Here is a 288358-nt window from a genome sequence, read left to right on the forward strand (position 1 = left end):
TTGGGGCAGAGTGTTCCAGAAAGAGGGAATAACAAGTGCAAGGATACTAAAATGGTAATATGTTGAATTGTGCCTGACTTGTAGAAGAGCCACAGGGAGGTTCATGTGGCTGGAGGAGAGTGAGGGAAAGAATAATTTTGTTCATCTTAGTGTTCTTAGGAGTTAGCACTGTGTCTGAATCATATCAGGAATTAATGTATTTTAATGGATCAATCAGTATTTTGGCGCTAATGTAAAAAAAATTGTCAAATACCAACATCATTTTTCACAGAATTAGAAAAAAACAATTCTAAAATTCATATGGAACAAAAAAAGAGCCCCAATGGCCAAAGCAATCCTAAGCAAAAAGAACAAGCCTTGTCATGCGTGTCCATGTGAAGAGACCACCAAACAGGCTTTGTGTGAGCAATACACTTTTTTAATCACCTGGGTGCAGGCGGGCTGAGTCCGAAAAGAGAGTCAGCGAAGGGAGATAAGGGTGGGGCCGTTTTATAGGATTTGGGTAGGTAAAGGAAAATTCCAGTCAAAGGGGGGTTGTTCTCTGGTGGACAGGAGTGGGGGTTACAAGGTGCTCAGTGGGGGAGATTTTTGAGCCAGGATGAGCCAGGAAAAGGAATTTCACAAGATAATGTCATCGCTTAAGGCAAAGACTGGCCATTTTCACTTCTTTTGTGGTGGAATGTCATCAGTTAAGGCGGGGCCGGGCCTTTTTCACTTCTTTTGTGATTCTTTAGTTACTTCAGGCCATCTGGGCATATACCTGCAAGTCACAGGGGATGTGGACATGCAAGTCACAGGGGATGCAATGGCTTCGCTTGGGCTCAGAGGCCTGACAAATTTGGAGGCATCACATTACCAAGCTTCAAATTATGCTATGAAGCTGCAGTTACCAAAACAGCATGGTACTGGTATAAAAGTAGGCACACAGACCAATACAACGGAATAGAGAACCCAGAATAAACCCAAATACATGCAGCCAACTGATCTTTGACAAAGCATAGAAGAACATCAATTGGGAAATGGACATCCTATTTAATAAACGATGCTGGGGAAACTGACAAGCCACATGTAGAAGAATGAAACTGGATCCCTATCTCATCTTATACAAATATCAACTCAAGATGAATCAAAGACTTAAATATAAGACCTGAAACCATAAAAATTCTAGAAGACAACATTGTAAAAACTCTTTTAGACATCAGCCTTGGCAAAGTATTCATGACTAACACCTCAAAAGCAAATTCAACAAAAACAAAAATAAATAAATGCGACCTAATTGTTTTAATTTAATTTAATGTAACTTAATTTAGGAGAGCTAAGTAATTAAACATGAGGCCAAAGTACGTAAGAAAGTGGCAGTCTTTTATTGCAAATATGCACACACTCTCCGGGGAGGTTCTCTGGTCCTCAGGTGTGGGGGGCCAGGGAAGTCGCGGGGGGCTCTCAGGTGATGTTCTCCGGTCCACAAATGTGGGGGCCGAAGAAGTCAAGGGGGCTCCTGCCAGCAGCGGACTTTTATGCATTGGTACTGGAAGGGGGAGGGCAGTGGGCGGGATAAGGGCGTGATAGGGGCATCTCCATAGGCGTGGCCGGGTAAGTTTCGATCTCTTCGGATTTACGTCACCTGGCGCATGCTCCGTTGATCTGCATCTTCCCGGGCGCGGGCTGCATTTTCCCGTGCGCAGGAAAGTTGGTGAGGAAGAACCCAGAAGCAACATGGATTGTGCCTTCTTGTTCACCTTCCTCCATCTTGTCCCTTCTCCCTCACCCAAACACAAATTAAACTAAAAATCTTCTTCATAGCAAAAGAAATAATAATCAGAGTAAACAGACAACCCACAGAGTGGAATAAAATATTTGTAAACTATGCATCCCACAAAGGGCTAGTGTCGAGAATCTACAAGGAACCCAAACAAATTAGCAAGAAAAGAACAATCCCATCCAAAAATGGGCAAAGGACATGCACAGACATTTCTCAAAAGAAGATATACAGGCCGGGCGCGGTGGCTTACGCCTGTAATCCCAGCACTTTGGGAGGCCAAGACGGGCGGATCACGAGGTCAGGAGATCGAGACCATTCCGACTAACACGGTGAAACCCCGTCTCTACTAAAAATACAAAAATTAGGCAGGCGTGGTGGTGGGCGTCTGTAGTCTCAGCTACATTGGAGGCTGAGGCAGGAGAATAGCGTGAACCCGGGAGGCGGAGCTTGCAGTGAGTGGAGATCGTGCCACTGCACTCCAGCCTGGGCGACAGAGCGAGACTCCGTCTCAAAAAAAAAAAAAAAAAAAAAAAAAAAGGAAGATATACAAATGGCCAACAAACATATGGAAAATGCTCAACATTATTAATCATCAGGGAAATGCAAATTAAAACCACAGTGAGTTACTACCTTACCCCTGTAAGAATGGTCATTATTAAAAAGTCAAAAGGCCGGGCGCGGTGGCTCAAGCCTGTAATCCCAGCACTTTGGGAGGCCGAGACGGGCGGATCACGAGGTCAGGAGATCGAGACCATCCTGGCTAACCCGGTGAAACCCCGTCTCTACTAAAAAATACAAAAATCTAGCCGGGCGAGGTGGCGGGCGCCTGTAGTCCCAGCTACTCGGGAGGCTGAGGCAGGAGAATGGCGTGAACCCGGGAGGCGGAGCTTGCAGTGAGCTGAGATCCGGCCACTGCACTCCAGCCTGGGCGACAGAGCGAAACTCCGCCTCAAAAAAAAAAAAAAAAAAAAAGTCAAAAAACAATAGATGTTGGCATGGATGTGGGGAAAAGGGAATGCTTATTCACTGCTGGTGGGAATGTAAATTAATACAACCTCTATAGAAAACAGTACGGAGATTCCTTCAAGAACTAAAAGTAGATTGACCATTTGATCCAGCAATCCCAATACTGGATGTACCCAAAGGAAAATAAGTCATTATATGAAAAAGACACTTGCACACGTGTTTGTAGCAGCACAGTTCACAATTGCAAAGATGTGAAACCAACCTAAGTGCCCATCAACCAATGAGTAGATAAAGAAAATATGGCATACATACACCACAGAATACCACTCAGCCATTAAAAGGAATAAAACAATGTCTTTGGCAGCAACTTGGATGGAACTGGAGGCCATTATTCTGAGTGAAGTAACTCAGGAGTGGGAAACCAAAAGCTGTATGTTCTCGCTTATAAGTGGGAGCTAAGCTTTGAGTACACGAAGACATACAGAGTGGTATAATGGAGTTTAGAGACTCAGAACGGGGAGGGTGGGAATGGGGTTAGAGATAAATAACTACATATTAGGTACAATGTACACTACTTGGGTGACAGGTGCACTAAAATCTCAGAAGTCACCACTACATTATTCATCCATGCAACAAAAAAAATTTATACCTCAAAAGCTATTGATATAAAATTTTTAAAAATGTTGTCAATATTTCACAAAAACCTAAATTGTACTAAATCCAGTCCAGTTACTTTTGTAACAATGAAAATATTTTGTCTGGTTGCCCTGACTTTGGTTACGCTATTGAAACAGGTATGACTTTTGTTAACTCAGATTTTTAGGTCAGTTCAGATGTTATGTTGGAAGTATTTTACAACAATCACATATTTTTCTCTTTGTATTTCTTTTGTTGAAATACTTAGAACTGTAGCTAATAATGAATATAAACACTGGAAAATGCCACAACATTGTTGGGTAGTATTCTAATAACGTAACGTTCAGATCTCCTAGCAAGGTTAACAGCACTACTCAGCATCACTTGAACAAATTGCCAGTTTGAGGACTTATTTTGCTTCTAAGACTAATTTCTTAGAACATCACTCAAGAATTTTATTTATTATGCATATCATGTAATCAATATTTATTTTACTTGCAAGAATGACTCATCGTTACCAGTAGATGGGACTGTGAACACCATGTGCAACATGGCCGCCATCACCAGCCGGACTGATTAGATCTTCACTGCTTCTCTCCTGCCTACTCCTTTTTCTGCTCATTTTAGACGCCATTTGTCAGTGTTTCCTGCCATTGCTTTTCACTTGTTAACGGGTTTGAATCAGTGTATGTTGACTGCTAAACTTTAATTCCTGCAGAATTGTAATACTTTCTTTTGACTTCCTGATTTCTTGGCTGATTTTTCTTGGGATTCAGAAAAACAAACAGTTAAGCTTTGAACGACTCAGAAGTAAGGGGATCAACCCCTGAGCAGTCAACTACTGTTAACTGCAAGCCATGCCAATAACAGAAACAGTTGAATAACACATATTTTGTATGTTATATGTATTATGTACTGTCTTCTTGAATTAAAGTAAGCTAGAGAGAAGAAAATGTCATTAAGAAAACCATAAGGAAGAGAAAATACATTCATAGTATTGTTCTTATTTATCAATACTGTAAGTTTCTTTCTTTTACTTACAAGATGAATCCCTGCCTGAAGTGGCAGCAAACGCAGCTGCAGACCTCAATCTACAGTACTTATTAAGCAATTCAACTTTTCCTTGTAATGTCATGACTTTTCTCTGCTTTTTGGGAGCACTTATAGCATCACTAGCAGCACTTTGGGTACCACGGTGTTATTCAAGGTTTACGGTAGTGCACTAAACACGATGAAAAATACACAGGAACCGTGAGTGATCACTTTTTACTATGATACACAATTTACTGGAGAGACAACTGCTCTTGCGGAGATGATTAACATCACAAAGTGTTTTAAGTGGATACATTCAAAACGCTTGAGCTCACTGCAGTAGCATCGAGAGGTGCCAGATTAGTACAGCACTACAGTATGTATGAGTTATATGCAGTTATGATTTAATGCTGTATTGTTATGTTTATTTCAATTTCTCTTAACTGTTAGTGGTGCCATGGTCTGTGTTTGTGTGTGTATGTTTTGATAAATTTTAACTTTTTATAATACGTTTGTGGGCAGGGAGCACGGTGGCGGGCACTTGTAATCCCAGCTATTCGGGAGGCTGAGGCAGGAGAATCACTTGAACCCTGGAGGCGGAGGTTGCAGTGAGCCAAGACCGCTCACACCTCTAATCCAGCACGAGGCGGGTGGATCACCTGAGGTCAGAAGTTCAAGACCAGCCTGGCCAACACGGTGAAACCCCATCTCTACTAAAAACACAAAAATTAGCCGGGCACGGTGGCGGGCACTTGTAATCCCAGTTATTCGGGAGGCTGAGGCAGGAGAATCACTTGAACCCTGGAGGCGGAGGTTGCAGTGAGCCAAGACCGCTTAATTGCACTCCAGCCTGGGCAACAAGAGCGAGGCTCCATCTCAAAAAATATATATATATATATTTGTGTGTATTTCATGGTATTAAGTAATGAAATAGATGAGTATCTACATATTTTATGCATTCATGACGTACTTTTTTCTTAATTTTTCAGTGTTTCTAGGCTGTACAGTTTATCTGTGTTTTTTAAATTGTCACAAATCTCCAAAACATTTTCCAATATATATAGAAAAAAACCCATGTATAAATGTATGCACAGAGTTCAAACTTGTGTTATTCCAGGGTCAACTGTACTATCTTTCCCGAGAAATGCCTGAAGGGAAATGCTAATGGTAAAAGATCTATCTCCTCAGTGTCACCAGATCCTGACAGTTTTGGGATTTTAATAGACTGCTCAAGAAATGAAAGCTTCTCAAGCGTCAATGTCCTTCGGGCAGAGACCTCCAGGAACACATCTGTAGTTAACCAAGTTAGAATTATTTCTGGTTGCAGTGAGGAAGAACATACACCTCGAGGAAGAATGGGCTGCCTCAGTAAGAGGGTGTTAAGAAAGAACCTATTATAGAATCTGGGCTTTGTGGTGATTTGGGGGAGTGTCTAAGGAAGCAGGAATATGCTCTCAGTTGGATGCAGTCAGAAAGCTGGGGGAAGTCTATGATTGTGTCAGCAGGGAAATGTATCCGAGTCACACGACTTCAAAATAGTAATACCGGTGGTGAATCCCTAGGGGTCTGCAGCAACCTCAATTCTGGCCTCCTCAGAATAAAGTATTCAACTGAGGGGCAGAAGGCAGAAGGAGAGACCCAGGAAAGTTTTAGAGCAGGAGTGAAAGTTTATTAAAAAGCGTTAGAGCAGGAATGAAACGAAGGAAAGTATGCTTGGAAGACAGTCAAACAGGCAACTTGAAAACAAGTACGCAGCTTGATATTTTGACTTGCGGTTTGTTTTTGTTTGTTTTGAGACAGACTCTTGCTCTGTTGCCTAGGCTGGAGTGTAGTAGCGCCATCTTGGCTTGCAACCTCCACCTCCCAGGTTCAAGTGATTCTCATGCTTCAGCCTCCTGATTTTTTTTTTTTTTTTTTTGTATTTTTAGTAGAGACAGGATTTCACCATGTTGGCCAGTCTGGTCTCAAACTCCTGACCTCGGATGATCCACCCATCTCGGCCTCCCAAAGTGCTGGGATTACAGGCATGAGCTACTGTGTGCCTGGCCTTGGGGTTTTATACATTGGCTTACTTCTGGTGTCTTGCATTACTTCTCCCCTTATTGTTCCCTTGGGGTTGGCTGTCCGTGTGGGGAAAAGAAAGAGATATCAGACTGTTACTGTGTCTATATAGAAGGAAGTAGACATACGAGACTCCATTTTGTTCTGTATTTGAGATGCTGTTAATCTGTGACCCTACCCCTAACCCTGTCCTTGCAAGAGACATGTGCTGTGGTGACTCAAAGTTTAATGGATTTGGGGCTGTGCAGGGTGTGCTTTGTTAAACAAGTGCCTGAAGGCAGCATGCTTGTGAAAAGTCATCACCATTCTCTTAATCTCAAGTAACCAGGGACACGTACAGTGCCAAAGGTTGCAGGGACCTCTGCCTAGGAAAACTAGGTATTGTCCAAGGTTTCTCCCCATGGGATAGTCTGAAATACGGCCTCGTGGGAAGGGAAAGACCTGATCGTCCCCGAGCCTGACACCCATGAAGGGTCTGTGCTGAGGAGGATTAGTATAAGAGGAAAGAAGGCCTCTGGGCAGTTGAGATAGAGAAAAGCATCTGTCTCCTGCCCATCCCTGGGCAATGGAATGTCTGGGTATAAAACTCGATTGTATGTTCTATTTACTGAGATAGGAGAAAACCGCCTTAGGGCTGAAGGTGGGACTTGCTAGTGGCAATGCTGCTCTTTATGCACTAAAAAGGTTTATGGAGATGTTTGCATATGCATATCAAGGCACAGCACTTTTCCTTAAACTTATTCATGTCACAGAGATCTTTATTCATTCTTTATTCAGTCTTTCTGCTGACCTACTCTGTACTATGATCCTACTATCCTGCCACTTCTGGTTTTCTGAGATGGTAAAGATAATGATCAATAAATACTGAGGGAACTCGGAGACCGGTGCCCGCGCGGGTCCTCTGTGTGCTGAGCGCCCGTCCCCTGGGCCCACTTTTTCTTTCTCCATACTTTGTCTCTGTGTCTCATTTCTTTTCTCAAGTCTCTCGCTCCACCTAAGGAGAAAGGCCCACAGGTGTGGAGGGGCAGGCCACTCCTTCAGTCCGCATGCGCATGCTTGAGCCTACTCACCCCACTCCTGAGATCTTATCGGGAAGCTGCTGATCACTCGTTTCAGGTGTTTTCTATCAGGAGATGGCTGGTCCCTGGTGCCAGCTGTGATCAATTATTATTTTAGTGAGACAGTTAACAACCGCTTGACCATCACCTGAAGGTTGCCTGACATTCCTGATATGTGCGTGTGGTGGGGAGCCCTCTCCTGCCCTGCTCATTCCTGACTACCTACCCACTATAACAAGATTGAGATCTTGGGCATCTCAGTCTTACCTATAGAGAAGAGACTAGCATGAGAATAAAGCTATAATTTGTAAAGTAGTAGTAGTTATTTGTTTGGGCCAAGAAAAAGATGTTGTGTTTTGCAGTCAGTAAAGTGAGCTTTTGGTCTGTGCTTAGAAAAGCTTAATGAAGTGGTTTGCTTTGTATCATTGTATCATGATTTCAGAGTGACCTTGCCTGCGGTTGCTATTTTGTGAGATTATTTCTATCCAATAGGAGAATAACAAGGCCTAGCTGTGAGTGACGGTCAGCTTCTGAATGTTAAGGACCCTTTCCTTTTTCTTTCTTACACGTTATTTTTATAATAAATTTTTCATTCAAATGTATACATAAAGTACATAAATTATAAATGAATTTTCTTTTTTTTTTTTTTGAGACGGAGTCTCACTCTGTCGCCCAGGCTGGAGTGCAGTGGCTCAATCTCGGCTCACTGCAAGCTCCGCCTCCTGGGTTCCCGCCATTCTCCTGCCTCAGCCTCCCGAGTAGCTGGGACTACAGGCACCGCCACCTCGCCAGGCTAGTTTTTTTGTATTTTTTTAGTAGAGACGGGGTTTCACCGTGTTAGCCAGGATGGTCTCCATCTCCTGACCTCGTGATCCACCCGTCTTGGCCTCCCAAAGTGCTGGGATTACAGGCTTGAGCCCGGCCAAATGAATTTTCATAAAGTGAACAAACACATCAGTGTACTAATGTCTGGCGCAAGAAACAACATATCCAAATACCAGAAGTCTCCTTCATGTGCCCTTCAGATCACTAACCCTGAGGTTACCCACTATCCTGAGTCTAACACCACAGATTAGTTTTGCCTGATTTTGAATTTTTTATGACTAGAAACCTATAATATGTACTGTTTTGAGTATAGGCCTCCTGAATTCAACATTTATGTTTGAGATTCATTCATGTTGTTCTGTGTCATTGTAATTAGTTCATTCTCACTGATGAATAGTGTTCCAATCATGTAAACACACCACAGTTTATCCATTCTAGTGTTGATGGACATTCGGGAGCTTCCAGTTTGGAGCAATTAGGAATTAGTTCATAGTGCTGCTATGAATGTTCTCCTACATGTCTTTGGTGAATGCCATGTATATACTCCCACTGGGGAGGAGTCGAATTGCTATGTTTATGCTCAGCTTTAGTAGATAGTGCCAAACATTTTTCCACAATGATTGTATCAATTTATGCTCACACCAGCAGTGTAAAACAATTCTGGTTGCTCTCTTTCCCAAGTTATGTAAACTCTTCCAGAATACAGAAAAAGATGAAAACTTCTAAATGCATTCTACAAGGATTCTATTACCTTGACACAAAATTGAGAAAGTATAGAAAAGGAAAACTATAGGTTAATCACATCTTTAAATGGAGATGTAAAGATAATGAAAATATTAGCAAACTGAACCTACAAATAACTTTTTAAAAAAGTTCCAGGAACAGAAGTAATGCTCAAAACTAGGAGGTTTTGAATTAATGCATATTAATATATCAATGTTAGCTATTATATAATTCATTAAATCCCAAATTTATTTTTGTTAATGTAATTCATTAAAATAGAAATTGTTAATATAATTCCTTTCGAAGACTAGAGAAAAGCAGATAATCTCCAAAGATGCCAAAAAAGCAGTTAATATTCAATTCTTACTTTAATAAAAATTAGAGAAACAGAAAGATATAAAAGTCCATGTTATCTCTCCTTCAGTCTACTCTTCGGGTTCATCATCCATTATTACCCCATATGCAGGCTAACTTCTTTTTCCTTGCTCCTCCATTTGCTAGCTGTGCATCCTTTGACAAGTTAACCACTCTATGCTGATTTTCTATGTCTAAAATAAGAGTACCTACCTTACGTTGTAAGGATCAAGTCCTCAATACATTATATACATTATTCTTAATCACTTTTTAATCGCAAGAATTTGGTCATTAAACATCCCTTTGACTGGATTGTGGGCACCTTGACAGCAGGGACTAAATGTCATGCACGTCTGTGTGAAGAGACCACCAAACAGGCTTTGTATGAGCAACATGGCTGTTTATTTCACCTGGGTGCAGGTGAGCTGAGTCCGAAAAGAGAGTCAGCGAAGGGAGATAAGTGTGGGGCCGTTTTATAGGATTTGGGTAAGTAAAGGAAAATTCCAGTCAAAGGGGGGTTGTTCTCTGGCGGGCAGGAGTGGGGGTCACAAGGTGCTCAGTGGGGGAACTTTTTGAGCCAGGGTGAGCCAGGCACAAGATAATGTCATCGCTTAAGGCAAGGACTGGCCATTTTCACTTCTTTTGTGGTGGAATGTCATCAGCTAAGGCGGGGCAGGGCATTTTCACTTTTGTGATTCTTCAGTTACTTCAGGCCATCTGGGCGTATACGTGCAAGTCACAGGGGATGCGGACACGCAAGTCACAGGGGATGCGATGGCTTGGCTTGGGCTCAGAGGCCTGACACTAACAGCGGAATTTTCTGCAGACTTAAGTAATGTTTGTGAAATCCTGATGCAAGCTTTCTCACCTTCCTGCCTTCTCTCATAGATTCCTCATCCTGTCCAGCCATCTGTCCACCTATCACAAGCCTAATCCCAGTCAATAACCACTATTTGTAACACTTCCTTTGTACCTTTATAGTGCTTATTACAGTGTTTTGAGTACTAAATGAATATATAGTGCGTTGTGTTTAACATTTAGGACATAACCACTCATAATGTTATAGTTAAAAAAAAAATGGGCCGGGCGCGGTGGCTCAAGCCTGTAATCCCAGCACTTTGGGAGGCCGAGACGGGCGGATCACGAGGTCAGGAGATCGAGGCCATCCTGGCTAACACGGTGAAACCCCGTCTCTACTAAAAAGTACAAAAAACTAGCCGGGCGAGGTGGCAGCGCCTGTAGTCCCAGCTACTTGGGAGGCTGAGGCAGGAGAATGGCGTAAACCCGGGAGGCGGAGCTTGCGGTGAGCAGAGATCTGGCCACTGCACTCCAGCCTGGGTGACAGAGCCAGACTCCGTCTCAAAAAAAAAAAAAAAAAAAATAGTTCTGTACGTTCCTCTGGGCGTACTTCCGGTTTCACTTCATAGTGTCTACAAACCACAGTGTCAAATGCACAGCTCGGCATGAGAACTGGGCTAAGGCGCGCCCCGCACCCCCCAAACACTATTATCAGGGCCCGGAGAGGTGCGGAATCCGAAAGTGTGGAGAGCGAAACACGCAGAGGAGTGATTTCACTCATCAGTCACACGGTAGGGCGCGACAGCCCCATCTTGCAGTTTTCCATTATTCAACACAGAGCCCAACGCGCAGGCAACAGATTCGCGCGCAGGGCTGTTTGGGGGCGCTTGAGGCGCACAATCCGGGGCAGGCGGAACCTTAGTCCTCAGTCCCGCGTTTCCCGCGACTCCGCTCTCACCGCTACACTACCACATAGACGGCCTCCTTCCCCCCACCCCCGGGGGCCCATGCCAGTGCCGGGCTCCGGAGTTCGGGACTGCTAATTTCAGCGAAACGATTAAGAGACTCCCGAACAGCGGACGACACTCCCTCTCCTCCGGCAGGGAAAGGTGTCCAGCGTAGCGTCTCCCACGCTTCCCCGCCAGCCCAGAGCAGGCCCCACAAAAGCTCACGCCGCCGGCGCGCGTGCCGCCCCGCCCCCACGGCCAGTAGCCAGCCGCGCCCCGCGCTCGCCCGCCCCCGCCTCCCTGGCCCTCGACCCTCGTTCCGTTGGAGGGGCCTCAGGCGAGCACTAGCGAGCCGTTGGCCGGAGGGAAGCCGGAGGAGACAAGGTCGACTGGGCAGAGCGGCAGAGGGTCGGGGAGCCTGCTCTGCACGCCCAGGGAGTAGAAGCGGGCAGGGAGCAGGGTTACGTGAGGGAGCGCGCCGCGACTGAGCTTGGGTCCGACTGGAGCTCAGGCTCAGGACCCAGACTGGTGGGCCAGGCCTTCAAGCCGGCCTTACACCCGATCCAAGGAGGACACACCGGACGCAGAGGGACGGAGCGAGCAAGAAGACATGGCTTCATCATTCCTGCCCGCGGGGGCCACCACCGGCGACAGCGGTGGAGAGCTGAGCTCAGGGGACGACTCCGGGGAGGTGGAGTTCCCCCATAGCCCTGAAATCGAGGAGTCCAGTTGCCTGGCCGAGCTGTTTGAGAAGGCTGCCGCGCACCTGCAAGGCCTAATTCAGGTGGCCAGCAGGGAGCAGCTTTTGTACCTGTATGCCAGGTACAAACAGGTAAAGTAGCAGGGAAAGGGTGGATGGGGGAGAAAGATATGGAGCATCATCCTGAACGTGGAAAAGATGTTTGCTTTCCTAGGAGTGATATTTATTTAGCTGGGCACTGGACACTGTTTTTCTGTTTTTTTTCTCTGACTTATTCAGTGATCTTGCGTTTTACCAGCTTAAGAACCTTTACAAAATGAGGATAAAATAAGATTTATCATTCATTTACTCTTTCCAAAGGGCCACATTTCCAAATATGGTAAAGTTAATTAAACTATATTGAGATCCAAGAATATAATAGGATTGTAATAATGTGATTCAGGGCTGGGCGCAGTGGCTCACGGCTGTAATCCCAGCACTTCGGGAGGCCGAGGCGGGCGGATCACCTGAGGTGAGGAGTTCGAGACCAGCCTGACCAACATGGAGAAACCCCGTCTCTACTAAATTACCCAGGCGTGGTGGCGCATGCCTCTAATCTCAGCTACTCAGGAGGCTGAGGCAGGAGAATCTCTTGAACCGGGGAGGCGGAGGTTGCGGTGAGCGGAGATCGCGCGCCATTGCACTCTAGCCTGGGCAACCAGAGCGAAACTCCGCCTCAAAAAAAAAAAAAAAATAATAATAATAATGTGATGCAATGCAAAATACAGTATTGCAACTTTTGTGATTTTTATAAAATCCTAAATATCTTTGACTTATGTTTTCGTTGAATATGTCTTCTTTTCCATTTGATACAATCTAAAAATTTGAGAGCTATGAACACCAGATGAAATAATGCCCTTCTTTTACAGAAAAGGAAACTGAAGGCCACAGAGTAGGCAACTTGCCTAGGGTCATACAGATATATCAGTCAGAACTGGATTGTAGCTCCTGACTCAGTCTAAGGCTGTGAACTTTACCTGGAAATAGGGAGATGTATAGACATGTTAATTTATAATTCAGGTTGACATTAGTTCGGTACCAGAAGGGAAATAATTGCTTTGTCATAAGCAACATATATTTGTTCAGCAGCTTTTATGTGCAAGACACTTGGATATAATGCCTACAGAGAATGCAGAGAAGGAAAAACATGACACTCACAATTTTTTTTTTTTTTTTTTCCACAGAGAGTTTGGGTTTTGCCACATTTCCCAGGCTGGTCTTGAACTCCTGAGCTCAGGCGATCCACCTGCCCAAAGTGCTGGGATTACAGGCATGAGCCACTTTGCTGGCTGACACTTGTTTTTGCTTTTTTTTTGAGATGGAGTTTCGTTTCTGTTGCCCAGGCTGGAGTGCAGTGGCTAGATCTTGGCTCACTTGGCCTCCCCGATTCAAGCAATTCTCCTGTCCCAGCTTCCCAAGTAGCTGGGATTACAGGTGCCCGCCACCATGCCCGGCTAATTTTTTGTATATTTAGAAGAGACAGGGTTTCATTATGTTCACCAGGCTGGTCTTGAACTCCTGACCTCAGGTGATCTGCCTGCCTTGGCTTCCTAAAGTACTGGGATTACAGGCGTGAGCCACCGTGCCCGGCCGACATTTGCTTTTAAGAGACTTACAAAGTACTTGAGGAATCTAGGTTTGAACACACCTGAAAAATTGCTGACAAGAGTTAAATAACAGTTCAGGAAAATTACAGCTCTTTGGAACACTGGAGGAAATGAAAATTCTGGATAATAGCCTATTTTGTTTTATTAAAAATGTGTAACCTTTTTTTCTTTTTGCCTCTTGACATAGTTACATATTTTCCCCTGTATTTGTTAAAGGAAAAATAAGTTGGGGGAAGAGGCCTGCTGTATTCCTTTTTTTTTTTTAACTAAAAAATTTTTTTTAGAGATGGGATCTTGTTCCGTTGCTCAAGCTGGAGGGCAGTTACACACTCATAGCTCACTGCAGCCTTGAGCTTCTGGCTTCAAGCGATCCTCCTGCTTAAGCCTCCCGAAGTACTGTTATTACAGACATGATCCCCCATGCCCAGCCCCACTGTGTTCTTAAACTGGATATACTAAGTAGAGATGAACCTTGTTTTAAAGGTTGATGTTCATTATTATGAATGTCAGTTAAACATTGACCTGAGAGATAAAGCCGTAGGAACAAATGGTATAAATTATAGTGCTGAATGAAAATTACCTCCAAGTTGGACTTGGAATTAACTTTCTGGGAAAAGTTCTTGATATCTGTTTTCTCTTTGGTCGTTTATTATACTTTGTCCTAATAACATTAGAGTGAAACTTTTGATTATTTAACAAATACTTACCGAGAATCGTATTAGGACCTGTAATATGTCTGATGATTCTCTGGGCAGTATGAGACTAACTTTCCCCAAATTCCCTAGAAAATATTCTTTTTTCTTCTAGGACATATCTTTATTTATTGATGTCGGTGTCGTCATTATTCAATATTCTATTTCTAAGTCATGAGTGAACTGTAGTCACCTGTCAACTTGGGAACCATTCTGTCTCAGGTATACTAACTTCATTCAGATAATATGAAGGAGGAATGTGCCTCATCCTTTCAAGAACTTGACTTTAGGGTGTGTAGAGATATTCTGTATCTGCAAATAAAATTCTGCATTATTAGGAAATAATATGCTTGCTTAGATACGACACTGGGCCACAGTTTTCATCAGTCTCCTAAATATTTTATTTTTGACAAAATTCTGAGATAACATTAAGAATAGCATCTTTGATAGAATAATAAAGTTGAAAGCCCAATATCATTTCTGCATATTGTGTCAAAATTTATCATAAAATAACATTTTGTATTCAGAATAGCAGCATATTTTGTAGGCTGGATGAGGTTGTTGGCAGGAAGATAATAAATAAGCTAAGATATGAACCTTATTTTCTCAGGGAGAACTCTAAATTTACTTAGCGTCATAGCTTTATTAGTCTCAGATAAGCCTATGGCTTCAAAATAATCTTTCAATAAAGTTTCAACAAAATCAAATGAATGAACAGTTTTTTGGTCGCTCTCTACATCAGCCTACGCTCTCCCTCCTAAAGATAGCTAATTGACAGTTGTGAAAACTGGAGAGTAATGAAAATTTGTGAATTCCTGTTGACTTCATGAGATACTATTTAATAATACTTTTTTTTTTTTTGAGATGGAGTTTTTGTCTGTCATCCAGGCTGGAATGCAGTGGCGTGATCTGGGCTCACTGCAACTTCCGCATCCTAGGTTCAAATGATTCTCTTGCCTCAGCTTCCTGGGTAGCTGTGATTACAGGTGTCTCTCACCGCGCCCGACTAATTTTTGTATTTTTAGTGGAGATGGGGTTTCACCATGTTGGCCATGGTTGACCAGGCTGGTCTCCTGATCTCAGGTGATCCGCCCACCTAGGCCTTCGAAAGTGCTAATATTACAGACATGAACCGCCCAGCCTTAATACTACTTTATTAAATATTAACCCTTGAGTCAAGTCTTAAATTTTGTGTGATGAGATGGGAAGTACACACAAAGTACTTCTGCTGCATACTGAATTATGTTAACTATTTTGAGGAAAAGCACTTGTGTAATTTCTGAGTTGCAAAATGAACTATATACTTTTTTCCATTTTTACTTAACAGAACAACTCACAGATAATTATACCTACTCAAATTTGGGTATTTGGCAGGTAGTTTCTTGAAAATGAATGAAGTAAGCCTGTCACTTCAAGGAAAACAACTCAAAGTATTTGTTGCCAGTAATAACATTTGAGCTTTCAAGTGAAAATGAGAAGTTTGAAAAATCTGTATCTGCCACCATGAGCTTGACAGCTTCCCAGTACTTAAAAACTTTTTTTGATGAGATAAGTGGTGACAGTCATGAATGTGAACGTTTGCTATTATATCATGAAATGTGTCAACATTTGAAAAGTCTGTGTAACTCAGTAAACCATATTTTCTAAATATTTCATGGAATGATGTTACAAATCATGTGTTGATAAAAGATGCCTTTCAAAGTGCAAGTCAGACCAATGGATTTCAGTGTTAACAGTATGAAAAATTCATTGATATGAGTTCAGATTCCTCATTGCAACTGACCTGAAACCACCATCTGTTAGGTTTTGGCATAGTATCAAAGAAGAATATCTACAACTATCTCAAAATGCTGCTAAAATACTTCTCTCTTTTCTAACAACATATCTGCGTGAAGCTGAATTTTCTTCATATACTTCAACCAAAACAACATATTGCAGTAGATTGGATGCAGCAGTAGATATGCAAATGCAACTGGCTTCTAAGCGAGACATTAAAAAATTTAAGAAATGTAAAATAGTGCTACTTTTCTCACTAATTTTTTTAGAATATGTAGTTATTTTGCATAAAATATTATTTATGTTAACATCTAATGGATTTATTATTTTTAAATGAGCTAACACACATTTTTTAAATGTCCCAGTTTTAATTTCTAATATGGTAAATATTGATAGAGATAACTCATATAAATGATGGCTCTTTAGGATCTTGAGAATATAAAGGGATTATAAGACTAAAAAATTTGAAAACTGCTGCCCTAAGTTCCTTTTTCATGGTCAGAGGTGGCTTACCATCACCACATGTATCTCATATCCAGGGCAAAGGGAAAGGGGAAGACAAACTCCTTTTCTTTTTAAGGAAGGTATTTGTATCACTTTTCCACACATCCAGTTCCCAGAACCTAGGCAGAAGTTGGATGGCCATGTGTAATGTTTAGCTGGACGATCATGTGTCCAGCTGAGACTTCTGTTACTACAGGAGAAGTGGAGGAGAACTGTTGGCATTTGTTTCTGCCACTGGAGGGTGTCTGGATAAAAAAACAAAAATAGTTATAACTGCTATTTTTATGACGTCTTGAAGTTTGTATAATTTATCTCATGTAATATTTCTAACCGTCTGGTAGTTCATGTGATTTTAGAGAGTCCAGAATTGAATCCCAGACTCTATTTATCATTTAAGACAGAATAATGTAGTAAAGGGGTATTGAACTTTGGAGTCAAACACTCTTGGATTTAAATCCAGACTATGAATTCAAGAATATACTAATGTGTGAACTGAGACAACCCTCCTGAGCTTCTCTATCTTCATTTATAAAATGAGTTTGTAATGGCATACCTAGCAGGATTATTTTTTGACCCATTCGAGATAAAATATGTGAAGTGTTTGGTCTATGGTGATTGTTCAAGAAATGTGGCTCCTTCTTACCCTTTCTTCTTTCTGTTCCATCATAACAGGGCTGCTTCTATGTAAGTATACATTTTAATAACAGCAGAGGGCCATGTGATTAATTGCTAAGCAAATGATAGGGGTGGTAATTGTTATGAATTCAGAGGTAGATGAGATCATTGTAGACTGAAAGAGTTCTTAGAATCTGAAATTTGAGTAGAACTGGAAGGTCGTGCAGCATCTTAAAAGTTGAGGAAAGAAGAAAAGGCGTTTCAGGTGAGTGGAGTGACAAGCAAAACCCTGAACTAGGAATCCCTAAGGCAGTCAATAGATCATTCTGGTTAGATGAAGGCATCAGTTAGATTTTACCAGAATTCAAGTGTGGAAGAGTAATGGGAGATAGTGGGAAAATCCCTGAGAAGTAGATAGGTGCTGTGGATGAGTTAAGAACAGTTACAGGCTCTATTCTAATAGAAAGATGAGACTTTACACAAAACTTTCTAATACATGGTAGAAAAAGTGAAAAGTACCATAAAAGATACATAGAATAAATGCTCTAAGAGTTCATAAGGAAGGAAGATGACTTCTGGCAGTGGGAATCAGGGCCTGTATAGTGAATTCTGCACTTGTGTGAATTTCATTTATGCTTATTCTCAATGAAAATATTCACTGTACAGTTTAACTACAAATGTCATTTGCAGATTAAAATTAAGTATTGACCACAAACAAAAGATGATAAGACTGTTGGAGAAAAATAGAATTGTATTGTTGAGAACCCCTGAAATTTTTTTGCATGGCTTTTGGCATCCAAATTTATATTGATGAGTTTCTTAATAGGGCATTTTAAAAGTAGTACACTTTTTCCCCTGAAATTTTGGAGAGATAAAATGCTAATAGAGTTATGAGAATCAGCATGAAGAAATAGTGTTATGAATTCTGATAAATTATAAATTCTAAACCTTATTAATTCTGTGTTAAAAAATTCTTTATACATGGTAATAAAGAGTGTATAATGTATATTGATAACTTGTCTTATGTAAATAGTCTACTGACTTCGAAATGCAACAATTTATCACAGTTTTTCTGTATTACAATATTAGATAATAGTTGTTTTATGCAGTAAGCCAAAGTAGCCTGTATGCAATGTTTGATTCTGTTTGGGTTTTTTGTTTGCTTTTGCAAAGAATGTTAAATTTTGTTATTCCATGTAGGTGCAAATATTTTCCAACCTATGGTTACTAAATATACATAATACATTTGAAAAGGAAAAGTTTCCCAGACGTTTCTTTGAAAAATAAGTTCTTGATTTTCCTTCCCTCATTTAGGTCAAAGTTGGAAATTGCAATACTCCTAAACCAAGCTTCTTTGATTTTGAAGGAAAGCAAAAATGGTAAGAAATTCTTGGAATCTTTAATGAGGTTATTGGAAATGGTTTAGGTGTTTAGGAATTAGAAAGCAGTGAGCTGATTAAAGAATTATTTTTATATTAATCTCTCTCTGCTGTAGACTGTACTAATGACAGGCAATTGGGAGAGAGATTAAAGAAATCTACTTTTAGCTAAGTCTCCTGAAGGATTCTTATGCTAGCATGTTGGAATATAAGTGGTTCACAACAGACATACATGCCTCACATTTTAATACGTAAGAGAGTAACCATGAGAGCTATTGCTTGAGATTTTCCTTTCCTGTCATTCAGCCCCTAATGGATCACCACTTCTCCCCTATCCACTTCTCCCCTCTGGAGGGATTTTTGGAAGAAGGCCAGAATGATGGGAAGGGCCGAACAGCAGGATAAATCTCCATTTTTCATCCTTCTTCCCTGTCCCAGTTTCATCTCCCTGTCTCTTGCTACTCTTGTGTTCCTTGCCCCACCCATGCCCACGGTAAATAACAGCTTACAGTACTCTTGGGAAGAAGGGAAAAGTTCAGTGAAAGCCAAAACCAGATACTAACTTCTCTTTTTCTCTGAATACATAAAAAAAGAGTATACTTTTGCAAACTTTTTAAACTTATAATCCAGAAGTTCCCTCTTGTCATTTATGAGACCTTGTCTTCTTTTACCTTGTCGAAGTGAAAAAAGAAATTGCATACAACTGGGAATCTTAGTTATAGAAGGGAAGGCTTTGGAGCATCAGCCCTGAAATTAAAAGAAGGTTAGAAGGTAGAGTTAAAAAAGAAAAAACGATAAAATATGGTTATAGAGAGAGGAAGTGATAAAATATGGGTTCTGACTTTATATTCTAGAGCAGTCCCACATAAAATCTGGTCCCCTGGATACATTTCCTGCCTGCCAACTGTTTGTTACCCAGCTGTAAGGAGGTACAGAGCTTGAACCCAGATGTAAATCACTTATGTCACTACCCACACTGTTTAGTTCAGCTGATTTTTTTTTATATAGGACAGTCTCAGTGAAGGAAGCAGTGCATTGATTATATTTTTGCACAAGTTTTTTGGTTGATGATAACCAACAGTTCTCTGGCATTTTATTACTGTTCTAAAGAATACCTGATGTTAACGTTTACGATGAGTTTTTGGTCATAATTTATGAAATTTTATAGCTTCATTTTTTTTCCGTGCTTTGCCTGTTTCTCCATTGTTTTTAGCAATTAAAAAAATTTAGATTTTATAGCCACCATAATAATTGTTTAGGCAAGAACAGCAACAAATGATAAAATATTAGATGACAAAATATTCTGGAACTATTGGAGAAAAAACTATTGAGGAAAACTGTTGTTAAAATGCTAGGTAAAAAACTATTGGGGAGCAAAACCATGGGTTACAGGCTGACCCACCATTTACTTTTTAATTATGAGGGAGAAACCTGACAGATACTGCCGTTACCAAGCCATGAATCTTATTGATGATAGGGCAGACTGACATCACGTGTCCCCAGTGTGATGCGTTGAAAAGGGCATGTCACCTATATATTACTCTGCTGAAATAATTTAACCCAATTCTAATTATGATTAATCATTTCTGGCAAGAACACTATGTAGGTAAGGAAACAATTAGACAAATTCAAATTGGGAGATATTTTATAAAACAGTTGGACTCTTAAAAAATACCAACAATATGGAAGACAAAAAGGCTGACAATACATGAAACTCAATCCTGTGTGTGGATCTTGATTGGTTCCTGGTGTGGGAGAAGAAAGCCATAAAGGACATTATTGGGACAATCAGGAAAATCTGAATTATAGCCTCTATATTATATAATAGTATTGATAAATTTCCTGAGTTTGTGTAGGCTGATCTATTAAGGGATGAAGTGTTATGATACATACAAGTAATTCTCAAGGAATTCAGTGAAAATAAATTTAGAAAACCTCAGAAAGATGTTATATTCATCATAGAAGCAGGAAGGTAGTGAAAAAAAATGTGGGATTGAGTTCTTTTTGACAGCAAATCAGGGAAATCGAGAAACCCTCGTTGGAATTAGAAAGAATTGGCAGGGAAAAACCAAGAAGGAGGCCTGTCCTGGCAGCCTGCAGAGGGTGGGAAAAAAAAAAATGATTCAAAAGGAAGCTCAGGACTAAAATGTTGCTTTTGCCATTTATATTGTAGGAAGTCCCTAACTTACTTATTAATATTCTTTAGTTGTTGTTTTTGCTTTTTGCTTTTTTTTTTTTGAAACAGAATTTTGCTCTGTTGCCCAGGCTGGAGTGCAGTGGTGCCATCTCAGCTTACTGCAACCTCTGCTTCCCAGGTTCAAGCAGTTCTCCTGCCTCGGCCTCCAGAGTAGCTGGACTACAGGCGCACACCACCATGCCCGGCTAATTTTTGTATTTTTAGTAGAGATGGGGTTTTACCATGTTGGCCAGGCTGGTCTCAAACTCCTGACCTCAGGCGTTCTACCTGCCTCGGCCTCCCAAAGTGCTGGGATTACAGGCATGAGCCACCGCGCCTGGCCAGTGTTCTTGTTTCTGCCCTCACCATCCCTGACTTTTAAAGTCCCAGACTGAGTTCCCAGGATCAGTTAGTAACTTATAGATGAGGTAAGAGCAGAAAGGGAAGGTGGATTTCTTGTATCTTAGTAAGAAGTTTGATGCATTTTCCTTGGGAATATTGTTTTCTATGTGATGATTAGTTTCTGTATGACCAAAATCCCATAAGCACAGTTAATTTATGAGAATAATCTGTATTAGTCTGTGGAGCATACATCTGCAATAGGGGTGAAAATTGGTTTGAGGAAGTTATAAAATCTTAGATTACAGTGATTTGTGGTTTTCCAAAATTTAATAGATATGCAGTGTATCTGTGTTTTTAAAATTTCATAGGGGAGGGTGATTAGGAAAAAAAAAAATGTCTGAAAAGACTTCTTAGGTAGGGCAATAAGGTTTGTATAGCTCTAGACAAACGTTAATGCAAAAAGACAGAACTTCTGTATCCATAACTTATTATCTCTATATTCCGAGACCCTTGAAATGTGCGTGCAATTTTTTTTAATAATAATAAGAAAAATGCTATTTATGTTATTTGCATAATGACAGGCCATTTTGGATATTCCATATTGTAGGGAAGCATGGAAAGCACTTGGTGATTCAAGCCCCAGCCAAGCAATGCAGGAATATATTGCAGTAGTTAAAAAACTAGATCCAGGTTGGAATCCTCAGGTAAGACTTAATGATTATAAATAATACTTTCCAAAAACTTACGATCCTTCTCTGAAATAAATATCTAAAACTAAGCTTAGTTTTAAGCAACATGCTTAAAGTTTTACTTTCTTGAAATATTATAAAGTTATTGTAATATTTATCTAATAAAATAATTGCTGGCCAGGTGTGGCTCACACCTGTAATCCCAGCACTCTGGGAGGCCAAGCCAGGTGGTTCACCTGAGGTTCAAGACTGGCCTGGCCAACATGGTGAAACCTTGTCTCTACTAAAAATACAAAAATTAGCCAGATGTGGTGGTACACACTTGTAATCCCAGCTACTCTGGAAGCTGAGGCAGGAGAATTGATTGAACCTGGGAGGCTAAGGCTGCAGTGAGCCAAAATCGGGCCACTGCACTCCAGCCTGGGCAACACTGTGAGACTCTGTCTCAGAAAAATAAAAAAAAATTAATAATACTTAAATAGTAACATAACCAGCTACTGATGCTGAGAACTTCTCTGAGTTGCAGAGTTTTTGAAAGCAGAAGAATTTGAATTACATAAGAATTGGAAAGAGTTTAACTTGAGATTATCATGCTGGAAAAAATGTTACTCTTGGATTTCTTTTTTATGATCACCTTTTATGCAAGGGCAAAATGCTTCTTATTAAGGATAAAAGATAAATAAGACATGATTTCTGCCATTGTATAGTTTAAAGTGTAATAGAGAAGGTAAAACATATCAATATATATAATCTTTAATAGTATAAAATGATAATAATGTAAATGTTAGGGAATCCAGCAGGAAAAGAGATTGCTTTGGACTTTGGAAGCATTAGATATTGTTCACTTAAATATACCCTGTTTTTCTCATATACTTATTGGAGAACATCTAGAAAAAATTTAATAAAGGTGAGGTCACTATTTAAGAATATTGTTAAATGATTAACAGGTATTTCAGTGAGATAGAGGTTGCATTGTACCACGTAAAACATGCAAATTGAATTTTTTTCAATAAAAACAATTAGGCCAAATATTTTAGCAGTTAATGAATTAAACAATTTTCAATGTTTTTGTAATAATTACATGGGTACATAGTTGTTACTGGTATGAAGGAATTTGTTCCATTAATCATGGAATCTTAAAAATCTCAGACTTGTTAGGAACTTTAAAAGATTATATATTATGACATATTAAAAATGTATCTTAAGAGTACAAAGTGGAAGAGATAACCAACTTTGGATATCTTTAATAATATGACTGCCTTTTAGAAGTCATTGAAAAATTTCCTTCTTTTTTTTTTTTTTGAGATAGGGTTTCTCTCTATCAGCCAGGCTGGGGAACACAGTGGTAGGATCTTGGCTCAATATAACCTCCACCTCCCAGGTTCAAGTGATTCTCCCACTTCAGCCTCTGGGACTACAGGTGTGCACCACTACACCTGACTAATTTTTTTATTAAAAATTTTTTTTTTTTTTTTTAGTAGAGATAGGGTTTTGCCATGTTGGCCAGGCTGGTCTTGAACTCCTGACCTCATGTGATCCACCCGCCTCGGCCTCCCAAAGTGCTGGGATTATAGGCATGAGAAATTTCCTTATGTTTCTGATGTGCATGAGTCTTCATTTTCAGAAATTTTCTATTTTTTATAAGACCAAATATGCATACAAGTATATATCTCAAGGTTCTGAGGGCTTAAAATCTGAAAATCAGTGGTCAAAACAGGTGCCCCCTGAGCTAAACTCAGCCTAAACAACTGTTACACAATTTTAAAAATGAAACAAAACTTGAATATGAGTGCCTTTAGGCAGAGTATTTTTCAGGTCCAGTCACTGTGTTCTCATCCTTCCCTGTTGATTTATACAACACTATTGCTGATGCTTGGCCTATGAAGGCATTTGAGTTTATGAATTCTGATAAATGACAGAATTTATGATTTCTTACCTTCAGTACTTTAGTAAAATTTCGTTAACTGTTACTCTTAAAATGCTTGCAGGCCAGGCGCAGTGGCTCACACCTGTAATCCCAATACTTTGGGAGGCTGAGGTGGGTGGATGATCTGAGGTCAGGAGTTCGAGACCAGCCTGACCAACATGGTGAAACCCTGTCTCTACTAAAAAATGCAAAAATTAGCCAGCCATGGTGGCAGGCGCCTGTAGTCCCAACTACTCGGGAGGCTGAGGCAGGAGAATCGCTTGAACTCGGGAGGCAGAAGTTGCAGTGAGCCGAGGTGTGCCATTGCACTCCAGCCTGGGCAAGAGCAAGACTCTGTCTCAAAAAAAAAGGCTTGCAGATTCCAAACAGGTGTTAAGAATGCTTTTTAAAAGTGTCTAAATCTAACCTATTGAGCATATACTTGAGTAAACCAAGCAGAACCAAAGGCACTTTCATATTCTTTAATTAATTATTTAATACGTTAAATAATAAACTTAAAAAAATTAATATATTATTTAATACATTGAATAACATTAAGATATATTTAACATTATTCTAAAAGTATTTTAACATTGGAATCCAGTTGTAAGGAGGAATTTTATGTTTTATTTACATTTTAGTTTTTAGTTCAAACACTCTAAGCTGGTCCCCTTTGACTCATAGCTTTTTTTTTTTTTGTCTTTTAAACTGTTGGGAGGCAGATCATAACCTCCATCTCAGAAGAGACTTGTCATTTAGTTCATTATCTTTTAGGTTAAAAATTTTCTTTTGATATTCTAAAAAAAAAAATAATAAGAACAACACTCATTCTGAATGTGCTGAGTTCTTTTTTTTTTTTTGAGATGGAATCTCTATCACCCAGGCTGGAGGGCAGTGGCACAATCTCAGCTTACTGCAACCTCCACCTCCCAGGTTCAAACAATTCTTCTGCCTCAGCCTCCTGAATAGCTGGGATTACCGGCGTGAACCACTGCACCTGGCCTGAATGTGCTGCGTTCTTTACATGTATTGTCTTTTGATATCTTCACAAAAAGTCTTCACAGTTAGAAACTACTATAATCTACATTTTAAAAATGAGGAAATCCAGGCACAGAGAGATTTAGTAACTTACCTAAAATTAGCCAGCTAAGGCCAGGTGTGGTGGCTCACTCCTATAATTCCAACACTTAGGGAGACTGAGGCAGGAGAATCACTTGAGGCAAGGAGTTTGAGAGCAGCCTGGGCAACAAAGCAAGACCCCATCTCTATTTAAAACAAAAACAAAAAAATTAGCCAGGCACGGTGGTGTGCGCCTGTAGTCTCAGCTACCTGGGAGACGAGGTGGGAGGATCCATTGAACACAGGAGTTCAGGGTTGCAGTCAGCTGTGATTGCACCACTTAATATTTTGGATTGGCAGTGGGTAATTGAAACCATGGAAAGTGTGGATAAAGGAAGGCTACTGTATAAGTATACTATAATGATCAAAATGAGGAATTTTAACATTGATTTAGTATTGTCAAGTCTATAGTCCATATTCGAATTTATCGTTATAATGATAATGTCCTTAATAATGCCCTTCAAAGTTATTCTTCAAATGCTGATCCATCTTCTAATGCAGGGTCATGCGTCGTATTTAATTGTCATGTATCTTTAGTCTCCTCTAATGGAGCAGTTTCTCAGCCATTTTTTTCCCTTTCTTGCCCATGATACTTTTGCAGATTACAGGCCAGTTGTTTTGTAGAATGTCCCTTATTTTGGGTTTGCCTGATGTTTCCTTATAATTACAGTTAGATTATACATTTTTAGGAAGAATAGCACGCAGTTGTGTCCTCCTCAGTACATCATACCAGGAGGTACATGATATATGTTTGTCCCAATACTGGGATGTTAACTTTGATCACTTGGGAAAGGTGATGTCTGCCAGACTTCTCTACTGTGACGTTCCTATTTTTCCCTTTGTGATTAATGGAAAGTTAATTCCTTTTGTAATTAATTAATGAGTACTTTGTGGGGAAACAGTTTGAGACTATGTAAATATCCTTTTCCTAGTCAGATTTCACCCACTAGTTTTAATATTTGTGAATTATTATTTTTTAACTCCATAATTTTGCCTTCATTTGTTATTTAGCATTCCACTGTAAGGATGGACTTTCCCTTTCTGCCCATTTATTCATTGTCGAGAACTTTCCTCCCATTTTTAAAATTTATTCATTGTCAAGAACTGTGAAAGGTCTGAGATTTTACTCTACCTGGAAGCTGGTCAGTTAGCCTGTTACTGTTTCTTAGATGCTGGCAGAAAGCATAAGACTCTTGGGTCAGAGCCAAAGGACTTTATTATTCATGGCATCGCAAACTGTATCAACTTCATTTGGTTTGCATTGATTATTTTGTGTCCCTCAAATCCCACAGGGATGACGCAGGTGGTCCTAGCTGAATTCTTACATATGCAGTGTATTGTGCTCTAGGGAAGGAGCACTGAGCTATGGGGATTGACCACTTTTTTAGCAGGGAAGCAAATCTGATTGTTGTCAGGGGATGGAGATACATAACCTCATCCCTGAAGATGGCTTCCTGCATACACAGGAAGAAATGGCCCAGGTAAAGAATGGTCAGGGCCTGGTCTATTGAACCAGAATGAGTAGGGACACTCAGGGCTCATGATAGATTGCCTCACTCAACATTCATGTATTTATATCAATTTAGACTCAGATTTTTATTCAGTGGGATATAATCCATTAAGATCATTATCTTTTTGTCTACTGGGAGTACCTTCAAGATGGTTCCTGTATTTATATTGGTATAGACTCATGGATTTCTCTTTTATTCAGTGAGGTATAATTCATTAAAAGCATTTTTTTGGCCACTTGGAGCTTTTTCAAGATGGCTTCTATGTCCTTTTTGTTATGTCCCCATCATTGAGCATTTTCTTAACTTCTTGGCACAAGACGTTAGCAGTACTAGTTTCCTAGGGCTACTGTAATAAAGTGCCACAGACGAGTACTTTGTGGTTTAAAACAACAGAAAATTATTCTCTCACAGTTGGGGAGGCGTTGGAAAGAAGGTGTTAGCAGAGCCATGCTCCCTGCGAAGGTTGTAGGGAAGAATCATTCCTTGCCTCTTCCAGCTTATGGTGGCCCTGGGCATTGTTTGGCTTGTGGCAGCCTAGCTCCATTCTTAGCCTCTGTCTTCACATGGCCTTCTTCCCTATGTTTCTGTATCCAAATCTCCTCCTTTTTCTAGTAGACACTAGTAATTGAATTTAGGGCCCACCTTAATCCAGTATGACCTTATTTTAACTTACATCTGCAAAGATCCTGTTTCCAATTAAGGTCTTATTAACAGGTCCTTGGGATTAAGATTTGGGCATACCTTTTTGGGGGACACAATTCAACTCACTACACAGACTTACCTGATGTTTGCCCTGCCCATCCCTGGAATTGGCTGCTTCTCTTTAACTCTTTAGTAGAGAATAGTATTTAGAAACCAAGGTCTGGGTGCTCGGGTATGTTCATTGCTACTGGAGTGTCATTGCTTCTAGGCCCTCTCATAAGACAGACCTAAAATTACATACCCTCAAATGTATGTATCTGTAGATACACACACACTTTTTTTTTTTTTTTTTTTTTGAGGCAGAGTCTTGCTCTGTTGCCCAGGCTGGACAGATCTGCAGTGGTGCGATCTCGGCTCACTGCAACCTCTGCCCCCCGGGTTCAAGCTATTCTCTGCCTCAGCCTCCCAAGTAGCTGGGATTACAGGCACCCACCACCACGCCCAGCTAATTTTTGTATTTTTAGTAGAGACGGGGTTTCATCATGTTGGCCAGGCTGGTCTTGAACTCCTGACCTTGTGATCCACATGCCTCAGCCTCCCAAAGTGCTGGGATTAAAGGCGTGAGCCACCGCTCCCAGCCATACACACACACATTTGTATATACATGCATACATGCATATGTATGTATATGTATACATACATAGATACACATGTTGAATACACATTCATTGTAGACACAGACATATGGATATGACACAGACATGTGTATACATGTATTAATAGTTATGTAACTCTCACACATATATGTCCTGTATCAGTATTTATATATTTATCTACTTATATACTAAAAACTATAAGTTTGATATTCATACCTGTAATTTCATCCCAGTTCTACAGGGTACATGCTAGCCTTCCCTCTTTCATATTTGTAACTCCTTTCTCCAACAGAACAACCTTGGCTCCCAGTATCCTCAATATAGTTACTCATTTGCTTAAGTCTAGAATATACAGAAAGTAGTTTCAGAATTTCTAACCTATACCACTGTGAAAAGAAAATTTACCAATAAAGTTCTCTATAGGAGTCTTTCTTTGTTTTTTTGGGCAAAATTTATGTATAGTGAAATGTACAAACATTAAGTGAGTAATCCAGTGAGTTTTGACAAATAATAAGGCAGTTTTGTAAAAACTTTGGTGAAATTGGAAAATAACCGCACCCCAGTCACCTTGTTTTTTTGACTACTACTTAATTGACTCAGTGATCACATGGAAGGGTAATATTTTCCTTAGTGTGAATGCCCTGAGCCATAAAGTAACCCTGTTCTAAAGTGGCTTCCTTGCTTGTAAATAAATAATGTTGACATGTAAAGCAGGACCACCAAACTGTAAGTCTTGGAGTAATTTTAACGTATTTTCCACTCTGGACAAAAAGATGTATTTTTTTATCCCTGATAAATATTAATAGTTCTAGAAGAGGACATTTTCCAAATTAAAGATTTAGGTATTTTTTTTCGTAATTCCCAGGTAGTATCTGATATTTTCCATAGCTCTTTGGAGAAGATTCTTGTTCCAAGATGCGTGGGTACTATTTCTTTTGAGTCCTGTTATACAAAAGCTTTTAAGTACTAATAGCAGAATGATTAAATTTGAGTGTATTTGGTATCTTAGTCATATACATTAGGCAAAAACAAAAAAGCAGCCCATTAATGGCATTAATGATCTCTCTCCAGATCTCACTGATTAAAAGATTAATAGTATGTATTTTGCATATATAATTAAAATTTATCCTAATCTATAATAGATTACCATTTTATATTGAACCAAATGTAAAATGAGGCATTTTGTTCTTTTTTCTACCATATATTAAGGTGTTATTGATACCAGTCAGTCATTTATTTCACACATTAATTTTATACTTACTGTGTGCAAGTTGTAGTTCTAGGGACTGGGGATTTAGCACCGAACACAGCAGAACAACCCCTGCTCTTAGGAAGCTTACAGTCGGACAGAGATAAATAATAAAGTAAATATTATAGTAAATATTAATATTGTATTAGTAAATGTTGTGGTGTCTTAAAAAGTGATTAGTACTATGGAGAGAAAGCAGAGAAGAAGGATAGGGCACACAGGAGGTAGGGATACCTTCTTAATTTAAAATAAGATGGTCAGGGGAGGCTCACTGAAAAGGTGACATTGAGCATAAATCGAAATTAAGTGAAAGAATGAGCTATACAGGGGGAAGAATATTCTGTATAGAGAAAACAGCCAGTGCAAGTCTCTAAAGTAAGATCATGCCTGATGTGCTCTAGAAACTGCAACGAGGACTGAATATATATGAGAACGAGGGGTGGAGAAATAGAAAATGAGGCAGAGTTGGGTACATGGTAGAGCCTGCTGTAAGGATTGTGGCTTTTACTCTGAATGAGAAGCAAAATATACTGATTGTAAACTTGTAAAAAGACTTAGGTATTCCTCCACATTGTCCACTAAATAATGTTTTCATGAAAATAATAGGGCTTATGGAAACAAAAATTCAGACAGTGTGGAAGAGTAGAAGATGAAACTTAAAACAAGTGCCTTGCCCCACACACTTACACACACTTTCAGTCCCATTCCCTAGAAGTATCTTTTCACTTGTGACTGTTTATGTAGTCCTGCAGAGCTACCTCCATAACACTGAGCTCTAAATTCTTCTTTTAAAAAAGGGTTTTTTTGAAAATGAAACCTTTGTCTGATAGAAGAAGGTTAACTTAGTTTCTGCAATTCCACTTCTCTTTGTTCTCTACCTCCATTTCTACTCGCATCTGGTAAAACCTTAGTGACCGCCAGAGGGAGCAAAGTTCATTATAAATAAGATGCAGTTTTATTCTTGGGAATTTCTAGTGTTTTCTGTGTGTTTCTGTTAATACCTTGGTTCTCTCTCTTGCTTTTTTTTTTTTTTTTTAACTTCTTAGATCTTTAAAACTTTTATATTTACTGGGGATCTTATTATTAGCTTCATTTCTCTTCACCTCCCTGGCCTGATGATGTTTAGACTAGGATCCATTGTTATTTGTGTGCTGTCCGTGGAGATAAATAGCATAGATGAGAGAACTGACACCCTCCTTTCTTTAGTTCTAGCAGCCAAATAAGTGGTTGTCTAGCTGTCCAGTATCCATCTAGCCTTTTGCAAAATTTGCTGCTATTCATCTGTGGTTTTTGTAACATCATCTTAGTTATCTTTTACCTGTAACAATTATTGAAAGAGTAGATAAATTTTTACCTGTTGTTTATGCTTACCTGTGAAGGCAGTCATAACTTTCACAATTTATATTTTAAAAAATAACTAGACAGATTTGTTTATTTTTGACAAAAATTTACCTTTTACTTTTTTCTTGTTCATATCTAATTTTTGCTGACTATAAGGTATTACATTGAGGTTCTCTAGCTGCCTTATGCTAGAGAATAATTCTTTAAGTTTTATTTTCTCATGTATTAAAACTCTTATCTCAGAAAGAAATTCACCTGACTGTTGAACTTGATAGTACTCCATCCAGCCCATAGGCTCTTCAAGGCAAGGACCGTGTCAGATTCACCTTTGTGTTACTATTCACCACCTACAAAGTTCAACACAGGTGCATGCCATAGAGGGTACCTAGATTATTCTAATTTCCTTCTAATTCTCTTTTCCAGGGTAAATAACATGAATCCCTTACATTTCTCTCTTAGAGTGTGTTTCCAACCTTCTTCTGGTTTTCTTTTGTTTCTTCAAGTTCCAGGGCATAACTTATGCTCAGTATAAGGGGAATACTTTATTTAATTTAATTAGCATTTTTAGAGCATATAGGTATGTAGGATGCTATTAGCAATTCCTGAAAAAAGCTACCTGTGAATAAATAGAATACTCAGCATTTGTGGTTAAAGACTAACAGTGTTACTGAAGAGATTAAAATATATACAAGGAAAGTGAATTTTGAATCAAGATTTGAGTATGGTAAAGGCCACTTTTAAGGTAATAGAAATATTATAAAGCACAAAATCTGCATGATTAAGTATTTTTTTGCCCAAAAATTCAGCCTGTGTTGATGATTTTCAAAACTGTGTCTCTCCCTATCATTTTTGCAGTTTTAACCACAGCCTATATTGATTATAAATTTATGTTTTAGCCCTGATCTTTTCTGTGCTCCTGATCAGGGCTTAGGGTTTTTAGACCAGGGTCACAAAAAAAATAAAAAACAAGTGCCTTCATGGGCCAGGCCATTAGCATAAATGAATGAAGTGGGTTTTGATTTATATAGAGATAATCACAAAGCTGTGGTTTGCAGTGAAGTGCATGCCTTATTTAAAGAGGGGAATTGGACCTTAGCTCAAGCCAGTTATTGCCATGAATGCTCAGTAGTACCAGATCTGATATAAAATCTCGATTTCTTTTTTTTTTGAGACGGAATCTCACTGGGAGTACAGTGTTGCGATCTCGGCTCACTGCAGACTCCGCCTCCCGGGTTCCAGCGATTCTCCAGCTTCAGCCTCCTGGGTAGCTGGGACTACAGGCACATGCCACCACGCCCAGCTAATTTTTGTATTTTTAGTAGAGACGAAGCCTCACCATGTTGGCCAGGCTGGTCTCGAACTCCTGACCTCAAGTCCGCCCACCTCAGTCTCCCAAGGTGCTAGGATTACAGGCATGAGCCACCGCACCCAGCCTGAAATCTCATTTTTTAAGTGACATCTTCTGATTTTTTTTTTTTTTAAGTTAAACATAATGTGAGCCTAATCAAGTACTTCTACAAGCTCCATTTGGCTTGAAGAACTCTGCCTTTTTGGCTTTGAGTTTCATGTGCTGGAATACTTATTGAGCATTTCTGTTTAGTGTTGCATTGGCACTTCCAACTCAACAGGTCTAAAATAGAACTCATCAACTCTCTACCCGCTTTACCCTGGCCTTCAGATGCTTTCTTCTCCTTCATTGCTTATTTAATGGTACGGCCATATACTGAGTTCATTCAAGTGAGAAACCTAGCAGTGATCCCTGAGTCTCTTCTTACTGCTTTTTCTTAGTGACCTATTTAATTAGTTACCAAGTATCACTGATTTTATCTTTTAAGTAATCTACACCTATCTCTTTCTATCCCTACTGCCTCTGTCTCAATATATCATCATCTCTTGCCTGGGCTGTTGCAATGCCTCCTGTATTCTCTTTGTTTTGAGTGTGGTCCCTCTCAATTCTGTCCTCCACATTGCTTCTGAATTGACTTATTTGAATGTATACCTGACCATGTTTTCCCCATTTAAAAGTGGTTCCCCTTTACTTACAGGCTAAATTAGCATGACATATAAAGTCCACCATAATCTGGTTTATATTCACACTTAAGTCCCACCTATTTATCTTTCTTCATCTTTTATTTTAGATTCCAGTACTATCAGACTGCTTGTATTTTTTGCTTGCGTTTTCTTTTTTTCTTTGGTTTTGAGACAGGGTCTGGCTCTATCACCCAGGCTGGAATACGGTGGTGCGATCTCTGCTCACTGCACCCTCTACCTCCTGGGTTCAAGCCATCTTTCCACCTCAGCCTCCTGAATACCTGGGACTACAGGTGCGTGTCACCACACCCAGCTAGTTTTTTGTATTTTTAGTAGAGACGGGGTTTCGCCATGTTACCTAGGCCAGTCTTGAACTCCTGTACTCAAGCAATCCACCCGCCTCAGCCTCAAAGTGCTGGGATTACAGGCGCACCTGCCAGACTGCTTGTATTTTCTTACAAATATGTGGGGTACCAGTGAAATTTTGTTACACATATACAGTGTGTACTGATCAAGTCAGGGCATTTAGGGTATCTGTACATTTTTGTCAAGTGTAGTCCCACTACTCTGCTATCAAACATTGAATTTATTCCTTCTTTCTTACTGTATGTTTATACCCTTTAACCCACTTCTCTTCATTTTCCCCTCTTCCCCCGACTCGCCCCCCCACTCTCTTTTAATTGTCTTTCCACTCTCTACCTCCATGTGATCAAATTTTTTAGCTCATACATATAAATGAGAACGTGATATTTGTCTTTTTGTGTCTAGCTTATTTCACTTAAGATAATGACCTCATGTTCCATCCATCCATGTTGCTGCAAATAACATTTCATTCTTTTTTATAGCGGTATAATATTTCATTGTGTATATATACCACATTTTATTTATCCATTCATCTGTGATAGACATTTAGGTTGACTTGTTATCTTTGCTATTGTGAATAGTGCTGCAATAAGCATGCAAGTATTGATTTCTTTAGAGAAGAGGCTTTAAATGAGATTGATGAATATTTTGTTTGTTTTTAGAGACAAGGTCTTGCTGTGTTGCCCAGGCTGGGTGCAGTGGTGCAATCCTAGCTCATTGCAGCCTCAAACTCCTGGGCTCAAGTGGTCTTCCCACCTTCGCCTCCCGAGTAGCTGGGACTTACAGGTGTGTGCCATTGCACCAGCTAATTTTTCTTTTTCTTTGGTAGAGATGGGGTCTTGCTTATTGCCTGGGCGTGAGCCACTGTGCCCAGCTAAATGGATATTTGACATAGGCATTTCTCTAGCATAAACTTCTTTTTATAGACTTAGTGCGGTGGCTCATGCCTCTAATCTCAGCACTTTGGGAGGCCAAGGCGGGCAGATCATCTGAGGTCAGGAGTTTGAAACCAGCCTGACCAACATGGTGAAACCCTATCTCTACTAAAAATACAAAAATTAGCTGGGCATGGTGGTACTGTAATCCCAGCTACTTGAGAGGCTGAGGCAGGATAATTGCTTGAACCCGGGAGGCAGAGGTTGCAGTGAGCCGAGATCGTGCCATTGCACTCCAACCTGGGCGACAGAGCATGACTCTGTCTCAAACAAAAAAAAAAAGAGAGAGAGATTTATAGAGCGGGAAAATTTTGCTTCAGGAACGAGGCAGAAAGTCCAAAATTCTTTGTCTAGATTATATTGTTCTAAGTATTATAAATCGAATTGTTGTTTAATTCAGTGGACTATAGAGGGCAGTGTTTCCCAGTTTAAAGTTACTGTGATTTTTCTGTGAAACTAAATACACTTGAATTATGCTTATTTTGTGTGTTTCCCTAATAGACACACAATAAAAACTATAAGGTTAGAAATTATTTTTTAGCTGTACTTAATAAATAAAAATACATTTTAATGAAAAATTATAATAATTTCAATAAAGATAATCTTAATATCTTTATGTCCCAAAATGATGTACTTTTGGGATAATAGATTAGAACTAAAAATGACTTTGTTTTCCTATTCAATCCACGTAAGTTAAGAAAAATAAGCATCATATGGTGATTTAAATTCATTGGAAAATTTAGAGAAAATCAGTATCCTGTGCAACTAAAGTTTTCTTTTGCAAAATAATTCTTTTTTTTTTTTTTTTTTAAAAGAGATGGAGTCTCACTATGTTGCCTAGGCTAGACCTCAACTCCTGGGCTCAAGTGATCCTCCTGCCTCATCCTTCCGAGTAGCTGAGACTATAGGTGCACACTGCCCTCCCCAGCTTGTGGAAGACTTTTTAAGACTTCTTATTTGTGTGTTAGAGCAGGATAAGCTTTTTGTAGATACAACAGTTACACATTTTAGTAGATTAATTGAATTATGATGTTAAAGCTATAGCTAAAAGAAATAATCTAGAAATACTTTCTTTCCTGATTTTAATAAACCATTTCTGACTTATTTTAATAAAAAAGTAACCTGTGTGTATTAGTTGGGAATTAAGAACTAGGACTGCATTTTATCTGTTTTTTTAATTATAAGGAGATTATTTTTTCTACTGAAAAAACATTTGTTCTAATAGTAAACTCTATTATGACATGTTTTGTTACTAGGAACAGAGATTGATTATATTTTGGGCCAAATTTATTAACCTCCATATAGAGGTAATTTTCAATACAGAAAAGCATGGTGTGTTAGTAAAAACATTTAATGGTCTATCCTACTGACTTTATAGAGAGTTATGTAATATTTAGGAACTGTAGGATTCTTAATGCTTATGTGTATGCTCTTATATACGTGTGTTTGTCAGTGGTCCCTGTTTGTGGTTTAAAAATGTATGGTTTAAAAATGTATAGCAGTCCTCCCTGATCTATAGTTTTGCTTTCTGAGGGGTTGCAGTTACCTGAGGTCAACGTTGTTCCAAAAATATTAAGTGGAAAATTCCAGAAGTAAACAATTCATAAGTTTTAAATTGCATGCCCTATTGTGATAAAATCTTTCCTGTCCCACTCCATACATCCCTTCATCAAGATGTATCATTACCTGTTTCTATTTAGGAAAAAACATAGTGTATATAGGGCTCTGTAGTGTCTACAGTTTCAGGCATCTACTAGGGGTCTTAGAATACATACCCCATGGATAAGGGGGGATAATGTTATATAAAACATTATATTGTGTAATGTTTTGCTTAGCTTCAGAGGGGAACTGGTGAATAGATATATAATCTGATATATTCATTGGATATTTTCACATTTCTTCCATCCATGTACTTGAGTTTTTTAGTTTTCTTGTTTTTGTTTGTTTGTTTGTTTGTTTGTTTGAAACAGAGTCTCGCTCTGTTGCCCAGGCTGAGTGCAATGGCATGATCTCAGCTCACTGCAACCTCTGTCTTCCGGGTTCAAGCAGTTCTCCTGCTTCAACCTCCCAAGTAGCTGGGATTACAGGAGTACGCCACCACACCTGGCTAATTTTTGTATTTTTCCTAGAGACGGGGTTTCACCATGTTGGCCAGGCTGGTCTCAAACTCCCGACCTCAGGTGACCCACCCGCGTTGGCCTTCCAAAGTGCTGGGATTACAGGTGCCAGCCACTGTGCCTGGCTGAGTTTTCTTGTTTTATTTGCCAATTGTACTTTTAAATTTTCTTTTGTGATATTTGTCAGTTGAGGAAAAGAAGCACTGTATTAGCCTGTATCTGTGCATAGGCAAAAACCTTTGAGTGACAACTTCATTCTTTTTAAAAAAAAAAAAAATTAACCCATTTATGCCTAGTGTTCCATTTATTGGAATGCAAAGCTTGTGGGAGTTATTTACATCTTACTGCTCAAGGTCATTGCCAAGGTCTGATTTTTTAAAAAAAAATTTCTTCAACCTCCGGCATAAATGAGTTAATGATATAACTTAAACAGAACTTGTGAATGCTTTTTGGCCTCACATTCCATCTTTAAATAACACGATAGTTTCGCATCAGATATCTCAAATGATTTTACCTGGGGATAAACTTCTAGTCTTTTCATTGATATTGGTGGGATTGGGTTGTATTGGAACCAGATTCAGATTTTGGTATGTGATAGTTGTTTGTTTTGCTATTTTCCCTAGCCATAATGTATACCTGAGTGCTTAGACATGATAAATGTTATCTTCTAGTTGTCCTGTTTTTCCTTGGGTTGAATTTTAATATGTTTGATAACAAACTTAGTGAAACTCTTAATAATCTGTGATGTTGATTTAAGTAAAAGGAAAAATGAAAAGTGCCTCACTAACTCTTTCTAGGTGTTATGGCATTTTCCATTATGTGGTAAACATTAGGTCATTTTACTTTATTTTTTTACACAAATGTTCATAGCAGCTTTATTTATAATAACCCCAAACTGGAAACCAAATTTCCATCAACAGGAGAATGGCTAAACAAATTATGATATATCTATACAATGGAATACTAAATAGGACCAAACTATTGGTATACATAACATGGTGGCTCATGCCTGTAATCCCAGCACTTTGGGAGGCCAGGATGGGGGGATTGCTTGAGCCTAAGAGTTGAAGACCAGCCTGGGCAATATAGCAAGACCTCATGTCTACAAAAAAATAAAAAAAATTAGCTGAGTGTGGTGGTTTACACCTGTGGTCCCAGTTACTCAGGAGGTTGAGATGGGAGGATTGCTTGAGCCCAGGAGGTTGAGGCTATAGTGAACTGTGATCATGCCATGGCACTCCAGCCTGGGCCACAGAGTGGGACCCCATGTCAAAAATAAATAAATAAAATTCTAGAAAATGCAAACCACAGTGACAGAAACCAGATCAGTGGTTGCCCAGGGATAAGAAGTAGGGATAAACAATAGGGATTACAAAAGGGGCACAGGGAAACTTGCCGAGATGGTGGATATATATGTTCATCATCTTGACTGTGGTGGTGGTTTCACCAATATATGTCAAAACTCATCAAACTGTACAATTTAAATATGCACACTTATTATATGTCAATTATATCTCATTTAGGCTGTTAAAATAGTGCCACCTTTCACTCTCAAAACTATCTCAGTTTGAAAGCTGGTAATAATTCTATTTCTTGATCTGGATGCTGGCTTAATAGATTTTTAAATCTAGGTGTTAATTTCATATTTATTCAGTTTGTGAAAATCCATTTAAAATGTGTACATTTTTCTATATACATGTTAACTTTAACCCCTTTCCTCTCCACAAAAAGCCTGAAAGAATTCCTGAAAGGGACATATAGAAAATGTCCCAGTTGGACAGTAAATTACAGGGAGACAACACTGGATCATTTTAAATATAGATCCTGAAAGTCTGTTGATTTGGATTTAAAATCCAGTGAAGAAAGATAATTTTTTATTCTCCATTTATTTTAAAAATACACTGGTACAGAAGTAGGTGAAATTATATAACACAGACTTAATGAATGTATTATTTCTATTTTAATATACTCGGTAGCTAAAAAGTTTTTAGGTAAAAAGCCAGAAAGATTCTATTAGTCTCAAGTAGTCCTTTTAACAATCTTGTAGAGAAAATAATTCCCCTCTTACAGATGAGGAAGCTAAGGATCAGAGAGGTTAAGTAACCCAGCCCATAGCCAGAATGTCCAAAGGCGAAATTTCAGGTCTAGGCTTGCTTAACTTAGATACTTGAATTATTTTCTCCACATGACATTACACAACACATTTTAGAAGATTTTTTTTTTAGCTTTATAGGTATATTTTATGTTTTATGTTATATTTCTTTGAATATCAGCTATTTGGCCATATTTTATTGGAGCCTGGTGCTGTTTTCTAGGACTACATACCCTTTTAAAAGCAAGTATGAATTTCAACTATATTTAAGCTATTCTAATATACTTCTCATTGTATAACTTTTTAAGGAGCAATATACTCCACATGTGTTTCAGGATGGCTTAATAGCTTTCTGTGCCACCTTGACAAAATAGCGCTGTCTTTTCTTGTATTTCTCCCTGAATATAAGTGAATATTAGCAGAGTTATGAATACATTGAAAATTGTAAATGAATAGAAAAGTGGTCTTTAATTCAGTAAGAATTGGTCGTCTTTGGAAATATTTTGAAATACTACTTTTAGATTTACAGGGAGGCAAAATCTCAACATGGAATGAATATTGTAATTTTTTAATTTAACCCTATTATATATAAAATTGGCTATGGGCTTGTGTATGTATATACATACATATGTTTTTTATATATATATATGGGTATTAATATGGACATTACTTTTTAATACAAGTAAAAGGTTATAAGAAATGTTTTAATCAAGTGAATCCAGAACTTATTTTGGTGGTGGTGATAGTTTAATTTGTATGTTTATGTGTGTGTGTATATGTGCCTATGTGTGGGTTTAATCTCTTTGTGCTACTGTTATTATGTACCATTCAGTATCAGTAACTATAATAAAGGGAGTTTGATAGTATTAGTAAGAAATTAGACACATTAAAAACCTGAAAAACAGCAAAATTGTATATACATATATTACTGACTTGTATTCCAAACAATCCTATCTGTATTGCCTCAATTTTTTAAAATGCACGGACAATTTATCTCTTTTTACACTTTTTAAAATTCTTAACATTTTGGGGTGTTAAAATTTTGTATTACAAAGTTAGATAGAGACATTTTAAAGTTGATTTCTCTCCCCACCGCCCTCCCCTCCACTCCTGCCAAATTTGACTCGTGTAAAAGTTTTACATTTTGAGAGACTAAATGTTTAAAATATCTAATATTTATACAATAGCTGATTAAATCATTTTTACGACTATCTTAATCTTTGTGCTTTTTCTAAATACAAATTTTCATAGTCCATGGAGCATTTCACTTGTATATGTTTTATTCTATGGAATTATTCTATGCTTTTGTTCAGTAGAATTCTACTAGATTCCTATACTTCCAAGTACTGTATAGGCTTTGTTTTCATATCTATTTGTGTTGTAAAACTAGGGGGTGACTATGTTAATTTGTCCCTTGAGATTCAGTTCAGCTAAGATTTATTGAGCCCTCTTCAGGCCGTATTACTTAGCATAAGCTAATGCTGTATTCTTGCTGAAGTCTTGTAATAATAATAATGATTAATTATATGTCATCATCTTAAATTTTTAAAGAATTAAAGTGCTTTAGAATGTGTTTTTCCTAGTAAACTCAAGATACCAAATTACTCAGCTTTTAGCTTCTTTCTTTAGCATTCCTACTGATGAGTGTAACATGAAATCATCCAGTTCAATTACTGTATTATTGGACTATGACTTTGAAAACTGAATTAGATTTTATGAATTTTTTAATACTTATTGATGATATACACACCCACACCCCCCCCCACACACACAACCACCCAGCCTGCATTTGTGTTTGTAGTGACTTCCATGGAAATTTAAACTGGGGAAGTTTCTCTAGACCAACAGCTACCCTCTGGCTTTATCATCCAGAGTTTCCAGGAATGTTTGATGAAGTACTTTAACTATATCTACCCTGAATCACAATGCTGTTGTCCTCTGATACTCTGAGCCATTCTTGTTTACCAGTAAAGTGTGTGCCATTCATTCATAGTATAATTTTTTGCCACACGTCACCTAAACATCACAAATCAACCTTGAATAGTGAAGTAATGGAAGGTTAACATATTTGGTACCTAAATGGGCCCAGCAGAGGATACCTTAACTTAAAGGAGGGGTTTGACACTGTAGTGGGACTGAACAAGATAGAGCAAAGATATTTTGGAGCTCCTCAGGTCTGGCCTTGCCCTATACGTACCTACGTTCCTAAAATTTCAGCACATTAGAAATAATATTAAATGCATAACTTTAGTCATTAGAGATAGGAACATTTTTCTTTGTTTATAAATATCTGTGCATGCAAGTGTGGAAGATAGATTTTTGAGGAAACTCACTGGTATAAACCTCCGCTGAGGCAGAATACCATGTATCTTGAATAATTTGCTATACCAACCATACTTGGTTTTTGTTTGATCATTTTTATGCTTAAATCTGGAGTTTTAAACTTTATTACCTTATACCTATTAAGAAAGAGTAAGGCCGGGCGCGGTGGCTCACGCCTGTAATCCCAGCACTTTGGGAGGCCGAGGCGGGCGGATCACGAGGTCTGGAGATCGAGACCATCCTGGCTAACACGGTGAAACCCGTCTCTACTAAAAATACAAAAAATTAGCCGGGCGAGGTGGCGGGCGCCTGTAGTCCCAGCTACTCGGAGGCTGAGGCAGGAGAATGGCGTGAACCCGGGAGGCGGAGCTTGCAGTGAGCCGAGATCGCGCCACTGCACTCCAGCCTGGGCAACAAAGTGAGGCTCTGTCTCAAAAAAAAAAAAAAAAAAAGTAAAGTGCCAGTTTTCTTGATGTGGTGTGGCTGTGTCCCCACCCAAATCTCAACTTGAATTGTATCTCCCAGAATTCCCATGTGTTGTGGGAGGAACCCAGAGGGAGGTAATTGAATCATGGGGGCTGGTCTTTACCATGCTATTCTCGTGATACTGAATAAGTCTCATGAGATCTGATGGGCTTATCAGGGGTATCTGCTTTTGCTTCTTCATTTTTCTCTTGCCACCACCATGTAAGAAGTGCCTTTCACCCCCTGCCATGATTTTGAGGCCTCCCCAGCCATCTGGAACTGTAAGTCCAATTAAACTTCTTTTTTTTCCCAGTCTCGGTTATGGTTTTATCAGCAGCATGAAAACAGACTAATTCATATCTCCTTCTAAGTTGACAGATACACTTTTTTTTTTCTTCTCTTCTTAGTAATCTCACTCTGTGTTGCCCAGACTGGAGTACAGTGGCACAATGATGTCTCACTGCAGCCTTGACCTCTCCAGGCTTGGATCCTCTCACCTCAGCCTCTCGAGTAGCTGGTACTACAGCCACATGCCACCATGCCTGGCTAATTTTTGCATTTTTTTGTAGAGATGTAGTTTTGCCCATGTTGTCCAGGTTGGTCTTGAACTCCTGGGCTCGAGAGATCTGCCCACCTCAGCCTCCCAAAGTGCTGAGTTTACAAGAGTGAGTCACTGCACCTGGCCAACAGATAAACTTTTAATTACTTGCATCACTTAGGAACAAGGAAATATCAATTGCAAAATGAACAGGAGAACAAATTCTTAAGTTGCAAATTTCTATTTACATTATATTCACAGGTTAATAACAAAAAGTTCTGAAACTTTAGAAAACAGAATATTTTTCTTTAAGAGATGGATTTATTTCATACAAGAAATGGAGCAGTTAATTATTTTTACCCATCTTCACACAGTGGCATTTGGTCTTAAATACCATTTTAATTATGTGCTTTAAAAAATGAATTCAGTTTAACTTTATTTAAAAAAATACTTTTTGTGAGCACAAGCAAAGTGACCCTTAATGCCTGGATATGATGAAATGTGGATGTAGCGCTTGTTGGTATGCAAATAGTTAAAACTGTGTTGTTGTCTTTTCCAGGAGTTTAGCAAAAATTTTTCTGTATTCTAGAGTTCCTTGTCAACTGTGTGATCATAGAATCATGGGAGGCTTAAGATCTTCTAGGCACTGTTTGAAATATTGTAATATATACCGTAGTTTAAGTATGTGCTCTTTTGCAGGTAGCCCTCATTTCATGCAGAGTTCTGTATTTAAATAACTCAGATCATTGCTATTCTAAGTAGTGCTTTTGCAGTCAAACATCTGAAAGGCGATTGACTTTTTTCCCATAGCACCATAATTTATAAGAAAACATAAAATGAAAAGACTAAACCAAGATGATTCTGGTACATGGTTGTAATCTTAATACCAGTTTAGAAAGTAAAGACTAAGTTTGTTCAGAATAGACTGTTGAAACAACTGATCAGCTGGAATTTCAAATAACTTCTTTTCATGGTTCTTGTGGGGTTTTTTGGTTTTGGTTTTTGTTTTTGCTGTTTTTTTATCTTTACATTTAAGTGTTGGGTGTCTTTGATTTTATGTCTTTTGAGAAATTTATGATCCTGTGCTTTATTTATGAGACTAGTCTCAGCTTAGGCAATTGATTGAAATACAATATAGGGAAATTTAGTATGCATTTTTTAACAGCTTAAATTGGAAAAATGAACCAACAATGTTAATGTGGAATTGTTTTGTAGCAAGATAAGAAGGGAACAATAGGTTAATTTCTTTCTGTTTCTATTAGTCTTTTATTGTTAAAATCGTATTCATTATATTTGACATAATTTGCTTTTGGAGATTAGTAGTGTATTATGCTTTAAAGTTGTGAAGGAAGATTGTAATTCATTGAAATTATATATGTAGAAAACAATTTGTAAACTGTAGAGTGCAATGCAAATATAAATTTTATATCAAATATGATACTTAACTGAGGCAAGTATTTTATTAATATGCTACCAAAAAATAAATGGGATGTAATGTTAGTGTTGCTGAGGATATTAGTGAATGATAACCTACACATGGTAGGCTATGGTGAATAAATGACCAGGTTGAAATTACAGAGGAATTATTCAGAGGGAAACATTAATACATTTCCGTTATGTGGCTGTACCATGGCAAACCTCGATTCTTATGGGATCGATTTAGTTGTCTAACTCATATTCCTTTAATTTAGAGTTGGAAAATTGTTTTCTTCATCTATATTGAATCTGTCAATTGCATGAATTAGATTTTTATTAACCAAGTTGAAAATGAATTCACTTTTTGAAACTGTTTTTGAAGGCCTGGATTTAAAACTCTGTAGAATTATTATATTGTTTTCAGGCTCACTATAGAGTATCCCCCCTCTAGAGGCAGTGGAATTTTATTTTCTTTACAAAGCATGTGAAGTACGACTTCTAGTTATTTGACACAATTTCTAGTTCAAGACCAAAAATATTGCTAACTTTACAGCTTTACTTCCAAAACTACCAGTGTTTGTTGGACTTTGAATTCTTGGAGTATGGCAAAGATGAAAAGGGGGAGAGTTAGGTGATGGGTTGACCTTTGCTTACAATGCAGAATCCAATCTGTAAAAACAACCAGGGTAATTCTTGACAGGTAAAAGGAGCCTGAGAGGAAAAAGAGAAGATGCTATTACAAATTTGGTTCCGAATTTCTCAATATGTATCCTTTTGTGGAAGAGGACTATATATTGTTAAACATGGTTATCTTATGGTCACAACCCTGTAGTAATAAAATAAATTTGAGCACTGGCAGTGCAGCTTGGTTGGTGTGTAGATAGAGGTGATGGCAGGCAGGTGTTGTTCTGTGTGATACTGAAGCATTCTGGCCACAAGTTGAGCACATATGGAAAGCTGGGTGGAATTTCAAAGTTTTCTTAAATGTCAGAAGTTTCCCTAACCCTATAAAATATAGTTGTGGAAACTAGGATAAGGCAGTTGTCATGTTTTTGCCTTGTCTTCCTCTGTGGTATCTATGGAAAGAATAACCATCAAAGATTTTTATGGTGTTAAGCTAACTGATAGCCTTAAATATCTGATTTAGGGGTAACTTGAAGTAATTTTTGGAAATAGGGCAGAACTGAGATTAACAGTACCTTGTAGTTTATAGACTCATAATGGAAGGGTGAGAAATTTGTAAAAATAGTCTGTCTCCAGGGGAAATAACAAATGCCAATAAACAGAGAAAGATGTTCAGCCTCACTAATAATCAAGAAATGTAAGATAAAATAGTATATACTACTTCTTATCTGAGAAATTGAATTAGAAGGCTTGTTGGCAGAGCATGAGAAAATAAGCCCAGTCACGCATCTTTAGTGGAGTATAAATTGGCAGCAGTCTTCTAGGATATAGTTTCTTTGCCTCCTTAAACCAGCGGCCTTCTTAGCCTCCTTTAGTATGTGGACCCGCGTCAGCAGGACCTCCTATCCAGCCAAACTCATGGAGGCTTTGACTCCTACTGCTTCTGGGCTCAGGAGATGGGGACAAATGTGGTAGAAGCTCTATCCTCAGTAATTGCTTGGAGGAATTAGGTAGCAAGCCCAGAAGTTCAAGAGGCAAACTTTGCCCAAGGATAGGCAGGAGATAGGAAAAGACTGGCAGATGATTCCTTTTTTCTTTCTTCCTTTTCTGCTGGTTCTGAGCTACATTGATCCATAGCCTGACTGGAAAACAGCCTATGTGACCTAGGTCAGTCAAGCCAGTTCCGTCTTTTGTTTGCTTTTCCTCCTCTCCTTCCACACCCCTGTTTTCCTCTCATCCTTCATATTCTGGGATTTTACTTTCCAAGAATTCCTTAGCTTGGGAGCTTTGCCTCAGGTTTTGTTTTTTAGGGCTAAGTAGCTAACAATCCCATTTTCAAGACTCTGAAAATATCTGCAGGTTTTAGAAGATATATGTACATGTTTACATTGTAGCATTGTTTGCTTTACTGAAAAATTAGAAACAATCTAAATGGATCTCAATAGGGGAATGGTTAAATAATATACAGTGAAATACTGTCCAGCAATAAAAATAATGATATGGAAAGTTGTTCATGGTGTATTAAGTGAGATAAAGTACAGGCCAGTATGTTTAGATTGATCTCATTTTGGGAAATTAAGCCCTTTATTTTATTTTTTTAGAGACAGGGTCTTGCTCTCACCCAGCTGTGGTGCAGTAGCGTGATCATAGCTCACTGCAGCCTCAAACTCCTGGGCTCAAGTGGTCCTCCTGCTTCAGCCTGCTGAGTAGCTAGGGACTACCAGCATATATCACAATGTTCAGCTAATTTATTTATTTATTTATTTATTTATTTATTTATTTTTTCAGAGATGGAGTCTAACTATATTGCCCAGTTTGGTCTTGAATTCCTGGGCTCAAGTGATCCTCCCACCTCAACCTCCCAAAGTCCTGGGATTACAGGCTGAGCTACCATGCCTGGACTACTTTTCACTTTATATACTTCTATAAGATTAAATTTTTTTGCATGTTGAATATCGATAAAACAATGGAAAAAGAATTTGCTACATGCTTGGTGTGGTAGCATGTGTCTGTAGTCCCAGCTACTCGGAAGGCTGAGATGGGAGGATCACTTGAATACAGGAATTTTAGTGCAGCCTCGGAAGCACAGTGATACCTTGGCTCTAAAAAAATAAAAGTTACAAAAAAGAATTTGCTACTTAAAGATATAGGCACTGAAATAATTATTAAAAATCGAGAACAAATATATTTAAGAGATAGAAAACTATACTAGAGTCCTTAGACTCTAGTCTAGTGTTAATCTTTGGGGATCATATAGGAACTAAAATTTAAACTTTATTGTATATGTTTTTATAGGTACATATAAAAACATATACATATATACATATTTATATAGATATATATGGGTTTACTTTAAACTGGGGCATTATTCTAAGTGCTTTATATGTATTATCTTATTTACTGGTCACAATAACTCTTTGAGGTAGGTGCTGTTATTCCTGTTTCACAGACAAGGAACCAAAGCCTAGAAAACCTTTTAAGAAAGAAAAAAACTGGCCGGGCATGGTGGCTCACAGACAAGGAACCAAAGCCTAGAAAACTTTAAGAAAGAGAAAAACTGGCCAGGCGCGGTGGCTGAAGCCTGTAATCCCAGCACTTTGGGAGGCCGAGACAGGCGGATCACGAGGTCAGGAGATTGAGACCATCCTGGCTAACACGGTGAAACCCTGTCTCTACTAAAAAATACAAAGCCGCTGGACTACAGGCGAGATGGCGGGCGCCTGTAGTCCCAGCTACTCGGGAAGCTGAGGCAGAATGGCGTAAACCCGGGAGGCGGAGCTTGCAGTGAGCTGAGATCCAGCCACTGCACTCCAGCCTGGGCGACAGAGCGAGACTCCGTCTCAAAAAAAAAAAAAGAAAGAAAACAACAAAACCATGCCTGATGCTGTATATACTTAAAGTGACAGCATATAAAGTTTTTGACATTCATGAGCTATATAATGGACATTTTGTGCATAGGCAAACTATCAAAGGTAAATTTTAATGAAGTTTATCATAATTGTTTTAATAATAAAACAAATTATTTTAAAAATATAAATACACCCAATAATAAGTCATTAATTTCATTCTGCAGCAAGTCAAAGAAACAAGCAAGTGTTGGAAAGTGTCAAGGTCTTATTGCATGAACATTATAATCAAACTGCCAGACCACCTATCAAATAGTAAATATTAGTTTGGTGTAAAAGTAATAGGCAAAACCGCAATTACTTTTGTACTAACCTAGTAACTATTTTAATAGAAATGTGGCCATAAATAGTCCCAGAAAATTCCTGTGACTATGTTATGTTTACATTTCAATTTTATGTTGTTGGTTTGTTGCTTTAACACTGAATATGATTAGAATAAAAATATGCTAATACTTTAATTTTATATTTTGAGTCAAAGCTTACTAAACTAAACCTTTACTCCCAAAATAGTATCTGAAGTAAATACATGTAGTTTACCCACTTTATTTATGTTTTCTTTTAAACAATTTTTATTTTAGGTTTAGGGGTACATGTGAAGGTTTGTTACATTGATAAACACATACCACAGGGATTTGTCGTACATATTATTACATCACCTGGGTATTAAGCTCAATACCCAATAATTATCTTTTCTGCTCCTCTCCCTCCTCCCGCCCTCACCCCTCAAGTAGACTCCAGTGTCTGTTGCTTCCTTCTTTGTGTTCGTAAGTTCTTATGTAGCTCCCACTTATAAGTGAGAACATATGGTATTTGGTTTTCTGTTCTGTATGTGTTTGCTAAGGATGATAGCCTCCAGCTCTATCCATGTTCCCGTAAAAGGCATCTCATTCTTTTTAACAGCTCCATAATATTCCGTGATGTATGTGTACTGCATTTTCCTTATCCAGTCTGTCATTGATGAGCATTTAGGTTAATTCCATGTCTTTGCTGTTGTGAACAGTGCTGCAGTGAACATTTGTGTGCATGTGTCTTTGGGTAAATGCTTTATATCCCTCTGGGTATATACCCAGTAATGGGATTGCTGGGTTGAATGGTAGTTCTGATTTTAGCTCTTTGAGGAATTGCCATCCTGCTTTCCTCAATGGTTGAACTAATTTACACTTCCACCAACAGTGTGTAAGGGTTTCCTTTTCTCTGAAACCTTGCCAGCATCTGATATTTTTTTGAGTTTTTCATAATGGTCATGTTGACTGGTGTCAGATGGTATCTCATTGTGGATTTGATTTGCATTTCTCTAATGATCAGTGATGTTGAGCCTTTCTTCCATACTTCTTGGCCACATGTACATCTTCTTTTGAAAAGTGTCCATGTCCTTTGCCTACTTTTTAATGGGGTTGTTTTTTGCTTGTAAATCTGTTTAAGATGCTGGATATTAGAGCTTTGTCAGATGTATAGTTTTCAGATATTTTCTCCCATTCTGTAGATTGTCTGTTGATAGTTTCTTTTGCTGAGCAGAAGCTCTTAAGTTTAATTAGATCTCATTTGTCAATTTTTGCTTTTGTTGCAATTGCTTTTGGTTTCTTTGTCATGAAATCTTTGCCCATTTCTGTGTCCAGGATGGCATTACCAAGGTTGTTTTCAAAAGTTTTTATAGTTTTGGGTTTTACATTTAAGTCTTTATCCATCTTGAATTGATTTTTGTATATGATGTAAGGAAGGGGTTCGGCTTCAGTCTTCTATATATGGCTAGTCAGTTATCCCAACACCATTTATTGAATAGGGAGTCTTTTCCTCATTGCTTGTTTTTGTCAGCTTTGTCAAAGATCAGATGGTCGTAGATATGAGGCCTTATTTCTGGGCTCTCTATTTGGTTCCATTGGTCTATATGCCTGCTTTTATTCCAGTACCATGCTGTATAGTTTGTAGTATAGTTTGAAGTTGGGTATTGTGATTTATCTGGCTTTTTTCTTTTTGCTTAGGATTGTCTTGGCTATTTGGGCCCCCTTTTTGGTTCCATATAAAATTTAAAATAATTTTTTTTAGTTCTGTGAAGAATATCGTTGGTAGTTTGATAGGAATAGCATTGAATCTGTAAATTGCTTTGGGTAGTGTAACCATTTTAATGATATTGATTCTTCCTGTCCATGAGCATGGGATGTTTTTTCATTTATTTGTGTCTGATTTTTTTGAGCAGTGTTTTGTAATTCTCATTGTAGAGATCTTTCACCTCCGTGGTTAGCTGTTTCCTAGGTACTTTATTTATTTTTGTGACAATTGTGAATGGGATTGCCTTTCTGATTTGGCTCTTCATTTTGTTGGCGGTGGTGTATAGGAATGCTAGTGATTTTTGTACATTGATTTTGTATCCTGCAACTTTGCTGAAGTTGTTTATCAGCTGAAGGAGCTTTGGGGCCGAGACTATGGGATTTTCTAGATATAGAATCATGTCATCTGCAAACAGAGATAGTTTGACTTCCTCTCATCCTATTTGAATGCCCTTTCTTTTTCTTGCCTGATTGCTCTGGCTAGGACTTCCAATACTATGTTGAATAGATGTGTCGATTTTCAAGGGAAGTGCATCCAGCTCTTGCTCATTTAGTGTAATGTTGGCTGTGGATTTGTCATAGGTGGCTCATACTACTTTCAGGTCTGTTTCTTCAACACCTAGTTTGTTGAGAGTTTTTAACATGAAGGGGTGTTGAGTTTTATCAAAATCCTTTTCTGCATCTATTGAGATAATATGGTTTTTTCTTTAGTTCTATTTATGTGATGAATCACATTTATGGATTTGCGTATGTTGAACCAACGTTGCATGCCAGGGATGAAGCCGACTTGATCATGGTGGATAAGCTTTTTGATGTGCTGCTGGATTCAGTTTGCCAGTATTTTATTGAGGATTTTGCACTGATGTTCATCGAGGATATTGGCCTGAAGTTTTCTTTTTTTGTTGTGTCTCTGCCAGGTTTTGATATCAGAATGATGTTGGCCTCATAGAATGAGTTAGGGAGGACTCTCTCCTTTTCAGTTTTTTGAAATAGTTTCAGTAGAAATGGCACCAGCTCTTCTTTGTACCTCTGATAGAATTCAGCTGTTAATCTGTCTGGTCTTGGGCTTTTTTTGGTTGGTAGACTACTTATTGCTACCTCAACTTCAGAGCTTGTTATTGGTCTATTCAATAATTCAGTATTACCTGGTTATTGAGTTTCTTCCTGGTTCATTCTTGGGAGAGTATATGTGTTCAGGAATTTATCCATTTTTTCTAGAGTTTGTAGTTTATATGCATACAGGTGTTTGTAATATTCTCTGATGGTTTTTTTGTATTTCTGTGGGGTCAGTGGTAATATCTCATTATTTCTGATTGTTTATTTGAATCTTTTTTCTTCTTTATTCTAGCTAGCGGTCTATTTTATTAATTTTTTCAAAAAACCAGCTTCTGGATTTGTTGATCTTTTGAGTGAGTTTTCATCTCTCTAGATCCTTTAGTTCAGCTCTGATTTTGGTTATTTCTTGACTTCTGCTAGCTTTGGGATTTGTTTGCTCTTGGTTCTCTATTTCTTTCAGTTGTTATGTTAGGTTGTTAACTTGAGATCTTTCTAACTTTTTGATGTGGGCATTTTAGTGCTATAAATTTCCCTCTTAATACTGCCTTAGCTGTGTCCCAGAGATTCTGGTATATTGTATCTTTATTCTCATTAGTTTCAAAGGACTTCTTGATTTCTGCCTTAATTTCATTATTTACCCAGAAGTTATTCAGGAGCAGGTTATTTAACTTCCATGTAATTGTATGGTTTAGAGTGATTTTCTTAGTCTTGGGTTCTAATTTAGTTGTACTATGGTCCAAGAAACTGTTTGCTATGATTTAAGTTCTTTAGCATTTGCTGAGGAGTATTTTACTTCTGATTTTGTGACCAATTTTAGAGTAAGTGCCATGTAGCATTGAGAAGAATGCATATTCTGTTGTTCTGGGATGGAGAGGTCTGTAGATACCTATCAGGTTCATTTGATCCAGAGCTGAGTTCAGGGCCTGAATTTCTTTGTTAATTTTTCATCTCAATGATCTATCTAATATTATTGTTGTGGTGTTAAAGTCTCCCACTATTACTGTGTGGGGGTCTAAGTCTCTTTAAAAGTCTCTAAAAACTTGCTTTATGAATCTGGGTGCTCCTGTGTTGGGTGCATATATATTTAGGATAATCAGCTCTTCTTGTTGAATTGAACCCCTTACCATTATGTAAAGCCCTTTATCTTTTGATCTTGATGATTTAAAGTCTATTGGAAACTAAGATTGTGACTCCTGTTCTTTTCTGTTTTCTATTTGCTTGGTAAATTTTCCTCCATCCCTTTATTTTGAACCTATGTGAGTCATTGCATGTGAGATGAGTCTCTTGCAGACAGCATACCAGTGGGTCTTGGTTCTTTATCCAGCTTGCCACACTGTGTCTTTTAATTGAGGCATTTAGTCCATGTACTTTTTTTTTTTTTTTTTTTTTTGAGACGGAGTCTCACTGTGTTGTCCAGGCTGGAGTGCCGTGGCATGATCTTGTGTCACTGCAACCTCTGCCTCCCAGGTTCAAGTGGGTCTCCTGCCTCAGCCTGCTGAGTAGCTGGGACTACAGGCCTGTGTTACCATGCCTGGCTAATTTTTGTATTTTTAGTAGAGATGGGGTTTTACCGTGTTGGCCAGGCTGGTCTCACATTCCTGACCTCAAGTGATCCGCCTGCCTCAGCCTCCCAAAATACTGGGATTACAAGTGTGAGCCACCGTGCCCAGCCTACCCCATTTACATTTAAGGTTAGTATTATGTGTGGACTTGATCCTGTCATCATGATACTACCTGGTTATTTTGCAGACTTGTTTTTGTGGTTGCTTCATAGTGTCACTGGGCTATGTACTTCAGTATGTTTTTGTAGTGGCTGGTAGTGGTTTTTCCTTTTCATATTTGGTGCTTCCTTTAGGAGCTCCTGCAAGGCTTGTCTGGTGGTAACGAAGTCCCTTAGCATTTACTTGTCTGAAAAGGATCTTATTTTTCCTTTGCTTATAAAGCTTAGTTTGGTTGGATATGAAATTCTAGGTTGGAATTACTTTTCTTTAAGAATGTTAAATATTGGCCTCAAATCTCTTCTGGCTTGCAGGGTTTCCATTGAGAGGTCCACTGCTAGTGTGATGGGCTTCACTTTGTAGATTACCTGGCCTTTCTCTCTGGCTGCCTTTAAAATTTTTTTGTCATTTCAACCTTGGAGAATCTGATGATTATGTGTCTTGGAAATGATCTTCTCATGAAGTATCTTAATGGGGTTCTCTGCATTTCCTGATTTGAGTGTTGGTCTGTCTCGTAAGGTTGGGGAAGTTCTCATGGATAATATCCTGAAATATGTTTTCCAAATTGGTTCACTTCTCCCTGGCTCTTTCAGGTACACCAGTCAGTCATAGATTTGGCCTTTTTATATAATCCCGTATTTCTCAGAGGTTTTGTTCATTACTTTTTAATTTTTTTCCTCTATTTTTGTCTGCTTTTCTTATTTCAGAAAGATAGTCTTCAAGCTGTGAAATTGTTTCCTCCGCTTGGTCTATTCTGCTATTAATACTTGCAATTGTATTATTAAATTCTTATATTGTGTTTTTCAGCTCTATCAGGTTGGTGATGTTCTTCCCTATCCTGGATATTTTGCTTGTCAGTTCCTGCAATGTTTTATTATGGTTTTTAGCTTCCTTGCAGTGAGTGAGAGTGTGCTCATTTAGCTTAGTGGAGTTCATTTTTATCCATGTAGTGAGGTCTTTTTCTGTTGCTTCAGCCATGTCAGCCTCAGCCACATTCCAAACCCTTGCTGGAGCAGTGATGTTGTCATTTGGAGGAGAGAGGCCCCTCTGGCTTTTTGAGTTTTCAGTGTTCTTGTGCTGATTCTTCCTCATATTTGTGGGCATACTACCTAAATCTTTGAGGTTGCTGACCTTTGGATGGGATTTTTGGTTTTTGTTGTTTTTTTTTTTTTTTTTTTTTTTTGAGAGGGAGTCTGAGTCTGGCTCTGTGGCCCAGGCTGGGGTGCAGTGGCCGGATCTCAGCTCACTGCAAGCTCCGCCTCCCGGGTTTACGCCATTCTCCTGCCTCAGCCTCCCGAGTAGCTGGGACTACAGGCGCCTGCCACCTCGCCTGGCTAGTTTTTTTGTATTTTTTAGTAGAGACGGGGTTTCACCATGTTAGCCAGGCTGGTCTCGATCTCCTGACCTCGTGATCCACCCGTCTCGACCTCCCAAAGTGCTGGGATTACAGGCTTGAGCCACCGCGCCCGGCCTGTTGTTTTGTTTTTTAAGAGTCTGGCCACTTTTTCGTAGAGCTGCTGTGGTTTGTTAGGCATCCACTCCAGTCCGTAGTTGCCTCGGATTTTCCAGTACCTGGAGGTATCACCAGTGAAGGCTGTGAAACAGCAAAGATGGCAGCTTGCCCCTTCCTCTGGGAGCTCCATCTCAGGGAGGGTACAGACCTGTTGACCTGAATGCACCTGTAGGAGTTAACTGGAGACCCTGGTTGGGAGGTCTCACCCAGCCAGGAGAAATGGGATCAGGGACCTGCTTAAAGAAGTAGTCTAGCCCCACTTTCATAGAGCAGCCATGCTGGGCTGGGGTACCATTTCTGCGACCTGTTGGGTTGGGCTCTCCAAAGCCTAGAGGCTGAAATGGCTAAGTTGCTAAAACAGCAAAGATGGCAGCCCACCCCATACCCTAGGAACTTTGTTCCAGGAAGTTTTCAAACTTCTATCAGCCAGAGAACAATGGTGGGAGTGGCTTGAGGCCCCTGTTGGTAAGTCCCACCCAGTGAAGAGGAACAGATCAGGGACCCTCTTAAGGAAGCAGTCTGGTAATGCTTTTGTAGAGGAGCTGTGCTGTGCTGGGGTACCGCTTCCATCCCTGAATGGTTTGGACTCCCCTAAGCCTACAGACTGGAACCAGTTTACCAGCTTTAAATGTTTTCTTGAGGTCATATGTGTTTGGTATTTTCCCATTGTAAAATTTAAGAGTATGTATCTAGATGTCTAACATTTTTTTCCCTGTATAAGCATCACTCATTTAATAGAATTTAGAAGAAGATGAATTTATGAATTAAATAACAAATTGACTTTAATTTTTTCTCATCTTCATGGAAATTGAGAAACTTGACATTTTACATATATTGCCAGAGACTACCAAACCCCTTTTACTGTGTAGGTTATAAACTAAAATGAATGTGGGAGAACATTTTAAAATGTACTAACAACTGTTAGTGAGAGCCCTTGTCCTAGTAAACAGACCCTTATACTTGGGACTGTAATTGTCACAAAGGCCCAGTTTTCTCATTTGCCTATCAGGATGTTCATTAGCTGTGTGTGAGTTGCAAGACCTAGCTAACTGGAGCTGAGTTTCCTTAGCTATGCTATAATTGAATATTTCAGTCTATGACTTTATGAACTGCTATTCCTATGCAAGGATACCTTTAATAAAACGGGTCAGATATACTTAGGGGGGAATGTTAGTAAATAAAACAGTAATTATAATTGTGGAGAAAGTGTGAAAAGAGTTAAATTATCGACCATGGTTTCAAATTTAGAAACATTAGGTGAACTGGAGCCAAATTACTAAAATATTAGAGATTTTTCTTGAATAATGGGAATATTTTAAGTTTTCTGTTAGACTACCGGATTGTCTAATGAACCCACCATTTTCAGCATCTTATGAATAATTTTAGTGCTTTGTAATATGAATTATTTTTAGTGTTTTACACTACTGAGATCTTGAAAAGCTATCATTACTTTTATTTGAACTTTGAGGTTCTAATAAAACTTCTAATAAAACTTTCTAATAAAACCTTTAAAAAATTTGTTACATTCTAAGTGTGGTTGTACTGCATATGGAGATAAATAAACAGTTTTATACTGGAACATATGCTTCTTTTTAAATAATGAAGATTAATAGGAAAATGACAAAGATTTTTTGCCAAACTTTTTAGGAATCATTTAAATCTAAGTTTTTAGTTCTTTGAAGATCCTTTGTAGTATGTACTTCTCTTCCCAATATTATGAATCCAGACTTATCTCTTAACTTTACACACTGTAAATTTGATTGCCATTTGATATACCTTTTCATTGCCCCTCAACTGTGGTGGGTTTATTATGCCTTCTTTTAATTCATGCTGTTTTCTGAAATGCCTTTATTACTGTTCCTACCTATGGTTTTTTTTTTAAGCCCTGGTTAATTCCTGTTTATTCCATGAAGCCTTCAGTCCCCACTACCTTCTCCCTTTCTGCAAATCAATCACATTTATTGTTTATGGCAAATATTTTAATATTTGATCTTATTTGTCTTATATTGTTTCTTATCTGTATTATATGACAACATACCTAAATTCCTGGTTATACTAAATGTCTTGATAGCAGGTGCCTTGATTAATATCTTACAATGATGAGCTCAGTGTTTAAGACAGTAGGTTCTTAAAAGTACTTATGCTGTTGAATTGAGTTGAACTGAAATAGGTTATGCCCCATAATATGGCGTGTGTGCTTTTTGAATGTGGTTCTAACAGTTGTGTACATTTTTCATTGTCTTTTTGAAAACATTCCAGTTGCTGAATCATGCTTATTTATTGAAGGACTATTTTGAGCTATGCTGTAGGAAAGATATATTAGGATTGTATTATCAACATTGGTAAAAAGTTAATTTTTGGCCGGGAATAGTGGCTCACACCTGTAATCCTAGCACTTTGGGAGGCCAAGGTGAGTGGATCACCTGAGGTCGGGAGTCCGAGACCAGCCTGACCAACATGGTAAAACCTTGTCTCTACTTAAAAAAATACAAAAATTAGCTGGGCATGGTGGTGGGCACCTGTAATCCCAGCTCATCAGGAGGCTGAGACAGGAAAATCACTTGAACCTGGGAGGTGAAGGTTGCAGTGAGCTGAGATCGCGCCATTGTACTCCAGGCCGGTGACAAGAGCAAAACTCCATCTCAAAAAAAAAAACAAGTTTTTGTGGTACGGTAGACTTTTTTGGAATAATGCATTTATTGTTTGTATATGCCTATATGTCTTTATATTTTATTGTGTGAAAATTCTCTGATTTCTTCTATTAATTTTGCTTTCCTCAGAAGAACTCACTCATTCTGATTCATATTAGCCTCTTGCTCTCCTTAAATGGTTGTAATTTTTCTCTGCCCTTTGATTGTAAGATTCTTTAGCACTGGGTCTGGCTTTTGAGGTTTTTTGAGCAGAACTCAGGTCTGACAGGTTAAGTGAGACCTAATTTTTTCCTAGTCTTGTAGGTTAGAGATCCCTACTGAGACGAGATGGAGTAAGAGAGATGTTTCTCTCTTTAGGACTATCCAGGTGAATGCTGAGTGAAGGTAGGTCACTCTGCAACAAAGAGATTGAGGACAGTTCAGCAAACCAGGATAGTTTGGGACTGCCAGAGTAAGCAGGATTCACCATATGTAGAAATTATATGTAGCATGTAGCAGATGTGGCCCCTCTCTGCTTGCTAAGGAACTCTACCATCCCCAGGCAGTTGGGCCCCTTTGAAGGTTCAGGTTTTACTGCCTGAGTAAATTTGTGTTCTCACCTTTGGGCCCGTGGATCTCTTGCCCCTACATGCTCTCCTTTAGGTACGCCTGTAATTCCATCTGGGCTTGTTTCAGTTTTTGATATGCCATACTGGGGAGAGGGAGCCAAGGGTATGTGTTTACATCTTCCTATTATTGTTTTTAGGAAAAGTTTGCTGTTTCTACTGTCTTTCTGCGGTTTCTAGGCTTGCCAGGCTTTTTAGTCAATATAGTTTTTTAAGTACTTGTTGTAGTGTAATGTTATAAAATATATTTATTTGATCTCTTGCTAAAGATGAATTAGTGGGAGACCCTGTCTCTACAAAAAAATTAAAAAATAGCCAGGCATGGTGGCACACACCTATAGTCCCAGCTACTTGGGAAAGTGAGGCAGGAGGATCACTTGAACCCGGGAGGCTGAGGCTGAGGCTGCAGTGAACCCTGATCATGCCACTGTACTCCAACCTGGGCAACGGAGCGAGACTAAAAAAAAAAAAAAAAAAAAAAAAAAGCTTTTAAAGATCAACATTTAGTCACATTCATTGTGTGAATTTTTCTGGTATTCTTCATAACTAATTGGAAAGTATAGGTGGAAATACCTTTCAGAATTGCATGTTTGTTTTTGCTGTTTCATGATGTATCAGTCTCATCAAATACATGTTCTGTGTGCCTATAATTATCGTGTTTATACTTTTCGTGTGCTTTCTTAGGGTGGAATTCCTTGACCAGTGGCAACCTAGGTGAAGTTTGCTATGGATCCTCTTTGAGCTGATCCTCAATAGTATTGAGCTGATCCTCAATAAAATACCAGAGCAATTACTGTACCCACATTAATGGTCTTCTAATCTCCAACCTTGCATGTAATTGCTACTGTCATGTACAGTTACTGTCTGCCCAAGTTTCTTTCCCTGGGGACACTTGTGCCATGCCTTGATAAAGAGATAGAAAATGAAAAGAGAGTTTTTGAAACTTTATGAGGGTTTGGCTTCTAAATCTGTCTACTTTGAAAATTTAAAACTATAAAATTAAAACACTTTTTTTTTTTTTGAGACAGAGTCTCGCCCTGTTGCCTAGGCTGTAGTGCAGTGGTACAATCTCAGCTCACTGCAACCTCTGCCTCCCAGGTTCACGTGATTCCCCTGCCTCAGCCTCCCGAGTAGCTGGGACTACAGGCATGCGTCACCACGTCCAGTTAATTTTTTGTATTTTTAGTAGCACTAGGATTTCACCATGTTGGCCAAGCTGGTCTTGAACTCCTGACCGCAGGTGATTGCCCGCCTTGGCCTCACCTTTTTTATTTTTTGTAGGACTGACCCGAAAAAGTCTGACAATAATAAAAGATAACAGGCTGGGTGTGGTGGCTCACACCTGTAATCCCAGCACTTTGGGAGGCCAAGGCAGGCGGATCACAAGGTCAGGAGATCAAGACCATCCTGGCTAACACAGTAAAACCCCGTCTCTACTAAAAAATAGAAAAAAATTAGCCAGGCGTGGTGGTGGGCGCCTGTAGTCCCAGCTACTTGGGAGGCTGAGGCAGGAGAATGGCGTGAACCTGGGATGCGGAGCTTGCAGTGAGCCAAGATCATGCCACTGCACTCCAGCCTGGGCAACAGAGTGAGACTCCATCTCAAAAAAAAAAAGAGAAAAAACAAGATAACAAAAAAGATTTGAAGGTTCATTGATTGTAATTATATTTCTGAAGAATTAATTATGAATACATTTCCTTTTTGGATTAGGACCATATTGGCTACAGTTCAAAAAACGTAATTCTAAGATGGTGTTATTTTTTAAAAAGTGTATATATAGTTGATTCCCCCTGCATACTTTTGAATTAATTCAATTTTATGGTTGTGGTAATAGGACAAGATTGTAATCTAGTGTTTCTGGATTGGGGATTACCTATTAAAGTAATGCTTTCTTTAATGGAGATTTGGAGAATGAATTTGTCTACATGGTGAATTTTTCAGCAAACTAAACCTACCTTTTCAAATATCTAAACTTTTTTTCATTTTTAGGTAATCACTCTTTGTAATACGATCAAAATTTCCTAGTTTTTTTTTTTTTTTTTTTTTTAATTAAGTTCTGGGATACATGTGCAGAACATGCAGGTTTGTTACATAGGTGTATACATGTATACATGTGCCATAGTGATTTGCTGCACCCATCAATCCATCATCTACATTAGGTGTTTCTCCTAATGCTATTCCTCCCCCTGCCCCCCCACACCACAACAGGCCCCTGTGTGTGATGTTCCCCTCCCTGTGTCCTTGTGTTCTCATTGTTCAACTCCCACTTATAAATGAGGACATGTGGTGTTTGGTTTTCTGTTCCTATGTTAGTTTGCTGAGAATGATGGTTTCTAGCTTCGTCCATGTCCCTGCAAAGAACATGAACTCATCCTTTTTTATGGCTGCGTAGTATTCCATGGTGTGTATGTGCCACATTTTCTTAATCCTATCTATCATTGATAGGCATTTGGGTTGGTTCCAAGTCTTTGCTATTGTGAATAGTGCCTCAGTAAACATACGTGTACATGTGTCTTTATAGTAGAATGATGTATAATCCTTTGGGTATATACCCAGTAAAGAGATCACTGGGTCAAATGGTATTTCTGGTTCTAGATTCTGGAGGAATCGCCACACTGTCTTCCACAATGGTTGAACTAATGTATACTCCCACCAACAGTGTAAAAGTGTTCCTGTTTCTCCACATCCTCTCCAGCATCTGTTGTTTCTTGACTTTTTAATGATTGCCATTCTAACTGGTGTGAGATGGTATCTCATTGTGGTTTTGATTTGCATTTCTCTAATGACCAGTGATGATGAGCTTTTTTTCATATGTTTCTTGGCCACATAAATGTCTTCTTTTGAGAAGTGTCTGTTCATATTCTTCACCCACTTTTTGATGTTTTTTTTTTCTTGTAAATTTGTTCAAGTTCCTTGCAGATTCTGGATGTTTGCCCTTTGTCAGATGGATAGATTGCAAAAATTTTCTCCCATTTTGTAGATTGCCTGTTTACTCTGATAGTTTATTTTGCTGTGCAGAAGCTCTGTAGTTTAATTATATCCCACTTGTCAATTTTGGCTTTTGTTGCCATTGCTTTTGGTGTTTTAGTCATAAAGTCTTTGCCCATGCCTATGTCCTGAGTAGTATTGGCTAGGTTTTCTTCTAGGGTTTTTATAGTTTTAGGTCTTATGTTTGTCTTTAATCCATCTTGGGTAAATTTTTGTATAAGGTGTAAGGAAGGGGTCCAGTTTCAGTTTTCTGCATATGGCTAGCCAGTTTTCCCAATACCATTTATTAAATGGGGAATCCTTTCCCCATTGCTTGTTTTTGTCAGGTTTGTCAAAGATCAGATGGCTGTAGATATGTGGTGTTATTTCTGAGGCATCTGTTCTGTTCCATTGGTCTGTATATCTGTTTTGGTACCAGTACCATGCTGTTTTGGTTACTGTAGCCTTGTAGTATAGTTTTAAGTCAGGTAGCGTGATGCCTCCAGCTTTGTTCTTTTTTCTTAGGATTGTCTTGGCTATACGGGCTCTTTTTTAGTTCCATATGAAATTTAAGGTAGTTTTTTCTAATTCTTTGAAGAAAGTCAGTGGTAGCTTGATGGGGATAGCATTGAATCTATAAATTACTTTTCACAACATTGATTCTTCCTATCCATGAGCATGGAATGTTTTTCTATTTGTTTATGCCCTCTTTTATTTCCTTGAGCAGTGGTTTGTAGTTCTCCTTGAAGTGGTCTTTCACATCCCTTATAAGTTGGATTCCTAGGTATTTTATTCTCTTTGTAGCAATCGTGAATGGGAGTTCACTCATGATTTGGCTCTCTATTATTGGTGTATAGGAATGCTTGTGATTTTTGCACATTGAGTTTTTATCCTGAGACTTTGCCGAAGTTGCTTATCAGTTTAAGGAGTTTTGGGGCTGAGGTGATGGGATTTTCTAAATATACAATCATGCCATCTGTAAACAGAGACAATTTGACTTCCTTTCTTACTATTTGTATACCCTTTATTTCTTTCTCTTGCCTGATTGCCCTGGCCAGAACTTCCACTACTATGTTGAATAGGAGTGGTGAGAGAGGGCATCCTTGTCTTGTACCAGTTTTCAAAGGGAATGCTTCCAGCTTTTGCCCATTCAGTATGATATTGACTGTGGGTTTGTAATAAATATATCTTACTGTTTTGAGATACGTTCCATCAATACCTAGTTTATTGAGAGTTTTTAGCATGAAAGGCTGTTAAATTTTATTGAAAGCCTTTTTTTGCATCTGTTGAGATAATCATGTGTTTTTTGTCATTTGTTCTGTTTATGTGATGAAATGCATTTATTGATTTGTGTATGTTGAACCAGCCTTGCATCCCAGGGATGAAGCCAACTTGATCGTGATGGATAAGCTTTTTGATGTGCTGCTGGATTTGGTTTGCTAATATTTTATTGAGGATTTTTGCATCGATGTTCATCAGGGATATTGGCCTGAAATTTTCTTTTTTTGTTGTGTCTCTGCCATGTTTTAGTATCAGGATGATGCTGGCCTCATAAAATGAGTTACGGAGGTTTCCGTCTTTTTCTGTTGTTTGGAATAGTTTCAGAAGGAGTGGTACCAGCTCCTATTTGTACCTCTGGTAGATTTTGACTGTGAATCTGTCTGGGTCTGGGCTTTTTTTGGTTGGTAGGCTATTAATTACTGCCTCGATTTCAGAACTTGTTATTGGTCTATTCAGGGATTCAACTTATTCCTGATTTAGTCTTGGGAGGGTGTATGTGTCCAGGAATTTATCCATTTCTTCTAGATTTTCTAGTTTATTTGCATAGAGGTGTTTATAGTATTCTCTGATAGTAGCTTGTAGTTCTGTGGGATCAGTGGTGATACCCCCTTTATCATTTTTTATTGTGTCTGTTTGATTCTTCTCTCTTTTCTTCTTTATTAGTCTTGCTAGCAGTCTATTTTTTAAATCTTTTCAAAAAACCAGCTCCTGTATTCATTTTTTTTTTGAAGGATTTTTCATGTCTCTATCTCCTTCAGTTCTGCTCTGATCTTAGTTATTTCTTGTCTTCTGCTAGCTTTTGAATTTCTTTGCTCTTGCTTCTCTAGTTGTTTTTATTATTATTATTACTATTATTAATTTTTTTTGAGATGGAGTCTCTGTTGCCCAGGCTGGAGTGGAGTGGCATGATCTCGTCTCACCATAACCTCTGTCTCCTGGGTTCAAGTGATTCTCCTGCCTCAGCCTCCCGAGTAGCTGCGACTACTGGCACGTGCCACCATGCCCAGCTAATTTTTGTATTTTTAGTAGAGATGAGGTTTCACTATGTTGGCCAGGCTGATCTCAGTCTCCTGACCTTGTGATCCGCCCACGTCGGCCTCCCAAAGTGCTAGGATTACAGGTCTGAGCCACCCACGTAGTTGTTTTAATTGTGATGTTAGGGTGTCGATTTTAGATCTTTCCTGCTTTCTCCTGTGGGCATTTAGTGCTATAAATTTCCCTCTAAACACTGCTTTATCCGTGTCCTAGTGATTCTGGTATGTTGTGTCTTTGTCCTCATTGGTTTCAAAGAACTTATTTATTTCTGCCTTAATTTCATTATTTACACAGTAGTCATTCAGGAGCAGGTTGTTCAGATAGAAATGATCCCTGAAAGTATAGTCTTTCCTAGTTTCTTTAAATGTAGTTTACTGAACACATTTTTTCATTTTTCTCTGCTTTTTAAATTGACACATTAAAATTCACCCATTATGTTCTCCCATTTAAGTGTACAATTCAGTGGTTTTTAGTATATTCATGAAGTTGTACAACCATCATTACAATTCATCTTAGAACATTTTCATCCCTTCAAAAAGAAACTCCATACCCTTTAGCTCTTAGTTTCAATCTCCTCATTTCCCTCAGCCCTAAGCAACCATTAATGTAGTTTCTGTAGATTTGCCTATTCTGGTTTCAAATGGAATAATATAACATGCAGTCTTTTATGACTGACTTTTTTTATTAGTATGTTTTCAGGGTATTGTTTCACATTGTAGCATGTGTCAATACTTCATTCCTTTTTATGGATGAATAATATTCTATTGTATGGATATGCCACATTTTGTTTTTCCATTCATCTTTTTTTGGACATTTGGGTTCTTTCCACCTTTTGGCTATTTTGAATAATGTTGCTGTGAACATTTGTGTGCAAGTTTTTGTGTGTACATACATCTTTATTTCTAATGGACATATATCCAGGAGCGGAATTGCTGGATCAAATGGTAATTCTGTGTTTAACTTTGAAGAACCATTGGACTGTCTTCTAAAATGGCTACAACATTTTACAGTCCTGTCAACAGTGTATGAGGGTTCTTATTTGTTTTCTATCTTTTTGATTATAGCCATCCTAGTGGGTGTGAAGTGGTATCTTACTGTAATTTCAATTCACATTTCCCTGATGAGTGATGATATTGACCACCTTTTAATGTACACATTGACCATTTGTGTATCTTTTTAAAGTTATATTTCTCTTTCTTCTCTTGTTGTAAGCTTGCCATCTCATTATTAGAATGAATTTGTTGGTTATTTAGACTAATTTTCTTTCTCTAGATTATTCTAGCATACAATCTTTTAGCTTCTATTGGAAGAGTCCTAATGATGGGGAATTTACTATTTGTGAAGAAATTGACCCAATTTTTGAAGAACTCCAATTGTTAGAAGCTTCTTTTTATATTAAGCCAAAATTTATTTTGCTATTTTGGTACCGTTATTGTTTTCTAATCTGTTATATTTTTGCTTTTTAGGCCCACATAGACTGTGTTCGATTCTTTACATAAGAGGCTTTCAGAAGTTTTTTGTTTGTTTGTTTGTTTGTTTGTTCTTTTGTTTTTTTGTTTTTTGGAGTCTCACTCTGTTGCCCTGGCTGGTGTGCAGTGGCACAGTCTCGGCTCACTGCAAGCTCTGCCTCCTGGGTTCCCACCATTCTCCTGCCTCAGCCTCCCAAGTAGCTGGGACTACAGGTGCCCGCCACCAGCCTGGCTAATTTTTTTCTATTTTTCAGTAGAGACAGGGTTTCACCGTGTTAGCCAGCCAGGATGGTCTCGATCTCCTGACCTTGTGATCTACCCACTTCGGCCTCCCAAAGTGCTGGGATTACAGGCGTGGGCCACCGTGCCCAGCTGAGTCTTTCAGAAGTTTTACAACAGCTTTTAAGTCTCCTCATCTTCAGGCCAAATATTTATAATTTCTAAAATTGTCCTTCATCTTCTTCATCAAGTCCCACTACCTTCCCAGTCATTCTTGTGTGAACAAATTTCAGTTTCTCAACACCTCTTTTAGAGTATGGCCTTTGCAATTGAACAGACTATTTTAGGCGTAGTGTGACTACTGCCGAATAGAAGTTTTCTCTCTTTAGAACACTATACTTGCACTGATCGTGGCTTAAAATTACCTTAACACTTCTTGCAACCATATTACAATGTTAATTCTTCTTTAACTTTCAGTGAACTAAAATCCTGTCTTTTTTGTGCATTCTGTTATGCAATGTGTGTTCTGTATTAAGTTCAGTACTTATGTGTACCCATATTAAATTTCATTTTATCCAACATCTTATTCCCACATTTAAGACTTTTGGGGTGGGGCGATTCTGAATGTGACATCTAGTGTGTGAACTGTCTTTCATTGACCCTGTCATCAGGAAATTAAATTAGCATGCTTTTTTTTTTAAGTTTTTTTTTTTTTTTTTAATTTAAGTTCTAGGGTACCTGTGCACAACGTGCAGGTTTGTTACATAGGTATACATGTGCCTTGTTGGTTTGCTGCACCCATTAACTTGTCATTTACATTAGGTATTTCTCCTAATGCTACCTCTCCTCCTCTCCCCCACCCCATGATAGGCCCCTGTGTTTGATGTTCCCACCTCTGTGTCCAAGTGTTCTCATTGTTCCGTTCCCACCTATGAGTGAGAACATGCGGTGTTTGGTTTTCTGTCCTTGTAATGATGGTTTCCAGCTTCATTCATGTCCCTACAAAGGACATGAACTCATCCTTTTTTATGGCTGCATAGTATTCCATGGTGTATATGTGCCACATTTTCTTAATCTATCATTGATGAACATTTGGGTTGGTTCTAGGTTTTTCCTATTGTGAATAGTGCCCCAGTAAGCATACATGTGCATGTGTCTTTATAGTAGCAGATTAGCGTGATTTTTTGTACCTTGAGTCAACCATTAATGAAGGTGGTCTATAGAACAGTGTCAGAGACTGACATTGCCACTAGAAACTTTAGTGGAGATTGATGTGGATCCATTTATACATGCCTTTCACTAAGGCACTCCGTAATAATAAAAATAATCATTAGGTTACATACAGCATTCTTACTATGTGCCGTGCACTGTGCTAAGTATGTGAGATACATTATTCTATTTAGTCCTCACCATGACCCTATAAAGCAGATACTATAATTATCTGCATTTTCTGCATAAGAAAACCAAACCTTAGGAATTTGGTCTTAAGTTAAACAGCTAATAAGTGGCAGAGGCGGGTTTGAACACAATCTGTCTTATTCTAAAATTCATTCTTAAACTTTACTTTCATCTGAAAACCCACCTTATTTGAAGTTATGCCTTATTTTTCTTATCCATTTATTCATACATTAAGCAAATAATTATTAAGTTCTTACCATGTGCTAGGTACTGTTCTATCTCTAGGATACATCAATGAGCAAAAGCAGACATTTCTTACCCTTACGGAGCTTATTCTACCACTGGAAGTTTTGGGAGATTGTAAGCGTAGAATGAAGGGGTATTATTGGTTTATAATTTTAAATAGGGTGACTAGCGTAGGTTGTATTGAGAGGATAAACATTTGAATAAGCACTTTAAATTGGCAAGGGAATGAATTACTCAGATAACTGGAAGAAAAAATTCCTGTTCATTCCTCCTTGAAGTTATTCTGCAATGTTTAAAAGGCCAGAGATAGTTCCTTAAGATGCTTTTATATACTGTCTGAGAAAATTATTTATCTCTTCATGTCGTACATATTGCATCCTTGAGATAAAATGTTATTAGCTTATATCTAAATAAGAGGAAAACACCTCTTACAAGCTAAGGAAAGTTTTATTTTGAACCTCTCTTTCCCATTTGAGAACTTCTTGTTCGATGAAATAAGAACACATTTCTCCTTTTTTCAAGTGAGGAGCCGGAGAATCCATGAAAAGAATATTTCTGGTTATTTGTCCTCAGTAAGTTTCTTCTTGAATAGTTTGGAATTCCCTAGAGGACGTAATGTGTTGAGTCCATTTCGAGAAGCTATAAAAAGAAAAAAAGTCAAATTTAAAGGAAATAGAAGGAAATGTAAAGATAAGAAGAAAAGCCAATGAAATAGTTAACAAATGTATACTGGAGAAAAATCATCAAAGCTGAAAGTTGATTCTTTGAAAAGATTAGTAAAATCCTAGCAAGATCAATAAAGAAGAGAAAAAAAGGACAAACCAATATCAAGAATGAAAAAGGGACATCACCATGTATCTTAAAGAATCAAAAAAATTAATAAGTAGATCTGATGACTAGCTTTAGCCAAGTAAATGGATTATTTGGAAGAAATGGAATATTTTCTCAAAAAAATACAATTTGCCAAAGCTGACAGAATAGGAAACAAAATCTGAATAGTCCTATATCTATTAAAGAAATTGAATCTTTAATTTTAAATTTCTGCATAGAAAATATCAGTTCCAGATAGCTTCACTGGTACGTTCTTCCAGTTGTTTAAAGAAGAAGTAACACTAATCATATACAAACTCTTTTGAAAAACGGAAAAAGAGGGAATGCTTCTCAGTTATTCTTTAAGGCCAGAATAATCTTGACACTAGAGTCTGGCAAGAATGATACAGAAAAAGAGATTTATGAACTGGACCCCTGAAGTCAGCCCAGTCCAGCCCAGATCAGCTAGACCCCCACAGACTGATGAGCTAAATAATGTTAATGTTTTATGTACTGAGATTTGTGGGATATTTGTTATATAGCACTGTCCTATCAATAGATAACTGATATGGATAATAATATTCACTTCATAGAAGTTGCTTTGAAAAATAAGTGAGAAAAAAAGAATGATACAAAAGAGGTCAGTTGGTCAATTTACTCATTAAAATATGTGGGAAAAAAACCCTTAGCAAATCCAATTCCTCAACATATGAAAAGAATAGTGTGTCATGAAGAAGTAGGATTAATTCCGGGAATGTAAGGATGGTTTAATTTTGGAAAAGCAGTGTAATTTGTCATATTAACAGAGAAAAAGAGAAAAAAATAATCATTTTAACAGAGGGGAAAAAGATTTGACAAAACTCAGTAGTCAATCATGATTAAAAAAACCTCTTAACAGCTTTTAATAGAAGGGAAGTTTCTTAATCTGATAAAGAATATCTACAAAAAGCCTATGGCAAATATCAAACTCAATTTTAATTTTTGCATATTTGGTCAGTGTTTTCAGCCCACAAGTTTGTACATGATGACTTCATAGTAGTAATTACAAAGCAATAGTGTATTTCATGTGTTATCCATCAATATGATAACATTGATTTCTACATGTGAATTTCTGATGGCATTAGTTAATATTCTCCTGTGTACTTAGAATATAGATTCATATAAATTTGATTTAATTACTTAAATCTTGCTTATAACTAACACTACTTTTGTTGGTGGGACCGCATCAACCAAATTTTGGACTATGAATTAGGAAGTGTGAGTTGGGTCAGGTGCAGTGGCTCATGCTGTAATCCCACACTTTGGGAGGCCGAGACGGGTGGATCACTTTAGGTCAGGAGTTCAAGACCAGCCTGGCCAACATGGTGAAACCCTGTCGCTACTGAAAATCCAAAAATTAGCCGGGCATGGTGGCGGACACCTGTAATCCCAGCCACTCAGGAGGCTGAGGCAGAAGAATCACTTGAACCTGTGGCGGAGGTTACAGTGAGCTGAGATCATACCACTGAACTCCAGCCTGGGTGAGACTCTATCTCAAAAAAAATATAAAAATTATGAGTTGTAAGTCAGTGATATGTTGCTCCATTTTATATCCATATGGCTTGCTTGCACATTTAGTTGATGGAATGTAGATAATGGGCCTGCACATCATAGCTTCAAGGAAGTCTAAGACATAAGGTTTTGAGAATTCTGCTTTTAGAAGTCGGGATTCACAATTTGGGAAGCCATTAAAATGTTGAGATAGTATTCATACTTTGGTAAGCCACAGATAACTGATGTTTACTGAACTTGTGTTGTCAGTCTCTAAATCTCCCTTTCATGAAATCATGCAACTAAGATAGTTGCATGGAGGCAGAAATAATGGAAAAGAGAGAATGGAATGGAAACATACCTACTTTAGCAATACATATCTATTTGTGTATTCCTATTCATGTGTTACATTAAAAATTATTTATGGTATTTGGAATTCTGGGAAGATGGTAGTGGCTGTAGCATAGTTTTTGAATCATCCTGTTTCCTTAACAGAATAACTAGGATAGCATAATCAAAAGCTCTTGAGCAATATCTGTAACAAAATTAGCTGATTAGAGAAAATAGGGACAAACCGCCAACAGCTTCCAGATTTGTATTTTTTTAAAAATGAAAGAAAACAAAAGATTTGTGTGGCATTGGCATCTCATCTCTTTAGAAGGAAGCAGAAGGAAGCAGTAGAGTACCTTACTGTCCTGAGAATGGCAGATTTCTAGAATAGCCAACAGGTAAAGCTAAAAGGGGTTTTTATGCACTTCAATTCATGGCTGAGTACAAGACGTTCATGGTAAGGTTCTCTAGAGCTGTCCGGGCTCTAAGCTTCTAAAATTAGCCAAAACTTTCTTCCAGTATAAAGCTTCATACTAAGAGCAGTCTACAGGGAATTTAATCAAAATCAAGTAGGACAACAAGTACAATAAAACAAGGACAACAAGGTCAATAAAGACAAAAGGAAAAAGAAGAACCAGAGGGGGCAACAGCTAAGTGTCCTAGGGGCCAACATTTTTACCACTTCATGAAAACAATAAAAAAGGGAGATAGAGATCTAAAAATCTATCCTGACCTATGTTTCTCTCTTTAAAATTTAAGAACATTAAGTTTAGGTAAAGATGACCAACAAAAAGGATTGTTGTTGAATCTCATAGCAGGTTGCAATAGTTAAGGATTGTATGTTTTTCTTATAATATCCAGAAGTTATATTATTGTGAAAATAATTAATATGTGCTTAATATTTTTATGGGTCTTGGTAGGATTGCCATATACTTTCCAAAAGACTAATATCATTTTACAAGGCCACTAGGGCCATTCGCTTATTAGTACCTGTTTCACTGTAATTTTACTACCTTATTTATTCTAATATAACTAGTTAAAAATTCATTGTTCATTGTTGCTTTAATTTGCATTTTGCAAATTATTAAGAGATATTAAACATTTTCCCAAGTATTGGTATATGTGAGTAGAACCCTAAACCTGTGGGTAACTTCAAGTATCTAACTGTTGCCTACTTATAATCATGGTCTGTTTATCCATTGGGCTTTAATTTTTTTTTTTTTTTTAACACATGAAATCAGTTGGATATATTGTAGAAATATTAACCCTTTGTTTTGCTTAATTAAAATACAGTTCCTTCTTTTCCTATTTTTGAGACATTATTACAGAAATGCTGGTTTTAATATTTGAATCTTTTGATGTTTTATGATTTCCTTTGGTATTTAAAATCCAAGAAAAGTTATAATCTGTGAACAGCTATGATAAATACTGTATTTAGGATAATTTTCTAAAGAAAATTTAAATTTTGATCAGCATTACATTTCTAGAAAATTAGTCACAATAACCTGAAGGTAATTTTCCATGATAGCCATTTTAAAACAGTGTTAAATTGAGTAAAAATGCTAACAAATATAAATGACTTACATATTACACCTTAAAGTGTGCTGGAACCAAAACAATTGACAAAAGCCAAGAAATCAACAAGAGTAATATTTATTCTTAAATTCTGTTGTGGGGTGGTAGAAAGCAATTTCTCATTTTTGGTTTGTTGTTACAAAGTGATGACATTTACTTTGTGGACTATAAGGGAATCTCTGGAGTTCTATTGACCATATTAATTATGTGTAAAAATTATCTCACATATTTTTGTGGTGTAAAGTGTTTGGTTAAAAAAAAGCGTTCTTCAGTCTTTTAATCTTTAAAACATGTATTAGCTAGTGTATGTAGTATATGTACAAAAAATATTAGGAAAGGCTGAAATTTGGAGGATTGGATAAAATACTTGTTCATATCATTTCTGTTCTCATTGCTTTTATTTAAAATTATTTTCCAATGCTAATTTAAGCATTTATGGAACATTTTTAGAGAACTGACATTTTTATAAATGTCTGGATTTTTTTGTTTGTTTGTTTTGAGACAGAATCTCACTCTGTCGCCCAGGCTGGAGTGGCACCCAGGCTGGAGTGCTGGCGGTGATCTCAGCTCACTACAACCTCTCCCTCCCGGGTTCAAGCAATTCTGCTTCAGCCTCCCAAGTAGCTGGGATTACAGACATGCACAACCGTGCCTGGCTAATTTTTGCATTTTTAGTAGAGATGGGGTTTTACCATGTTGGCCAGGCTGGTCTCAGACTCCTAACTTCAGGTAATCCTCCCGCCTCTGCCTCCCAGAGTGCTAGGATTACAGGCATGAGACTGCGCCTGGCTAAATGTCTGTTTTTTAAAGGTTTTAGGAGATGATTTTTAAAAATACTGCTGTGTGTTTGTAATTTTAAGAGAAACAAGTTAAAAACATACGTTTATGGATTTCCCCTTTCTTGAAAAATTTTATAAATATTACTGTTATAAGTAGCAACCAGCAATATTTTCATGGTAAGTTTTCTTTTTGATGGTGTGACAAATATTAGATGAGATGAAATCAATATTGTTACTTTTCTGTGTTAAAATGAATAGCTATTCATGTTTCAGGAAAAAAAATTTAGTATTTCAAAAGGATTATCAGAAAAGTGTTCCTCTTTTAAGGGTTTAGAATGATAGTATTAATCTATCAACTAAATTTTGCATAATTTATCAGAATAATTTTGCTTCAAAATGTTTATTTTAAAGTTTTCTCTTTGAATAAATGGAGTACTTTATGTAAACATTTAAAAAGTACACCTAAGGCGGGGTGTGGTGGCTCACACCTGTAATCTTAGCACTTAGGAAGGCTGAGGTGGGTAGATCGCTTGAGCCCAAGAGTTCAAGACCAGCCTGGGCAACATGGTAAAACCCCATCTCTACCAAAAATGCAAAACAAAAAAAAAATTATCTGGGCGTGGTGGCGCTTGCTTGTGGTCCCAGCCACTTGGGAGGCTGAGGTGGGAGGGGATCCCTTGAGCCTGGGAGGCAGAAGTTGAATGAGCCAAGATCACCCACTGCACTGCAGCCTAGGTGACAGAATGAGACCCCATCTCAAAAAAAAAAAAAAAAAATGCACTTAAGACACAGACAAAATTTTAATTTAGAATATTGTCAGTGTGTAATAATAGTTTCCAAAATAGCTTGGAGAAGTAATATAATTTAATTTAATAGAAAGAACACAGGCTTTGGAATATCAAAGGATCTTGGTGTGAATCCCAATTCTGCCACTTATGTGGCATTGGGTACTTTACTTCTTTTCAGTTTTTGAATCTGTAAAATAAATACTTACTTATATTTCATCAAATCTTTTTTTTCCCCCCTTTTGTAAAGACAGGATCTCACCATGTTGTCCAGGCTGGTTTTGAACTCCTGAGCTCAAGTGATTCTCCTTCCTCAGCCTTTCAAAGTGCTGGAATTAAAGGCATGAACCACTGCGCCTGGCCAAATCTAAGGCAGATATTTATTCAGTTTTTGACATTTTTGAAATCTTCATGAGTCTTAGATAGTGTATTATATTTAATTGGTTATGTTTTTTCTTTCTGAACATTACAGAAAATAATGGTGCTTCTTATAATTGAGGATATCTTAGATTAAATAAAATACAGTGATAATGCCAGCTTTATAGACTCGTTTTGAAGTGGAAATTGGATAATATAAGCACATGGAAGATATTCATTAAGCACTAGCTTTCTTTTTTTCTTATAACGAGGTATATTAGAGTTTTTACGATTGTTTTGTTTGGGGGATTTGTTGTTGTATTATCAAAAGAATCAGAAGTTTAGAGCTATTAGGTAAAGACTATATGTCAATATTTTAAGTCCCCATATCACAACATCTTGTATCTATATTGCTGAAACACTTTTACTTTGGAGAAATGGCTATGTTTTGGGCAATAATAATTATTGTATTAACTAACAAAATGGCCACTTTGCACTGGATATTGTTCTATTTATGTATACATATAAATAGATATGAAATAGGGACTGTTATTCCCATTTTTACAAATGAGGAAACTGAGGCAAAGAAGTTGATTAATTTTCCCAGAGTTCTACAGTTAGACTATATATGAATTAAACAAACCAGTAAAACAAATCCAAAAAAGGTAGCACACAGAAGCAAGAAACCTCTTTGCATAGATTAGCCTAATAATCTTAGGAATAGAAGAAAAAGTTTCACAAGGCTTTAAATCTTGACTCTAAAACTGACTAAGGTGGAGTCTGAATCAAGTGATAAAGATTTAGCCAACAACTTACCCTTTCCCTTTTGAGTGAAGGAGGATTTTAGTTTCTCAACTAATAGAGTCTCAGGCAATATAAGAATTGGCAAATTTTATCCTGTTGGCTGCCAAATTGAACTCTATTTAATTGCTGATGCAACATAAAAGTGACTTAATGGATTTTGAGTAGAGAGAAATGGAATAAACTTCTAAGCCTGTATGAGAGAAATTTCACCGGAGTGGAAATCAAGAGGGTAAAGTAGCCAAAGTTTACCCACTCTGGTAGGTGAAGTGTATAGAAAGGAAAACTAACGCATCTTTAGCATCTGTATTCTGGATTCAGTCTGATAATGGCAGGTTATTTTTAAAATATTATTTCTGCCTGAGATAATAATCTTTTTATTTCCCCACAAAACATTGTGACCAGCATTCTAACATGTGTATTTGTGCAGTTGCATTAGAACGAAGAACTAATCCCAGGAAAGGGGAATGTTTTTAGAATATACCATAATCAAATTTTGGGGTCTTTTTTTTTTTTCTAAAGATTTTAATTGGGGCCGGGCGCGGTGGCTCACGCCTGTAATCCCAGCACTTTGGGAGGCCGAGGCGGGCGGATCACAAGGTCAGGAGATCGAGACCATGGTGAAACCCCGTCTCTACTAAAAATAGAAAAAATTAGCCGGGCGCGGTGGCGGGCGCCTGTAGTCCCAGCTACTCGGGAGGCTGAGGCAGGAGAATGGCGTGAACCCGGGAGGCGGAGCTTGCAGTGAGCCGAGATTGCGCCACTGCACTCCAGCCTGGGCGACAGAGCAAGACTCCGTCTCAAAAAAAAAAAAAAAAAAAAAAAAAAGATTTTAATTAAAAGTACTTTCTTTCTTTTTTTGTTTTTTGTTTTTTGTTTTTTGAGAGACGGAATTTCACTCTGTCACCCAGACTGGAGTGCAGTGGCCTAAAAGTACTTTATTTCTTATATTTAAAAATATTCATTATGTCTGTTTATGAGTGAAAAAGTGAAAATAACCTAATATACAACTGTTAGATAATGGTTAAGTAAATTATATTAGATTACCTCATGGAATATTATGCTGGGTTTAAAATTAATGTTTGTAGGACTTATGTTCCTGGGAATGGTGGAGTAATAGGGGCGAGATTTACCCTTTTGCCAGAAACAAGAAGAAATCCAGACGCTTTGCTAAAATTACTGGATGAGACAGTAATCTTCAGACATTGTCTTATAAGTAATGTAAAGTTCCAAAAGAAGGGAAACTGCCGGGCACGGTGGCTCACGCCTGTAGTCCCAGCACTTTGGAAGGCCGAGGTGGGCAGATCACGAGGTCAGGAGATCAAGACCATCCTGACTAACATGGTGAAACCCCCTCTCTACTAAAAACACACACACACACACACACAAAATTAGCCAGACGTGGTGGCAGACGCCTGTTTTCCTGGCTGAGGTGGGAGAATGGCATGAACCCAGGAGGCGGAGCTTTCAGGGAGCCAAGATTGCGCCACTGCACTCCAGCCTGGGCGACAGAGTGAGACTTCATCTAAAAAACAACAAAATAAGCTGTGCCTTACAGGTGCATCCATTTATTTATTACCTGGCAGCATTTTCCAGGCTGCACGGAGGGAGAACCCAAAATGGCCTGGCAGTCTCATGAGTTTGAACTAGAATTTGCAGGGCTGAATACCAGAGAGGATGATCCTTTATTGACAGTTCCAGAGATCTGCAGAAGGGTCCCTTTGTCTGAATACTAATCTCTGCATGTAGAAGAGGCTGGGGAAAGAAACATAAGAAAGCAGTAGGCCAATTTCTGGAGCTGACATAGGACTGAGAATATTTTGTTTCCTACCAGTCAGGAGTAGAATGAAAATGCAATATGTGGGGCATATGGTAGAGGCCTCAGAAGGGTTTCACTTCAGTAGCTGTGCTAAATTAAATGCTGTATCAAAGGCTGCTTTGCCCTTGCCTTAGCACTGCTTAAAATTGAGCCTCAAAAGGATCAGACTGATTCCAAGTAACTTAATGCATGCCAAAACAAAGTCTAACATAATTTAAAGGAACACAACAAAATCCAGCAAGCAAGAATGTAAAATTTATTACAATGCCTTGCTTACAGTAAAGGTCTTTAAAGCTTGCCAAAAAGAAAAAAAAAAAGTGGGGGCAGGAAAACATGACCCAGGAGAAAAACCTGTCAATAAAAGTAGATGGTGGAAATGATAAAGATGATAAAATAACAGACAAGGACATTAAGACACTTATTTTATAAATATATACTATGTATTCAAGAAAGTAGAGGAAACCGTGAACATATGTAGAGAGAAATGGAAGATACAAAAATATCCAAATGGAACTTTTAGATATGGAAAAATATAATAATCTGAAGTAAAAAAATATACTGGATATGATTAACAGCACATTAGACATTACATAAGATCAGTGAACTTGAAGCTCAAAGATGGAGCAAGTGAAACTAATCAAAATGAAGCACAGAGCATAAAAAGACTGAACAAAAAAAGAACAGAACTTCAATGAACTGTGGGAAAATATAATGCAATGTAGCATTCATGTAATTGGAGACCCAGAAAGGAGAAAAAATGTGAGAGAAGACAGAAACAAAATTTAGTTAATAATGGCTGAAATTTCAAACAGTTGATAAACTGTAAACCACAGTTTTTCAATCTTTGCCCCATTGATATTCTGGGCCAGAAAATTCTTCATTATGGAGGGTATCCTGTACATTGTGGGACATTAAGCAGCGACTCTGGTCTCTATTCACTAGATGTCAATAGCACTGCATAGTGTGACAGCTAAAAAATTGCCCCAGACATGCCAAACATCTGTGGATGCAGATGGCAAAAAAAAAAAAAAAAAACTGCCCCCAGTTGAGAGTTACTTCCATAAACCCATAGATCCAAGAAGCTCAATGAACCCCGTGCGGAAGAAATGCAATGAAACCATACAATACATATCAAATTGTTGAAAGCCAGTGAAAAGAGAAAAAAGCAGACAGAAAACATAAAGATAAACAAAGGTAGAACTACAGCAGACTTCTTTTCAGAAGTCTGAAGTCAATAGGTTGACAACAAAAGGAAAAGATGATCAACCTATAATTCTATACTCAGTTAAGATATAATAGCTTTCAAAAATGAAGGTAAACTTTACTTAACATAATGAGTATTTATGAAAAACCCAGAGGTAGATCAGGAATAAGACAAGGATGTTTGCTTTCTCCACTCCTTTTCAACATTGTGTATATAAATTCTAGCCAGAGCAATTAGACAAGAAAAATAAAGAAACAGCATCCAAATTGGAAAGGAGGAAATAAAAATGTTATTGGTGACATGATCCTATACAGTATATAGAAAATCCAGAGAATCCACAAAGACACTGCTAGAGTTAATATATTAATTCAGCAAAGTTGCAAGATATAAGATCATAAGATCAGCATGCAAAAATCACTGTGTTCTTTAGACCATCAGCAGATACTCTGAAATGGAAACAAACAAAAAAATTCCATTTACAATAGCCTTCGAGAGAAAAAAAAAAACCTGGGAATTTTAACCAAGGATGTGAAAGATTTTATACTGAAAACTATATTGCTGAAAGAAATTAAAGAAGACCTAAGTTAATGGAAATTCATCTTGTGCTCATGGATTGGAAGATTTAAATTTATTTAGATGGCAGCACTGTCCAAGTCAATCTGATTTATATGGAATTGCAAGGGGTCCCAAATAGTCAAAAGTATTGAAAAAGAGCAAAATTAGAGGATTCAAATTTTGCAATTTCAAAATTTACTATAAAGCTACAGTAATTAAAACAGTATGGTACTGGTATAAGGATAGGCATATGGAAAAGAATTGAGAGTGCAGAAATGAACTCTCAAGTTTAGGGTCAGTTGATTTTCAACAGGACCATTCAGTGGGGGAGAAAATAATCTCTTCAACAAATGATCCTGGAACAACTGGATATCCATATGCAAAAGAATGAAGGTACATTCCTATCTTGATATATATACAAAGATTAACTAAAAATGGATCAATGACCTAACTGAGTTAAAACTCTGAGTCTTGGCCGGGTGCTTTGGCTCATGCCTGTAATCCTAGCACTTTGGGATGCCAAGGTGGGTGGATCATCTGAGGTCAGGAGTTGGAGACCAGCCTGGACAACATGATGAAACCCTATCTCTACTAAAAATACAAAAATTAGCTGGGCGTGGTGGCAGGCGCCTGTAATCCCAGCTACTCGGGAGGCTGAGGCAGGAGAATCGCTTGAACCCAGGAGGTGGAGGTTGCAGTGAGCTGAGATTGTGCCACTGTACTCTAGCCTGGGTGATAGAGCAGGACTCAGTCTCCAAAAAAAAAAAAAAAAAAAACCAACTCTGAGTCTTTGAATAAAACATAGAGGTATGTCTTAATAAACTTGGATTTGGCCATGGATTCTTACATAAGGCAGGAAAAGCTCAAGCAACAAAAGAAAAGTAAAGAAGACTTCATCAATGTTAAAAACTTCTGTGCTTCAAAAGACACTATCGAGAAAGTAAAACAGGAAAGTTTTGCAAATCATATATTGGATAAGAGTCTGCTATTCAAAATATGTAAGTAACTTACAACTGAACAACAGAAAGACAACCCAACTAACAAATTGTCAAAGAACTTAAATAGACATTTCTCAAAAGAGAATGGTGTATAACAACCTGAGTTAGTCTTTTGAGTGGTATTTCATTGTGATTTTGAAATTCGAGTATGGTATTTCAAGCCACAACAAAATACTGCTTCATACCCAGTAGGTTGTCCACAATAAAAAAAGATAATAACAAGTTTTGGCAGGGATGTAGAGACATTGAAACTGTCTTAGATTGCTACTGGGACTGTACAACGGTCAGCTGCCATGAAAGACAGTTTGGTGATTCCTCAAAAAGTTAAAAATAGAATTACCAGTTTTTTTGGGTATATACAGGAGTGGAGTTGCTGGGTAATTTGGTACTCAAATACCTGTATACAGATGATCATAGCACCAGTATTCACAATAGCCAAAAGCGCAAACAACCCAAATATCCATTAACTGATGAGTGGATAAGCAAAATTTGGTATGGAATATACATAAAATAGACTATTAATCATAAAAAGGAATGAAGAACCAATGCATGCTATAATATAGATGAGCCTTGAAAACATTAAACCAAGTGAAAGAGGCCAGACATAAAAGATTACATAGTGTATGATTCAATTTATATGAAATATCCAGAATGGTTAAATCCATAGAATCAGAAAGCAGCTCGATGGTTGCCAATGTTTTGGGGGAGAGGGGAATGGGGAGTGACTGCTTAGTGGGTTCAAGGCTTTTTGGGGGAAATGACAAATATGTTGTGGAACCAGATGGAGCTGGTTGCACAGTATTGTGAATGTATTAAATGTCACTCAGTTGTATATGTTAAACTGGTTAATTTTATGTTAATCTCATGTCAATACAAAAATAAGTAAATGTGAAGTAAAGACTTTTCAAGGCTGGGTCTGGTGGCTCATGCCTGTAATCCCAACACTTTGGGAGGCTGAGATGGGCAGATCACTTGAGATCAGGAGTTCGAGACTAGGCTGGACAACATGTTGCAACCCCATCTCTACTAAAAATGCAAAAATTAGCCGGTGTCATGGTGGGCATTTGTAATCCCAGCTGCTTGGAAGGCTGAAGCAGGAGAATCGCTTAAACCCAGGAGACGGAGGTTGTAGTGAGCTAAGATTGCGCCACTACACTCCAGCCTGGGCCACAGAGTGAGACTTCATCTAGAAAATAAAAATAAATAAAAAATAAAACTTTTTCCAAATAAACAAAAGCAGGTAATTCATTGCCAACTGAACTGAACTATAGTAAATTTAAAGGAACTTCACATGAAAGGAAAATTACATAAGATGGAAATTTGGACCTCCATAAAGGAATGAAGAGTCCTGGAAGTACTAAATATATGGGTAAATTTAAAGGACTTTTAAAAATTTTTAAAATCTCTTTAAAAGATCACTGAACTTCCAGTTTTAGCCTCAACATGTGAAGAATCTGCAAGTTATCACTCCTGTCCTTAACAATAACAGTAATCTGACCAAACTGAAAATCAAAGACTGTTCTAGATCCATCAGAGATTTGAGGTACCAGTTCAAACTGCCATTCCCTAAACTAGAGAGACAGGTGAATGCAGAGAATCATAACCAAGATAACAAAAGATGCTTGAGCTGTAAACTGGTAAAAACACTTCATTGGTAATGGATGAATTGCTGGAGGCTGAGTGTTTACTAGGGAGTCAAAAACTCCTCCCCAGTATTTTTTTTTTTTTTTTTTTTTTGAGATGGAGTCTCGCTGTGTCGCCCAGGCTGGAGTGCAGTGGCGCGATCTCGGCTCACTGCAAGTTCTGTCTCCCAGGTTCACACCATTCTCCTGCCTCAGCCTCCCGAGTAGCTGGGACTACAGCGCCCACCACTACGCCCAGTTAATTTTTTTTGGTATTTTTAGTAGAGACGGGGTTTCACCATGTTAGCTAGGATGGTCTCAATATCCTGACCTCGTGATCCGCCTGTCTCGGCCTCCCAAAGTGCTGGGATTACAGGCTTGAGCCACTGCGCGTGGCGAAGTTTTTTTTTAAGTGATGCTAATTACAGCATTTGAAGGGGAGGATCTAACTCCACACAAAATGGAAGACTCTAAAATGTACCCATTAACCTGCTAAAAAACAAATTGAGTGGTGAGAATACAACAGAAGTCCAGTTTAGATTCTGAGTGTTGTCACCATGTGATTACAGTCACACACACACTTTCAAGCTTATAGCTGGAGCTCCTGGAAGCTATTTCATACTCTGGTGCAAGGGCAAAAAAACAACGCAAGAAGGAATAAGTCCTGAATTATTGGCTGTATCACATCCACCCTCTCCAACCCAAAATGGCACAAAAGAAACAGTGACCACACCACCCTGCGGATGTTTTCGTGTAAAAGAGGTGATGATGAACTGGGGTGGGAACAGGTCATGAAGATCTGTCTAAAAAAATCCCATTCGGGTGAGTTTGTACACACCATCAAGCAGCGAGCCTCTCATCAATTAGGGTTAGGAAACCAAGGTTTGATTCTCAGGAAATCACAATTTCTTTCATTTACTCAATAAAATTTACAAAGTACCTACATATTATCAGCTTCCACTTGCAGTCATTTCTAGATAAAAAAGAAACGTGGTATCTCCAAGGGGCCACCAAGTTACCCCCAAGTCTACCACTGAAAGGACCTTTTTTGGAAATGAGTTTCTTCTGTACCTCTGAAAGGGTAACATCTTAAAGCTGAATCATCTTTAACCTGGAGGTCTAACATATTTAGCAATACTTGCTTTCCAGACATCCAACATTAAAAGATACAGTAAATTCTGAAGGTAGCTGTGTTGCAAAATGTTTAAAGTTAAACAATTGTGCAGTATTCATTTATGCTTGAAATTCTAGGCCTAAACCAAGCTTGTGGCCACCAGCATTGACATACTTGCCATCCAGAAGAGCTGACAGAGTCAATTTGATACCTGGGTTTAGGGTCTGAGCGTATCCTAAACCTGTCTGGCTGGAGTTATTCACTTTAGCTGAGAAGCAGGTATCAGGGTCAATCTGATACTTGGCTGCTGTTCTGAAGTGCATGTTACTGTTTCCTGCTGTCCAGGCGAGATTGACAGCGGTCTCCAACTTGTTCACCTTCTGGTAAACAGAGCCTCCAAACTCTGTCCCGTCTTTCACATTAGTGTGAAGCTGGAATTCATCAGTCTTATAGCCAACTGCAAAGTTGCTGTGGTTCACTTGGGACTTTGCAGTCTCAAAATTTATCTGGGCTGTGCGTGGTGGCTCACGCCTGTAATCCCAGCACTTTGGGAGGCTGAGGCGGGCGGATCACGAGGTCAGGAGATCAAGACCATCCTGGCTAACATGGTGAAACCGCGTCTCTACTAAAAATACAAAAAAAAAAAAAAAAAAATTAGCCAGGTGTGGTGGCGGGCGCCTGTGGTCCCAGTTACTAGGGAGGCTGAGGCAAGAGAATGGTGTCAACCCGGGAGGTAGAGCTTGCAGTGAGCTGAGATCGTGCCACTCTACTCCAACCTGGGTGACAGAGTGAGACTCCATCTCAAAAAAAAAAAAAAAAAAAAAAATTCATCTGGTAGCTGGCCAGCCAGGCCTCGTAACCTAGCACCAGAGCACCCGGATGGAAGGCCTAAGCAATGCCGAAATCCATGTCGCAGCCCAGGTTAATGTGCTTCTGCTTGTACCCTGTGTTGATTTTAGCGTTTTTTTTTTCCCCAGCGTTATGTGAGAAAGATGAATCGAAGGTAAGCTTCAGTCCACGTGCAAGCTGAACTTCCACGGTAATCTCGATGCCAAGTGTATTGTTGGTGTTCCATTTCTCCATAAACGTCAGGCCGTACTCAGTCCATCTATACTTGGTTTCCAGACTGCCCATCGCTTTGGTGGTCTCAGTGTTGGCTGAGGCTGAGCTTGTGAATTCCGTTTCATTCTCAGATTTTGCTTTCAAATCAAGCTTTATTAAGCCAAATCCATAAACCTTGGTGAAGACATCCCTTTCAGTTTTGCCAAGATTGGCATTTGTGGGTGCCACAGCCACCTTCTGCCTAGAGGCATTGGTGGCAGGCTCAGTGGCAGCTATGGCCTGTTGAGGTAGTTTTATTCTATTCCTGGTTTATTAATACATGTGAGGTATACATTGGTTTGGTCTGGAAAGGCAGGACAACTCGAAGCAGAGACTTATATTTAGGTCGTAGGTGGATTCAAAGATTTTCTGATTGGCAGTTGGTTGAGAGTTAAAAGTTATTATCTAAAAGCTTGGAATCAATAGAAAGGAATATCTAAGTTAAGGGTTTGTGGAGACCAAGGTTCTTACTATATAGATGAAGTCTCATAGGTGGCCACTGTTAGATGCAATAGATGACAATTGTTTCCTGTTCAGATCTTTAAAAGATTCTTCAGATCTCTCAGCTCATCTCTTTAGGATCAGAAAAAGGCCTGGAAAGGAAAGAGGATTCTTTACATAATGTAAAATTTCCCTTTTAAGAGATGGCTTTGCAGGGTCTTTTCAAATATGTCAAATATATTTTGGGGTAAAATATTTTGATTTCATGCAGGGCCTGCTTTCTGTCATGTGATGCTATGCTGGAGTCGGGTTGGAATTTGATATCTTATTGATACAAAGAGTCTTTTTTGTCAGTTGTAAGATCTTTGTTTTAATGTTAATGCTGGTCAGTTGTTCCTGAATACCAAAAGGAGGAAAGTATAATGAGGCATGTCCAGACCCGACTTCCCATCATGGCCTGAACTAGGTTTTCAGGTTTCTTTGGAGAAACCTTAGCTGAGAGGAGGGGTTCATCCAGTTGGTTGTAGGGCTTAGAATTTTATTTTTGGATTACAAGGAGATGTGTAGGGTGAGGCATGGAGGAGGGAACATGGAGCTTTCATGACCTCTCTCTGGGCATGCCACCCTCCAGGGACCTCCATGTGTTCCTCTGTCCCCAAGCTCCCAGCACCCATTCCTCTTGGGTTTCATGATGTCAGTATTCCTTCCCCTAGGGTATAGGGCAGGACTGTCTCTGGGGATTGTGACCCACAGTCAGAAAGTGTAACTTGGGGCAGGTAAAAGGAGGGCAGGAGAAAGTCCCATAGATTCTCTTTCCTGAGGCTTGCTCTTGCAGGCCTGACTCAACCTAATTATATAATGAAAGACTGTAACAAGGGCTATAGGAGTTAGAAGTCAGGAACCATGGACAAAAACAAATCTCTCTTGTGTGCATGCTCTCTCTCTCGCTCTTTCTCTTTCTGTACACACACACACACACACACACACACACACACACACACAACGTAACACCACAAATGCCTTTTATTTCTTATCTGATCACTCTGGCTTGGTTGCCATCTTGAAAAGAAGTGATGAGAATGGATATCTTTGCCTTGTTCCTGATCTTAGAGAGAAAGCTTTTAGTTTTTCACCACTGAGTATGTTGGTAGCTCTGGCCTTTTCATATATGGCCTTTATTGTGTTGAGGTAGTTTTATTCTATTCCTAGTTTATTTAGTGTTTTTATCATGAACACATGTTGAATTTTGTCAGGTACTTTTTCTGTATCAATTGAGATGATCATGTGGGTTTTGTCCTTCATTGTGTTAATATGCTGTGTTATATGATTGTTTTTTGTGTGTTGAACCATCTTTACATTCCAGGAATAAATCCCACTTGATCATGATGTATAATCCTTTTAATACAGTGTTAAATTCAGTTTGTTAATATTTAGCTGATTTTTTGGATTAATATCCTGGGATACTGGTTTTAGTTTTCTTGCAGTATTTTTGGCTTTGATATGAGAATAAGACCTCATAAATTGAGTTAGAAGTGTTCCCTTTTCTTTAATTATTTTGAAGTTTGAAGAGGATTGGTGTTAATTCTTTAAATTTGATAGAATTCTCCAGTGAAGTGATCTGGTTCTGGGCTTTTCTTTGTTGGGAAGTTTTTTTTTTTATTACTGATTGAGTCTCTTTCTTGGTGATAGGTCTGTCAGATTTTTAATTTGTTCGTGATTCAGTCATGGTAGATTGTATGTTTCCAGGAATTTATTCATTTCTTCTAGGTTATCCAGTTTTTTGGCATATAATTGTTCATAGTTATCTCTTATGATTCTTTGTATTTCTGTGGCATTAATTGTAATATCTCTACTTTCATTTCTGAGTTACCTGACTTCTTTTTTCTTAGTTAACCTAGAATAGCTCATTTCTTGTGTTGCTAAATAATATCCTATTTTATGGGTGTATCATTTGTTTATTAATCTATTTAAGGACATATTGGATTTTAGCCGTTCCAGTAGGTGTGTAGTGGTTTCTCATTTTTGTTTTCATTTGCGTTTCTTTAATGACATGATGTTTAAACATCTTGTCACTCGCTTATTTCCTATCTCTGTATCTTCTTTGATAAGTTGTCTATTTAGATCTTTTACTCACTTTTCATTGGGTAACTTATTTTCTTAGTGTTGAGTTTTAAGAATTCTTTGAATATTTTGGATACCAGTTCTTTATTAGATATGTGTTTTGCAAATTTTTTTTCAGTTTATGGCTGGTCATTGCATTGTCTGAACAATATTTTTCACAGAGCAGAAATTTTCAATTTTAATTCAATTTAATAAAGACCTACTAATCATTTTTTTCTCTCATGGATTATATATATATATATTTTGAGACAGAATCTTGCTCTATTGCCAGACTGGAGTGCAGTGGTGTGATCTTGGCTCACTGAAACTTCTGCATCCAACTTCTGCAAGCAATTCTTGTGCTTCAGCCTCCCAGGTGGCTGGTACTACAGGCATGCACTACCATGCCTGGCTAGTTTTTTGTATTTTTAGTCGAGGTGGTGTTTTGCCATGTTGGCCAGGCTGGTCTCAAACTCCTGACCTCAAGAGATCCACCTACCTCAGCCTCCCAAAGTACAGGGATTATAGGTGTGAGCCACTGCACCCGGCCTGTCATGGATTATACTTTTGATATTGCATGTAAAAAGTCATTGCCAAACCCAATATCACCTAGATTTTCCCCCATGTTACCTTCTAGGAGTCATTATTTTTTAAGAAGCTATGCTTGCCACTTCATACTTGGTTCTATCTCTATTTTTTTTTTCCTTTGGTATCCAGTTTTCTCATTTTTAGTTTTATTTATGTAGTTATCATCTCGAGCACCAAGTATGTTTTAGTTTTATCCTATCAATGGAGCGTGTATTTGGAATATAATTGGATTAAGTAAAATAAGTTCTCCCTTTGTACGCGTTCCTCACCTTATAATGAGGATACATACTGATAAATCCATTAAAAGTCAAAAATGTTGTAAATTGAACCATTGTAAGTTGGGGATCATCTCTACTTTTTTTGGGTATAAAGAAATACATTATCTATCCCAGAAATCTTCATAGCATTTATTCTCTAAAAATGGCCCTCAGAGCACAGAGAAATCTGTCATTTACCTACTGCTTCTTGTTTGCTAGCATCATACTAATACACTTTATATACTTTGTCATTTAATCATGTTAATAGTTGTTGTCTATGATTTTATAACTTTGTTTCTATTACAAGTTGATAACTGACTTGATTCATCTCCTCAAAATTTTACGTTTTTTGAAGCCTTAGTCCCCCCAATAGTGTTAGGAACAGATAGAATATGCTATCTCTGGGGGCGGGGGGAGTCTTTTCCCTCAGTCCAGTGATCCACAGACTGAAACAAACAAACAAAATAAAACAAAACTCGTACTTCTCTTGAGTACTGAAAAAATGTGTGTGGGGATTGTCTGTATTTTATTTGAAGTAAAACTAGTCTTTTTGCAGTCAAATTAAATCATAATGTAATTTTGATTCTAAAGGAATATTTATGTCCGGAATCAGAGTTTTGACTTTTGCAGGATGTCCTGTACTAAAAGCTGTCAATACATGGGGCTTTGCAGAGGTTGCACTTTGATCCTTGCAGACAGTATTATCCAGGTTCATTGCTTCCAATTACATATTTTAGAAGAATCTTATTACTAAATTAATTTTACTCTTGTAAATTAGAATCTTATTACTAAATTAATTTTACTCTTGTTCTGAGAACATAGAGGGGCAAGACCTATTGAATCCTTGAGTTTGGAAAGTATTTCTGTGTAGTTTACTTCTTTTTTCTTTTATTTGAGATATAAACCTCCTTTCCTATCCCTCTTCTATCTTTTCTCCTTCCTTTATTTTTTAATCTAAAAACATTTTCTTTATAATTAAATTTGAACTTTTACTGTAATGTAGCTTCTTATTTGGGAACTTTTATTTTATAAATCTAGATATGATTTTGCTGATCACATTCATGTCTGGGATTTGTTTTTCTTTTCCTCACCTGAATATCCATATTTACCACATTGAACATCATCTCACAGTCAGCTAGGAGAATTGTTTTTTGGTGGCTCCAGAAGGTTGTACTGAATACCTTAGATTGCCAGCATGTACCCATTCCACTCCTATGATGAACTGAGACTCTTACTGCCTTCTGTTACCACCTTGAAATTTTTACTAGGGTTTGAAGAGATGGTTGAGGGTAAAATCCTTAGTCTTAGCAAAATAACATTTTGTAACTGATTTAAATACATACTGTTTTAACCCATTTGTCTTTTCTTCACTTTTTTCCCCCCTTCCCACAGATACCAGAGAAAAAAGGAAAAGAAGCAAATACTGGTTTTGGTGGGCCAGTTATTAGTTCTCTATATCATGAAGAAACCATCAGGTAATTTCTCTTCTGATCTTTGATAATAGAAATATATATGCCTGTGTGTGTGTGTGTGTGTTTGTATGTATGTGCTTATGTGTGTGTATATATGTACTATATGTTTTTAATCCTGAATTCTTCAATTTGTGAAGCATTCCTTCGTAACATGAAATTGATTTGGTGGTATTTGCAAGCAGAACAATAAATGACAGGAAATAATTTTTTAGGTGTATAATCTTTAAAATCAATTAAATGTCTGAACCAGTGCCAGAGAAGTGTCTGAATAAGTGATAATAATTACTTTTCATCAGTGTCTAATAACAACTGTCTCATTCAGTGACTTTTCCCCACACAAGTAGTTGGTGGGACAAGATGTTGTGTCTCAGTCTAAAGCTAAGGATTTTTGTGTTAATTTTCCTTAAAATACTACTATTTCTTTTAAAGATTTTAATTTGTTTAATTAAAATTTAGTTTGCTCTAAATTAAAAGTCATTTTGGAGTATAAAATGATACAGCCATTGTGGAAAACGGAAATTTCCTTGGAAAGTTAAAATAGAATTACCATATGATCCACCAATTCTGCTTCTGGGTATGTATCCAAAAGAAAGCAGAATATCAAAGACATATTTGCACACCCATGTTCATAGCAGCATTCTATACAGTAGCCAATAGATGGAAGCATCTGTTGACGAATGGATAAACGAGTTGTGGTATATACAATGGAATATTATTCAGCCTTAAAAAGGAAGTTTTGACACCTGTTGCAACATGTATGAACCTTGAGGACATTATGCTAAGTGAAATAAACAAGTCACAAAGACACAAACACTTTGCGATTATACTTACATGAAGTATTTGAAGTAGTCAAACTCACAGAAACAAAGTATTCAAAAATGAGAGAGACAGTAAAATGGTGGTTGCCAGGAGCTAGGGGATAGGGGAAATGGGAAGTTGTTTAATGGGGACAGAGTTTCAGTTTTACAAGGTGAAAAAGTTATGGAGATTGCACAACAGTGTGAATATACTTAACACTACTGAACTGTATACCTAGAAATACTTTTAACTTTTAGTTTTTGATAGTGAGGATCATATTTTACCCATCTTTGCATTCTCACTATCTGAGGAAGTCCCCCAAACTTAGTAGATCTTCAGTGAAAGTGCTCAGAACTTGGGAGGTAGCCACAGCTGCTTCTGTTGAAGAACTGATAGTTTAGTGACTATTGCTTCTGCGGAGTTAGCCTAAGAGCCCTATTGTAAAACTGAGAGCTGCTAGTTTGGTTCTTCTGTGATATGCCCATCCTCACCTCTTTCCCTTAAACAATAAAAAATGTATAGGCTATTTTTCTTTCCTAGTTAGATAAATAAATTGAGATAGTTTCTTGACTGTCCTTTTTTTAAAAAAAGTCACTGCTTAAGTTTCTAACAATATCAATCACTTCTCTGTAAATTATGATCTTTATTTTGTATGCCATTTTCCTTGAGGGCTCCCAGACTCTAGTATTTTTCAAAATGACATACTGAATACAGTGTCTTTTCGAATGTCTGATGACATGACTGATCACAGCAGCCCTACAGAACATGAAGCAAATCAAATGTACTCCAGTTGTAGTGAGAGTAGAAATCCTGAGATAGAGTTAAACTGTGTTGAAAGGGTTAATCTTCCTTCCTTTGTCCTCCACCCAATTGCTAATGAAGCGGTTCTTAGATTTAAATCAGTATTTAGAATTTTGACCATGATAAACAATGACAAAGAATATTATAGTTTGTTTTTGTAGAGATTTTAATTCAACACACATTTATTATGAACCTGTAATGACACAAAACATTGTGAATATTTGTGCTTCTCAGCTTCTTCACTTTTGAATAATATGTTCATACTACTTTTGGCATTTTCATGAAAGTATGTTTAATAAATATTATTAATTGAATGAAATATGAACTTTGTGGGCAAAACTGGTTAGACTTGACCTTTTTTTAATGAAGTCTTCATTAAGTATCAGTCTTAGGATATCATCTAAATCTTCATATTCTGAACATATTGTTAAGAAAGAGTACGAAACATGAATGTGAACAAGCCATTGAAAGCCATTTATTACAAACACAGTAATGTTGTTACTACAGCAGATCAAAAATTACAGCAACTAATCATATTCTTATATTGGGAGAGTTGTTTTTATAGTATAGTAGAATTCCATTATAACAAATTAGGCCATAATGAAAATTCTTTTTTTTTTTTTTTTTTTTTTTTTTTTTCAGAGACAGAGTCTTGCTCTGTCACTAGGCTGGAGTGCAGTGGTACGATCTCAGCTTACTGCAACATCAGCCTCCTGAGTAGCTGGAACTACAGGTGCACACCATCACGCCTGTAGTTCCAGCTAATTTTTGTATTTTTAGTAGAGGTGGGGTTTCACCGTGTTAGCCAGGATGGTCTCGATCCCTTGACCTCGTGATCCGTCCACCTTGGCCTCCCAAAGTGCTGGGATTACAGGTGTGAGGCGCTGTGTCCAGCATGAAAATTCTTATATACTGAAATGTTGAATTATTCCAGTGAAGAGCCAGATGTAGTCTCTATAGTTTCTTACATGTCAGAATGCAATTGCAACAATGAAAATGGGTTATTTGTTGAAGTTATGTAATCAAATTATGCTTGTATTTTGGTGAAATATATCTGGTGTGTTTTATTTTTCTAAGAGAAAGTTGTGCTTTAATTGGTGTTAACTGCAATTTCTTGGCAGAATTATATTTAACTGAGGTGAAAGTGACAGTAGGTTTTAGAGTTTTAGAAGCATCAAATGGTAGACTTGGATGAAAGCAAAAATTCTTTTCTATGGAACTGTTGTTTTTAAAAAAGGACATAAAATAATGTGTTTTAAAGGTTTGTTTTGATACTGTAATATATAAACCTCAGGGCCCTTTTTTTTTTTTTTTTTTTTACATTTGTAAAGATCAGGCAAATCAGTATCTAATAAATCCATTTGGTTAAGTTTGGGTTCCATTGTTTTGGCAGCTTTTCTGATGAATGTGTATTGTATAATAGATGATGAGTTATGAGTTTGTTTTAGTTTTAAGGTAAATGTTCTTGAGCCGAGGGCCATGGGGGCCAATTCTGAGCTTGCTTCCTGCTTTCCACTCTGTCATAGAAAGCATCAATATAATGTCAGAGGTTCAGATCTCTGTGTTAATATCGCAGAGCTCTGACATCAGTTTCTCATTCTGAAGCTAGTTAATTGTTCTGTAATGTAATTGAGGGGGTGTGGGGGTATTCTAATTAAGTACAAAAAGTTATGGAGCCAAACTGCTGACATTCAAATGCTAGTTCCACCACTTACTAGCTGTGTAATCTTGGGCAAGTTACTTACCTGTAAAATGGTGATAATTATAGTACTTGTCTCACTTGATACTTAGCAGATTATGTCAATACACAGACATCCTGGAACAGTATCTGGTGCAAAAAAAGTCACTGTGTAACTGTTAGCTTTTATAAATAGTATTGTTACTCAGCAGAGGGGGTCCCTAGAGCAGCAAGGAGCTGATGTTAGGAGCTAAAATAACATGGCATTCTGGTTATATAATTAAATACAAGTTGTTTGCTTTTGCAAAAGAAAATGGAAAACAAGGAAGGGAGAGCCGATATTTTTAGAACTATAGAAACAAGAAAGTAACAAATCTTATAACTGGGAGTAACCTCTAGTTTTGAGATCAGCTGTGTTTTTCATTTATACTGCAGATGGGCAGAAAAAGTACTGGTTAATAAGCATAGGGGTTTGTAGAGTAAAATGATTCTTCACTACGTATACAGGAAATTGCTTCTGGTTACTTATATGCTTCAAAGGTTTGATCTAGAAGTTTGCACATAAATTGAGAAATTAGGGCAAGAATTAAAAATATAGTAAATGAAGATTGAACAGTACCCACACCACCCTGCAGTAAGATTTGGTCCTCCCTGTTATATTTTGTAGTTTGATGTCATGTAATCTATTAGAATTTTATTAATTCCACTTACACAGACAGCCATCTGGACCTTCTCTAAGCAAGACCAGACCTAGTATACAACTGAAATGATTGATGGGCTCTGGAATTGATTAGTTGTTCTGTGAGACAAATGAAGTGTTTTGGCAGAAAATACCAGAGGTCGCTGCTTGTGGTCAGACACAAAAGCCTGTAGAATTTCAAAGAGATGCTTTCATCATTAACTTATGAAGTTTCCATTTTTAAACAATAATGGATTTTGAAAATATTTCCCAAATATCTTTTCATTGGCTGCTGTCTAGTCCTGATTATAAATGGAAGACTATAAGTATAAAAATTAGAATGAAAGTGATTGTTTTATGCTTTAATTTTGTATTCTTGGTGAAATATGAACTAGGTTGGAAGTAGCATAAAAGCCTGTCACACATAAATTATACTCTAAAATTTTCCTGAAAGAGATATGATTGGAGAAAAAGCTGTATCTTGTATAGTTTTATTGTAAATTACTTCTAAAATCAGATGTTATAAAATTCTATTTATTCAAAGCTTCACATTTTAGATTGCAGCCTGTTTTTAACAAATCTACTTAAAGATTCTTAAGCTTCAAGAGTGTGTGTTATACATATTTGTGTTTTTAAAAATTGAATATTTAAATTTTTATGCATTTAACAGGCCAAGTCATTCTGGAACACCACTATCCTAATGATACCACTGCCTTTAAGCACCAAAAAGCTTCCCTCCATCTGTTTGGCTGGTGGTAGTGTAATACTTCCCTATTTCACTATGTTGCCTGTGATCAACATTGTGTTAACACCTTGGTGATAGGTGATAAATTGGATGACATATGTCTTGTTACATTCTGGTTATTCTTTGAGGACTACACAAGTGTGTATAGGCAAGTGGGCAACTCCCCCTGGAGAATCTGACTGCTCAGAATGAACTTGAGTTATGGATTTATTCAGCCTGTAAAACCTCAGCTGGCATAAATAATTGAGAAAGCAAAGGTTTGTCTTTGGTGCATACCTTAGGGACTTATGGCTCCCTTCCTCCTCTCTACCTCCCTTTCTTATGAAAATGATTCCAGTTGCACTCCTAGATAATAACACACCAAGCAATTAAAAGCCATGGGTGGCTGGAGAGAGGAGAAAAGGTTTAGTTAATGAGCTTTTCCTCTTCCAGTGCCCATGAGAGCCTCAGGAATGACAAGGCGATTAAAGCAAAGAGATAATTATAGATTATGTGAAAATGGGTCCCCTGGGACATGTGGGTCTTGACATAAACAGTAACTGTTGTAAGAGTCTCCTGGCTCTCATATTCACCCTTTTCTAGCGTGCTTCATTTACCTCCTGTGTGCTCAGTATCATGATGCCAACCAAGCATGTACACAAATCTAGCCCTTTCTGAACCAAGGGTCATTCATCAACTAAAACCATCATCTTCTGTTCCTCTCTGTTTTCTTCTTTTTTCTTCTCCTCTTCTTTTTCCCATTTTGCTCTCTCTTTCCTGTCTACCACATCTAGTTTTTCTTTCTCTTCTTCCGATATCCTTATCTATATGTGATACCTATGAAATGCTTGTTTACAAAATTTGTTGTGTGTATGTATGTGTGCATATATAAAGATATATAGAGGTTATGGGTATACTGTATCCATTACAGTAATGAGAAGCAGAATATGTATTACAAATAATATGAACAGGGCCCCTTACCATCTCATCTAATGCCAGTTTTCTGCTCACCCCCTTGTTCACTGTGTTCCAAACACATTGGCTTATTTTTCCTTGAAGTTCTAATTAATATTTATTAGATTAATTGACACTTATGTAGGATATGAGGAATGACCCCCAGTTTACAGCATATGCTAAATTCTTAAGATAATAATAATGACAGTTAACATTTATTGACTGTTTCTTATATGCTAGTATAGTAACCATACTATATTATATGTATTCTCTTAGTCTTTAGGATGACCCTATTAAATATCGATGCTGTTAATATTCTTGTTTTACAAATAAGGAAACTGAAATTCAGAGAAATTAGCTTACTTGCCCAGGGTCACATAGTTAGTAACTCTGCTCTTAATTGCTGTGCTATGCTGGCTCTGGAAATGTTTGAGGAATCATTATAATCTCTAATTAATGAAATAGAGTCTGATAGTTGTTGCTATTTACTAAGGTAAATTTTTTAAATTTTTTCAGTTAAATTTTTTAAAATAAAATTTCTTTTCCATTTAATGCTTTTAAAAATGTACTTTACTGGTAAAATTCGAGACTTTGGTCTTTCGTTTATCAATGTACTGATGGTGATATTTCCTTGGGATCAATTATCTTATTGATTTTAGACTTACCTTAATGGTTGAGAATGTAACTCAGCTCTGTAGAGACTTTTAGGAAAGCGTATCTGTGCTTTTTCTGATATGGCAACTGATTTTCCAGAGATTGATTAGAACTCAACTACATTTTATATTATTGGCATTTAAAGTATCAGAAGTTTTCAATCAACTTTGTTTAAGATTAAGCAGCTTTTAAGGGGTGAAAATACATTTTTAGTAAATGGTGTCTTTATAAATTATGGTTAAGTAACTGCTGCAGTATAACTAATTATCTGTAAGAAATATCTGGGTCATTGATTTTTTCTTTGTCAATACTTTATTGAAAGATTGTGAGAAAAATACATAAAAATGTATGTAGTTTTATTTGAAGGGACCCTTATCAACATAAATAGTATAACAAATGGAAGTTTCAATTTGAAGGCTTTAAGAATTTTCTAGACCTAGAACTGAGTACTTTGCATATATTAATATAATTCAGTCTGAAAATAGTTATGTAGTAGAAGAAGATGTTGCCATTATCATATAACAGGAAGGGGGAAAACTAACTGGTTTCTTTCTATAACTGCCTGAAACCAGTTGCAGATATGGCACTGTGAGTGCAGGAATTGTGATTCAAAATATAATTTCTGTTTGACAAACACGTGTTGTGACTGCATAGGTCCACTTAATGTTTTTCCACTTGATTATCAATGAAAATGTACACTGATATTTTTCAATAAATATATTGGAAACTTTTTTGGAAATTTGCAACAATTTGAAAACACTTGCAGATGAACTATGTAGCCTAAAATATCCAAAAAAAATTAAGAAAAAGATATGGCATGAATGCGTAAAATATATGTAGATGCTAGTCCATTTTTTCATTTACTACCATAAAATGTATTCAAATCTGTTACAAAAAGTTAATCACAATGTAGGCACATAAACACTAGCAGACCATATCTGGTGCAATTCTCAATCCAGAAAAATGTAAAAAAAAGCAAAGATGCAGTATTAAATCATAACTGCATGAAATTAACTGTGGTACATTCCGTACTACTGCAGTAATTTTGTTGCTACCTTCTGTGGCTATTGTGGTGAACTCAGGTGTTGCTAGTATCCACTTAAAATGCCAAGACACTCATCATCTCCAAGTGAGCAGTTCGTCTCTCCAGTAAACTGGGCATAACAGTAAAAAGTGATCTCTTGTGGTTTTTGAGTATTTTATCATTGTGTGTAGCACTATACTGTACACCTTGAATAACACCATGAGACCCATATGAAGTACCACTAGTGATGCTGGAAGTACTCCCAAAAAGCGGAGAAAAGTCATGACATTATAAGAAAAAGTTGAATTGCTTGATATGTATTGTAGATTGAGGTCTGCAGCTGTGGTTGTCTGCTATTTCAAGATAAATTAATTCAGCATTAAGGACTTCTGTAAAAAAGAAAAGGGATAGGCCGAGTGTGGTGGCTCACAGGGTGGCCTTGGGAACACCTTGCAAGGCCAAGACAGGTGGATCACCGGAGGTCAGGAGTTCAAGACCAGCATGGCCAACATGGTGAAACCCCGTCTCTACAAAAAACACAAAAATTAGCCATGAGTGGTGGTGTGCACCAGTAATCCTAGCTGCTCAGAAAGCAGAGGCAGGAGAATTGCTTGAACCCGGGAGGTGGAGGTTGCAGTGAGCTGAGATCATGCCACTGTACTGCAGCCTGGATGAAAGAGCGAGATTCCATCTTAAAAAAAAAGGGAAAGAAAAGAAAAGGGAATTCATGAACCATCACTGCAGCTACCCTGGCAAGTACAAGAACCTTGCACTTTTTGTGCAATATATTTTGATCTCATATTGTAAGTTCAGCTTTTATGTAGGTGTAGTGTTGCTATAGGAAAGGCATACTTATAGACTCTACTATGACTTGAGAAAAAGAAAAGTCATTCTGTGACAACTTAAAGCAAAAGGAAAGTGAAGGATCTATACCTGCAAAATATAATGCCAGCAAAGGATGATTTGATAAGTTTGGAAGGAGGTTTGACTTTAGAAAGGTCAAGATAATAGGAGAAACAGCTTCTTCTCACCAAGAGGCAACAATTAAGCAAATTTAAAGAAAAAACAAAACATTAAAAAGTGGGCAAAAGACATGAACAGACACTTTTCAAAAGAAGATGTACATGCAGTCAAAAAACATGAAAAAAAGCTCAGCATCACTGATCGGTGGAGAAATGCAAATCAAAACCACAATGAGATGCCACTCATGCCTCTCTTTTAGTAACAGTCAGATGGCTGTTGTTAAAAAGTCAAAAAACAACCGATTCTGGTGAGATTGTGGAGAAAAAGGAACAGTTTATACATTGTTGGTAGGAGTGCAAATTGGTTCAACCATTGTGGAGGACAGTGTGACAATTCCTCCAAGACCTAGAGGCAGAAATACCATTTGACTCAGCAATTCCTTTGCTGGGTATATACCCAAAGGAATATAAATCATTCTGTTGTTATAAAGTTACGTGCATGCATATGTTCACTGCAGCATTATTCAGAATAGCAAAGACATGGGATCAACCTAAATACCCATCAATGATAGACTGGATAAAGAAAATGTAGAATACTATGCAGCCATAAAAAGGATCAAGATCATGTCCTTTGCAGGGACATGGATGGAGTTGGAAGCCATTATCCTTAGTAAACTAACACAGGAAGAGAAAACCAAACACCACATGTTCTCATTTATAAGTGGGAGCTGAATGATGAGAACATGTGGACACATGGAGGGGAACAACAGACACTAGGCCCCTTGGGAGATGGGGGGAGGGGAGAGCATTAGGTAGAACAGCTGGCTGATGGGTGCTGGGCTTAATACCTAGGTGATGGGACAATCTGTGCAGCAAACCACCATGGCACCTATTTACCTATGTAGCAAACCTGCACATCCTGTACATGTACCCCAAACTTGAAAAAAAAAATCATTGAGGGGAAAGGATATTTATTTGCATGAACAGATTTTTAATGTAGACAGAAATACCCTATTCTGGGGGAAGAAAAAATGCCACAAAGGACATTTATTAGTAAGGAAGAGAAGCAAGCACCAGGATTTAAGGCAGGAAGGGATAGGCTAACTCTGTTTTCTGCAAATTCAGGCAGGTTTATGATCAACACTACACTTAAGCTGCTAACCCCTGTGCCTTGAAGGGAAAGGTAAACACCATCTTCTGGTCTTTTGGTTGTACAATAAGAAGACTTGGACAATGAGAACCGTTTTTTCTGGATTGATTCCATTGATTCTTTTTCCCTGAAGTCAGGAATACCTTTCTAGTAAGAGACCACCTTTTAAAGTCCTTTCAATATTGGACAGTTCTCCAGCCAATCAGAAACTCATGAGTTCAAAACTGAAGGCATCTACTGCAATCTACTGGCTCCCAAACACAACATCTCTAATTCAGCTTCTAGATCAGGGGGTTATAAGGACCTTTAAGGCTCATTACACATGGTAGTCTATGGAAAGGATTGTCAACACCACGAAAGAGAACCCTGATAGAACATCATGAAGGTCGGGAAGGATCCATTGGAAATGCTGTCATTATAGAAAGGGCAGTGAAAACCATCATGCCTGAAGAAATAAATTTCTGCTGGAGAAAACTGTCTACATGTTATATATGATTTCACAGGATTTACAGCGGAGCCAATCAAGGAACTCATGAAAGATTGTGAGTATGGCAAAAATGTGTGGCAGGGCAAGGGCAGAGTTGGTTTTAAGATATAGATCTTGAAGAAATTCAGAAGATAATAGACACCACACTAGAGGAGTTAACAGAAGATGACTTGATGGAAATGAGTGCTTCCAAACCAGATAGATATGATGAAAAACAAGATGTAGAATAAACAGTGCCCAAAACAGATTGACATTAGACAATCTTGCAGAAGCGTTCTGATTATGTAAGACTGCTTTTGACTTTCTACATGGACCCTTATATGGGCACCCAAACTTAAGCAATGGTGGAAGAAGGATTGGTACTGTATAAAAACTTTTAGAGAAACAAACTAGAAAGTCAGGCAGAAATTATGGTATGTTTTCACAAAGCTACACTGAGTGTGCCTGCCTCACCTGCCACCTCTTCTGCCTCTGCCAGCACTGAGACAGCAAGACCAACCCCTCTTCAGCCTGTGAAGACAACAAGGTGAAGACCTTTATGATGATCCACTTCCACTTAATGAATATATATTTTCCTTATGATTTTCTTAGTAACATTTTCTTTTCTCTAGCTTACTTTATTGTAAGAATATATTATATAACACAAATACAAAATTTAATCAGCTGTTTACGTTATCGATAAAGCTTCAGGTGAACAGTAGGCTACTAGTAGTTAAGTTTTTGGGGAGTTGAGTTACATGCAGATTTTTGATGATGCAGTGGGTCGGTGCCCTCCACCCTCCATGTTGTTTAAGGGTCAACTTACACGAATTCCTTTGGTCATTCACTAGTCCATTGGGTACTGTGTATTTTGAACCTACCTTATTACCGCCTTGACTCCTGCATACCATTGTTTAAATACTATTAAGAAAAATATGCCATCATTTAATTGTAAGATGCTGCAGATTATAAGATTCATAGGAGATGTTAACATGAAAAAATTTGCATTCAGAATCAATGGATATGACAAGGTAATAGTTTCCAAATATCTCTTTGTCATCCAGGATTTCAAGTACGATTTTTTTTTTTTTTTGAGATGGAGTCTCGCTCTGTTGCCCAGGCTGGAGTGCAGTGGCACAATCTCAGCTCACTGCAAGCTCTGCCTCCCAGGTTCACACCATTCTCCTGCCTCCGCCTCCCAAGTAGCTGGGACTGCAGGCACCCGCCGCCACACCCGGCTAATTTTTTGTATTTTTAGTAGAGATGGGGTTTCACCGTGTTAGGAAGGATGGTCTCCATCTCCTGAACTCGTGATCCACCCGCCTCGGCCTCCCAAAGTGCTGGGATTATAGGCGTGAGCCTCTGCGCCCAGCCTCATGAATGATTTTAAGATCAGCACAACACACAAAAAAACACTTTGTTAAGTACTTTGTTATGAAGGCTAGACTTCTTGAACGTGGTTACCACCCAAGCAATGTTTTGCCCCTTCCAGGGATTAAACCAAGGTTTTTCAGAAAGGAGGTACTATTTGGAAGATTTTACCTGAGTATCATAGCATAGATTCTCATTCGTTGTCTTTGGTAAGATTGAGAGTCAAAAACAGTATCCTACAATGTGAAATCAACATCTGTAATTTTAATTAAATATTAATTAGAAGTAGGGGTTTTCAGTGTGCTAAGTATGGCAGCCATGACTATTTAATCCTTGAGTTAGGAGTTGATTTTACCTATTTTGCTCCTCCCAGATAAGTCTTTTTTTTTCCTCTTTTTTTTTTTCCTCTTTTAAGAGACAGGGTCTTGCTCTGTTGCCTAGGTGGGAGTGGAGTGGTGTGATTATAGCTCACTGTAACTCAAACTCCTGTGCTCAATTGATCCTGTCACCTTATCTGCCCAAATAGTTAGGACTACAGGCATGCACCACCACACCCAGCTAATTTGAAAGTTTTTTTTGTAGAGGTAGGGTCTTACTATGTTGCCCAGGCTGGTCTCAAACTCCTAGGTTCAAGTGATCCTCCCTTCTTAACCTCCCGAAGTGCTGGGATTATAGGTGTGAGCCACCACACCCTACCCCATATGTCTTAAGCCAGCTTCACTAAACACCTTTGAGTAAGAATAGATCCTTTTTTTCAGGGAGAGAAACATCCGTAAGTAAAATTAATATATGCCTGTATGGTTATTTTATATTTATAAATTAAAACATACTTTTAAATCTCAACTTAAAATATGGTTTCATCAGATCAAAGATTATATAAAATTGTATTATTTATAAAATGAAGATTAGATTTGTGAAAGATTATATTAAAAAGAATCAATGTTAGACTTTGAGTTTCGTATTTGGCATATACAGAATGTTGAAAAACATAAGTCAGTTGAAATCAGTGAGATGACAGCATTATTTTCTAACATTATGTTTGAACAGAGTAGTACATTTCTTTGCCTTTCAGATCAACAACTGGCCATACATCCAACAAGTAAATTAGGAACTTAAATTCCTACAAAAAAGTAATATTCACTAGCAGTATGACTGAATTTTGGAAGATAGTGTGCAGTGCAAGCTTTTATCCTAGAAAGACTAGTTCCAAAGGAACTTCACAGAGTGAAATTTTTGGTGAATTACCATTGATCAGTCAACCTCAAAGATGTAGAAAAAAGATCCGTAGATCAAGCAGACCCTTAGAGACAGAGTAGGAATAATAAAATTGGCCCCAAACTGAGGTGTAAACTAATATGCTTGTTTGCTTACCAAAGGGACTATGTCTTTGTAGTGATTGAAGTGCTGGGTCCCTTTCTGAGAATTGAGGAGTCCAGAAAAACAGATTAACATTTAAATGGTTATTTGTGAACATAAAAATAGAGCCAGGGAAAGTGTATCATTTTGAGGATTGCCTTAGCCATGGTCCTAATGAGACCTCATGAATGAACTGTCTTCCTCCAGAGAAATCACTCAGAATGTTTTTTTGCCTCAGTCTTTTGGTTATACTTCCTGAAGTATACTAACTATAGTAAGCACAGAGGTGTAATGCTTCTTCACAAATGAGGGGAAGAGTGTTTGAGCAGAGGGAATGTGGAAAAGGAGAATGGTAATGGAATATTTGCCACAGGAACCCTTTCAGGTAGGTCAGTTTAGTAAAGAATGCAAGAAGTTGAAGAGCTGGAGATTGAGTCACTTAAAATGATCTATACCTGTATATCCCTTTAAAGGTGTTTATGTACCCTAGAGCCCACGAATATACATTCCTTAGTTTGAGGAATTATGGCATTTGTTTTTATCTTTGTAGATATTGGCTTACTTTCTTGGGATTTTCATTCATACAGTAAATACTTATTCATTGTCTATTTACTAGAATACTGTGTTTTATATCTGATATCCAGGTGCTTGATAAATATATGAATTGAATTGAATATTTGTTGAACATGCCTATTAAATAGATTTCCAAGCTAATTCCTTCCATAATTTTTGTAGTTAAATGGACATTATATGTCTTGCCATGAGACCTATTTGAAATATTCTTTTGATAAGAAAATGCTATCTGAGTAGAAAATGGTACAGATAACATATTTAGGAATGGGCAAGGATCTTCCTGTGTTTGGGTGAAAAAGATAGCTGTACTTGAACACTATCCCTCTTTCCCATAGAGTGTGCTCTTATATTTCAAAAGAATGTCAAAACCAGTGATTTTTCCTTCAGGAATATAAGTGTATTTTCTGTCAACTTCAGAAAAAAATTGTAGTAACCTAAAGAAGAGGCTTTCTGTTTTGTGCTAGAGATAACATGGGACATACTTTAGGGTAGTATATCATAAACATAACTTACAGTCATCTACAGATAATGAATATGATAATGTTAGATGCACATTCAACAAAGAGAGGGAACAATATAACTAAGTAAAAAATAAGGAAGGAAAATAAAGATGTGGAGAGACACATTAAAGGCTCTACTGTATTTCATAATGGTTGGATTCATTAGCACATTATTTTATTTCAGATAGGCATGGATATAGTGGGCAAGATTGACTTTGGAAGGCTGTATTGAGCTCTTAGAGAACTGTTGAGGGAGAAAGTTTGATTTACACATGTACATAATTTTGTTAGGGGGCAAGAAAGGAAATATGGAATAATGTTTCTCCAGATGTTTCTTCATTTTGGCCACTAGATGGTGACATTGTATAAAGACAGCTTGGTTGTAGAAGGTGAAATACTCAAAATTTGGTGTGGGATTGGGTATCTATATTTAACAATTAAGCCCAAGAATATCACTTAATTTTTTTATATTCATCATTCAGCCTTGTAGCACATTTTTGGTGAATTTATTGAACTTCTCTTTTTGGTATTTAATTTATATGTATACACTGTCCTGAAGTATTTTGTTAATATCTCTGTGCCTAGCATATTTAGTGATGATAAACTATATATGATAAACAAATACTTAAACAAATGCCACCTACCCTCCAAAAAATCACATAGCAAAAAAACTTATTGATGTATATGATGTGACTAAGAAACGTATTTAAGATACATTAAACAAAATAGAAATTTATTTGTGTTTGTACTGTGTTTACTTCTTTACTGCTGATAGCATAGGTATACATGCACATTTGGAAGTTGGACTCAGGAAGAGGGGCCACTCCAAAGGTCCTCTCATCTGTGAATAACCCTTTCATATTACTGAGTATGGGTAACCCATATGCCAAGGATCCTTCTGCTTTCCTTTCTGTTCGCTACCACCAACTTCCCATTATTTTCTAATTCAAAAACAATTGGCGAGTAGCACTGTAGTATTGCTATGACTTTAAAAGACACAGTCCTTTCTGTAACAGTTGAGGTTGGTGCCTCTTGAATTAGTGGGTTTTCTGTTACTGGATTGAAAGAAAGTAGGTCCCTATCATCCTTAAGTTGGAACTCTGAAGGTATTCTTTCATAGACATGGTGTTTGTTTGTTTGTTTGTTTGAGACAGAGTCTCACTCTGTCGCCCAGGCTGGAGTGCTGTGGCATGATCTTGGCTCACTGCAACCTCCACGTCCTGGGTTCAAGTGATTCTCCTTCCTCAACCTCCTGAGTAGCTGGGATTACAGGCATGTGTCACCGTGCCCAGCTAATTTGTGTATTTTTATTAGAAACGGGGTTTCACCATGTTGGTCAGGCTAGTTTCAAACTCCTTACCTCATGATCCACCCGCCTCGGCCTCCCAAAGTACAGACATGGGTTTTTTTTTGTTGTTCGTTTGTTTTGTTTGTTTTTTTGATTTTTTGAGACGGTGTCTGGCTCTGTCGCCCAGGCTGGAGTGCAGTGACGGGATCTCGGCTCACTGCAAGCTCCGCCTCCCAGGTTCACGCCATTCTTCTGCCTTAGCCTCCTGAGACATGGTGTTTTTAATGGTGGTTAAATATGACTAAAGTGGTATTATTTGCAGCTCTACTTTTTAAAATCAGAATTTTCTTTTCTGGGGTTTGGCCTCACTTCTTATTTTCTTTACAGAATAAGATCGAAAAGGCATTTTCTCTTCTGTTTAACAGGGCCTCTTCAAGTGACCATATAGTCCTATTAAACATGATTTCTTACTTAAAACCTACTTCATTTTCTCTAGCTTGAAGCAAGTTGTTTCTCCTCTCTTTTCTTGTAGTCCTTGTTAAGGATTCAGCTTTTATGTTAATCCTGTGTAGATTTTTGTCATCCCAACTATACTGTTTGTGTCTTAAAGGCAAACTTTCTTGCTTAGCCTTGTATCTGTTATCAACAAATTCTTGTCCAGTGCCTTACATGTAGTAGGTGCTCAATAAAATACTTCAGATGCATAAAGAATGCTTAGATGGCTGATGCCAAAGTAGTGTCTTTTAAGAAAATTAGCTATGACTGTATATGGCACAAGATGTTTAGATTGGCTTTTAAGATATAAGAACTCCGATGACCAGGTGTTTTGTTTTCTGATGAATGGATGCTATGGCATTGCAAGTTATAAAACACATTAGTTTGACTTTTGGAATGGAAAATGCATTCCTTTATACTTGTTCATAAAATTCAGTCCACATATGGGGCAGTTTGATTGTTAATATTGTAAATTACTGATCTTTATGGGAGTCACTGATTCTTTTGAGAATCTGATTGAAACAGTTCTTCCCCCTGTACATACAACAGCCAGAAAAATGCACCTGCATTATAAAGATAATTCTGTACATTATTTAGAGAGCTCATAGATTTCATGTTAAGAACTTCTGCTTCAGATTTTGGAATAGACTGCAGCTGATTAGTCAAAAGGCAGCATAATATAATAGAAAAATGTACTATATACAAAATCAGTTGATCTAAGTGAATGCTAGCTCTTATTCTACCTTTGATAAATGTCGTACCATTCGGCAGATCATTTAATGTCTCCTTTTTGCCTGTTTCTTCATTTGTAAAGTGAAGTTGTTGGATGAAAGATTAAGTGAATTAGCACATACAATATACTTAGAAGAGTGCTGGGTATGTAGTATGCTTCCCAGCTTTTCTTTCTAGTCTTTGATTGTACTATCTTATAAAGGATTTCTGAATTTTTTAATGCCCTCCTCTTTTTGTCTAATTGATTTTCTTTGCTTTAAGAAAATAACTTTCATGTATATTTTAAAAACTTGAGTAACAATTTATTCTCTTATCCTGTAAGGCAAGTGGGAAACTAAGAACTTTAGTCTTTTCAGGAGTTGGTTGTATTACAGCTACTGAAAAACTATTACTGTTCATGTAAGATTTTTTTTTTAACAGAGTCCATTAACATCTGTGTCAGCAGCAAACAGATTGTGTTGAAAATATGTAACTTTTTTGTATTACCCAGTAAGAAAAAGACCTTTCTTTTTTTTATTCTAGGGAAGAAGACAAAAATATATTTGATTACTGCAGGGAAAACAACATTGACCATATAACCAAAGCCATCAAATCGAAAAATGTGGATGTGAATGTGAAAGATGAAGAGGTATGAAAAACATGCCCTGTTAATTATTTTCCTATGCATGGTTGTTCTGCCCCAGTGCTTTTTCCTAAATGGTAGGCCAGTGAACTACAACTCAAAGTACAGCATGGCTAAGAGTATATCAGAATATCTAAATGAGATGTTGTTACCTAGTTAAGATACGTTCTGTGATTGTGTCACACATATTTTTATCTATGTTTTAGAAGTTACTACCTGAAATTTGTAGGAGTCTGATAGCTTCCATATGTTTATGCTAAAGGGAGAGATTATTAGCATAATAAGTGAAATCTACAGGTAATAGCAATATCTCATTTATAAATAGCTTTCTTGTCTTCTGTTATTATACCTTGAACAGCTAGGTATATTGTTCTTTGCTCAATAAATGTATCTCTAGAAAACTGTGTCCGAATTTTGGTAAATCAATAATTTAAATGCTGGCCTACTAATTAAAGGAATCGTATAGAAAATTATTTTATAAAATATATTACTTCTTTTTTTTTTAGAGAGAGACAGGGTCTCACTCTGTTGCCCAGGCTGGAGTGCATTGGTGCGCTAATAGCTCACCGCATCCTCAAACTCATGGGCTTATGCAGTCCTCTTGCCTCAGCCTCCCAAGTAGCCAGGACTACAGGCATGTGTCATCACTCATGGCTAATTTTTTAATTTTTTGTGGAGATGGGGTCTTGCTGTGTCGTCCGGGTTGGTGTTGTCCTCCTGATCTCAAATGATCCTCCTGCCTCAGCTTCCCAAAGTGTTAGGATTATAGGCATGAGCCACTGTGCCTTGCCTATTACTTCTTAATTTATTTGTGTTGTGAATAATACCATTCACAAATTGAGTTTTAACTGACCCTGCATTATAGTTGTTAACAAAGGAGCAACATTTACTAATTCACTTCTAATCATTTTCTCATTCTTTGGTGATGCTGTGAAAGATGACTGAAATGGCCAAAGGTAGTAATTGTTAGGAAGAAAGCATTGAGTGATCATAGATAATCTGTAGAATAGATCATAATTAACTTACGTGTAATTCAGAGCTGCCTATGTAAAAGGTTAGCCCTTAATATTGTCTCACCTTTCGGCAACATCTTTCCTGTGATAATATTGTCAGTGGCATCTGGAATTGAAAATGTAAGACTATGATACTGCACAAAGGGACTAGTAATACTATGTGGTTTTCATTAAGTAAACAAAATAATACCAGGTCTTCTGATTCTAATTGGGTTTGAGGTTTTTGTCTGTTTGTTTTTTGCCTTTCAGAATCAAAATACAGGTATACCTCTGAAATATTGCAGATTCAGTTCCAGACTACTGCATTAAAGTGACTATTGCAGTAAAGCAAGTCACATGAAATTTTTGGTTTCCCAGTGCATATAAAAGTTGTGTTTACTGGGTGGACACGGTGACTCACGCCTGTAATCCCAGCACTTTGGGAGGCTGAGGCAGGTGGACCACGAGGTCAGGAGCTTGAGACCAGCCTGGCCAACATAGTGAACTCCATCTCTACTAAAAATACAAAAAAAATTAGCCAGGCATGGTGGCGGGTGCCTGTAATCCCAGCTACTTGGGAGGCTGCAGTAGGAGAAATGCTTGAACCTGGGAGGCAGAGGTTGCAGTGAGCCGAGATCGTACCATTGCACTCCAGGCTGGGTAACAGAGCAAGACTCCGTCTTAAAAAACAAACAAACAAAAAAGTTGTGTTTACACTCTACAGTCGTCTATTAAGTGTAGAGTAGCATTATATCTTTAAAAAAGTACATACTTTAATTTAAAATACTTTATTACTAAAAAAATTCTGACAATCATCTGGCTTGCCTTCAGCAAGTCATAATCTTCGTGGGGCAAAAGGTCTTGGCTCAGTGTTGATGGCTGCTGACTGATCACAGTGGTAGTCACTGAAAGTTGGGGTGGCTGTGGCAATGTCTTAACATAAGTCAGCAGTGAAGATAGCTACATTGATTGAGTCTTCCTTCGTAAAAGATTTCTCTGTACATGCAATGCTGTTTGATAGCATTTTACCCACAGTGAAACTTCTTTCAAAATGGTAGCCAATCCTTTCAAACCCTGCCACTGCTTTATCAACTGAGTTTATGTTGTATTTTAAAACTTTTGTTGTTATTTCAACAATGTTCACAACATCTTTACCGGAGTAGATTGTGTCTTAAGAAACCACTTTCTTTGCTTATCCATAAGAAGCAACTCCTCATCCATTCAAGTTTTATCATGAAATTGTAGCAATTCCATCACATCTTCAGGTTCCACTTCTAATTTAGTTCTCTTGCAGTTAGTTATATCTGCAAGTAACTTGTCCACTGAAGTCTTGAATCCTTATCAGTGTCATCCATGAAGGTTAGAATCAACTTCTTCCAGGCTCTTGTTAATGTTGACATTTCGACCTCCTCCCATTACGCATGTTCTTAATGGATCTGGAATGGTGAATCCTTTCCAGAAGATTTTCAGTTTGCCCGTATCCATCAGAGCAATCATTGTCCATGGCAGCGATAGCCTTATAGGATGTATTTCTTTAATAATAAAACTTGGAAGTCAAAATTATTCCTTGATCCATGGACTGCAGAATGAATGCTGTGTTAGCAAACAAGAAAACAACATTAATTTCCTTATACATTTCCATGAGAGCTCTTGGGTGACCAAGTGCCTTGTCAATGAGCAGTAACATTTTGAAAGGAATCTTTTTTTTTTTTTACCTGAGCAGTGGGTCTCAACTGTAGGCTTAAAATATTCAGTAAACCATGTTGTGAAGTAAACAGATATACTGTCATTCAGGCTTTGTTTTCCCATTTCAAAAGCACAGGCAGAATAGATTGAGAGTAATTTTTAAGGGCCCTAGGATTTTCAGAATGGTAAATGAGCATTGGTTTCAACTTAAAGGCAACAGCCACATTAGCCCCTAACAAGAGTGTTAGTCTGTCTTTTGAAGCTTTGAGGCCAGGTATTGACTTCTCTCCAGCCATGAAGGTCCTGGATGGTATCTTCTTTCAATAGTAGGAGTAGTCTATTTTCTCTACATTGAAGATGGTTGTTGAGTGTAGTCACGTTTATCAGTTACTTTAGCTAGGTCTTCTGGATGACTTGCTGCAGCTTCTACATCAGCACTTGGTGCGTCACCTTGTACTTTTATGTTATAGAGATGGCCTCTTTCCTTTAACCTCATGAACCAGCCTCTGCTAGCTTTAGACTTTTCTTCTGCAGCCCCCTTACCTTCATAGACTTGAAGAGAACTAGGACCTTGCCCTGGATCAGGCTTTGGCTTAAGGGAATGTTGTGGCTGGTTGATCTTCTATCCAGACCACTCACTTTTTCCATATCAGCAATAAGGCTTTTTTACTTTTGTATCATTTGTATGCTCACTGGAATAGCACTTTTAATTTCCTCAAGAATTTTTCTCTGGCATTCACAATTTGGCAGTTTGGCGCAAGAGGCCTAGCTTTTGACCTATGTTGATTTTCAGTATGCCTTCCTCACTAAGCTTAATCATTTCTGGCATTTGATTGAAGGTGAGAGATGGTGCAACCCTTTTCCTTTCACTTGACACTAGGTTTTACTTGAAACTTAGCGACTATTGTATTATTGGCTAATAATTTCAATATTTTTGTGTCTCAGTCAATAGGGAAGCCTGAAGAGCGGGGGAGAGACCAGGAACAGCCAGTCAGTGGAGCAGTCAGAACACACAAAATATCTATTGGTTAAATTTGCCATCTTTCTCAGTGTGGTTTGTAGCACTCCAAAACAATTACAATAGTAACATCAAAGATCACTGATCATTACCCTAACAGATATAATAATAATGAAAAACTTTGAAATGTTGCAAGAATTATCTCAGTGTGACACAGAGACATGAAGTGAGCACATCTTGTTGGAAAAATGGCAATAATAGTTGGCTTAACTCAGGGTTGCTACAAATCTTCAATTTACAAAAAACACAGTATTTGCAAAGTACAATGAAGCATAGTGCAATAAAATAAGGTATGCCTGTACAGCTTTCTTTTTTTAATAAATTCGGCATGATTGCTTCCCTTGATTTTTTTATTGTAGTTTTTTATCTTTGTGCTTGTGAGTTAAAATTTTTATAAAGTTAATACATTCATTCTTAAAAAAAATCAAATGTTACTATTAGTCTTATAAACAAAAAGATTATCTCTTACCTGCATCCTTCTTACATTTTATTCTAGCTCCCGTAAGGCAAAAACTTTTTTTTTTTTTTTTAGACAGATTCTCAGGCTGGAGTGCAGTGGCATGATCAGGACTCACTGTAGCCTCTGCCTCCTGGGCTCAAGTGATCCTCCCACCTCAGTCCCCGTGTAGCTGGGACCACAGGTGTGCACTACCACGCCTGGCTAATTTTTGTATTTTTAGTAGAGATGGGGTTTCACCATGTTGCCCAGGCTGGTCTCGAACTCCTCAGCTTTAGTAATCAGCCTGCCTCGGCCTCCCAAAATGCTAGGATTACAGATGTGAGCCACTGCACCTGGCCAGACTTCCAGTTCTTTTAATGTGTCTTTTGCACCTTACCTACATAACTCTAAATAATATACTTCTATTTCTTGATTTTTCAACTTTAGACGTTATTGATTTGTTTCTGTGTTACATTTAGATTTAACTGTTTTACTCATCTTCTCCCTCTCTCTCTGACCCTCCTAACATAATTATATCACAACTTTTAATTTTAGCTTTCTGATTGAATCTCTGTTGAATCAATATTAATATTATTATGACTATGTAAATACTCATTGCTAAGCTGTGGATTGTACTTATATCAGTCAGCTTTTGCTGCGGCACAAACGACCCCCATATTTCAGTTGCTTACAGCAACAAACATTTGTTTTTTGTTTATATCACTGTCTCATGAGGTGAGTGACACCATCTCATTTATATATTCTGATAATGCTCTTACTTGATTTATGTTTATCTGATATTTCAGAAGGGTTTTGGATCAGTTGAGACTGTCTGTATATTTTAGCTACTTTTATTATTAATAGTATGAGTGAAGGATGATGATAATATAACAGAAATAAATAAGTAAGCCACTTAACTTTTCAAAGTCACAGTTTTTTCACTGGAAGTATCTTGTGTGTACTATATGTTGCCTGTTAATATTTATCTTTCAAATGACACATAATACTTTATACAATGCGTGTGATAGTTTACAGAGTACTTTCACTTATTACTATATTATCTTTACAACAATTCTCTAAGGCAGATATTGTTCTTGTTTTACAGACAGGAACTGAAGTTCAGAGACCTACATTTACTTGCTCAAATCCATATAACTGCTAAGTAGAAACCAGGTCTGGGAGAGTATTCTTCCTACCACTAGATTTTAGAAGGATAAATAAAAGGAAGAAAAAGAAGGATAAGCAGTTGTCATTTGGCCTTCCTTGTGTTATGCTCTGGTTTGCAACAATTTCTTTTATAAAATATTACTAGAAGTCGAATCCATATGTGACCTCCACAAAGATCACTGAATGGACAGCTGTGATAGGGGTGGAATAAGTGCCTAGAACACAGATAGCTTACACTAAATAACACGTATTTTGTGTGTGTAAAGATAAGGAAAACTTGTGTATTTCATTACTTTGATGTAGTGCTGCTTTCCAGATCTTCCAGTTTGTTAACCATGCAGCTACCTTTACCCTCAGCCTGCCAGAACATTGTATTTCATGAACAGATGAAGTGCTTACACATTCATAGACTGAGACGCCAAGAATTCAGTTGGGTTCTCTCATTGCTCCAAGCAGATTTCTGACCTCTCAGCCATGACAACTCAGGCTGGGCTTTGAATACTGATGGCAAACCCTTTTATTATTAATCAGGGATTTGTATGAATTAATTTAAGAACATAAGGGAGGTGGGAGCTTAAAATCAAAATCAAACTTAACATCCCAAAATAAAATAAATGGTATTGCTTCATCACATTTAAAGCTCTAGCAAATAAAACAATTTGGTAAGCCTTGATGATGGAGTAAAAGTGTGTAGCCTCAAAATTAAACTTCTAGCTAAATACTTTTAACCCTTTCTGTTCTTTTGACATTTTCTTATTATAAGTTGGGTAACAATTATAGTTTTGAAAGGACATTCAGTTCTTTTTTGTGTTTATGTGATATTTGAACTTGAGATATTTCCCTACTGATTCCCTAAGATTCTCTGGGATAATATACATTTTTACTTAAAATCTTCATTCAGCAGGTTCAACCTAATTTTATGACTAAAAGTCACATTTATTGCACTTAAAATTTGCTGTGAGCACATAGAGAAATTTAATAATAATTTTAATAATAAAATGATAAGCTATATTTGTATTCCCACGCATTGAAGTAAATACATTATTCGCTGATAACTATGAATTTATAATTTATAAATTATTATTTGAATGCATACATTTGGATCTAAGTATTATATATGAACAAATATATAAGAAACGCCTTTTAAATAAAATGTATTTGTATTTCATAATGAAGTTATTTTATTGTACATAAGTATAATTCCTAGTGTACATATTTTATTCATTTAAGTTGTAATTACTACAAGTTAAGTATTCCTCATCTGAAAATCCAAAATCTGGAATGATCCAAAGTCTGAAACTTTTTAGCAACAGTGTGACACTCCAAGGAAATGTTCTTTGGAGCACTTTGGATTTCAGACTTTTGGATTAAGGAGGGGCAGTCAAGTATATAATGTAAATATTCCAAATTTTTTTTTAAATCTAAACTTTTAAACACTTCTGGTCACCAGCATTTGGGATAAGGGATACTCAACCTATGCGAATATAGTAAGGCATGTATTTCTAATTTGAGAAAATTACCTGGTATTTCCTACTAGTATAGTAATTAGGGGACATTGTCTGTATTTTGCATAATAGAAAAAAGTTTCATAGTTATGCTTAGATGTTTCAGGGTCCGAGTTTATAACACCATGGTGTCATATATACTTTTTTTAAAAAAAATTAAATTACAACTTTTAGTATATTTTCAATCATTTGAGAAATGCTTGAAAATTGAATTTGAAATACGAAGGGAAAAGTTAAAGAGAAGATCTTAAAGCCTATTTTTTTTTTAAATGGTGGTTCGATTTTTATCTTTGACCCACATTAGTACAGCTCTTCACACATACCAAATATTTTTGGTTCTTCCAGGAAAATGTCTTTTAAGGGGAAGGGACGATTTCAATAATTTCTAAAAGTATATTCGAAGTATGGGGAGAATATTTGCTATCAAGCATCAGGCTCAAATTATGTTTACATAATTCTTGTCATACACTTTTATTTCTCAGATTAGTGTACCGTACAATCAACACTAAATACATGCTTATTGATAGGATTTAAATAGTATTTTAAATCTTTGAAGTAATTTAAATGTTTTAGATCAAATGTAACAGTGTAATATTTTAGCAAAATAGATGACATTATTCTAGTACAAATGTTTATCATCAGTCCCCCCAAAAGCATTCATACATGTAGTTCATTGGTTTTCCATAGATTCTTATCTAATGCACTCTCAAATTCCACTTTCATTGGACTGCGTCTTTAGTTACATTCTTTCCTTTTCTGTCCTGTTGACAGTATAATTGTTGTCATTAGCCATTTTCCATAGTCTGTTGATTCTTTCAGATACTTTGAAGAAGGCTTACCTTTCTCTTGACTACTATTCCTTTCCTTTTCTACTTTGTTTTAAATCTGTGGCTCCTAATACAATTTGCATGCTTTTGGCTTGAGAAACTGCTGCAAACTCTGGTGAAACTGTGACATTACTAACGTAACAGAAAAGCAAAAGATTTAAGAGGCAGGGTCAGTATACTGAGACTAAATTTATGCAGTTATATGAGATTTGAGAAAGGAAGGAAGAAAAAATGCATCCTCTTAAATAACTTTGTATATCACAGTATATGTTATTTTGGTTATATAGTTGATTAAGATGTTAATTTGAAGGAACTTTGTTTATTCACACGAATGACTGAGAAATGCATTTCAAATTGTCTATTATGCTTATTTGCATTAATGTAGGCAGTGCCATTTAAAAATCAAGCCTATGGTCTTGCTTTGCATCAGAAACTTAGATTTAATACAAAATCAGAAAATAGTGAAAGTAGCTTAAATCCTATGAGCTTTGGCAACTTATTTTTGGTATGTTTTAATAGTGGTGAAATATACATAAAATGTATCATTTTAATCATTTTAAAATCTACAGTTCTGTGGCATTAAATATGCTCACATGAGGCCGGGTGCCATGGCTCGCGCTTGTCATCCTAGCACTTTGGGAGACCAAGGCAGGTGGATCACCTGAGGTCAGGAGTTCAAGACCAGCCTGGCCAACATAGTGAAACCCCGTCTCTACTAAAAATACAAAAATTAGCTGGGCATGGTGGCACATGCCTGTAGTCCCAGCTGCTTGGGAGGCTGGGGCAAGAGAATCACTTGAACCCAGGAGGTAGAGGTTGCAGTGAGCTGAGATCGTGACACTGGATTTCAGCTTGGGCAACACAGTGAGACTCACTCTCAAAAATATACATATGTATATTTTTTTTCACATGAGCCAAGTGTGGTGGCTCACACTTTTAGGCACAAGGAACTCTTGAGCGCAGGAGTTTTAAGACTAGGCTGAGCAACATACTGAGATCCAGTCTCGTAATAAAAAATAAATAAATAAAACAATATATTCACATGTGTAACCACCACCACCATGCAACTTTTTTATCTTCCCCAATTGAAACGCTATACCAAGCCAGGTGCCGTAGCTGATGCCTTAATCCCAGCACTTTGGGAGGCTGAGGCGGACGGATCACCTGAGGTCAGAAGTTAGAGACCAGCTTGGCCAACATGGTGAAACCCCATTTCTACTAAAAATACAAAAGTTAGTCAGGCGTGGTGCTGCACATTTGGATTCCCAGCTACTCCGGAGGCTGAGACAGGAGAATCTCTTGAACCCAGGAGGTGGAGGTTGCAGTGAGCCAAGATCACACCACTGCACTCCAGCCTGTGTGACAGATTGAGACTTCATCTCAAAAAAAAAAAAAAGAAACTCTGTACCCATTAAACACCCCCCATTCCTCCCTTCCCCTGGCCCTTGGCAACTACCATTCTATTTTCTATCTCTGAGTTTGGCTACTCCAGGTACTTCATTTAAATGGTGTCATAACAATATTTGTCCCTTTTGACTGGCGTATTTCGCTCAGTGTAATATCTTCAAGGTTCGTTCATTTTGTAGCATGTGTCAGTTTCCTTCCTTTGTAAGATGAATAATATTTCATTGTATGCGTATACCACATTTTGTTTATTCAGATATCCGTTGATGGACACTTGGTTTGCTTTTACCTTTTGACTCTTGTGAATTATGCTCTGAACATAGGTGTACACATTTTTGTTTGATTTTTTTTTCCCCAAGAGTATATTATGAAAAATTTTAAACATTAAAGAGAAGTTGAATTTTAAAATGAACATCTATATTTCTACCATCTGGATTCTACCATTAATATTTTACTATGCTTGCTTTACCAATATCTAGCCATTTGTCAAATCTTTTTTATTTTTTGATACATTTTAGAGTACACAGACAACAGTACACTTTCTTCTAAGTATTTTAACGTGCATATAATTAACTAGAATTCAGTATTTGGTTTTTCTTTTAAAATAATATTTATATACAATGAAATGCACAAGTCTTAAGGACACGTTTGATGAACTTTGACAAATGCATATGCTTGTATAACTGAAGCGCCTATCAAGATATAGAACGGTGCTGTCACCCCAGAAAGTTTCCTCATGCCCTTTGCCAGCCACTCTTTTCTTTTAATCCCAAAAAGGTAACCACCGTTTTGATATTATTCTACCATAGATTAGTTCTGCTTGTTCTCAAACTTTATATATATGGGATTATACATATGTACTCCTCTGTGTAGGGCATCTTTCATTCAGCGTAATGTTTTTGAGACTCATCCTATTGCTATAGTTCAGTACTTCCTTCTTTTATACTGCTCAGTATGTTCCATCATGTGAATATACCATTGTCTTATGATGGATACCTAAGCTGTTTTCATGGCAACTTCCTGTTATTATTGTTATTAATTACCTCCTTTATACAGGATGAAATAATACCTCCCTTTCATATTCCTTCACCCTTAAGTCACTGACATTATAGTTTAGTAAATTCTTGTGAAGGGATTTCTTTTTTTTTTTTTCTTCTTTTGAAACACGAGTGTCACTATGTTGCCCAGGCTGGAGTACAGTGGCTTGATCATGGCTCACTGCAGCCATGACTTCATGGGCTTAAGCGATTCTCCTGTTGAGCTCAGCCTCCTGAGTAGCTGGGACTACAGAAGTGTGCCACCATGCCCAGCTAATTTTTGTATTTTTTGTAGAGACGGGGTTTCACCATGTTACCCAGTCTGGTCTTGTACTTGCCTGCTTTGGCCTTCCAAAATGCTAGGACTAGGGCATGAGCCACCACACCAGCCAGATTTTTTAAAGTAGTATATTCGAAATCTTTCTCAATTTCCTGACAAATTAGCAACACCATTTTTCCCTACCCTAGATCTTTGCCAGTGAAAGAGATCCAGTAGTTACTGATTTTAAGTGTATATCATACATACTGGTGTATGGTTTTCTTTTTAATGCTGGTAAGTAAATTATCCCAGAAGGAGTCATTGGCTTCCATGCTAGGTATATCTTGAGATGTTAGACTATCTTTCAATCTTATTCCTAAGTTTTTGAAACAACATTGTCATTTCACTATGGACAGGGAAGTGAAAGAAGGAGGCATTGTATAATTTCTGGTGGTTGCAGGTAGCGGAGTTCTCACTATGGCCAGCTGCTACAGTAGTAGCAGCAAAAGGTAGAAGATAGTACAGAGAGATGGGGACGTTACAGGTTGTTGGTAGGTGAAGTCAATCTCTACTACAATTATAAATTGATACCCAATTTTTTTGCAGAGAGAAATTCACGTCCACATGTTTGCAGTATTTCATTTGCTAATTAGACAGTACCATACCATATACCATATGTGTTTGACAGAATGACAGAAGGACAACTCTTACAAATTTAAATATACCAACTTTGCCATGTTTTTATCTATTGTATATATGGTATACATACTTTGAATTTGATCTCAAAATACCATAAGAACATCAAGACTCATTTTATAATAGAATCTGCTTCCTTCCCTCCTCTCCCCTCACCCACACCCCCCCTTTTTTTTTTTTTTAATTTGACAGAATTTTGCTCTGTTGTCCAGGCTGGAGTACAGTGGCATGATCTCATCTCACTGCAACCTCCACCTTCCTGATTCAGGCAATTCTCCTGCCTCAGCCTCCCAAGTAACTGGGATTACAGGCACACGCACCACCACACCCCGCTAATTTTTTGTATTTCTAGTAGAGACAGGATTTTGCCATGTTGGCCAGGCTTGTCACAAACTCCTGACCTCGGGTAATCTGCCCTCCTCGGCCTCCCAAAGTGCTGGGATTACAGACGTGAGTGACCGTGCCTGGCCAGAATCTCCTCTTTTTTAAAATTTTGTGATATTGAGGAGAAAAGTCTAATTTAAAAAAAAAATTCTACTTAGTTTAAGGATGAGTTACTAAGGAAATCAGAGAAGCATTTCATATATTAAGATGTGCTCTCTGTATTTTCCAGAAGGTATGAAGGTAATACCACTTAATAGGTTAGCTGCTACCCTGCACTTTCAAAGCACTTTAGAGTCATTCATCTGTCTGAGGTAGGACAGTGTTAGCACCCTTGGTTAATAGATGAGAATTCTTTTTCTCCCTGCATTTTACTGTATTTGAGTTCCAGAATTTATTCAGAGCTCTCCAGTGTTTGTGGTCTTCTGGTGGCCTAACAAAGGTTCCTTTTAATAATGGCTCTCCCTCACCAGTCTCCTGAATGCTTCTGGGATATTTTTCCAGAAGAGTTTTTAAAATTAGAAACAAAGAATTTTCACTTATTGTGGTAGCAATAAAAATAAATTTAACTTGAAAATTTATAAGAGATTATATCACTCATGGAAAAAGAGAAAACAATTATATAGACAAATAGGTAAACTATTTCATAAATTTAGATAAAGTCTTAGAAGATATACCTTTAATGCACAACTAATTCATGGTTTTCCTTCTGGAGGACAGATTATGGAATTCTTTACCTAAAATAATTTAATAATTGTATTGAACTAGGTGCGTTTGTGGTTAACAAAGGAAAGAAACCACAGGTGTTTATTTCCTGATTTTATCATGGTTAATTATAAGGATAGCATCTCTGCAAATTACTGGTTATGTTAGTGAGTGAATAATAAATTAGAGTATGTTTATAGGAATTTTATAATTTGAAGAAGTAAAAGGTATCACAGACACCTCATTGTGCTGGTTTTTGTTCATTTAAATATAGAGCATCTTGAAGGTTAAAATTCCAAAGCCTGATTTGTTTTGTCTGTGTTTGTTTACAAGTATGTTTAATCCTACTCTTGTTTTTGAGCTTTGTAATACTGCATGGAATATTAATCATTATGTGATCTTAATCTAGATATCTTCAGTGCTTCCACAGAAAGTCATTGTCAGAGAATTCATTCTAATTCAAGGTTAATTAGTGTACCATTAAAATAATGTGTTACAAGAATTAATTGCATTGCAGGTCAGAAAACGTGTTAAAAAGTATGGTGTAAATGTCTGAGAGCACATCATCCTTTTTAAAACATTGCTATACATGTGCCCCGCTTCTGGAAAATATATCCAAAGTGAAAATCACTACGGAGGTCCAGTCATAGGTGTTTCCCCTAAAGTAAATTTTTGGCACCACATGGAAAATTTAAAATATGGGAAATTTAAAATATAACACCCATTAACAGTAAAATGTGTTACTTGTCAGCTTTACCATTGAAACAGCTAAGGATTTATATTTTAGCTTTAGTTGATATAACCCTATTGGGTCAAACCTAAGGAAAATTCAGGAACGTGGCTGAGAGATATAAATTATCTATACATCTTATGGTAAAAGTACAAGACATATTATGTTGTCCTACTTAACTATTATGTAGTTTTTGTAAGTACCCTATGTAAATATATCACACATAGTCTTAACTATGTAGTAACTCTTGTCTATAGTTTAAGCTAATAGCCATAAAATGCCCACTTACAATTAGAACTAAAAATGATAGACTTTGAAATTTTGTCTGATTCTTTTGATGTATTAATAAATGCTGTGAAACAATAACGTGGACCTGTAGAATATTTTATTCATTAGTATTTGTTCAGAGTCTCATTAAAATATCTAATTGTTCATATGGAGGATTTCTGAATTAAGGCCCTAGTAACAGCAGATCACATTAGAGCTACAAAAATTTTAACATAGGAAACTGCTCTAGTACTCAACAATACATTTTCACCTGGACTTTTAGAATTGTCTCCACTAAAAAATAACTCCTGGCTGGGCGTGGTGGCTCATGCCTATAATCTCAACACTTTGGGAGGCCGAGGTGGGCGGATCACAAGGTCTGGAGTTCGAGACCAGCCTGGCCAACATGGTGAAACCCCATCTCTACTAAAAAAAAAAAAATACAAAAATTAGCTGGGTATGGTGGCGGATGCCTGTAATCCCATCTATTTGGGAGGCTGAGGCAGGTGAATTGCTTGAAACTGGAAGGCGGAGGTTGCAGTAAGTGGAGATCCGGCTACGGCACTCCAGCCTGGGCAAAAGAGTGAAACTCCATCTCAAAAATAAAATAAATAAAATAAAATAAAATAACATCGAATAAAATAAAAATAACTCCTACTGGGCTCTGAACAAGGCAAAATAAAATAGTTTTGATACTGTAAATTGTGAATGATTTGCCCACATTTTTTCTCTGCTTTCCTCCCTCTTAGGATTTTGCATAAGCCTGTTAGAAAACAGGTATTCACAGGTAAATAAAAGTAAATCAAGCAAATGAAAGCAAAAGAAGACAATTTGTAGGGAAGAAGTTTTCCTACTTTGTTGTTTGTTTAAAGAATAGATCCTAGTTTAATTAGTTGAACTAATAGGTGTGTGAAGAGAGTCTGGATGATAAGAAGAATGAAGGCAGTTTTAGAAAAGCTGTTTCTTGAAAGGTGCTTTTTACTTTAAATCAATCCTCGCCCCAGCTTATATCTATTTAAGTCTTTTCTGAAGTGACATAAAGTAGGGATTTCAACTTAATGTGGAAAAACATTCCATTCTTTATAAATGACAACATCATCACCATCCTCAGAAAGTAGTAAGCCATGCATCACTCATTTATTCAGAAAAGCCTTTAGCTTTTGGGGTTTTGTTTATTCTTTTGAACCAAGTAGGCTTTTTTCCATTAACTGAAACAAGATTTAGCAGTAGAGAATCGAAATAACACATGTAATAGTAACTGTGAGTCTTTGGTAGACAAATGTTAAAATTAATATTTCATATTTAGTATTTGTCTCCTAATAGTTAATCATCCATTCTCTTTTACAAGTGGCTTTCACAGTCAGCTGTTTGATGATAGACACTAATAGATTGTACTAGTGTTTTTGAGGTATTTCAGAGTGTAAACTTGCAATAGTAAGAAGAAATGCTTATTTTCAAACTGGTTTAATCTTTTTAAGGAATAAACTTGAGGAAATTTAGATATAGTACATTTGGATTATGATTTCTACCTAGGTTTAAGTTCTTGCTTTTTTATTCTTATGAATTCATTGGACATAATATTTTAGAAAACTGGAATTTATAAAGTACAGTTTACAAAGCATTTTCTTATAGTTCATTTAACAGGTATTATTGATATTATTGTTGTTATTACTATCATCACCACTCTGTAAGTGAACTGGTTGAGCTGAAAGCAGGCATTGGGCTAGTACAGACCCAGAAGTAGATATTGGGGCTTCCCATTGATTGTTTTCATCGTTGTTGTTGTTTTTGAGATGGAGTTTTGCTTTGTCACCCAGGCTGGAGTGCAGTGGTACGATCTCAGCCCACTGCAACCTCCGCCTCCCGAGTTCAAGCAATTCTCCTGCCTCAGTGTCCCAGGTAGCTAGGATTACAAGCGCCCATCACCATGCCCGGCTAATTTTTGTATTTTTAGCAGAGACAGGATTTCACCATATTGGCCAGGCTGGTCTTGAACTCTTGACCTCAAGTGATCCACCCGCCTCGGCCTTTCAAAGTGCTGGGATTACAGGCAGGAGCCACCGTGCCCTGCCCCATTGATTGTTTATTGCTTTTCCTGTGGTGCATTTTTATATCAGTCATTCTTAGAATAATTAACCCATACTTTTACATATTTCCTTGTCTTTCCTAAAACATTATATCTTTTACATGGGCCCACCACTGAGATAACAAATTCATTTATCTTATTCTGTGTTTTAGGGTAGGGCTCTACTTCACTGGGCCTGTGATCGAGGACATAAGGAACTAGTCACAGTCTTGCTGCAACATAGAGCTGACATTAACTGTCAGGTAAGAGTGACAAAATAAAGAAGAACTTTTATTTTTTAAATTGAAGTATAATTCACATAACATAAAATTTACCAGATAAACTCTTTTGAAATGTGCAATTCAGTGGCGTTTAGTACATTTCACAATGTTGTGTAATCATTGCTATTATATAGTTCCGTAATACTGTTGTCACTGCAGAAGAAAACCCTGTTCCCACTAAGCAGTCACTTTTTAAAATTTTTTTATTTCTCCCTTTGCCCCAGACCTTGGCAACCACTAATCTGCTTTCTGTTTCTATAGATTTGCCTATTCTGGATATTTTATATAAATGGAATCATAACAATTATGGTTGTGTTTGACTTCTTTTACTTAGCATAATGTTTTAAAGGTGTATCTATATTGTTATATGGTGACATGTAGCAATACCTCATTCCTTTTTACAGCTGTATTTTTTGAATATCCCACGTATTTATCCATTAATCAATTGATGGATTGATGGGCAGTTTGGGTTGTTTCTGTCTTTGGCAGTTGTGAATAATGCTACTGTGAACATTTGTGTACTTGTGTTTTTGTTTGAATACCTGTTGTCAGTTCTTTTGGTTGTAGACATAGGAGTGGAATTACTGGGTTATAAAGTAATTTGATGTTAACTTTTTGAGCAACTGACAAACTGTTTTTCATAGGAGCTACACCATTTTTCATGCCCAGCAGCTATGTATGATGCTTCCAGTTTCACCACATCCTCACCAATACTTGTTATGTTTGCTTTTTAAAAAATAACTATCTTAGCGGGTATGAAATGATGTCTCATCATGGTATAATTTTGATTTGCATTTCCCTAATGACTAATGGTATGGAGTATCTTTTCACATGCTTGTTGACTATTTGCATATATTTTTTGGAGAAATGTCTAAGTCTTTGCCCACTTTAAAGTGATTCGTTTGTCTTTTTGTTGTTGAGTTGTAGGAGTTTTTTTATATATTCTGGATACTAGACCCTTATCAGATACATGATTTGCAAGTATCTTCTCCCTTTTTGTGGGTTTTCTCTTTATTTTCTTGATAGTGCCTTTCGATGCACAGGTTGTAAATTTTGATGAAATTAATTTATTATTTGTTTTCTCTTTTTTCCTTTTGTTTATGGTGTCATACTTTAGAAACCATTGCCAAATCCAAGGTCATAGAACCTAAGATTTTGGTTTTCTTTCTCCTTTTTATTGTGGTAAAATACTCATAAAATTTACCATTTTAACCATTTTAAGTGGATAGTTATGTGGCACTAAATATGTTTATATTGTGTGCGCCCATCACCACCACCCATCTCCAGAACTTTTTCATCCCCCGCAACTGAAACTCTAACCTTTAAACACTAATTTCCCATTCCTCCCTTTCCTCAGCCCCTGGCAACTACCATTCTACTTTCTATTTCTGTGAATTTGACTGCTCTAGGTACCTCATATAAGTGGAATCATACAAAATTTGTCCCTTTTTGACTGGCTTATTTCACTCAGCATAACATGATCAAGGTTCATCCATGTGGTTGCATGTGTCAAAATTTCCTTCCCTTTTAAAGCCGAATGTTATTTGTATGTATTTACAATACTTTGTTTATTCCCATATCTTTGGGCACTTGGTTTGCTTTTACCTTTTGGCGATTATGAATAACGATACTGTGAACATGGATGTACAAATGTCTGTTCAAGTCCCTACTTTCACTTCTTTTGAGTATATACCCTAGAAATAGAATTGCTGGATCGTATGATAATTCTACGTTTAATTTTTTGAGGAATTGCCATAATATTTCCCACAGTAGCTGCACCATTTCACATTTCCACCAGTAATACATAGTAATACATTTGAATTTCTCCACATCCTTACCCACACTTGTTATTTTCTGTGTTTTTGACAGTAGACATCCTAATGACTGATTTGGGTGCCTTTTATTTCATTTCCTTGCCTAATTACTCCAGCTGGGCCTTCCAGTACTAGGTTCAGTAGAAGTGGTAACATAGGCATCTTTGTCTTTTTACGCTTAGGTTCTGGAAAAAGCTAAAAATAAAAATAAAAAAAAAATCACACAACACTTGTTACCATAAATCATGGTAATATCATCATTAAATTTGACTACCTAGTCTTCTGGTCTTTATCTTCAGAATACCTCCTATTTCACAGAAAAAGTAGAATAAATGTTTATGACCAACCCAGATCTCACCAGTAGCTCCAGACACACATATCTCTTCTTTGATGTCCCTCAGACACTTCAAACGCACAATATCAACACTAAACACCAACATCCCTCAATAGCCCACCCTTCCCTGCCCGCCACTCACCGTAATTGGCACCATCATCCAACAAGGGTGTCATAATTTAGTTAACTAGTACCATATAAATGGACTGTAACAATTTATACTTCGACCAGCAATGTATGAGAGAATTCCTGTTTCTCCAGCCCTGCCAAATACTTCATCAGAACACTTTTTGTTCTCTGCCTGTTTGATGACTGGTATATCCTATTTTTAATATAGCTTTTCCTCAGTTTCCCATTGTGTTGATGGTATTTTTCTCCTTACAGGAACTTTTTATATAGTAAGGAAAATCACTTTCTTTGTGTTATAATTGTTAAAATTTTCCCCCACATTTTCTTCTAGTATTTTTATTATTTCATGGTTTTTATCAACTCATCTAGAATTGATATACGTATCCTATGTATGTAATAGGAATTTTACTTATGTCCAAATGGTGCCAACTTTATTTTTGTCCAAATGAATAGCAAGTTCCAGTAATGTTTATTGAATCATTGGTATCTTTTCTATAGCAATTTGAACTGTCTTATCATAGTCTCAATTCTTTTATGTATTTCAGTCTGTCTTGGGGGCTTGTTCTTCCATTCCATTGCTCTGGTTTTCTGTTCATGTATTCGTGCTACACTGTTTTAAGTATTATAGCTTCAAAATATATTTTTAAATCTGGTTGGGCAAATTCCTTCACTACTCATTCAAAATACTTTCTACTATTTTTGCTTATTTATTTTTCTGTGTAAATTTCAAAATCATTTTTTCAATGCCCAACTTTCCCTACCACTATTACCACTAAGTTAAAACAACAAACAAGAACTGGCCAGATGCGATGGCTCATGCCTGTAATCCTAGCACTTTAGGGGGCTGAGTCAGGAGGATCACTTGAGACCAGGAGTTTGAGACTAGCCTGGGCAACATAGTGAGACCCCATCTCCACAAAATTTTTTTTAAAAAATTAGATGTAGTGGTGGGTGCCTGTAGTCCTAACTACTCTGGAGGCTGAGGTGGGAGGATCACTTGAGCCCAGGAGTTTGAGGCTACAGTGAACTATGATTGCGCCACTGCATTCCATCCTGGGTGACAGAGCACAAGACCCTGTCTCTAAAAAACAACAAAACAATTTTTTTAACCAAACACATTGCTTGGAGATATTGTATATGGAAATTTCCCCAAGTTAGGCATTGCCTTAGGTTTTTGCCTTGTGGATTTCTTATGTTCTGTTTGTTTGGGTAGTGTGAGACAGACAATCCAAAAGCTATAGGTGGCTTTATAGAACATTCTTTACTAAACACCAAGCTTTAATGCAAAGTAAAAGTTCGATGTAGGTTTTTAGGACGGATCTGTTAGTATTATATGCCTGGCACAGTGTTTTCCTTTGTATTCACATGACCATTGTGTATAGCCACCAGCTTTGATTCTCTTTTGACAGTCATAATCTATACAATCTAACTTTAGTTAATGGGATGCTTTTGGCTTTTCCAGTTTGAGTTGCTAACATGCTTCAAAGTCAGAGGGCTTCTGGAGGTTAGCTCTCAGAATAGCTCTTTCCCTTGTAATACCTTCTTTGGTTTCGTTATTGAAAACTCTTTTCAAATATAGACAATATAAACATAATAAATGGAAGGAAAGGTTCATCTCCCTCATGACTCAATATTTCTTAAACAACATTATTATTGACTGGCCTATTGGTTGCCAAAAAGGAAAATCAATTTTATTAGAAGTATTTGCTTGGCCACAGATCTTAGTACTAACTCAGCACAGACAGTCTGATGTTATCAACTATCTGAAGACTAATTTTTACCATTAGTCTGAAACGAAGCAGTAATTAGAGATATGTCAAAGTCTACTCTGTGTTTTCCTGTCATTTTTTACCCTTCAGTCTGTCTCATGCATTTTTTTTTTTTGTACTGCGGCTTCCATTTTGTGTGACTGTGATGGAATTGAAACTTGAAATTTTATTTCTAAGGAAGATGCTGTATAGATTTCGTTTGTTATCTGACAGTATTATGGATACAGTTTTGTCTCTTCCACTGCTTGGTACTGATTTTTAGTTCCACTCTGAAAGTTAGGTTCATACCACATTTGGGATTAGGATATGGCTTACATGCACGTGCGTGTGCGCATGCACACACACACACACACACCCTTCTCTGACTTCTTGAGTAACTTTGATTTTTCAAGCCCTGAAGAAGGATTAAAACTACCCCCCAAAGCACATTAAAAGGTATTTGAATGCTGAACATTTATTGGTAGAAAGAGTAGGAGCATCTGTGGTGTATGTGTCAGTACTGTGTACTGGTGTTATGCAGTTTAAAAGAAAAACATTTTGTTTAAGTGGTACAGAAATGTATAAAGGTTTTATATATTTTATATATTATATAAGCTTACAGTTTATAGAGGACCCTGTGCCCTCTCAGTGAATACCTTGTGCCTATCTGTGTCTTATAAAAGATTTCAAAAACATGAGAAAAGTATAAAGCAATAAATAAAACCATCTGTGATCCCATTATATAATGCATATCTGTGTGCAGTGGGGTGGGTAGGATATAACAAGTATTTAGTGTTTACTGTGTGTCAAGAATTTTATGTGTATTGTCTCTTTTAGTCATTGCATCAGTCCCATAATGTGCATATATTATGCTGTACATTTTACGGTGAAGAAACAGGAGCTTAAAGAAGTTACAGAGCTAGTGAAGGCCAAAGCCTAGATTTGAATATTCTAACTCCAAAGCCCAAGCTCTTAACCTCTTCACTGTAAAATTTGAATATATTTCATTTTCATCTTTATTTTTTTCTACTTACATGTGTATATTTTAAAGGTATTTAGTATAATGTACATAAAGTATTTTTCTTCATTAATTAAAATTAAGTCAAATAAATTCAGTGAGGTAAATGTACACAAATCTTAAGGATATGGCGCAATGCATTTTACATACATACACACACACACACACACACACACATCTATACACATACATATACCCTTGTGTAAACACCACCTATTTCAAATTAGAACATTCCTGGGATCCCTAGAAAATTTGTTCCCTAAAGTTACTTCCTGTCAATATCCATCCTTCACTTCCACCCTGAGGTGACTATTATTCTGAACTTCTGTGACCCCTGATTAGTTCTAACTCTTCTTAAAATTCAAATATTTGGAATAATAAAGTATATATACTTTTGGATTAAGCTTATTATGTTCAATATAACATTTGTGAGAGTCATCCATGTTACATGTATCAATTGTTCCCTTATTGCTGTATAACATTTCATTGTATGTATATACCACAATTTTATCTGTTCTCCTGTTGGACATTTAGATGTCTTTTTTTTCCTTCAGTGTTTGGCTATTATGAATAAAGGAGCTGTGAGCTTTCTTGAATGTGGACATATACATGTGTATTTTCATTCCTCTTAGGTATATACCTAGGAGTAGAATTGCTGGGTCATAGCATAACTCTGTGTTTAACCTTTTGAGGAACTGCCTGTTGTTTTTCAAAGAGGCTGCACTATTTTATATTCTCAGCAGCAATGTATGAGAGTTCTAGTTTGTCCACATCCTTGCCAATACTTGTTATCATCTGTCTTTTTGATTATGCTATCCTAAGGTATGGGAAGAAGCATCTCACTGTGGTTTTGATTTTCATTTCCTTGATGGTTAATGATGTTGAGGATCTTTTCATGTACTCATTGGTCATTTGTGTGTGTTCATTGTGGAAATTTCTATTCAGATTTTATGCTCATTTAAAAAATGGTGTTATTTGTCTCTTTATTATTGAGTTATAAGAGTTACATGTTTTGGATACAAGTCCCTTTTCAGATGTATGATTTGCAGATACTTTCTTCAGTTCATTGAATTGTCTTTTTACTTGCTTGAAAGTGTCCTTTAAAACATAAAAGTTTTAAATTTTTATGGTCTTATTTATTTTGGGTTTTTTTTTTTGTGGTTTTAAGAAATCATTGTCTAATCAAAGATCATGATGATTAAGCCTTTTTCTTCTAAGAATTTTATAGTATTATCTCTTACATTGAAGTCTTTGATTATTTTGAGTTAATTGGGTAGAGTGTGAAGTAGGGGTCTAACTTCATTCTTTTACATATGGATATCCAGTTGTTTCACCACTGTTATTGAAAAGACTGTTCTTTCCCCCATTAAGTCATTGTAGCACTCTTGTCAAAAATAAATTTGTTTATAAATATGAAGGTTTATTTCTAGATTCTTAGTTTTATTCCATTGATCAATATGTCTTTCCTTATGTTAATACTACACAGTCTTGATTACTATGCCTTTGCAGTAAGTTTTGAAATTGAAAAGTGTGATTCTTCCACCTTTTTTCAAGGTTGTTTTGGCTATTCTGGGCCCCATGAATTTCCATGTGAATTTTTGGATCAGTTTGTTCATTTTTGCAAAAAAAAAAAAAAATCTTTGCAGCGAAGATTTTAATAAGAATTGCATTGAATCTGTAGATCAGCTTGGGGAGTAATACCATCTTAAAATATTAAGTCCATGAATACATGATGCCTTCCCATTTATTTAGGTCTTACTTAATTTCTTTCAGTGATGTTTTATAGTTTTCAGTGTACAAGTCTTGCACTTCTTTTGTTAAATTTATTGCTAAGTATTTTATGTTTTTGATGTTATAGATGAAATTGTTTTCTTCATTTTCTTTTCTGATTGTTCATTCTTTTTTGTTTTTGTTTTTGTTTTTGAGACGGAGTCTCGCTCTGTCGCCCAGACTGGAGTGCAGTGGCTGGATCTCAGCTCACTGCAAGCTCTGCCTCCCGGGTTTACGCCATTCTCCTGCCCCAGCCTCCCGAGTAGCTCGGACTACAGGCGCCTGCCACCTCACTCGGCTAGTTTTTTGTATTTTTTTAGTAGAGACGGGGTTTCACCGTGCTAGCCAGGATGGTCTCGATCTCCTGACCTCGTGATCCGCCCGTCTCGGCCTCCCAAAGTGCTGGGATTACAGGCTTGAGCCACTGCGCCCGGCCGCTTGTTCATTCTTAAGGTATAGAAATACAATTAATTTTTGGCCAGGCATAGATGGGTCACACCTGTAATCTCAGCACTTTGGAAGGCCAAGGCAGGAGGATGACTTGAGACCAGGAGTTTGAGACCAGCCTGGGCAACATAGTGACACTGTGTTGCTACAGAAATTTAAAAAAAAAAAAAAAAAGGTCTGTGTTTATTGATCTGTATCCTGCATTCTTTCTGAATACTTCTATTAGTTCTGACAGTTTATTAGTAGATTCCTTATAATTTTTATATACAACATTGTGTCATTTGCAAATAGAGATAGTTATATTAGCTGCATAAAACCAGATGGGAAATACTCCTGTATTCTCTGAAAGAGTGCATTTAAGGTTAGTATTAACTATTCTTTAATGCTTAGATAAGGGGTCTTCAGTTCCAGATAAGACTTATTTCTGCCTGTTCTTCCTATTCAGTTCAGATTTAAAACGCTGGACATACACAGCAAATAAACGTAAGAAGACTAAAGGGTTAGAAGAAGAGAGCTGACTGACTAGGGACCTCAAGAATTGAGAAATGACACTGTGGTGATTTCTCTGGGTTTTCTTTTTGTTTCTTTGTAAGCTGAAGTGGTCTCTGGAAAAGCCCACAACCCAGAAATACCAACAGGTGCAGACGAGAAAAGCCTGTTTTCTCTTGCCAAAGGACAGGAAAGGGGCAATCTAACAGAACAGAACTCTTCAACAATACCCACCCTACCCCAGCCAAATACATGGAGGAAGAATATGCCACCCTCTTGCTTGGAGGCTGAAAGGGAAGCCTAGACATCCCTGGCTCGTGGCAGCAAGCAGTGCTTCTCTTCTCCATCAAGGTGTTATCAACAGATGCTGAGTAAGAACCTTGGGCTTTCAGTTCCTGCCCAGTGGTAGCAGGGAGTGATCTCCTTTCCTCACCAGGGTGGTGCCAGAAGAGGCCAAATGGGAAGCCTAGACTTTCATATCCTGCCCAGAGGTAGCAGGTGATAATCCCCTTCTGTCATAAGTGTGGTGTCAGTGGAGACCAAGTGGTAAGCTTGGATATCCATCACCTCCCACCCTGGAATTACAGGCAATAATAAGGTAGTACTTCTCCCATTCCCAAACAGGGAGTGATGGTGTGGGGGAGAATTTTAGAGAGAAGGGAGCTGGAGAAAGAGGTGCTTTAAGCTTGTATGTAGAGTTCTGTAAAGATCCCAGAGTGACTCATACATTACACTGACCAAAATTAACATGACAGAAGGGTTGAGAACTGAACTACAGTGTGGAATAGTGCCTACATTTTCACATTGACCTCTAGGTAGCACACAATCAAGGCAGACCCAAATAGTATTGTAAGGGCTCTTAAAATGAAATTATTGTTGGAACTACAACTCCTAAAAGTAGATCAGGACCTGCAGAAGAAACCCAAATAGAGAAACTGCCTGCTAAACTAGAAGATTTAAATAGAATACAGATTCACATACTCAAAATTGAAAATTAGTCATCATACCAAGAAGCTGGAAAATCACAACGCGAATGGTAAAAGGAGGTCAACATACACCAAACAGTGAGATGTTGAAATTATCTGACAAAGGTTTTAGAACAGTCATCATAAAAATGTTTCAATGAGTAGTTACAAACATTCTTGAAACAGATGGAAAAAAACCAGAAAATCTCAGCAAAGGAATAGGAGATCTAAAAAGGAAATAAATGGAAATTATAGAATTGAAAATATAATAGCTGAAATAAAAATTCACTGGATGCACTCAATACTAGATGGAAATGATAAAAAGATCAGTGAACTTTAAGCAAAGTATATAATTTGAACATCAGAGAGAAGTAGATGGAAAAGAAATTAACAGAGCCTCCAGGACTGTGGGACAATTGTAAAAGATCTAACTTTTTTTGTCATCAGAGTGCTAGAAGGAGAGGAGAAAGAGTGTGGAACTACAAAAAATATTCAAAGAGTTACTGGCTGAAAACTTCCCAAATTTGATAAAAGGCGTAAACCTATAGATTTAAGAAGCTGAGAGAACCATAGACAGATATACCTGAAAAAATTCACAGCAAGACACATTAAAATCAAGCTTTGGGAGATTAATGAGGAAAAAAAAACAACATTGAAAGCAGTTAGAAGGAAAAAGTACATTGCAGATGCTCCTCAATTTATGATGGGCTTACATCCTGATAAAACCATCATAAGTTGAAAATATCTTAAGTTGAAAATGCACTTAATACACCTAACCTATCTCATAGCTTAGCCACTGAATGCATTTATTTATTTATTTATTTGTTTGTTTATTTATTTATTTTTGTGAGACAGTGTCTAGCTCTGTCGCCCAGGCTGGAGTGCAGTGGCGCAATCTTGGCTCGCTGCAACCTCTGCCTCCTGGGTTCAAGCAGTTCTCCAGCCTCAGCCTCCAGGGTAGCTGGGGCCACACTCGGCTAATTTTTGTATTTTTAGTAGAGACGGGGTTTCACTGTGTTAGCCAGGCTGGCCTCAAACTTCTGACATCAAGTGTTCCACCCGCCTCCGCCTCCCAAAGTGCTGGGATTACGGGCGTGAGACATTGCGCCCAGCCTTTTCTATCCTTTTACTTGTACCATATGTGTGTTAGTCTTCTTGGTCTGCTATAACAAAATACACAGACTGAATAGCATAAACAACAGATATTTATTTTCCCACAGTTCTGGAGGTTCTAAATCAAAGATAAAGATGCCAACAGGGTTGGTTTCTGGTGAGGCCTCTCAACTTGGCTTGTAGATAGCCACCTTCTTGCTGTGTCCTCACGGGCCTTTCCTCTGTGCTTATATATGGAGAGATTTCTAGTGTCTCTCTCTCGTAAGGGCACCAGCCCTATCACATTAAGGCCACACCTTTATAACCTAATTTAACCCTAATTAGCTCTTTAAAGGCCCTTTAATATGACTAAATTTAGTCATATTGAGGGTTAGGGCTTCAACATAGGAATTGGGTGTGGGGGAGCACATTTTAGTTCATAACACTGTATCTTCATATTTAAGGCATGTCTCTTATAAACAGTGTGTAGTTGGGTTTTGGTCTTTAGTATGATAATCTTTGTCTTTTAATTGCAGTGTTTGATTATTTATGTTTAATGTAATTACTTGTGTAGTTGTGTTTAAGTTACCACCTTGCTATTTGTTTTCTGTTTGTTCCATCTGCTCTATTTCTCTATTTTTTCTTTCCTGACTTCTTTTGTGTTTATAAGTATTCTCTATTTTTTCTTTCCTGACTAATTTTGTGTTTATAAGTATTTTCTATTTTTTTCTTTCCTGACTTCTTTTGTATTTATAAGTATTTTACTGCATGCATAGAATGTGTAATGATCAAGTCAGAGTATTTGGGTAACCTGGAGTTTTTATCATTTTTATGTGTTGGGAGCATTTTAGGTTCTCTCTTCTAACTGCTTTGAAATATACAATACCTTGTTGCTAACTGTAGTAACCCTACTCTGCTACAAAACATTATACCTTCTATCTAACTGTATGTTTGTACCTATTGATCAACCTCTTTTCATCACCACCTCCCACCAGCACACCTTTTCCAGCCTCTGGTATCAGTCCTTCTACCCACTACCTTCATGAGATCAACTTTTTTAGCTTCTACATATGAATGAGAACATGTAAAATTTGTCTTTCTGTGTCTGGCTTATTTCACTTGACATAAGGGCCTCCAGTTCTATCCACATTGCTGCAAATGTCATGATTCATTCTTTTTCATAGCAGACTAGTATTCCATTGTGTATGCATACCACATTTTCTTTATCCATTCATCTGTAGATGGACACTTCAGTTGATTCCATAGCTTTGGTATTGTGAATAGTGCTACAGTGAACATCAAAGTGCAGGTGTACCTTTGATACACTTATTTCTTTTCCTTTCAATAAATACCCAGTAGTGGCATTACTGAAATGTATCGTAGTTCTGTTTTAGTTTTTTATGAAATCTTCATACTGTTGCCCCATAGTGGCTGTACTAATTTACGTTCTCACTAACCATGTGTAAGAATTTTTCTCTGCATCCTTGCTAGCATCTGTTATTTTTTAATCTTTTTAATAATAACCATTCTAACTGGGTTAAGATGGTATCTCGTGGTCTTGATTTACATTTCCCTGATTATTAGTGATGTTAAGCATTACTTTCATGTAGCTGTTAGCTATTTGTTTGTCTACTTTTGAGAAATGTCTATTCACACCCTTTGCTCATTTAATAGGATTTTTTTAAACTATTGAATGATTTTTTTTTTTTTTTGTATATTCTGGATACTAGTCCCTTGTCAGATAATTTGCAGATATTTTCTCACATTCTACAGGTTGACTCTTTACTCTTTGGATTGTTTGCTGTGCAGAAGCTTTGTAGTTTAATATAGTCTCATTTAGCTATTTTTTTTTAAATCTCTGCTTTCAAAGTCTTAGCCATAAAACCATTGTCTAGACCAAGTTCCCTATGTTTTCATCTAGTAGTTTTGTAGTTTCAGGCCTTATATTTAAGTATTTAATCCATCTTGAGTTGATTTTTATATATGGTGAGAGATGGGGATCCAGTTTATTCCCCTGCATATGGATATCCAGTTTTTCCAGCACCATTTATTGAAAAGGATGGCCTTTCCTCAATGAGTATCCTTGGCATCTTTGTTGAATATCAGTTGACTCTGAATACCTAGATTTACTTCTGGATTCCCTATTCTGTTCCACTGGTCTGTGTGTCTGTTTTTATACCAATACCATGGTTTTTTGGTTACTATAGCATTATAATATATTTTGAAATCAGATAGTGTGATGCCTCCAGCTTTGTTCTTTTTGCTCAGGATTGCTTTGGCTATCTGAGCTCTTTTCTGGTTCCATACACATTTTACAATTATTTTTTCTATTTCTGTGAAAAATGACATCAATATTTTGATAGGGGTTGCATTGAATCTGTAGATTACTTTGGGCAGTAGGGTCATTTAAACAATATTCTTTAATTCATGAGCATGGGATGTCTTTCTATTTTTTTGTGAATTTATTTCGTCAGTTTTGCAGTTTTTCTTATAGAGATCTTTCACCTCCTTGGTTAAATTTATTCCCGAGTATTTTTTTTTATAGCTATTATAAATGGGGTTGCCTTCTTGATTTCTTTCTCAGCTAGTTCATTATTGGAGTACAGAAACAGTACTGATTTTTTATATGTTGATTTTGTATTCAGCAACTTGACTGAATTTGTTTATTAAATCTAGGAGATTTTTGGTGGAGCCTATAGGTTTTTCTAGATACAAGATCATATTATTGTCAAAGGAGGACAGTTTGACTTCAAGTTTTCCAGTTTGGATGGTTTTTATTTCCTTCTCTTGCCTAATTGCTCTCGCTAACACTTCCAGTACTGTGTTGAATAGGAGTGGTGAAAGTGGGAATTCTTGGCTTGTTCCAGTTCTTGGGGGAAAGGCTTTCCGATTTTTCCCCATTTGGTATGATGTTAGCTGTGTATTTGTCATATGGCTTTTATATGTTGAGGTATGTTCCTTCTATGCCTAGTTTGTTGAGAGTTTTTTGAAGAGATGTTGAATTCTATCAAATGCTTTTTCTGTGTCTGTTAAGATGGTCATATGGTTTTTGTCCTTCGTTATATTGATGTGATGTATCACATTTATTAATTTGTGTATGTTGGACCATCCTTACATCCCTGGGATAAGTCCCACTTGATCATGATATATTCTGTACTGTTGGATTTGGTTTGTTAGTATTTTGTTGGAATTTTTACATTTATGTTCATCAGGGATATTGGCCTATAGTTTTCTTTTTTTGTTGCACCCTTATCTGATTTTGATATCAGGTAATGCTGGCCTTGTAGAATGAATTGGGGGGAATGCCTTCCTCTTTAGTCTAGTTTTTTTTTGCGGGGGAATAATTTGAGGAGAACTGGTGTTCTTTGAAAGTTTGGTAGAATTCAGTGGTGAAACCATCCAGTCCTGGACTTTTCTTTGTTGAGAGACTTTTTATCACTGATTCAGTTTTATTACTCACTATTGGTTTATTCAGGTTTGATTTTTTTCCAGATCCAATCTTGGCAGTTTGTATTTTCCAGGAAGTTTCCCATTTTCTCTAGGTTTTCTAGTTTTTTTATTGTGTAATTGTTCATAATTGTTTCTGATGATCCTTTGTATTTACATGGTATCAGTTTCAGTGTCTCCTTTTTCATTTCTGATTTTGTTTATTTGGGTCTTCTCTCTTTTTTTCTTGGTTAGTCTAGCAAGAGGTTTATTAAGTTCTGTTCATCTTTTCAGAAAACCAACTTTTCATTTTGTTGATTCTTTGGATTTGGGTTTTTATTTGGTTTTTAGTCTCTTGTTTAGTTCTGCTGTGATTTATTTTTTCTTATACTAATTTGGGGTTTGGTTTGTTCTTGTTTCTCCTTTTCTTTCTTTGTTTCTTTTTTTTTTTTTGAGATGGAGTCTTATTCTGTCACCCAGGCTGGAGTGCAGTGGCGCAATCTCGGCTCACTGCAACCTCTGCCTCCTGGGTTCGAGCTATTTTCCTGCCTCAGCCCCCCTAATAGCTGGGATTATAGGCGTGCACCACCACGCCCGGCTAATTTTTGTATTTTTTAATGGAGACGGAGTTTCACCATGTTGGCCAGGCTGGTCTCAAACTCCTGACCTTAGGTGATCTGCCCACCTCAGCCTCCCAAAGTGCTGGGATTACAGGCCTGAGTCCCTGCACCCAGTTGTTCTTGTTTTTCTAGTTCCTTGAGGTGAATTGTTAGATTGTTCATTTGAAATATTTCTACTTTTTTGATGAAGGTATATATTGCTATAAACTTCCCTCTTAACACTGTTTTTACTGTATCCCATGGGTTTTGGTACCTTGTGTTTTGATTTTCATTTGCTTCAATACATATTTTTATTTCCTCACTTTTTTCCTTGACCCAATGGTGATTCAGGAGTATGTTGTCTAATTCCCATGTATTTGTACAGTTTCCAGAGTTCCTATTGTTATTGATTTCTAGTTTAATTCTGTTGTGGACTGAGAAGATACTTGATATTATTTTGATTTTTAAAAATTTGTTGAGACTTGTTTTGTGTCCTAACATATGGTCTATCCTGGAGAATTTTCTGCATGTCGATGATAAGAATATTTTGTAGCTGTTGGATAAAACGTTTTGTAAATGTCTCTTAAGTCCTTTTGGTCTAATGTGCAGTTTAAATCCAATATTTCTTTGTTGATTTTCTGTCTAGATGATTTTTGTCCACTGGTGAGAATGGTGTATTAAAGTCCCCAATTGTTATTTTATTGGAGTCTATCCCTCCCTTTAAATCTAATATTTGCTTGATATAACATCTGGGTGCTGCAGTGTTGGGTATATGTTTAGAATTGTAACCTGTTTCTAAATTAATCCCTTTATTATTATATAATGACCTTCTTTGTCTCTTTTTACTGGTTTTGACTTAAAGTTCATTTTGTCTTATGTAAGTATAGTTATTCCTGCTTGCTTTTGGTTTCTATTTGCATGGAATATCTTTTTCATCCTCTCATATTCGGGCTGTATGTGTCTTTACAGGTGAGGTGAATTTCTTGTAGGCAGTATATAGTTGAGTCATTTTTAAAATCCATTCAGCTGCTGTGTATCTTTAAAGAGGAAAATTTAATTTATTCACATTTAAGGTTATTATTGATATATGAGAGCTTATTCCTACCATTTTATTGCTTGATTTCTGGTTGTTTTGTGCATCCTTTGTTCTTTTATTTCTCTCTTATTTTTTATCATTGTAGTTTAGTGGTATTCTGTAGTGGTAACATTTGAGGTTTTTCTCTTTCTTGATTTGTGTGTTTGCTCCACCAGTGGTCTTTATATTTTCATGTGTCTTCATGATGGTAGTTATTGTTGTTTCACTTCTGGGTGTAGGACTCCCTTAAGCATTTTTTTTTTAACTTTTAAAAACCTATACAGTATGTTATCATACTGAATATTCCTTAAGCATGTCCTGTAGGACCAGTCTAGGGCAATGAATTCCCTCAGCTTTTGCTTGTCTGGGAAAGACTTTATTTCTTTTTCATTTCCGACAGATAATTTTGCTGGGTGTAATATCCTTGGGCAATTTTTTTCCTTCAGGACTTTGAATATATCATCCAGTTCTCTCCTGGCCTATAAGGTTTCTACTGAGAAATCTGTTGTTGTTCTGATGGGGGTTCCTATATAGGTGACTAAATGCTTTTCTCTCTCTGGTGTTAGAATTTTATCTTTGATTGTTTTTTGTTTGTGTGTTGGTTTTGTTTCTTGTTTTTGCCACATGATCTCACTCTGTCACCCAGTAGCATGATAATGGCTCACTGCAGCCATGATTTCCCAGGATCAAGCAATCCTCTTGCCTCAGCCTCTCAAGTAGCTGGGACTGCAGATGAGTGTTACCATGCTCAACTAATTTGTTTATTTTTTGTAGAAATGGAGTTTCACCATATTGCCCAGGCTGGTCTCGAACTACTGGGTTCAAGTGATCCTCCTGCCTCACCTCTCAAAGTGCTGGGATTGTAGGCACGAGCCACTATGCTTGGCCTGTCTTTGACTTGACAGTTTGACTATAATGTGGCGTGGAGAAAACATTTTTACATTGTATCTATTTGGGGATCTTTGAGCTTCCTATATCTGGTTGTCTAAATCTCTTGGTAAACTTGGGAAATTTTCACTTATTATTTCATTAAATAGTTTTTCTAACCTTTCATTTTCTCTTTGCCTTCTGGGGTTCCAAAAATTTGCCTATTTGGTCATTTTATGGTGGCCCATGTGTCACAAAGGTTTTCTTCACTGTTTTTTGTTTTTTCTTTATATTTGTTTCACTGAGGTATCTATGAAGACCTGTCTTCAAGTTCTGAGATTTTTTTTATTCTGTTTGATCTACTCTCTTGTTGAAGCTTTTGAATGTATTTTGTATTTTATTCAATGAATTCTTCAGTTCCAGAATTTGTGTTTAGTTCTTTTTTATTATATCTACCTCTGACAAATTTCTCATTTGTATCCTGAATTGTTTTTCTGATTTCTGTGTATTGTTTTTCAGAATTCCCTTGTATTTCACTGAGGTTATTTAGTATCATTTTTTGAATTCTTTTTCAGAAATTTCTTAAGTTTCTTTTTGATTGGGATATGTTGCTGGAGAATTATTATGTTCCTTTGGACGTATCATATTCCTTTGCTTTTTCATGTTTCTTGTGTCCTTATATTGATACCTACAATCTGTTGTGACAGTCACTTCTTCCAGTTTTTTGAATTTGCTTCTGTAGGAGAGAACTTTTTCCTAAAGATGTATCTATGGTGTTGGTTAGGTAGGTCACTTTGGTTTCAATTCTGGTAGTGTAGTTTCTGGATGATTTCTTCAACTGTAAACAGCATCAGTGTTACCTGTGATTTCCTTGGTGGCTTAGCATACAGTTGTTAGTGAAGTTTTTCTGGGAACTGGGATGCCAAGTGGGCCAGTCTTGAGACCCCAGGGTGGTATACCCTGGCATTGGTATTAGTGGGTCCAGGCAGGCTGACTTGTAGGCCTCCAGGTAACTTGCTTGGGTGCCAGGAATGGCAGTGGTGGGTCAGTCAGGTGGTATGTTCTTGAACCCCTAGGTAATGAGTGTGACATGGGCAGTGGCAGTAGCAGAGGTGGGACAACCCTCTGGGACCCAAGCAGAGGTTCTCACTGGTGGTGGTGGTGACTGGGATGGGTTGAGTGGGCCAGTGCCCAGACCTGCAGGTAGCATATGCTGGTGGATGCCATCTATGGTGGCAGTGGTGGGCTGGGTGGGCCCAACCTCAAACTCCAGCGGAGAGTGCTCAGGTGCCACTTGTAGTGGGCTGGGCTGGGGGCATTCCCTAGGCCTCTGGAGCTATTTCCTACTTTCTGTCTTGAATCCAACATTAACGGTTTACACTGAATTTTTTTTCAATTTTTATTTGGAAATAATTTTAGACTACAGAAAAGTTGCAAAAGCAGCACAGAGTTCCTGTATACTACTCATCTAGCTTTCCCTAACAATTAACTTCTTGTATAACCATAATATGACTTTCAAAATTAGGACATTAAGATTGGTATTATACTGTTATTTAAATTACAGTCCTTATGTGAATTTCAACAGTTTTTCTGCTAATATCAAGAATGTTTTCTGTTCCAGGATCCTACCCAGTTTTGTAATTTGGATTTAGTTATTCAGTTCCTCAGTTGTTCCTTATTCTTTAATTATCCTTATACTTTTGAAGATAACTAATTAGTTTGTAGAATGTTCGTCACTTTGGGTTTGTCTAATGTTTTCTCTTGATTGGAGTTAAATTATGCATTTTTGGCGAGAGTATCACAGAAGTGATATGCCCTTCTTAGTGCATCGTATTAAGGGATTCATAATATTATGTCTGATTACTGGAGATGTTAACCTTGGTCACTTTGTTATGATAGTGTCTGCCTGATTTCTTTACTGTAAAGTTGCTGTCTTTTCTTTGTAGTTAATAAATATGGGATGGAGTGAGATACTTGAACACTGTGCAAATCCTGTTTCTCCTCAAACTTATGACCATTATTATTATTATCATTATTATTATTATTATTATTATTTTGAGATGGAGTTTCGCTCTTGTTTCGCTGGCTGTAGTGCAATGGAGCAATCACGGCGCACTGCAACCTCCGCCTCCCGGTTTCAAGCGAATCTCCGCCTCCTGGTTTCAAGCAAATCTCTTGCCTTGACCTCCCGAGTAGCTGGGGTTACAGGCATGTGCCACCATGCCCAGCTAATTTTGCATTTTTAGTAGAGACAGGATTTCTCCATGTTGGTCAGGCTGGTCTCAAACTCCCGACCTCAGGTAATCCACCCACCTCGGTCTCCCAAAGTGCTGGGATAACAGGTATGAGCCACCACACCTGGCCTATGCCCGTTAATGTTAGCGTCCATCAATGGGTTGTATCTCCAACAGTTGTTATTGTGGTATTTGCCTAATGGTGATTTTCTGATTTCCTCTTTTTTACATTTACTAATTGGAACCCTCTATAAAGAAGAACTGGCCATTTCCCCCAATTCTAGGTTCATCTTATATTTTCCCTACCCCAGTCCTGGAACCAACCATTTCTCCAAGGATTACTGGTTCCCTTTATTAGAAAATGTGTTTAAAAACTAAGAGCTGGACATTAGATGTGCTCAATTCTGTTGGAATGGCATTGTTTCTTCATTCTCTTAATGGTCAGAGCTCAAAATATATGTATATGTAGGAAATGTATGTATGTATACTAATCCATGCATATATACATACTCTGTTTCTGTATCTGTGTATCTGTATTTGTATGAATATCATGTGTTTACAATGATACTTTGATTATAATCCAAATTTACAGGGTTTAGTTTAGCCTTTCCTTATTTGTAATTTGTTCTTTCAGAAACTCAGCTGTTACTATTTACCGTGTTTTTTTCTGTTCAACTCTAGTATACACATAAAGGAGTTTCAGAATTATTAACTCATACCTCTGTGTGAAACATTTACTAGCTATGTTATAATATTTATGTGTAGTTCATTTTGCCATTAGCCTTAGGGTTTCCAGTCAACATACTGTTTTCCAAAATTACTTATGTTTGTTTCTTCCCCACCCGCTTCAGTATAGTTATGTTGTTCAGTTCAGGTTCATTTGTGGGTGTTTGTGATTTTAGATTCACTTCAACTACATGGTTGGCTTTAATGTTTTGTTTATTTTAGGGGTATCTGAAACATTGCTATAGATATGAGCGTAAGAGCTGTATAAATAGATGTACACAGAGATTGTTATTTTTCCCCCATTCCTGCTACCCAAATGCCATCTCCATCTTTTCAGTCCTTTTTCACCCACTCTCTATAGGTAACCAGTCTCCTTTGTTTCTGACTTATCTTTTCTGTATTTCTTTTACACTAATGAGAGAGTACATGCACATTTTCATATCCTATTTTTGTTACATGAAGTGTAACATACTTTGCTCATCACTTTTTCACGTAACAGTATATCCTAGAGTTACTCCATATCACTTCATGAACATTTTTCTCTTTTATTTACAGCTGCATAGTACTCCCTTATATGGATGTGCCATAGTTTATTCAAACACTCTCCTGTGGGCATTTAGGTAATGTCTAACGCTTTGCAATTACAAACAGTGCTGCAACTAATAACCTTGTATGTACGTATTTTCATGTTGTTGGAGGTGTACCTTCAGGATAGATTCCTATAAGTGTAATTACTGGGTGAAAAGGTAGGTGCATATGTAGTGTTTTGTTAGATGTTGCCAAATTTCCCTCTAGAAGGTTTTACTAATTTATATTCCCACTAGCAGTTGATAAGAGAGCCTGTTTCCTTATAGCCTTTTCTCAGTAGATGGTGCTCTCTCACATTTTAACATGTTTGCCCTGGTAGAGAAATGGCATCTCAGTGTTGTTTTAGTTTTCATTTCTCTAATTATGAATGAGTTATTTTTATGTATTTCAGGGCCATTTTTATATCCTGGTTTTGGTGAACTATCTTCACATTTTTTCCCATTTTTCTATCAGGTTTTTGGCCTTTCGTGACTCAATTTTTTCAGAGTTCTTTCTTTACCGTGGGTATTAACCCTTTGTCTATGGTATATGTTATAGATATTTTCTCCCATTTTTGTTTCATTTGTCTGTTGATTTTGTTTATGGTATCTTTCATCATGCAAGAACTTTTTATTTTTATATAATCAAATTTATTAGAAATTTTATTGCCTCTGGATTTTAAGTCATAATTAAAAGCATTTTCAAGAGGGATTCCATATTTTCTTCTAATACTTGTATGGTTTCATAGTTTACATTTAGATTCCGAAATGTATGATTGGAGATGTGAATCTAATTTTGTCTTTTTCCAAGTGGCTTTCCTGTTGTCCTCGCACCATTTATTTAAAAGTCTATCCCAGCTGGGCACAGTGGCTCACACCTATAATTCCAGCACTTTGGGAGGTCAAGGCAGGATGATCCCTTGAGCCTAGGAGCTCAAGAACAGCCTGGACAACAAAGCAAGACCCCATCTCTACAGATAACAAAAAATGAGTCAGTCATGGTGGTGTGCACCTCTGGTCTCAGCTACTCATGAGTCTGAGGCAGGAGGATCACCTGAGCCCAGGAGATCGAGACTGCAGTTAGCTGTCATTGTGCCCTGTACTCTAGCCTGGGTGACAGAGACCTTGTCTCCAAAAAAAAAAAAAAAAAAGTTCTGTTTCCCAATGATTTGAGATGCCACCTTTGTCTTATATTGTGTTTCCTTATGTTTTGGGGTTTAATTTTGGACTTCATAGCCTCTTCCTCTGGTCCCTTTGCTCATGTACATTATTTTAATTAAAAGGCTTTATAATAGGTTTTAATGTTTAGAATAGGTATTCTTCTTTCATAGTGTTTCTTTTTAAGTGTTTTCCTGTCTATTGCACTGTTTGAAATGTGAAATTTCATAATAATTTGTGTAACTCCATAAAATAGCTTATTGGTATTTTTATTGGGATTGCGTTGAATTTATAAGTTAGGGAGAACAGACATCTTTATAATATTGAGTCACCAATACAAGAATAGGGTGTCTTTCCATTTGATCTAGTCTAATTTGCATCTCTCAGAAGTTTTACATTTTTTTCTCATATGGGTTTTACACATTTCTTACTAAATTCTTAAATATTTAATATTTTTGCTATAAAATGTTTACTGTTTATAAGTTTTTCATATAATGTTTGAGATTTTTAGATCTCTAATTTCTATACTTCAGTGTAATTCTTACACCATTTATACGATGTTAAGTCATTGTCTATATTTCAAATATATTATCTGTAAGTGAAGGTGTAGATATGTTTCCTGTTTTCCATCACATAGTGTCTTTGTGATTTTAATTAAAGAGTCTTTTGAAAAGTCTGGGCTAATGTGTTAAGTCACCTGTTGATCTTCTGAAGAATTGCTTTAATTCCACTTAAGAATAGGCAGGTCAACAAAAGTCAGGTGTGAAAACAGAAGCTCTTTGCCAAAAACACAATACATTTTGTCAGTTGATCTTCTTTTTCTGCTGAGTGGATAATTGTGAAAACACTCTTACCCTTCAAATTATTTTCTTAATCCTTAATTCTCTCACACATTGTGAAGAGTCTCTTTGTATCAGTTTTACTTCCTTCCTAGATTACTAATATGTTTCAAGTACTGAGGAAGAAATGTTTGCTAGCACTTGAGTGTAGCAACTTTCCATAGGAAAATATAAAACTCTTCTCTAAAATGAGTGAAAGTTTTACCTACTCTGCAGCGAGTGTGCTGTGAGAGTAAGGGGGGAGAGGGGCATAGGGAGATTAAATCCAATAACTGTACTTAAAAAATATATAATTGTTTATTTTTCATTATAGGAATCACTTTCATGCATGCCAGTTTCTTTTCTACAAGATTATTTGATGAGAAAACTTCCATTTTTAATGGTTTGATAAAACACTGATTTATTATGGTGTGGCATAGCTTTTTGCACTAAGGATGTGCCTTCCAAATATACTTGTAATTCTTGCCAAATTAAGGGCAGAGTTTTGCTTTAATTTTGCATTGCTTTTAATATTGAAATACTACCTGGGCATTCTGATTAAATCTTTTCTTTTTGTTCCCTAGAGCCAATCAAAAATTAGAATTTCAATAAATAAGTAAAAGGGTTTTTACTACATCAGAAATATCAATTGATAATGTATATGGCTTTAGGATTCTCTTTATACTTTCTATTAATTTTATAATTTCATTATCAGATACCAAAAACTATGTCCCAGAATGCAAAGATTCTTCAATAATATTCTTTATATTTTTTAATTGCTTTTTTAAATGTCCGGAGGTTAAATCATAAAATTAGGATCATACAGTATATTTAGCAATTTCTGATCCCACTAGTCATTGTTAGTATCAACATGATTTAGAATCCCCACTGGCCAATATGTAATCTGGTTCCATTGGATTATGGGTTAAACATAAATGTATTTTACACATTCTTATTCTTTGTAAGCTTGGATATTGCCTTTGCAGTGGCATTCTATTTGTCTGCTTTTTATGCATTAGCCAGCTATAGGAAAAGTGCATTTAGGTAAAGGTTAGTACTCTTTTCCCTAGATGATGATATGTTTTTTCCTTGATGCTCTTAGATTATTAAATGTTTTAAGTTACATTTTTGCAAATGGTTGCTTTGATGAGTTACTCTTTAATAAAATTCTGAAATAGCAGCAGAGTGCTAAAATGGCTAGTACTTTGGTTTTTGTATTCAAAGAACATGTTTGGAAAGCTGAAATTAGGAGAAATTTCAGTGAATGAAAAGAAATAAAAAATAAATGAGGTAATCAAAGTCAGAGAAATTGATATTGGCAGGTTCTGAATGATGTTTCTAGATGAGCAATATTTCAAAATACTTCTTGTACATTGCTGCTATTCCTTTATTTATTATTAAAATAACATGATCCATGAGGAGCTCGGGGTGACTCTCGGCCTAGCTAATTCTAATTAATCCAGTCAGGGAGAGCAGTAGGGTAAGTGGAGCAGTCTATCGGATTGAAATTCATAACTTAATTGAGGTCAAAGTCCCGGTCTGGGAGAACAAAAGTCTTTTGCTAGGACCAGGCAGATCAATAGCAATAAATATCTGGCTTGGATACAAGTAGCTTATAGTGACAGATTATCTGACACTGGCCAGAGGTCTTGGTTCTGTTAAGCGCAAAGTCTTGAGCATGTCATGGTTCTTGCTGATGTTTAGTCCGTACCCGTGACACTTGGAAAGAAGTAAGTGATACTCTCAAGAACACTGGAAAATCTTATGGAAGCACTATGTATGAAATTCCAAGTGACTTCTACTTGTTGTTATCAAATAAACATTCTCTAAGGATGCATTTTTTTTTACATGACAGAGAAGCTTCTCTCACATTGCTGGTAAAATCCAAAGGATTTGCGAAGTTGATTAATCTTGAGAACTAACTTTCCCACTAATAAATTCAAAAATAATGTATAGAATTGCTTTAGGGAAGAAAAATAACAAACCTATATTATCATGATTTATACGTAACCATAAAAGTTAAGAGGACCATGTAACATTAATATCAAGGAGTTAGCGTTAAGTCTTTTAGGTGTAACAATGGTATTGTGGTTATATAGGAATATGTTCTTGTTTTTAGGTACATACTGATTGAAAAGATGTCATGATGTCTGTAACTTGCTTAATCTACTTCAGCAAAGATAGATAGGACAGAATGTTAACTGTTGAATCTGTGTAATAGATGTCTACTTTTCTGTATATATAAATATTTATGTAATAAAAAGTAACAACAAAAGAACCATGTGTTTTAAAACCATTAGGCTAGTATGTTACTAGGAAAGGTTTCCCCCTGTCCCATTCTGTTCATAACCTTAAATTCCTATTGAGTTATCAAAATCTTGGTTGTTCTTTTATGTGGTGTATTGTTGTTTATCCATCATCATCACAATCATAACTTAATTAGTATAACACTTTGGTATTCTGTTTATCATTTGATAACATTATTGCCACTCAGGTTCCACTACCACCTGACTGTAGGGAAAGGAATTCTTGTGATCTGCGATTGTTGACCTTGTAAGGTGTGAAGAGCTTCATAGTAAATATTCCACTCCTGTTGATACTTCACTAGTCCAAACCATGATTTCTTCTTGTGTGAATTATTGTGGCAACTTCTTATGTGACTTTTTAAAAATCCTAAATAATTACGACAGATTAGTCTTCCGTAAACTTCATTGTCTAAATTCCACTTCATATCTAAATGATTCTGTGATCAAAAACCTCTAGTGGTTTTCTTATTAATCATCTCTCAATTTTTATGATTAACTCTCAAGGCCCTACCTCTTATGACCAAACATTTTTATCCAGTGTTCCTTACTTTGGTAAAATTGGTGAGCTTACTTTGTGTATCTCAGAAGTTCTGAAACCTGCATCACCAGAGTCAACTATAGATCTTTAAAAAAAATAGGCCCCAACTCCAGAAATTAGGACTCAGAGGGTAGGTTAGGAGAGAGCTGTCGGGAAGATGAGAATTTCAAAATTATAAAATATCCACATCTAATTTTGTGGTATCAGTTTTGTAATTCTAAACTCTATATCTACCTGCCAGACCTTCAGTGCTTCCTATCTCAAGTAGGAGTTAGAATAAAAACAATCAGGTTAAACTGATTCATTCCTGTGATGAATCACTAACAACTCTCTAGAATTCCCATATACAGTTGTATTTTTAAAGAAAGGATGCAAATTTAGATATAATCCTATTGGCTGAGCACTTGCTATTTTTAAAATAATTGTACAAAATATGTCTATATATTTGGTTTCTTTTTTTCCTTATAATCATCTGTGAAATGGTTTTTTCTTTATAAAGTAACCCAAAGTCACAGAGCTACTGTACAGTCAAGATTCAAATCCAAGTTTTCTAATACCAAATGATCTATGATAAATTTTCAGTTTATCAATTTTCAGTTAGTTTGTCAAAATAAAGTGAAAAAAATTAAGGCATGTTAGAGAACATTTTTTAAACAGAACTAATAAACAAGGCAGTCCAACATCAGATTGTTTTTCAGCATGTTTTATTTTTACACAGTTTCTGCCCTTTATTTGTCTTGGAACCCACATATTTTCCATAAGTTCGCATACACATTAAAATAATAATAAAACAACTCCTCTCTGATGGCAAATTGGAGAATAAAGGTGGAGTTTTTTATTGGGTCATTTGGAAGCCAAATGAAGTCAGAATACATTTGTATACCTGAGTTTGAGAAAGCATAGTAGAAAATGTATAACTAAGTAATTTAAAATTTAGACAAGCAACCTCTGATGTCAGAAACACACACACACACACACACACACACACACACACACACACACACACACACACACACGATAGCTCCGTAATATAGAACTATTGGAGAATGATATACATGAATACACTTTATATGTATATAATACCTGTATAAATGTATATTTGTATAAAAATATAAAATCTATATTTAACTGTTACTGTATTATATTTACTTTATTGTCCACTTTGTGTTGACTTTCCAGTGGATTGTAAGTTCTTTGAATGCAGGGACCATGTTTTCTGTTTCTTCAATATTCTTAGTGGTCTCTTGTGTAATGTTTGACATACAGTATTATAAAATATGCAAAATGATTGTTCCTTTGTAGGTAGATACTCCCTCAGCCTAAAACACATGTACATGTGCATATGCACACACACAAACACACAATTCTTTTCCCCATACCCTCTTTACTAAAGTTATCACCTTTTTGAGGAATACCCTGACCTAACCTCACTCCGTTTCCTCTAACTACAACCTCCCTTTAAACCCCTCTCTTTTGTGCTTCCGTGATATCCTTTGTTTAATCTGCCATATAATTTATCATTCTTTATTGCAGTTGTCTCGGTCTATTAGACTCCAGGGTCCTTTAGAGTAGGAACTTTGATATTTTTCCTTTTCTTAACTCCTAACACACTAGTTGGCGTATCACTTAATATGTTTGATATAAGCTAAGAATAAAGACTTAGAGTAGAAATAATATTGCCTCAAAGAAATAATGCATCCACATTTATGGAAAAGGAAAAAAATTCAGGTTATAAATGCTCAATCTTAAGTTTATTTGAATGCTTCATGACTTTCTTGATATATCTGGTCAATATACTTATTCTCTAGAAAATTGAGTGTGGCAGGAATAAATAAGTATGCTGTATCACATATATCAGATAGACATTCTTGAGTGGTGGATGCGAAATACTTTGTTCTAAAGATAAATTTGATGTACCCTTAGATGAAGGTTATGCATTAGAGACTACAATGCCCATGTTGACATGACTTACTGCTCAGAAATCTCTGCAATGGACTGATTTTGTTTCATGCAACTGTTACTTGTCTAACAGTTTATTTTTTAGAATTTTTTTTTATTTTGACATTTTAAAAACTGAGTAAGTTGAAGGAAATATAGAGAATCTCTTTAAACTGTGGTAGAAGGTATTAGTTTAGAGATGGAAGAAGAAAGCAGGAGGTATACGACAATCATCTCTCTCTGTATCTCTCTTTTCTCCCTTCCCAAAATACAAAATTTATAGCCACTTAGTACTTTTAAAATCACATCTTCCCTCAGTTATGCAGTGGATTTTATATAGAGACCAGTCCAGATGACCCAGCTCGCTCTCAGGATCAACCAGCGACAGATCTTGCTGTTGATATGTGTGCCCCTAGGCCTGAAGGGTGGCCAAGGGGCGAGTGAGTGAAAGGTGAGGGAGTGTATTGCATTTGGACAGGTAAACTGAAATGTCTATACTCACATTTGGAACGACCTTTGTGATGTGGGTTGGAGCCCTACATAGGCTGTTCCATTTATACTCTTGCCCCAGGCCCGCACAAATGTTGGGGGAGGACTGCCTACCACCGTGGTAGTTTCAAACCGTTCTGTGAATTCCTTCAGAGATGCCTAAAGGTTTTCTTCCTTTAAACGTTCTTCCTTGAACCTTTACTTATTTTTAGATTAGACTTCTGAATAAGATTTGTTTTAAAAATGAGTTCCCTATAAAGGATTATAAACTATTTTATTAGTGATTGTTGCTAATCTCTTACTGTGCCTAATTATAATTTAAACTCATATATATATATATGTGAAAAAATAGTATATATGGGATTTGGTACTAGCCACCATTCAGGCATTCACTGGGAATCTTGAAATGCATCCCCCTGAAAAGACTCCCTATTCAGTAAATGGTGCTGGGATAACTGGCTAGCCATATGCAGAAGATTGAAGTTGGACCCCTTCCTTACACCATATACAAAAATTAACTCAAGATAGATTAAAGACTTAAATAAATGTAAAACCCAAAACTATTATAACCCTGGAAGACAACCTAGGCAATACCATCCTGGACATAGAAACTGGCAAAGATTTCCTGACAAAGACATCAAAAGCAATTACAACAAAAGCAAAAATTCACAAATAGGATCTAATTAACTTAAGAGCCTCTGCACAGCAAAAGAAACTATCAATTAATAGACAACCTATAGAATGGGAGAATATATTTGCAAACTATTTATCTAACAAAGGTCTAATACCCAGCATCTGTAACGAACTTAAATTTACAAGAGAAAAACAACCCCATTAAAAAGTGGACAAAAAACAGGGACAGACACTTTTCAAAAGAAGACATACATGAAGCCAACAAGCATATGAAAAAAGTCAATATCACTGATCATTAGAGATCATTATCACTGATCATTAGAGAAACACAAATCAAACCCACGAGACACCATCTCACACAAGTCAGAATAACTGTTACTAAAAAGTCCAAAAATAACTGATGCTGGCAAGGTTGTGGAGAAACGGGAACACCTATTCACTGTTGGTGGGAGTGTAAATTAGTTCAGCTGTTATGGAAAGCAGTATGGCGATTCTTCAAAGAGCCAAAAGCAGAACTACCATTCAACCCAGCAATCCTGTTAATGGGTATGTACCAAGAGGTTCATAAATCATTCTACCACAAAGACACATGCATGCGAATGTTCATTGCAGCACTATTCACAATAGCAAAGACGTGGAATCAACCTAAATGCCCATCAGTGACAGACTAAAGAAAATGTGGTACATATACATCACAGAATGTTATGCAGCCATAAAAAAGAACAAGCTCCTGTATTTTGCAAGAACGTGGATGAAGCTGGAGGCTATTATCCATAGCAAACTAATGCAGGAACAGAAAACCAAATACTACACATTCTCATTTGTAAGTGGGAGCTACATAATAAGAATTCATGAACACAAGGAAGGGAACAATAGACACTGACTGGGGTCTGCTTGAGGGTGGAGGGTGAAGGGTGGGAGGAAGGAGAGGAGAAGAAAAGATAACTGTTGAGTACTGGGCTTAATACCTGATGAAATAATTTGTATAACCCCTGTGACATGAGTTTACCTGTGTAACAAACCTTCACATGTACCCCCAATTCTAAAATAAAAGTTAAAAAAAAAAAGGAAAGAAATGTATCCCCCTCGGATAAAAGGGGACTACTGTACCAAGACTTTAGTATTATTTAAGTCCTGGAACTTGGAGTCATTTTGTAAGTATTTGTTGACTAATGAAACAAATTTATTCATTCCCTTATGCAAAGAAATCTCTACATCTGCAAAAACATAGGCAGAGTTTCTGGGTTAACAAAAAGACAAATGCCAATGCAAAGGAAGTCTGAAAATTGTGAAGAAGATGATTAAACCATTATTTACAGATCAAACATTTTGATCGTTTTTCCATTCCGCAAAGTATGTTTTTCTGTATTAGCTCATTGTATCCTTACAGGAATGTGTGTGGTGTTATCCTCATTTTACAGTTGAGGAAACTAAAGCTCAGAGAGGTTATGTGAATTGCTTGAGGACACAAAGCTAGTAAGTGGCGTAACCAGGGTTCACAGCCCCCTGGTATTTTAACTGCAGATTCCACTCTTTTTTTCCTGCATTATGTTGCCGTTGTACTTTATCATACTGACTCAGTGCTTCTAGAATTCATAGCTATCGGATGCGTTTTATGAGGATATAGTAATAAGTTCCTCATATCTTCTATATTATATATAATGAAATTCATATATGTAGATGACATTTCGTTCATCAGGCTTTTCCTTTCAGTGTAACTTTTAACCCATATTCCTATTCACTATTTTCTTTAATCAGTTATTTTTCTGTCAGTTTTATATTGAATAGTCACTTCTTTTGCTAAGTTTATATCTGAGAATGAACAGCTGGCTCACAGTACAGTGTGAATCAAGTTCAAATTACTTTGAGTTCAGAGAACACCCAGTGTCATCTTATTTTTACATCTAACTGAATTATAGGACACTGTCAAAGTGTTATGACCTGCTATAGTAAATTGCTCCTCCTTAATGGTCCCCTGGCTACATTCTCTCTTGGTATTGCTATTAACCAGAAATTGTTGACGTTTTGTACTATTGTAAGCTTGAAAACAAAAGAATTAGTTTTTATTCCCAGGAAAATCTACCTTCTTCACTATAAAGGTTTCTAAATGTCTAAGCTACCTTACAACTGAATCATCACATTTTGTAGTCTAATGTTAATGGTACCCTCAGAATTGAATTAATTCTGTAATTCTTTAAATTTTTAAAATGTCAGGCAATTCTTCCTCATTGAATTCAGGAAATGAGTTTATCATCTGCCTTAAAAGAACTAACTTGTTTGAATGTTGAACTGGTGGATCATTGATGGTTTCTGAGATGTATTTTTTAAATAAGTGTGTACATGATATAAAATATATTTTGGTATGCCTAGTGTTGCTAAACTGTAAATGCTCTCTTAAATGTAACATTATAAGAACCAATTAATGATGAAGGAATTACACAGAATAACAAAATGCTTGCAAATGAGACCAAGCAATTTGCTTAGTTATACTAAGTAAACAGACTAAGTTCTAGAAATGGTCATTATTGCTTTTGATCAAACTGATATAGTGGTTAATGCCTGAAAGATGGGAAAAAGATAATTAAGAAAAAAACTCTTCAAAGAAAAGTAATTTTTTCCATAAAATAATTACTACAGAATACGGAGCATATTTAAATATACTTATGGAGCATATACATGTATACATGTATAGAGATCGTTTATGCACAAATAGATTCAGTAGAAAATTTGATGGCTATTGTGGACTGTAGGTAAACAATGAGATGGCAATGTAGTGTTGCTCTTAGAAAGCCAATTTAATGCTGCCATTATAGTAACAGGAATATAATCTATAAAGGCCAGGGCAGAGTACTGTTATATACGTAGTGATTATTGGGATGTAATTAATATAACACATAAAGCTTACATTTTTGTATTTCAAAAAGGATGTTGATAAATTTGAAGACTCCAGAGAAGGATTTTTTAAAATCAGTAGTTTGGAAATGGAGTTTTTGAGGAAAGTCTCGTGGTCACAAAACAGTACAAGTCATGTGCAGCCCATAGATCTGTTTTTGACACCTGTAGTGTTAGTCCACAATTTATTTATAATTAACTGTCAATTTCATATAAAAGTACAGATTTTAGGCTTCTCTTGAAAAATCTGCAAATATGGCAATCATGGGCACATTCTTCCGTCAACTAGAGCTGAGTACCTACTGCCCTCTATTGACAGGCTTTGAGCTCTTCAGTTTCCCTGACCCAGTTGACCTTAGTCTTTTATATTTTTGCCTGAAGACTTTTGAGGAGTTTATAACCTTGTGTTTGGAAAGACTGTGTTTGGAGTCACGTTACCTGAGTTCCAATTTCTCTTCTGCCACTAACTGTGTGACCTTGAATAAATAATAATTGCAAAATCTTAAAAGTAGGAATTGGTCAGGCGCGGTGGCTCACACCTGTAATCCCAGCGCTTTGGGAGGCCGAAGCGGGCGGATCATGAGGTCAGGAGATCGAGACCATCCTGGCTAACATGGTGAAACCCCATCTCTACAAAAAATACAAAAAATTAGCCGGGCGTGGTAGCAGGCATCTGTAGTCCCAGCTACTTGGGAGGCTGAGGCAGAATGGTATGAACCCTGGAGGCAGAGCTTGCAGTGGCACACGCCTATAGTCCCAGCTACTTGGGAGGCTGAGGCAGAATGGCGTGAACCCGGGAGGCAGAGCTTGCAGTGGCACATGCCTATAGTCCCAGCTACTTGGGAGGCTGAGGCAGGAGAATCACTAGAACCCAGGTGGCAGAGGTTGCATTGAGCCAAGATCGTGCTACTGCACTCCAGCCAGGGCAACAAAGTGAGACTCCATCTCAAAAAAAAAAAAAAAAAATGTAGAAAAGAATTTAAAGATCATCTGGTTCAACTCCCACGTGATGCAGGACTCCTCTCCGCTAAATTTCCAAAAGATGGTTAAGCCAGCTAGCCTGTCTGAAGATTTCTGTTTACTTCACAAAATAGCCTATTCTGTTTCAGAAAGCGCTAATTATTAGAAATTTCTCCTACCTGTTAAATCTATGTCTGCCTACCTATAACTCATTCTGGTTTTGGTTCTGACTCTTAAAACTATGAAGAAAAGCCATATCTCCCAAGTGACAACCATTCTGTTATTTGAAGACAGTAGTCATTTTCTTCCTAAGTTTTCTCCAAATTAGTTTCACCAATCTAGTGACTCATTACTGAATTGAATCAGTGTCCCTTTTTTTTTTTTTTTTCTGAGACGGAGTCTCGCTCTGTCGCCCGGGCTGGAGTGCAGTGGCCGGATCTCAGCTCACTGCAAGCTCCGCCTCCCGGGTTTACGCCATTCTCCTGCCTCAGCCTCCTGAGTAGCTGGGACTACACAGTGTCCCTTTTTAAACATGTAACACTAAAACCTTACATTATGTAAGATGTCTTATCACTGGTAAGGAACAGGGTAGAGCTATAACTTTAAATAGATGTGACATCAAAGGCAAGGTATCTGCCTTTACTGTTCCTCTTAAAGGGTAGCTTATTTGTAAAATGTGCTAGACCATCAATGAGTGAATGGTTTTATAGCAAATCACTGTATAGATGTAGATATTATATGAGCTCAATATTAGCCAGACAAGTTATAGAGTTTCATTGTGGACTTAGTGCCCAGTCTTTATGGTAGCTTTGTTTTAAATATTTGCCATCCCTTTTTTTTAAAAAGGTAAAGAAAAAGCAGGAAAAAAGGCTTAGACACATCTTGTATTCTTGTTGGTATTATGGCATTTGTCAGTGTGTTCATACTTTTTAATTTTCTAGTACTTGCCGACTTAATCCCATGAGCTCACTTCTAATATCAGTAAAGGGTATGAGCTGTCTGTGTGGTTCAAGCTGCCACTTGAGGGTTTCTCCATCTTGTGGAGCTTTCTAATGGAATTCAAGGTTCTCTCTAAGGGTGAGCATTACGAAGCCTTCCCTGGCTGCTATGGGAGGAGGAAGTGCACCATAGGTTCAAGGACACATGTGAAGTTTAATGTGCACAAGCATACTCCCGCTCCCGCTCCTGCTCCTGCTCCTGCTCCTGCTCCTGCTCCTGCTTACTCTGATTGGCAAGGTTAACTCTGAGAAGCTGCTGCTTTTTAAAGTGATTTGATTAGACTTACCACTTCATTCCTTTCACTCCTCCCTCCCAAGGACCAAACCACCACTTTGTCTTTGCAATCTTTGCTTTGCCAGTTACATTTTCTCTCCTTTTTTCCTGCTTTTGCATCAACTTTTAATATTTTGTAAAACAAAATAAGGAACTCGAAAGTAAAGTAACTTGCCTCACTGAAAGGTTTGACATGAAAAATTTCCATATTTTTGTTTTCTACACTTATAAATTACAAATCTCTTATTTCATTTTCACGTACCTCATAATATAAGGAAAAATAGAATTATTATTTACATTAGTTCACTTAGATAATTCCACAGTCCTCTATCATAATTTATTTTGTACATAATGAATTCTTTTCACACAATTCTTTAAAAAATAACCTTTTAATTACAAAAACTTCTACAAGGTGCAAAAATAAAGAGAATATCTAGTTTCAGCAATTACCAATTTGTGGCTAATCCTGTTTAATCTGTACTGCTATCTCACAGCAGTGATCGTTAACCATTTTAGGAAGAATATGAGGAAAGCTATGAACACCAGAGAAAAAGGACATAGATGTTAAATTTTTGCAAAATATGTTAATAAGTTAATACATTTGCCAGAGCCCTTCCATGGATATCCTAGGAATGCAAGAATTCAGAGTAAGAATCCCTGCATCCCAGCAAAGAGAATATTAAGGTTTCTCAACTTTTCTAGTCACCTGAGTGTTGGGATTTGGGATTAGCATAGATTCTATGCCAACAGTGATGAAGTTAAGCCAATGGCAGGATCTTTGTAATGATTAAATATTCATTATGTAATTTCTTTTCTAAATATATTCCTTACTGCCATGTTTAGCTTCTTTTCCCTTTGGTTGCTTATTAGTTTGTCTTTTTTAAATTAGTAGTATTTTTACCAGCGTTGATAGATTTGGTGAAGACTTTGAACCTTCTCAACTCTTAAGGCCTACCAACTGAGAATTTTATCTGGAGCTTCTGAGTTATCATTGCCAACAGCTAAGAAAGAAAAACTACATCTCCCTATATATGAAGGATAGAATGATTAATAGTGAATGCATTAGGAACTTAAGTAGTAAAACTAGGGTTTCCATAAAAGAAGATACTAGCACTTGAATATGAATTCTAATTATTAAAGCATATTTATTTAAGGTATAGAGATAGCTGATTGTGACATGACAAAATGGTCATGTTTCTTTTTCCCATCCTGTTTCACCTCCTTTTGTCAGCTGGCATTTGGTCTCCCTTTGGAGCAGCTGTGGTCATAGGGTGAACTCAAAACATAGCAGTTAGTAAAGTGGCACTAGCAGCCTGAGGATTTCCCTGTAGAACTCTCTCATTGTTGAATCTCATACCATCTGGCCCTGATGTGAGCTAAAAGTACTTTTTAAATACACGTAATAAAAGAATAGTTGATATAACTTAATTATTCATTATTCCATTTGAAAACACTAAGTATTTTGCCTTTAGCACAGTCTCTTTTCTCTCTCTCCCTCTCTTTTTATTTGGTGTGGAGAGCTAGGGAATGGATAATGTACATTTCTCTCTTTAGTATGATTAAAAATATTTCTATTAATGTGATGATTCAGGAGAGGAACCACCTTCATTTATAGATAGTCATGTGTCTATCTCGGAGTAGATTCTCATTTTTTTAAAGTTCCCTATTGTGGTGTTCCCTCTATAACAATTTGTGGTTGGCAGTACTTTTAATATTTTATTGAATGGGGGTGGGGGGAAATCAACAGCAACAATATAAAACCTAGAGTGTTCAACAAATACAACAAAATAAAGATATGTTCAAAGAAAGTGTAGACTACCTCTTTATTATGTTTCTAAGGATGTATGTAATCCATATAACATATAAATAACCCTGGTTTTATTAATTGATGTTTCTGTAGTGTCTTGAAAGTTGTAAAATGTGGGATTTTACCCCATTTTAGGCATTTATCTGCGTGGCTTGGGAATACACAGTATCTGTTTTTGCTAGATAGCGTCTCCATTGGAAGGCTGTTGAATGCCTAATCTCTGTGCTCTCCTTTGGAGTTGGCTTTCTTCAAGGCCAAATCCCTTAAGAAATTGTTCGAGAAGCTCAACACAGAAGCATCACTTATAGAAGTGTACTAATCATTACTTTTAATACATTTTAAAACATTTCTTTTAAAAAAGTGTCTATAAAATTTGTTTAAAATATTTTACGATTCCATTATGTGTTTACAGATTCTACAGATATTTTACAGATTCCATTATTTGTTTGTTATTTGGCCTGAGGTCTCGTTCTCTGCTCTTTGAGGTAGCACCCTGACATCCTCTCAATATAAAGAAGCCTAAGCATATCTAAGCACCTGTTTAAAAATAAAAAAAAAAAAAAGTTGCTTGTAACAAAAACTGTCCCACCTACAATTTATTAAACCTTGACATACTGCATTACTTAAGAGTTCTCAGAGAAAATTAAAACCCTTTTGACTGGGCTTTGCAATGCAGGGAAATTTTTAGTGACATTTAAAAGGTTTCTCTTGTGTTCCTCTAATGGGATAAATAAAAAAGGCTTGTTTTAGCCCAGCAAATGGGGGGACAATCCAATTTCCTTGATTCCATCAAGACACTCTTAAAGCATTAGCTTGTGCAGTAAAAAAAATTCAACTGACCCCCTTTGCCTGATGGCTTTGAAAAGTGTCCTGATGTGTAGGTATTTGCCCAACACAGCATACTTGCTTATTACTCTTCCAACACATCCGTTGATGGAAAAACCTTATGTGAAGCTCCAATAAATGTCAGTTTATGTTATAGAACTATAAAAACAGTACACCAGACTATAATGCTCTCCTTGATGGGTAGCCTTTCACTTGAAGATGAAAGGAAATTCTGCCAAGTATGTTTAAATTTTAAAATTAAGGAATAAGATAATATTATTTTAAATAATATTTTAGTAAATTTTTTGTCACATTTAATTACTTCACAAAGGTTGACTTCTATTTTTCCAAAAGATAGTGCTCCTTTACAGAGAATTTACTAGCATAGGGCAGTGGTTCTCGATTGTTAGACTGCATTAGAATTACATAAAGCTTGTTAAAATAAATTGCTGGGCCCCACCCCAGAGTTTGTGATTCGTTAGGTCTCTGGTGGAGCCTGAAAATGTCCGTTTTTAACAAGTTCCCAGGTGAAACTGATACTGCAGGTCTGGGACCCACAGTTGGAGAACCACTGGCCAAGGGGATGTGTGAAAAGAGATACCTCGGATTAGTGATTCAGATTTTGAATCAAATCAGTTAGTTCTGAAAGTCATTAACATCTGAGAGCATCCTAATGGGTGAAAAATGTGCTGATGGATACCAATACAGTCTTGAGTGGATGGGCATTTTTTGGACATTTGTCTTAATTGGCAGTTTTTAAAACCCAGTCTGAAGGGGGGAAATCACATGAAAATAGAACTTTCATTTTAGAGAAGGTGCAGAAGAGAAAACTTGGGTCCCTGTGTGTTCTTTTAAAGAATAGAAACTGAATGTGTTTTCTATAACCAATTGCATAATAAAGCTGTTGTTTATATCCTATTAAAAAAGTTCTTTTTATCAAAACTTCTGCCTTTAACTATGTAAAAACCCAAAGTACCCTGTTATTCAATAAAAAATTAAAAAGTATGTTTGATATTCTGATTTTTAAAAAATTGATTATTTTTACGTAGTAAATAATTGTGTTATCCAGAGTATCTCACTCTCTGTGTCCATAATAATTTACCTAAAAATACTTAGGATTGATGTGTAATGGTCTCCTCTAGAGTCTAAAGAGTTACATGCTATTTATTCATCTGTTCTTAAAATGCACTTTGGAAATAAATAGGAGACCAAAAAAAAAAAAAAAAATCACCATTATTTGACAAGAAGAAATTCTAAGAGAGAGAGATTTGTTGACTTATCCAAAAATCATAACAGCAAAACAATAATAAAAGAGGCTTAGGAACCTAGAATGGACCCTACTGAAAGAAGGTAGTCCAGCAACCAGTCTCATTTTCTTCTGGTGGAAAAATACATATGATGATGAGTACATGTATGTCTTCTAAATGTCTAAAATGTCTAAATACTTGGTAGTAATTCATAATTTTCTTTTGTTTAACACTTTTCTTCCATCAGTCCAAGTAAATTCCATCCTAACAAATCCTTTTCATAAAACAATACAGGCATCTTATATTTGCATGACACTTTGTATTTTTACAGGGAGTTTTACATACATTGATTTCATGTCATCCTCAAAGCTATTTTTTTTAATGGTTTCCTTCTAAAGTCCTGGAAATATTGTACAATAGCGATACGGGGAGGCCAAAAAAAATCCATCTCACTCGTATTATAAATATTTTTGTTTTATTTATTGGCACTGTCTCCTTTTAAAAAATATATGTTGAATTTGTGACTAGCTTTCAAGTAAAATAAATGTTATTTTAAAAGAGTTATCAGTCGCTTTGTGCTTCCTTTGGGATTAAGGGTACTATCTGCATTACTTAAAACTCAGTGTGAAAATAATTAAAGGTGACTTTGAAATTGCCGTGGGTTAAATGAATGAAATCAGGTAATCAGCACTTTTCTGGAGCCCTTCTGCATTTCCCTAGAGTCCTTGAAGCCCTGTATTTTGTGATTCCCTTCCAGCACCTTTCTTGTTTTTTTTTTTTTTTTTGTCCTCAGCAAAGGATAGGTAAATCAAGTCAAATGATAATTTTCCACATTGTACTGGTATTATTAAGCTTAAGTTTACCTCTGGTGCAGTGAGTACTGAAGATGGAGTGCAGTGAAGACTGTATAGAGGAGGTCAGTGCAGAAGTGGTAGCAGTTAATCTCTCCACTGCTCTGATATCCGACAGCTGGTCTGACATGGGCCTGGTGCCAGCAGTGTCTTTACAGGCTTTGTGGCAGAGATTATTCAAAGGAGATTAATCCCTCTAAACCCCTTATATTTTAATTATTTCTGTATGTATTTATAAAACCTGCAGTCTGCTAGTTTCAGGACACAACTGTTCAAGCCCTCATCTTTAACCTGGTTTCCATAATGAGACAAAATATATTTCTTTTACCACAAAGAGTATATCGTTGATTTGATTTTGTTATTAAAATTGTTTTATTTTGGGGTGTTTTTTGTTTTTGGTTGTTTTTGGTTTCTGTATGATATTGCTAATGTTACTTTTTTTTTTTTTAAGGATAACCAAAGTAATATTACTTATTTTAGAATATCTGCTAAAATGCTGTGGATTTCTTTCCTTTTTTTTGGTTTTTTTGAGATGGAGTCTTGCTCTGTTGCCCAGGCTGAAGTGCAATGGTGCGATCTCAGCTCACCGCAACCTCCACCTCCTGGGTTCAAGCAATTCTCTTGCCTCAGCCTCCTGAGTAGCTGGGATTACAGGCACACGCCACCATGCCCAGCTAATTTTTGTATTTTTAGTAGAGACGGGGTTTCACCATGTTGGTCACGCTGATCTCGAACTCCTGACCTCAGGATCCCCCTACCTTGGCCTCCCAAAGTGCTGGGTTTACAGGTGTGAGCCACCGTGCTCAGCCCTAAAATGCTGTTTTTGTATTACATGATAGAAGTCTAAAGTTGCAGACATGTAGAATGTGAAAACCTCTCTGTTAAAAACAACATGCCCTTCAAGGAATTTTTTTTTTTTAATGGCTGCCATACTTTCCAGCATTGTTAGGCAACTTTATCCCTGACCAGGGTATCCAGAACAATGATTTCTCTCTGCCCAATTTATGTTATTGAGGGCTATAAAATTTTACCCCAAATTCAAGAGTTAACACAATAGGAACAACCAAAGAATTACAAGAGCTTATGAAATAAGCTCTGCTGGCAAGAGCATCAAGTCTCTAGCACCATGAAAGCCTTGCCAAGTCTTTCACCTGTAGGGAGGCAGTTCTGCTTCTTCATGCACACTGTTGCTCCTTCTTTCATATACTGAGAAGAGGAAGACTTTGAGGATCATCTTCCTGAAAGTCTTCCAGCTTCTAGGGAATCTCTAGTGAGACCTGTCTTGATGTATGCTGGTGTGTTTGTGATATTTGTATCTTCAAAACACTTGTTTTAGATCATTTAATCTTAGTATAAAGTTGCTGTTTTGATTATTGAGGCTGTCCTCTCTTCTCTTAGTTGTGTTTCTTCATGCTTATCTGAATGAATGTTGGCAGCATATTTGGGGCAGGGATGCAGAGGGATCTTGGCTAGCCAGAATATTAGTAGCTTGTGTTTTATTAACCAAATCGAACAGTACTTTTTGCTTGTGCTCTAGAAATGGGAATTAGACTTTAGTATCTCAAAACTTGCCATTTCTTTACTTATTCCATTTGTATCAAGGAGCATAAATTTAAGCACTAACTCTGCTGTTTGGCATGCTATCAAATGGGGCAGGTGATTTAATCTTGTTGAACTTGACTTTCCTTATCCACAAAATATAGCTACTAATACCTACCTTACTTATTTCAGGATGTTAGTTTCAAATAAGTTGGCATATATAAAGTGTTGTGTAAAATGATATATAAATGTTTTAATTTTCTTAAAGAACAGCATGTCTGAATCAAGAAAGATCTGTGGAAAGCTCAGTAGTGTTAAAAATATTTTATGCTGTTGATATCTTGTAAATGATTTTTTTTAATTGGTGTTAGTTGAGCTTTTTCCTTGTCTCTTTCCAAATAATGTAATCTTCTCTTCCTGTTAGTCATTGTTAGTTTTCAAAAATGTCTTTTACTGTAATGGTTATGATAGAAGTGTAACCGTAAGGAATTAGATTATAATATCATTATACCTAATATAAACAATCTTATTTTCCCTTTTTTTTTTTTTTTTGAGACAAGGTCTGACTCTGTTGCCCAGGCTGGAGTGCAGTGGCTTAATCTTGGCTCACTGCAACTTCCGCCGCCCAGGCTCAAGCCATCCTCTCACCTGAGCCTCCCAAGTGGCTGGAACTACAAGTACACACCACCACAACCTGGCTGATTTTTATGTTTTGTTTTTTGGGTTTTGTTTTTTTGTAGAGATGGGGTTTCGCCATACTGCCCAGGTTGGTCTTGAACTTACGAACTCAAGCAATTCACCTGCTGCAGCCTCCCAAAGTGCTGGGATTACAGGCGGAAACCAGCATGCCCAGCCAACAATCCGTTTTCATTATATGATATATTATCATATTTGAACTGATCTAAACTTCCTGTATATACAATGTTAATTTTAAAAATTATAACAATAGGCCGGGCATAGTGGTTCACACCTGTAATCTCAGCACTTTGGGAGGCTGAGACAGGTGGATAGCTTGAGCCCAGGTGTTCAAGACTAGTCTGAGTGACATGGTAAAACCCCATCTCTACAAAAAGTACAAAAAATAGCTGGGCATGGTGGCACACACCTGTAGTTTCAGCTACTTGGAAGGCTGAGGTGGCAGGATCACCTGAGTCCAGGGAGGTCAAGGCTGCAGTGAGTCGTGATCATGCCACTGCACTCCAGCCTGGGTGACAGAGTAAGACCCTGTCTTAAAAATTATAACAATAGGTCGGGCGCAGTGGCTCTTTCTAATCCCTGCACTTTGGGAGGCCAAGGCACATGGATCACTTGAGGTCAGGAGTTCGAGACCAGCCTGACCAATACGGTGAAACCCGTCTTTACTAAAAATACAAAAAAAATTAGCCGGGCATGGTGGTGTGCACCTGTAGTCCCAGCTACTCAGGAGGCTGAGACAGGAGAATCGCTTGAAACCCGGGAGGCAGAGGTTATAGTGAGCCGAGATCGTGCTACTGCACCCTAGCCTGGGCAACAGAGCAAGACTCCGTCTTAAAAAAAAAAAAAAATTATAGCAATATGACAGATTCTGTTCGAAGCTAGGGAAATCCGTAGTTAGAAATTCTTATATGACTTGAAGACAATTGGAATATGCATCAAAGTTTTAAACAGAGTAGTGGCTTGCATAAGACAATGCTTGCAAAAGGGACGGGAGACTAGATAAATTATTAAGGAAGCTCTTGTAGGAGTTAGTGGTTTAGGAAGTGAGGGCCTGGATAGAGTTCACTAGTGTAGAAAAAGAAGGAACCAGAGATATATAGTACAGAAGGAGAATTCAATCAACCTCACTTGATGAAAGATAATATAAAAAATAAAAGAGAAGTTGAGCATGACTTCAAAGCCATGGGCAAAAAAAAACTGATCTCTGGTTTTGACATGGCTAATTTTAGTGAGCTATTATGACATCCTTGCTGAAATCTCCTAAAGAAAAAGAAAATTCAGTACTAGACATGCACATAAAGATGTTTTCCAAAAAGAATGGTAACATATTCAAAGAGAAGAATGAATCTTAAGATCAGAATACTGTAAAACCTCCATATACATATGAAGATATACAGAGAAACCCTTGAAATTCCAGTCATATTTAAGAGCATAACGTTGGGAGCCAGAGACCTTCTAAGTTCTGCCTCTGCCACTTACAAATCATGTGACCTTGGACAAGTTACTTAACCTGACTAAGCGTAAGTTTCTTCATTTGTGAAATGAGATAACTTAGTACCTATTTCATAAGGGGGTTGGGTGGGATTAATAAAAGAACTCATGTAAAAATTGCCTAGTGCAGTAAACAGCATTAGCCACCACTATCATTGTTTTTACTCACAATTGACATAAATCTTTTTTGTCATTGTTACATTGACAGTATATAGCATGCAGAAAGGTATACAAAATAAGATATTATTAAAGCCATCTAGAATACTGCATCTTTGTGTGCTTTACTATTCAGAGACTGTGCTGCGTATGTCTTTATTATAGAATTCTAATTCGTACTATAGAATTCTAATCCAAGTCATACGTGACTTGGAGGACGTGTTTTGTTCTTATTCTTTTAAAACTATATCAGAAATAAGACCTTGTTATTTGGTTCTTAGTTGTACAGTCGTACACAAAAGTTGTTAAATTACAGAAGGATAGCGGTACAGCAGGGGAATAAACTAAAGCTGACATTTATTGAGAATCTATTCCGCTTAATACAGTCATTCATTCTTCTTAAAATCAGTCACTTATACTAGAAAAAAAAGCTCAAAATAGTTTTACCTTTGAATGCATGGGTTTTGTTACTTTTCTTTCATTGGCAGTCCTACTTTATCAGGGCCCTAAAGAAAGCAGCTTATTTAACATTTCTTTAGGAGACCCGGGAAAGAATTTAGGCGGCAAGACTAATGTGTATAGTAAAAGTAGAAGTAAAAATCTTTCCGTGTTTTTAAACGTTTTTTAAAATTACCATATCCCCTAGTCCATAGCAAGTGTTTAAAAAAAAAAAAAATACCATATAGGGGGATGGAAAGCTTGTGGGTGGTGATGAAACCACATTTGATAATATTTATAGGCAAATAGTTATGAATAAATTACAGTACTCAAAACTGACATTGTAGCTTCAGGGTAAATAGAGGGTTAAATCTCTGAGCTGTAGAAGCAGATTGTGTTTTCCTTTTGTGATCTGGGCTGACAAGACATCAGTATTCTATTCATCTGTTGGGAATTAGGCTGTTAATCCAATCAATGACTCTTGAGTGAGCTGTGGCCTACCTCCCCCACTGGGGAACAATCGGATCAAACTGCAGATTGTTTAAGAGCACAGTGCTGTCCTCATGTCAGGTGGAATTCTCAAACGTTCCCTGGTGAATTGGGGATAGGGAAAGCTGTCTTGGCCCATTTATCCTGCTCCTTAAATAACCAGGTATCTGCCTTATCCATACGAAAGCATTTGGCAGTAGTGACAACAGGAATGCAATAGAAATCCATTAACTTTAACTCACAAAAGTGTGGATGAAAGGGAGGAAATGTTTTCAAACACCCACAAAACAATCTATATTAAAAGTTTTTTTTGCTTTCTTGATATTTTTTCTGTTCCTTAAACCTTAAATCATTTTCTTTGCTGGGCCTTTTTTTTTTTTTTTTTTGGTTATTAACTGTATTATGTTACTGAATTTTTTTAACCACCACAAGCTCTTTTTGTATTTTTACCCTGCCCTGCATATATTTTTGTAAGTCAGCAGGGTACAAATAAATTTTTAATATAGATTATGGGCACACTAATTAAATAAAATTTTAATTTTAAAATATCTTTCTCTGAGGAATGCTAATTAAATACAATTTTAATTTTAAAATATCTTGAGCATACATAATTCTGACATCTTTTGCAGCCTAGCAAAATTTGATTTCTAATTACTGATTTAATAGGCCATTAAGTACATTTGGAAATTATTATTGAACTGATTGGATAGATGTTCAGAGTTGCAGTTGTCTTCTATGAAATGCTGCCCAAATTTTTTCTGTTAACCAGTAAGGTGACATGGGCTATCACAGAGTAAAACATCTAAAATGACGAAAAGAAATTCTTGAGAAGTACTTACTAACCATGAAGATAAGCTTAAATAATAATTTTATTATTTTCTGTCTGTATTATGTAAGAATATTGCAAAAAGAATTTCCTAAGTCAGCCAAATTTATCCATTCATTCTGTGGATATTTAGTGTCTACCTTTTATGTACCCCATACCTCTTCTAGGCATTAGAATTATAGTAAACAAGAGAAGATTCGCGTTCTTTTGGAGCATACATTCTAATGAAGAAAGTATGCCAAAAACAAACAAGATAATATCAGTTAAGTTCTAAGAAATAAAATAGTGGTGGTGACTAGGCACGGTGCCTCACTCCTGTAATCCCAGCACTTTGAGAGGCAAAGGCAGGCAGATCACGAGGTCCGGAGGTTGAGACTATCCTGGCTAACACGGTGAAACCCCCGTCTCTACTAAAATACAAAAAATTAGCCGGTCATGGTGGCAGGCGCCTGTAGTCCCAGCTAGTCGGGAGGCTGAGACAGGAGAATGGTGTGAACCCGGGAGGCAGAGCTTGCAGTGAGCCAAGATTGTGCCACTGCACTCCAGCCTGGGTGAGAGCGAGACTCCGTCTCAAGAAAAAAAAAAGAAAAGAAAAGAAAATAGTGGCGGTTACTTTAAAGAGTGATCAGGTAAGACTTTACTGAGAAAATGACAAGCTGAGAATTCAATGAAGAGAAGTTGCTGTAAGTCGTGATAAAAAGTCCCTGAAGTAGGAATGAGCTTGACATACCAAGAACAAGCTACTTAAAGGTACACTATTCTCCAGGCCAGTAAGTTTCAGACCTGGTTATTGAATTTTCTTGGGAACTTTGTAAAAATAAAGGTATCTGAGCCTTCATCCTTAGATATGCTGATTCAGCAGGGCTGAATGGGATGTACCCTGTGTATAAAGTACAGTGAACAGTGTTGAAAATCTTATATCTAGTTAATGTAGTTTCTTCCCTTGTACATATCACACACTTGCTCTATTGGTGCCTTTGGTCATGTTTGTTTACCTGTAATGTTTACCCTTATTGTCTCTCACATACTTCCATCCACACTGTCTCAAATGCCATCTGCTTTTTAAGACCCCCTCTCAGTAGAAAGCAGAGTAACACTTGCATTCTTCCAAAGAATGTTGAACCCAAATCTAACAAAACCTATAAAAAATGTGGCTGGGTATGGAGGCTCACACCTGTAATCCCAGCTTTTGGGAGGCCGAGGCGAGTGGATCATCTTAGGTCAGGAGTAAGAGACCAGCCTGGCCAACAAGGTGAAAACCTCCTGATCCTCAGGAGCCTAAGGCAGGAGGATCACTTGAGCCCAGGAGTTTGAGGCCAGCCTGGACAACGTAGCAAGACCTCATCTCTAAAATAATAATAATAATAATAAAGCATTCATTTATTCACCCATTCACATTGTTGTGCAATCATTACCACCATCTATCTCCAGAACTTTTTTATCCTCCCAAACTGAAAATTTATGCTCACTAAACAATAAATGCCCATTATCCCCACCCCACTTCCTGGCCACCATCATTCTACTTTCTGTCTCTGTGAATTTGACTACTCCATGTACCTCATGTAAGTGGAATTGTAGTATATTTGTCATTTTGTGTCTGGCTTATTTTATTTAGCATAATGTCTTCAAGGCTCATGTTGTAGCATGTGTTAGAATTGCATTCCTTTTTGAGGCCGAATAATATTCAGTTGTATGTATGTGTGTATATACCATATTTTGTTTATGCTTTCATCTGCTGATGGATATTCATATTGTTCCAACCTTTTGGTTATTGTATGTGATGCCACTGTGAACATGGTTATAAAAATACCTGTTCACGTCCCTGCTTTCAATTCTGGAAAGTGGAATTGCTGGATCATAAGATAATTATCTATTTAATTTGTTGAGGAATTGCCAAGCCCTTTTTACAGGAGATACACCATTTTACATTCTCACTAGCCATACTTGAAGGTTCCACTCTCCCCAAATCCTAGCCAACACTTATCATTTTCTGTGTTTTTGATACTAGCCATCTTAATAGAGATGTGAAGCAGTATCTCATTGCCCTATCCAAAAAAAAAAAAAAAGTAATATTGGGCCAGACACAATGGCTCACGCTTGTAATTCCAGCACTTTGGGAGGCTGAGGTGGGCAGATCACGAGGTCAGGAGATCGAGATCATCATGGCTAACACAGTGAAATCCCATCTCTACTAAAAATACAAAAAGTTAGCCAGGCGTGATGGCACGCACCTGTAGTTCCAGCTACTCGGGAGGCTGAGGCAGGAGACTTGCTTGAACTTGGGAGGCAGAGGTTGCAGTGAGCCGAGATTGTGCCGCTGTACTCCAGCCTGGGCGACAGAGTGAGACTCCATCTAAAAAAAAAAAAAGTAATATGTGGCAGGTAACTGACAGCACCCAGATTAAAGGGATACCTGGAAAGTAATATAAGCTATAGAATGACATAAAGATGTCTAGATTGAGAATAAACCTGTATATTTTTATCACTTTTCTATGGAAATAGATATCCGTAATTCATCTATATTATATTTCATAGGATTATTTATTATGGTTAAGAGTAATTACTAGAAATTCTGCATATAGATTACCATAATAATAAAATCAACAATATAAACAGCCCTGAAATTATTAAATTTAACTCAAATATTTTATTAAATACTTACTCCATGACCTGGATACAACAAGACACTAGGAGACACAAGAGGTATAAACTGTGGTTCCTGCGCTGACGTCGTTTACTATCTAACTGAGACAGTAGAAAACTCTTTAAATTACTAAAGAACAATTATGAGTCAGACTATAATCAGATCCCATAATGAGAGATCATCTGCAAGTGCACTGGGAGAGGTAAGAGGGAAAAAAAGGGAGATTATTAGGGGGCACAGTAGTTAGAGACATCGTCAGTTATGAATTGCGGCCTGTCTTGTACTGTAAAGGCTAGGTGATATTTGAATGAAGCTGAGGTGTGGAAAGGGATAGGTGGCAGAAATAGCTCAGGCAGACTGTGGAAGCCATAAATACTCAGATTAAGGAATTTGGGTGAGTGTGGAGGTGTTTTAAATTAGCACTATAAGGAATTTTTTAGAGTGATTAGTAACAGTGTACTGTTACTAGGAAGAAAGGGAATAGGAAGGAATACCAGTGAAGATACCCTTGTATTAATTTTGGTTATTGATGTTTAATTGACCAGGGATTTGTGTTTCAGGAACAACAATAGAAAATATTGATTGATTTCTCAGATACCTGAACTAGGGTCTCTTCACATTGAGTGAAATGCTGGGAAGAAATCAGAATTAGGAGTCGGCTAGGCATGGTGGCTCACATCTGTAATCCAAGCACTTTGGGTGGCCAAGGTGGAAGAATCTCTTGAGCTTAGAAGTTGGAGACCAGCCTGAGCAACATAGCAAGACCTCATCTTTTCTATTAATACAAGTAAAAAAAAAAATTAGCCAGGCATAATGGCCTGCCTTTATAGTCCCAGCTACTTTGGAGGCTGAGGCAGGGAGATCGCTAGAGCCCAGGAGATTGAGGCTGCAGTGAGCTATGATTGCACCACTATACTCCAGCCTGAGCAACAGAGCAAGACCCTGCTCAAAAAAAAAAAAAAAAAAAACACTGGAGAGGATTGAAACACCTTTAGTTGTACTATTATTGTGTAGCCTGGTTGATTACATCAAAATTATGCAGTTGTTAGCGGGGGGGATTAGGAGAATACAAATAGAAAAAAATATATATTTATGTGATTTTCTGATAGCTTAAAGATTTCATAACTTGAGGAAAAAAAATCAGTTTTACAGTGACATTTAGAGGAAAAACCGAAGAAGATTTGAAACATTAATAAAACTCTGCAGGATAGAAAGAGAAGCTAACAAGAATAGGAAGTGATTTATTTCAGGATAAAACAATATTAAAGAGGAAGGCCCACTAATAAACAAGGTCATATGAATCAAACAAAGCCCATCTTTAATGGAAAAATTAAATCCATTTTAAAAAGCTAACTTTAGTGGTTGCTTTGGCAACACATAAAATTTATTATACTAAAAAATTATTTATATGTTTTATACTAAATTAAAAATTTTTACTTATGTTTTTTATTATACTAGAAAAACGGAACAATACAGAGAAGATTAGCATGGCCCCTGACATGCAAATTCGTGAAACATTCTATTCTTTTTAATAAGTAAATAAAAGCTGACTTTGTAAGAAGAATTAAGTTAAATAAAGGATACAAAGTTATGATATTAAACAAGTGATAATGCTCTCGCAGCATCCTAAAGCGGGTTAAAAAAACTCAGGAAAAATTTTCCCCTTTGCCTATAAATGCTGTGAATAACGTTTTTACTGAAAAGGGTAATATTCAATTATATTTTTGATTCCTAATGATATTTTGTCCTATTAACCTGAGAGAAAAAAAATTATAAGAGCAAAAAGAAAGCTTGTTCGGATTTTATTTGTTGATATGTTGCCTAATACATTTGTCATAAGTTCTTAGTAAAAGCAGTTGAATAAGTAGAAACTAAAGTTTTAGAAGGCTATGGAATATAGCAGACAAGAAATAAGGAATATTTGTATATCAAAAAATGAATTAGACTGTTTAAAAATTGATAGCTTTTTGGACTGAATTTTTAATTAATGGAGGGTTAGGCTTACAATTTACTTCTCCACTCCATCTAAAGCTATCCTATTCAGACACTTCAACATTCATACTAACGCTGACCAATCGTGGTCTGTGAAAACCTCTCAACCCTGGCTACATTCATTTATACTCCATTTTAACTTACTTGAACACTTAGCATCTTTGAGCTTGCTTCCTGTCACAACCTCAAATTCTGAAACTTCTCTAGATCTTAATACTCTTAGTAGCTCCCATTTCCTCAGTTGTCCTGATCCTACACTTCTTCCTGCCTTAACATGCCTTCTAACTCAGCCTGAACCCCAGGATTAATCATTTCAGTTCATTTTTTGAACTAAGAGTGGTGGTGCCAAAAAACAGTCCAGAGCTCTTGTCGCTTCTGTATATTGATTTATTTGCAAGAAAAAGACATACTTCTTTCTCCCAGAGATAACTGCTGCTACTTTCATTGCCATCAAAGTTTTATTTTTAATTTGCCCAAAAGGAACATTAAAAGACAATTAGATCCTAGGATATTAATATTCTCATTTTTTCTTTCATTGTATTTTTCTTTTGTGCATTTATTCGTTCAGCAAATATTTATTGGCTGCCTACAATACACTAGGTTCTGCAAATATTTATGCTGTCAATAGAAAGTACCTCTTTATACACATACAGTATTTAAAGATGCAAATGCCTAAGAGAGAAACAAGATTATTAATCAGACCATCTAGAAATGCTTAGAATCTCTCTCTCTCTTTTTTTTTTTTTTTTTTTTGAGACGAAGTCTCTCTCTGTCACCCAGGCTGGAACCACCTCCCAGGTTCACGCCATTCTCCTGCCTCAGCCTCCCGAGTAGCTGGGACTATGGGCGCTGGCCACCACACCCGGCTAATTTTTTGTATTTTTAGTAGAGACGAGATTTCACCATGTTAGCCAGGATAGTCTCCATTTCTTGACCTCATAATCTGCCCACCTCAGCCTCCCAAAGTGCTGGAATTACGGGTGTGAACCACTGCGCCCATCCTAGAACCTCTTTATATATGCCTGCTAATCAGTCATCCGTCTAAGCTTGAAAACTTCCAAGGATAGGGAATTGAAGGAATATTAAGGTAGCCGTTTTAAGTTTGAAAAGAGCTTTCTACCAGCTGAGCCAATATGGTGAAACCCTGTTTGTACTAAATTAGCTGGACATGATGGCAGGCACTTGTAATCCTTGCTACTCAGGAGGCTGAGGCGGGAGAATTGCTTGAACCCCCGGGAGGGGGAGGCTGCAGTGAGCCGAGATTATGCCACTGTACTCTAGCCTAAGCGACAAAACATGACTCTGTCTCAAAAAAAAAAAAAAAAATCTTTCTGTTGAAAAATTAAGTGTTTGACTCCTTATAATTTTCTCATACTCTTCCTACTTCTAAAATGTATAGCCGTATAGAAGCAAGCAATTTTATTGTTTTCAGATATTTCGTCTTTCATTCCTAACATGACATGATTTAGAGTTACTTTACCATCCAGCCAAAGCCTATTTTAGGCTCTTTATGTATATCTTTCAAGGTACTTTTCACCCACAGCTCTTTGCTACTAACACTGCAGGAATCATCTGACCCCAGAAAAGAATAGCTCTGTATTAGTTTGGGTTTGGGTTTTTTTTTTTTGTTTTTCGTTACGGTTTTTTTGTTTTGTTTTGTTTTTTGTTTTTGAGACAAGGTCTCACTCTATCACGCCGGGTGCAGTGCAGTGGGATGGTCACAGCTCACTGCAGCCTGAACCTCCTAGGCTCAAGCAATCCTCCCACCTCAGCCTCCCAGGTAGCTGGGACTACAGATGCACACCACTATACCTGGCTAATTTTTGTGTTTTTTGTAGATGCGATTTTGCCATGTTGCCTGGGCTAGTCTTGAATTCCAGAGCTCAAGTGATTTTCTTGCCTTGGCCTCCCAAAGTACTGGGATTACAGGCATGAGCCACCATGCCCAGCCTGCATTAGTTTTCTATTGCTGCATAATAAATTACCACAAATTTAGCAACTTAACACACATTTGTTTTCTCACAGTCTCCATAGGTCAAGCATTATGGCATGGCTTATCTGGGTCCTCTGCTCAAGGCTTCATAAGTCTTCATTCTCATCTGGAATTCGCAGTTCTCTTAGTTATTTGAGGCCATCATTCCTAGACACCATCCCTTTCCTTACGCAGTTCACAAAATGGTCAACATGGCTATTTGCTTCTTTGAGGCCAGCTGTCTCCATTCCATCTCTGCCCTCCATCATGAAAGTGGTTTCCCATCACATTCACTGGTCCCACCCTCACTCAAGGTGAGGGGAATTATACAAGGGCCTGGGTCATCGGGGCTTACTTTGGATTTCTGCCTACCACAAGCACTATCACTTTCCTCATTCTAACAGTATCCACCTATTAATGTATTTCTAAAATTTAATTTGCTTTTGAGTAGCTACATCAAAATTCACTGAGCTCACACTCTACTAAAGCCCCTAAATCTTCTATGTTTCTCCTAAGATTACTCCACGATGTAGTTTGTGACTACTTGGTCCTTGGTACGAGATCTTTTCTCTATGTCTGTTGAATTCCATCTCGTTAGATCTAACCGATCCAGCCTGTCAACACTTGCTATCTGTATCTCTCATCCAGTATGCTTACCATCTCTCTCAAGCTGGATTGGATATCTAAAATTTTAGCTTGAGAATTTCAGATCTCCAGCACATGCTGCTGGTTTTCAGGAAGCTGCTACAGGCTAGGGAGCTGCTACAGGCTAGGTTTTGCTACATTGTAAAACAATGTAACTTTAAAATTTTAAGGTTTTAAAAATTTTCATTACAAAGATAGCACTTGTTCATAATAGAAATATTAGAATATACAGAAAAGTTAAAAAAAATAGACCTACTGTTTACATTGTGGTAGGTTTTTAAAACATTTTTAAATATATAATGTTTTTTGGTTTATTTGCTTGCTTTATGTAGTTTAGATCTTAGTATAAAAACATTTTTATTCCACTGTACGTTAATAATATTGTGATGATGTTCTAAGTTATAAATATTTTATGACCATCATTTAAAATTGCTGCCTAATAATCTACTCAACTTTCCCTGTGTTGCTGGACACTTAGATTGTTTCTAATTCCTTACTATTCTAGATAATACTGGAATAAACTCTTTTTTTATAAGATTTTTTAAATATTTGAAGTATTTTTAGGATACCTTTTTGAAATGCTAAGTCAAAGGAAATGAACATTTTCTAAAAGATTTATACTAATGTATGCTCCTAAGAACAACTAATGGAAGTGCCTGTTTCATAGCACCCTCTGTAAAGGAGGAACTGTTTTGTGGACCTAACAGACTGTGTAAATTTTCACTGTGAAAGTGAAAGGTGAATGAGAATATGAAGGAAAATTGTACTTCTGGTCATTCACCATCAAGGGATTTAGAATAGAGTGGATTAAGGTATATTGAGTTTTTACTGAATAGTGTTACAGAAACAGTGTTCAGTAAGCAAGACGCCCTTCAAAGAGTTTGGCTTTGTTCTTATTTACCTAACTTTGAATGCTAGACCAGCTCAGTAAATTAATACAAACATAGAGAGACTAAGCTCCAGCTTCTCAAAATATGTATAACTTGAAAAAGTACAGCAATCAACTGAGGCAGAGGTAGAGAAGAGTGTATAGTGTTGAAGAGTAAGATTATTTATTCTCTGATGATATGTCAATTTTGAGATTTGGATAATAGGAATTACACAAGCATGCTGTATGTGATACCGTAACTTATGCCACCTATTGTCTTTAACCTGAAAAAAATAAATTTATATATGTATTTATTTATTTATTTATTTATTTATTTATTTATTTATTTTGAGACGGAGTCTCGCTCTGTTGCCCAGGCTGGAGTGCAGTGGTGCGATCTCCGCTCACTGTAAGCTCCAGCTCCCGGATCATGCCATTCTCCTGCCTCAGGCTCCCGAGTAGCTGGGACTACAGGCGCCCGCCACCATGCCCGGCTAATTTTTTTTTATTTTTTAGTAGAGACAGGGTTTCACTGTGTTAACCAGGATGGTCTCGATCTCCTAACCTTATGATCTGCCTGCCTCGGCCTCCCAAAGTGCTGGGATTACAGGCATGAGCCACCGCGCCCGGCCAAAAAGAAAAAATTTTAACTGCATTTCTTTTTATGTGTATTATCTGTGTTGATTCTCCTTTCTCTTTTCTAGTAGCATAGTTGAGAAATACGGATTTTGTTGTTAGAAGGGCCTGGGACCTTGGGCAAGTTATATAATACCTCTGAGCGTCATTTTACTCATTTTGAAAATGGGAATAATAGTATTTACGTAATAGGGTTGTTGTGAGAATGAAAAGAAATGATGTGTGTAAAATTTCCAGCACACAATGGGTATTCAGTCAATGTTTGCTCCTTTTTCTTTCCTTACAGCAGTGGAGTCTCAACTGTCTAACACTGGAAGATTAAACATTCTAGATAAGTGTTCATTTCAGTTAGCTGAACAGTTACATTCTGCCTTTTATTTTTTAACTGTTTTTCTATAAAATACTTTTTCTAAAATATATTCCATACTTCATTGCTTCCTTCTTAAATCATTTTACTATACCATGGGTATTTATAACTGGTGTGAGACATAAGGCTAAAGCTTCTCTTTCTCTCCTGTGTTTGCTGTAATCTACTGGTTGGCATGCAGCCCAGGCCTCTTTATGGCTGGCTATTCTCTGTGGTCTAAAATGTCTACAACTTGCCACCTCTGTCACAGCTTCTAATTTCTGCTGCCTGCTACTGCTGCTACCCCATTCCTTCTAATTGCCATTAGGCTCTGCTGGCCTCTTACCCATTTGTGCTCTTTACTCCTTGCTGTTTTTTAACTTTTCACTTTTCAGTCTCTTTTTCCTCTGTTGCATCTCATATTTTATAGGCAAAGACAGGCCTTTCATTGCTTTCTCAAACCAACTAGAAGAATTCTTCTATACAGAGCCAACTGGTCACAACGTGTCTAATATGGTCCTCATCAGCATTTTTTCCCTACTCTGGGCCCTATTCCAGGTACTTGAAAATGCCAAAAAATCAAGAAAGTCAACTATATTTATTTTTCTTGCAAGTAGTTTATTTTTCTTTTGAGATAGGGTGTCTTTCTGTCACCCAGGCCGGTCTCAAAACTCCTGAGCTCAAGCGATTCACCTGCCTCAGCCTCCCAAAGTGCCGAATTACAGGCATGAACCACTATACCTGACCTGTTTTTTGTTTTGTTTTGTTTTTGTGCTTACTTAACTTTTACTATATGCAAAGTTTTGTGCAGATACAAAGGATAAAAGAAATCGTAGTATATAAAGTTAAATTATACCATGATCCTCACCTTCAAAGGAACAGAAGAATACAAACATAATAATACAGTTAAAAGATGAAGGAGGTCATGGGAGACAGTTTTAAGTAAGGATTGTGAAGACTCAAGGTTCTGCTTAAACTTATAAAGAGGAGTAGCTGTTTTTGAATCCAGTCTCAAAGTATTAGGTGATAGTTTAGAATCCTGTAAGAGTCAGAACAGAGAAAAACAGGCCAAATGGAAGGGAGCTTCCATGATTCTCTACCATTTTAAAGATATGGTAAAGAATCATTTAGGAGGATTATGGGTACTTTTTGCCTTTCCTTATTTGAGAATTTGGGTCTTTAAACTTTGTATATTATTTTGTCATTTATGTATATTCCTTATAGGTTTTTAATATTTATTTAGAAACAGGATACGAAGGTGGAATAAACTCTTTTTTTAATAAGATTTTTAAAATATTTGAAGTATTTAGGTTGTGTGTTTTTACGCTTTTGTAGCTTCAATTTTAAGCATGCTTGAATTTTTTTACATTTTAACTCTATTATGTAATTTTGTTTATTTTTAATTCAGCTGGGTATTTTTATTTTACCCTAATGTTTCATCTATTAAAAAGATTTCAAACATATAATCTATTTTAATTCATTAGAATAGTTTCTGTTGCTGTTTATAACAACTTCATATTTATTAAATTTGAACATTTCCTTTAAGATAAAACAGAAGGGAAAAGCATAAATAATCATGACAAACAACCCTTTTCTGGTGTGGTCATTTGAAATGAAACAACAAAAAAATTTAATCAATTTAAATCTAGAAAAATTAGCTGATATAAGTTGTAAACCAGATGAGTAAAAGCTTTCACTTACTCATTCTTGACATTCAATTCCATTTATTCTTTGTAATATATTTTAAAACAGAATGTCTGCAAAGACTAAGGTTTTGGTTCCTATATCCTATTCTGAGATTATTGAGAAAAAATGTTCGGGCTTATACTCATGCTTTAATATCAATTCCATTTTAACACACAAAGAAGATTAACAGAGTAAAGATTTTATAGAGACATGGTGATGTGGTTTATTAAGGCATCATAATTATAATAGTAAGTGAATTATAGTAGATTTAAGATAATTATTAATAAAGATTTAAAACTGAATGGGCTTTATATTAGTAAGTCATAATCATTCCAAATAATTATGTTCATGATTGAATATTTCTTAAGTGCCTATTATATGTTAGGCATACAAAAAATGAGTAAGAGAAGAATAACTTACATTTGGATCCCTAAACACTACAATTGGATTAGAGAATAATTTAAGATAATTGTCTTTTCTTTGTTTCACTCAAATACCTATCCTTTATCAAGGTGCTTAGACGTATACAAACAATTCAGAGTTGAAAATTCTTGATATCTTTTTTAAAGACTGATCCTCTTCTCTACCACTCTTTGAAGGCAGAATAGATAATCTAATTAGAGGACAGTCTGGTTGGCCTCCTGTCTTTCTATTCCCCACTTGCCAGTCGATTCTGTAATTGGAGTCATGGTTCTTATGTTCATGTCCTTGCTCTAATTGATTTCTAGGTAGACATTCCCTAAATTGAAAGATCAAAAATCTCAACATTTCCCATTAAACAGTAGAACACTTCAGCCCACAGCATCTGAACACAAAAGCTCCAAATTAGGCATGGTGATCTGAGGAACATAGCAAACAAGAAATGGATTGGGAAGTGGTAGGTAAGCCTATCATGCTTGTAATTGTAAAGAGCTACTTATAAGTAACCGAGATTTTAGTTGGTTTGATGAGTTTTTCCTTGGAACAGCTAAGTAATAATTAAATCACTGAATAAGTTTGTAAGCGTGTAGATGGTATTCCAGTTCAGCGAGTGTACCAATAATACCATGACCATGGAGAGCATACAAATAAATTTTAACTGTAGCTTTTTCTTATTACAAAGTAATAATATATTTTATAAATTTTTCCAAAAAACAAGTGATTGGTTTTCCTGACAATTAACAAGAAGAATAGTGGAAGTGAACATTTGATTCAAGTGGGTTTAAGAGATAATGGGAAGGAGGAATTAGAGTATAGACAACGCTTTCATGAATGTTGTTGAAAGAGGAGAGAAATGGGGCATTAGATGGATGGTTAAGGTTTGGAGAGATAGCAGCATATTTATATCCTGATGGAACCTATACAGAAAAGAGGGAAAACCGATAATGCAAACAAAAGAAAATCTTTGTCATCCGTAATCTTATGCTCAAGATAATCCCTGTTTTCATTCTCATACTTTTAAAATCATTTTCCTGTAGATAGAGATACAATTTTAAAACAAAAATGGGACCATGCTCTACATAGTTTTATAATCTACTTTATTATTAATATTTTCTCATATCCATATTCTTTTTAACATAATTTCTAATGACTAGCTAGTTTCATATAATATGCCTGCAGTATACTGTACTTGTAGCAATCCTACTGTTAAGATATGTAGGTTGTTTCTATTTTGCAATATTAAAGTACATTGTAAACTCCGTAAAGGCAAAGACTGTAACTTGGCTTGTTGCTGTGTCCCTGGTATATATAGACTTTCAGAAAGCAGGTATTTAAATGAATTCTGCTCTTCCATACCTCCACCCATGCAGCTAAATATGGCTGGAAAAAAATACACAGCCATGCTCACTCCATGTTTATAACCACTAATCTCAGCAGTGACACTACATTTCCCTATCCCATGAACTCTACGAGTTAGATGACTTTTTCATACTTTCTCTTGTCTCCTCAAAATTTAGATATCTCGATCCTCATCATCATTCTGTGCTGGTAACCTTCCTTCCCATTTAACTGATGAAACAGGAGCCATTAAAAAAGAAATTCCACAAATTCTCACTACCACATCTACTGACTTACCTGCATCTGTGCTTTTATAGTTCACTTTCCTTTGTATTAGTGTGGATGAACTATCTGTGCTCTGGTTAAGGCCCGCCCCTCTGCTTGTGTACTATATCTCATCCTGCTCCAGGATCTTACTCCATATTTAAACCCCCTCCCCGTTTTTGGTTTTTTTTGTTTGTTTGTTTTTGCATTATCAGTTTTCTGTCTCTTTTGTATAGATTTCCATCAGGATACAGATATACTGCTATCCTCTGCCCCCGTACCCATTTATGTAATGCCCCATTTCATTCCTCCTTTTTACAACAAAATTCCAAAAAGAGTTCTTTATACTCTAATTCCTTCTTTCCCATAATCTCTTGAACCCACTTGAAATCAAACGTTCACTTTCAGCATTCTTCCTGTTCTTATCAGGAAAACCAGTGACGTCCACTTTGCTAAATCCAGTGACTATTTCTTAGTCCTTACCATACCTGACCTATCAGCAGCATGTGGCACAGTTGATCACTCCTTCTATTTTCACCCTAGCAGCCAGAGTGATCCTCTTAACCCATAAGTGAAGTCAAGCTATTCCTCTGCTCGCAACCCTTCAGTGGCCTCTCATTGAATTAAACATAAAAGCCAAAATCCTTAGAATGGCTTACAAGGCCCTATGCCATCTGGCCCTTTATTACCCCTCTCTCTCCCCTCATCTCCTGTTACTAATCTAACTTGCTTTCATTTCTCCAGTAACACACTGGCCTCCTCTCAGTTCCTCAGACCATGCTGGGTACATAACCATTTCAGGGTCTTTGCACTTGCTCATCTTGTTCCCTCTATTAGTTTTTCCCCAGATAATCAGACAGCTTATTCCCTTACCATCTTCAGGTTTTTCTCCCCTAGTTATCTCAGTAAGGTCTACTCTTCCTACCTTATTTTAAGTTGATACCCATTCTACCCTACCTCCCAGCATTCTGTATCTTTATATCCTGCTTTATTTTTCTTTGCAGCACGTACCATCATCTAGTGTACTATATTTTATTTAGCTTGTTTTCTGTTCCCCCTCTCCCAATTAGGGTGAGATTTTTGTCTTGTTTGCTGTCCTTAGAACAGTGCGTAACACATAATTGATACTCAGTAAGTATTTGTTGAATGAGTGAATTTAAGCAATGAACATCCTTGCAGATAAATATTTATTTATTTATATATATACGAATCATTTATTCACTCAGTGAAATTTTTTGAGTGCAGCAGGTCTATGCGGTCAGAATTATTTCGTAATTCCAAGACATTATTTGCCTTTTTCATACTCATTCTCATTAGCATGCAGTAGCATATTCCAGAAGCTATGTCACTTGTGTTGTCACAACAGATTGAATGCAGAACTAGATATGCATATACAATTATTTTCTGTTTAACCAGATATTAAGGAAATTTGCAAAAATCTAAAATGATACCACTCTTCTCATTGTGTTTTTTTGTTTAATCTGGAAAAATACTTATTTTCATTTTAAAAATTATGTTACATATAATTTATGTTAAATGTAAAACATGTGACATGTTTTTATGTTATATGTAAAACGTGACATGTTTTTATGTTATATGTAAAACATATAGTAACATAATGGTTTTTAAATTTCCTGGCTTTAGTTTCTAATATGGTAAATATTGATAGATTTAAACCACATAAACAGAAGTTCTTTGAGGTCCTCAGTAATTCTGAAGAGTAACTCTGAAGAATTACTATAAAAGGATCCTGAAACCAAAATGCTTTAAGAACTGCTATTCTAGGCCATGGTAAGAGTTTTGAACTTTATTCTAAAAACAGTGAGAAGCTGTTGAAGGATTTAAAAGCAAGGTAGTGACATAATCTGGCTTAACTTTTGCAAAGTCATTTATCTAACTCCGTAGTCTCCAGCCTTTTTGGCACCAGGGACAGGTTTCATGGAAGACAATTTTTCCATGGACCGGGGTCGGGGGGGATGGTTTCAGGATGATTCAAATGCATCACATTTATTGTGTACTTTATTTCTATTATTATTACATTGCAATATATTATGAAATAATTATATAACTCACCATAATATAGAATCAGTGGGAGCCCTGAGCTTGTTTTCCTGCAACTAGATGGTCCCCTCTAGGGATGATGGGAGGCAGTGTCAGATTATCAGGCATTAGATAGATTCTCATAAGGAACATACAACCTAGATCCCTCATATATGCAGTTCACAATAAGGGTTGGCATTCCTATGAAAATCTAATGCTGCCACTGATCTGACAAGAGGCAGAGCTCAGACAGTAATGTGAGTGATGGGGAGCAGCTGTAAATACAGATGAAGCTTTGCTCACTTGCCCGCCGCTCACCTCCTGTTGTGTAGCCTAGTTCCTAACAGGCTGTGAACAGGTAACAGGGGTTGGGAACCCCTGCTTTATCTGCTGTCTGAAGAATAGATTGTACTGGGGCTAGGGAACAAATATGAAGTTACTGCCTTTGTCTAGGTAGGAAATGGTAGAGGTTTGTACTGATGTAGGGTATTAGTTTCCTAGGACAGCTGTAACAAAGTGCCAGAAACTAGGTGGCTTAAAACAACAGAAAGTTATTGTTAGCGCAGAGCAGGGCCATTCTCCCTCTGAAACCTGTAGGGGAGAATCCTTCTTTGCCTCTTCGGGCTTCTGGTGTTTGCTGGCAATTCTTGGCATTCCTTGGCTCATGCCAGTCTGTTTCCAAGTAAGGTACCCATACTGAGGTACAAGGAGTTAGAATTTTAACGTATTTTTAGGAGACAAAATTAAACTCATAACAGGTAGTAACAATGAGGTAAAGAGACATGGATAATTTGACTTTAGACATCATATATTTTAGAATATACTCCCTAGTAGGAGTTGTTTGTGGATTCAATATAGAGGATGAGGAAAATAGAGTTCAAGGACAGAGCCCAAATTCTTGGCTTGAGCAGCTGGTTAATAGAGCCAAATGACATGCCATTTATTAACATGAAGTCTTGGGGTTGAGACCATTTTTCTTGGGGGAAAATTTCCAGAAGTGGAATTGTGAAGTCCCCTATTTCCTTAAATATCCTCATGCATCTCTTTGTCCAGATATGCTGTAGCACTGTTATATTGTTTTAGTATTATTTGATCAGATCCCCCTGGTTTAAACAATCAGATATAGCAAAATATATTGTAGCCCAATTCACTTAGGTATACTTAATGTAAAAAGAAATAAAAAAGGAACATGTGCTGTGAGAGAAATTCTTATAGTCAAAGTAACAGACAGAAAGAGTTGGCAAAGTCCTATGATATCCCCAAAGTATTTCAAATTGAACTTCAATATGGAAATTCTGATTATATAAGTTTGATACCATATTAGAATATTGACTACATTTTCACCTGCTGAATGAAAATCTGGCTTTAGATTAAAATGGCTATCTAAGTTATTTGGTAGCCTGGTGAGGTTAAAGATGTTAGTTATATTACTAAGTAACATTATAACAAAAATGACCCCTTAATTGGTAAATTAATTTGGACTGGGAAGAACTGCAAAGGAATGATAAATACCTGATGGGGACACTGTACTTTGGAATGTCCTGAGTTACTTGTAATTGGCATACCCCTTGTGCGACCCTAGAAGCTACTGTTATATTGTGGCATTTGTAAAGTACCAGGGCTTCTAAGCCAAGATTGACCCCTCATCTGCTGATGTGGATCTCTTCCCCTAGTATCTTGAGTTATATCTTCTGGAGAGAAGAAACCTCCTGGATAAGCTGTCACGTGAATTACCTCAAGGACTCCAGTCTGACACTGCCCTGATGGCAAATTCAGAATGGTTTCTGTCTGAAATATTTCTGAATAATTGATGCTAATTGTACCCAACAGTAGTTTTGTGAATCTGAATGATTAGAAGACCACCTTGTGGCTAGAGCACATATATTATCTATTCTTTAATTTCAACTGCTTGTTTACACTGTACCTATTTTACTCCAGTTCCTCTCTCTCCAGCAATTTTAATATAGTGTCAAAGTAAATGCATTTGTTTTAGCTACAGTTCCCAAAGCAAATTTGCTCTTAAGAACATTTGCTCAGTTGCCTTAAAAGGGATGAATAATCAGTAATACTACCTTTGTTTTCCTTTTAGTTGTTTGCTTGTCTTGTTTACAGTAGCTATTTATCAATTTGGATATCATCTATTTAAGTTAGCTTTTACTGTTGTAGCCCATGTGTAAAAAGAGTTTGAAATGTCCATTTCTATTTGATCACAGATGTATGGTTTTTCAAATACAGCTTTTTTTTTCATGGTTTTGGTTTTTTGTTTGTTTGTTTGTTTTTGAGACAGAGTATCACTCTGTTGCCCAGGCTGGAGTGCAGTGATGTAATCTTGGCTCACCACAGCCTCAATCTCCTGGGCTCAGGTGATCCTCCCACCTCAGCCTCTCAAATAACTGGGACCAGAGGTGTGCACCACCACACCTGGCTTTAAAAAAAAAAAAAAAAAATCTTATACAGTCAAGGTCTCCCTGTGTTGCCCAGGCTGGTCTCAAACTCCTAGGCTCAAGCAATCCTCCGACCTCAGGCTCTCAAAGTATTGGAATTAGAGTCATGAGCTACCATGCCCAGCCTTCAAATGAAGTTTTGATCCTTAATTATTGCTTACACCCAATTAGAAAGATGTCCAGAGAATCAAGTCCTTGTATTTTGTTGTATTTTGTCAGCTTTTTGGAATATATACCGTAACTTTCTGTTTTTTATTCATAGAGAAAAATTAAGAAAACTGAGGAGTGAGCTGATCAGAAAGTTATCTTGTAACTATTGATTAACAAGTTAGTTCCATTATTTTGTGGAGGATTAGACAAATAGAAAGACAGCCAGGAAAAAGAGTTACCTCTAACTTGTCCAAAGACATGTTACCCATTTGTAGTGACACTGATGGCAACTGGTAGAGAGGCAAGAAGACCAAGTGTGCAAGGGCTCCAGATCACCACCCAGAGCAGTGCCACTTTAATGTTGGCTTTATTTACTTGTCATTCCAGATTCTATTTGAATATAAGCTTTCATAGGATGTTAAAAAAAAATTGAAAATCACTGATCAAGAATGTAATCTATGCTTAGAAGTGCTCCCCAAAAATTAAAAAGAAAGAATATAGCCTAAAACCAAGAAAAAACCAACATGAAAATAAAATACACAGATCTATAATAAAGATTTCTACAAATCATATTGTGAGACCATTCCCAGACTATCAATCAGAGATGGTTTCCCAGTTTTAGACATAGCTCGAGGAACTTGCTTGTCTGATTTCCAGTCCTCAGCAGATGAGAGGTAGAAAATTTTTTAAAGAGTTCAAGTACACTGATAATAATAAAGGATAAATCAATATCCTATGGCTGAGGAAAAGCTGCTTTAAAAAAAAGACAAAAATCACACTCAACAAGAAGAAAAAGTAGTCTGGGGCCATTTCGTGAAAAACCAAATAGCCTTACATACCTTAATACACTGTAAAGGCATCTCTTATAGTATGTACAATAAATGATGTTTTTGTTCAATCATATTCCCAGACATTCACTAGGTGCCAGAAGTTGAGGGATATAATCAGTTTATGATGTTGACTATGAATCATCAGGAAAAGGTTGAATCATTGTCCATGTTCTCCATATAGAGTAATGAAAAGTAAGATGTGTTAGGAATAATTATATGCAAAAGTTTACAGGGATGGTGTTTTTGATTTTTGGATGCTTAAATGTTAATGTTCCAATTATTTGAAAAATCTACTGATATAAACTCCCTCGTTCCGTAAAGATGCCAGTTAAATAAGGTGTTACTGTATCTCCATTGTTTCCTACAAAGAAAGGAAAATACCTAGAACTTACAGCTGAAAGCTTAACTTATATGTAGAGAAAAATAATCATAAAATGGATTTGCAAACTTCTAAATTGTCAGATTAGTTTAATCATCTGTTATAGAGTCACAGATCTCATAAAGAGAGACAATACATTCCAGGCTTAGAAATAATATTATAATTTACCTAAAACTGTATTACTAACTCAAAATTTTTTATTACTACGAATTTCTCATAGCCGATTTGCTTGAGTGCCTCACTTATACGTTCACTTGAAACACTGTTTTTTAAATAAAATTTATATTTTAAGTAAATTACTAGAAATAAAAAAATTTTCTCAGCCATATCATGGGAAAAATCCAACCCCTCTATGCAGCTCTGTTATTACTCATGTATCTTTAGAGCTGACATTAGTAGAGATATGGTAGATCAAGTGTGAATTGAATTAGAGCATCAGAATCACGGTCCAAAAAAAAAAAAAAATCCAGTTACACTGAAGAGAATTTTCCACTTAGAATATATATGTGTGTATATATACATAGCTTGTATATATACAAGCTGTAAGAACAGCTTGGAATATATGTGTTTGTGTGTGTGTATGTTACATATATATACACACACTTGTACAGGAATATACATGTATATGTGTGTGTATACATGTATGTATCTTGACCTAGAAATATGGCTCTTGATTCAGTTTGATAAAATGTATTTAGCAGTTAAAACCAGGGGCAACACAATTTTATGCACAAGAAACAGCAGCGTTATGAGTAGCTTAGTGTGAAAGAGATAAAATAAATGATAGTTTCCTTGTACCAGTTCTGAGCTATGTATTTAATATTTTCGTCAACACCTCATTTGGTAGAATAAAAACATACTATGTTTAACAAGGCACACAATTTGGAGATAGAAAACTCAGTCCTTAAAGGAAATATTCATAAAATGGAGACATGCTCAAAAATAAGAAAGAATTGCTGCAGAGTACATGTGGGGAAGGAAATAATCTGTTTAACTTCAGGAGCACATGTGGAAGAAAAAAGAATCCAGAAATCAAACAGAATATAGTAGTGATTTTGCAGCTAGTAACTATAAGCTAAATATCCTGTTCGTCATTGTTTAGACCTTCATTGTATTGTCATGCCTGACATTGCACTCCACACTATAGGAAATACATGGGAACATTCTTTTAAAGGGTTTAAGTAAAAGGAAAAAGGTTAAAGACTAAAATTAATTAGTCTTTAAATTGGTTTAAAGAATAAACTGAGTGTGGAGCAAGATTGCCAAATAGGCCCTTCCACCAATTGTCCTCCCAGCAGGAACACCAAATTTTAACAAATAACTACACATAAAACATCACTGTCATAAGAACCGAAAATCAGATGAGTAATCACAGTACCTGGTTTTAACTTCATATTACTAAAAGAGGTACTGAAGAGGGTAGGAAAGACAGTCTTAAATTGCCGACACCACCCCTTCTCAATCCCGCAGCAGCCATTGGCGTGGGGAGAGTGTGCACTTCGAGAGGGAGAGCACAGCAACTGGGAGATTTGACACTGAACTCAGTACTGCCCCGTCAAAGCAGAGAGCAAAGCCATGCAGGGCTCAGCCAGCATCCACACACAGAAGGAGCGTTTGGACTAGCCCTAGCCAGAGGGTAATTGTCCATCCCAGCGGTTGGAACTTGAGTTTTGGCAAACCTCACCACTGCGGGCTAAAGATCTCTGGGGCCCTAAATATACTTGAAAGGCAGTCTAGGCCACAGGACTGTAATTCCTAGGCAAGTCCTAGTGCTGAGGTGGGCTTAGAGACAGTGGACGAGGGCGGCACATGACCTAGGGAGACATCAGCTAGGGCAACAAAGGGAGTGCTCGTGCCATCCCTCTGACTCCTTCCTTCTGTTTGAGGAGAGGAGAGTAAAGAGGACTTCGTCTTACATCTTGGATACCTGCTCAGCCACAGTAGGATAGGGTACTGGGCAGAGTCTTGAAGCCCCCATTCCAGGGCCTAGCTCCCAGATGACATTTCTAGACATAACCTGGGTCAGAAGGGAACGCACTGCCTTGAAGGGAAAGAGCCAGCCCTGCAGGATTCATCACCTGCAGACTAAAGAGCCCTTGGGTGATACTCTGAGATGTGCTGGCCTTAGGTGAGACCCAGCACATTCCTAGCTGTGGTAGCTACAGCGAAAGACTCCTTCTGCTTGAGAAAAGTAGAGGGAAAAGTAAAGGGGACTCTACCTTGTACCATAGGTACCAGCTCGACCACAATGGGCTAGAACGCCAAACAAGCTGTTGGGGTCCCTGATTCCAGGCCTAGGCTCTTGGACAGCTTTGGGCCAGACAAGTCTTGGATAACCTTCTGTACTTGTCATGGGCCAGAGGGGAGCCCACTGCCCTGAAGGGTGAGTTCCAGGGTTGGCAGCATTCACCACAGCTAACTGAAGAGCACTTGGGCTTTAGGTGAATATTGGCAGTGGCCTGGCAGAACTCTCCATGGGCTGGTGGTGGTGGCGGCAACTGGGAGAGGCTCCTCTGCCTGTGGGAAAGGGAGGGAAGGACTTGTCTTATGGTTTTAGGGCCAGCTTAGCCTCAGTAAAATAGAACATCAGGTAGATTTCTAAGGTTTTTTACTCCAATCCCTGGCTCCCAGACAGCATCTCTGAACCCACCCAGGGCCTGGGGTAACTTGCTTCACTGAAGGAAAGGACAAAAACCTGGCTGGCTTCCCCACCTGCTAATTGTAGAGCCCTAGGGCCTTGAGTAAAGATAGGTAGTAGCCAGGTAATGATTACAGTGGGCCTTGAGTGAGACCCAGTGCTGTACTTGGTCCAGATACAACCCAGTACAGTCCCAGTGGTGGTGGCCACAGGATGTTTGCATCACTCCACCCCCAGATCCAAGTGGCTCAACACAGGAGAGACTCCATTTGTTTGGGAGAAAATAAGGGAAGAGAACAAGAGTGTCTGTCTGATAATCCAGAGAATTCTTCCACATCTTATCCAAGACCACCATGGCACTACCTCTATGAGTTTTCAAGAACCACAGTGTTGTTGGGCTTGGAACCCAATTCTCTTCCAATACCTGGAAAACCTTACCAAGAAAAATGGACACAAACATGCCCAAATTGCAAAGACTACAGTAAATTCTAACTCTTCAATGCTTAGACACCAGTGACTATCCACAGGCATCAAGATCATCCAGGAAAACACAACCTCACCAAACAAACTAAATAAGGCACCAGGGACCAGTCTTGGAGAAAGAGATATGCGACCTTTCAGACAGAATTCAAAATAACCATTTTGAGGAAACTCAGAAAAATTTAAGATAACACAGAAAACAAATTCAGAATTCTATCATTTAAATATAAAAAAAGAGATTGAAATAATTAAAAAGAATGAAGCAGCAATTCTAGAGTTGAAAAATGGAGTTGACATAGTGAAGAATGCATCAATCTCTTAATAGCAGAATTAATCAAGCAGAAGAATTAGTGAGCTTGAAGACAGACTACTTAAAAATACACAGAGGAAACAAAAGAATAAAACACACGTAAAAGATCTAGAAAACAGCCTCAAAAGGGCAAATCTAAGAGTTATTGGCCTTAAGGAGGAGATAGAGAGACAGGGATAAAAAGTTTATTCAGAGGGATAGTATCAGAGAACTTCCAAAATCTAGAAAAAGATACCAACATTCAAGCACAAGAAGGTTATAGAACAGGTTTAACCAAAAGAAGACTACCTCAAGGCATTTAATAATCAAGGTCCCAGAGGTCAAGGGTAAAGAAAGGATCCTAAAAGCACCAAGAAAAAAGAAATAACATATAATGGAGCTCCAAAACATCTGGCAGCAGACTTTTCAGTGGAAATCTTAACAGGCTAGGAGAGAGTGGCATGACATATTTAAAGTGCTAAAGGAAAAACAAAAAAAAGTTTTACCCTAGAACAGCGTATCTGTTGAAAATATCCTTCAAGCATGAAGGAGAAATAAAGACTGTCAGACAAACAACAGCTGAGCAATTTTGTCAACACTACACCTGTCCGATAAGAAATGCTAAAGGGAATTATTCAATCAGAAGGAAAAGCATGTTAATGAGCAATAAGAAATTATATGAAGGTACAAAACTCACCGGTAATAGTAAACACACAGAATATTATAACACTGTAATTATGGTTTGTAAACTACTCTTAAGTAGAAAGGCTAGTTGATGAACCAATCAAAAATAATAACTAGGATAACTTTTCAAAACATAGAACAATAAGACATAAGCAACAAAAAGTTTAAAAAGTCAGGGAATGAAGTGAAAGTGTTTTTTTTATTTTTTTTATTTTTTGCCTATTTGTATATGCAATCAGTGTTAAGTTGTCAGCTTAATAATAATGGGTTATAAGATATTATTTGCAAGCCTCATGGTAACCTCAAATAAAAAAAACATAACATATGCAAAAATAAAAAACAATAAATTAAAATATACTGACAGAGAAAACTACCTTCACTAAAGGAAGACAGGAATCAATGAAAAAAGAAAGAGAAGACCAGAAATCAAATAACAGAATGGCAGGAGCAAGTCCCTACCTAATCAATAATGACATTAAATGTAAATGGACTAAAAACTCTCCTATCAAAAGGCATAGGGTAGCTGAGTGGATTAGAAAATCAAGACCTAATGATCTGTTGACTACAAGAGACACCTATAAAGATACACAGACTGAAAATAAAGGGATGCAAAGAGATATCCTATCCCAGTGGAAACAAAAGGGCAGGAGCAGCTGTAGTTATATCAACAAAATAGATTTCAAGACAAAAACTATAAGAAGAGACAAGGTCATTATGTAATGATAAAGGAGTCAATTCAGTGAAAGGATATAATTATTATAAATATATATGCATCCAACACTGAAGCACCCAGATACATAAAGGAAATATTATTAGAGGTGAAGAGAAAGAGAGACCTCAGTACAATAGTAGCTGGAGACATCAACGTACCACTTTCAGCATTGGACAGATCTTTCAGACAGAAAATCAAAGAAACATCAGACTTAGTCTATAGTGTACAACAGTGAATTAATAGATATTTACAGAACATTTCATCAAATGGCTGTACAATACACATTCCTCTCTGCACATAAATCATTCTCAAGGATAGACCATATGTTAGGCCACAAAATAAGTCTTATTCAAAAACTGAAATAATATTAAACATCTTCTCTGACCACAATCAAATGAAACTACAGATAAATAACAAGAAGAATTTTGGAAACTATACAGACACATGGAAATTAAACAGTATGTTCCTGAATGACCAGTGAGTCAATGAAGAAATTAAGAAGACTGAAAAATTTCTTGAAACAAACAATGGTGAAAACATAATATACGAAAACCTATAAGACACAGTGAAAGCAGTACTAAGAGAGAAGTTTATAGCACCTACACCAAAAAAGAAGAAAAACTTCAAATAACCTAATGATGCATCCTAAAGAACCAGAAAAGCAAGAGTAAACAAACCCAAAATTAGTAGAAGAAAATAAATAATAAATAAAATAATAAAAATCAGAGCAGAAATAAATAAATCAAATTGAAATGAAGGAAAGAATACAGTCATCAAAATGAAAACTTGGTGTTTCGAAAAGACAAATAAAACAAACTTTTAGCCAGACTTAAAAAAAAAAAAAGAGAGAAGACCCAAATAAAATCAGAGATGAAAAGGTAAACATTACAGCCAATACCACTGAAATTCAAAGGATTATTAAGTGACTACTATGAGCAACTATGTGTCAATAAATTAGAAAATCTAGAGAAAATGGGGAAATTTGTAGACATATACAACCTACCAAGATTGAACCATGAAGAAATCCAAAACCTTAATAGACCAGTAACACATAACAAGATAGAAGCTCAAATAAAGTTTTCCAGTAAAGAAAATCCTAGGACCTCATGGCTTCACTGCTTAATTCTAGCAAACATTTAAAAAAAACTAATACCAGTCCTTCTCAAACTATTCCAAAAAAAATAGAGGAGGGAAGACTTCCAGACTCATTCTATAAGGCCAGTATTATGATGATACCAAAACCAGAGAAAGATCAAAAAAAAGAAAACTACAGGCCAGTATCTCTTATGAATATTGATTCAGAAATCCTCAACAAAATAATAGCAAACTAAATTCAACAATATGTTAAAACAATCACTCATCATAACCAAGTTGGATTTATTACAGGGATGCAAGGATGGCTCAACATATGTGAATAAATCAGTGTCATACATTATATCATCAAAATGAAGGACAAAGACCATATGATCATTTCAATTGATGCTGAAAAAGTATTTGATAAAATTCAATATTCCTTCATGATAAAAAAATCCTTAAAAAACTAGATATAGAAGGAACATCTTACCTTAACGTAATAAAAGTCTTAAAAGACAGACCCCCAGCTAGTATCGTAGTGAATGAGGAAAAACAGCCTTTCCTGTAAGATGTCACACATGACAAGGATACCCATTTTCACCACTGTTATTCAACATGATACTGGAAGACCTAGCTAGAGTAATCAGACAAGAAAAAGAAATAAAGGGCATCCAAATTGGAAAAGAAGAAGTCAAATTATCTTTGTTTAATTTGTTGATCATAGATGATAGGATCTTATATTTTGGAAAACCTAAAGACTCCACCATAAAACAGTTAGAACTGATAAATTCAGTAAAGTTGCAGGATACAAATCAACATACAAAAATCAGTAGCATTTCTTTTCTTTTCTTTTCTTTTTTTCCCGAGTTGGATTCTTGCTCTGTTGCCCAGGCTGAAGTGTAGTGGCATGATCTCGGCTCACAAAAATCAGTAGCATTTCTATATGCCAACAGCAAACAGTCTGAAAAAGAAATTTTAAAAGTGATCCCATTTAGCCACAGATAAAATTAAATACCCAGGAATTAACCAAAGAAGTGAAAGATCTCTGCAATGAAAACTACAAAACATTGATGCAGGAAATTGAAGGGAACACACAGAAGTGGAAAGATATTCCATATTCATGGATTAAAAGAATCAATATTGTTAAAATGTCCATACTACCCAAAGTAATCTATAAATTCAGTGCAATTCCTATTAAAATATTAATGACATTCCTCACAGAAATAGAAAAAACAATCCTAAAATTTATATGGAACCACAAAAGACCCAGAATAGCCAAAGCTATCCTGAGCAAAAAGAACAAAACTGGAAGGATCACATTATCTGACTTCAAATTATACTACAAAACTATAGTAACCAAAACTGCTTGGTATTGACATAAAAATAGACACATAGATGAATGGAACAGAATAGAGAACTCAGAAACAAATCTGTACACCTACAGTGAACCCTTTTTCAACAAAAGTACCAGAAACATACATTGGGGAAAAGACAGTCTCTTTAATAAATGGTGCTGGGAAAACTGGATACCCATATGCAGAAGAATGAAACTAGACCCCTGTCTCTCACTATGTACAAAAGTCAAACCAAAAGGATTAAAGATTTAGATCTGAGACCTCAAACTATGAAACTACTATACGAAAACATTGGGGAAACTCTCCAGGACTTTGTTCTGCATAAAAATTTCTTAATACCCCACAAACAGAGGCAACCAAAGCAAAAATGAACAAATGAGATCACATCAAGTTGAAAAGTTTCTGCACAGCAAAGGAAACAATCAGCGAAGTGAAAGACAGCCCACAGAATGGGAGAAAATATACAAGAGATTAATAACCAGAAGGAACAAACAAACAAAAAAAAACTAATCTGGTTTTCTTTTCTTTTCTTTTCTTTTTTTATTTTTATTTTTTGAGACAGACTCTTGCTCTGTCACCCAGGCTGGAGTGCAGTGGCCTGATCTCAGCTCACTGCAGCCCCTACCTCCCGGATTCAAGCAATTCTACCACCTCGGCCTCCCAGGTAGCTGGGATTACAGGTGTGAGCCACTACGCCTGACTAATTTTTTTAATATTTTTTAGTAGAGATGGGGTTTCATCATGTTGACCAGGCTGCTCTTGAACTCCTGGTCTCAAGTGATCCACCTGCCTGAACCTCCCAAAGTGCTAGAATTACAGGTGTGACCCACTACACCTGTCCTAATAATCAGATTTTAAAATGGGCAAATGATTTGAATAGATCTTTCTCAAAAGAAGACATACAAATGGCAAACAAGTATATGAAAAGGTGGTCAACATCATTGATCATCAGAGAAATGCAAATCAAAACTACAATGACGTATCATCTTACCTCAGTGAAAATGGCTTGTATCCAAAAGGCAGGCAATAACAAATACTGGCGAGGATGTGGAAAAAAGGGACCCCTCATACACTGTTGTGGGAATGTAAATTATTACAACCACTATGGAGAACAGTTTGGAGGTTTCTCAAACAACTAAAAATAGAGCCATCATATGATCCAGCAATCCCACTACTGGGTATATACCCCAAAGAAAGGAAATCAGTATGTTAAAGGGATATACATATACCCATATTTGTTGCAGCACCGTTCACAATAGCCAAGATTTGGAGGCAACCTAAGTGTCCATCAGCAAATGAATGGATAAAGAAAATGTGGTACTTATATACAATGGAGTACTATTCAGTCATTAAAAAGAATGAGATCTTACCGTTTGCAACAACATAGATAGACCCTGGAGATCATTATGTTAAGTGAAATAAGCCAGGCACAGACCGATGAACTTTGCATGTTCTCATTTATTTGTAGGAGCTAAAAATTAAAATAGTTGAACTCATAGAGATAGACAGTGGGAGGATGGTGACCACTAGAGGCTGGGAAGGGTTGTGGGGGTGTTGGGAGAAGTGGGGATGGTTAATGGGTATGAAAAGTAGTTAGAATGACTGAGATCTAATATTTGATAGCACAACAGAGTGACTCTGGTCAATAATAATTTAATTGTACATTTTAAAATGAGTACAAACTAAAAGGACAATTGGATTGCTTATAACACAAAGGATAAATGCTTGAGGGGATGGATACCGCATATATCATGATGTGATTATTACACATTGCATGCCTATATCAGCATCTCATGTACCCTACAAATATATATACCTACTGTGTACCCACAAAAATTAAAAATTTTTGAGTTTAAAGAAAAAAAAACAGGAAAAATTAAAGTAGTGTATTCATTCCCTCATTTCATGAACACTTACTGAGCACACAGTGTATGCAAGACACTGGATGAAAGACGTAGTACTTGCCTACAAGAAGTTTATAGTCTCAGTGGAAGAGATAGATAAGAACAGAACATATGTGTTGTGCCACAGTAGTAGAAAAGAGGAGCACCTAACCCTACTTGAGAAGTCAGGGGAGGTTTCCTTAAGAAGGTGAACTGAGTCTTGAAGGTTGGGGGTTTTCATTTTCCTGCAAGATTCCAGACTAATAATAATCTCAAAATTCTCCCACCACAAAACACTCAGAAATGCAGAATAAAATATAATAAGCACCCCTTTGAATGCATAGACAAGCTTACAAAAAAAGCAACTCAACTCTCCAAAGGCCAAAATAAGCGTAGCTAAAAACAAAATAGGAAGCTTTAAAATAGTTTTTTAAATAAACAAAGCTTTAAAAATAAAGTGGTCAGTTTAAACCAACACTGGGCTGCTCTGAAAGGATTTGGCAGTCTCAATACCTCTGGGGTAGAGATCTCAAATAATACCAACCACCCTCAGAGTAGACTGAAAAATTCTACCCACTAACAGAGAACTGGCATAGAGAGTTTGTCTTAGCCTGTGCTCCAAGTCCAGAGTTAGGGGTGGCAGTGAAGGTGGGTTTGCTCTTTTTAAATTTGTACTTCTTAAGTTTTCAAAAATCCCCAAGCTAAGAAATCAACTAAGTGATTTCAAGCTGATAATGTATCTGGGATGCTTGACAGAAACAAAAGCAAAATCATTCTGGAGCGACAGAACCTCAATCTAGGGAGCACAGCACAGATTTTTTCCAAAGATAAAACTCCACTTAAAATAAACTCATAGTACAGAATCAAAAAGCATATAGGAAGCAATAAGTAGGTGTCAGCCAGCACAACAAACATCACTCTGCTTCCCCTCCCTGAACTCAAATAAAAGAAATATAGGGACCATAAAATAAGTCAATTTAAAATGCTCAAATATATCAAAGAGGAATTTTTTAAACATGAGAAAAGAGCAAGATTTTATCTTTAAAATGTTGACGGACAGTTTCCAGGTAGAGCAAGGAGCATTCACAGCTATGGGAGTCCAGTAAATACCCTTCCTTCCTTCCTTCCTTCCTTCCTTCCTTCCTTCCTTCCTTCCTTCCTTCCTTCCTTCCTTCCTTCCTTCCTTCCTTCCTTCCTTTCTTTCTTCCTGTCTGTCTTTCTTTTTCTTTCTTTCTTTCTTTTCTTTCTTTCTTTCTTTCTTTCTTTCTCTGTCTCTCTGTCTCTCTGTCTCTCTCTCTCTGTCTCCCTCCCTCCCTCCTTCCTTCCTTCCTTCTTTCTGTCTCTCTCTTCTGTTTTCTTTTCTTTTCTTTTCTTTTTCTTTTCTTTCCTTTTCTTTTCTTTTCTTTTCTTTTCTCTTCTCCCCTCCCCTCCCCTCCCCTCCCCTCCCCTCTCCTCTCCTCTCCTTCTTTTCTTTTCTTTTCTTTTCTTTTCTTTTCTTTTCTTTTCTTTTCTTTTCTTTCTTTTGGAGATGGAGTCTCACTCTGTCACCCAGACTGGAGTGCAGTGGTGCTATCTCAGCTCATTGCAACCTCCACCTCCCAGGTTCAAGCAATTCTTCTGCCTCAGCCTCCCAAGTAACTGGGACTACAGGCGCATGCCACCACGCCCGGCTAATTTTTTGTATTTTAGTAGAGACAGGGTTTCACCATGTTGCCCAGGCTGGTCTGGAACTGCTGAGCTCAGGCAATCCACCCGCCTTGGCCTCCCAAAGTGCCAGGATTACAGGCGTGAGCCACCACTCCAGGACCCAGATAAGTATTCTTACGGGAATTGGCAGTCACAAAATTGGGTAGAGAAGGTATTGGGAGAGAGATGAGCAGGGCGTCGTTCATAAAATGCCTTGCATTCTGGGTTAGTCAGGACTCTTGTTTACAGGTGACAAAAAGATCATATTTGTCTAGGGAGTATTTTGCTGTTATTGGCTTACCTAACCAAGAAAAAATATTGTTGAAATGACAAGAACCAGAGACCCTCATTCTCTCTCCATGTCTCACCACTACTTTTTTCTTTGTGAATGCTTATTCCCTTCTACTGCAGACTGATTTTCGCCCAAAAATAGAGAACATTGCCACTTGTAGTTTTTGGCTCATACCCTTTTCTAATTGTCTTTCTTTTTTATTGTGGTAAAATATATGTGGAATTTACCATTTTAACCATTTTTACATGTACGGTTCAGTGGCATTAAGTACATTTACATTATTGTGCAGTTATCACCACTATTCATCTCCAGAACTTTTCCACCATCCCAAACTGAAACTCTGTACCCATTAGACAAGAACTCCCCATGCTTCCCTCCTCCCTGCCTCTGGTAACCACTATTCTATTTCATGTTCCTGTGAATTTGACTGCTCTAGGTATCTCATATAAATGGAATCACACAATATTTGTCCTTCCATGTCTAGCTTCTTTGACCACACTCTCTTTTAAAAAATTGACACATAATAATTGTACATATTTACAGGGTTGCACCCTTTACTTTTGATCAGAGAGAAAAGAACCTTCTGTGTGCACACACTTCTATCTTATAGCTCCATTTTGAAAAATTTTGAAAGAAAACTAATCGGCTTGGCTTGAGTAACTTGCATACTTTCAGACAAGGAAGATGACCAGTGCTGTGATTTGCCCATTTTGGGTTGCATGACCACCTTAGTATCTCCCCCAGTTCTCTGTGTAAACATACCTTCTTATAGGGTCCTCTGTCCTTTCTACCTAAAATAGCACCCCACATCAATCTAGTCTCTTACTCTGTTTTGATTGTTTTTCAGTGTACTCATCACTTCCTAGTGTTAAATGTATTTGCTTATTGATTCCCTAGCCACTACAACATAAGATTTATAACATTAGAGACCTTCTCTGTCTCATTCATCTCATTGTTTCCAGTGCCTAGAACAGTGACTGGAACATAATTGGAGCTCAGTAACTATTTTTAATTAATTAATTAGAAATTGAGGTAGAGATACAGATTTAGTATTCACTGGTAAATGTGATTAAAAGAAATTAATTGTGCTTTCTTCCATCTGCATAGTGAAGATGAAGAATTAGAAATTGAAAGGAAATGAACTGAGTATATATGAACACAGTGATTCAACATGAAAGTTATGCACAAATAGTGAAAGAACCATGCTTTCTAAAGATATGTAATTGTGGAAAATACAGCCTTGCATGATGGATGCCTAAGTAGAATCCTGAAATTGCAGTAGATTAAGCTCTTTCTGAAATTGCTTCCTAATGCAGGACATTCACATTTAAACTATAAATGTGAATGTATAAACTCATCAGATGTTTGCGTGTGTGTGTGTGTGTGTGTGCACGTACACACACACACTTTTATTGATTAACATTGGAAACTGACAAATATAGATATGAGTCTTAAGCCATAATGGTCAGTACTGTTCTTTCGAAATTACCCTTAGCTTTCCCAATCAAGACCACATTCTCTGGAGCAGAACTTCACATTGTCAGGCTGCCCTGCATAAGAATCGCTCAGATACTATTCACGATAGCTGCCTTTGCTCTCTTCCCCTACCTGTCCTTAATCTGAAGGGCAGGGCAAGTCAAAGGGGAGCAAGATAAAGGTTGTATCTAAAAAGACAAGAAAAAAAAGTAGGCAAAAATGATCTCCTGTGCTTTCTTTTTCATGCTGCTTTCCATCTTTTACTTTTCTTAGAGTTTATTATCTTTATGTTGCTTCCTGGACATCCCAAACTTAGCCATAGTTGCACCTTAGCCAACTGTACCCTACCCCGACTTCCTGCCAGAATTACTTCTTTATATCTCCTCTCACCCTTGTAATAAGCACCTTACCTCCAAATACAATCAGAACTTCATTCCACAGTAGGAAAACAAACCACATTGCCCCAAGGTTGTCCCCCTGCCATGACTTTTTTCTTACTACCTATCTGAACCGTAAAATAAGTTCTCTATGGCAGCTTCTTGCTTTTCTTTCTAGGAGATTAACAGGGAGACCCATTACCAAAAAGTTCCGGAACCAACCTCCACCCCTACATTCAGCTGTTAGGAAGTGGGAAAAGCAGATATGGGTACCCGAGAATAGTTTGGTTGGCATAACGTCACCCTTTCCAAGTTATTCAGATTAACAGTTTCACATTTATTCTTAATTACCAGGGGCATGATGGCCATGCATACTACAAAGTGCTTATGAAGTTAATTACTAATTTCTACTTTTCACTTGTATACTTTGATTATTTGTTGCTCATGTAATGTGATTAGCTGCTCTCAATTTAAGAGGTGGCTTGCTAAAAAGTACTCAACTGCGCTACAATTATAGCATATGTATATATAGTATATATAGTTTTCTTGGTTTTAAAGGAAAACAATTAACTGAAATGTTGGAATTTCCTAAGTATTCTATGGCAACTTTTGGCTTTCTTAACAACTTCTGGGACTTTGTATGCTTTGAAATCACATTACTTTATGATATTTGATCTGGTTAGGAAACCTAATGTTATTAGCCTGGAATTTGTGAGTCTTTGAAAAGGGATAAAAGGCTATCCACTGTAAATCACAGACTCGCTAGATAGATTTGGGGACAAGCTTAGGAAAAAAAAAAATCGTAATACTGGCCAAGATAAATGAGATATAGTATCAATGTCTCTGTCATGAACTAGGTAACCAAACTACCTCACTTTAAGAATTTCCCTTTGGATTATTACCTGCAGATATCTGGAGTAACTGGTTATCCTGTTATTCCATTGTAGCTGCTACAGTGCACAAGTTACCATTCTTTATTCTTCAGGATGGTGAGCTTGGTCAAAAGTGACTGTGAAGCTCAGATAACTGACTTCTTTTCGTAAGTCTGATCAACCTATGGAACTTTGGCTTATCAGATAAATTTGCTACAGTTTATGTACTTTCATACTTTTGCAATTACTTAGACTTCTAAAATGTATTATTTGTTTCTTTTATAGGACAATGAAGGCCAAACAGCTCTACATTATGGTAAGAAGTTTCTAAATTATTATGTAATCATATTTGAACATCTTCTCTATTTGTTTATTTCAACTTTGTCCATTCCTATGTGGTGCTTACATAAGTACCTGGCAGCTAGCAGAGATACAGTAACTTTTTGTTTGAAAAATGTATTAGGCTGCACGCAGTGGCTCACACCTGTAGTCCCAGCACATTGGGAGGCTGAGGCAGGTGGATCACTTGAGGTCGGGAGTTCAAGACCAGCCTGGCCAACATGCTGAAACCCTGTCTCTACTAAAAATACAAAAATTAGCCAGGCCTGGTGGCGGGCGCCTGTAATCCCAGCTACTCAGGGGGCTGAGGTGGGAGAATCGCTTGAACCTGGGAGGGGGAGGTTGCAGTGAGCTAAGATCACACCACTGCACTCCAGCCTGGGTGACAGAGTGAGACGCCATCTCAAAAACAAAACAAAAGAATAAAAAATTATTAATAACTTAGTAAGTTGAAGATATATTAAAATTCTTATGGTCACAAATAAATTGTTTCTATACTAGCAACAGAAATGGAGACCCCTCCAGCCTCACTTTGAAAATTCATTATTTCATTCTTAGTTCTATTCATGAGTGACAAGAAAGATGTTAATCATTGTCACTATAGAATCTAGCATTTCTCCTACAAGAAATATTTTCTTGATCTAATTGAAGAAAAAGAAATTTGATTTTTTAACTAATCTCTCCTACTAACTGATTAGCTTAAGTAATCTGTAAAATAGAAAAAAAATCTGTAAGATGGAAATAATATGGCTCTTAGAGAGCTGCTTGGTAAATTCAGTGAGATAAAAGATATTACAGTATTTTGTAAAATGTAAAGTCCTAGTAAATATAATTTAAAGATTCTGCATAGAGTTGGGCAGTGGTGCACGTCTGTAGTCACCGCTACTCAGGAAGCTGAGGCAGGAGGATCACTCAAATCCAGGAGTTTGAGGCCAGCCTGAGCAACACAGACCCCGTCTCCAAAAAAAAGATTCTATTTGGGTGTGAATATGGCTGAATGAAAGACAGCCATCAGTATTTAAATCAGATTATGGATCAGCCTTTTGGGAGGGAATACACTTGTCAGTCTTGGCAGTCTTAGACTGCCGTTCAGTAACAAGTGGCTCAGATAACCCTGGACGCTTTTGTCTACTGCTTTGGACTTTAAATTTGCACTTAAGTGTTCAAAAATCCCAAGCTAAAAAGTCAACTAAGGTATTTCAAGCTGATAGTGTCTGAGATGCTTGACGGAAACAAAAGCAAAATCATTCTGGAGGGATGATTCTGGAGAAACCTCGCTGTGCTAGCTAGGAGTCTTAACCTGTTGGACTAGCTGTTATACTACCTATGTATGTCAGCCTAATAATTGAGGTTGAAATGTCTGTCACCAACTACCAGCCTCAACTCACTTATGAGTTTATCTAGCATAACCTGGTTACCAAAACCAGGAGGAGAAAGGAAAATTGTGAGTCAATCTTACTTTTGAGCATAGATGCAAAAATCCTAAATAAAATATTAGCAAATGAAATTCATCAGTACATTTTTAAAAGAAAGAAAGGTATGTGCTGACCAAGTTGAGTTCATCCCAGGAATTCAAGGATGACTTAACATTTAAAAAATCTATTAATGTAACCTTCCACATCAGCAAATTAGGTAAAAAAACATATGATCAAATGAAATGCAGAAAAAAGCATTCGAGGATGTTCAACACTCGTTTTAAGAGCGGTAGAGAAAAGTAGTTAAGACTGCTCATAAGTCAGACTTCCGGGTTCAAATTCTAGTTCTACCCCTGACCTTGGACAAAATACTTAACTTACCCTGTACCTCAGTTTACTCACGATGAAATGGGGATAGTAACCTCAGAGATTTGTTAGAATGAGTTAATCTGTGTAAAGTGCTTAGAACAATGTCTGACACCTGGCATATACTCAATAAATGTTAGTTAATTATTTTTATGATAAAAGCTCTTAAACTAGGGATAGAAGGAGACTTCTATGGCCTGATTTACTTATCAAAAACCCAGAGCAAACATTATTATTAAAGATGGGATGTGTGAAGCATTTTCTTTAAAATGCAAAACAAGAAAAAATGCATACCATAACTGTTTCTCTTCAATACTGTATTAGAATTGTAGATAACGCAAAATGAAAAACAAAATAAATAAAAGGTACATGAGATGGATAAAACAAAATCATCATCATTCTCAAGCAATACAGTTAGCTACATAGAAATCCAAGAAACTCTACAAATTATAAAAACTATGCAATTTAGCAAGGATGCTGAATGCATTAGTTTTTTAAGTTCAGTCTTAAACATTAGTGTAAAAAGGTAAAAAAAAATTTAAACATTTTTCCAATATTATTTACAGTAGCAACAAAATCCTAGGACTCAACCTAACAAAAGGTATGTAAAACCTTCATAGAAAAAAATACAATTTTTAAAAGACATTTTTAAAGGACCTAAGCAGAAGGAGAAATAATCCATGTTAATGAATGGGAAGACTTGATTTCATAAAGATCATTTCTGCCAAGTCAAACTACAAATACAGAGAATCTTCATAAGAATTCCAGCAGATACTTTGTGGAGTTTAACAAACTTGCCCTAAAATTCAAATGGAAGATAAAGGAGCCAGGAATAGCTAAGGCAATTTGAAGAAAAGCAAGAAAGAAAGACTTGTTCTTCCAAATATCAAGATGTTATTTTACAGCTATGATAATGAAGGCAGAGACTGACTTCCAACATGACAATGTGAGAAGCTGCACTGATAAGCTCCCTTGTCAAACTGGTAAAAATTATTTTTGGAACTATAGACATTTAATAGCTTCTGGAAATTTTACTAAGGACAAAAAGCAAATGAAGAGACATCTATTCAAGAAAATCTACAAAAATTTGGTAGGAAGGAAAACTTTGTGGTATTTGAACCAAGATCACTCCCTCCTTTCTCTCTTCCCAGCTCAGTGATGTGGAGACTCCACTCCACAATGCCAGGAACACAGAGCTCCCTCTCCTCCCAGCTCCTAGTCAGAGGACTTTCTTCCTGGGAGAAGCAGGACAAACATTTTCCACCTTGCCTCCAGCTACCTTTTGCTAAGGCTGTCCTGGACATATATGATCCCAACTACTTGGGAGGCTGAGACAGGAAAATCATTTGAATCCAGGAGTTGGAGGCTGCAGTGAGTCGTGATTATGCCACTGCACTCCAACCTGCTTGACAGAGTAAGACCCTATCTCAAAAAAAAAAAAGTAAGAGTAAAAAAGAAAGAACTATGAATCGTGTGAGATTGTATTTTACTTACAAGCTAGCAAGTTAGCCTGACTGTTTCATGGTTGCTGGCAAAAGACACAAAACTTTTGAATCAGAGACAAAAGACTTTATTATCCATGGCACAGCAAGCAGCATAAGCTTCATGTTTTTGTCATTTCCTCTTGCCTCCAAAGTCCCACCAAAGCGACGTGGAGAGGTCCATGTAGATACTGCATTCACCGTGTGTCATGGCTTAGGAATCGTGATCTTAGGGAACTCTAATCTTTTATAAGATTAGGGCTGCAAGCAAACCTTTGCTCAGGAGGAGGTATTATGTTTATTATTCTGGATGGTAAACAAACCTGCCCTCTGTTCTGGAAAGAAACACTATCTCTGTTGTCAAATCTGTTCACTACACAAACATCCTTGAAAGTTAGTCTAGAACAAAAGCTGTCTTATGTCTTCTGCACATCTTATGTACCTTTGTACATAAGACGTGCAGAAATGCGAGAGACCCTTCAAGAATTGTCTCCCAACAATAATTAATTGGGGAATGCAGATTAAAACATTTAGATACAACTTCATACCGATCAGACTGGCAACATGTAAATGTCTACAAATATTAATATTAGGCTATAAAACAACAAGAATTCTCATACATTGCTGATAAGAGTGTCAAATGTTACAGCCATTTTGAGATCAGTTTAGTAAGATTTAGTAAAGTTGAAGGTACACATACTCTACAACCCAGTAATTCTAGTTCTAGACATATACCAGAGAAAAACTCCTGAACATGTGTATAATGAAACATGATTTAGAACATTTATTGCAGCATATTTGTAGTAGTCAACAACTTGTTTTATTAGCCTCTATTCCTCTGCATGCCATGCTTGCAATATTTGTTCATTGAAATTGCACATATATACATATATGCATATACAAATATATATTTTATGGTATCAAATGCCTTTGAAAGAACCATTAAAATGAGCGTATAAAATAGTAAAATAATAAACTATTTAATCTGTAAGCTCCTGTCTATAAATATACCTGTAGTAGGGTTTGTTTGTTTGTGAGTCAGTGTCTCACTCTTGTCACCCAGGCTAGAGTGTAGTGGCGCAATCATGGCTCACTGCAGCCTTGAACTCCTGGGCTTGAGCTATCCTCCCACCTCAGCCTCCCAAGCAGCTGGGACTACAGGCACGCACCACCACACCTGGCTAAGTTATTTTATTTTTGTTGAGACAGGATCTAGCCCAGGCTGGTCTCAAACTCTTGGCCTCCACCAATTTTCCCATGTCAGCCCCCCAAAGCATATGTAGTAGTTACTGTTTTTTATAAATGAGGCAAATCAAAGAAATTAACAAGCTTGCCTAAGGGAACTGGAAATTCAAACCTGTATGTCTATATTTACTAGGAAAAGACAAAAATTAATGCTTTCCCATACCTCCTTCCACAGCATTCACATCACTTACTCCTCAAACGTATTTATATAGTATTTCTGTCATAGGACTCCTCCTGTATTATCAAGAGCTGGCTGTTCTAAACCCTAATTTTCCACCCAGAAGAAATTTGTCTCAGCCATCCCCACAGCTATGATTGCAATCTGGGATAACCAGGCTTAAGTCAAATAACCAGAGAGTCAAAAAAGAGGGAAAATAAACTCTTCACAGTGGTTGTGAGGTCTTTAGCACAAAATTCAAGGCTACTCATTTTTCCTGATGCCTTGCTTCGAGAGGCCAGCCTTCTTTTACTCCAAAATATTTGCCCTACAGTCTAGAGTTCACGGCTCTGTTTATAAAGACAACCACTGCCAATGCACCCACATGCCCTGCTGAATCAGCTCTTATTTCCATCCCCTTATTCCTTCTTTTGTTCCCTCATTCAGATGTTTTTCAGTGCCTTCTCTGTGACATGTGCTGTGTTTTCCTTTCATTTCTCCCTTTCAGAAACTGTAGCAACAGCTAAACCAGATTGAATGTGCCCTTGAGAATTTAGATGAGTCACTCTGTCATCCCTAGTTAACCATTAGGAGTGAATGCCTTTATGGATGTAGGAATGTGTCCATTTAAGTTTGATATATTTAAAATGCATTTATAGATAGCAACAGGGTAGGGATTTTTCAAAAGGCATTTCTGACTGGGTTCAAATAAGCTCCATTTTCTTTATGTACTGGTACAGAAAAATCTCATAACGTATATTGTTGAACAAAAAGATTAAGGTTTAGCACAGCATATATAGTGTGCTGCCATGAATATATCTATACATACTTGCTAGTAAATATATATCTCTGGGAGGATACATAAAAAGCTAATAATGTTAATTGCCTTGGGGAAGAGGAGCTGTGGGGCTAGAATACAAGAATAAGATGAAAACCTTTTTCTGTAAACCCTTTTATAACTTCTGTATTGGACCTATATGCATATATCATCTGTTCAAAAATTATTTTAAATTTAAGTGTCATAGGTTCTATTAGTACTATGAATATGATACACCTTCTTAATTATATTTCATTCATTCAACAAATATTTGAATGCCTACTATTTGCTGGATAAAATACATCAAACATTCTTTTTAAGATAAGAGATGTCCCCAGATTCCTTTACTTCCCACCCAATAAAGAACCCAGTATCTATAGCGGTAAATGGGTGAGCAAACACCATATCTGGGAGAACTCTGGGCTTGAATTTCAATGCCAGTGCAACCTGGAAATGAGGCCTCTTGAACTAGAAGTAATCAGGACTCAAAACTGAGATCCTGCACATGAGCCAGGACCTTCAAAAGGCTATGTATATCCTTGGTTTAAAAGAGGAGGCAAAGGGGTAGAGATTAGAACAAGTTGGCCTATTGGTAAAAAAGAAGACAGAGAAGCTTCTCTGCTTCAGACTAGCATTTGGGTGGAAACAAAAGCCCTATAAGTTTGGGGTTCACATTTATATTCTGATTATTTCAGGAATCCTCAAGTCAAGAAATTAACATAAGTGTACCAGGCTGGTGAGTGCTAAACTTCTCTTGAGAAACACATCTTCAACCTATACAGTACAAAGTTCCTCCAGAATGAAGCCCCACAGATAATAAGTTCACAATCCAAAATTACAAAATACACTTGAGTGAATGTCAGCAGACACAGTAAACTATAGTAATAGACTTTGAGGAACTTCAGTAAAAGTTGGATAAAAATGATCAGACTAAGTCTGTATAAAATGAAGGAATCAAAAACACAAGAACAAGACATTCCAAAAAAGAACAGGCAGATTTGAAAGAGAACCAAATAGAACTATGTAAGTAAAAAAAATAAAAAAAATAAAAAAATTTACAATGGATAGGTTAAAGTGAAGAATTGACACAAGTTAAAAAAAAAAATTAGTGAAAAGATTTGTCTAAAGAAATTGCCAGAAAGGCAGCACAGAAAGGTAAAGAAATTATAAATGTAAAGAGACATTAAGAGTGGAACAAGAAAGTTCAGCATTTATTTATCTTAATTTGTTTTTTGAGACAGAGTCTAGCTCTGTCACCCAGGCTGGAGTGCAGTGATGTGATCTCGACTCACTGCCCCCTTCACCTCTCGGGTTCAAGTGATTCTCCTGCCTCACCCTCCAGAGTAGCTGGGACTACAGGCATGCGCCACCACACCCAGCTAATTTTTGTGTTTTTAGTAGAGACGGGGTTTCACCATGTTGAACAGGCTGGTCTCAAACTCCTGGCCTCAAATGATCAGCCTGCCTTGACCTCCCAAAGTGCTGACATTACAGGCATGAGCCACTGTACCTAGCCTAATTTTTTTATTTTTAATTTTTGTGGGTGCATAGTAGATACATATTTATGGAGTACATGAGATACTTTGATACAGGGATCCAATGTGTAATAATCACATCATGATAAATGGGGTGTCTATTCCCTCAAGCATTTATCCTTTGTGTTACGAACAATATTTTAGTTATTTTGAAGTATACAATTAAGTTATTATTGACTATAGTCATCTTGTTGTGCTGTCAAATACTGGGTCTTTTTCTTTGTAAAAAAATTTTTTGTACCCATTAACCATCCCCGTTTCCACCCATATATCCCTACAACCCTTCCCAGCCTCTCGTAACCATCCCTCCACTCTCTATCTATGTAGCTTCCATTTTTATTTTTAGCCCCCACAAATAAGTGAGAATATGTGAAGTTTGCCCTTCTGTTCCTGGCTTATTTCACTTAACATAATGACCTTCAGTTCATCCATGTTGTTGCAGATGATAGAATCTCACTCTTTTTTATGGCTGAATAGTCCTCCATTGTGCATATATACCACATTTTCTTTATCCATTCATCTGTTGATGGACACTTAGGTTGCTTCCAAATCTTGGCTATTGTGAATAGTGCTGCAACAAACATGGCAGTGCAGATATCTCTTTGATATGCTGATTTCCTTTTTTGGGTATATACCCAGGATTGGGATTGCTGGATTGTATAGTAGCTCTATTTTCAGTTTTTTGAGGAAGCTCCAAACTGTTCTCCATAGTGATTGTACTAATGTACATTCCCACCAATAGTGTACAAGGGCTCTCTTCTCCACATCCTCACCAGCATTTGTTATTGCTTGTCTTTTGGATAACAGCCAAGTTTAGTATTTTTAATAGGAGTTCCAGAAGGAGAGATTGGGAAAAATTAATATTTGATGATATATTTACTAAAAATTCCTAGAATTGATTTAAACATTGGGATCTTCAGATTCAGGAATTATGAGCTCTGGTTAGTAATAATATGTGATATTCATTTGGTGGAATACTGTACAGCAATGAGAATGAGCTACATCTACACGCAATAACATAAATTAATCTTACGCATGCTATTGAGCTGAGATGCCAGACACAAAACAGTGCATACAGTATGGTTTCCATTTATATAAAGGTCACAAGTGGGAAAAACTTATCTCTAGCATTAGTAAAGGGGATAATGATTATCTTGGATGAAGTAAGCAGGTAACAGGCAACTAGAAGGGGTTAACAGGGCAGGGGTGCTTCTGAGAGTCTAATAATGATCGGATTGTTGATATGTGCTAGTCACATGGATAAATTTCCTTAAAAAAATTTATATACAGTTGATCCTTGAACAACATAGGTGTGAACTGTGTGGGTCCACTTATATGCAGGGTTGTTTTTTTTTTTTAAATAAATATATTGGAAAATATTTCAGAGATTTGCGACAACTTGAAAAAAACTCAATTTTGCACCCTAGAAATATCAAAAAAATTAAGGAAAAGTTACTTACGTGATGAATGCATAAAATATATGTAGATACTAGTCTATTTCATTTACCATCATAAAGTATACACAAACATATTATGAAAAGTTAAAATTTATCAAAACTTATACACATAAACACAGACCATTCATGGCACCATTCAAAGTTGAGACAAATGTAAATGAATCTAAAGATGCAATATTAAATCATAACTGCATAAAATTAACTGTAGTACATACTATTCTACTGTAATAATTTTGTGTACACCTCCTGTTGCTATTACAGTGAGCTCAAGTGTTGCCCGTCTGTGCTTAAAGTGCCAGGTGATGCTGGTCATCTCTACGTGAGCAGTTTGTTTCTCCAGTAAATTGTGTATCAGTAAAAAAGTGATCTCACAGTTCTTGTGTATTTTTGTGTGTTAGTACACTACCATAAACCTTGAATAACACAAGGGGGCCCATACAAAATACCACTAGTGATGTTGAAAGTGTTCCCGAGAAGGGAAGTATGACATTACAAGAAAAAGTTAAGTTGCTTGATATGTACCATAACTTGAGTTCTGCCACCACAGTTGCCACCATTTCAGACAGATGATTCATCTTGGAAACAGGCAACATAAACATACAGCATCAATAAATACAGTACAGGTACTATACATGTATTTTATGATTTTCCTAATAACATTTTCTTTTCTATGGCTTATTATATTGTTAAGAAGACATAACATACAAAATATGTGTTAATTGACAGTTTCTGTTACTGGTAAGGCTTCTAGTCAGCTATAGAATATTAGTAGTTACGTTTTTGGAGAGTCAGCAGTTATATGTGGCTTTTCTAATTCATGTGGAATTGGCACGCCTAACCCCCATGTTGTTCAGGGCTCAACTGTATGTGATTTTGGTACTTTTCTGTGTACATTTTATACTCTTTAAAAAGTATACAGACACCAAGAAAGTCTAAACCTAGGCAGATGTACAGTAGCGATGTTATTGTTTCTGTGTAAAATCTCATTTAGCCTTTTCTACAAATGTTTGAGCTAGGTACTGCCTTCCCCCATTTTTAGATGAAAAACCACAGTTTAGAGATGTTACCTTGACATGGTAATCCAAACTGTAGGTAGCAGAGCCAAGACACTTGTACAGGTCTTCTGATTCTACATCCAGACCTCTTTTCACAGTTCCATAAATAATTACAGTCCTGCTGTCTTTTTAAGGAAGACATTATTTTGTGGAAGATAATCTTTTATACAAATGAAATTAAAGAAAATCTTTTCTTATTGGTTACCTTGGTCAGTGATTCAAGGCTAATTTTCAAGACTGTACTTGGGAGTAAATGTATATCAATATTTCTGTCTATCTGTGTGCTTTTATCTTTTTATTTCTGTTCACTAAGAGTTTATACATTAATAGAAATCATCCCTGATTCGGAAATCTTGCCTAAAATTGATCTAGAACTTCTATTTCTCTCAGGTTATTTTAATCATCATGGAAAGAACAAAACAAATGCCATATATGTTAAAATCAAGATAATCAATACTAAATATCCCTAAAAGTTCTGGCATTACAAATATATAAAAGTAAAATATTCTGACAATTCAGGAATGTTTAATAAAAATTACTATTTTAAGTTTAATTCATAATCACTTACAGGAGTGAGTTATTTTTAATTTATAATTTTTCACTAGGTCACTGGATTCTTGCAAGTTTTTAAGGTAGTCAAAACAGTCTTGCATGTAATAATAATAATAACCATTTATTAAGCACCTATTATATGCCAGAGAATCTGCTGGGCATATTTGTTATTCATTTAATCACTTAATATTATTTAATGCTTTTTATTTAGTGGGCAGTCAGTTACTATTTGTTGATTTTATTTTATTTCAGGACTCTTAACCTACTCTTGGAACTTTCATAAAACTATAAGTATCGTTAAATCCAGAGAGTGCAGACAGTGTTGGGGATGTCTTTGGGGACTTAGCTATTATTTTTTATGAATTATGGTTGGGCTTGACAGCTGTCCTTGTGTTGACAGCTCTTCTGATTATAGCAGTTGTCAAACTCCATCCTTAAGCAGGTTGTAAATCCTGGCTTCTTCCGATTAAAACTGGGTCAGAGCCAATCGCAGGTTAACTAGAGGCCAGTATTCTACTACTGTACGTCCTTACTAGTTCATTCTAAATGGGCTTTGTGTGGCAGCATACTAAAACCCTTATATGCCTATATTTTACTTGAGTTTTTTTGAATCTTCAGATGTTGGTCCTCCTGTTATTTTGTGATTAAACATGGTCCTTGCTGAAGAGTATATTTGTATAAGTGTGGTCTTCCTTATAAATGGCCTGTTAGCCTTCCCCTCCTCTTCCTCCACTGGGAATACTAATATCATTGCATCTGTGTCTCCCAGGGGAAATCAAGGCTTTTCCTTGCACGTGCAGTCATGTGATTTCAGAGTGGGCAGGCTTTGTATCCTCATGAGCCCTTGGTCTTCCACGCAAAGCACCATCTGTTCTGTTACCTCCACACTGTTACAGGGCAGTGGGAGGAGGCATTAGAGTGAAAATAAATAAAATAAAAAAAGAAAGAAATTCATCATCAAAACCCTGAGGATTAATGGAGTCAGAAGGCTCACTGCTCTGAATGGAAATTCATCTTCACCTGTGCCAGTGTCAGGGCTGCCTCTATGGCACTTGACAAATAGAGGTTCCCAGGGTACCATAAATTCAGCAACTGTTCTAATCCCTATAGACTTGCTCAAGCTTTTCCAAGATGGGCTTATGACTGTTTTTGTATTTCCCAGCACATTGTGGGCACCAGTATATCCCCTCATTAATTTGGTAAAATGTTAGCACCCTTTCCTCCTCAATTCTCTCTCATGTTCTTTGCCTTTGTCTGTTTTGAAAGGGTGGGCAGAGTACACATTTCTGAAAGGCGACTCTACATTGTGACTTGTGTTTCACTAAAGATGCCAAAGGCAGAGAAATCAATTAACTAATGAATTTTGAGCAAATAGTAAGTGCCCAGCATTATGCTAGATGGAGAAGATAATACAAAAAGAAGCATATACTCAAGTAGTTCAGCATTCCATTGCTGGGTACAAAGCATATTTTTTCAACAGCTATTTTTTGGGCAACTATATGTGCAAGTAGGCTCTGTGCTAACATAAACATAATGGATGCCTCTCAACAGTGAGTCTCCAAGAGATACTGCAAGTGGCCTACTCATATCAGGATAAGATGTACTTGTGTGGTTTAAAGGACCCCTGTCCTTTAAGTTACTCAGTCTCATTCTTTTTTATCTATAAGTTATTTATGCTGTCATGTAAGTCTGTCTCTGCATAACTCCCAGGCATTTGTTAATAGAACTCCTTTCATATGAATGCCATATTTCTTGCTCTGAATTACTGTTTTGCAACCTTAAATTCCAAATTTATATCTCACATCATAGTTAGACCTGAGCTAAAATTTCATTCACATCTGTCAAGTTAGGGAATTATTATTAACCTCAGGTAGCATTTTCATAGCTGGTTGACTAGAGTTCCCTAGATGTGGAACTTAATTTCTGTTTTTGTTTTTTTTTTTTTTTTTTTTTTTTGAGACGGAGTCTTGCTCTGTCGCCCGGGCTGGAGTGCAGTGGCTGGATCTCAGCTCACTGCAAGCTCCGCCTCCCAAGTTTACGCCATTCTCCTGCCTCAGCCTCCCGAGTAGCTGGGACTACAGGCGCCCGCCACCTCGCCCAGCTGGTTTTTTGTATTTTTTAGTAGAGACGGGGTTTCACCGTGTTAGCCAGGATGGTCTCGATCTCCTGACCTCGTGATCCGCCCGTCTCAGCCTCCCAAAGTGCTGGGATTACAGGCTTGAGCCACCGCCCCCGGCCAAGGAACTTAATTTCTTAAACTCCTTACCTGGGTTGGTGCCCATAGATTATATCATATCTCACCACTGGAATGGTCACATCATCATACAGCATAAATGTAATTAATGTCCCTTTGTCTGAGATGGCCATCTTTTGTGTCTTCAGCCATAGCACACATCTACTTAGCCCTGATCTTGTGTAACTGTTGGGTTAGAATTGAGCCAAGCGTGATCTGACAGATCATGATGGTTATTATTGTGTATTATAGATTTATACAATGGAAGTTTATTCCTGTGATACTGCTAAAGGTCCTATTTTAAAACCTACGTGTTTCTTACAATAAGTTGAGACTAATAACTGCAGTGTAAAGGTTAAATCATTATTGTTCAAAATATAAATGTCTTGTAGCTAGTTCTATGCAGGATAAATAGCCTTTTTTCACAGCTATTTGATATAAGGCAGTGTGTCTTCAACTTTATTGTATTTTATAGGAGATTGTCTTTCATTTTAATCCAATTTGGTATACAGTGATTCATGATAAAACCCTTCAGAAATTTAAAATTAAAATGTTTGCTAAAATTATCTTTGGGCCAGGCACAGTGTCTCATCCCTGTTATCCCAGCACTTTGGGAGGCCAAGGCAAGTGAGTCACCTGAGGTCAGGAGTTTGAGACCAGCCTGGCCAACATGGTGAAACCCCATCTCTACTAAAAGAATTCAAAAACAATTAGTTGGGCTTGGTGGTGGACGCCTATAATCCCAGCTACTCAGGAGGCTGAAGCAGGAGAATCACTCGAACCCAGGAGGCAGAGGTTGCAGTGAGCCAAGATCGTGCCATTGCACTCCAGCCTGGGTGACAAGAGACTCCATCTCAAAAAATGATAATAATAAAATTATTTTGGGAGGCAATTTTAAATTCTCAAAAAGATACTATAATCCTAAACACTCTCTTGAATCCTCGGCCTTGGTAAAGATCATACCGTCTCTTCCTCCCTGTCTGTGGCATCCCTCAAGATGCAGAGAATAGCTCTTGAGTCTCAGGAGCTACCCAAAACTATGATCTCAGCCAATCAGCAGTGACCCTGGGGTTGGAATAGGCAATTCTTGCCTCCCTCTGCATTTTCTCCTATTCTCCATTCATCAAATATTAATATCTATACCTTGGTAGCCTTCTAAGAAACCCCACAACACTGAAGGCAGAGATAGGGTTCATAAATGGTCTGATTTTAGCTCAGAAAAAAATCTACCCTCTACTTTGGTTCACTTAGAAGCACCTCTGAGCTTATGTGGTTATGGATTAGAGTTTGGTGCCTAAGCTTATCAGGATAAGTAACGTAAAGGATCACAAAATCTATCCCAAGTACCTATCACAACCGGGTTTTGGCTGTCGGCTCTGTGCACACTTCACAGCACATAACCATGAAACTCTGAGCTGGAAGCACCCACCCAAAGAGAAAAGATGGTCAAGGGAACCAGAGAAACTACTTTATTTTTACCTAAGTACCGTTTGTGAGCAAAAGAAGAAATATCACTGCTAAATCATTTAAAACAAACCCCTGGGGAGTTCTGCTTCCACTATTAAGATGTAGTAAACTGCAAGAGAACTTCATTCTCACCTTAACAAAAGAAAAAGATAGTCTACAAAATCATAACTTTTTGTGAACACATCAGACAGCAGAGGTTTCATGGCAGCCAAATAAACTGAATTCAAAGAGTGACAAGCCCCTATAAGACACACAAACTGTTTCACCTTTGGCAGAACACCTGAAGAAGAGGCAGCCACCATAAAAATAGGTAGGAAGAAAACAGCTAAGATGAGCAAATTGTTAAAGTGAGCTAGTATGACATTTTAGAGTAACTGGGAGCCTGAGACCCAAAAGGAGTCCTCAGTTGCATTCTTTTTCATTAACCGGGTGCTCATGAGAGAAATTTCTTTAGAAGAGAGAAAACCTCTTCAGTGGCACACAGGCATGAAACATTTCCACTTCCCTGTATCCTTCTTTTTTAATTAATTAAATTTTTGACACATAAACCTTATATATGTTTCAAAACATGATATTTTAAAATATTTATACATTGTGGAATGGCTGAATCGAGGTGATTAATAGATGCATTGCCTGACATACTTACCATTTTTTGTGGTGAGAACACTTAAAATTACTCTGAACAATTTTCAAGAATACAGTAAATTATTATCAACTATAGCCACCGTGTTGTACAATGCTAAACTCTTATTTCATTCAAAGCCAAATCCCTAAGCCGTAGAGGAGGAGCTGAAAGCCTTTCTGGCCTCCCCTGCTGCTGCTTCTGGGCTCGAGTAGATATCTACTGCTTTTAAAGTTAGAGTAAAAGCAAAATCTGCCTTCAGGGAGGGACAGGAAAGCCCAGAACTTAGGACTCTGCAGTGATATAAAGCAGAGATTCCCCCACCACTGAAGGCAGGGCAGGAAAGTCTCTCCCACCCAAGACACCCACCACTACCAACACCACATACACACACACCGCAGAGTTTGGCTGACATGTGGGGGAGGGGTGTGTAGAAACAATGAGAAATCACGATTCCTGAGGTCCTGCCTAAGAGTGAGACCAGCCCAGAAGGACAAAGAACTCCATCTTACTCCTGCCATGAGCCGAGCCCTGAGTAATAAGCAAAAGTAGTCCATTGATGGAGGAGGGACAAGAATGGAGAGAGAGAGAGACTTCCTCTGTGGTACGGACACGCAGAGACTGCTGAAAGCTGAGGGTGGAGCAACAACATTGTGTGGGGGGAACCCTAGCACCCTAGCCCCACACTAAGCATAAGGTAGCAGCATCCTATCACTGGAGGAGTTTGAAGGCAATGATGCACTGAACTTATCTGTCACAACAGCAAACCCAAACCCAGTTCAGCTGCTGACATTCATCTGTGTACACCTTCATCAGAGCTCTTGGGTGAATAGGTGCATTATCAATGAGCAGTAATATTTTGAAAGGAATCTGTTTTCCTGAGTAGTAGGTCTCAACAGTGGGCTTAAAATATTTAGTAAACCATGTTGTAAACAGATATGCCATCATCCAGGCCTTGTTGTTGCATTTATAGAGTATAGGCAGAGTAGATTTAGCATAATTCTTAAGGGCCCTAGGATTTTTGGAATGGTTTATGAGCATTGTCTTCAACCTAAAGTAACCAGTTGCATTAGCCCCTAACAAGAGAGTTCACCTGTTCTTTTATTTATTTATTTATTTATTTATTTATTTATTTATTTATTTAGTGATGGCGTCTCGCTCTGTTGCCCAGGCTGGAGTGCAGTGGTGCAGTCTTGGCTCACTGCAACCTCCAGAGTTCAAGCTGTTCTCCTGCCTCAGCCTCCCAAGTAGCTGGGACTACAGGTTCTTGCCACCATGCCCAGCTAATTTTTTGCATTTTTAGGAGAGATGGAGTTTCACGGTGTTAGCCAGGATAGTCTCAATCTCCTGACCTTGTGATCCGCCCGCCTCAGCCTCCCAAAGTGCTGGGATTACAGGCATGAGCCTCTGCGCCTGGCCAAGAGTTCACCTGTTCTTTGAAGACAGGCATTGTTTTCTCCTTTCTAGTTATGAAAATCCTAGATGGCATCTTTTTCCAATATGAGGCTGGTTCATCTACATTGAAAATCTGTTGGCTGGACACAGTGGCTCATGCCTGTAATCCCAGCACTTTGGGAGGCCCAGGTGGGCGGATCACTTGAGGTCAGGATTTTGGGACCAGCCTGGCCAACATGGTGAAACCCCGTCTCTATCAAAAATACAAAAATTAGCCAGTCATGGTGGCACATGGCCTGTAATCCCAGCTACTCGGGAGGCTGAGGGTACAAGAATCGCTGAGCCCAGGAGGCAGAGGTTGCAATGAGCCAAGATCGCGCCACTGCACTCCAACCTGGGCAACAGAGTGAAACTCTGTCTAATAAAAAAGAAAAGAAGAAAAGAAAATCTGTTGTGTAGTATAGCCATCCTTATCAATTATCTTTATCTTAGATCTTCTGGATAACTTGCTGCCACTTCTGCATCAGCACTTACTGCTTTACCTTGCACTTTTATTTTATGGGGACAACTTTCCTTCAGCCTCATGAGTCAGCCTCTGCCAACTCCTAACTTTTCTTCTGCAGTTTCTTCATCTCTTTCAGTCTTCATAGAATTAAAGAGCTGGAGCCTTGCTGTGGATTAGACTTTGGCTTCAGCGGATGTTGTGGCTGGTTTGATCTTCTACCCATACCACTCAGACTTTTTCTAAATCAGCAATAAGGCTGTTTTGCTTTCCTATCATTTGTGTGTTTGCCGGAATAGTGCTTTAATTTTCTTCAAGAACTTTCACTTGGCATTCACAAGTTGGCTGACTGGCACAAAAGCCTAGCCCATGTTGGGTTTTGACATGCCTTCATCGCTAAGCTTAATCATTTCTAGCTTTTGATTGAAAATGAGAGATGTGTGACTCTTCCTTTTACTTGAACACTTGGAGTTCATTGTAGGGTTATCAATTGGCCTAATTTCAATAATATTGTGTCTCAGGGAATAGGGAGACCCAAGGAGAGGGATAGATGGGGGATTGGCTACTCCATAGTACTGTCAGAACACATACAACATTAGTCTATGAAGTTCATATTATATGAGTGCAGTTCATGGCACCCCAAAACAATTACAATAGTAACATCAAAGATCATTTATCATAGATCCTTGCAACAGAAATAATAATGAAAAGTTTGAAATATTGTGAGAATCCCCACAGTCTTGTTCCGTTGCCCAGGCTGGAGTGCAGTGGTGTAATCTTGGCTCCCTGCAACCTCCACAGTGTGACACAGAGACACAAAATGAACAAATGCTGTTGGGAAAATGGCACTGATAGACTTGCTTAATATAATGTTGCCACAAATCTTTAATTTGAAAAAAAGAAAAAGGCAGTATCTGTGATGCACAGTAAAGTGAAGCACAATAAAATAAGTTATGCCTATATGAAATATTTTGAACTGAATGAAAATGAAAACACTCCTGTCAAAATTTGTGGGATGCACAGGAGGCTGAGGCAGGAGAATCGCTTAAACCAGGGAGGCGGAGGTTGCAGGGAGCCAAGATTGCACCACTGCACTCCAGCCTGGGCAACGGAACAAGACTCCACCTCAAAAAAAAAAAAAAAAAAAAAATGTGGGATGCAGCTAAACCAGTGCTTTAAAGGAAATTAAATACTATTATTAGAAAAAGAAGAATTCATATCAGTGATCCAAGCTTCTACCTCAAATAAAGAAGGGCAAATTAAGCCCAAAGTAAGTGTGAAACGATAAGAAAGATCAGAGCAGAAATCATTGAAATAGAGAACCAGAAAACAGAAAATCAGTGAAATCAAAAACTGGTTGTTTATAATAGTTCTCTAGCCAGACCAAGGAAGGAAAAAAAGAGAAGAAACAGGCTGGTTGCTGTGGCTCACACCTGTAATCCCAGCACTTTGGGAGACCAGTGCGGAAGGATCACTTGAGACTAGGAGTTCAAGACCAGCCTGGGCAACATAGCAAGACCCCATCTCTACAAAAAAAAAAATTTAACATGCCAGGCATAGTTGTTTGAGCCTGTAAGTCCCAGCTACTCAGGAGGCTGAGGCAGGAGGATCACTCATGCCCAGGAGTTCCGGGATGCAGTGAGTTGTGATGGTGCCATCGCACTCCAGCCTAAGGAACAAAGTGAGATGTGACACCAAAAAAAAGAAAAAAACAAATTACCAATTTCAGGAATGAAAGGATATCAGTACATATCCTAACGATATTATAAAGCAAATAAGGAAACATTACACACAATTTTGTACCGATGAAATGGACAAATTATTATTATTACTATTATTATTACTATTTTTGAGACAGGGTCTCACTCAGTCACCTAGGCTGCAGTGCAGTGGTGCAATCTCAACCTACTCACACTGCAGGCTCCACCTCCCAGGTTCAAGCAATTCTCCTGCCTCAGCCTCCCAAGTAGCTGGGATTACAGGAATGTGTCACCATGCCCAGCTAATTTTTGTATGTTTAGTACAGACAGGGTTTTGCCATGTTGCCCAGGCTGGTCTCAAACTCCTGACTTCAGGCAGTCCGCCTGCCTCGGCCTGCCAAAGTGCTACTGCTAGGATTACAGGCATGAGCCACCGCACCTGACCAGGACAAATTTTTTTAAAAACACAAACTACCAAAGTTTTCTGAAAAGGAAATAGAAAGCCAGGCATGGTGGCTCACACCTGTGATCCAAGCACTTTGGGAGGCTGGGGCAGGCAGATCACCTGAGGTCAGGAGTTTGAGGTCAGCCTGGCCAATATGGTAAAATCCTGTCTCTAGTACATATACAAAAATTAGTCAGGTGTGGTGGTACACACCTGTAATCCCAGCTACTCAGGAGCCTGAAGCAGGAGAATCACTTGAACCCGGGTGGCAGAGATTGCAGTGAGCCAAGATCGTGCCACTGCATGCCAGCCTGGGCAACAGAGCCAGACTCCATCTCAAAAAAAAAAAGAAAGAAAGAAATAGAAGTGCACGCCTTTAGTCCCAGCTACTTGGGAGGCTTGGGGAAGAGGATCACTTGGAGCCAGGAGTTCAAAGCTGCACTGCACTATGATCATGCTTGTGAATAGCCACTGCATTCTAGCCAGGGCAACATAACCTGACCCCATCTTAAAAAAACAAAAATAAAAAATAGAAAATCTCGATAGCCCTATATTTATTAAAGAGATTGAATTTGTAGCTAAAAAGTTTCCCACAACAAGATTTCCAGGCCTTGATTACTTCCCTGGTGAATTCTACTGAGTGTTTAAAGATGAAATTGGCTGGGCACAGTGGCTCACACCTATAATCCCAGCACTCTGAGAGGCTGAGGCAGGCAGATCACCTGAAGTCAGGAGTTTGAGAATAGCCTGGCCAATGTGGTGGGCGCCTGTAATCTCAGCTACTTGGGAGGCTGAGGCAGGAAAATTGCTTGAACCTGAGAGGTAGAGTTTGCAGTGAGCTGAGGTCATGCCATTTGCGCCACTGCACTCCAGCCTGGGCAAAAGAGTGAGAGACTGTCTCAAAAAAAAAAAAAAAAAAAAAAAAATTCTACACACAAATGTTTCGAGAAAATAGAAGAAGAGGGAGCACTGCCCAACTCATTCTGTGAAGCCAGAATTACCCTGATAACCAAATCCAGACAAAGACCTTAGAGGAAAAGAAAACTACAAGCCAATATTCCTTATGAACATTGATGCAAAAATGTTTAATAAGATGTTAGCAAATTGAACCTAGTAAACACAAAAAGATTAATAAATTTTGTGCAAGTGTGTTTATCCTAGGAATGCAAGGTTGGTTTGGCAATTGAGAACCATAGTATTTCACCATATCAACAGATCAAAAAAACAAAACGTGATTAGATCAATTTATGTAGAAAAGGCTAACAAAATTCAACTTCCCTTCATGATTACAACAACAACAAAAACTCACAGCAAAGTAGAAATAGGAAATAGTGGGGAATTTCTTTAGCCTGAGAAAATCGACAGTTAATATCATCCTTGATGATGAAAGGCTGAATGATTTCCCTTTAAGACTGTGGACGACAAAGATACCCACTCTCTCCACTTTGATCCAACATTGTATTGAAAGTCCTAGCAATGCATTAAGGCAAGTAAAAGAAATGAAAGCCATGTAGATTTAAAAAGAAGAAATAAAACTTCCTTTTTTCATAGGTGATGTGTCCATCTGTGTATAAGACCCCAAGAATCTATTAAAAAAAAAAAAAACTAGAATAAGTGAGTTCACCAAGTTCATAGGACATAAAATCAATATATATAAATGAAGAGTTTTCCTGTATTCTAGTAATGAACAATTGAAAATTAAAATTCAAAAACACTGAGGCTAGTATACAAATCTTAATTGTTTTACTTTATGCTTACAGTAAATTGAATTTTTAAAAGATATTATTTGCAGTAGCCTCAAAAACATGAAATTCTTAGGGATACATCAAACAAAATAAGTGTAAGATTTGTATGTGTAGAATTCCTAAATATTATTGAAATTAAGGAAAATTTAAATGGAAAGAGATACCAATGTTCATGGATCAAAAGACTCAGTATTGTTAAGCTGTCCATTCTTTCCAAATTGATCCATAGATTCAGCGGGGTCCCAATCAGAATCCCAGCAGGATCTTTGTAAAAACTTCTAAGTTGATTCTAAAATTTATATGGAAAAGCAAAGGACCTAGAATAATCAAAACAACTTTGAAAAAGAATGAAGTTGGAGGCCCCACACTGGTTTCAGGACTTAACTATAAAGTACAGAAATCAAGGCAATGTTGTATTGGTATAAGAACAGGTATGTAGATCAAAGGAACATGATAGATAACCTAGAAATAGATCCAATCTTAAATGGTCAGCTGATTTTTGACAAAAATGCCAACATAAAATTCAGTGGAGAGAAGAATAGCCTTTTCAATATATAGAGTTGTAACAATTGGACATCCAAATGCAAAACAAAACAAAAAGGTGAGCCTGAAGCCTACTCAAAAATTAACTGGGAAAGTAAGATCTTAGATGTATACATAAGAGGAATAATGATAAAGAACTAGAAGAATATTTTTGTGATCTTGGTGTAGGCAGTGTTTTCAGATGGAACGCAAAAAGCGCAAACCATAAAAGAAAAATAAATTGCACTTTATCAAAGTTAAAAACTTCCGCTCTTCAAGATACTCTTAAGAAAAATGACAAGCCACATGCTGGGAGAAAATATTTATAAAACATATATTTGAGAAAAAAAAACTTTGTATCCACAACATATAAAGACCTCTTACAAGAAAATGACAACCTTATTAATAAATGAACAAAAGATTTGAACAGATAAATCACCAAAGACAGTTGGCAAATAAGCACATGAGAAGTGTTCATCATTAGACATTAGGGAAGTACAAATTAGAAATCACGAAAGCCACCATAGACCTAACTAGAATGGCTAAAAAATATTTTTAATAATAGTAAAGTGCTGGTAAGGCTGCAAAGCAACTGGAATTTATACTTATTGGTGTGAATGAAAACTTTAGAAAAGTTTGGTAGTTTCTTGGAAAGTTAAACATTGACTTGCCATATGACTCGGCAATTCTCCTATTTACCCATAAGATTACCCAAGTGTTCATAAGATCCCTGTTCATAATGCCAAAAATTGGAAGCAGCCCAGATGACTGCATACATCCATATACAGTAGAATACTACTCAGCAATCAAAAGGAAAGAACTGATACTTGAAGCAGTGTGGATGGATCGCAAAAGCAACATGCAAAGTGAAAGAGACCAGATATAAAAACTATATACTATATGATTTCTGTTTCTGGAAAAGACAAAACTATAGGGACAGAAATCAGATCAGTGCTTGCCAAATTATGCCACTCCACTCCTCATAAATGCCTGTGGATCACTTGATAAAACCCAAACTTCTTAGTGTGACCGATTCAAGGCCCTAGATAATTTGACTTCAATCCAACCTCTGTACTTTCAACTCTTTGTACTGCTTCCCTGAGCAAGCAGAGACAGTTCTAACAGCATACCTTGTCATGCCTCTGCTAGTGGTGTTTTCACATTCTGCAATGCCTTTCCTTCTCAGGAATTTTGCTCGATCCTTCAAAGCTCATCTTACATCTTACTACCCATTTGTAGTGTTTTTGATCCTTCAGTCTCCTCCTTCCTCCCTGCCTTTGCAGTGTATATATTTCTGCCACAGTACTTACTCATTCTATTGTGTTAGAATTGGTTATTTACATATTTACAATCCATTCTCAGGAGCAGAAATCTTACCTGTATTCCTGACAGGACTGGTACAGTATGTGCTCAATAAAAGGGCTATAGGGCCAGGTGCAGTGGTGTATGCCTGTAATCCCAGCATTTTGGGAAGCCAAGGCGAGAGAATTGCCTGAGCCCAGTAGTTTGAGACCAGCCTGGGCAACAAACTGAGACTCCCAAAGTGAGAGCCAAGCATGGTAGCACATACCTAACTGCTCAGGAAGCTGAGGTGGGAGGATTTCCTTGAGCCCAGAAGGTCAAGGCTGCAGGGAGCCATGATCTCGCCACTGCACTCCAGGTTGGGAGACAGAGCCAGACCCTGTCTCAGAAAAAAGTCCGTGAAATTCAGCTCCATACCCTTTCTTTCTCTTAAAACAAACAAACAACAACAACAAAAAACCCCACACACTGTGTTGTGTGATAATCATGCTACACAAGAGTATATAAAATGTATATGAAGAATTTAAACATAGCTTTTAAAAATTGACCCACTACTTAGCTTAAGAAATACAACATCACAAATATCTTTGAGCCTTCTGTGCATGCCTGTCAAATCATATGGCCTTCCCTAGTGGTAATCTTTGAGAGATTACAACTATCCAAAATTTTATATTAATGATTTCCTTTGTAGTTTCAGCACATATTTGTATGTCTGAATAATATTCTAGTTTTACCTGTTTTCAAAATTTTGTTTAAATGAAATCATATCATATGTATTCTTCTCACTTGTTTTTTTCCCTTCAACATTATGTTTTCTATATAAACCCATGTTGTATGAAGCCATAGTTCATTAGTTTCCAGTGTTCTATAGGATTTCATTGTACACGTGATTGATACTTTATTTACATGTTACCATTAATGAGCATTTGGGCTATTTACATTTGGGATCTATTGCGAACAGTGCTGCTGTGTACATGCTTGCAGATATCTCCTGGAGAACATGTGCGAAAGTATATAACTAGAAGTAGAATTGCTGGGTTGGAGGGTATATGTGTGTTTAGGTTTAACCTGTAATGCTCTAATGTTGTCTAAAGTAGCAACACCGGTGTACACTCTGACATCTAAAGGGGTTTCTTGCTCCATTCCGTATCAGTGCTTGGCATTGTCAAAGTTAATTTTCACCAATCTAGTGGGTATGAAATGGTATCTCCCGGTTTTAATTTTCATTTCCCTGATAATGTGGAATGCTCTTTTTATATGTTTATTGCCATTTATGTTTCATCTGGTACCTCTTTTTGCCTTTAGTGAGTCCAGTTGTGTCAACACCATCTAATCATTAGGTCTTGATTTCCCCACTGATCTGCCAGCTTTGTCATGAATTAAGTTTTCGTATGTGTGCAGAATAGATCACTCTCTGTTCTAAGCTTCTGGTCTGTTTGTCCATTTTGGGGATATCTCTACACCCTTTTTTCCCCTTCCTATACCTTGAACTTGAGCTTATCAGTGACACCCATTGGTGCCCTTTTTTTTTTTTTTTAAAGTTCCTGTAGAGGAATGGTCTGATTACTGGGCCAGCTTTCTTTTTTTTTTTAATTTACAAATTGTAAAGTTCAGTTACTTACCCACTTATCCCCTCTTCAAAAACAAAACATTTTATTTGACATTTACAGTATTTTTAGCCTTTTGACATATCCTGCACATGTATCATTATTCTGAAATAAAGATCAAAGTAAAATAGATACTTAAATACTATTTTTTATTCTTTTCCTTAATCCCATTCTTAAAGACTAGAGCCCAAAAGTCTCACAATTTAGAATACCTATTTGTTTGTGTGTGTGTTTCTAGACAACCAAAAAGGTAAATTTGATTTTCCTAAGGCTTGAAAATCTAGCATAATACCACAGTTCTCATTACCAGGCCTGATCATCCTTCAGCCACTGTAACATTGCTCATGGTTCAGTATTCCTTATTGCTCAGCACTTTCCTTTACTGCTGGAGTAGAAGAGTTTCTCTGTCTCGTGGTAAACTGGTTTTCATGTTTGTCGATTTTCCTTTCAGCCTCTGCCTGTGAGTTTCTGGATATTGTAGAGCTGCTGCTCCAGTCTGGTGCTGACCCCACTCTCCGAGACCAGGATGGCTGCCTGCCGGAGGAGGTGACAGGCTGCAAAACAGTTTCTTTGGTGTTGCAGCGGCACACAACTGGCAAGGCTTAATCAAAAGACTGGAAAACCACAGTCTGTAATAGCATAAGGTTTCCATTATGAAAGAAAACTACAAAAATAATACTTCTTTTTCTGCCCATCTTTGGTATGTATTGGCTAATAAAATCAGTTCTGTGGAACTGGGATTTTGAAGCCTCAGCAATTCATTCTTCTTGCATACATTCTAGGCAGTACAGTTTTGGTGATGAACATGTGTACTGTGCATAATATAATCCAATTCTGCTGAGCATGCTCTGAAATTTATCACTGCTTTAGAGGGTGGGCAGAATAGGAGACAGATCATATTTCACAATATTAAACATGGCTGCTTTTCTAAAAAACATACAGAAGCAAATGTAACCATTAGGGAAAGTTTCATGAGATCCCAACATGGTAGAGATCAAATGATCTTTTGTAGCATTTTGTACACCTGGTCTGAATAGGCAGCTAAAATGTCTATTCTTTTGGCAGACAGAATTGGGAAGATAGGAAAGAAGAGGGGTGTTAAGAAAGAGAAAGCAAAGGAGAAAGCAGAGTTTTGTCACATAAGGGGTGTAGAAGTCAGAACAACCAGATTTACTGAAAATCTCAAAACCCTGGGGCATTTTAGAATAATACTTTGTTTTCACTCTAGGATTGAAACAGATTCTGGAGGATTCATCAGGGTTACTTCAGATTCCTTAAACTCACCTTCACTAAACAGGAAAGGAATTTCTTTAGGGCTCTTTTAATTGGCTATAATGACCATGCCATATGTAGCAGCAGTCTCTGTATGAAAAAAAAAAAAAAACTTAGATCCGAACTGTTAGGTCTATTTGGGTCTATCTAATATGTTATTGTGAAGTTACTTCTGGATACCAGAAGAGCTTTTGTTTTTTATTAAAAACGTAGACAAGTATGCTATCATTTTAATTTAAAGGATAGACCAGTATGCCCCCTTTTTTTTCTTTTTTTTTTTTTGAGACAGGGTCTTGCTCTGTCACCCAGGCTGAAGTGCAGTGGTGTTATCATGGTTCACTACAACCTCAACCTCATGGGCTCAAGGGATCCTCCCACCTCAGCCTCCTGTGTAGCTGAGATAGCTGGGACTACAGATGCGTGCCACCATACCCCACTTATTTTTGTATCTTCTGTACATATAGGGTCTCCCTATGTTGCTCAGGGTGGTCTCAAACTCCTGGCTGCAAGCAGTTTTCAGGCCTCTTAAAGTGCTGAGATTACAGGTGTGAGCCACTGCGCCCATCCAGGTATGCTACTCTTGAAACTGGCTCCCAACATTTTCCCCTGTAAGCTCCAAAAGCTCCATCTGGGGAATTCACTGACTTTTACTATTATATAAGGAAAGTAAATAGTTGTCATAGTAAGAGAAATGAAATAAAAAATGAACTGAGATGTAAAGATAACCACTTAAAAGATAATTTTTCTAACAGGTATTACTATTAAAATGATGAGTAATAAACTTGCTTAGTATAGTTCTCAACGGTGAAGAAGATTTTCATTACCGTGAGCTAACCTGTTCTTTGGAACAAGCCCCTCTATAACAGAAATGAGGCATATTAGTGCTGTTTATTTTGTGATTTTTCTATCTTCTTATTTTCTGAGATATAAACCAAAATCATTCACCAAGATGATTCATTTTTGAAATAATTTAATTAATCTGTGGAAGTGATATGCATATTAGTACATACTGAAATGCTGTAATTCTAGTAGAGCTTTCTCTTCATTGTCTGTTCTTTCACCACAATCCTAGCTACACCGCAACCTGCTGTTTAGCTTACGTCTTTCACATTCCACACTAATATATGTTTAAGAAACATATATGTTTTAAGAAACATATATTAGTTATAGTGAAGTCACCAGGATGATGCATGCAGTTTTTAATTGATATTACTTTGTGCATTTTTAAGACATTAGCAAATCAAAAACCATTTATTCATTTTTAATTTACAGGGTATTTGAGCAAGAAGCTATTAAGGAACTGCTTTTTTCATCTCTCTTTTGCAATTCAAACTTGATATTTCTTAGACAAGTTTTTTATTACCTGTTTTGCACATCTGAAACTGTATAGATTTGTTTTTAAGCATAGAATATAACTTATCTTTTATTTTAAAGGTTTCAAATTTATATTCAAAACTGTCACTAAAAACAGCCATCAACTTAACATTTTCAAATACATTCTAAAGCCAATTTCCAAAATCTCTATTCTTTATTCATGAGTATCTGAATTTTCAGAAACCTTGCTATCATATAATAATCTATAGATCAGGCCGGGCGCGGTGGCTCACGCCTGTAATCCCAGCACTTTGGGAGGCCGAGGCGGGCGGATCACAAGGTCAGGAGATCGAGACCATGGTGAAACCCCGTCTCTACAAAAAATAGAAAAAATTAGCCGGGCGCGGTGGCAGGCGCCTGTAGTCCCAGCTACTTGGGAGGCTGAGGCAGGAGAATGGCGTGAACCCGGGAGGCGGAGCTTGCAGTGAGCCGAGATTGCGCCACTGCACTCCAGCCTGGGCGACAGAGCGAGACTCCGTCTCAAAAAAAAAAAAAAAATAACAATAATAATAATAATAATAATCTATAGATCATCTCCCTGTGCCTTAAAACACTGTTCTAGGCCCATGGCCTTCCCTTTTCTCAGTATTATGTATATTTAGAATTAATTGTATGATATCTCAAGATACTACATGAGATATCTTGAAAAGTCTCATAGAAAGTAGTGAATTAACAATCAGGAACTAACTAAATCTTTTAAACCTATTACAACTATGTTTCTAATAAAGATGTAAGAAGTCAGCCAACTGGCCACATATTATCTCTTATTCTTGTCAGGTAGAAGGGTAACAACCAAAGTATAATATCTGGAATTGTATCTAGTATATCTTTTCTTAATGTTTCAGCATTTTCCAGCTAAAAGGTTGCTATAATCCAGTGAACCTTTCTATTAAATAGGTATTTCTTAGCGTCCTGCCAGGTTTAACTACTTGGCTATGGGTTATTATTCCATGTACACTACAGCATCTCTGCGATTAATGAATAATGTGTGAGACTGTAGCAGAGCTGAGCTTGGTTTGCAGAAGAGTTTAGCGTCCAGACAAATATATGCTTCAGTTGAACATGAAAGCTTTTATCAAACTTCAAGCCCTTAAAAATTCCCCTTCATAAATAAATATTTATCATAGAATAAGTATGTAACACATCAGCTACAATTTAGTAATGAAAGTGAGTTTAAATATTTATGAGTGAATTTCAAATCCCAGTTCCTTAGGTGATTTGAGTCAAATGTTTTCATCATAGTTACAATATTATATTTGATCTGAGATGCACCTATTTTCACTTTTTTTTTTGAGACAAGGTCTCACTCTGTCGCCCTGGCTGGAGTGCAGTTCACATTTAAACATACCCAAAATTGGATGGCTTTTATAAACAATGGCATATTGTAGTTCAATTGCCAGCACTTTTTTCTTAGTGATACATAAATTTATGTTTCTTACAATTAGTTATATCTTAGCTTCAATGAAATAACAGTTACACCGTTTTTTGGGTTTTTTCGTATTTTTGAGTCAGGGTCTCGCTCTTGTCATCCAGGCTGGAGTGCAGTGGCACCATTATAGCTCACTGCAGCCTTGACTTCCCTGGCTCAAGCAGTCCTCCCACTGCAGCCTCCCAAGTAGCTGGGACCACAGGTGCATACCACGAGGCTCAACTAATTTCTTTTTTTCTTTTGTAGAGACAGTCTCCCTATATTGCCCAGGCTGATCTAGAACTCCTGGTCTTAGATGATCTGCCTGGCTCAGCCTCCCAAAGTGCTGGGATTACAGGCAAGAGCTACCACGCTTGGGCACATGATCTTATTTATTCAAAATCAGAGTGATTATCCAAGCCTTTCCTATCAAGTCCAAAAGTGTCTCAGAACTATGTTATCAGGATAAGCAAAAGCAAAAACAAAAGCAGCCATATTCAGAGGTGCATTATCAGGCCTCTTGGTGGATTTTGTATATACACATTGAGCTTTCGTTTTACACCATAAAGACCTTAATGTTGGCCAGGCTTGGTGGCTTATGCCTATAATTCCAGTACTTTGGGAGGCTGAGGCAGGTGGATCACCTGAGGTCGGGAGCTTGAGACCAGCCTGACCAACATATAGTGAAACCCCATCTCTACCAGAAAATACAAAAACTAGCTGGGCGTGGTGGTGCATGCCTGTAGTCCCAGCTACTTGGGAAGCTAAGGCAGGAGAATCACTTGAACTCGGGAGGCGGAGGTCACAATGAGGCAAGATCGCGCCACTGCACTCCAGCCTGGATAACAGAGTAAGACTCCGTCTCTTAAAAAAAAATAAAAAATAAAAAACTTAATACCGTCTTTCATAACCATGTGATTTGAAAAGTTGTTATTATTATTGGAACCTTACCTTGAGTATCTTTAATTACTTTAGTAATCATTCACAGTTTCTTCACCAGAGAGATGTTGGATTAAAGTATAGTGATTATCAGACTCAAGAAAAAATATGCTTCCTTCTTATGCTTGTCAGCCAGTGTTTATTATGCACCAAGTATGGTCAGTTTTCAAATATGCGTTAATTGACGTTACTCTAGAGGACTGAACAGGTAAAGCTATTTAACCTAATCTTTATTCACTTGTCCTTGAAATATTCCTGTCATGATTTTCGTATGGATCACTTCGCATGAATCACGTATAGTTATTGGGAATTCACAGCTTATTTCTTAGTCTAGGGAGACTATTCCTTATGCAAAATGCTTGATTTCTGGTTTTTTTGGTGTTTTTATTTTTTAATTTTGAAATGTTTGCATTATATACATACCAGTTGAACATCCCTAATCCAAAAGACCAAAATTCAAAATGCTTCAATGAGAATTTCCTTTGATATGTAAGTGCTGAAAAAGTTTTGGGTTTTAGAGCATTTATGATTTCGATTTTAAGATTAGGGATACTTGACCTATATTTTGCTTTTATACTTGAATTCTTCAAGATTTTCTTTCGTGTGTTTTGTTGTATCACTTTTTCTTAGCACAATTACAAAACAAGTGTAATTATTTCACATTTTTCACTGGTAATTATTTCACATTTTTCACTGTCTTATGGGATGTATGTACTGGAATCACTTCTGGGGACACTGTTCCTTCCTTTGTATTCCTGGTCCTAAAAACCAGGTCAGAGTGTTCACAAGTTACAGACCGGTTTCTATGCATGACAGAATCTTTTGCTGATTTTATTCCTAAACAATAGAACACCGAAGTTAAAAACCAGGGGAGGAGCTGCCCGACAGGATGCACTTGTCTCATGGTGGAGCTCTGGGCAATCAGGGTGGGTTTCTCTCAGAGGTGGGAAAGTCGCCATTTGAACCTAATGCTGCTGGATGCAGTGGCTGAACATGTGGGACTGTGAGGGCATTAAGGAGTCGACAGGTGACTTCCAATGGACTGTGCTAAGCAGCAGCCACAAATTCATCATCAGCACTACAGGCAGGATTTATTTTTCCTCTCACTTGTGTAGCAATCCCGGTTTCCATTTTAATATTTAGAAGGTAAGTTCAGTTGATGGACACTTTGTGTAATAAAAGGCTCTTTTAAAGTACATGCTCATGCACACATGCAAGATAAAAAGTGGCACTTCCTGTGCCCATGGCTTTCATGGAGTACATTTGTGGAGCCCAAAGCTTAGTCCTGGATATGTTTATAGCACTTTAGCTCCGTTTGTGAGTTTGGAACCCTTCCAAAAAAAAAAAAAAAAAAATAGAAAGACACATATTATTGTTTATAATCTGCTTTATTCCACCAAACCTTGACTGAACAGACTTGTGGATTGCTGTTTAAATCCCTCAGTGCCTTTAACTACCGATACAGAAAGTGGTTAATGCGCATTCTAAATGAAGCTTGGCATCCACTCCAGGGAATCACTTTAATTGAGGAGCATTAAATGTTAAAATGATTTTTTTTAAAGCCAGCACACACATACTGAGTATAGAAGTTCTGGCCCACCAGTAATATAGTTTCTTGGTTATTGTATTTCTCCAGCTTTAAGCCCTGCAGTTGACAGGTGTCGAAAAAGTGACTTTCAATTCCCTGGGTCACTATCTGCAGGCAGCTGGCCAGTGAGGAGGCACCCTTCAAGGATTCCACTTCAGAGTAGGGGAGGGAGCTATCAACTTTATGGATGTTTGTTTTTCTGAAATAATAAACTAGTCCCAGGTGACTAAAATATGAGATTTAACCCCAAAGTCCTTGCCTGGGCTCTCCATTGCTGTGCAGAAGCCATCTGTTGAAATCTGTTTACCATTTTAATGGTCTCGCTTTTTTTTAACTGCTTGTTTCCAACTCCAAGTGTGTGCCAAGACCACTTTTTTTGGGTCTATATTTTATCTTTCAGAAAGTAATTCCCAGCCTTTCCCAAATCCCCAACCCCTCCCAACCAACAGGAGATCCTGGTTCAGGGTTGGCAAGCAATAGAAAGATAAATCATTAAATTTTTTTTAAAAGCCTCTCCTACAATTCTAGAGGCAGCTCAGCCTCTCTGAGCCTTGTGAGCTCTGACCAGTTCAGGGACACCCTGTAACTTGCCCAGTTTAGTTATAGAATAACATACCAGTTTGTATGTAATACCTAAATTCAATTTTTGTGTTTTTGGAGATGGCCAATGGAAAAATCACCAAAAAGAAAGGGTTCTAAAGGAAAATCCTGAGATCACAATGGCAAAAATGACAGATGAAAATGAATTAAAAGATGGAAAGGGCCGATGTTACATGCAAAAGCCCATGCCTGCTTTCTCTGAAAGGATGTGATATACTCTCCCCGGGCAGAAGCTGATCATTTAAAAGAACTTTATTTAATAGTTTTGGATGGTTTATTTTTATTACTCCTTTTAGAAGGATGATAATAAAATTTCCCTTTTCCTAATGATCTGGCCCCATTTTATAAACATCGATTTTTTTTTCTCCCTTCTAACTCAGTACTTCTCCACAGTAGTGACTGAACTATTTACTTCCCTGTGGCAGTCATGAGCCAAATAATCATCCATACTGAGCTTGGTGAGTACTCCCTGCACAGCCAGGCAAAGGGACTTTATGAAGAAAGGCACCAGGAATTCTGAATGATAAAAACGAAATACCATTTTTCTAAGCAAGTGTGGCAAAGGACACGCTTTCAGACTGTAAAGGACAATTTTTAAACTGTGTCTCACATATCAAATATAAGGAAATACATACAGATACATTGAGGATCACCTCTCAATATGTTACTTCCAGTTTAGCCATCGGTTAAAATGTGCAACACACTGATTTGCCTTTCATTTCTTTTTTTCCTTTTGTGATTTTAGTTGAGTAGAATCCTGGGCCCAAGGGGAAAGGACAGGAAAGCAATAGAACACTGACTGCAGAGCTTCCATTTGTACTCCTGAGTGAGTCTTGCTTACTTCTTTCTGGCTAGTGATATCTTTCCTTTATTCTTTAAGGAGCTGTCTTTTTGGAAAACCATTGTCAGAAAGAAAATCAGACTGCTCAGGATCCGGTCTCCAGTGACCCAACCAAAATAAGGGGGTTGTTGTAGGGGGGACCAAATCTTCTCTCCTTTGTGAGCTGCACACATTTTATAATCCCGAAAAATTATTACTAGGTTAGCATTGTGGTGGAAGCTATGTACACTACAGGATAAAGTGGAAGCGGTCCAATAAACCTGCTATACTCAAAACAGTTGATAGTGTGTTGAAAACAAAGATGCAACATAGGCTGGTGATGAGGGGCTGAGAATGGAAGACAAGTTAGGCTACCCAAAAACATGGTATATACTGCATAAACTAGCCAAAATTCTCATGCCCATTACCAGTGCCTCAGGAATGAGTAACCAAGTTTAGTAGCAACAGAGCCTTTCCTAGCCACATTGTGAATTTCCCTAACCACCACCCGAGGCTGGGCTAGTGAAGAAAAAAAGACCTTTATGTACAGCACTTTCTGTATTCCCCTACCAATATCTTCACTCCCATTTGAACTTCTCATCTTCTCCACCCTTTCTTGGTATATAACCCAGTAAGATCTCTTGCCTTTCTCAGCCTAATAAAGCACTTACCATGGGAGATGATTTTGGCAAAGGATCATGACTCTCCTTGATAGCAGAGCTTTGGGTCTCCACTAAAAGACCTTTAATCCCTCCAAGAATCTCACTGGGCATTCTGCCTGGGAGGTACTAACTTTCCGGTTTAAGTGGGTAGACTTTAGGGCGCAAAGCAATTCTAGAACTTAGGTTAAGTCCCAACAAGCCGGTGGCAGCATTAGAGAACTCAGAGGTCCGGAGCCCAACCTCCTGCTTTGTACCTAAGTAAATTGTTCTATGTAATGCTTTTTGTTTTGTTTTGTTTTCAAGTTTTCTCTGTCCAGGAAAGGAGAAAAAACAAAGGGGGAGGGGGAAATGCCACACATACAGTAAGGTGGCAGAGAAGTTGGCACTGCCACTGTCTAAGGAGTCAGAATATTTCACCAAGTATTCCAGGATAACTAGTAGCTAAACATGTGATGAATGAGATTTCCTTGCCCACTCTCCCTAATGAGACTCTATCAGCACCGTCCAATAGAGCCATCTGCAATGATAGAACTGTTTTATATCAGTGTTATCCAAATACAGTAACTATTGAGCACCTAAAATGTGTGTAGTGTAAGGAACTAAACTTTTAGTTTTATTTAATAGTAATTTAAATTTAAATAGCCACGTGTGGCTAGTAGCTACCATATTGGACAATGCCGCTGCTTTGGATCTTGTCTTCAGCCAAACAAAACTAATGACTAATGGGGAAAAGAAGCACACTGTAGTTTTTCCACAGTGGAATCCCAGCTGTAAAGAAATGCTATGACTTTTTTTTTTTTTTTTAATGTAATGAAAAAGTCTGTTGCTTTTTCCAGTCCAGCTAAACTTAGGGTCTGCACACTAATGAAGCCTCCTGAAGAGAAAAAAACCGAAATGGAGATTCTCCTAGAAAATGTTTGTCCAGGAGCCCTGATGACTCTGAGGAGGTGTTTCTGTCCCTCTGTAAATATAGACACTTGCATATACTTTCTCTAGAAAGAAAAAGCGTATGCATGTGAAGGACTTTTAAAATGCTACTGGACAGACTGGGCACAGTGGCTCACACCTGTAATTCCAGCACTTTGGGAGGCCCAGGTGGGCGGATCACTTGAGGTCAGGAGTTCGAGACCAGCCTGGCCAACATGGCGAAACCCCATATCTACTAAAAACACAAAAAATTAGCCGGGCATGGTGGCGCATGCCTGTAATCCCACCTACTCTGGAGGCTGAGGCACGAAAATCACTTGAACCCAGGAGTTTCAGGCTGCAGTGAGCTATAAATCCCACCACTGCACTCCAGCCTGGGCAACAGAGCAAGACTCTCTCAAATTAAAAATAAAATGCCACTGAACAAACAGGAACTAAAAGTTATATGGTCAACATTTGTACTGCTCATTGCCTAAGTCTAGGGGCAGAGGATTGTGCCCAGGTAATGACTATTAGAAAAACCAGGGAACTTCCTCTAATCAATCCTTTATTGAGTGGTTCTAGTTCTGGCATTCAGAGTTGTATATTTGGTTTCAGTTTTTATTCTATTTACGTCAAGAGAAAAAACTTCCAGCAAACCAAATGAAAAGCAAGACACATCAGCATCTAAAGAATTTCTGTATTTATTTTACATAATTTTACCATACACATCTCATGCCAACACACAGGAGGCATATACAAACAAACGCACCAGCTTCTGTTTTCCAAAGTCACATGGCAATAAATAAGGATGGGTGGGTCCTTTTTTTTCTTTTTTTTTTTTTTTTTCCAGGAAACGAGACTTCATTTCTTTTTAACTGTACAAAATTTACATTGTGAAGAATGAGGGCAGCGATCCAGAGCTGAGGGATCTGGGGTTTGAGGTCTGATTGCAAGCTCAGAGCAACTTCTGGAATCCCGCAGCCCTGAACCTGCTTGTTTGGCCGAACACAGTCCTCAAGTGGGAAAGTTGGTGTGATTCTTGCCTCTCGGTGGGCAACAGATGAGAGTGGGGCTGTCCTTCCTCTGTTCACCTGTGCTCTGCCTCCCTAAGCAAAGGATTGCTTGGTGCACCTCCCAAACCTGCAGCTGTCTCCTCACCAGAGCTAGCAGCATGAAACTGTGCTTTTAGTGTGGTCCTACCAAGCAGAGTGTGGATGGGATGACTTTGCTGAGCTCTCTCTTTTTGGCTCCAGTCACTCACTGTGTTTAGAGCAGTTGGAGCAACTACTGCAGAAAGGGCCAATTGACCAATCCAAGAAAGAGAGAGCCAGTGATGTGCTTTTTATTTAGCTTTCAGCATGCCCAGAGCCCTTCAGCAGCAGGCAATAAAACAAAACTCATTTCCGCTTAATTGAATTTTTCTTCATCTCACAGCTTCCAATTTTTAAAGTGCAATGTTTAAAAATGAGCCTCCTCAGGCCTTCCAGACCCTGCTGGCTGGGGAGGTATGGTAATTATTCTCATGGTTATAACCAAGTTGTCAGTCGTGGCATGTGGGAGTGGAGGTGCAGAGAGTGGACTGTCATACAACACACAGCCTTTGCTCATCAGAAGCCTTGAGCCCCCTCCTGTAAAGAGGCAGTTGGAAATCACCAGCTTGAGCTTCAGAGAGAGAAATGTCTTTTGTTTTACAGATTTCTTACACTTCCTTGCAAAGTGAGCTTAATGATGAAGATCTAATGGCCCAATTATCTTACTAGGTTTCATGTTTTATACTGGCCCCCCAAAAGTTTAAGGACACTGCCAAATGCTTTTCTTGTGTCTTAATTTTTTCCTCTTTCCCTGATGTTTCACAGTATTCATTTGCAGGAACAATGTTAGAAATATGATAGTTGATCTTTGTTTTACATTATATTCATAACTGTCAGATGAGACAAGAAAGAGAAAGCACAAAGACTGACAGGAATTTGCCTGAGGTTGCACAACAGGTTCTTGAAGGGACAAGAACCTGACTCCCAACACTGATTTACCCATCGGGCCAACTTCTTAGCCTTTAAATCTGGTATTTCCTCCATGGTTTCATTACGTTCCAACAAACAGAGATTCCTCCATAGCCCCTCAGTTTCCATTTTGCTTATACCAGTTACCACTAGAACTTGGGGTTTTAACTAATTTGCTCCTGGATTCAAGAGCTTCCTACTCTAAAGTTGGCCAGGCAGGCACTGCAGATAATGATAGCCTCTAGAAGGTCTCATTTCATTTGTAAAATTCATCCATGTCATTTTAGCAAGGGGGGAAACAGCTATCATGTAGCACCTTATACCCCATAATAGGCTTCCAAGCAATAGAGGAGTGCCTCTAAGAGAAGCTAAAGGTAATGAATGCCCAGCTCTTCTCCATTTCCAAACCCCAGAAGAGTCTTGTCTTGCAATGGCTCATTAGTGGCACCAGCCCATCCATAATGCTAACCCCACCTGCAGGAAGATCCATTTAAAATCTTAGACCTACTGTGGCTGTGCTTTTAAACAGGCAGCAATGTTTGCTGCTTTCTGGGGAGGTGGCTCTGGAAAACAAAGCTCTCCTGGTTTTCAGACCAGTGCTCTCAAGGGGTTTTCCAGCTACCCAGCCGTACTGATGTCAAAGAACTACTGACCTCGTCAACTGTTCATTGAGTTCCTCAAGAGATTTATTATGTTAGTATAATGAAGAAGGCCTCTACTTCCACTACTGAACTGGGAATTAGTATGATTAACTTACAGAAACAAAAACTGGTCAACTTACAGTGATCTTAAACAGTGCTACACAGAGGAGGATGGGGCCCCCCCTTTAAAGAGCCTGCTCTCCCCCACACTATACTCACCAAAAACATCAAGGGCCTCTGAAATCCCATGAGTTGCTAAACCAAATAGTCAACTTGCAACAGTGATCTGGGTGGGCAGCTTTTCAAATGGTTCATTGCCCTACAGAGCCTTTTCTCCTGTGTATTTTAAGCAGCCATCCTCCAAAAAGACGACTGCATATTCCTTTCCTCACATGGCATTTATGTCTTCCTACCCACCCCAATGTTCACAATTGGAGAATTCCCAATAGCACAGAAATGGCAAGGCTTAACACACCATCATCCATAAACATGGAACCTCAAGAGAAGTGTCTATGTTTGCAGACTCCTCAAGCAAAAATCATGACCACTGCAGCACTACCAAAAAACAAGGGTACACCATAAAATTGGTCAGAGAAGAGGTGGCCCGAAGGCTGATCCTGGAATTTACTGTTTTAAAGAAGCTTAATTGAATTTAGTCCTGGAAAGGGGCTTTCAAAAGATGCAGCAGCCCAAGAGGAACTGTGTGTTCTTCCTTTAGTCTGCCTATGACATGCCTAAATCTTTGCAGTTCTCAAAAGGTGACCAACCATTCTTAGAAGGAGGGGTCCTTAGGATCTCTGGCCCCATCACTTCATGTGATAGAAAGGCAATGCCTTCTCACCCTTTCCTACTCTGCTGATCTCATTTAAGAGAATGGGAGGCCAGAAGAAGCAAACCACAGCTTCCCAGAGGGATGGCAATACATTCCAGCTGGCTAAATTCCGGTTTGCACATGGAGAGCTTCCTGATGGCAGATGGGTGCACAAGGTGGGTGGGAGCTGCAGCACCATTCAGGACAGCGTTTCCCACAGCAGTGCAGTCTGACACAGGAGTGGCAACTCGTAAAGCAGCGGTTGGCCTTGCCCTGGCCTCAGGCCTAGTGATGTGCTACTGCAAACCTGCACAACAGGGAGTCCCTGCACCACCACTGGCCAGAGAGCTCTGGCTTTCTGACCATGGGACTGCAGCCCAAGGCATGGCAGGTGTCCAGCCAGCAATCCAGAGAGATGCAGCCCAAGGACCACTTAGAACCCGTTGGAAAATTTTGGGGCGGCTCCCTAAATTATTCTTCCCAACCAAGGTAGGCCAAAAAAAAATTGCTGGTTCCTGGAAATGACCAAAACTGTCCTCCAATTGAGTCAGCTAGGACAGCAGAGAAAGCTTTCATTGTTAAGGGGGCAGAGGGGTAGACTTGCAAGCTCATCTAAACCAACTCCTTCAAAACAGACACCAAATATTTCACCCTACAAGGGATGGGGAACTCTGGAAGACTGGCATCAGCCGATATGGCCGAACAGACTGCAGGTTTGGAATCCAAATGTGTCTATAAATGTTCACTGATTGTCATTCTGTTCTCCCCACATTTTAGTTTTGCTCATTTTGTGGCCCACAGCCTGTCTTGTGGAATAAATGATACAAGGAATTGAAGAAGGCACACTGCACCAAGGGGACTCATCAGGCAGTCTGCAGCAGTGGTCCAGGGCTACTCAGCTCAGCCTCGGTCACCTGCAATGAAAACCACCTCTTGCCATCAGAGTCAATTATATAGATGGGGCTTAAAAACCAAAACAAACTCATATTCTCTGGTTTGTAGGAAAGAATATCTTCAGAGCAAACAAACAAAAAAAAGGATGGGGCATATTTTTAATATCAAACTGGCCATCAAAGTGTTCACTAACCTTTAATAACTGATCTTTTCATTTTGAAATATAGGGTTCGATATGGGTGGTCCAGAAGTCACTTTTATTTTACTCAAGGGCTGTGAGGCCTCTACCTCAGGAATCTCAGTTCTCATGAGAGCAGTATTTTGGGAGGCATTGCATGAGACACACCAGTTGGAGCAAAGTTCCCAAAGCCCAAGGGGGCCTATCACAGTCACCTTGTGCTACCAAAGCACTGAGCAGCCAAGCCCCTAAGCAGAACAGGAGGGGAGAGACCCAACAAGCCAGTGTCCCTAGAGCTCTAGGCCATTACCCCCTGTGCTGTGTTCTGAGATGAGGCTGCTCTCCCACTGCTTCCCCAGGAAAACAATGCCCTGTGGTCTCACAGCCTTCTAGGAATCAGCGGAGGACTTCCATTGAAAATAATGGAAATTCACATTGGCGTACTTTCGATCCTTAAAAGGTAAGTCTCTTTTGATCCTTGAAGATACTCTCTCAAGCCAGGATGGCAGGTAGGGTGGGGAGGAGAGAAGTTTAAAAAGGAGGATGATCCATTTCATCGAGCCAAGAGGCTGGGCTAGTTGGAAAGTCGGGATAGCCTACACTGCTTCCTGTGGAGATGTCAGAGGTGGGTCCCCCAGCCATGGCTCTCAGCGTCTGGCTTACTCCCTGCCCTGCATGCGCAATGATGCCCAAATTACTGTCCACCGTGTAATCCAGCCCATTGAGCAAAGGAGCGTGGGATGGCAGGGACGATATGGAGGATGGAGACTGGGGGATTCCATAGGGGCTCCCATCCCTCAAGTCCTGATAGGATTGTCCTGTCCCGTCCATGGAGAAGCTCCCATTCATTAACTGTCCGCCTGTAACGTCCCCCACGTTGCCATAAATCCTATTGGTGTGGCCAAGTTCTGAGAGAATTTGATCCTCTGTGGACAAAAGAACGGAGATTTATTGTCAGCCGCCAGGACTCTGATGGTCCCCTGCTCTTCACAACCTAGGAATACATGTGACCAAGAAAGACACCCAAGGACGACGGCAGCTGCCTTGCAGCCAAGCATGGGTCAGACACACCAATGTGGCAGCCTGACATCCAGAGGCCAACCCAGGCCAAGGAGAAAAACAAGAAACACCTGCAAAGACTAAATTCCCAGGTCCCAGAAGGATGCTCAAATGTTTGGTGAGCTCGCTGGTACCTTGTGGCTCGTGTACTAATACTCTGGCTACACTGAGGAGGATGAATGCCTAAGACTGGGTGGGTCAGATGTCTCCACCTCACAAATGGAAACTACATGCTGACAAGATTTACCCTGAAAGCTTTCAAGCTGAGAAAGGGCTTGGTTTAGTTGGTTGGGAAGCAAGCAGGCCCGTATGGTCAGGGAAGCTGAGGACCACTCTTAGACATCTATACAAAATCCTCTGGTCTATCTGGAAGAGAGGTTCAATATCAAAGGACTTGGTTTCTGTCTGTATTCAATAAACTCTTCACTGGGGACTAAGAATTGACTTGATTAAGGCAAACGAACCTTCTTGTTTCTTGAAGAATTTCATTAAAGGGATCTAATGGAATATTTGCCACTTGAAAGAATTCATCTCTCCAACAGAGGTGAGCAGTTTTAGTCTTTGGGTAATTATTCCCAGAGAGACCAATGATAGGTCAGCCCAGGGACCCACCTGCATCCAACAGAAATGAGCTTAACCATCCAGTATGTTCTAGGTGTTGACTTCAACAGCCCAGATGAGATTAAGTGACTTTCCTAATCCTGCCAAGAAGCCTAGAAGGTGAGCATTAGTCCCATGAGCGGTCCCCAAGGCCCCACAGCCCCTGTATTCTGAGAGGAGGCTGCCCTCTAGGGCTCAGCTGACCTCTGGGCTGAACTACAGTCCCCCCAGGGCATCGTGGTCCTGGCAGGCAACTTGTTCCATCCTCTGTCCCACAAACTTCTTTTTCTATTTCCTATGCACCAATCCCTAAATAAGGCCTCTCCAGACTAGACTTCAACACCCCATCCCTTCTGAGGCCTGCCCCCCATTCCCCTTAGAAAAAACATGGTGGGGGGAGCACATGCTCTTTAAAGGGAACAGGAAGATGAAGGCTCCACTCCACTGTCAAATGGCCTTGAGTTAGCCTTTTGCCTTTACCTGTCATCCCACATGACCAGGGCCCTGTGCGGGAGCCGCAGGCTCCTTGTGGAAACGATCATGCCTTCCAGGTATACAGATGTGCCAGGCTTTCCCCAAGCCCATCCATAGTTGGTTGTGTTCATTGATCCCCACAACGCAGTGAGAGGGGCAAAGATAGGGTATTCCCCATGGGAATACTGGGGCTCAAGAGAAGTGAATCGATTTGACAGAGCCGCACTGGAAACCAGGTCTCTGATCGCCAGTGGAGTACTCTTCCCTTCCCCCCTCCGCAGAAGACCTTCCACATTTGGGAACTCAGTAACTGAGAACAGTTATGATTCTTTGCAAACAACCTGAGGATTCACAACATGCAGTAATTTGCAATTTTGCTGATGCACGAATTTGAATATAGCGCATGCTGCAAAGCTTGTGTGCAGGGGACAGAATGAAGTGAGTGGTGGGGGAAGGGAGTTCGGAAGTGAAGCCAGTTCCCCATCTCACATGCACTCACAACACTGATTTCCCAGGAAAAAGGGCCTGCAGAGCATGTCCTCCCCACCACCATGACTGGAGGAAGGGGTGGCTCTAGGAGACCATCAGAGTAGGCCAGTGTCCCAGCAAAGGGGACAAAGATGGGAGAGGGGCTAGGGGCACAAGGCTGGGACCCGGTCATCTGTTCATAGCTGTGTGGGCTGATGAGGGAGGCCCCAGTCAGCAGGAGGGGAGGGGAGGCCTTGGGGCCACAGGACGAGGCCTGGCCCATCCCAGCTTCCAGACCTCAGCAATCTTGTTTCCTACTCCTGTCCCCTGGTAAAGGGCCACTACCATTTCCCCCACCCTTCACTGCAAGTCTTAAGGAAAAGCCTGTGTTTGGGAGGCACTTGCCAAGGCCTCAAGAAAGATCCCTCCTGAGTGCCAGGGATTACAGATTCCCAGGGGACTTTCCTAAGGCCTTGGCCTGGCCCCTCCAGCCCTGCTCACCTCGGAAGCTCAGCTCACTGTCACTAACCCCACAGTCCTCTGCAGAGCTCTCCTTCTCCTGCTTGCTGCTGCCCCGGCTTCTCTTGACGCTCTTATAGAACTGCCCCCAGCGGTGCCGCCCTGCATCCTTCTTCAGGCGTTTCTCTTTGGCCCTTCTGTTCTGAAACCAAACCTGCCACACAAACACAAGGGACACACTCAGGGGCATCCACCATGAACCCAAAGCCCCCAGGACCCCCAAGGCAGGCGGCTGGAAGCAGATTGAAGCCTGAATGGAGTGCAGGTCCGGGAGTGCCATGAGCCCCACCCCCTCTCCCCAGGTGGGCCTCAGAACTCTTCAGTTCTGGCAAAAGCCCTGGGGTCAGGCCCTGAGCCCAACCACCAGTGAACTGATGTCACTCAGGACACCTTCCACCCCATCCCGGGCCTGGGATCCCTGGAGGGCACAGGAGTGCTGGCATCTCACCTGTACGACCCTCATGTCCAGGCCTGTCTCTGAGGACAGCTGCTCCCTCACATGCCGGGCAGGCTTGGGGGAGTTCTTGTACGCATTCTTTAATGTCTCCAGCTGCTTGGCTGTGATGGTGGTCCGGGGCCGCTTAGCTCCGGCCTCTGAGTCATCTGCAAGGAAAAACCACTGCTTACTGGCTTCGGCCTATCTGCAGCAGCTGCGTCTCCTCCCCCACCCTCCTTCCATCCTTTCTGCACCTAAGCCTGCCTGCTGTAGTCAGGGCAGTGCGAGGCACAGGGGACATCAGAGTGGAGAGGTCCCCAGTCTTATGGCACCGGCTCCTGCACCACAGGCCTTCCCAAGCCACTGGAAAGTAAGGACCGCAGTCCTTTCTCTGCTTAGCTCCCTGCTTCTCCCCTCCCCTGCCAGCCCAGCTGCATAGAAGTCTCATCAGACTGAATGAATGCACCAATTCCACACATGTCCCTGTCATGACAAACACTCTGCTCCGCATCCTCGTGAGTTCTTGCCGGAGCTGTGAAGGTGAACAGCCAAGCTGAAGTCTGTGTTCCAAGCCGCCTGAACACCTTCCTCTCTCTCTCATGGGGAGTCTCCCGTTTCCCCACAGCCATGTCACCTTGGCCCTGGCGTTGCTGGGCTCACAGCCAGGGGTGAGCTTGCACACCCAATAGTGTCTAAGCAAGTTTCTAAGCTATGGGTCAGAACCCACTCGTGGGCTGTAAAGTCAACTTAGTGGACCAAAACTAAAGGAGGAAATCAGATGAAGAGAATGGAATGGAATGGCAAGATCATTTCATTAACCTTTAGTTTTTATTGTATGAATGTATGTACTGAGATGAAATGTTGAAATAGTTTTACCGTGGATCGTAGTCAAAATTTTTTGAAAAAACTAGTCTAAGGAATGTTCTGGGCAACACATTGATCAACACAAAGTCCTCTACAGATTTTGAGTGAACAAGCTAAAGTTCCTGTTAAAGTCTGGTTTGTTCCATTCAAAGTCAGGCAGAGAGAGAGGCATGTGGGTGTGTTCAGAAGCACAGATGAGCGGAAGGGTTTGTTTCTTCTCCCAGCACTAAGGCTTACTGCCCTTTTAACTCCACAGTGCCCCTGGAGGACACAAAGAATAAAGTCAGCAGCTGGCCCGGGCAGCTCTGCTCCCTGTGCTTCCTCCCCTGTGTGCCCCTGAAAGTGTCTCTGTGCCATTCCTGACTTCCTCTCTGTCTTTTCTCCCTTCTTTCAAGAAAACCCTCTCCTAGGAACAATAATAGCCAACATGTGTTAGCACCTACCATGTGCTGATGTTGACTAAGGACTTTATATGCATTCAGTCCTCACAGTCTACAAGGCTCTCCCTGGAGTCAGCAGACCTGGCTTCAATGTTCTTGCTGAGTGAGTGACTTGGACCAGTAACTCACCTCCCCCTTGGAAGCCCAGAGGGCAACATAGCCTGCCCTGGTCTTGGGAGGCACTAGAGGAATGAAGCAGCTGTGCGGCCAGGACATGCGTGCACACAGTGAGGGGGACACACCCGTGCCTTCCCTTCTCCATGGGCTGTTTTCTTCTCTCACGTGGCCACTGTCATCCCAGAACTGCTGTGGCCCAACTCCCTCCCTGAAGCCCCTGCCGCAGAGATGACACTACTTAGAGAGTCATTCCAAAAGATAAAGGGGAACCTCCAAAATGCCTGCCTTTTAATTCTGAGGAGTCAGTCCCTTCTGTGCATATTTATAGTCTACACGGGAGTGTCTGATGCAACTTTGAATTATGCAAATGGGAAATAGTGCACTTGTATACAGTCTTTATATTAAAAACTGAAATAATGCAATCACCAAAAATGTTTTAATTCCTCGAGAATCACTTAATTTCAAAATAGCTTGGCCTGGGGAATTAAATTCTTTTTGCCACAGCCAGATGGCAGCGCCGCTGGGATAGACCGTCATCCTGGTTGGTGGCCCGCTGGTTCGGCCCTGCTACTCACACGCACAGGACTTTCTTCTTGCGATGATGGGGACTAATATGCTGTTATTTTAACATTCACTGTTATTATAATTTAAAATCTTTTTTATATCCTATAACAATGTCATCCAAGTATTCATTAAGTAGCAATGGCAGTGCTCGTGCTGAAAAATGTACCCAAAAATCAATAACTTTGGTACGGAAGTTAAATGTGATAAAACGCTATGAGGAAGGCCAAGGGAGCCCATGATACCCTGGGCTGTTAATTTAGGAGAGAGCGTTCTGCAAGGTATTCAAGATAATGCTGAGAAAATAAAAAGTAGCATTAAAGTAAAGATACACTTCACTGGTTATGGATTTATGTGCTCTCAGAATACACCACCCCCACCACACACACACTACATTAATTCTTATGGGAAAATTAGTCTTAAAATATGTTAGTTTTGAATGATGCAGGGTCTCCTAGAACTTGTCCCTGGCATAAAATGCAACCTCATTATATTGAAAATGCAAATATCCAGGGAGACAGAACAAGTGAACAAAATCATTCACACTAAGCTGCAAATAACTGCTCTGAGATCCTTTGTTTAGCTAATGGGAGGGAACTGTAAGCCTGCAGGAGGGCTGAGAGTAGCAAGGAGGAATTAAAACAACCTGAAAAGACAGCTAGGCATTCTGCAGTGGACAGAAGTCCCCGCTGTTCCAAGGATCACCAATTGCCCAGGACAGAGGAGCCCTGCCTTGCCGACAGCCAGGGTGGGGTTGGGGGAAGGACCTGGGGAACAGGTCAGAAATACTGTGTAACATTCAGCTGCTTTAAAACCTCAAGCACACCTCGCCTCCCTGTTTGCACTTCTCTTCCACATTGGTCTCACTCATTTCACATCGCATTTCACAAGTCTCATCCTATTTAAACCTCAGGAAAACAGCCCTACGTGGCAGATGCTATGATCCCCCATAGACAGCTGAGAAACCGAGGGTCAGCCAGTTCTACAACTTGCCAAGAGATCTCCCTGTGTGGGGGGATGCCCAGTCAGCTTCTGACAGCAAGTTCAGCATCTTCCCACCGTCCTGCAGAGGTCTGCTGTGGTGCAAATATTCATCGATAAAACTGTGAACACCACAATGTCATTCCCACCTCCCCAGCCAGATTCTGACCAATCTACATTGGTTTCTCTCATCTCTTGAACCACCCACAACATCAGGAGATGCTGAGCTGAGAGTGCTCAGAGTCCAAATGAGGCCTCTGATGAGGAGAACCAGCTGCAGGCCGGGGAGGTCATGCCATCTTAGTATCTCTGATGAATGGCACCAGACTTTCAAAGGTGTCTTGGTATCTCTGAGTCCATCTGCTGTAATGGTTCATCCCTGACAAAGTGCCCTATCTCCTGTGACATCACAATTGACTTCAAGGCAGTAGCATGGAGTGAGTTTTAAGAGCAGATTAGTACCTGCAGGCAAAGAGCCTTGGGATGGGTTTGCAGAGGCCCCAGGTCTCTGGAGGAAGGAGGTCAAAGGCCTCTGTCCACCCTGAAAGGCCAGAGCTGTGGGGGTGGTGGAAGGGGAGGTCCTCAAAGAAACAGGAAGCCCTGCCCACTCCTGCCGTGGACCAAAGCCAAGCCCAGCGCCAGCTGGCTCACCTAAAGGGCCCTCGTGAATCCCCTCTGCTTCCTCACCACCACAACCCCCTTATTTTATACTATGTTTATTGAACAAAAAACCAATTTCTCCATTATTGATCAGATCTGTATAACATATGTGCGTGGGCCCAGAAAAGATCTAGAAGGAGATACATAAAATTGTTGCTAAATTTTTTTCTCATCAAGCCCAGAGCTGTCAACAAGAGTCATTTTTGCACAGTAACACCCTGAGTTGATCAAAATTCTAGTCAAAGGCCAAGGAACTCGATGTCTTGTGTGTTCACACATCTGAGATTATCATGTTGGGTTTGGCCAAATCCCAAATTCAGAGCCAGGACCTGACCCCACGGCCATGTGGGTGCATCTGGGAGTGAGAGGCCAGAGGTGGGGCTGCAGGAATAAAAGTGTCCAGCTCGGCCTTGCAAGGGGAGCATGAGGAATGTGTTGTTCTGGGCTCTATCCTGGAAAGTCCCCGGGCTGCCCAAGACCATGGCATGCAGGGTGAGAGCTGCTGCTGCCAGGCCAAGCCAGGCCTTTCCAGGGGTGGCTGCTAAATGAGGGACCTGACTTCAGCCTCCACCATGCAGAGCTCCTGCTGCCACCATGGGCAGTGGCCCTGGAGTAGTTGTGGTGAAGTGAGACGGGGGCTACATTGAAGTGGGTGGAGGGAGCTGTATTGCTGAGATGGAACCTCCCTGAATCTGGCATTCGTCCTGCCTCTTCATTTGGCACTCACCAGGCACTTGCTGCAGAAACACCAGGAGCCCCTGCCCTGGAGGAGCCCACAGTCTGAGAGGGGAACAGAACACAATTAACTGAAATACAAGATGTGTGAAGTGTGCAGAGGCCAGTGCTGGGCTCTCACCGACGGCCTTTGAGGCAGGGCCTGCTGAGAGGTCCATGTGCACCCTGATGTGCAAAACTAAGTGGCAGCCCCACATGTCCAATACAGACCAAGCTCCCAGCCGCCCCTCAGCACCCCAGCCCCCACCCAGGGGAGGAGGCCACCACCATGGTAACATCCAGGTTCTTGGCTGCTTCTGAGCCTACCACGGAGACAGGCAGGCTCTCAGGAACCACGGCTGGATGAACACTTCCATGAAGCCGGTGAGTGCTAACAGCCGGGGAGGTGTTCAGCATTAACTCTCAGTGTGGAGATCTAGGATGCTTCTCAGAGGTGGTGGTGCATGAGTAGGGCTCTGAGGGATGCGCAGGTGGGATGCCATGAGAAGGGCACCTCAGGCAGAGGGCGTGGCCCGAACAAAGGCCTGGAGAGGGGACCATGCGGCGCCACACTGCTTACCGTTCTGCTTGGCCGTCTCATAGTCTTCCTTGCACACCAGCCGCCCGTCCTCCATGAGGTAGAACTCGTCCCCCGTGGCCAGCTGCCGGTTGCAGATGATGCAAGCAAAGCAGTGCAGGTGGTAGACAAAGTCCTGGGCCTTGCGGACCACCTGGGTCGGGGGGATACCCTGCTGGCAGGCTGTGCATTTGGTGCCGAAGCGCCTGTCGGGGCAGCAGGAAAGGATTAGGGCACACAGGGAGTGGGGCATCTGGCTTCCCCCAACTTCCTGGAGCCGCCTCCCTCCTACCCCACCATTCTGGGACTCCATGAGCCTCACCCCCCAGCCAGCCAGAGCTTACCGTCTGGTCCTCTCTGCCTCTATCTAGCTTCATTGCTTTGTGCCTGGAACTCTTCAACCACCAAAGAAGCGGCTGATGAGAACTAAAGACTCCCTCAGGTACCTTTTCCAAAGCTGATGCCCCCGGGTTCCGGCTGTCCGATTAACACCCATCAATTCACAGGCGCACCAGGTGGACTTTCTAAGTCCCTCAAAGCAGGCTGTCTCCCCCTGCACCTCCCGGCTTCCTCGCCCTTATGGCTGATCCCAGAGGACATCCTCACAGGGAACTGTGTGTGCCACAGGCGGGTGTGTATAAAGCACCCAGCAACACCTTCTCACACACTCCCAGGGAGGAGGCCCTGCCTGGCCAGGGGACAGCACGCTGTGGAGAAAACGCACTTTGTCAGCAGAGCAAGGCTCTCCTAACAGCTGTTCTCTCTCCTTTGCCTCCATTTCTCCCTGCACCTCCATTCTGCACACACAAAGCCCTCTGAGCCTGCCTCCATCCCCTTCCTATGCATGCACAGTCTGGGGCATGGGGGTCTGGGAAGGGCCCAGAAAGCTGCACCTTTCAGCCCCTGCAGCATTCGGGACAAGGAGTCTGCAGATTGCAGTTTGGAAAACGCCGCTTCAGACTTCTCCTTGGTCAGCACCTTTCCAGAACAACACTGAAGAGGAAGCCACTCACTGCCACCAAGGCATCTTCTACCAAGGAGGCCGGCCCCTGCCAAGGCCGGGAAGGAAGGAGAAACGGACACACTGAAAGTATAGTCCAGCGGGGTTGTTTCCGCTCCCTTTCCCCATTCTGATCACAGAGATCAACAGAGGCGCAGCAGCAGTCACAGGAGACAAGGGAAATTTGGGGGCCGACAGGGACAGCGAAGGAGGGTGTGTGGCTGCAGGTGAGCCTTCCCTGCTTCAGGAGGGAGGCGGGAGGCATTGGGGAAGCAAGGGCAGAGTTTAAAACAGCAATCAACCTAATTATTCATGACATTTCACACAGCAGAACTTTATCTTCTTCAGGATGAAAGACTTCGCCTAATGGATCTGGGGAAGGTTTGATTTTAATGGTCCTTTTAACTAATGCTTATAGGCAGCCTGATTTCCCCTGAAAGGACAGTACATATTTCATCCACATTAATACCAAATAAATTAATTATGGTCATGGCTATCATGATGAATCCCAGATTAATGCAGAATGATGGGTCTCTTATGCAGTAATGATACCTGCTGAGGGGGCTACAGGGGCCCAGAACAGGCACGGCCAGCTGCAGCCTCAGATGCCCCCCACCAGGGACACGGCATCCTAGAGAAAAGTGGGGGTTCTCTAAGTCTGCGTGGGTAATCCCGAAAGACCCAGAGCGTACTTCAGGGAACACTCTTCTGAGATGTGTATAAGAAGGGTGTTGGGGTGTGAGGGACTGATATGTGACTTGGGAGGACCCCAGGCTTCTGAATTCCTGGACTGCCTCTTGGTTTTCAGGGAGATGGGGCCCCTTTAGAGCAGGAGTTCTCTACCTGAGGGTCAGGATAGGCCTGTCAACCACCTGCTAAGTTGTTCAAAATTGTGCCTCAGGAGGGGACCTGGGCTTTTATCAGATTCTCAAAGGGATTCAGGACCCAGGAAAGTAGAGTTAATATTTGTTGAATAAATAAATCAGCAGATAAAGCACCATACTTGCAGAGGATGTGCATGGAGATGGCCAAGTCTGAGGATGGAGAACAAAGCACACAGTCGGCTCTGGACGGTTCTGGACCTCCCAGAACACAAGTGAGAACCAGGCCCTCCACAACTGCTGCGTAACCACATCACCTGCATCAAAGAGGAAGGCCAGCAGGCGCCCACATCTAGTGTGTGTGTGTGTGTGTGTGTGTGTGTGACAAAGAGAAAGGAAGCCTACACACGTGTTACCAGAGAGTGTTTTCAAAAGGCCTATATATTTAATATCCAATCCTGGCCAATTTGCAAAGCAGGTACTAAAATGAAACAAGGCACCAGGTGCGGTGGCTCACACCTGCAATCCCAGCACTTTGGGAGGCTGAGGCAGGAGGATCACTTGAGCCCAGCCTGGGCAACATGGTGAATCCCTGCCTCTACAAAAAATACAAAAAATTAGCCAGGTGTGCTGGTGTGCGCCTGTAGTCCCAGCCACCTGGAAGGCTTAGACGGGAGGATCACCCAAGCCCAGGGAGGTTGAGGCTACAGTGAGCCGAGATCATGCCACTGCCCTCCAGCCTGGGCAACAGAGTGAGACCCTGTCTCTAAATTAATTAATTAAAATGAAACAAGACCTTCATCATGCTTGTTGCGAACCCTCCCAATAAACCACCCAAATCTGGAGAATGTGTCCTAACCAGAGACCCAAGGAGAGGAGGGCTGAGAGGAGACCCTGGGACAGACAGAAGACCCTTCAGCAGCCTCCTCCACCGGGGCCACGCTGTCCCGCTAAAAAGCAGGCAGGGCTTTCAGTCACCAGAGGCCCAGTTGACACCAGCGCACTAGAGACATGAAAGATAACGGGGGTATAAATTTAATCTGCATACCGACAGTGATTCATGCATGAGGGTGGCAAGTGCACAAGAAAAATGAAAAATAAATGGACTTCCCCACCAGCGTTTTTTAGCAATTGAAGCAATTTTCCTGATTGTGGGATTTATACCAAAGGGAAGTAGAAGTGGCTCCTCATTACCTTTTCCCCTGGAGCACAGCCAGCGGGACCCTCGCCGAGCGAGCCACATGCACCCCCTTGGCCCACAAGGCTTCCCGGGCCCAGCCCAGCCCTGCAGGGCACCCTCCACCTCATCTCCAGTCGGAGCCAGTGGATCTAGAATACAGGGCATCCTACAAGAGTGTGCCTGTGATGGAGACACTGTCCCTATTCCCAGATCTTAAAATAGCCAGAGTCACAGGTAAGAAGGCCAAGGTCTGGCAGGTCACATGACTTGTCCTGCAACGGGCAGTCATGGCTAGAATTCCCTGGCCCCACACGAGGTAAAACTGTCAACCCGGCTGCTACACAGAGAACCAGCTGTCTAACCAACTGGACCAAACATGAAGGGCGCTGGGGGTGAAGAGGGAAGGGCTGGACTCCAGCCAAGGAAGAGGGCTCCCGAGGGCTTTTCCAGGCAGCACCCCTTAAGACCGCTCACTGGGCACCCACGCGGGGGCATCGAGAGCACTGGCCTCACCCTTCAGAAAGATAAGGCTGCTGCCCAGTCCCGCCGGCCAACCAGGAGAGTGGCTGGAGCTGATCCAAAACCACAGAGAAAATGCAAGGAAGGACTTGCTAATGGCTCATATTATTTTCCTCCTGTAACCAACACCACTGGAAACTCTTCTATCCCTGCCCAGCACATAGTAGGCAATCCACAAAGACCGAATGAATGAATGAATGAATGAATGAACGAACTGCTTCTTAAAGCATGGGCCTCAGTAGTCAGGGGAGGCTTGGCTCTCCATAACGGCAGGTCTTGTCTTTTCTTTTTTTCAAGTTTGATATTAACTTTATTCTATTTTTGGTAGAACTTTAAGTACATAAAGGTTTATTTCCACAGGCCTCAGAAAATGGGTAGAAATCACAGGACGTCTCTCTTCCCACCAAAAAAAAAAAGTTGCATATTTTGGTAAGTGTTTATCCTAGAGGGAAAAAAACTGAAATTTACATTAGCAGTGCTGTGCAAGATTCTTATATAAATCAAGACCTCAAACCAGCCTGCAGTGGAGATTTTAGTCCTCTTGGACAGAAGCCATAGCTGATGAGCATGACAGGGAAAAGGAGGCAGTGAAGACAGGTGACAGGCACCTGGCAGGGAAGGAGGATTCAGGAATGCCAGGCTTCTTGGAATGGTGTGTTGTTTTTCCTTTTTTTTCCCCTTTTAAAATCATCTCTGTAGGAAGGTGCTGGGCAGGAATCCCAGAGAAAGAAAGGTCCAAGACTCCTTTAACTGCCCTGGATGAAGGGCACTGCTACAGCAGCTAGCACCAGAGGCTCTCCTGTCTCATGGTTGAGGCAGACCCAGGATAGAATAGTGAATAAAAGGAATGCTTATGGGAAACCATTCTGCGTGGAACACTAGATGGCCAAGCCTCAGCCTTCAGTCCAGTGCCACCCTTGCTCACTTGTCAACAGTGAAAAATTAGTTTGGTTAGAAGAACCATCTGGAAACACACCAGCTTCTGCTACCTTCATGCTCATTGTTAGAAAAAGATTCACCAGTGTGAACACTCTGATCTGTTAATTCCTGGGACTGTTTTCTTCCCAATGGACTATCTGTTGGTAGGATAACCCCCAAAAGCTCAAAGCTAAAATGCATCATCAGTCCTGGTCGGCGGTTCCTTAAGAATGGACTGGCGGCGTGGTTGAGCCGATATGGACAAGCTGCACCTTCCTGCAGAAGATCAACCGAGCTGCTCTCCCACCCCAAATCTCAGCCTGAGGTATATTTCAGTGAAGGCAGGTAGCTGTGCTTCTCAGAGCGGAGCAGCAGTTTTAAGCTCTTTTCTTTAGGGGTGAGGGGATCTCACTCGTTGCCCACACTGGAGTGCAGTCCACAGTCATAGCTCACTGCAGTTGAACTCCCCGTCTTCCCACTTCGGCCTCCTGAGCAGCTAGGATCGTGGGCACACGCCACCATGCCCAGTTCATCTTTTAAGACTTTTTTTTTTGTAGTGATTGGGTCCTACTATGTTGCCGAGGCTGGCCTCGAGTTCCTGGTCTCGAGTGATCCTCCCACCTTGGCCCCCAAAGCACTGGAATCACAGGTGTGAGCCACTGTGCCCAGCCATAAGCTTTTCTAAGAAGGGCATTAAGTCCCAGGTTGAAATGAGGCCCGTGGTTTACTAAACCACAGGACTTTGCATCCGACTTGCTGTCGCCATCACACTGCCTCCATGACTGTCTCCTGAGCTCCCAGCCTGAAAGGTGGGTACCGTGACACCTTTTAACAGATGAGAACTGGGGCTCAGAGAGGCGAGGTGCCGACCCTCAGCTCCCACGGGGCAATGAGCAAGAGAACCGGGGTTTGCAGTCGGTGCTTCTGACACAACACAGTGGGCATGCGGTGGGCATCAAGGGCGGCAGACCTGGCCCTGGCGCCCTGACCTAGGCTGGAGTTCAAGGAGACGCCTGTCCCCCTCATGCAGCTCTGAGCCCCATGCATGAGGCTCCCAGCCCTGCAGTGCTGGGCTGGCCAGGGAAGCCCTCACCCCCTGGTGTGTTAACCCCAATACATGTAACTGGCCCACTGTCCACCTTCCACATCCTCCACTGGCCCAGGTGTGGGCAGAGAAGAGCTGAGACTTCTCGGCTGACTCTCACAGGCTGCTCCTGACCCCAGGAGAGGACCAGGTCTTGTGTGCCGGGTCCCAGCCTCTGCACCTGAGCTCTGCCTGAGCTCCTGCTGCTGTTGACTTGTCCACCCCTGCTGTTTCCGACCGCCTGGCTGGGCCGCTCACCAGTGCAGGACAGGCTTGAGGGTCTGGACCCTGTAGAAAGGGGGCAGCAGGCAGGCCCTGCAGGCACCAAGCTTTCTAGAACCAGGGGCGCATAAATCCGATACCCTGGCTGTCTGGCACATTCCTGATAAGTTCTGACCCCTGAGCAGACCCACATGATGTACCATAAGTGGATCACTGCGACACTGGTGATAAAGGCAGCTGCCATTCTTCTAGCACCAACCTGTGTCCTGCGCAGAGCAGGCCCTGCACATGTGATCTCATCTGACCCTCACCTCCAGCCCGCAGCCCTCAGCCCCGGCATCCGCCCTGTGGCCACACTGCCACCCTGCTCCACTTGCTCCTGCCTGGGTGACTTTAGCTCAGGCTCACCCTCACTCCCACCACACCCTTGGTGACTGCAGTCCCCACACAGACCATCCTTTTGGGCCCTCCCTCTCGATTCTTTGATCTCCTGAAGGCTGTGGCCTCCACCCTCCCTCCACTGCTCACTCCCCCAGACCTTGTTACCAGCAACTGCCACAGCTCCAGGGGCCACTTCTAACCCTCCCACCGTGGGATCCCCGCCATTCTTCCAGCTCCCCAGGATACTGACTCACATGACCCAGGGACTGCCCTTCCCCCTGGGCTTGTCACCGTCCCTCGCTTCCCTCCTTACCCAGCAGACCCCAGGGTGATCCCACCTGTCCCTCCCCACACACCCTGGAACCTGCCCTCTCTCAGCCCTGTGCCTGCCCCACCCCAGCACGGGCATCCACAGAGCCAGAAAAGCAGCCCCTGCCCACCGGGCTGATGGTGCCTCGGGGCCGGGAGTCGAATGCACCTGCTCAGCTGCTGGCTGCCCTCCCATTTCCCACGAAAGAGGGAAGCCCAGCTTGGACCCTTCCCACCTCCCACTGTGCCATCCACTCGCACACCCAGGGCCCCAGCCCCTGCCCACAGGTGAACCACACGCCTCCACTGGATACAGCTCATTCCTTCTCACCTAATGAGACTCCCAGCAGCCATCCCCTTTGCCTTCGGTGTCATTAGCTTCCCCTCTGCTGGCTCCTTCCACCCATATACAGGCACGCTATGATTCCTGCCTGCCTCCCATCTCTACCGCCCACTCCCTGTACCCTTCAGGGCAGTGCCCCACTCATCCAGCGTTATGCTGCAGCCCAGCAGTCAGCTCCCCTCTCCCCAGCCTCCCGGCCTCCCAGCCTCCCGACACACCTACTGTTGCCTCCTACACTGCGCTCTCCAGCCTCTGCTCCTGCTCCTCTTCCTCCCACACCTCTTCTCTGCCCTCCCCACTCCCCTGGGGATCTCACCTCCAGCCCAAACCCCTGGGCTCCAGACTGGGGCTCCACTGCCTCCTCAACATGTGGATTTGGAGTCCAAAACCAAACTCCTGGCCGGGCGCGGTGGCTCAAGCCTGTAATCCCAGCACTTTGGGAGGCCGAGACGGGTGGATCACGAGGTCAGGAGATCGAGACCATCCTGGCTAACACGGTGAAACCCCGTCTCTACTAAAAATACAAAAAAAAAAACTAGCCGGGCGAGGTGGCGGGCGCCTGTAGTCCCAGCTACTCCGGAGGCTGAGGCAGGAGAATGGCGTAAACCCGGGAGGCGGAGCTTGCAGTGAGCTGAGATCCGGCCACTGCACTCCAGTCCGGGCTACAGAGCAAGACTCCGTCTCAAAAAACAAACAAACAAACAAACAAACAAACAAACAAAAAAAAAACAAAACCAAACTCCTACCAATCCCCTGCACCTTCTGCTCCTCCCATAGCCCTTCCCATCTCAGACCACTTCCCATGGCTCAGGCCAAAACCTTTGGGCATTCATCCCCATCTGATCTGTCAGCAAATCCTGTTGACTGTACTCAAAATAATAATAATTATTATTATTATTACTATTATTATTATTATTTGGAGACAGGGTCTCGCCCCGTTGCCCAGGCTGGAGTGCAGTGGTGCAATCACAGCTCACTGCAAGCGTGAGTTCCTGGGCTCAAGAGATCCTCCTGTCTGAGCCTCCTGCATAGGTGAGACAATAGAAGTGAACTACCACGCCTGGCTTCTACTCAAAATTATCTCATGTTGAGGACCACTTCTCACACCCGCACGGCCCTCCCTAGCTCAGGCTGCCGTCAGCCGGCAGCTACAGCTGTCTCCTAACAGTCTCCCAGCTTCCTCCGCCCAGGCCCCCACAGGCGCTTCTGCACATGGTCGCCACAGTGGGCCTGAGTCACACCCTCGCCCTCCCCTGCTCAAATCTTCCAGTAGCTTCCACCTCACTCAGGGTCAAAGCCACAGGCCCCCTAATGGCCTCCAAGCCACTATGGCATCCCGGCCCCATGGCGTTTCCACCTTCCCTCCTCCACTGCCCACTCCACTCCCCCTCCTCCTGGGGCCAGGCACTGCTTCCCTGCTGGCACACTCTGTCCCCAGGTACCTGCATTTCCTGCAGGAATGCTCACTCCTGCATTTCCTGCAGTGGTCCCCTGAAATGTCACCTGCTCAGGGGGACACCCCTGGACCCCTCCCCTCAGCACTTCCTTGCCTGTTCCACAGCACTCACCTCAGTAGCTGCGCTGTGCACTTATTGCTTGCTGACCATCTCCCCCCCTCTCTAGAAGGCAAGTTCTACAACAGCAGGGTCTTTATCTGTCTTGTTCGCTAGTGAATCCAGGGCCTGGCCCAGGACATATGCTCAGTGCATGTGTGAGGAATCAATCAGTGAGTGACCCAGTCCTGCGGAATGCTTGAAGGCCTGTTCTTCATTTGGACATGAGGACACTGAAGATCAGGGAGGGTTAGTAACCGCCCTAGACCTCACAGATAAACGGTGGAGCTGGGATTTGAACTCAGTGCCTCTCCTCTGGGATGTCTCCCTTACTCTTGGCTATTGAAGGCAGTCGGGGGGGCCAGCCCAGGCCCCATGTCAGCCTCCCGCATGTGGGGCTGCCACGGAACGGTGCACCGCCCTGAGGAAACAAAATACCGCACGAGTTGATGTTATGCTTTAATTGCTTGGCGGTGATTTACTGCTGGCCATATATTTTTTTCCCAGCTGACACTTCTCTACATGTATTTCTTTTATCTATCACCACACTTGACAGGAAAGTTGCTGATATTTACTGTTACTGTATATACCAATATTTCCAACATATATCACCGCCCACTCTAAGGCCACAGCCATGTCATGGGCACATAAAGTTCTGCCCCAGAATGGGCAGCCTTCTCCAGACACAGATGGGTGTCCTATTTGGAGAGGGCCTGACACCAGAGAATCTTACAGCCTCCGCCCCCATGTCATAGGCACACAATCACACACATACCTCCCCAGCCCACGGGAACAGCAATCTGCTTTTTATCGGGATTTTAATCTAATGTTTTTATTTTTAAAGAATATTCGAGGCCGGGCACAGTGGCTCACACCTGTAATCCCAGCACTTTGGGAGGCCGAGGCAGGTGGATCACAAGGTCAGGAGATCGAGACCATCCTGGCTAACACGGTGAAATCCGGTCTCTACTAACGATACAAAAAATTAGCCAGGCGTGGTGGCGGGCGCCTGTAGTCCCAGCTACTCGAGAGGCTGAGGCAGGAGAATGGCGTGAACCTGGGAGGCGGAGCTTGCAGTGAGCGGAGATCGCGCCACTGCACGCTGGTTTGGGCAACAGAGCGAGACTCCTTCTCAAAAAAACAAAAAGAATATTCGATATTATCATGTTGAGATGAATGCTGCTGGAAAAGCTTTAAAACCAGTGACCTAGTTCAAGGCCCTAATTTCACAGAGGAGGAAACGGGGCCCCAGAGACAAGCAGTGACTTGCCCAAGATCACACAGCTCCATCCATAGCAGGAAGCGGGTGAGAGCCCAGCTCTCCCTTTCATTTGGCCTCAAGTCCTCTCCTTCCCTGCTGGGGGCAGATTTGCTTGAAAAGGCAACGGGACATGAAGGACCTGAATCCCTTCTAGAAGAGTGCAGACCTCCAGCTATGCTTTTGTAAACAAGCACAGAGCATGTCATATGCACCAGGCAACTTCATGCGAGGCATCTCATTCAAACCACACACCTGCCCTTGTAGGTAGGGATTAGTATTCCCTTCTTTCTGACAGCCACAGGCTTGGAGCAGTCAGCTGCCTGGCCCAAGGTCACTCTCCCTCGTCTCCCTTACTTCCCGCAGCACCTCATCTGCCCTTCTCACTACAGGCCAATCAGCCTCTGCCAAGCTGCTAACTCAGCTGTGACCAAACTCTCCTGTGCGGGAAATGCACTGGAGGTGCTTACTGAGAGAACAGCCACCCTGGACTCCTGCTTCTGGGCCCGGAACCCATGCTTTCCACCCCCACGGAGGGCCCAATGCAGCGATGGCGCAGAGCACTCCTACAGAAATCCTGTCACCTATGCTTTTAGCCCACCTGGGCATATGCAGGTCACTCATCAAAAAGTTGTCAGAGTCCCAAAGTCCCTCAAGACTGAGGGCCTCATTCTCCAAACGGGGCATAGCAGACACCCGCAGGAACTGGAATAGGTGTGTGGGAGAGAGGCCCCCAGGCTGACCTGCTGTCTCACCCACAATGCCCACCAGAGACCAGCCCTGTGAAGAAGCCCATGGCTTCTCAGAGTGGGGCTTCCAGAGACGCAAAGGCCTCCGGGGACCAGAGTGACAAACTAGACACTGGCTCTAATGGGCCCTGGTGTGACTTTGGTGAGAGGACCAGCAGGGAATAAGGCTGAGCCAGATCATGGGCCCTTGAATGACCAGCCAGGAGGCAACAGGGACAATGTGACCAGATGGGTGGAGGGAAGGGACAGACGGGCTGAGGAGGGAAGGAGGGGAGAGGACCGCAATTAGCGAAGTTCCAGTGGTGCAGAGACCCAAAGACAGGGGCCTGAAGGCACAGAGGCTGCAGGAATGGCCAGAGAGGGCCTTTTGGAGTGGGGAACCCTGGCGTGGCACCTGAATGGCCAGGGTAGGGGTGAGGAGAGGAGGGTGAGGAGAGGAGGCCAAGCTTCAGCAACAGAAGGAAGGCAGCTGCCTCTGGCTGTTGTGCTGTGCCTGGGCCAAAAGAGGGCTGGCCACAACTTCCACTCCCACGTCACCCAGATCCCGCTGGGGACCCCATTTCCACAGCCCAGGTGCATCTGATCCCCAGGTTAATTTGCAGCTAGGTGACTCCTGACAGATTCCTCTAAGCCAGAAAGTCCCTGAGATGTGGCTTCCACAGATGTCAGGAGGCCCTCACCCCAGGCCCCACTCGGGGAGGGTGGCCCAGGCAATTGCAGCTGAGCTGCGCGCTCTGGGGTGGGCAGACAGTCCTCCTCCGACTCATCACCTCCTGATTTACGGCCTCAGTCCCTGGGGGAGCTTCGGGGCTAAGTAATTGCTTCTGCCTTGATTACAGGCCGGCACAAATGACTGTGGGCCTGGTCCCACCAGTGTGTTTGAATCTTTCAAATGTCCACACGCACAGCCACTATCCGGACCATCTGATCGTTACCTTAAAAGGTTTAATTTGCTTAGCGAGGAAATTAGACTATAAACTATTCAGAAATTATGGAAAGTCACACATCAAAGAGACCCACCCCCGTGCATTCCTTAAGCACATTCTGCTAGAGCACTGTGTGTGCATGTGTGTGTGTGCGTGTATGCATGTATGTGTATGTGTGTGTGCATGTGTGTATGTGTGTGCGTGTGTGTGCATGTATGCATGTGTGTGTGCATGTGTGTGCATGTGTGCGTGTGTGTGTACACACGATCGTGCCTGCATGAGCTGGCAGGTGTGTGGTTATCAGAAACAGTAAGTGCCTCAGCAAAAGTCTGACTCCACACTGACTACAACCAGCTCTAGAACTGAAGCTGCCTCTTTCTGGGGCAACAGGGCACGAGAAAGCTTGAGACAGTGGAAAGCCCCCCAGGCACAGGCTGGCTCCTCCTGCCAGGGCTGACCCCGCTCTGTGATGTGAGCGCTGAGGGCTGAGGTTCCTGCCCACAGCTCTGGACCACACAGGGAGGGAGAACATCCCGTGAGGAAAATGCAGGCCGGCTCCTCACTGAAGGGTGGGCCTTTGTTCAATGCCCTGACCACCACTATCACTGACACAGCCTGGCCAGCAACCTCAGCACCCCGTCCTTGCCAGCCTGGTCCCAGGCCCTCCTGCTGTCTTCTTTCCTCCTCCCTACGTGGGGCACCGTCTAGATGCCCCTCCTGACCTTCCTAAGAAGGGACTAAGCACTTCCTTGCTGCCTCTGACTCAGTCCTCATAGTCACTAAGTCAGTATTTTTCTTCCCCCTTTAGAGATGGAGAAGCGAGGCTTGGGGATGTCTAACACCCCAAGTTCACACTGGACTCAAACCCCACACCTGCTCTCTATGAAGCCCACCCCACAGAGTGGTCGAGCCTGTTTTTCCCTATATTAGCCGATGTCCTGTGGGCAGCTGCCCCCTGCCAAATGAAGAGCAGAGGCCCTGGTCACCAGAGTGACTGGGCTGAGGTCACCAGTGAAGCCCTGTCTGCAGCCAGCACAACCACCCTGCAGCCAGGCCAGGCGGAAATGCGCTGTTCTAGACTGCAGGGATAAATGGGAGCAGCTCCCAGGCTCCCAAGGACACTGCCTACCTGCCCTTGGCGGACAGCCCACCCACGGCCTGCAGACTGGCAGGCTGGGGGAGGGGCACCGCGGGGAGCAGAGGGAGATCCTGGCCTGGCCCAGCAGCTACACAGCTCCCCTGTGACACAGCGGCCTCCATCCCGCCTCCGTGAGCCCCCGGCGCACCCATCTCTGCCTGCCTGCCTCGTGAGGGCCCCAGGGGCAGAGAGATCCCTGAGAAGCATGACGTTTTAGACAGCAACCTTCTGGGGTGGCAGCACCCTCAGAACACCCGAGAGTCGCTCCACACCCCTCTGACAGGCAGATGGAAATATGGAGCCCCAGTGGTTGGGGGCACAGATTGAAGCCCCCCACAAGCCTGGATTGTCCTTGGCTTGCCCTTGACCTTCCAAAGGTGTAGGAACATCGCCCTCGCTTCAGTTCCACAGCTGTGTTTGCTTCCACTCCATAATGGTTTGTTTCTCAACTCTTCACAGAGATCCACCTGGCAGGTTTCTCCCATGGACCACGGCCCACCCCGTTCTGCCAGAGGCTACCCCACCTCTATCTGAGGAGCTCTAGGCAGTTAAGAGTCATCTCCATGGGCAGCTCTCAAGGCTGGTACAGGGGAGACCAGGAGAGGCCAATGCAGGCCCCACCCTGAGGGAACTCTGATGACCTCTGACCCTGCAGGGCTGCAAGTCAAGGGGCCACACAGCAGGGCCTGAAACCCGGCAGTGTTTACAAAGCACCTCGCATTCTGCTGGACCCGGGTCACACACGTCTTCTTCCTAGCTCGGTGGGTTAGTGTGAGCTCCTCTCCGCAGACAAGGGAATGAGGCTCAGAAAGACCTAGTTACCTATGCAGACAAACCGCTAATGAAAGATAGGACAGGAATTCAACTGAGCTCTTTTTGGGTTCACCAAACCCCTCTGCTGACAAAATCACTCCCTTTGAGAAATGCTCCTGAGTGCCAGGGCTCTTAGGCACTGTGAAGAGGACAGAGATGCTCAGAGATGCAAAGAAACTTGCCTAGGGGCACCCAGCTGGCTGCCGACAGGCAGCACTTCAACCCAGCTCTGAGAGCAGAGGACCTGGCGGTCTGTGCTGTGCTCCAGAGGAAGAGAGCTGTCTGGCTCCTTCCGGGACCCACCTGGTGACAGCAAGGTGACCCAGAAGCCCCACTCCCAGATCCCTACTCTCTCTGGGCCCTGGGCCCTTTTTGAGGAGACATGGGAAGGACCCATGACATGCTGGACACATGGTCTGGGGAGGACCTGCTTAGCAAATGCAACACGAGGAGTCATTGTCCCACAGCTTGGGATTCAAATTATAACAGGCCTTGGGACACCCTCTGCACCAGGGCTGGGCTCTCCTGATGCTTGAAGCCCCCACTGAACTCAGAACAAATCGCAGCCCCACGGTGCTGCCTCAGTCAACTCAATGCCTTTCTTCTTGGGCCTCAGAATTTTATTTCGTTTGGAGAAAGGACAGCCAAGGACACAAGCAGCAAAAACAACAAACGACAGCAAAAATCAGTCAATGTTACCGAGCAAGATAGAGCTTAACAGCCCCCAAAGAAAAATGCAACCACCACAGGGTACAACTTCCCAACAATCCTTCTTGCCTCCTCTGTGTCCACACCAACATCGCCCCCTGCTGCCGGTGACCAGCATCGCCACATGCCCCGGTGGAAGGCTGGGGAAGTCCTGACCTCCCAGCCTCCTTCCACTTTTGAGATATGACAAGGTACTACCCACCTCCCTCGGGTACTCTCCACATCTCCGTATTGATCTGCAGAACTTCACGTAGAATATGACAGGAGGATGCCCCCTGGAGTTGTGCAAAGCAGTGGCCGTCTTCCTTGTTATGGGCAAAGAGATTAAAGTATTGATCCAGGAACTTAGGACCACAGTGCTAATCAGGGAACCAGTGAGCCCTGCCCCCGCCTCTGAACAGGGCTAGGAGGAGGTTCCAGAAAGGACATACTTTTCCTTTTTTCTTTTTCTTCAAGGAGTGTGGAAAAGGGACTCTCTCTAACTCTGACCAGGTGTCTTCCAAACCCCACAGCTAAGAGCATCTGAGGTCTGATGGGCAAATTCAAGTATGTGGCACCTGCTATCCCTCTCACAAGGTGGCCACAGATGTGACTTCTATAGCTGAGGGTGAGGCCAGGGAGGGACCTGGGGATCCAGGGACTGCTTGCCCCTTCCTGCCCCAGTACGTTCTCTGTCCTTGCTGTACCTCCACTGTGTGTGCCCCCACATGACCTCTGAAAGAGACGCCTGGTGACATCTAATGAGATGGGATGAAGAGCAGGCTGCCCCAGAGCCCCAGGTGGCCAGCAAGTCCCAAGACCCCTGGGGATGGGAGGTGGGACCACTCAGATGCTAGATAGCTTGGTGCCTCCCTGTCTGTACCTAGGACGGGGCCTGCAGCTGTGCCTTCCTGTACCAAACAGCCCTGGTCCCCAAGAGCTTGGCGAGGGTTATGAATCCATCCACTGAGGACTTCAGAGTCGCCTGGTCTTCACCTCGGGTTGGCCCTCCATTGACAGCAAGGAGAATCACTTCAGCTTTGAACTCCACTCCTCACAGCACCCCGTCACAGAGTCAGTGGCCCAAACTCAGCACTAAATCTGTGGCCAGCTTCCCTGCATTACAGAAGGACCCAGCCCTGGGAGTAGGTCATTTCATGAAGCAGAGCAGTGCCAGGAACAAGGGAAGTCACCGTGGCTGAATGATGGGCCTGAGCATTCGCAAGCAGCCTGGGCTTCCCTCACTCAAAGACACCTTTCAAGATACAGAAGAAACTGGTCACCAAAGCTCGTGTAAATTCACTGGGTAATTTACTTGTTGCAGCATCAAACCCAGCAATGGCCTATGGACAAAGTGCAGAGCCAGCAGCTTACACAGGGGACAGAAAAATGAGTCACAGGCCTTTTCCTTAAGCCAACAAGGAAGATAAACCAAGCACACGAGAAATGGGCAAACCAAAGCATTCTGCGCTGGGTCACCCGGCAGAGGGGACAGACAGGAACCGATGGCTGCACTGGGGATCCCGCCTGCTGCAGAGCTGGACTCTGAGGGCCGTGGAAGGATGAGGGCCCTGGAGGGTGGGCACCGTCCCTGGAGGACATGCTCTGCCTGGGCTGGCGTGTGGAGGCGGCAGTCTGCCAAGCATGCCTGGGAATGGGGCGTCCTGCCTGGCGGGCGTCAGGTACCTGAGGAAAGCAGCGGGCTAGGACTGGAAGGGAGCGCCAGTATGAGGCTCTGATGTGCCAATGCCTCTGGCAGGCTCTGTGGCACATACAGGGCAGGGGCAGGCCTGGGCTTGGGCTGTGGGGTGGAAGGCTCACCTGGCGGAAGGCTCACCGGGTGGGAAGGCTTGCAGACTATAGGGAGGTGAGTGGAGGGACCAGCCAGAAGGTTTCTGCTGAGTAAGGCCCCAAAAGTATCCAAAAGAGGGCCAGGGCGTGGGGCAGTGGAGGCAGGGGCAACGGCCCAGGTAAGGAACTGTTCTTGTTATTTCTGGTCTTGGGCCTTTGGCTCCTGGGCCCGTGGGGATCCCTCCTCAGCACATGCTGTGGGCGCTTCCTGAGTCTATAGGGAGACCCTCTTTCCTGGTCATTACTTCTCCCAAACCCAACCACACGCCTGTGCTGCCACCACCTTCCTCTGCACCCTCCCTTTCCAAACCCGGAGCCAGCCGCTCAGGGTCCAAAAGTCAGACAGGGCCCTGAGGAAACACTAGGGGGTGCAAGGCGGCCCTCTGGCGATGAAGCCCTGGGTCAGTGGCCCTGACACGCTTTGCTCGTACCCCACAGGCTTCCCTGAGCTGCCACACTGGACCAATCAGAAACTGGTGGGCCCTGAGGTCTGACTCGGACATCCCAGCACCTACCCTGCCCCGAGATGGGCAAACGGAGGCATGACCTCTTGGCTTCCCAAAGGTGCAGGCACACACCTGCACACACCTCATCACAGAAGCAGGGCAGCTCACCCGACCCCAAGGCCAGGCCCTCCCACCTGCCTCCTCCTGCCCTCTTCACACACACATTATGTTCACATATGCACCCAGGTGTACAACGCACATGTGCGCGCACGCGCGCGCACACACACACACACACACAGTGAAATTCACCCCACCCAGGGTCCCGGAACAGCTGCTGTGGTGCTTGGCCATTACATCATAGGGGGAGGAAAACAAAGGCAAACTCCTGTTGCCCACTGAGAAAGGATGTGGCTAGAGGGAATGGAATTGCATGAATGCCAGAAAAAAGGAAACTAGAGGAGGGTGAGAGGTGGGAAAGCAACAGGAAGATTGTGAGAAAGAAGAGCAGTACACAAAAAGCTCAGAGGGAGGACCAGAGGCCTGTCCTTCCACCCAAACATGAAGGACTTGCTGGGCGCCCGTGTCACCTGCTGCCCCTGCCTTCCTATAGTAAACACACACTCACACGTGCACTCACACTCACACACAATACTCACACACATTCACTCACAGCCCCACACACACTAACTCACACACACACTCACACGTAGGGAGCAGCACATATCTGAGCAAAGTACCATGGTGACAGTGAGTGCATCCTCTGCACACGGCCAGGGAGGCAGCCGCACGCAGTAGTTACCAAGATCTTTAATGTGCTCTTCAACTCATTGCACTAAAGAAATGTGAGCATCCTCAGATATTCAAATCACTTATTCTCTGCAGGGAAACCTTTGGGAAGATGTGGGAGAAATTGTGTTCTGTATCCAGCACTCACATTCCTCCCCATTACTCCCCTCAACCCCCATCTCCTGAATACACAGCTTCAGCATGAGGTGCCTCTATGGGGCTTGGTTATCTAGGCTGAGTGTGCTCAGGCCTTGGCGAGTCTGCCCGGCAGCCCCTGGGCCACCCAGGCTAGTGTGACTGAACACAGGGCTCAGCGTCACTGATCCCTGACCCCCACCTCCCGCTCTTGGCTTTGCTTGTTGCCAGCTGCGCCACATCGGCTAAGGCACCCACATCAGTGCCTTGGGTAATAGATTCTGGGGGAGAAGTCAAGGACTAAATGCCATGGAAAACACCTTCCAGGAGGTCTTCTCATCCTGACCCAAAGCTCCAACAGGAGGTTTTTGATGAACCCCACCCCAGAATGAAAAATCTCACACAGTCTTAAGAGCTAATAGTGTCAGGCACTGTCCTGAGGACGTGATGCATAGACTTATTTAAAGTTAATAAAAACCTCCTGAGGTAGGGACTATTACTATGAGCCCCATTTTACAGATAAACAAACGGAGGCACAGAGAAGTTAAGCAACCTGCCCGAGAGCACACCGCCAATAAGTGGGTTCAAATTCAGGCAGAGTCTGGACTCAACCATCACACGAAACTGCCTCTTTCTTGATCATGTTTCCATATAAAGTGACGACACTGACTGAGCCTGGCTGTGCCTCCTGCCAGAAGCAACTCTTGCAAGCCTCGAAGGCCCTTGAAGCAGGCTGTGCAAACACAGCCACGGAGATGCTTCTAGATGTGGACATGAACCTGAAAGCACCTGCTCTGAAAGTTGTGGTAATGTTACGACCACATGCCCTGAAGTACCAATATATCAGGACAGAAAGAGCAACTCTTTCTGTTGCTCTTTGGAGCAGCAAAGGAGATTTGCGGGACTCCTTTGTCAACCACCCTGGAGAAATATGGCCCAAGGCCTCTGGCTCCTCACCCCTGCCCCATGCAGAGATTAAATGAGGCCTAGAGGCTGGACCTCCGGCAGTGATGGGCCAGTGATCAGAAGGGGGAGCTCAACAAGAGGCATCCTCTCAGCTCCAGGACTTACCTGCCCCTCCCAGAGTGGACTCTCCACCCTCCCTGGCCTACCCCGCTGCAAACTTGCCCCTCACTGCATGGGGAGAAGCAGAGACAGGCCAGGGCCACGACAGGGACCATTCTGACTTACTTGAAGAAGTCCTCCTTGCAGTAGACGCTCCCGGCCCTGGAGAAGCACCTGTCCGCCAGCTGCATCTGGCAGTCTGCACACTTGAGGCAGGAGCTGTGCCAGTGTCTGTCCAGGACCTTCAGGATGAACTTGTCCAGGATGTGCTGGTTGCAGCCAGCACACTGGGGGATCTCTGTGAGGAAGAGGAGAGAGAGGTACTGTGAGCCTTCCACACAGCCCTGCTAACCAGGCCAGGCCCTGGCAGTTGCCTTCCCATTCTGCTGGTGGTGGAAACAGACATGGCCCAAACCACAGAGCTGTTGCATGTAGTTGCACAGGTTATACACTGCACACAAAGGTGCATGGTCAAGGGACAAGTGGGGACTGAAAGCCAACCCTTGCTTTGCTGGCCAGGCTGTGTGTTCTGGCTTGGGGTGACTTTGGCCCAGAGGAGTCATCTGTTTCTAAGGGCACCACAAGGCTAGCAGCAGCAGCTAAGCCATTTATGTCAGCTGCAGTTCCACAGCCAACAGGCCAGGAAGGCTCAGCAACATCCACCTCTGTTTCCACGACGTTTTCACAAGTGATTGGAAGCTCTGCTAAAAACATCAGCCCCCAAAGTAAGCCCTGCCCAGGCCTGGACTGAAAGGTCATCTGTCCTGAAAAGCAAATGATAAATACGGTGTGAGGGAGGGGGTGGGCAGTGATCGAGGTCCAGGCCTGAGGGTGCTCTTGTAGAGAAACTCTCAATATTTTAATGAACTGCAACCGATACCATAGATCGGCTGGATCAATACCTCATCCTAATGTGCCTTCCTGTGCTGCAGATAGGAAAGCTAGAAACTGCTTTTCCAGATGCCCTTGTGGCTCACATTTTGAAGATGATTGAGTCTTCCAATCAAATGCTCTTGGGAGAGCCTTGAATTCAAACTGAGCTAAACGTCAGGACAGATGAGGGACAGGCTCCCCTTGTGCTGATGTGCGTCATGGCGGAGGCGATGAGGTGCTGTGTTGGGTGTTGCACTGTCCTGGTCAGTCACGGCAGAGGCAATGCAATTCTGGGGGCTGAGAGTTATCCTGGAAGCTCCACCCAGCGGGCTCCACTGAGTTGAAAGCCACCTGCCACCTGATGATTAATCACTTTTCACTTAAATAGTGAAAGTGGATTCTGTTGTCTGCAACGGAACCCTAACCACTGCCCCATCTGCTTCCTGTCCTGGGTGACTTCCTATCTGATGTCTGTTTCTCTGCCATCCCATCTTTCCAAGAGATTGCTTGGGCATTTGATAGTATTTTGAGCCACTGACTGTTTCAAAATCTACAAAATGGTCAGGTTTCCACAGTTGGATGAACAAACAGTGCTAGGATCTCTAGCCATTTTCCCCTGTGCTTTTCAAAAAAAGAAGGTAACAAATCAACAAGTACTAAGAACAAAAACATAAAAGTGCAAGTGTTTGGCCTCCTAGAGTATCCTCTTGATACAGCACTCGCAAGGCTGGAAAGCCCAGGGTTCCCATCCCTATTATAAAAGACACTTTTGCTCGTTGTTCGTCTAAACACTCACTGCCTAGCATGGTGCCTGGCACACAAGGGTAACACCACAGATGTTTATCACTAAATAATAAATTGATCAAATCCTGTCTGAGAAGCTCACCTTGAAACAGTTTTTCACTAGTTTCTCCTGTACACTCCAAAATGTCAACAGCAGTAAAACCAAATCTCTCATGAATCATACATACATGGTTTTTTGTTATGTTTTTTTTTGTTTTGAGACAGAGTTTCGCTCTGTTGCCCAGCCTGGAGTGCAGTGGTACAATCTCGGCTCACTGCAACCTCCACCTCTTGGGTTCAAGCGATTCTCCTGCCTCAGCCTCCTGAGTAGCTGGGATTACAGGTGCGTGCCACCACACCCGGCTACTTTTTGTATTTTTAGTAGTAATGGGTTTCACTATGTTGGCCAGGCTGGTCTCAAACTCCCAACCTCGGGTGATTCGCCTGCCTCGGCCTCCCAAAATGCTAGGATTATAGGCGTGAGCCACCGTGCCCGGCCTCATACATGTTTTTGATTCATATCATGTTTGTTGGTTGTGATATAATTTAAAAAGTGTTAACATAAAGGAATTACCCTCAACATACTAAGAAAAATTTTAAACACATCTAAACGTATGTAGAGAGAAGGCTTTCTTGACTATTAAGACATTTATACTTAAAACCTATAAATAGGCTATTGGGACAATCACTAAATGCCATCACTAGCCCTGTACACAGAAGTGACAACCTTGGGCACAGTTAAACCCCAGCCCCAGCCTATTCCCTTCATGGCCCCAGTACCATCAGTATTTGTGTGGAAGTCAGGCCTGGTATACATGCCTTGCCTGTTGACCCCTTTCCCTTTCTCAGACCAAAATATCCCATGAAAACTATCAGGTGTCCCACTTGCTAATTGTCCCAGTATATATAGGATTCTTTTTTTTTTTTTTCTATCTCCACAGTTTTCCTCCTTGAGAAATACATTGTCCAGCCAATCAGTACTTACCCAGGAGTTCCAGTGTGCCCAGCAAAGTACTGAGCACCTAACGGCCACAGGGATTTCCACCCAGTGAGGGGATGGGCAGGGCATGGGGTGGGAATGTGGATTCTGGAGCTCAGCTGCCTGGGTTTGGATCCTGACTCTGCTTTTTAAACTTGGACAAATAACTTAGCCTCTCTCTGCCTCAGTTTCCTTGCCTGTAAAAGGGGGTGATGATGACAGTAGTGCCTGTAGGATTGTTGTGAAGAGCAAACGGATTGATACAGGGGCAATTTTTAGGACAGGCCCCGGTATACAGTAGGTGCTCAAGACAGGCTTGCTACTATTAGGAGATAACTGTCAAGCCCACGGAAAGGCAAGTTAGGCACCCATGTTCCTGGGCATTTTCTCCTGGAGCCCTCACAAGAATCCCTGCAGAAACGTCATGACTGTCCCATGGAGGCCGAGTGGCCGCCTCACACAGCAACTATGCCAGCGGCCTGGGGCCATGCCTGTCTGCCCCATGCAGGGACTCACTCAGCCACACCCCTGGCCTCCCTCCAGGGGCCATCAGGGGCTGGCTGGCATCTCTGGAGGGCCCTGGAAGGTCTTGGTGAGGAGGTGACCCTTGAGCCCGCCAGTCTATGAAGGGTGGTTAGCCAGGAACTCCTTTGGTGTGACGCCCCCAGGATCCAGCAGGAGAAAGTAGGGGACAGCTCAGGTCAGGAGAGTTATGAAGGGCAAAGGGGAGTGGGTTTCTCCAGCATAAGCTGAGTTCAGTGCCCCTGCGGTCTGCTGAGCAGCAGAAAGGGTGAGGGAGGGGGTGTCTGGGAGGACTGCCCAGGCTGCTTCTTGCAGGGGAGAGGAGGGGAGACCCAACCAGGAAGCCCTCCCAACTCCGGGAAGTGAGTTAAGGACAAAGGGCATGCAGAGCCAGCAGAATGTGTGAACAAGGCCTGCTGTGTGCCATAGGGCAGTGCCATGTGCCCACTAAGCCCCAACAGCAGGGCACAGCCGTGGCAGGAGGCTGCTAGGCAGAGCCGTGCAGGGCTTCATGCCCCAGTGGCACAGCTGCACCTGTGCCCTGGGAGTCAGGTCAGGGGCTTCTTTGTGTGATCTGGATTGCCAGGAGCTGGACCCCAGCCCCAGGGGGGCAATTAACCCTTTGAGAACCCAGATGAAGCACCATCCTCGCTGGCCCTTGGCATGCGGGCTAGGAGCTAGCCCAACTCCTTGCACCTCCCTTGGCTCCTGGGCAAGAGGGCCCGCAGATTCCTACCTAATTGTTGTTTGGCCAGCCCTCTGAGGAGAGATTTGGCTATATTTCTCCTCCCAGCCACCAATGCATGGGATGAGGGTGAGGATGTATGCCCATAAAATTTATTTCGAGCAAGATATCTAGTGGGAGACTTAATCTGATGAGTATTCAAGAGAGAATACATTAGGGCTAATGTATGCAGGGAACGGTGGACAGGGGAGTTTTAGAGGCTTGTAAGCAGAAACAGCATCATGTTGAGGAACAACATTAAAAGCAGACAGACAAGCCGTTTCAGCCTTGAGCTTGGAGGAGAGGATCCGCGCTGGGTCACTCCGGGCTGCCCAAACTAGAGGTCCTCACAGAGAGGCCTCGGGACCAAACCAGGGCCCTCTGGTTTGGCACAAATGGAAGGCGCCTACCAAGGGTGCCCTTTAAGTTAAGAATTAAAAAGCTTTTCTATTCCACTGTAGATTTTGATGTGGGGATTAAACAAAGATAATTTGGAAATGCTTTAAAAGATCTCCAATATTCCAATCACAGTAGTACACGCCGGCATCAGAAGCCTGTTATGAGCCACGTCAGGGCTTGAGTGTGTATGACCTCAGTGAACCACTCTCAGTGAGGGAAGAATTACCATTCCCATTTTACAGCTGAGGAAACTGAGCCTTTGCGAGATCAGGCGATGTGTCCAAGGCCCACGGTTGGGGAGCCGGAATTCCAACCAATAGCCTGTGCTGCTGCTTTCCTGAAGATGGACTAACCCAGCCTGAGAGCTCAAGGGGCCTGAACCATCCCCTTACTTGGCTTGAGCCTGTCATTTTTTTAGATAGGAAATTGTGGCAGAGAGAGAGTCTCAACACGATTCCATGTATAGCGACAAGGGATTATAAGACCACTGGCCTCTTGAGCTCCCTAACAGCTGGGCAAATGGAAATGTTGGAGGCACAAACTGAGATGACACAGGCATCCAGTGTGCATGTGTTATATGGGATGGACGCCTAATGTCCAGGGGAGGGCGGGAAGCAGCAGCCTCTGTCCACCATCTCCTCCTCCAGCTACAAGCTGCCTGTTGATGGCGCCCATCCCTACTTGTGATGATGTGGAGACCTGTGAACTCAGACCCCACACGCCAGGCCACGTGGGCCCCATGTAATTATTTAGATTAGTAAAAAATATAAACTAGCTGGAAATTTTTCAAAGAGCAACATAAGCCTTTTAATTAAACCTATAATAAAGTATTATTTTTACAGTTTAGAAAGGCTGAACAGAACAGTTTATCTAGGTTTCCTACCAGAAATAAAGTTCTGGTACATGAACCGGATCTCCTCCTCCTGAGGGAGGAGGTATTGAGGAAGACAGCCTTGACCTCCTCTTGCAAAAGAACTATCTCCCCTCCCCTTTTCTTACAGAGGTGCAGTGGCTCACATCTGTAATCCTGGCACTTTAGGAGGTCAAGGCAGGCAGCTCATTTGAGGCCAGGAGTTTGACACCAGCCTGGCTAACATGGTGAAATCCTGTCTCTACTAAAAAAAACAAAAATTAGCCAGGCATGGTGGTGCATGCCTATAATCCCAGTTACCCAGGAGGCTGAGGCATGAGAATCGCTTAAACCCAGGAGGTGGAAATTGCAGTGAGCCCAGATATGCAGCCTGGGTGACAGAGCAAGACCCTCTCTCTCAAAAACGAAGGAAGGAAGGAAGGAAGGAAGGAAGGAAGGAAGGAAGGAAGGAAGGAAGGAAGGAAGGAAGGAAGGAAGGAAAAGAAAGTTGTAACCAAAATTTGCAAGGGGCAAGACAATTTCCAAATCCCCAATAAGCTCAACATATTTCATGCAGTATTTACTATCTCAAAAATTCCACTTTAATACTGGAATTTATGCAGATGCTTGGAGTCACTAAAGATAAAATTTAATCTATTAATAACTCAGTTCCCAATATGAGGAGTCACTTCACTTAAAATGAAAGTTTTTCTCTTATCTGCCCGTAAGTGTTTCGTGACGATGCTCTCTGCTGGGGCTCTGCAGAGGGTAAACTCAGAGACAAAAAAGTAATGTCCCTGGAACAGCCAAAGAATCTTTGGAAATGCTAAACCACATAGAACAATACACTCCCCATCTGCAAGGTCTGCCCACCGGAGCATTCCCAGTCATGCAGAGGGACAAAGGCAAGGTACAGACCTAAGCCCACATATACCTGCATAAACATATACAGACATCCTCACATGCACTCACATACACACTCAATATTCATGCAGATATATATATACACATACCCACACCATACTTATATACAGACATGCACATAGCACAGACACATACATACACATACAGAGAAACACAATCACAAATAAAGATACACCTTGAGACACATACATTTCTACATATACAAAGGCATACACATGTACCACAGTCACATATACATACAGACAAATGTACATGCATATTCACATATTCTCAAAGACACATACTCACATGTACACAAACACACACACACACAAACACATGCACTCACATCCTCATACATGGGATGAGGCATTGCCACTCTGGAAAAAAAGCCAATTCTGAAATCAAGCTGTCTGTGGAAAGGAAGGCTTAGCTGGAGGAGGGAGCTGTCCAATCCTGAAGCAGTAGGGAGAGTAGGGAGTGAGTGAACTAGAAAAGCAGAGGGAAGTAGAAACATTGTTTCAAATACTTTTTTGGAAAAGGCTCAAAAATACTGGGAGATCAGCCTGGGCAACCTAGTGAGACCCTGTTTGTACAAAAAAAAAAAAAAAAAAAAAAAAAAAATTCTCCAGGCATAGTCGGGTACACCTGTAGTCCCAGCTACTTAGCAGGCCGAGGCAGGAGGATAGCTGGAGCCCAGGAGTCCAAGGCTGCAGTGAGCCATGATTGCATCACTGCATTCCAGTCTGGGCAACAGAGCAAGACTCTGTCTCAAAAACAAAAACAAAACAAAAAGAAAACACACACACACACACAACAAAAATTTAAAAATATTTGGAGAATTTGAAAGTTTTCAGTTCTGCTCAGAGTTTAGATCTCCAAACCTTTAGGTCTTCCAAATGCCAAAAAATTCCAGATCTAGTCAGACCTGAGCTCAGATCCTAAATTCCACCCTGTATGTGATCTTGGGCAAATTGCTTAACGTCTTCGAGCCTTGATTTTCATATCTATGAAAAGGAGATAATCATACCACTCTTTTGGGGTAGCTGTGTTATGGTCACATCAGGTCATGCATGTAAAACACCGAGCCCCCATAGTTCCACTGTCCAAGGCCAATGGTTAGCTCTCTCCTTCACGGTCTAATAGCCAGTTGCCAACAAGATGCATGTCTATATTTAAAGCGTATCAAAATTACTTCATGATTCATTATTTCCTAATATACCTTTTCCCTCCCTCACCCCCCTCCTAAACACTCAGAACTCTCTTTCACTCCCTTAATTCTAAAGTGTTCCGAAGACACACACTTTTCTAATCAACATGATCCTGGAGTATAAACAGCAGACAATGCAGTATCAAAATTACTTCATGATTCATTATTTCCCAGTATACCTTTTCCCTCCCTCACCCCCCTCCTAAACACTCAGAACTCTCTTCCACTCCCTTAATTCTAAAGCTTTCCAAAGACACACACTTTTCTAATCAACCTGATCCTGGAGTATAAACAGCAGACAATGCAGTATTACAAGGGCTCAGTCTTTCTGGAATAAAGAAATCTGGCAGACTTTTTCCTCTGCAGAATGAGGACAAATTTGCCAGACCTTGGTCTCCCCCAGCATGTGGCTGGTAAAAATGAGGAGGTTGAGGCCACAACTGCCTGATCTTACTTCACTGTTGCTGTAATGTATCCAGGTGAGGGTAGATTGGGTTCAAATTAATGTTTGGGGCTTCTAGCATTTTTTCCTAGAGATATCTAAATGCCCAAAGGAAAAGAGACTATTTCTTGCTTGATAAGAAATGGCTACAGACCCTTCCCCAGTAGCCGTAATCTCCTTCTTCATCGAGGAAGCTTTTAAAACTCACAATGTGATAGCCAGCCCTCAAAGCACCTGAAGCATTGTGATAGGGGCACATCAGGCTTATTTTTCAGAGCGGCCCATCAGAAACTGGATTCCATTTTTAAATCCCCAAATTCCTCCATTAGTGGTTTCTGAAAGCTGGGAAGTGGAAGAGATCAAAAGGTCTGATGTGATCCGTGGCAGACCAAACTGCCCACACCCCTCTGGTGAGAGATAATAAATATCATGCATTTGTATTCCCCACTCACGTTTCTTCATTTCCAAGAAACTGCTCTCAAGGAACCACGGGCCACCATGAAACATTTCACGGAGGGTTTGTGTTTGTTTGATCGATTTTAATTATTTGAAAAATGGTGTTTTCTATCCCTTTGGTCACAGAAGATCAAAAGGGTAAAGGAAAAAAAATTTCCACTAAAAAGACAAATATGAAAGCCAACATATCTGACAATGACTTCTAAAATATATTTAAGAAAAGGCATCTTTCTGGGGAAAGGAGTCAGAATTTCAGATCTTCCCATTGAAATCATAATGCTGATGCGCTACTTAAATATTTTTAAAACTAAGTTACTTTGTACTGATAGGAATAATGTTTAGGCCTGGCACGGTGGCTCACACCTGTAATCCCAGCACTTTGGGAGGCCAAGGTGAGACGATTACTTGAACCCAGAAGTTCAAGACCAGTCTGGGCAACATAGGGAGCCCTTATCTCGATTATAATAATTTTAAAAGGGAACAATGTTTATTTAACTGTGTTCTGAGACCAGATTAATATTTTGTAAAATTTGTACTTTGATGTGCCAGACATATGGCTGTGCCAGCTTGATGTGCCTCCTGTGAGGCTTTTGCTTTTTAACTCCCTTTGCTTTTTAACTGCCTTTTGGATGAAGTGTTCTTTTTGTTTCATGCTTTGACTTGACAGCCTAATGCTCAGGACAAGATTTTTCCTTGCTCCTTTCCAGAAAAGGAGCTGGGTCCATGGGAGCCACTTGCAGGGCTCCCTGTTTGCAGACCCCACAATATTCCCGCTTGGGTGGCCATCCTCTTGGGACAGCCAGCAGTGCTCCCAAGGGTGGCTGTGTCTGTGAAATGGGAGCTGTGATCCCAGTCTCTGAGTACCTTAAGACCACCAGCACTCCGAACTTGGTCAAGTACCTTCAAATTGGCAAGCTCATTCCCTCCCCCCAGATACCCTGTGAAGCGGACATTCATTGTCTATGTTTAAAAGGTTCTGAGAATAAGGGGCTTCCCTACGGGTACACAGGTTGAGGCCGAATTAGGACTAAACCTTCTTTTTCTCTGGGTCTGATGGCTTCCACCTGTGCTCAATCAAAGCCACCTCCATCTGGGATTTTTGCCCAAAACCTTTTTGCTGGTGATTTCCCTCCAGAAGTAAGCAGTTTTTTGAGCTTTGTCTCAAATAACATTTGGCCAATATATATTTCCAAAAACGTGTAATTGTATTTATTTGTTAAGTTTCTTTACTGACTACTAACTGAAAGGAGACACGAAGTGGGGCATACGCAGTTGAAATATTATGCAAATGTTTTTCTTGAAATTTTCCATTCCTTTCCCACACGTAAGGAAGAGAAAACAACAAATTGCAGACATTGCTGTTCTCTTGCCTCAGGTTCCCTGAGTAAGAAAGAAGGAAGATGGTTTTCTAAAGGCAGGCTTGGGAAATACTGTCAGTGGGGGGCTTATTGATTTAGTCTGGGAATGACTAATTCTAAAATGCATCAACAAGGTGAAACCACAGGACATACCAAGTTATGGCATGCCTGCCTAAACACATACCTGAGTTCTGAAATGTCCAGGTCAAAGATTTATAACGGAGGTATAGTTACATTAAAATTAAATTAAGAGGTCTATTATTGGATAAATATTTCAAAAATAAAACTTTCCATTTCAAAGTAGCCACCATCACCGCTGGTGATAAAATCCTGTTTTCTGGTCACAATTTGCCTTTTAAATCACCTGGTAATTGTGACCAAAGGAACCAAGGCCTGATTCATCCCTGCAGTCCCCACACAGGGAAAACCTGAGACCCACGACTCAGTTTTCCACGACAAATCTAGTGTGTGCCGCCCCCAACCCTGGCTCTTTGTCATTAAAGAACATTCATTTTTGTTGAACAGTTTGTAGTTCCTGTTTTTATATTCTTGCTTATTCTTAATCAGCATATCTTGAAGAGGCAATAACAGAATTTTCCAAAATGTTTTTATAAAATTCCTCGTAAGGGATATTCACAACCTAGTAATAATCTCATAACACAGCTAAAGCACAAAATTCCAACATTAATTATTTCAAACGTAAAGAGAAAAGGCACATTGAACATCAAGGTAGTTCATGATGATGACAGCAGCATTAAACATAGAGAGCTGGGCTAGCCACAAAAATATTGGAAAAATTCTAATTTTAAAAATTGGCATCACACTGAAGGTAAATCCTCTATCATCATATCCACTGACATTTTAAAAAATGCATCAGTGTACTCACGTCTTTTTATCTAATTTCTAATTTTTTCTGGTTTGTCTTGACAAATGACTAGCAACCAGAAAAAAAAGTCAGAAAATCCTTCTCACATCAGAAATGATCACACCTGAAGTCGTCCTTTCCCTTCACTTGCCTTCCAGAATCCTTCCCACTTTTACTGTTTGCTTTATTCGGTGGTTTGGGGTGCCTTTGAAAATCTCCTTTGTTCTTTTTCGGCTTTGTCAAAAATAGTAACCTCTTCAATAAAAGAGCAAATTCAAAAGTAAACTGGAGATAATTTCGATGTTATCATTTTAAGGCTGTAATTTGGATAATATTTTAACATAAGGAGGTGAGTAACAATGAAATATACAATGTAAATATGTATTTGCAGGGATAGGATTATCTCCTAGGTGATACACCGTCACGTAATTAGTATTCTTCAGTAGGATATCAAATATTCTCAGTAATTGCAAATAAAACAGAAAATTACATTAAACAAATCCATGTTCGTATATGGAAATGTTGTAGACATATCTTTTTCCACTTCATTTTCACATTTAATCATTGCTAAATCTCTACAATGTATTTTTCTGATGTCTCTGTAACAATTTTCCATATGTTTGGCAATGTTTCCCTCATAACAAGAAACTTTCAATTAATTTGGCTGCAAGTTTTGTCTCTATTAAGCTATTCCCAGAACCAATCCCTTAACCCCCTAACATCATAATTAAAGCAAATTATACTTTAAAGACATGTGGGGGTGAGGTACTGCAGTAAAACATCTGTGGCTAGACCCAGACTGACAGAGGGAATAGGGTGGGGAGATCTGAGAAAAGAAATCCACCAAAATTACAGCAGGAGGTAGGACTCACCTCCCAAGACGACTTTCCAGTCAGCCACTCATACAGTTAACCCCAAAGTCCATTTTCCAAGGGACAATCCATTTCATTTTCAGCAATTAAACCCAAACTGTCCACCTACCCCCAAGAGCAGTGCCTCAAAATGGTTGATTTGTGCTCCATTTTGATCAGGGATCCTATAAAATTGAGGGACTGAATAAGGTAAAACCTCACAGTGGCATCTAATTTTAGTTGATTTCTTCCTACCACAAACAATAAGAGCCCAGCTCCAGGGCGGCTTCTGTCCTATACGCAGCACCTGTGCTCCCCTCCCAGGGCGCCTAGAAAGAGAGATGGGTCCACCACCGTGCAGCCTGCTGGACACACGACCCCCCGAGTAAAAGCCCTGTGCCGTGAATTCCTGCACAATCCCATGTTTCTCCCCGCAAAGATTCTGCAAAGGAAGGAAGGGATAGACAGAAGAAGTTGGGGGAAGAGGAGAAGGAGGGGGAGGGAGGGAGAAAGAGAAATTCAAGCCACCAGACCGCGAGGGAATTTTTACTTTCTAAAAGCAGTGGACCCTATTTGCCCACATCTCTGTTATGGGCATTGTTAAGGCGCATTCCAGGAAGGGAGAAAGGCAAAACACTGTTGCAAACGTAAAACCCCCTCAATGGTGCCCCAGCCAGCCCTCTCCAAATTCAGCAGTCTATGCAGTCATGTATTTGGTGCTGCCACAGCAAACCGCTGCTTCAGTCTGTCTCTAACCTTGGGTTTCTCAAAGTGGGTAATATTACTCCTTCTGTCCTCTCTTCAGCTAAACTGGTTCCAAGTCCCTATGCGTTCCAAAGCTCCTCAGCTCTGTTCCTGAAAAATTTCCTTAACTGAAAGAAAAAGCACAAGGTCCCTTTATCAAGTTTCACCCACCCTCCCCCGATCTACAACTCTTCAATAGGAAGAGGACACAAGTTTCCCGGCCAGAGAAATCCACTAAATACCCACCATTCCTGCCCAAAACAAGAAGCTCAAAGCAGATTTCATAACCAGGTAATAGAAAGAACGGTTCATTCTTGTTAACTAATGTTCCATCCCTGCAGGACTGCAAGCCCCATCCTCCTTCCCCCGGCTCCTCCCTCTCCTCCCAGCACTGGGGTCTCCGGCTTCAGTCCGCTAATGCGGGTGCTAAGTAATCACTAATTGACTGTAACGCAGAGTGAAAGGGCATTAAAATCCGAGGCAACTGGGAAGTTACGACAATGCAAATATTTAGGACTTGAGGCTGTCTACACCTGGCCAGCGGGGTCATCGGGTCACTGTTCAAAATACAGGATGCCCCTGTGGCCCAAGTTTTTGTCTACTCAATGGAAAGAAATTGCTTTGCTGGTTTCCCGGCTCTCCCACCCCCACCCCACCTCTAGGAGCACTCGATTTTTAAAAATGGACCCTGGTATTTGCAGCCCTGTAGGCGGTCTCCGAGACGTCTTGAGGGCTCGTGTTACCCTAATCCTCACAGCATTTAGTCTACATTCTTGCCTTAACCCCGCTTTGTTTTTGGCGTGTCAAGAGGCAGGTGCAGATACACCTAGCTTCAGTCGTCCTTCCTTCAACTTCCTGCCGCTCCCGGTTTTCTCCCTCCACGGCTTTTCTAGTAATTCATTTCCTTCTTTATTAGTTTCACCCTTCAGATCCCTTTAAAAGACACATTTGTCCCACTGCCTAAAAATAATAAGGTCCCATCCTGCACAAAGCCAACCCCCTGAGACACTCTGTCCCAATACAGCCGCGGCCTCTCGTGCGGTGGGTGCACCCGGCGGCCCGTGCCACCTCGCCTTCCCCGGCGGCGCACAATACCACCAACTTCCTCCCCGGTCGATATTAATTGACATCCTCAGACGCCTAGGTAGAGACTCTGTTTCTCTGGAGCCTGACACGTTTCCAGCGCTCGTCAAGGTCCACTAAGCTGGGGGAACCGAGCGGGGAGCCGAGACTCGAACAAACGCGGAACGCGCGGGCCGGGCGGACCCGCCGGCGGCCTCCCCGCTCCCAGGAGGAGGAACCCCTCCGAAAATAGGAGCATCGCTTTCCCAAGGTTAAACAGTCACAGAAGACTCGAGTCGCCGGGGTTGGGGTTTAATTTTGTCATTGCAAATGCTTGGAACGAAATGGGCCTGGAGAGGAAGAGAGGTTTCCACCCGGCCTCCTCTTAATGGGAGCGTCGTCGCACTCGCGCCTGCCTCGCCTATCCTTGTGGGAAAAGTCCCTGCCACCACTTTAAAGGGCAGTAAAGGGGTCCCAGGGCTGACTAATTCCAGCTCAGTCGGACCTCCGGGCCACCTGAGAGAATAAGCTCCGAAAACGGGCGCAAACCGCTGGGCGGATGGACCGAAAGGGCCAAGGCGCAGGAACCCCTATTGCGGTGCACGGGGGGACAGAGAGGTGGTCCCTCCCTTGCCCCCTTCTGGGATACGACCTTTACCCACGGCTGCGGGACGCAGTAAGCGAAAAGCCGGCTACCCGCGAAGGGCCGCCCTGTCCAGATCTACCTCCACCGGCGAGCCCCGCAAAACCCAGAGCACGCCCAGGATTCCCGGGCGAGTGCCCAGGATCGTGCGCCGCCCACGGGTGCGCAGCAAACGCTCATTTAAAGAATTCATGGTCTGTTCCCCGGGCCACCCAGGCCGGCATCTGCCTGTGGGGCGGAGGAGCCCTGCCCCGGTCGCAGCGAGGTCATGTGGGTCGCGCTTCCAGACCCTAGGACGCCACTCCCGCTCAGCCCTGCGTAGCCCCGCCTAGCTCTGGTTTTCGGCGAGCCCGGACCTCGGCCAAGCAAGGAAATAAACTTGAGTGAGGTCCTGCTTCTTCTCAGTCCCGACTTTACGACTTGCCGGGACCGTGCGGACTGCTCATTGCAGACCTTTGCCCCTCACCTGCTGCACTTGTGTGCTCCGTGTCCGGCTTTAACAGTTAACTCCACATGCCAAGCGCACTGGGACAGCGGTTTTCCAAGCTTCCCTCCGTGCTCATGGGCCTCTCAGATAACAAGGCGCTGGAAAGGAGGAGGCCGGAGCCCTCTGGCCCCTTGGGCGTCCTCGGCCATCCGCTCTCCCAAGCGGGGCGCTGCCACGCTCACCCGGGTTTCTCCAAACTCCATTCTGTGTGGTGCGCAGCTCTGGCCAGGGGCTGGAACGGGATCCTAGCAGTTAGGACATCGGAACCCACAACCTATCAGGCCCGAATCTGCCGGCGGGGACAGCTGGCCTCATCTGTAAAAATTGTCTCCCGTCTGAGAATATTCTTGCGACGCAGGGAGGGAGGTCTATGGTGCCCACAGCTGCTGTATCGGAATGTTTGGAATATGATAGAATCTCAATCTATTATATACACACACATACACACACACACACAAAATGTGTGTGTGTGTGTGTTCCTCGCACAAGGAGACAAGGCAGGAAGAACAGCACCAGCGTTTGAGCTGGTCTTGGGCAGTGAACCCGTCTCACCCCCTTAAGAAATGGCCTGGAGGAAGGACGGTCAACAACCCCGGGGACTCGGATCCGCGACGCTACCTGCGCTGGGACATTTACCCCACGCACCCCGGAGGAGCCCCAGGAGGGGAAGCCCCAGGGAAGTCCTTCACCCCGACCCTACCAAACACAAAATAAAATACCCTTTTCCTACAGCTTTGGGGTTCGCCAGAGCTTGACGGAAGCATTTTAGGAGACAAGGAAGGCGACAGAGACCCCCAGGCCTGCATTCCAAATACCACCCCCAGCCGAGACCCAGCGGGTCTCCTCCTTCTCTGCCCTCTCTCCCCCCAGGGATCCGGCCGCAGGCGTCCATCGTCCTTTCCCTCGGTGCCTGGGGAGACTACATGGCAGATGGGTCAAAACCGAGGCGGATAAAACGCCCCACCTTCCTATATGCCCCGCGCTTTTCCTCGTCTCCTCAGAGGACAGGGCCGTCCAGCCAGGGCCCCGACGCGTGGAGGGACTGCCGAGGTCCGGGGAGAGAGTTTTGGAGGCGGCTCGGGAGGCTCTCGCCTCACCTGCACCCGACACGCCCCGGTCGGGCGCTGTGAGGATTCGGATCTCGACGTCCCTACAGCCCGGAGGGAGGTGGCGGGGACGAGCTGTCGGTGCGGGCCGTAGGGACAGCTGTAGGGCTGTCGGAGCGACGAGGCCCGCTCCGGGGGGCGCGCGACCAAGGCGAGGTAAAACAAAAAACAAAAAAACAGGAGGGCGATGGATGGCGTGAACGGTTAGTCCGAACAGGAGACTGCGGGGGCGGGAGGCGGGGACACAGTGGCAAGGAAGAGGCCAAGTCTGGAGCAAGACCAGCGAAGAGAGGGAAATTATTACATCACTTGGAAACGTTTCCCTAAAGGGTATGCTCCTCACCCATCCCCAAATAAGCAAAAGAATAGTCCAGCTGCCGCCGAAATAAGCTGGATTTAAATCACTTCTTCTAAAATGCCCCTAGAGGAGGGCACTAGAGGCACCCAGCTTGGGGACACCTAGATCTGTGTCCCCAAGTGCTCCATTCATGGTGACTCCATGTGATGAAGAAGCGAACATGTCTGTGTTGAGGCGGAAACCCAAACCTTCTAGTTGGCGACTGGAGGGACCCCTGTGGGGGAGCCTTTCTTTTGTCTCCCCTCCCCTAGGATTTAAGAGCCTGCTGTCCTGGAAGGCCCAAGAGTGGGCCCCACGACCCCTTGAGCCTCCCCCTTCTCAGGCCACGGGCCCAGTCCCAAGAAAGCTAATAGTTGTGTATATGCGGGTGATGGGGACCTATCCCCTGGTCCCAGCGCCAACAGCCTAACAGCCAGCAGCCAGATGTGCTCCAAGAGAGGGCACAATCCACTCATATTCCAAGACGAAATAAAAGCTGGATCCGGAAGTCTTCAGGGAATGGGCCCCTCACTTTTGGCCAATCCCTCCTCCAACCAAGGTCACAAAACTCGGACAAAAGGGAGAACTGACCACCCCCTCTAGGTTAGACACTGTCTCGCTGGGCCACCCTGGGGTGGGGGTGGGGGTGGGGGGCAGGGAGGAAGTTCCTTTGTATACTTCAAGTTTTCCACAGTGTGAACCTAGACTCAGCCTTGGCAAACTGTAGCTCTGAAGGTGAGTTCTGAGCATTTTAGCAAAGCGACTCCCTGATGTCGAACATCAAAGTTGTCCCTGAACAAGGGAAGCAAAAAGTGAGACAATCAGAGCGTCTCTCATCACAAGAAAGGCCGTCAGAGCAGAGACCATCGTCCTTCATTGCAGTCCCAACGGACAGGTCACCTACGGACCACAGCCATGACAGCACAGACGTACTGGGTACCAAGGACACTAGTAACACACACACACCCTTTCCCCACTCAAGCACTCTCCTCACTAGCGCAGAGCTACAAGCAGCTTAAGGACTCGGTGCACCTTTGCCAGCGTTTCTGTTTCCGTTTTTGCAGAGACTGAGAACCCATTCTGTCCCTGCCTGTGTCCGGGGTGTGGGGAGCAGTGAATCTCCAATGCCTTCTATGAAAACATCTTAGCAGTAAACTCAACACAGAAGTGGAACTGTTTGCCAGCAGCTGACACAAAAAAACGCAAAGAAGAACTATAGAATACAGTCAAGAAACAATCTAAATAGGCTTGGATGAAGCTACACTTTTCTAGTTCCTTCTCAAAAACTTCCCAGGGAAGCCCAGGATACGCCTGCCCTCCAAGGTATAGCCGGACAGAAACCCTGCCATGGAGACCCGAAGCGCAGGAGGGCGCGCTCGTGCGCCCTAGTTTGTAGGTAGTCACCATCCCTGGGTGAGCCGGTCCTTACTTAAAGTAAACCCCGAAGATGTAGCTACCGCACCACTAAAGAAGTCGCAGCCGGAAGTAAACCCCTTGGCAAGCGGAGCGAGGGACTCCCTGGTCTCTCCAGGGTGCCCAGGGCGCCCTGCTGAACGTGCGAGCCTCAGGGGCGGGACACCCCGGCGCTCGCCGCGCGCGCCCGCACGCGACGATTGGGCACCTGTTCTGGCCTCCGCACAGATTCCCTCTCGCGGACTCTCGCTCAGGAGTGAAGGACAGAGACGGATTCCCTCTGGGAAAAATTTCTGCGCGAGCACACCCATACACACAGAGAGAGACTTGGGGATAAACACGCCCCGAGCTCCCGCCGCCTTGCTAATTTCGGACGCGGGAAGAAAGCTGGCGGGCAGGCTAGCAAAGCGCCCACACACCCCGGTCTCTACCTCTCCAAACTCGAGCCAGCCTGAGCATCTGCCCTCGCGTGCGCAAAGGTTTGAACCCGGAATTCACAACTTGTGGGCGCTTCTCCCTCCCCTGCATTCCTAGGCTAGCTGGAATGCAGCGAGCAGATTCCCTCACAAGGAGCAGTCAGTCTCCGGCGGCGCACGCGGCGGGCGCCGCGGGCAGTAGCGGCTGGGGACGCACCCGGCGCGCACGCCCGGGGCGCGGGCTGCAGGGATTAAGAGTGTGGCCGGGGCTTCGCCGCCGCCAGCCCCGGGGGCGAGAGACGCGCTCTCCAACTTCCCGCCAGCTGGGGTGAAGTTGCACTAGCGGTCCCGCGAGCGTTGACCGTCACACCGTCGAAAGATTTGTGGGGACCACCTTCGCCCTCAGGCCTGGCCTACAGCTCGTACCCCTGGGTGTCCCCAAACAGCATTCTCCCCAGCGTTCCAAGAAAAGCCTTGGGCTGGAGATGCGGGGTTCGGTACTCGGCTCGCCTCAAGCATGATCCAGGAGGCGTTTACATTCGGCCTCAAACAGCCAAGAGCCTGCCCCCCTGAAACGCACTCTGGCCGGTGCCCCTGCCCTGTGACCGCCTCTGCGCCCCGGCCGCCGGCCCCTCCCGGCCCACGAGCGGCGTCCGGCCCGCCCCGCAGCGACTGAGGCTGCTAGTCGTCGTGTTAGAATTAAATCAGAGAGAAAGGGGGGTGTCTTACGTTGCATCGGCACACCTAGCATCTCCGGGAGCCCCTTGACAGCCCCTTCCGCGGGGACAGTCGCACTCTGCATCATCTCGGAGAGAGAGCCAGCGAGTCGCAGTCTCCGGAGATCTCTCGCTCTCTCGCTCTAGCTCGATTCAGAAATTTCAAAATAATAATTAAAACCCCAAGCAGGCCGCTGGAGTCACAGTGGAAGCCGGGCCCTCCGCTTCTCCGGGAGGACTCCACAGGCTGGCCGGCCCCCTCCCCACACCAGTCCCCAGTCTGTTTCCAGTCCCTTTGATCTCGCTCTCCGGGGTTGGTGCACATCCCAGGTTGAGACGCTGTTGCTGCAGCTCTGGCTTTTTTCCTCTCCTCCCTCCCCCGCCCGCTCCTTCCCCCTCCCCCTCCACCCTTCGCGTGCCGGCCGCCCGGGAGGCCGCGGTCACCCAGGCGTTTTGATTCATTCACACTGCAGGAGCGGCCGTGACGTCGCTTTCCGCAGGGAGGCCCGCCCTTCGGCACATCCCCCAACCCGGCGGCGGGCAGCCGACCCCGGAGGGAGTGGGGGTCCCGGCACCCCGAGTGAGGCCGGCGGGGCGGAGGGGGGCGGGGCGGCAGGGAGCGGGGCGGGGCCTCGCAGGCAGGCACCCCCCCGCCTCCGCCCAGCCTTGCGGGCTCGCGCCCGGGGTATAAATTCTGCGGCTAGCCCGCCGCGGCAGCAGGTGGTCGGAGACAGCGGCGCCCTGGGTTTGTGGGTCTCCGTGGGTTCCAAGCCCGCGCGGCTCGTGTCCTCCTTACTCCTCCGTTCTGAGCCGGGGCCGGGCGGGGCAGGAGGTCGGGAGGCCCGGAGGCCGGGGCCAGGGCCGCGTCGCGGTGTCTTCGCCTTGCGCGCTCTCGGTCCCCGGCTTCGCTCCGCCGGACTGAGCGCGCTCCGTAATCGATGACCCTATCCATCTTCCTCCTCCTCTTCTCCCCTGGCCAATTCCTTTCCCGCCGGCACTTCCCAGCCCCTGCTCTCTCTCCCCCGCGTCTGGCTGAGGCTGGGCCAGGGACAGCCCGTACTCGGCCCGGAACGCGCGAGTCAGGCGGCGGGCAGCGGCTGGGGAAGGCGGCCAGGGGCAGCGCGCGGAGGTGACGGGACGCAGGCCCCCCGCGCGCGTCCCCGCAGACCGCGGCCTGCAGCCGGAGTCCGCACTTGCCTCCTCCTCCGCAGAGAAGGGGACCCAAGCCTCCCGGCCGGGGAGCCTCCCCGGCAGCCCTGCCACCGGGCGTCCGGCTCGGCCCTGTCTTAGGTCTCCAGAGCCCGCTCTGGCTCTCCAGCTGCCACCGCGGGTGCTTTGAACCATCCCAGACCTCATGAGTGCAGGGCGGCAGTGAGCACACGGACGCCAGAGCTAACCAGCGAAAGGGCTTGCGATGCTTACTGTATTTACGAGATGCATAGACAGGTAGAGAGAGAAACGCTTAAAACAAATTCTCCTCAACGCGAGTCTGGAGGAAATACAACAGAAGGCCCAACGCTGGGCGCTCGACGCCTCCGGGCTGCAGGCGCGGGAAGCCCACCCCGTCTGCCCCAAGACCCAGCCGCTCTCCTGCCCCCAACCCCTACAGCATTTCCTTCCAGAAATGCAGACATACGCGTCCTTCCAGCCTAGTGGGGTTCAGCTTAGGCGGGAATCTCCAAACAAGGGACACCTGCTCACCTTTCAGGGTTGGTAAGGGAGGAGCATGGGGCGGGGGAGAATGGCCTGGTCGTCTGCGCTGCTTAGAATTTGCCTCTAATGCGGTCACAGTGACTTCTGTGTGTCCTGGTACTGGGTTGGCATCGTCTCTTCCCTTGTTTACCTGCGAGGTGACTCCCGTGGGCGAGATAATATACGCAAGAAGAAAAAAGCAAAAGAACCCAGTGACATTTTTAGTGTTTACCAAAATGTGTTCTATAGAAATATAACTAGTAAGCAAACACAGGGAAATGCCAGCCTCATTTGCAGTGAAAAACATGCAAGACAAAACAACACGTGCACACCTTTTTCTGTTTGTCATTATGACCGACGAGGGGGAGGGGCATCCTAGAGTTCAGGACTGGCGAAAGGACTTGGACACTGGTACTCTCACCGATACTACTGGGTGCTTATACTCTTAATATCCGTTTGGAAAGAAATTCGGCAATATGTATCAAACTCATAAATTTTTCATACCCTTTATGTAGTACTTTTGAGTGTCTATTCCACGGAAATAATCTAGAATTTTTTTGTAAAAATTTCATGCATGAAGATGTTTATGACAGCATTATGTTTTGGAGAAAAATAACCTAAATAGCCAACAAAAGAACAGTGGCTTAGAGAATAGATTCGGTTGTTTGTTAGTACGTTATAGAATCATGGAAACCAATTATGAAACCCAATAACATGAGGATGCTTGTGAAATACTAATTTTTTAAAAAGCACAATGCAATAGCATAGGATTATAAATGTGTAAAAATCTTAGTGAAATGTAAGGGCAATGATAATACCCATTGTTGGTTAGGCTGTGGGGAAATTAGAAAACAATTTTCTGGTGGGGATTGCAAAGAGGGGAAATGTCTTCTCAGAGCATTTTGGCTACAAATGTGATAGATTTGACCCAATCCCTATAGAAATTTATCCAGAGAAAATAATCAAGAATGTTTGCAAAGATGTAGTTACAAGGATGTTTATAATGTTTTTAAAAGGGAAAACCTAAAAATCTAACAATAGGGGATAGTAAATAAGTTACACTAAATTATTAAGTTAAATGGAATGTTATGAAGTCTTAGAAATAATACAACAGAAGAATGTTTAATAATATAGAAAAGGGTTTGAGATTTATTAGGAAATGTGAAAAAAGAATATGAAGCAGTATGAACTTCAGGAACTTTTTTTTAAAAAAAGCATGAACACCGTACACTTAAAAATGGTAAAGATGGTAAATTATACGTATATTTTACTTCAATAAAAAATTGTCTAAAGTGGGAGGAGTAAAAAAATGCCAAAGTGTACAAGTGGTTATCTGTACAGTGGATATTGTAGTTTATTCTCTTTGCTTTTTTCAGTTTTCTCAATGAGCACATTATTTTATAAAGCAGAAAAAACTAATAAAATGCTTTTAAAAATATTAGGGAAAAGGTAAGGAAAGATATCAAAATACTATTCAAAAGAGTATTAGGAGAAAGGTATATTAGGGAGATGCATTATGGAATTTTCCCTTTTTCTCTTTTCCAGATTTTCTGTAAAGTGATTATTTTTCAGTAATATTAGTAAAAGATAACATTCATATGCAGTGAATGTAAAGCATATATAGTAGTTACTTTTATAATTTAAAATTATATTTTAAAAATGCTCTCTGCAGCTCCTGCTTCCCTAATTTGAACCTGCTGGGGTCCTGCCATTTTCCCATTGCATGTCACTAGCCTGTCACTAGGTGAGGAACAGCCTTTACTGTGCTGGGGACTTTTCTCTGCCCAAGACTGATTCAGGGAATACCGCTTTCACCTGTGTCGCTTGGCAGACAAGCCCAAGAAAGTCAGCTTAGCTCTCAGTTCTTGCACCTGTAAGCAGCAGCTCCAACATACCTTGCACCCCCATGCGCACACACACAGTGCAGCTCAGCCAATAAATGCCCTTTCCACATTCTGAGGCTTTTTTTTTTCTTTTGAGATGGAGTCTCGCTCTGTCGCCCAGGCTAGAGTGCAGTGGCATGATCTCAGCTCAATGCAAGCTCTGCCTCCTCCCAGGTTCACACTATTCTCCTGCCTCAGCCTCCCCAATAGCTGGGACTACAGGTGTGCGCCACCACGCCCAGCTAATTTTTGTATTTTTAATAGAGACAAGGTCTCACCATGTTGGCCAGGATGGTCTCGATCTCATGACCCCGTGATCCGCCCACCTCGGCCTCCCAAAGTGCTGGTATTACAGGCGTGAGCCACCGCGCCTGGCCATTCTGAGGCTTTTCTAAAAGCATTTGCCTCTTGTATGGGTGCCATTCCCAAGGTCCTCCAATAACATCTATACCAGCCGAGACATTTCACTTCCCCTGGGACCTCAGCTTTCCCATCTGCAAATGAGGAACCCCTAGCAAAAAGCTTTCCTTAAACAGATTTTAGTGCCTACTGATGTTGATGGTAATAATAATAACAACAACAACATAATAGCATATGGTAGTAATGATAACAACTAATATTTATTGAAAGTTTGCAACTGCACCAGGCACCAAGGCAAATGCTTCTAGCTGCATAATTCTACCTATTCTTCATGAGGAACTGATACATGGTATTATCATAGCTACTTGGTGGATGAAAAATCCCAGGCTAGCAGGGGCTAAGCTGTTTTCTACCCCCAGAGAATGGGAGAATGGCTGAATCCCACAGAAGTCCAATAATCTCTACTATGGAATGGTCCAGAAAGATCCTTGGGGTGGGACTCAGTTTGGATTAAACTCCCTGAGCTGACTCAGCAGGGTTTTTCTCACCACAGTGCATCCAGGACTGGCAGGTGACCTCCCAGGAATGTTCCTCAGAGCCAGCCATATCCCTTTGGGCCAGGACCTGGTTGGAGGGTGAGCACTGGAGGATGGGCCTGTGGTGGGGTGATGTGGCTTTCTTCAGGTCTAAGTTCTGTCAGAGAAGTTGAACAATAGCCAGTACAAAGTACCCGGTACTTGCTAGACATTTATACACTCCATTTCTGGAAACCAACCCAACATGTCGGGGGATCTAATTAAGAGACAAGACACTCAATTTAGGAAAATGATTATAACTTACATTTGTCTAGCATTTTACATTTTACAAAGTTCCTCCACATATTTTATCTCATTTTATCTTCATCATTATGCCCAGGCTTGGGTATGATTATCAGGAACAGAGAGGTTAAGTGGTTTGCCCAAGGTCACACAGCTAATAAATTGCAATGCCAACTGGAAATTAAATCCAGTCTTTTGACTCCCAATCTGGTGCTGTCTCCACTCGGCACAGCAGTCTAGTGTATCTTCTAACTCCTCCATTTTAAGAGCTTCACAGAGTAGGCAAGTTCACTTTCAGATGCCAGGAATCCTGAACCCCAGGCTCTTTCTCCACTGAGGGACGAATCTCACTCCCCCTGCTCCCCTCCCTGTCATCCCAGCTCTAATCATCTTCTCCTCATCCTCATTCCTCTCAAAGCCCCTTTCATCATTTGCATTTTGAAACTGTTTCCTTAATTGTTCTCCTGCTGTTGGAAACCTGCTCTCCCCGGGCTCTGTGGCATCCTTTGATTTATCTCTGTCTGGATAACAGCTCCCCAATTCTCCTTGGGGAATTCAATTTTCATTCATTTTTCTGCTGGGCTAGATTGATATAGACCCTCTGCCCCGGTCCATATTACTCATCCCAGCAGAGAGAACCAGGGAGACCAACCCTTAGCCCGGCCCCTGGGGAGCCACTGTCTTGTTCAGGGAGCCACAAGGAGTTCTCCAATAAAAGGACAGGGGCCTTTGCTCTTCTCCATCTGTCCACCCAGTCCTTCCAGTCATTTGTCACAGGGCCTTTCATGGGCCCACCACTTTGTCATTTGTCTCCTTCTCTTCCCAGAACCTTGCAGGGATCTCTCCCCACCAGGATGCTGATCAGAAGGCCGTCACTGCTCATCTTAAACTTGCCCTGTGTCCTTGACACAGGAATTTAAGGGATATGGAAAAGAGATGGTCCTGTATTTGGCCATCTAACTCCCAAGATAAGATTCTGTCTCAGTTAGTGGCTAAGAAACAGGACAAGAAAAGGGCACTGGAATCCTTAGAGGAAGACAGAAAGTAACAATGGCTCACACTTACATTGCCAGCCCTGTTCTAATGCTGCATGGATATTCCTCATGAAACCCCCACAAATCCTTAGAGGCAGGTACTATCATTATCCCCATTCTACAGATGAGGAAAATGAGGCACAGAGAGGTCAAGTAATGTGCCCAAGGTTCACAGGTGGTAAGCAGCAGAGCCAGGATATGGTCGCAGGTAGTTTGGCTCTATCCTTGCCAGCATCACCATCATCATCAAATAATCCTTATTTAAGGGTTCCTGGGCATGGCCAGGTGAGCGGTCCATGCAGAGTACATGACCCAGCAAGGCCAAGTCCTCTGAGCCCATCTCTGAAGCCATGACATCCCATGGCTGTGTGAATGGGGGAGCTGGGGAGTTTAGTCTTGTTCCAATTTCAGAGTTAATCCTCTCTATCTTTCAAAAGTCTATAGTACCGACTGGGCATGGTGGTTCATGCCTGTAATCCCAGCACTTTGGGAGGCCAAGGCAGGCAGATCACCTGAGGTCAGGAGTTCAAGATCAGCCTGGCCAACATGGTGAAACCCTGTCTCTACTAAAAATACAAAAATTAGCCAGGCGTGGTGGCAGGTGCCTGTAATCCCAGCTACCAAGGAGGCTGAGGCAGCAGAATCACTTGAACCCGGGAGGTGGAGGTAGCAGTGAGCCGAGATCGTGGCACTGCACTCCAGCCTGGGCGACAGAATGAGACCGTGTCTCAAAAGAGAAAAAAAAGAGTCTACCTGGATCATTCCTTAATTCGTGCATTCATTGGGCATCTGTTGTATGCCAGCTCCATGACAGGCCCTGAAAGGTAATGACCTGGAGTGCCAAGTGCAGACAGTTCACAGCTTACTTTGCTCCTGGACTGGCAACATTCCCATAAAATTATGTCAGCAAAGTTCTCCAGATGCCTCTGTCTTCCTTGTGTTGGGAAAGGGTTGGAGAACTGGGTTAACAAATGTTTGGGTTCTGGGCTTAGATGACCTGCATTCAAATCCCAACTTGGATACATTCTGGCAAGTTCCTTTTCTGCTTTCCCTAAGGTCACATAGCTAATAAGTTGTAGTGTCAGCTGGAAATTAAATCCAGTCTTTTGACTAAATGGAGTTAACAATAGCACTCTACTCCCAGACTGTTACCTAGTCAGCATCATGATTATACCTTCTGCGATATTTTGCTTTTTTTTTTTTTTTCTTTTCCTTGTTTTACACGTATAGGGGAAACTAAGGTACAAGAAACTCTCTTGGGTGTTCTTAAGTGAAGACTAGACTTTGGGAGCTCTTCTTTCCTAAGCATACAGTTGGGATAGAGAGAGCCCCATGGCCATGGACTGTTCTTGGTTTTCTCCTTTTTGCAGATGGAGGAAACCTGCTCTTTCAATTCTGCCACAAGCTGAGGTCAATGTGCCAGAGTTACTTCTTGGGTGAAATTTTAACTGTCTTGTTAAAAGCTCCACTCTGTCATGGCAACAGACACCTTGCTTGTACCAAGCAAAGGGGACAGGAAGGTATAGCTGGGCTGATTCTGTATCTTTCCTTCGGAAGCTGTTCTGCCCACACTGCCTTGCACCTATGTTCTCTTTGTTTTCTGATTTGACTTAATCTCCAAATTTATGTAAAGAAGGAGCTTAGATTCCAGATGCTACACGACTGATAGCTTCCCCGCTTCCCCCTTTCCTCATCTTCCCTCCAGGATTCAGCGGCATCTCAAATCCAAGAATGGTCTTAGTGACCAACATTTTTATAGTGCTTGACAGTTTACTAGGTGCCTTTCCATACCCTTCTCACGGAAGCCTCACAAGGCAGGTAGATCACATCATACTCCAACCACTTTCTAGATGAGGAAACTGAAGCGCAGAAAGGTCACGCTGTCTGGGCTTGACCTAGGGCTCTGTCTCAGAGCTTCCAACCAGATGATCATTTCTCAGCTCTTTAAGAGGATGCTAGAAATGGTCAGGAGAAGGGGTGGAAAGTCCAGCCTGGCTCCATTTTAAATAGCTGCAGGTGTCAAAGCTAATCTATAAAACAACCCCGTCATTGTCTTGGCGAACGATTTTTACTGGAGGAGCCTAACTCAGCAGTTTCCCTTCAGGAACTGACTTATAACCAAAACATGTCAATGTGTTCGATGTGGGCAGAGGGAACGGGAAGAAGGCCTGGGAGGTGTGTGTGAGGACAGGCAGTGAGGCAGGTGCCAGACTCCCGATTCCAGAACCAGACAGACTTCAGTGTGGGTTCCAGCCATGCTGCCTGCTGGGTGTGACCCCCTGTGAGCCTCCATTTACTTATTTGTGTAACGGGATAGTGACAGTTCCTACCTAATACCATTGGCAAAGGAGGAATAAAGCCTTTAGCACAAGGCCTGGCGCAAGCAAGCCCCCATAATTGTGATGCTGTTTATTGTCCAAGAACAGGGGCCTCCCTGCTTGGCCTGTTCTCACTTCTTACATTCTGGCTCACTATGAAGAGCTTTCCACTGGTCATCAAACCTTTCTGCGTGAAAACACTGACCTGCGGAAAAGGGACCAGGTCACTGGAACTGTGGCCACTTTGGGTGGTCAAGGAGGAAATATTGAGAGCTTTGGGGCAAAGGATTTCCACCCAGACCTCACCCGAGAAGGTACTCTGCCGAGAACATAAACCCTGGCTCTATTCTACCTCTGAGTGTTATGTCTGTGAGAAGTTACACCCTGGGAGCCTCCATTTTCCTGTGTTTAAATGGGGGTGATACTCCCATAATTATCCTGAGAAGAGGCTGTTGGGGGATCAGGAGATCCCACAGGCAAAGCTCCTAAGGCAAATGCTCCACGAATATTCCTTGTACTATCGGGCCCTTCACTGAGCTCCTCAGACTTTCCTACGCACATCATCACTGGGGTGCTGTTCAAATGCAGGCTCTGACTCCATACGTCTGGGGCCTAGGATTCTGCATTTCTGAGGAGTTTCCCAGGGATGCTGATGCTGCTGGCCTCTGGACCTCAGGGTGTTTGGGGACACTCCAGAACTCCACTGCCCGGAAAGCAGCTGCTAGCCGCATGTAGCAGGTGACCACTGAAATGTGGCTGTGAGAATTGAGATGGGCTGTAAATTAAATTATGTACTAGATTTTGAAGGCTTAATACAAAGAAAAGAATGTTAAATATCTCATTAAGATATTTTAAAATTGTATCATATGTAGAAATGATAATCATTTAAACATATTGGGTTAAATCTATTGTTCACATTAATTTCACTTGTTTCTTATTTGAGCGTGGCTACTAGAATATTTAAAATTATATAAATGGCGGCCGGGCACTGTGGCTCACACCTGTAATCCCAGCACTTTGGGAGGCCGAGGCAAGCGGATCACCAGGTCAGGAGATCGAGACCATCCTGGCTAACATGGTGAAACCCCTTCTCTACTACACACACACACAAAAAAAATACAAAAAATTAGCTAGTGGCGGTAGTAGATGTCTGTAGTCCCAGCTACTTGGGAGGCTGAGGCAGGAGAATGGTGTGAACCCGGGAGGCAGAGCTTGCAGTGAGCTGAGATCCCGCCACTGCACTCCAGCCTGGGCGACACAGTGAGACTATGCCTCAAAAAAAATAAAAATAATATAAAAATAAATAAATATTACCTAAGTGGCTGACATTATATTTCCATTGGGCAATGCTGTTCTAGGGTGCTCTGACTTGTCTGGTACTTTTTAAGAAAATGGATTCAGGGGTACCTGTGTAAGTTTGTTATATGGGTGTATTGTGTAATGCCGGGGTTTGGGCTTCTAGTGAACCCATCATCCAAATAGTGAACATCGTATCAAGTAGGTAGTTTTCCCCCGTTGTGCCCTCCCTCCTACCCCCTTTTGGAGTCCCCACTCAGGCGTATGGTACTGTCCACACACACACACACATACACAGAGAAGTCTCCGTTCTTCCTAGCCCCTAGCACAGCTCCTGGTACCAAGTAAGGGCCTAATGAAAACTGCCAGGTGGAGGAACGGAAGGCTGCCCACAGATGGAGCCACGTGAGCAATGGGCCCACCCCACACTGAGGAGGAGATGTCAGCTGCACAGGTGGGAGCTGAGCAGGTGGCTGTGCCTGACAATCTCCCTCTTGCAGTTGACCCTGACCTGTCATCCTGTCACCCACCCATTCTCTGTCATCCTCCGCCCCACACTCTGCTTTTTTCAAGACTCTGGTGGCAAAGAAAAAGGAATTCCAGTGCGCCCTCCCCAGGTTTTGCCAGCTAAGAGGACAGGGCTGGAGAGGGATGGGCCATGGGATTGCCCGAAGCGCTGGAACACTGCATCCCGCAGGCTTCCGGCTAACCAGGAAAGCCACCGGGGCTGAACCCATGGGCCTCATCCGTTTCCTCTGCTCCCCTCCCACAGTTCACATCACCTCCTCGGCTTCTCTTTGGGGTCCTCGCCCCACCTCTGCCTGGGAGAAGCTCATGACCACAGGGCACAGGCCAGACATGAACCTGCACAGCCCTCCCTGAGCCCCTGTCACCCAGGAGAAGAAGCTGCAAGCAACTCAGAGGAGTTTCACAGAAACAACTGGAGTGCCGCATCTGAAGATGCACCGCCTCCCACCCAGAAAGAACGTACACCCCGAGCCTGGACCCCCACGGCGGCCCCGCCTCCCACCCGGAAAGAATGTGCACCCCGAGCCTGGACCCCCATGGCGGCCCGCTCCCACCCGAAAAGAATGTGCACCCCAAGCCTGGACCCCCACGGCGGCCCCACCTCCCACCTGGAAAGAACGTGCACCCCGAGCCTGGACCCCCACGGCGGCCCCGCCTCCCACCCGGAAAGAACGTACACCCCGACCCTGGACCCCCACGGCGGCCCGCTCCCAGTGACCAGGTCAGGAGAGGCGCTGGTGAGTCAGGAGGGGGCCCAGGGCACTCGAGATCTGGGCTGCACCCCAAACCGCAGGGCTCTGAGTGGATCTCTGCCCCTCCACAGAGGCCCCTGCTTGTGTGTCCACGTGGCCCACACCCTCCCACCTCAGTGTCGCCCACCCCTCCTTCTGACTAGTCCCCTTCAGTAAGCACAGGGCACTAAGCAGGACAAAGAGAATTCTCAAAGCATGTGCACTTACCAGAGGTCAGGGAAAGACTGCCTTCACCATGAGGGTTTGGAGGAGGAACAGCCTGGGAGCAGAGATCCTGGCAGGGCCCGGGGCTCTAGAGAAATCAGGGCATCTGTGGGTGGGGGTAGCCTTCCTGTGGGGAGGAACCTGGAGAAGGGGTGCCCTGGGTGGGCTGGGGCGTTCCCCAGGAGGAGGCCAAACCTGAGGGAGTGCACAGAGCCCAGAGGATGCCCCGCTCCTCTTTTCTCTAAGAGAAGGTGCTCTGCTCCCCCTCCGAAGCTGGGAAATGAGGGTCTGCCTAGGGGGAGGGTAGCAGAGGGTCTGGAGACCGCCTCAGAGAAAATTAAATTGCACTTGAGGGCAAATTCTATTAGGGAATAGAGCCTGTCTCTCAACAGCCTGCGTCCATTTAGGTGATTAGCTAGGCCCAACACTTCCACCCAGAGCCTGGTGAGCTCTGTCCCTCTGTTGGGGGAGCCAGGCCAGAGGTCCAGCTGCCCCCGCTCCCCTCTCATTCCCCCTCTCACCACTCATAGCCCCCAAGCTGTTTGACAGTGGCCCAGAAGGACAAGCACCTTGAGTCTCTCCTGGAGCACAGAGCGGGTGGGCAGCTTCATGGAACACATGGAGAAAAGGACAAGCAGCACCCCAGGGACAGAGACAGATTTACCCTGCTTCAGTCTGGAGCAGGGACAAGGGAGGTCAGAGGTCAGGTGAGGGAGAGCACTGGGCACTGGGGTAGTCAGGGGGCTGGACTTGAGGGGCTGGGAGGCAGGAAGGAGGGGGACAGGTGGAGGAGACGACGGGGGAGCAAGAGGCCAGGAATAGAAGTGAGGAGATGGACAAGAGGCAAGGACTAAGTCAGCAGGGTTGAGACCCAGGGAGTGGGGATGGAGAAGACAAGTGGCTGGCATCTGATGATGCCATGTAATGGTAAACTAATGGAACATAATGGTAAATGGTCAAATAAATCCACCCGTGAGTGGGCATCATAATAATAACATGCACCTTAGGCTACTGTGTTGCTTGAGTACACGTTCTAAGAGTTCAACAAATGTTGGCCAAGCGTGGTGGCTTATGCCTGTAATCCCAGCACTTTGGGAGGCCAAGGCTGGTGGATCAGTTCAGGCCAGGAGTTTAAGACCAGCCTGGCCAACATGGCGAAACCCCATCTCTACTAAAAATACAAAAATTAGCAGGGCATGGTGGTGCGTGCCTGGAGGCTGAGGCAGGAGAACCACTTGAACCCGGGAGGTAGAGGTTGCGGTGCGCTGAGATGGTGCCACTGCACCCCAGCCTGGGTAATAGAGAGAGATCCTGTCTCAAAAAAAACAAAACAAAAAAACCAAAACCAGAAACCACAAATGTCAGGGCCATCATGAGCTGTTGGCCGTATGTTCATACACTTTGCACTGTCTCAACACTTTGGCAGAAGGGTCTAGATCTGAGGCCTTTCCAGGGCCCACTTGCCAATCCATTATTTCCTAGCACCAGTGGCAACACAGGCCCCTGATCCACAGGCCTGTCTTAGCCAGCTGGACCCTCTTCTGGCCCCTGCTGGCCATCTGTCCATGAGGAAATGCTCCCCTACCTCCTTCATGTTGATCAGTGAAAGAGTTTGCTTGATTTCCCTCAATTTCTGGCTATAAAATTATTTCATTTGCTTAACAAAACTTTATTATGCACACACAATGTGTTCTGAGGAGAGCCAGTGCTGTTTCTAGAACATGGAGAAACACAAGCACAGGCAATTTAAAATGAGCTCTGAGCAGGAGCATGGATGGAGCTGGAGGCCATCATCCTACACAGACTAACTCAGGAACAGAAAATCAAATACCACGTGCTCTCACTTATAAGTGGGAGCTAAATGATGAGAACACGTGGACACACAGAGGGGAACAACACTGGGGCCTATCGGGAAATGGAGGGTGGCAGGAGGGAGAGGATCAGGAAGAATCACTACTGGGTACTTAGGCTTTATACCTGGGTGACAACGTAATCTATACAATGAACCCCTGTGACACAAGTTTACTTATATAACAAACCTGCACATGTATCCCTGAACTGAAAATAAAAGTTAAATAAGAGATAAATAAAATGAGCTCTGAGAATACATAGTGGTGTATAAAGCATTGTCTCTGACCGGTGGCATGAGTTACTCTAGTTTAGGGGACCCTCTCTCACAGGCTCTCCTAAGGCCCACCATGTGTCCTGAATTCCAGGCCCAGGTGAGCTTCACCCTTAAACCAAAGTACTTATGTTGCTGGGGTGGTTGCACTCCCCGAAAGAGCAAGGGATTTGTGTTCTTTGGGGGAGCGAAGGGGACGAGGTGCTCAGAAAGGGAAGACCCCTGAGGGAGGGAAAGAGAGTATGCGGACCTTCCCCAGCTGTGTTAGCTGCACAGTGGGTTGTGGCCTGTTCTGCCAGCACTCTCCAGCCCAGGGTCTCCCTTGAGGGGCGGCTCCTGCCTGGAGATGGGTTCCAATGAGCCCCTACCCGACCCCTGATGCTTGCCCAATTTCCAGGGCACAGGCATAGCGTCTGAAGGCACGTGGAGAGTCTGGGAAGCTGGCTGGGGTTGCAGATGGCCTGGCGCCCTCCCAGTGGAGGCTGCTCAAGTTTCCCAGCATCCAGGCTTTCTGGCTTTGGACACACCAAATAGCACTGACAACCGACAAGGCCCCTGTTTCCTGAGAACACTGTCTCCCCGCCAGCCGCCATTAGCATAGGAGTCAGTTCCCTCCTTGGGATTCCAGCCATCTTCATGACAAGAACACCCCTGATAAAACAAGCTCCCGTCCTTCATGGGGCTGGGAAACTTCCACCATGTCCCAGCCACCCACTCCTGGG

General features: G+C 40.3%; 2 protein-coding genes and 2 pseudogenes across 2 annotated transcripts; 2 read left to right on the plus strand and 2 right to left on the minus strand.

The window, feature by feature from the left end:
- The first annotated feature begins 10953 nt into the window (after positions 1-10953).
- Positions 10954-216480, plus strand: ACBD6 (acyl-CoA binding domain containing 6). Its single transcript, XM_007989309.3, has 8 exons — positions 10954-11994; positions 18410-18474; positions 21600-21696; positions 84276-84358; positions 101083-101188; positions 116534-116623; positions 192067-192097; positions 216192-216480. Exons 1-8 carry the CDS (start codon positions 11773-11775, stop codon positions 216344-216346), a joined length of 849 nt encoding a protein of 282 aa, XP_007987500.2. The 5' UTR covers positions 10954-11772; the 3' UTR covers positions 216347-216480.
- LOC140710310 (non-selective voltage-gated ion channel VDAC1 pseudogene) lies at positions 77893-83986 on the minus strand (annotated as a pseudogene).
- Positions 163389-163482, plus strand: LOC119619827 (U6 spliceosomal RNA; annotated as a pseudogene).
- Positions 216481-229909: 13429 nt separating the features above from the next.
- LHX4 (LIM homeobox 4) lies at positions 229910-257204 on the minus strand. Its single transcript, XM_073011406.1, has 6 exons — positions 256992-257204; positions 256617-256834; positions 238310-238512; positions 233405-233559; positions 232939-233110; positions 229910-230762 (listed from the first exon to the last, which is right to left on the minus strand). The coding sequence occupies exons 1-6, from the start codon at positions 257202-257204 to the stop codon at positions 230368-230370; spliced, it is 1356 nt and encodes a 451-aa protein (XP_072867507.1). The 3' UTR covers positions 229910-230367.
- Positions 257205-288358: the final 31154 nt, after the last annotated feature.

The sequence above is a fragment of the Chlorocebus sabaeus genome, chromosome 25, assembly GCF_047675955.1.
Source record: "Chlorocebus sabaeus isolate Y175 chromosome 25, mChlSab1.0.hap1, whole genome shotgun sequence".
Lineage (NCBI taxonomy): Eukaryota > Metazoa > Chordata > Mammalia > Primates > Cercopithecidae > Chlorocebus > Chlorocebus sabaeus.

Bases quoted from the DNA above. Each gene is read 5' to 3' on its own strand.
- ACBD6 (XM_007989309.3), top strand. From the start codon at position 11,773: ATGGCTTCATCATTCCTGCCCGCGGGGGCCACCACCGGCGACAGCGGT. The intron at 84,359-101,082 runs GTAATTTCTCTT...TTTTTATTCTAG, and splicing joins TATCATGAAGAAACCATCAG to GGAAGAAGACAAAAATATAT. The intron at 116,624-192,066 runs GTAAGAGTGACA...TTTCTTTTATAG, and splicing joins GAGCTGACATTAACTGTCAG to GACAATGAAGGCCAAACAGC.
- LHX4 (XM_073011406.1), bottom strand. From the start codon at position 257,204: ATGTTTTTAGCAGAGCTTCCAATCACTTGTGAAAACGTCGTGGAAACA. The intron at 233,111-233,404 runs GTGAGATGCCAG...TTTGTGTGGCAG, and splicing joins TGGACATGAGGGTCGTACAG to GTTTGGTTTCAGAACAGAAG. The intron at 230,763-232,938 runs GTGAGCAGGGCT...TTTTGTCCACAG, and splicing joins CAGTGAGCTGAGCTTCCGAG to AGGATCAAATTCTCTCAGAA.